At 38.4% G+C, this 288,358-nt stretch overlaps 7 protein-coding genes across 15 annotated transcripts; 1 reads left to right on the forward strand and 6 right to left on the reverse strand.

The window, feature by feature from the left end:
• Positions 1 to 15,474: 15,474 nt before the first annotated feature.
• Positions 15,475 to 19,121, reverse strand: phlda1 (pleckstrin homology-like domain, family A, member 1). The gene is made up of 2 exons (XM_066724089.1): positions 17,380 to 19,121; positions 15,475 to 16,905 (listed from the first exon to the last, which is right to left on the reverse strand). Exons 1-2 carry the CDS (start codon positions 17,868 to 17,870, stop codon positions 16,902 to 16,904), a joined length of 495 nt encoding a protein of 164 aa, XP_066580186.1. The 5' UTR covers positions 17,871 to 19,121; the 3' UTR covers positions 15,475 to 16,901.
• Positions 19,122 to 19,234: 113 nt separating this feature from the next.
• Positions 19,235 to 39,155, reverse strand: nap1l1 (nucleosome assembly protein 1-like 1). 3 transcript variants are annotated; one of them, XM_066724087.1, is made up of 15 exons: positions 39,041 to 39,154; positions 32,411 to 32,449; positions 31,096 to 31,184; positions 29,622 to 29,724; positions 28,073 to 28,214; positions 27,549 to 27,629; positions 26,752 to 26,880; positions 26,247 to 26,318; positions 25,966 to 26,105; positions 25,625 to 25,770; positions 25,195 to 25,214; positions 24,808 to 24,930; positions 24,693 to 24,725; positions 24,229 to 24,279; positions 19,235 to 21,415 (listed from the first exon to the last, which is right to left on the reverse strand). In XM_066724087.1, exons 2-15 carry the CDS (start codon positions 32,425 to 32,427, stop codon positions 21,377 to 21,379), a joined length of 1,185 nt encoding a protein of 394 aa, XP_066580184.1. In that variant the 5' UTR covers positions 32,428 to 32,449; positions 39,041 to 39,154; the 3' UTR covers positions 19,235 to 21,376. The 3 variants fall into 3 exon arrangements, with proteins under 3 accessions (XP_066580184.1, XP_066580183.1, XP_066580185.1); XM_066724086.1 differs by having other exon boundaries at positions 27,537 to 27,629; XM_066724088.1 differs by lacking the exon at positions 19,235 to 21,415 and adding an exon at positions 22,969 to 22,989 and having other exon boundaries at positions 27,537 to 27,629; positions 39,041 to 39,155.
• A 21,473-nt stretch (positions 39,156 to 60,628) lies between these two features.
• On the reverse strand, positions 60,629 to 66,300 carry bbs10 (Bardet-Biedl syndrome 10). The gene is made up of 4 exons (XM_066724145.1): positions 66,108 to 66,300; positions 64,980 to 65,054; positions 63,865 to 64,075; positions 60,629 to 63,105 (listed from the first exon to the last, which is right to left on the reverse strand). Exons 3-4 carry the CDS (start codon positions 64,053 to 64,055, stop codon positions 61,122 to 61,124), a joined length of 2,175 nt encoding a protein of 724 aa, XP_066580242.1. The 5' UTR covers positions 64,056 to 64,075; positions 64,980 to 65,054; positions 66,108 to 66,300; the 3' UTR covers positions 60,629 to 61,121.
• A 907-nt stretch (positions 66,301 to 67,207) lies between these two features.
• On the reverse strand, positions 67,208 to 167,288 carry osbpl8 (oxysterol binding protein-like 8). 6 transcript variants are annotated; one of them, XM_066723600.1, is made up of 25 exons: positions 166,970 to 167,288; positions 151,283 to 151,336; positions 132,887 to 132,978; positions 110,796 to 110,832; positions 107,264 to 107,404; positions 88,951 to 89,021; positions 86,877 to 86,957; positions 83,576 to 83,677; positions 82,648 to 82,851; positions 81,252 to 81,336; positions 80,774 to 80,945; positions 80,071 to 80,312; positions 78,684 to 78,864; positions 75,458 to 75,539; positions 75,160 to 75,258; positions 74,871 to 74,967; positions 74,238 to 74,336; positions 73,887 to 73,984; positions 73,330 to 73,419; positions 72,785 to 72,921; positions 72,370 to 72,555; positions 70,767 to 70,854; positions 70,165 to 70,270; positions 69,818 to 69,923; positions 67,208 to 69,703 (listed from the first exon to the last, which is right to left on the reverse strand). In XM_066723600.1, the coding sequence occupies exons 3-25, from the start codon at positions 132,929 to 132,931 to the stop codon at positions 69,574 to 69,576; spliced, it is 2,679 nt and encodes an 892-aa protein (XP_066579697.1). In that variant the 5' UTR covers positions 132,932 to 132,978; positions 151,283 to 151,336; positions 166,970 to 167,288; the 3' UTR covers positions 67,208 to 69,573. The 6 variants fall into 6 exon arrangements, with proteins under 6 accessions (XP_066579697.1, XP_066579695.1, XP_066579696.1 ...); XM_066723598.1 differs by having other exon boundaries at positions 70,701 to 70,854; XM_066723599.1 differs by lacking the exons at positions 132,887 to 132,978; positions 151,283 to 151,336; positions 166,970 to 167,288 and adding an exon at positions 112,904 to 113,124 and having other exon boundaries at positions 70,701 to 70,854.
• Positions 167,289 to 171,099: 3,811 nt separating this feature from the next.
• zdhhc17 (zDHHC palmitoyltransferase 17) lies at positions 171,100 to 205,249 on the forward strand. The gene is made up of 17 exons (XM_066724666.1): positions 171,100 to 171,219; positions 180,637 to 180,740; positions 183,250 to 183,372; positions 184,489 to 184,566; positions 185,220 to 185,364; positions 187,553 to 187,617; positions 189,645 to 189,807; positions 190,543 to 190,668; positions 191,144 to 191,286; positions 191,613 to 191,713; positions 197,853 to 197,977; positions 199,102 to 199,164; positions 199,463 to 199,556; positions 200,942 to 201,025; positions 201,610 to 201,767; positions 202,094 to 202,188; positions 202,295 to 205,249. The coding sequence occupies exons 1-17, from the start codon at positions 171,157 to 171,159 to the stop codon at positions 202,431 to 202,433; spliced, it is 1,869 nt and encodes a 622-aa protein (XP_066580763.1). The 5' UTR covers positions 171,100 to 171,156; the 3' UTR covers positions 202,434 to 205,249.
• Positions 205,250 to 205,768: 519 nt separating this feature from the next.
• Positions 205,769 to 212,928, reverse strand: csrp2 (cysteine and glycine-rich protein 2). The gene is made up of 6 exons (XM_066724668.1): positions 212,855 to 212,928; positions 210,170 to 210,288; positions 208,445 to 208,613; positions 207,739 to 207,868; positions 207,301 to 207,394; positions 205,769 to 206,016 (listed from the first exon to the last, which is right to left on the reverse strand). Exons 2-6 carry the CDS (start codon positions 210,279 to 210,281, stop codon positions 205,940 to 205,942), a joined length of 582 nt encoding a protein of 193 aa, XP_066580765.1. The 5' UTR covers positions 210,282 to 210,288; positions 212,855 to 212,928; the 3' UTR covers positions 205,769 to 205,939.
• Positions 212,929 to 220,201: 7,273 nt separating this feature from the next.
• Positions 220,202 to 235,044, reverse strand: e2f7 (E2F transcription factor 7). 2 transcript variants are annotated; one of them, XM_066724091.1, is made up of 13 exons: positions 234,844 to 235,044; positions 234,124 to 234,222; positions 233,407 to 233,679; positions 232,326 to 232,494; positions 230,931 to 231,197; positions 229,140 to 229,298; positions 228,439 to 228,576; positions 227,944 to 228,108; positions 227,382 to 227,457; positions 226,664 to 227,162; positions 225,253 to 225,475; positions 224,255 to 224,673; positions 220,202 to 223,381 (listed from the first exon to the last, which is right to left on the reverse strand). In XM_066724091.1, the coding sequence occupies exons 2-13, from the start codon at positions 234,220 to 234,222 to the stop codon at positions 223,208 to 223,210; spliced, it is 2,661 nt and encodes an 886-aa protein (XP_066580188.1). In that variant the 5' UTR covers positions 234,844 to 235,044; the 3' UTR covers positions 220,202 to 223,207. The 2 variants fall into 2 exon arrangements, with proteins under 2 accessions (XP_066580188.1, XP_066580187.1); XM_066724090.1 differs by having other exon boundaries at positions 227,944 to 228,111.
• Between the last annotated feature and the right edge of the window lie 53,314 nt (positions 235,045 to 288,358).

Raw genomic sequence — 288,358 nt, forward strand, 5'->3', positions numbered from 1 at the left:
GTGAGATTTTGCATGGAGCCCCAGACCGAGGGAGACTGACAGTTATTTTGTGTTTCTTCCATTTGCGAATAATCGCACCAACTGTTGTCACCTTCTCACCAAGCTGCTTGGCGATGGTCTTGTAGCCCATTCCAGCCTTGTGTAGGTCTACAATCTTGTCCCTGACATCCTTGGACAGCTCTTTGGTCTTGGCCATGGTGGAGAGTTTGGAATCTGATTGATTGATTGCTTCTGTGGACAGGTGTCTTTTATACAGGTAACGAGCTGAGATTAGGAGCACTCCCTTTAAGAGAGTGCTCCTAATCTCAGCTCGTTACCTGTATAAAAGACACCTGGGAGCCAGAAATCTTGCTAATTGATAGGGGATCAAATACTTATTTCCCTCATTAACATGCAAATCAATTTATAACTTTTTTGAAATGCGTTTTTCTGGATTTTGTTGTTGTTGTTCTGTCTCTCACTGCTAAAATACATCTACCATTAAAATTATAGACTGATCATTTCTTTGGCAGTGGGCAAATGTACAAAATCAGCAGGGGATCAAATACTTTTTTCCCTCACTGTATGCATTTTAATTTTATGTATAAATGTTGTATTACCCACACATTGGATTTTTAGAGACACAATCAGAGTAGCTGTCCACAGTAAGGTTTATATGTAACATCACAACGCTTTCTCCGTATCCGTGTTCATACAATTAAACCACAGCTCTGAAGTCGGTCACCTTGCAGTGTTGGGTAAAGCATGATTCAGTGTCAATTGATAGGGAGATTAGATTGTTGCGTTCTGCCAACAAGGTGCATACTTTTCTGATGGGTGAGACATTTGTGGGAAGATATATGATATAATTTAGGGCCTTGACTGAGAGTGGAATCGGGGATCAGTTGGTTTTCAATCCACCACACCACGGCTTTGTCAGACAAGAAAGCTTCTGTTAAGGCAGAGGTAGAGGATTTCATTAAAGGCAATATTCTTTAGACTTTATTTCTATGTTAGAGCTAGAAGTGCCTCTGAAAGCTTATTTTAAAGCACCAAAAAACAATGTATTTAAGTAAAGGAATAAAGTTGTGAATGAGATCTACAAATGTATTAAAATTATAATTAAATAAATTCCCACTTGGAATAATTCCCACTGAACTATGCTTGCAGTGTACTGTTTTGGAAGTTGTCCGATGTCTTTCAACACAACTTAATTTAAAGGTAAAAGGGCTTTTTTCATGTTATTGATTGAAGTTCTCAACCATGAAAGAACAGGTGTGTTAATCAGCCATTAAATCTTGTATAAACTTGCCTTCTCTTTTGAACAGCAGCTGGTGACCAACAGGGAAGACTAGGTATTTTCCCTTCTGTGCCTTTAATAAAAGCTTGATATCACCTCAACTGATAGAGATAAGCTGTGCTATGAATCCCATTGCATGGTCATACAATGAGAATGCAGACCTGGCTCGGGTGTGGTTAGTCATTTATAGCGGCTGTAATTGTTCCTTTGATAACTTTGTGATGCTTGGCAATTGATGAAAATCTTAATCACAAGCCAAGTCACTTCCTTCACAGACTATACAGTAAACATAGCAATCCCCCTTCATAAACTGAAACATCAAACATTGCAAAGGCAGAGGTGCAGCCCTCACTTCTTTAAAGAGACAGTACTTAAACTATATATAACTCAAGCCAGAAGCAGAAATCCACCCAATTGGTTTTTAGTCTTCTCTCAAACCCACAACAAGACTGCCTCTTATTAGATGCAGGCCTTTAAAATGATTCCATTCAACGTAAAACATAAACACACTTATTAAGAATCAGATCTTCCTGTGTATGAATTGTAAAATATGATATGAATTTGTTTTGAACTGGCAAATGTAAATGTCATTCATCCATCACATTGAAATGCTATTAAATAATATTGGTAGCTACATACTTTGCCTTTGTTAACAGCTATAGTAATAGTTTTATCGTTATTTTAATTAAACATATAATTTATGAGTACTTTAAGCAGACAACATGAACCTGATCTCCCATTTGCAAATAGGCATGCTGTATCTTATGTTAAAAGATAACTCAAGTTCTCAATATTAAATTAAAAGCCATTTAAAAGCTCTGCCAGACTACTCTAATACCTGCAAGGATTTTACTTTAGAGATATATATGAATGGATATAGATTGTACATTGAATTGGATTGCTGACAACCTTGACAAAAATGTAAAATGAAGACATATCAAAGTTTAATTTTAGTTTGCTGGTTTATAATGTTTGCTCTGTCTATAATGTATGAAATTGTATCATGTGAAAGATGATGTCTTAAAGCACTCCCTGCAGTCAAACATGAATTGATTATAAAGTTGCATTAAATAATTCAGGGCAGATTTGGTTTTACTTGCTTCTATGGACTACTTTACTCAAAGATTAACTGAAAATGTATTTGCAAGAGTTTATCTGCTCTGTGATTAGTGTCTGGGTTAACATTAAACATGTACCTGTGGTCTCATTCACTACAGTGCTCTATTATTCTAAATCAGAAAGTTACTCATTATGAAATGTAAACATGGCTCACATAATGGTTGATAAAACTGAGGTTTATGAATGTTATTTCTTTATACACAGAGATTATGAAATGCTTGAAGAAACGTTGTTCACTGCTGTCCACAGGTTATTTGAACATCGTGAATGATGCTTTGTAGCCAAACATTCACTTTTTCTGTGTTGTGTGTTACTTCCTGTGTGAAAAGGTAACAGTTACCGAAATACTTTATGATTACCCCCAATATGAAACATAAACAGGCTGCATTTTATATCAGTAGTTCTGCTCTAATGAAAGGCATTCACTAGATGCACGAGGAATTCTAGCCAGGTCGAGAGCAGATTGATTTAAGTCTACATTTTCCACTTAGAAAGGTCTTTAAAGAGGTTATGTTCAGAGCCTCAGGGCAGTCTTTCAAAATGTAAAATATGAAAGCAAATTGAATTAATTTTGTCATGTGACTAACATTTGTTTTATCTGGATCATCTGACCCACTATTTCAGACAACACTGCATAGGAGTATTCAAATTTCAAAAGCCACGATAATTAAGTTATTTCTTGAAGTAATAGCTCTCAGTAGTTTATAGACTATCTAAGCAAGGTTTTCAGTCAATTACATTTAAAAATAAATCCGAACAAGCACTTAAGCTTATGAATGTTAATGTAAAGGTGTATTTATGTTCAATGATTTATGTCTGAAAGTGGTCGACCTTTGAACTGCAGAGTCATCACCTAAGAAAACTAAGTATAAACTTCAATTTGTCTGAATGAGTAGCTCATTAACCATGCAAGTTAAATATATACAGAATATAAGTTATATATAGAATGCAAGACAGGAAGCATTGGAAGATATGCAAGAATGATTTCAAAAGACAAGAGAGAAATGATCAGCCCGATAGGCAGGTCTGTTCACTCTCGGAGACCTCACCATATTTTGCACCGACAGCTTGCTTCTCTCTTTTTTGCTTATCCCAGCCTATGAGAAATCCAAATCATTTCTTGCTGTGCTGTGGAATCTGGGCAGCAGAAACCAAAGGGGAACTTTTTATGAACAGCAAGAGGATCCTGAAAGACAGATGTAATTAAGTAGAGCCAACATCTGACATCCACGCTTGATAGAAAAGTGCATTCTGTTTTTTTTAGATATTGATGTATGTGTATGAGAGAGACAGAGGGAGAGAGATCAGTGAATTGTCAGTAAAACTCTAAGAAATAGATGTTCTAATTCGACAGCTCTCAGTTTCATGGTTATGTCACCCTGATCTTTTGTGAAACCTCATCATAAGCAGAGGGAGAAGGTGAACCATAAAATGCTTTTATGATTTTACATTCCTGATGACCCATGTCGTGATATTCATGCTGGGTGAGTGCTGTATATAGGACTAATATCACTCTGAGACACATTCCTGCCCACATTTACAGATGACGGCTCATCACTTAGTTCAGCATGCAGTAATTCAATTTTGTGGCCCATATATCCCTGTGCTTGACTTAAGCTTTGAATTTCTGTCCTTGTTTCGTTTTTTCTCTCCTCTTCCCAGCACACAGTGTATTAAGTTTCCCTCTACAAAAACCCACATGATATAAACACAAAATAAAGAAATAAAGAAAAAGGTGAGATTTACTGTTCCTTCGTGGTTCCATATAGCATCATTGTGGGGAACAAACTAAGGTGGATAAGGAGAATATATAAAGCAAATTAACAAAACAATAACATTTGATTCAGTCAAATCATTTAAACTCAGTTCTCTTTTTACTGATGTGGAATTAAAAAGGCATCATCTGGTTCACCTGGTACTCATTGTCGGTCTGTTCTGTGCTCAAAGCATTCATTCACAAAGTAAAACTGAATTTAAAGTTTTGCTTTGCACTTATAAGTCCCTTCATAGGCCTAGAGCCCATACCTTCAGGCTTTGCTGGTTTTCTGTTTTCTTGGCCAATCTTTAATATCAAAGACAGCAGTTTTTCTTTTTAAAAAGTCTCTTTAAATTACCTGAGGCCACATCTTACTTAATTGTTGTAGCCATTTAAGCTCAAGGAATCAGAGTAGAGTTCTCACATTTAAATTAAGTTAGAATGCATATTTGTTTAAGGCCGGCTATTTATAGCTTTATCCACTGGTGCGCACAAGTGGAGCACAGCGTTTTTACTGTGAAGCTCCCAAGGTGATTTAGGCTTTATGAATGAGCCAACTGTATTGTGCTGTCATTTTATTTGTGATTTTTGGTCCACAAACTATAAAGGTTTGGAAAGCTTTGTCAGCTGGCTAATTCAGATCGCTTGCTTTAAATACGATTTGCTGGCGAGGAAGCACAAGCAGCCAAATACAGCTCAAATGGCTCCTACTAACAGCTGAATTTGGCAGTATATGGTCCTTGGCCCTCTTACAGTGTCTCACAGATTTTGCAGTTGGACTTCACTTTTCTGAGTAGCACAAGTGTTGAAAAGTATTTGGATCCTGTTTTTTATTTTATATATAGGGGGCTGGTGGGGATAGGGGCGGTGGTTGTAAAAGTCTGCACTAGCCAGGACCAGAAAGACCATCTTATTTAATCTCCAAACAGTGTGATATTGATAAGACCAGGGCTGCTTTTCCTCTCACTACAGAGTGTCACATGGGCTGTGGTCGGCTCACAGAGGTGCTGCAAATATTTTCTCTGGCAGCGTGAATGAGATCATTCTTCTCCGCCGAAAGCTCGAGAATCTGCACTCTCTCCTGCACATGTCCGAGAGCATGGCGACTCAGAGCCAACAGGATGTGCTCGCCTTAGACTTGTCAGCTCTTGAGCAGGGTTTTTCTAGCTGGCAGATATGATAAGGTTACTGACAAGGGGCAGAAGAGTGAATCAAGAAATGAACAACATGCAATAGAGCAATCAGCGTGGATTTGGTCAGCCAAAGTAGCAAAGAGATAAGCCAATCTTCAGAAGGTAGATGAGTTAGGTTTGAATATTAAATATTAAAGAGGGTCCATCCCTGTGTGTCTGATGTGAAAGGGGAAATTAGCAAATATTGAGTCTTTTTAATTGAATAACTGGCTGATGTCATTTGTATTCTACAGCAAACAACAACAGTTTTATTATGCAAACCAGGTTTTTTTTTTTTTTTTTTTTTTTTACATTGAAAAGCCAGCCAAGTAAAACTCAAAGCCACCTTCATCTACACACAGCCCAGGTGGAGCGCTGACCACAGTAACACAGGCCAGAGAGGGGAATAAAGGGCCTTATTCACAGGGAATTTAATGGTTATTTGATGAATGGGTGAAGCTACATTTCTGAAACACACCACTGAGTTCCAAAGACATTTGCTTTCAATGCAGGAATCCTGTTCTGGCCTTCTCTCTGCTATGAATTGTTAAAATAACCCTGGAGCACACACCTAACTAGGAGATGGACTGGAACTAATAAGCTGGGCCACTTCTTGACTTTATATTCTGAGGCAAAGATATAAAGAAACGATGGCAAATAACTTAATTACCACGGCATTTTCAGTAGCTCTACTCTTGCATGGCAACTGCATTCATTCACTGAACAACTGGCTTTCAAAATGACGGATACGTGTACCAGTATATTTCTACCAACACATCAAGAAAGAACTGCTTAATATTACAAATAAATGATCTGCAACTGTATGCAGTCTGCTTCAGAGAAAGATTAAAAATCAGTATGGTACTTAGTTTTCCACCAACAAGGTAATAATAGATCTTTAGTTTTAATAAAATTGTACTTTATATGATGTAATAAACATGTCTTTGCATTTGAAACAGATGTAATTATAAACAATAAGCATTACAACATTGTTATGTCTGGCTACAATGATTGAAGTGTGTTACCACTTGCATTCAATATACACTCACCTAAAGGATTATTAGGAACACCTGTTCAATTTCTCATTAATGCAATTATCTAACCAACCAATCACATGGCAGTTGCTTCAATGCATTTAGGGGTGTGGTCCTGGTCAAGACAATCTCCTGAACTCCAAACTGAATGTCTGAATGGGAAAGAAAGGTGATTTAAGCAATTTTGAGCGTGGCATGGTTGTTGGTGCCAGACGGGCCGGTCTGAGTATTTCACAATCTGCTCAGTTACTGGGATTTTCATGCACAACCATTTCTAGGGTTTACAAAGAATGGTGTGAAAAGGGAAAAACATCCAGTATGCGGCAGTCCTGTGGGTGAAAATGCCTTGTTGATGCTAGAGGTCAGAGGAGAATGGGCCGACTGATTCAAGCCGATAGAACGGCAACTTTGACTGAAATAACCACTCGTTACAACCGAGGTATGCAGCAAAGCATTTGTGAAGCCACAACACGTACAACCTTGAGGCGGATGGGCTACAACAGCAGAAGACCCCACCGGGTACCACTCATCTCCACTACAAATAGGAAAAAGAGGCTACAATTTGCACAAGCTCACCAAAATTGGACAGTTGAAGACTGGAAAAATGTTGCCTGGTCTGATGAGTCTCGATTTCTGTTGAGACATTCACATGGTAGAGTCAGAATTTGGCGTAAACAGAATGAGAACATGGATCCATCATGCCTTGTTACCACTGTGCAGGCTGGTGGTGGTGGTGTAATGGTGTGGGGGATGTTTTCTTGGCACACTTTAGGCCCCTTATCGTTTAAATGCCACGGCCTACCTGAGCATTGTTTCTGACCATGTCCATCCCTTTATGACCACCATGTACCCATCCTCTGATGGCTACTTCCAGCAGGATAATGCACCATGTCACAAAGGTCGAATCATTTCAAATTGGTTTCTTGAACATGACAATGAATTCACTGTACTAAACTGGCCCCCACAGTCACCAGATCTCAACCCAATAGAGCATCTTTGGGATGTGGTGGAACGGGAGCTTCGTGCCCTGGATGTGCATCCCACAAATCTCCATCAACTGCAAGATGCTATCCTATCAATATGGGCCAACATTTCTAAAGAATGCTTTCAGCACCTTGTTGAATCAATGCCACGTAGAATTAAGGCAGTTCTGAAGGCGAAAGGGGGTCAAACACAGTATTAGTATGGTGTTCCTAATAATCCTTTAGGTGAGTGTATAAACAATACTTTACCTGGCCTCTGGAGTTGCCAACATTAGTATCTACACTTAATTACAGAAGACATGCTGCATAACTATGCGTACAAATATTGTAATTGCTATTAATTACAAAATGTATTTTAAGTTAGACCTACCAAAAAAATAATGTATGTTCGAACAGTTACACAAGACAATATTCTCTATTTAGAGGAGAAATGACAAAGGCATGATGTCCGCACAATACATACTAGGCTTGCTAGCTGGCTTGACAGGATATGATTTCATGTTTATATGTTATCAGTTTTGATGTTGTAGATGTATAACAATGTATCTGATTTGTTTTTCAGCTTTCTCATTGCTGCTGGGGGTTCTTTTTGTTTGTCTTATTGTTTTCTTTCCTACATAACTGAGGCCAAGAAATGTTTCTGTTAAAAGAACCTCAGCTTAAATCTTGTTTCCTTGAGTATCTTTGATAAGGGAAATTCAGTAATGTAGTCAAGGCAAGCTCTGAGAGTGTAGGCGAATCTTCACATGAAATACACTACTTTCATTCTTTTAACACTTTTGAGTGCACATGGGGTACTGTCTTCATGGGAAAATATTTCACTAACAGATTATTTTCCCAGCCAGAGGAGAAAGTCTCTCAGATATGTAACTACACAACTTTTTCCCCTGACTACAGTGAAAAATACACAAATACCTGCATTTGAGCTAAAGTAAAAATAAGACCTCAGATATGAAAGGTTAGTCTGATTCTTAGCAAAGATTCACTGATCAGACCAGCAGCTTGTTGTATGGAAATCACAAAATGTATTGTATTGCTTTCCAAAATTATTGGATACTACTATATTAAATTGTTGATAGGTTCCTAACTTCTGCATTAATAATGTTTAAATACCTTTTAACTTTGCCTGGTAAACCAATGTGGCAACCTTTGTTTTTGTGATTAATGCTAAAACATATCAATATAAATAGGCTGCTTACTTAATTGTTTAACCATTTTTATTTGAATCAAGGTCCTTTAAATCCCTTTTCTAGCCTATGTTATGGGACAGCTTATTGCATACAAAGTTTTGATTTAGTGGAGCCCACGATATAATTAGGAACTGAAGCTTGCCTTTAATTTTGCCTTCATGGAAAAAAGAAAAAAAAGACACACCCTAGTGAAATGCTAGTATAATTATGGCTTTGTTCTGTCCATATTCTGTTTAATCATGTTTGCACTGTAAACCCATTTCCCAAGTTTTGACCTGAAGGTCTCCACTGACACACAACATTATCTGCAGACTAAAGGGACTTCATTCAGGCAGAGATTGGTCTTATTTTATTTTCAACAAAATAATGGTTTTCACATTTCACTACTGAAGACAAAAATATGAAGTTGTGTACACTTCTTTCTCAGTGAAGTTTGGATCAGTTTGTCTTTTTTCCTAAACATATACATATTTAATCTGTCATTAACAATTAATGCATTTCATTATGACATGATTCCTAAATCATTAAGGGTTGTCATGACACCAGCTGATAGATTATGTGATGTGCATTAAATACATGGAAAGATCACCACAGCCTGATTACAACAAAACAAATTAGTACACTTCTCCTTAAAAAGAGTATTAGCAAGGTTTAGGACAGGGACTAGGGTTAGTTTTACCCTATCCCCCTTTTTCTAATGCCCTGTGGGAATTTGTCCAAGATTTCTTATGGAGAAAGAAAGAAAGAAAGAAAGAAAGAAAGAAAGAAAGAAAGAAAGAAAGAAAGAAGAGGATCTAAGAATAGTAAACAAGAAAATAATTGACTCCCAGGATTCTGCTGAGTTTGAAGAAACCAGTCAAGCTTTGCCTGTTGGGTTTTATTGCTATCAGCAAAACCCCAGTGAATGATTTCCTTGTATCTCATTCGTAAGTCTGCTATTTTCTGTTTAGACTGTCATTACACACCATTCCACTGAAGAACTGACCTGTATTAGAAGAAAGTCAGAGGAAATTTAACCAGTGTGAGCCAGACCTGGCCTTTAAATCCTGCTGATATGAAACACCCACTCGGCCATGGCAGTACTAGAGTGATGTGAGATTAATTGTTCAAGGCAAGTGGTTTTCATGTCATCCTCTGCTTTCTACTCATCAGATGTATGTAACATAAAAACAACACAGAATTTAGTGTTTTGTCTCATTCCTTGATTTTGAGTCCTCTCAGTTATAATAATTATAATCTGCAATGGCAGATGCATAGATTATTTTATTTTTATTTTTGCAAAAATGTCCTCATCAAATTATCTCAAATATACCAGATGTTAGACAGAACTATGGCCATAATATTATTCCTAATATCATTCCCTATACTGTTTCAATGTAGTTTTCTGAATGCTGTGCAGCTATTTGTGGTCCATTAATGAATGTCTAGACTAGTAAAACATTTAATATGTCCTCTAGCCCATTTTCATTAGTCTGCTGAATTTATCAGACCTGTGACACAATTGAGTCAATTATGATTTTAACCAGATTCATGTGCGTCCATTTTGATAGAATTTTCATAATTGATGTACAACACAACAAATTGCACTTCAAGCCTGGAGAAATACAAGATGTCCTTGGTACATGTGAAAAACTAAAGTACCTGTGATTTCTGTACACAAGCACTTATTTCAGTATTAGTAGGAGGATATCAATTCCACTAAATTTAAACCTTTTTGATCTCTGTGCAGCTGAGTTTAGTTTCAACAGAAGTCAGCAACCCAATAAGATGGCTGTGTTCAGATCCCAGTGGATGTACTGTATATGCCCACTGTCTGGTAGTCTGGGGCAACTGCTTGATTTACTAGCATTCTTATCAGATCATTACATTACCCATAACTCAAGTGATGTAAATGCTGGAATGCCCTGGGTTCAAAGTGATCCCTGAATATTGCAGATTGTTTTCCCTTTATTGAAGGCCAGACAGGGCAACACTTCATGTTCTCTATGGAAACTATAATTACTGTCAAGGAGTAAGACCGTGAAATGGTAACACTCAGGTTAACTTGATAATAATGACTCAAGTTCATGAAGGAAGAAAAATAAGGTGATTTTGTTGTTTTCAGTGTAATCTGGAGACATCTCGAAATCTCATCTCCATCACAGTATATTTGCTATAATAATAGGTGTGAAATTGAAGTGTTTTGGAAAACGTTTTGTGACAGACTACAGACTGGGGTGTACCAGGCAGTGAACCTGGCACCATCTACTCCAGACTGTTGCCTTGACCTTCAAGTGGGAAGGTTCAGTCATGTTTGCTGATTGACTAAGCCTTCCACTGGAGTAATCTGGGGCAGAACAACCACCTGACTGCATGTTCCTGTAAGTAAATACTGGGAGTGCAAATACAGAATCAGTCAAGGAATTAAAACGTTAGTTACCATGAAAAACCTTGTAAAAAGAAAGGTTTAAAGTTACAACTTATTCAGACATTACAAACGCCAAGGAGTACAGTGGAATGTTAAAAACAAACCACAGGGGATTTTTGTATGGGTGAGTCCATGTGGGTTGGAAAGTTCGTTTTTCACCTAACCATGCAGCAAGAAAGTGAGAGTAACCTTAGTGCTCTTACCATTAGAAAGAAGCCCAGAGACAAGCTATCAAAGATTTTCGAGAGCGGGGAATGATTGCAGTGCTGCCTTTTTTCTCTCAAACCAAAAATGACCTTTGAAGAAATCAAACATATCCTGCTATCAAGACAACTTCCTTTTTGATAAAGCAACTGCATTGTCAACATCTTAACAATGACTCACACTGATGGAGGGTGTGTGTGTGTGCATGTCAAGTTTCTATTATCAAAAAGCTATTTTTCTGTTGCATAAATTGAGACTTTGGCATATGCTGGCATTGAGCATCAGTGATTTGAGGCTGACATGACCTTGAGTATCTTGGTTTACCTTTAAGTCTTCATTAAGAGGCACATTGTGTTTGACCTGCTACGATCATTATTTTAAAATACAAGAAGAAAATAATAATTTTGATACTTTGGTACTTACCTATTATATGATTCCACATTAAAGGAAGAGCGCTCCGCACCGCAGCAGCTCCACCCAGTACCACGATAAGCCCAATATGCCAAAAGACCGGTATCCCAACACAGCAGCCTTATCACTGTTCTGATTTTACAGAGGGGTTACATCATTTGTAATGAGCTCTATACACTATGAGCCCCTTTACATGTCTCCAAAGCAAGTAATTCACGTACTTGGATATGTCAACAAAATGTGCATCAGGTGTCCTTATCACTCATAAACAATGTACTGGGAACTTCAGTGAGTTATTAATTACCTTTATTTCCTCCAGTGCTGCAGATCCAGAACATATACATTTTACATATCATTGTGTTTCTGAGAAAACAATACCATGAACAAAATAAAAACGGTGCATTTAATGTTTGTAAAACATTATTACAATTCAAGTTTATTACCAATTTTTAATCAGTGGACTATGACCTAAATCAGCCAATAGTGGTTGATTAGACCAGAGTATTAACTCACACTTTATCAATTGAACACCCACCTGTCAGACTGAGAAGGTTGGCTGACTTCCTGTTTCATTTAGAATCAATTTGAACTCACCTTTAAGTCCTTCAGCCTTTCGCATTTTCCATTTGAGCAGCACCATCTGACTTGTCTGAAATTGTTTTTGAATACATCTCACTATTCTATTCAAGCTCTAAATTCTAAAGTGCAAAGATCCTCATTCATCAGATATCATGAGAACTGAAACTTCCTCAACTCTCTTAAAACATTTTTTTTCTCTCTGTCAATACTATTTTATCAGTAGTTACAATTTACAATTTTTTGCAATTGTTTTCAACAGGGATTTAAAGTGTTATCCATGTTAGATGCTTAGGAAAACCATATTTTATTGTACCATGGGCCGCTGTCTGAGACAATACTACTTCAAGCAGTCCATTGCTGTTACAGTTTATGAAAACGGAGAAAGAAAAAGATGGGGTGAAAAGTCATTTAATTGTGGGATAAAGAGCAGGAAGAACTGATTTTACAATTCTTTACATTACTGGAGTCAGGAATGTATGCTCATTTGGAAATGGAGCACAATGCTGGCTCTCTTAATTTAACTTAATTTGCTGATTTCATTCAATCATTGCATCAAGCTTGGGATCATAATTAAACCCAACAGCAAAGATTAATAGAATTATTTTTCATGCAGGCATCCAAGGGTTAAATGCACTAGGCATTTTTTTAACTGGGTCATTGAGCTTATTACATAAAAACATACATACTGGTACTTCACAGCTGAATAGATTAAATTACCCAATGTAACAAAGTCTATAGAATAATGTGTTTCATTCAAAAGAAGGCAAATAATTCTGATTTTTTTTTATGAACTTAAGTCATTACTTCTAAATCTTTCTTTCAAAATAGTTTCTTCCTTACAAAGCTTGGCTCACCAGCCTTGTTTGTTTACTAATGTACGATGTCGGTGGCCTTCCTAAGAAGAAAAGGCTCGATGAAGGCATCTCAGCTACTCTGTCTGCCCAGCCTGTGTTCATGCTGCAATAACAGAGCCTTTAGGAATGCAAGCAATTCACTGCCAATCGTCTGGAGTTCACCATTAGCACACATCCATCAGTCAACATTACTTCATCATGTATGAACTTTGGGTAATTACTTGCATGCTGCAGTGAAGCTGTGTAAGAAAGGGGGGCTTGTCAGGAGCCTTCTGACACCATAGGCTCAGCACAACATAAAGCTGCCATTTTTACTCTTCCATTAGGGATCCTGATAGACTGGGAAAGCCCAGTTGGGACTACAGAAGCAGAAATAGAAATGGTTGAGATGGTAAATGACTGCTTTCTAACTCAATTTGTCAGGGAACCAACCAGAGAGAGCGCATGCATTGATCTTTTCAAATGACCAAGAGTCAGAGGAACACTAGTTAGAGAACCAATGTAAACTGTGGTCACAGTATGGTTAGCTTTGAGGCATTCTTTCAAAAAACAAGGACCAAGTCTAAAACAATGGTCTACAATTTTAGAAAAGCGAACCTTGAAGGTATGAGGCGGCACTTAGAAGAATTAGACTGCAGCACACTGGATACAGATTCAGTTCAAAATGGATGGTTATATTTTAACAATATACTACTTGAGGCTCAGGAGAAATTTGTACCAAAACTTAGCAAATTGAGGACCAACAAACATTGGCCAAAATGGTTTAACAGAAGTATGCAACACAAGTGAAACAGATAAAGAGCAAAAATGGAAGTATCTTGGAAAACGAACAAGATGTGGCAAATGTTGTAAAAGAGTATTTCACAGAGGTTTTTACAAAAGAAAAGACAGATAACATGCTACAGGTTAACAATCAGTCCAGTCAAACCCTATGAGAGATCAGGATAAATGAGGAGGAGGTACTAAAGGGACTAGCAGAATTAAAAACAAACAAATCACCTGGACCAGATGGGATCTTTCCAACAGTACTTAAAGAAATGAGGGACATTATTTATAGGCCACTAACTCAAATATTGCAAATGACACTTAGAACAGGGGATGTGCCAACTGACTGGAAGACAGCAAATGTCATACCAATCCACAAGAAAGAGGACAAAACTGAGCCAGGAAATTACAGACCAATCAGTCTCACCTGCATCACCTGTAAAATGTTGGAAAAAAATATTAGACAGAAAATAGAGGAGCAACTTAATGAAAACCATATTCTTGGAGATAGTCAACATGGGTTTAGACGAGGCAGATCATGTCTTTCTAATTTATTCATATTTTGTGAATATGCAACTGCAGCTGTAGATCATGTGAAAGCATATGATATGATATACTTAGATTTTCAAAAAGCTCTTGATAAGGTTCCACACCAAAGACTGATCCTCAAACTGGAAGCTGTAGGTATTCAAGGTAATGTAAGTAGATGGATTATGAACTGGTTGATGTCTAGGAAACAGAGGGTGTCGATTAGAGGAGTCACTTCTAACTGGAGTGAGGTTGTTAGTGTAGATCCACAGGGATCAGTACTAGGGCCTTTGCTTTTTCTAATCTATATTAATGATCTGGACTCTGGGATAGTTAGCAAACTTGTCAAATTTGCAGATGATACTAAGATAGGTGGCTCAGCAGATACAATCTCGGCAGCACAGGCTATTCAAAGGGACTTGGATTATATTCAGTTGTGGGCTGACACCTGGCAGATGAAATTCAATGTGGACAAGTGCAAGGTATTACATGCAGGTAACAAAAATGTCCACTATAATTACACTATGGGAGGAATAGAACTAGAAGAAGTAACGCATGAGAAAGACCTAGGAGTCTATGTGGACTCCTCACTTTCTCCATCCAAACAGTGTGGGGAAGCAATAAAAAACACAAACAGGATGTTAGGGTATATTGTCAAAAGTGTAGAATTGTACAATGCACTAGTTAGAGCTCATCTGGATACTGTGTGCAGTTCTGGGCTCCACACAGATATCGCTGCTCTAGAGGCAGTTCAGAGGAGCAACCAGACTTATTCCAGGTCTGAAGGGAATGTCCTACTGAGAGACTGAGGAACTGAATCTCTTCACCCTGGAACAGAGGAGACTACGTGGGGACTTGATCCAAGTCTTCAAAATCATGAAAGGCATCGACCACATCAAACCAGAGGAGCTTTTCCAGATCAGCAGGGACACACGCACCCGGGGACACAAATGGAAATTGGCCTTCAAGGCATTCAAAATGGAAAACAGGAGACACTTCTTCACACAGAGAGGCGTCACAATCTGGAATAAACTCCCCAGCGATGTGGTTCAAGCTGAAAATGTGGTAAAATATAAAGTCAGACTGGATAGGATCCTTGGATCACTTAGTTACTAATGGACGAGCACGATGGGTCGTATGGCCTCCTCTCGATTGTACACATTCTTATGTTCTTATGATATAACAACTATAGTTAACATGTAATTAACATTATTTTAATTGGGATTACAACAAGAACACAACTACTTTGAATGTGAACGATTGTACCACTTAGAAGCTTGTGTAAAAATATCAGAGTTAATGGTTTTGGTTTGTTTTCAGTTTAGACACTGTCACCCTCAGTGCAAAGGGTCAGTCTGCACAACAACAAAAAGACTAAACACGGTTCTTTTGTTATGGAATGTATTTTTTTGAGAAATATGACAAAATACTTCTCACATCTTCAGAAACAACTCAGAATACTGCTGATTAACATTTGGGTAACAAGAAAATAAAATATACATATGTCACAACAGGTTCCACAGACAATTCTCCACACATGAAATTACAGCACTCTATTGCATGGGCATCCTACACATTGGAGTGACAGCAGCTAATGCTCAGAGACCTTGATTTGCACATCTACAATATGACTGGCTAATGCAACACATTAGGCAAATAAAACAAACTGCTAAGAAAATGTACAACAAAAAATAAACTGCTCATTAAAAACTACCTAGTCGGCCAACTAAAATCCATTAGAAATGTTTTTGGCATAGTTTTCCAACAGTTTGTCAGGGTAAGTTACAGTAACTTCAGAAGTACTCGAATTGTTATATTCAGTTTAAGGTTAAACTATGCATAACTGTAAAAAATAAACATATGTAGAGCATTTAGGTCTTTGGTAATATTCGCCCCATTCAACTAGTTGAAAGTGATTTAGTTGAAGAAATTTTAATTTCAGCCAGGACAGGTAGGTGTGCCTTATGGATCTTGAAATATTAGCAGTGCTGTTGAATTGTTCAAATCAAAATCCTTGATAACACACAAAACGTGCAATGATAAGCCAATCATTTTTAAGTCCAATAACATAACTTCAAGGCAGACTTGAAATCCTCCATTTCACTTTTACAACTCGCAATATTTCATAGGCTTACGTCTTTCTAACGTTGCCGGTTTGTAAAGACCGATGTGCAGATGATCAAGATATCTTCAAAGTGTTTTATGAGCACATTGGTACATACAGAAAAATAACCAACCTTCTGTGTACGTGTGTTTCGAAAGTGAAAATGGGTGTGGAATTAATGACGAGTTCAAACATCATCCTTTGCTCCATAGGTTGCGATCTCACATTCATAAATGTCAAGCAGAGAGAAATAAAATACAACTAATAAATACAAACGAAAGACAATATAAAACGGTAGAATTGAATAGAGTCACTTTTCCTTCCATGCTGAAAAGCATTTCATGGTTTCGTTGATAGCCAAGTCTACAAAAAATACAAACGTGGTGGAAATGGATGTTTTCCTTAGGATCAGCAATATTCACTGAGATTGGACATGTCTTTAGTTAGCACACCAACAGACGACCAGTAAAACCAGGCTGCATTGATCCCATTGATCCCATTGATCCTTCCCATGCGTTACCTGCGAACACAACACATTCAGGTGATCCTGGGGTCTTGCACTTGACAGGCAGACACAAACCCTCAACGTGCTGCTAAACTGCTAACCCCAAAATACAAATCATCACAGCGGCTGCGGATCTAAGCACTGATCGCCTGCGAGTCATTTTCCTTTCAAAACCTTTGAAAGAAATTGATACTGTACAGGCAAAACGCCAAAGCCAAACTTGTGCATTTTAAACACATGGTTTAGAACATGGACTGGTTTTGCACAGAAGTCCTAATTCATTCCTAGTTGGTGCTTTATTGCATGGTTGTAGGTGGAGTAGATGCATGGGTGTGTTTAGCATTTTAGTTTTAAGTTATTCTGAGGTGCAAAGGCGAGCTGTGATAGTTTTACAAAGCCACAATAAAATACTTACAAGCACTTTAAAGTTATATACTCGTCCTTAAAACAGGCTAATGTGGATAGTAATTGGCGGATTTAAAGACTCACGCTAAGTGCGGCGACTTCCTGATGAGTGTGTGTCCGGGCAGCGGCGCCACCAGCAGCTGCTGCTTCTGCCGGCTGGACTTCACGGCCAGGATGGCCTGTCTGTTCTTGTACCGCACCATCTGCAGCGTGATCTGCGCGTTCCAGCCCGCGTCCTGCGGGCACCTGAAATCCACCTCCTTGCCCTCCGTCATCACCACCGTGAAGTACATGTATTTGCCCTTCCTCTCCACGCAATCCACGGTCTTCATGCTGGAGAAGGGCAGCGCTTTGACTCTGCCGGGCTCGCCGGGCGGGGGCACCGGGTGGTGGTGGTGCTGCTGCTGCTGCTGCTGCTGCTGGTGCTGATGCGGGTGGTCGTGCTGTTTCGGGGGCTGAAGCAGGAGCCCCTCGTCTGTGAGGACGCAGTGTTTCTTCTTCCACAGCTGCAGTAAACCATCACTTCTCTTCTCCAGCAGCCCCTCTTTCAGCACCTTGCCGCTGCTCTCCAACATCACGAAAGTGGCGGGTGTTGCCTTATTTCCCGGACCTCAAGTCGATGCAAAGCCGTCCTGGCGAGCGGGGGATGTGATCATCAGCGGCTTGCTCTGTATAGCGACCTCCCTGCCGCGCTCCGCTCCTCCCGTCTGCGGCGGTTGCAGGAATATGACTGATCCTCTCATCCAGCGTGACGGGGATTTTCCTGGAGCCGCTCCTGTGGTCCGCCCCCCCCCGCGGAGACGCGCTCGCAAGCGCCCCCCACACACGGGAGAGGGCCGGGCGTCCGGAGAGGGACAGCGCCGGGGTGAGAGCGGAGCCTCCAGGCTTTACAGCCGCTACTCGCACCGAGCGCCGGACACGTTTGCTTGCTGCACTTGAGCGCACGGAGGCAGACAGCGTGTGGGCAGCGCTGGGCTGGGACTCCCGGCGGACGAGTCATCCCGCCGCAGGGTTTACAGGTCATGAAGGGACGTGAAACGGGAGAGGAGTGCAAGCCTCAGTCGGTTGCAAATTGAACTACATAACCTGCAAGAAACAAGCTCGCTTATTGGTCTACGTCTTCACTGGACCGGAGAGTTTAGTGAGTGAGTGTCCGCACAATGAGCTCTGGTTTGCAGGCAGAGCCGTAGGATGGCTGCTTCAGTAGAGCTCCTGGCAAGTTATTAAGGTTATTGCCTCTTTTCAAACGGTCATAGTTTGGGGGTAACCTGATGTTTACATCCACATGCTTATGTTAAAATATATAAAAGGATTAGTTACTTATAAATTGCATTAGTTTAGAACTATATGGTGTGATGCAGAATATTCCCCCATTGAAACAGAGTGCAAATTGAAGATATACATGACCTGCAAAATATATTTGAGACCAGTGAAAGGGTTACAATCCTATATTCATTTTAGATGAGATCCTTCTGTGTGTATATATACACAAGTCTGAGCAACCAAAGTTAAAGAAGTGAGGAGGAAAAAAAGATATCTACTCCTGAAAAATAAAACCTGCCTTCTAGTGGCCAAGTTAGAAATTGCATGGTATAATGGAACAATGCTTTGGGGGGTCCAACATGAAATTGATCCAGTAAAAATTGTGGGAAAAGTGAAAAAAGTATTTATTCTCTGCAGAATTAATCTTCTACAGGAAAACAAAATCCTCAGACTTAAGTCACTTTACAGCACATCCCATGATCACGATATTGGAACAAGACTTCATGAAATTCATGGAAAACGTCAGAAAGTTGACACTGGCAACAGGGACTGAACTGGGAGGGAACTTTCACATGTTGGACCTGGCATGTGCCTACAGGGAGGAAATCAAGGCTTTAGAAAAATACTAAAAATGTTAAAGATACTCGGAAGCATTAGACCAACATACCAGCTGATGCACATTTAACAAATTTATTCATGAATATACATACACGTACAATTATCGAGTACATTAGTATTTTGTAGCATAGCATTTTGCTTTGACAACAGCTGCTATAAATGATCCAGACAGAATCCACTTTTGATACAGTCAGATAGGTATTGATCTCCTACTGAACGTGTAATGTTTCCAGGGCTTCACCATGCACAGCCACCGAGGTCAGGATGGGGATAGCAATGCACACGCAATTTTGATGTCGAGTCCCCGGGAGACTGTCATTTTTCCCTGCAAATCAGATTTCAGTCTCATGTGCTACAGCACTGGCCTCCCTGGACAGGGGAACCAGGAACACAGATTCTAGGAGAAGCCTTCCACATACTGTGGGCTTCCATCTGTTCAGCTTTTAAAAACCCTAATCCCTGGTGAACAGCTAAACAAACGGAGGCCAGACTATGTAACATTTATTTTAAATTACTTTTAAGTGCAGCACTGCTATAATTAAGCATGTCTGCATGTTAACCATCAGAGGACAGTTCCACAAATAAACTAAAATGCCCACGTTTGATAGAACACAAAAAGTGCAACATTAACCAGTTGAAGCCCAGCCAGAAACTAAATTAGTTTTGGTAAAATATTCTAACCCATTCCTTCCACAAAACACAAATATGTAGTTTAGCATTTCCATTAGATCGATCACAAGATGCAACTAGTATAATAACCAGGTTTTAAGCAAGGATGATTTACTTAAATGGATAGCTACAGAGAAATGTTTAACAGTTAGTACAAAGCCCTAGGGTGCAATACATTGAATAAAAGTCAATTACTTCCACTAGTAAGTGCTCTTTGATTAGATTTAAAAGGGATGATCTAACACCCATTCATTCTCAGATTACTCAGAAAACAGAATAAGCGTATTACGAATGCGACAAAAATGACAAACCACTACTGAAATGTAACCATATGGTACAGGACAGCATGTATTAGGGACATCTAAAGTAACATGAGGTTCACCAAATGCCATTATAAACAATTGATCAAACACCACTAGCACTACATCTGTACTCAAAAGTTGGACATGTACAACAACACAGCCAGTGAATGTTTAGGGCTCACACGGCCCCTTGTCCTCAGACAGTGAGGGACACAGGAGTGAAGTAACAATGTCTATGTACAGCAATAAAGCTTTCCACATTCCCATCTCCAGTTCAGGAGGTCTTATGATAACCATTACTCAAGACTGCAGTGCCCATGTATAAACCAAGCGTTGTCATTTACAGCAAGAATCCCTTTACACAAAATGACCAATCAGCACTACTTCAATATGATATGGTTCCCTAAAGATTCAAAGATCCCTTTCCAATTTTAATTTACTGGAATGTATTGATTGAAATAAAAAGACATAAGAGAAACAAACATCTGAAAATACTAATTGTTTTTATTCACACCCAAGTGATACAATAACCTTTGTGGTGTCTATGCAGTTCTTTAAGGGGGAGAGATCATTTCACATAAAAAACAGCATTAACAAGCATATAGTATATGCACAGTACACAACTCATGTTTGATTGAGTTTCTTCCATGGCTGGGCATGGTTTCTTCCCCTTTTGACAGCCAGCCACGGATGTTTTTAACGAGTTGAGTCTAAATTACAAGTCACTGCAGCACTGCATTTCTAGAACAATGTAATGAAGGCACAGCTAGTGCAAGCACGGACTTCTCAAACCCACCGAGACTACTGGGCCGAAAGATTACTTTGGTTGGTTCTTTGTCGGGAAAGGAATAGGTTGGAATAAACAATGGTCTCTAAAATAATTCAGTCTTTCCACAGCTGTTGTCTAAGAGCAATACAACAAAAGACTTCACAAGAACCCAAACTATTTAGCAGTGAAGAAACATGTTCATGCTTTTTTTTTTTTTTCTTTTCTCCTTTTTCTTAAGAGGGATTTACTGCATTCTAACTATTTGTACAGAGAAAAGTTCTAGTAAAATACTATGCAGAATGAGCCGAGGCTTGGAACTGGCCCTTCATGATTTTGTAACAAAAAAAATTAATTTTATTTCTACCAAGAAAATACAAAACATTATAAGGCTGTAAGTAACTATGTTTTGTTTAATAAGCTGTTACAGTGCAGTTAATCCTCAAGGCCACCAATGCAGGTTTCATTGCTGCTTGCACTCAGCTGGGGGATTTGTGTCCTTCTGTTGAAGAGAAAATTGAAACATTACTTTAAGAACGCTGTCACAATGATGCACATTACAAAATACATCCTGCCTGTCCAACAATCCTCCCAAATATAATCAGTTTCTGCCCTTCCGTTATGCCCACTTTCTGACCGTTAACTAAAATGAGCCATGGCTTAAAATCCAGCCACACCTCTCTAGTACCACTACCTTCTCCTAGGGGTTTTTAACCCACGTTAAATGCATAATACAATTTAGTAAATGAGCCAGCAGAGGCTCATGCTTGCTAGGTATAGGATCAACAGGGGGCCAATCACACCCCACCACTTCACATGTGTTAGTCTAGGCTGGTAATCTACGGAAGTTTCCATTGCTCTGCCCCGTCCCACCCCAACCCCACAGATGCAGGATTTTCCCACTTCACCCAAGCCATATGGAGTACAGCTCCTGGGTGGTCTATGTGGAACAGCCTTTTCTCCCATTTAATAGTAGTGGAAGGTGCTGGCGAACAATCAGCTAACCAAGGTAAAAGCAACTACTGTCCAGTCTTTTCAAGGTGTACCTCCACCCATCCATCTTCATTCCCACTTAATTATCATTTTTTCAGGTGGGGCTAGTTCTCAGATTGTGCGAGATTATTGCCAAGGTGCCAATAGGCTAAATTAGCAAGGGAACGGTGTACATGTGCAGTTTATTCCTTAAACTGATTCACGGATTCTCCTTCACTTCCCTCGATACTCTAACACTGGCACAGGTCTGCAGTACCCGGTCAGGTATGGAATGTGAAACTGTACCGTCCGAGGTGTACCCGAGCCACAGAGGAAATGCATGCAGCTACACCTGGGCCAGTTCAACCATGCTCCGCAAAAAAGTACTGGAAACTGGGCATAAGAATCAGGGGGCCTCAACCAAAACAATCTTCAAATTGTTAAGCAGAAATATGGAAATAAAAAAATCCCACTCAATATTTAAAAAACACACACACACACAAAAAGGAGGCAGGGGTATACTCAATTATGATATGGGGTGGCATTTGCACAGGTCACACAAGACTGAGTATCCTGGAAGGGATTTCAAATAGATCTCATATTAAGGGTTGGGGGGGAATTGTTTGTTATAAACTGATAATTAAAGACTGATAAACAAATTGCTCTTTCCTTCCAGGATATCCAAGAAAGATGCAAAGCACGTCCCCCTTGCTTAACTGCATGACTAATATCACGGTCGTCTAGTGGAGTCTGATTACACCCACTGCTTTAACGTCCAGGAAATTAAGTCTGTACATTTCTTAATGTGCTGCACTAAGTTTTCCTCTTCAGTCAAATCTTGATTTGTACATTAAAACCTAAGCATTCTGCCTAATGCCCATTCTAATGATTTAAACTGCTTCAACATACAGAAGAAATACAAAATGTTTTTTTTTTTTTGCAAAGCGTACTGCAGAAAAGAAACAATCCACTACATTAGTGAGGAATACAGTGAGGGGAGAAATGGAAGGGGAAGAAAAACATCCAAGCACAAAGTGCATTAAACCGACAACTTGCAAGCCTTACCTACCAGGATAGGGTTATTTCTACAGACATCATTTAAACCTAGTAAGGAAAAATTTTGAAAGTAGCTGACAAAGTGCAGTGATTGGAGATGATGCATTAATAAAAAATAAACATGAAAGCATATAGCAGGTAAGAGTCAAAAGAAACTCAGACAGGCATACAGCAATAGGACAGTAGGAATTAAAATGCCTATACCATTTTTCTGCAAATTGCACCAAAATAAATGCATTTGTGAGTTCAGTTCACTGTAATCTAACCCAAACACTTTAATTCCAGACTTTCCAGTGCCAAGACTTTTTAAAAGGGATCCATAGTGTTCACAACACTGATTTACATGCACCCATTCCCTTACATTTAGCAAATACAATGTACAGTTAAGCATGCTTCGGTGGCAACACAGAAACCTGTTAGGCGTTAAAGCAGAGCCTGCTGGCACCTAAAGACTCACTTACAGTGCAGGACTATGAAAACTAACTAAGATAGTACTTTGTAAGACTGGTTTGAGGTTTAATTACTGCAAATTGTGTTTCACTTCAAAGGCAATCCACAAATTTAAACTTTACAAAATATATACATCAAGTACTCCACTAAGGTTAAACTAGAGGCAGGTTACTTGACAAACATTTGGAAACCAAACAATGACAGTTTTCAGTACTTGCTAAAATACAGACTGCCACTTATACATTATTTAAAGTATATACCAGCCTTCACTGGGAACGTCCGTTAGTTATCTACAGATAGACCAAAGTACACTTCTGGCAAAACAAAATACATTTGTATGAAGTTTTAATTTTCTGGTTAGGAGGATGTTAGGGTGGAATTTTCAAGTGTTTGAAACGTTTTGATCAGAGACCAAAACCAAAGCTAAGATTGTGAACTATTTGCATGTGCGTTCAATACGAGCCAGAATGGAAACCTCTCTGCATGGGTTAATATTGCTTGATGTAGAAATTCCCATTTAACTAAAGTTGAGCAAGTAATTCAGTGGTAAGGGTGAAATGGATATAAAACAGGTAGGAAGAAAAGGCAGTTTTGCACTACTTATTCCCAACCGATTCTTAGTCGACTCCCAATCCCCCCCCTTCCTCAACAAGCACAGCCAGGATCACTACATCCAGATCTGCCCATCACTCCAGATGCAGAAAATGGTTAATGAAATACATATAAACAGTATATATTCTGTATGTTGAACGTTTGTATCTGAACACATCTGAACATGCATTATTCCAGGGCTTTAGTTTCCTAAATATTAAATGGCATTAAAAACTGGTTGCCCACCTTCGGGTCATAATCCGGATCGTTCTCCTCATCCGCTTCCTCTTCCCCTTCCTGAGTTGAAACAGAAAAAGGACTGAGCACATTGCTGAACAGTTCTTTGATTTAGCTAGGCATTGGAAAATGACAAAAACCATACTAGGTGTCACTAGGGTATCACATGCAAGTCAAGTGAAACCATGAGAAAGTGATCACAATACTAACACAGGCAACACCGACATATACAACCCAACTAGTTCTGGTGAGCGGTCATGAGCCAAACCCCAATTCCCCATCGGTGCTGCGTTTTAAATGACTGTTCCCATTTCAAACCTTAAAAATACCAAAATGGACTACAGAAGTGGAGGAAAACTAAAACACTAACATGCCTTTACATTAACCAAACATCAGGGTTGCTTCTGTAAATCAGTCATAAGTTGGGCATTGCCTGTACCCCATATTTATCAAATTAAATCTAAGGGCTGTACCTCATCATCAGCTTCCTCTCCCTCTTCATCATACTGAAAAGAAAAAAGGCAAAGTCACAACAGTTCCAAGTGGGAATCGGTATTACACAGTTTAAATAACGTTTAAGGAACCTACGTCGTCGTCGTCATCCTCTATCGCTTCGCCTGTGAAGTACAGCACCGCCCTGGGCACGATGCGCTCCCGGAGGAAGTGCCCGATCTCGAAGTCTGCAGACAGCACGGCCTCCGAGTCCTCATCCTGCACAAGGGTTTACCATTAATACCTGCCCACATGTGAAAGGACAGGCCAACCTTTTCTCCCCCTATATCACTGCACATGCACAGCAGACTGACCACCAGGATGTGGAATTCATCTCAGCCACAGTATGTACAGTACAGGGGTTAGGGGAATATACCAAGTTATTTTAAACGACTGAAGACTTCTCTCCACTCTAATAGAGGAATCACGTGAAAATCTGAAGAGCCATTTTTTAACAGCAAAAGGTTATGAATTTTAACTTACCAGCTCTCCATTTTCTGGAACTAAAAAAAAAAAAAAAAAAAAAAATTAGTTTACCATTTAAAAAGAAAACACTAAACCGCCTGCTAGAATTAAAACTGTGGGCTAGGAAACAGTTTGGCACAAGTGTGTACATTAAGCCTATCAGTGTTCCTGGTCATTCCACTCATGGCACTTTATTGGGTAACAACTGATGGTTCCCCTAAAAAAAAAAAACAGTTGTAACATTTAAAATGAGAACCTCTGTCTGTTGGAACTTAAATATCACCTGTGTACAATTTGAAGCCATGCACATAACCAGTCAAATGGAAAACAAGATTGCCAAAGAAAGGCAGACTGAACTAGAAGCAGAATACCCTACAATTACATATCAAGTGCTTGAGAAACCATCAAATTAACCTCTCTTATTCAGTTCCATTATAAACGTGGTTACCTTCAGGAGGAGTGAAGAAATTGAAGAATGAATCGTTGGGCACAGTTTTAGTCACTGTCCTGACTGTGCCCCTTCCCTTGTGCTTCTGCTTCTTCTTAATGGTTTTTAACGTGACATTCTTTCCCTTTTTCCAGTCAATCTGACAGCTAAGGATGGAGGGAGAAAGGAAAATATGCCACGTCACATGACAGCTGACTCCTGTAAACTCAGGCAGCGGTGAACACCAAGACAGATTACAGTCACTCTAGAAGTTGTTAACATGCTTTAGAAGGGTGTGGAGCAGAACCATAAGAGATTTCCGCCACGATGCCGAAACAGTAGGCCGAGAGTCCCGTTCCTACCCTGTGCAGCCCATGATTTCTGGCCCGTCAAAGGAGAAGGGGTCTGCTTCATCCGGCTCTGACCTCATCTTGTAGGTTTTTGTCAATACTTCATTTGTGAAGAAGTCGTTGGATTCAAAATAAAACTCTAATGTAAAACTCTGGAAGGAAGAGAGGCAGATTAAGTTTACAGACTGAAAGAACTCCTCTGTACTGTATCACTTAAACTTAATAAATGCACACTGGTGCAGTATATAGAGGTGCATGTTAAATGGGGAGAGGGTGTAAAAACAAACACTTACCATAGGCTGTCCCGGATCTGAAAATTTAACTTTGATGTCTTGTAAGTGCTTAAGAATTGGTTCATCATGCTCCTGGGGGGGGGGGGAAAAAAAAAAAAAAAAAAAAAAAAATGAATACCACACTTTAAAGCACAGATTAAAAAATAGTTTAAATGAGCCTTGCTATTCTTAAACACACCAGCAGATGGCAGCACCCACATGGCTCACAAAAGCAAAGGTTTAGATTTAGAATACAAATACTGCTCTCCAGAAGATTAAATCTATAATGGGCAGGTTTCAAAGACCGTAATTGCACTAATCAGGGACTACCCAAAGATGATTTAGGGAGGGTAATGCTGGACTAGTCAATCGAGGTCTGTGAAACCAGCCAAAAGAGTTCAGGTAACTGTAGATCTTCAGAATTTGTATTCCTCTCAAACCCCAGATACTTTAGACAACTACTTAACATTCAACAAGTTGGATGTCCCATATTAAATGGGAAACTGCACGTCAGATCTCCCTTTACCTGCAACATGTCACTGAGCAAGTCAACATTCTTAAAGACCGTCAGCCAGAACTCTGGGATTCCTTTGGGATCTTCTTTTTCTTCATCTTTTTTCTCCTCTTCTACTTTTGCCTTTTCTTTCATTTCCTCCTGAAATTCAAATTGGAAGTTGAACAGTCAGGAAGTCCATAATGGAGAGGGGGAGGGGACTAATGCTGTAAAAAGAGACCGAGCCGTGAAATGTGAAGAGCATATTTAAAAACTGACAAACCGAATCAAATAAGCTCTTTCCATCGACCCGGCTTCACTACAGCCGAGATGAGTGTTGGTTATAGAAAATTAAATGTTCCAAGATCCCTGTCCTAGTTTTGGATAACACTGTGTATGGCCAATTCAGCCACCAGTTAGTTATGTTAAACTGCCCTTAAGGGGAAAACAAGAGGCATTTAATGAAAAAAAGAATATGAATCGCTAGGTAATTCAGTCAAGTGCCCACAGTAAATACAGAATGTAGGCTGCCTCTAATGTTTTATTAAGCATGTGTTGATTGAAATGGTTTGGGGGGAAAAGGAATTAACAAGCTGACTCCAAATGATTCAAGTATCTCGGCACAATTTCAAATTAAAATGTGCACGGCCTGAATAATTGCTGCTAACAAATATAATTAAAAACAGAAAGGCTTGGTAGTTCTGCATGTCTGATTTATGGAATCCTGGATTAAAGATGTTGTAATGTCCTGAGAAGTGTACTCGTGTAGAATAAGCAGGGTTGTGCAAACAGGATGTGAAAGCAAATCAGACTGTTACCTGACTACTTACTGTCAGTTCTTCCTCCTCATCTGCCTTCCATTCACACTCTTCGTCGGTTGGCTCGTAGGCCGCTTTGATGATTTCACTTCGCTATGGGGTGAGGTTTATAAAATAGAAGTAAGACTATGAAAATGCCGCAGTACCCAAGGCAGACTACAGAACACTGAAAGCCGATCAGCATAGCGATTTAATGCATTAACGCAGAGCTTGGGTCCGTGTCTAAGAGACTGTAATCGGACTCCCGGCGCTTTTATTCTCTGCCAAATCGAATACTTTTACAAGTTGTTAAAAGAAGTGAACTGAATAATTAATCCAAGTGGCTGGTAGATGTGCTGTGTGGTACCAAATTGCAGAAATGGCTTCAGCCAGATACGTCAAATTGATAGTTTCACAGAGGCCGGCTATGAAATAGGTCAATTATATTTAAGTATTTTCTATCTATAAGGTGGAAACAAATCCAAAAAGGAAAGCTTATGAAGTGATGTAGTTTGTGGCATTTTACAATCTTATAAATGGAAACCGCAAATTCATACCTTATCAAAGAGAGGCTGATAAAGAGCAGCATACTTTCTTTCCAACTCGTGTACTTCTTCATAAAACTTGGCTTCAATCTGGGCGCACTTGACTTGGAGGTTCTTGAGGGCATTGACACGTCTCTTGACTACCTTAGGTAAACTGGAAGACGAACATCACCATGGCTTAATTATCTTTGGAGGAGGACAACTTCAAGTCATTGAAATTAAACAACCCCTAACCAGTAAGGGTCAACATGAATTATATTAAAATTCCTCATTAAAAAACGATAGCCCTCACTACCAAGTTTTGTACAACGACAGCAGTCCATCCATTCAGTGCTAAAAAATAAGGGATTGTTAAAAAGGTGCCGTTCCCTTGAGTGACAATATGCAGTGTAGAGCATTAGACTCTAAATGTGTTCTCTTATGTAGTGCTGGAAGTGAGCGATTCCCAGTCACTTCCCAGAAGACAAATGTACTCACTTTCTTGACCGGAACGTAGATGGTTTAGAGAATATTCTTGTAAGGGCTTCCTCCATAAAAATCTACCACTACATAGGAACTCAAAGTATCCCTTAGAACTGGATGGGAATCTCCGATAAAGGCAGACAAGACAGTTTTTTGCTCCACAGACCCAACTATGTAGAGCTGGGCACAATTTACTACTGTAATCTTCCCATCAGGAGAATGTCAAAATTCATGTTAGGGATTACAAGGTGAACCTCATTTAAAACCCTTCAAAGCCTTTGCTTCATGTTGGGGTTTTTGTCATTTATCCACTGATAAATGTCAGTTATGAACATGCATCTACGGACGTCTGAGCACAGTGGAGAATCCTGGCTACAGATTGTGTCCCTCCATTTAAAGCAAGTGGACAATCTTTCAGCATAGGGTTCAGTCATGATTGTTAAATAATCCAAAAGTGGAAGATTTGCTCCATATTCAACTTAATTGAATTGCATTCATTCGTCTTGAACAGTACCTCAACAAATCTGAGTTTTGAAGGGTTTCCATGAGGCAATGCAAAAATACAAGTACAAGAAGCATCTCCACACCTCAATGGTGTAAACTAATGAATGAGCCTGTATTTTATCAGGCAATTGCCCTTGCTAAGCAGTCACCTCTGTACTGGCCATTATTGAAGGAACCAAATTGGTCTTCCAATTTGTTAGGCTGTTTGAGTGAAGTAAGAGCTCCAGTTAATGTCCTGAAGTGTACAACATGCCACACTGAAGCTGCATATTTCAGTGCTGCATGTATAACTAATGCTACAACCATGACCAATTATACAGTTAAGATTAGAAAGTTTGACACTCCCTGCTTTAATGGATGGGAGAACAGCAATATTTAACCAGCTTATGGTCATTCTTCAACTCATCTACTTCAGCATTTGTAGGTCTAGCAATGGCAAAATATAAGCAACTTATTTTTGTAAATCTAGCTTATAAAAGTTCATGCAATTTTGTACGGATTACAGAATAGGCTGTTTGGAGGAGTCAGATGCTGGAGCGTTTTAACCCAGAACACCATGCGGCCACTACTTCTGGAGGGTCCAGAATGAGCTCACCTCTCCATGTAGCCCGACGGTGATCCCACTAGCCCGTCCAGCCTCTCCTGCAAAGCAGCCAGGATCTGGGGGTTTTGCATCATCTGGACTGTTAGCTGACGAGCTGCAAACAACAGTATAATTTATACTTTTGCAGACAGAGAAATGCCTTCCCACCCCCACATCAGAATACATATTTAAAATCAAATTTATGAAGATAAAAACTTCCTGAATACTGAAATAGAAAGCCATTATAATTTTTACTAACAAAATATATCTCCTTGAGGGCAGGAAGTGTTCTACAAAAGCAACCCTAACTACCCTATCACTATCCTAGTTCTTCACCTAGCTTTGTCACTCCCCCATTGCATTAATCATTTGCTTGGTTGAAGGGTTTCCTAGTGTACTAGTGCTTTTTAGTCTCTGCAATGGTGCAATTAACATCCTACAGGTCTGCTGCTGGACGGCCAGTGCGCATTCATGCATAGTAACCCAAGAATGACAAGCTGAAGTCCCATTATGAGCAGCCAAGTTAAAAATATATGTTTCCAGTTACAAATCCACTGAAGTAAGTTTCAGCAGAATACAATGTCTAGTATTGGACTGGTTACATCCATATGTAAATGCTTTGTCTGAACAGCTTAAATTAAGTTTCCCTCCTTCTGACATCTGCCTCCAGGGACCCTAGAGCATATTAAGCGACTTATGAAGTCTTGTACTTTAATGGTGGGTTTCACAGACCTTGTTTAACACTAGTCTTGTACAGCTGTACCTAAATTAACACTGCAGAGTCCATGACAAGTGCAAATTTGGGTCTATGAACCAGTCCTACATTTTCCAACAGCCTACAGGGGTTTAGAAGGACGGGATCCAATTTTCTCAAATACCTAAAACTTCAAGCCATCCACATCATATGTTCAACTAAAATTAAGAAGTTCTTGACTTGGTCTGATACTGATCAAAGTAATATGGAAAACCTGCAAATTATGGAGGAGATCAATTTGCACCATTTCACACAGCATTTAAAAACATATAGAAAATAAAACCTTTTCAGAAGGGTTTCTGCTTTCACCATGTTCTCTCCACGTTTCCCTTTTAACACATGGCATCCACCTCCCACGGAACACCCAGGAATAGAATTAAATGGGAATCCCACTCAGCCTGAACACTTGCCTTTCTAACACACATTGACCTGAACAGTCGATTGCCTTAAATCAAATGCATAAAACACCACTCTACACAGGAATGTGTATTAGAGAAATTTCCATTAACAAAACAGATTTATAAGCAACAGACCCCCTCACGAAGCAAGTTGGCAGTGCACCGAAAACTCAACCTGAGGCGGGGAGAGAAACCGCTGCAGGCGGTACAGAAACTGTGGACCACCATTTTGGGGTTCAACAGGGCCAAAACAGACCTCTAGCTTCCTTTACATAAGTATGAAAAGATCTCTAATATTTCCCATTCTGGGAATTCATTCATTTTCAAGTCAAACCTTTGCTGTTGACATCTTCTCCAGTTTCTTCTTCTTCCACCTCCTCCACATCTTCCATGTCTGCCGGATCCAGTTCGGCCTGATCTTTGCTACAAGAGGGGAGGAGGATAAGTCTTAAAACTGGGATCTTTCGTATAAAACAGCCCATACATTGCAGATGGAACAGGAAGAGATCCAAACAAAGACCTGGGAAAGGTACACCAGTTCCGAAACTGCTATAAATACCGAAACCTGCCACATGCAAAAGCATGGATACTGCAAAAAGGATCAGTTTCCATAGCACCAAAAATGCATGTATTGTTCAGAAGTTTAACACTAGTTGACCAATTACAAAATATCTTGTGTGAAGTCTGTAGAGACTGTATACATAGCCGAGAATACGCGACACTAATACATGCAACTAAATACAAGGCCAATGCATATCTATCATTGGAAGGCATGTCAAATCTGACAAACCTGAGAAATTCAGTCGCCAGTCATCCCTCTTCATATAGAGGGATTGTGCAAAGATGTGAAAGCATATGCAGAATTACTTGCTTGAAACTACAGCTATAGTTTAAAGGTCAGAGTAAACCAGAAATTAACCACCTTAAAAATTGGGCCACTAACAATCTTGATCTTCAGAGAGACGTACAAAAAGGTAAATCAATAAGGTGTATTGTAATGGTCAATTCAAATAGAAAAATAAGATTTGTATCAATAACCCATTAACCAAAAAAAAAAAAAAAAATTGAAATGTCACTCAAAAACTGTGCTCAAAATGTACTTTAACCAATGAGGAGTGGATGCTTAACCAGTCACAATATCAGTATAAAAATTACAAACAGGAAGTGCCTACTATGCCAAAGTTGGGCACATATTGCATATCAGTAAGTGCAGGAAGTTCATATTAGGACCACACAGCCACATGCAGTAAAAAAAGCAGACGTGCCAATATATTAACAAAATATTTAGTCTTTAGTTCATTAAGGATTGTATGCATATATTAACAGCCCAAACACATGTAAAAAGATTTTAAAATGTAGGAACTAAAATGTGCATTTTATTGATTGTACAAAAGACTGGTATTTTAAAATACTAAATGTTATTCATCATTTTACCTTTACCAAAAACTGCCCATTTAAATTCAGATTAAAATGAAAAAGTCTTCTGTCAAAGGTGAAGATGACAGTGCATTTTGATACAAATGTAGGACCAACCTAGTCAATTAAAAGTTTGTATTGGCTAGGACAGCATTTTCCACACACATACTCTGATAAGGTGTGTGAAGTGGACTATTCATAGTGAAACAAGACCCTTCATTTCAGGTACTTACTTGTCAACATCTGCCATCTTGTTTTAATCCAGGGAATTACTAGGAAGAAAAAGCATGCATCACAAAAACAGAAGATCAAACATGACCACATTCAATATACTGTAGTGGAACTCAATATAATTGATTTTAGAATGCATGTGTAATTAAAACATTTCAAATTTACAGAGCTAATGGTCTATAAAGCAAAGAGGATTTGTAGATCTTTCCCAACTTGGTTTTGCAGGCATGAAAGACCAATAGAACAGAGCGAGTTCGTCACTAGTGAAGCAGTTAGAGCTATGGCCCACCCCAAAATTATACTGAATATTGTTGTCCAACCCTGGTCAAAAGCACCAGTCTTCTAGTTTTCGTTCAATTTCAAGTTTTTAAGCAAGCCATTTATTTGCAGCATTGCGCAATTGTTCATTTTTTTTTTTTTATATATAAAGGTGATTTAGCTACAAAACCTCAAAGATCACACCTCCTAGATTAGCCTAGCCTACCACTTTTGATATTAAAAAAGGCTTTCATTTAGAAAACTCAACGATTCTACTAGTGGAGGCTGTATGCCGAGCCTTGTTGGTAAAAACTGTTTGCATCAAGCTTCCCGTAACCAGAAATAAACCCAGATTTACATGTTTAGTTCAATAACATAGCATGAAAACATACCCCCTCTCACAGTAAAACATAAAATAAGAACCAGAATTTAGTACGTCTGAACGGGATTTGATGCTCAACTAATCCTGAAGCACATCTACCATATAAAGTTACAAGAACCTAACCCTATGATCTAGGCTGTTACAGTGCTGCCCACCATTAGTCTACCTGCACAGAATAAACAATTACAGACCATTGTTCCAAGTCAAAGCAAGGTCTCTATCGCATGTCAGACCTTAATCCTGCAAGACTGCCAAGGTGTGAAATGGATTACAGCTCACTTACATCCAGCTTTGAGATGTAGGAAACTTAGAACAGCATGCCTTCCAAGAAAATACAGGAAAATCAACTATTAACTTATGTACCAACTACAACAAAGACCAAAACAAGTGTAAACCTAAACTGCAGCCATTTACAGAATATTATCTAATCACTCCCAGTGGTACTCAATTGGAAATTCAACAATCTAGACCAAAAGCAATGAGTAAAATGCTGCACTGAGTAATGCAACATCACAACAGGAATTAAGAAATGTTCACACAAGTAAGCTGTCCTTTTGTCAATGCATTATAAAGGCATTTAATTAACAAAGGCAACTTAAACAAGCTGCCTTAAGTTGACATTAACACCCGGCACAGAAAACGAATATTATCTTGGAGCCTAACCTAATGTGTCAGGTGATGTTTTACTAGTATTTACAAGACTCCAAAATGTACTTTTGATCCACTCAAGATCAGTTATAACAAAGTTCTGTCAAAGACTGTTAGAAAAGCTATACCTGACAGTTGTAGGAAGCTTTTTGTTGCCCATGAGGCAAGAAGTCAAAGGAACAAGTTACACTATCAATGTCAGGTCAAGGCCTATTCACTGTAGTGCAAAATGTATTTTAAACTTCAGCTAAGCAAGACCCTATATTAGAACTCCCACCATATCATACCTACCATAACTATAAATACATAATGCGCATTAAAAATGCTATGGTTAAGAGCATTTAGAAGGTAGGCAATACCATGCTACTGCAGTGTGTGTGTGGGGTGGACAACCAGTGTAAGAGATTGCTTGCATTAGCAAATCTAGAAGCAAGAGCTGACATGAGCCCCACCCCCACCCCACCAAAAAAACATTTTGAAATGTCCATTATTTGTAGCATTATAGACTCCAAGAGCTTGAGCAAAAATTGAACACCCACTAACATTTTAGGATAAAAGGAAGATCTATGCATTGAATACAACATAGGATGGAAAAACGTTGGGTTACTACAGTGAAAACCAATGAATACTGTTGGACCTCAGCTAATCTAAAATTCAGGTTTTACACATTTAGAAAGGGACAGACTTTGCATTGATCTTAACTATAGTAGACCGTAAACATTGTACAGGGAATGGACTCTTGGGGGGAGAATCTATAATTGTCAAATCAGTTGAATCCTGACAATACATTTCTGTTTTTACCATCAGGCAGGAAAATAATTTATAAATGTTTACAAAAACCACTCTATGCCATTCTTGTCAGATAAGCATTTATTAAGTTGCATGTTTACCTGCATGTAACAGTCTGCATAACTGTAAGATAATGTCCTGGTGCTTTCTACCAAAAAAAAGCATCTATATTGAAAGTTTTACCATTTTCCAGTTTGGTTTCCAAAGTGAGCAGAGGCAACATACCAATCAGTGTATTTTACCCACCATGTTTACATTAAATGGTACATTATCCACAACAAAGTTAACATTGAAATACAGGTTTTAACTACAAAAACAAATATGCCAATAACTGATGCTTGCATTGTATTTAAGTGTCCTTTTTTTCCCCTTTATTGGCATGCAGGTTAGCTTCATATGAGCGAGCAAACCAAAAACCTGCAGAAGACTTAGTATGTCTTGCTCTGAATATAGTCACAAGACTAATTCAAGTTGTATAAATGTTAAACTTTCACAAATCAGATGAGCATCGAATAAACACTTGGTAGTATGCCACCTGCTCACCGACCACAAGTCAATTAATAAATCCCAAGCCTTTATCCAGCAGCTCAGATCTTCAAGGGTTAAACTTGAAGGATGCTTGTGCAGAGACCAACATGCCCCAGCAGTCATGCCAGGCTTGTTGTTGATGCGCGAGTCTGAACACAAGCTACCAGGGATCCATAATTGCAGCACTGGAGCTACAGTATTCTCCAGTATGCTTCTCTGACTGACCTAAGTGCAACATAATGAATCCACTCCAAACAGATTGTCCATAATTCAGACCGAAGAAATTTATATTCAACTGAAGACCTGACTGGGCACGATGTTAATTTGGAAGAAGTCTGACAACCCTGGAAGCCATGACCTTCAGTGTAACAGCTCACAAGTTCAGCCTTAATACGACATTAATGGGTAAAGAACAGAATGTGGGATGGATAGCTAAAAGCATTCATTCCCCAAAAACTGCTTGATTAGTTTTCACATCACCATTTCATAAAAAGTGCTTTTAAAGCATGTTGTAGACCCAAATTAAGTAGTCCAGTTTATTTAATATTAAATGCATGTATACATTTTTAAATTCTGTATTTTAAGTCTTCATGTAGGTCCCGAAAAAAAAAAAAAGCTAGGCCGTTTTTGTTAAAGGTAAATGAAATGGATAAAAGTCTTCAGTTATAATTGGGTCACAGCTCAGAAAGAAAAAGGGTCTTAACATGAACAGTAGGTAACACTTTACAATGGGCATCAATTCTTTAGATTAATATCTTAAGGAAATTCATCAGTTCCACAGTTATCCCCACATATAACAAGGTCAGGGTAAACAGTGTTTAAGACTAGGCTTGGGGTTAGGGCTTTTAAATGTGTTCAACATCAGAACTCAGTGGAAGTACATGGGGCATTCATGTTACTCCTGTGGGATTCATACATTCATTCTTTAATAATTGATACACATTATGATCCAAGTGTTACTAAAAATGGTCTCAAATTCCATAACATGACAACTCAAAGTTAAACTGCTTAAAATACTGATTAGGAGAGATGTTGGGGTCAGTCTACTACTATAAATCTTGTACACTACAAAGATTCAAGTGTGACCTGAATGCAAGCAGACCACTGGCCTCTGAAGTTAAAGTGGGTCAGCACTTCAAAATGGGATCAGTGTGTCAGCAAAGCAGACTGTGTTAGTGCAAGGCAGTGGCAAGACATGGGGTCAGCCCAAGATGCAGGTAGCACAAGCCTTTAATACAGAAAATCTCCAACCAAGGAACTGATGCACTGCCGGATTTTCCTCCTCTCGGGGCAAAGACCAACAGTTCAGAGAAGTTCAAAAATGCAGATATTAAGACGTATGTAAAGAATGCACATCAGTATTAATGTCAAGGGAATCATCATCAAGGTATCAAGATGCACTGGCAAGCATCTGCAATTTGTTATGATGTGACAATTGGACAAGTACTTTGTCCAATAAAAATCACTGTTGAATAAGAAATCCTAATAGGTCACATTCAAGGTGCAACGTCTACTAGTATATCTACTACTACAAACATTTCCTAAAGTATAGCTTTGAAATAGCAAACACCAGAATGTCTTCATACACATACCTGAAAAAGGCTGTGGCATGAGTCAAAACATAAGACTTAAGTGTCATGAACCACACCCCCTATACTGGACAGCTCAGATGTCCTTTGGCATAGAATTACGTAACCACCATTTTATTTTGGAAAAGTGATAACAGGTCAGTCTATGCAGCTTCGTGATCTACAACCTGTTCCTCCGAATCCATGAACAAACTCTTGGAAACGCTGCCAAAACCTGTGATGACTCAGACTATGGCAATGACATGATGTCCATTTCCCACAGATCAAATTAAGTAAATAAGACAGCTGACATTGTGCATTGTCAAGTTCTAGATTTTACACATAAAAATACATATACAAACATACAATAGATCAGTCTACACTTAAATTTAGTTACCACTAAAATGTTACGAACATGAAGTTTAACTAGGACAATTGGTGGTCTAATTAAACAGAGCTCAGCTGGAACATAACCCAACATTGAGGACCCCAGGACTAGGCTAGGGAAACACCCAAGTGCACTGCTTTATAATTTAGTTTCCCTCTTCTGAATAGACTCAATTTACAACTAGAATCTGATCAAATAAAGGTTTGCACACTCCAGACCACAATCCTCTTATTTGATTGATTAGGTATACCTAGATACAGCGGTTTTACATGTGCAACATTTTAACTTCTGTCCATACAGACATTTACACTGGAGTGCTCAAGTAAAAACTGAGTTCAAAACCATTCCAAGTCTACCTTCCTAAACCACACATTGACAGTTGCTATTCTGTAAGGCCTTGATGCGTCTGAAATCTCAAACACTGATTAATTACTGCTTTGTGAGGAGGCACTGAATACAGACTGTTCCCATATTCAGGGTCCTAAAAAAAAAAAAAAAAAAACAGTTCAAGGTGACATCACAGCAGATTGTAGATTACAGATACCAAAAATATAAATGAGATCTACACTTAAAGCTGAACATACAAAAGAATGCACACATTATGGATAAGGGTAACCTACATATGAAAGCATGGCAGAACTACAGTGTGTGAGGGGGGGGGATTACAAGGCAGTGCTCAGATGCCACTCCTAGCCCCAAATAAACACGCACACGCAGCATGGCGGCTAATCCCTACTGTCAAACCAGTTCAGAAGAGAAGGCCCGAAACACCGAGTTGATTACAAAGGTTATGTAGCCGATGCCAGATGTGATGCCTCCAGTCAGTACTAGTTGTTGTTCTCCAACACTGCAGGCTAGTACAGAAGTTTTACAGCAGACAATAACTCGACACAGCAGCGTTTTAACATCTTACACCATAGACACTAAGGAAGCGTTTAGTGCAACTAGAACCACTACATTTTCAGGGCCAGCTTAACTCAGCAGTGATCTTCCCCCCCCCACACACACCACCACCCACCGTTTCCAGTTGTGCATGCAAAAGCAATACGACGGTGCTTTCCACCACATTGTAAAGTTACACCTAACTTAGTTACGTAAGCTTTACTGCAATGATTAAATGCACAGCAGAGTAAGCAAGCTTTCCCGCGGCTCCGGCCTACCGTGCCGGGTCCCCGGGTCAGCCACCTCTGCCACCACGTGTTGCCAGCAAGGTGGCCGGGCACAGAAAATCAAACCAACCCTGGCCAAGAAGCGGGCGGAAACATCGAGACAGGAGATTCAAATGATATTTAATTACAGTTCCCAGGCGAAAGTTTCAATCCGACACCAGCCTCTCAACAAAATGACCGGCCTCGGCGGATCCACACAGCCTGGGACGCAGGACACGTCGCATTACCGTTTAAAAAATAAATAAATGTGCTTTCCATCTGTCTGTGGCGGAATTTCCAACATGTTTTTGTTATTGATCGTTAAAAAATAAATTAAATAAACTCGACGCGTACGGTAATTGAACACGTCTGGGGATAGTGTTGATAATCACGGGGAACTGGATCACGACTGGATTCCGTTAACCGACTGCGAAGACGAGCAGCCATGATTCCAGTTCTCCACGACGGGAGCCGAGACTAAACTTACCCCCCTCCCCCTCCTCCTCCTCCTCCTCCTCCTCCTCCTCTCTCCCCTCCCGTTACTCACAGAAATAAGGTCAGGTCTAGACTCATGGCGACTACGCAGAGAAACGGGGGAGAAGGGGCAGCCTGTCACACCCTGAAAAGCGGCCGTCAAACGGCCGCCGTGGGCAGAGGCGCGTCTTTGCTGTCGGCGCGGTGCTCACAACAAGCATCATGGAGTCTCAATGGCTGCTGTCTGGGGCTGCACGGCGCTGGCACATTGCATTTTTTCTCGCTCTTCGACAATTGTTTCTCTCTCGCCATGGCGAGAGAGAAACAATTGTCGAAGAGCGAGAAAAAATGCAATGCGCCAGCGCCGTGCAGCCCCAGACAGCGGCCACCGCTTCCCCGACCCCCCCGGACGACTGCAGCCCGGCTCCGGAGCCCGGGCGGCCGCTTACCTCGCTGCTGCTGGCGGCCGGCGGAGTGCGTCTGCTCGGGGAGGCTCCGCGCGGATGGCGGTAAAAGGGAAAGAGATCCCGCCGCTCGCGCTCATATACATCGCGCGTCATCACGTAAAACCGCGCCGTCGCCCGGGCAACGCGCCGGCTGGGGGAGGGGCTCGCCGCCTCACTGTACCCCCCCCCCTCCAACCACCACCGCCGCCACCTCTCCTTTCATATGCACACACACATACATGCATGCGTACATGCGTACATGACATGCATGGTTTGTCAGTGCAGCCCCACCGCGCCGCACAGGATCCAGGAAGTGTTTCATGTGCATATAGGACAGGATTTGGTTTCGCTGCATTGAAGTGTAATAACCCATTTCTTCATTTAGTTACATATAGATGTTCCCTCACAACCAAAAGTTAAAGATGCATGTGTTATTATTAATGTTAGGCCTTATAACAAAATAAAACTGCCGGCATTATAATATGCATCTAATTAGTTCTAAATTACTTGAATGCACACTGACATGTACAGTATATATGTTACAAATAATTATATATGCAACATTCTTAAATATAAATGAATGGTAGTAGGCTATATATTTCAAACTATTTGTGCAGCATTAAAAAATAATTATATATATATATATATATATATATATATATATATATATATATATATATATATATATATATATACAGCTCTGGAAAAAAATAAGAGACAACTTAACATTGATTTCTGAACTTGGAGTGGTCTCTTATTTTTTTCCAGAGCTGTATATTTATATATTTAATTTCTATAGGTTGTTAAAAGCCAAGGTTTATATAGTTCTAAAATCAAGCCTGTGTTTAATGCAAGCCAATTCAGGACAAGGGGTGTTTTTGTATTAATAACTTTTGCATTGAAAAGCACAAAACTCTTATAATGAACATAATTGTACAGTTTATAGTATGTTATTCTTACCACTTAACACTTTTGCTTGTGTTTTGTTTGTTTGTATCAACCTGGGTAACAAATTACAATAGGATTAAACTGTTAAACTATCCTTGCTTATCCACAAGTACGAAACTCAGTCATTGACACATTCTTGTTTGCTTGTATTATTGTATCCAACACACTTTACATATAGATAAATAAATACATGCAATATATTCTCCAGTGTCCTGTGCCTACTCTTCTTGAGTTACCCTATAGTGGAACCACGCTACTCACAAACATGAAGACTTGTGTCTCTCCAGCCGCCAGTCTTTCCTCTGGACCCACCTGTTCAGACATACGAAGTGACCAACGACCCACAAAAGCAATATATGTACCGATTGTGTTCATATCTACTGAGAAGTGGAACTAGAGAATTGCTGATTTCAGTTATTATTTTTATTATGATTATTGGGTTCTGTACATGACTCATGCATACTACACATTTAGTGTACAAAGTGATCTTCACATACAGTGTGTTACATCTACCGTGCTGTGTGTGCTGGACGTAGAAAATGTACAATTTGTTCTCAACAGTGGGAGCTGTATTCCCCTATAGATTCTTGTTTGGCATGTCAGCATACCAGACTTCATTCTCAAATCCTGCAGCTTTCTTCTGCTCGGGCTGTACTCCACTAATGGAGATATTATCTATGGCTTCACAGAAACCAGAGCCATGCATTTAAGTAATAGGAACATTTTAGCACTGTAAGTTTTTAGTCACGGATTCAATTACTCCACTCATCATTGTCTTCTGCTTGATAAATCCATACTTCACCTTTGGAAAACCAAGCTCAGGCACATTTATATCATATTATTTGAATGCATCTTTGCTTAAAACATGGAGTAAAAACAAGGAAGTTGTAGTTACTTGTTTTGTATTTATTACAGAAAGTGTATATGGTTTGCATTATTCATACAATAAATATCTGTTTTTCGTTTGTTTGTTTGTTTGATTTATTTGTCGGGTTGGTTGTTTGTTTGTTTGTTTGTTTGTTTTAGGTAGGAGTATTTCCAAGAAAGCTGTTCAAACATTAACCAGATGAATGCTATATCATCTTATCCACTCCTCCTCTCCAATATTAACATTATAAAGTGGTTGCATACCAAAACAAAATGTATATTGTGTATTGCTTCCATACATTGTTCAGTTTACTATGCAGCTTTCAATGCATTCACAGTATCTCAGCAACCAGGATTTGTACCTTTCCTGTGATTCCCTAATGAAGCAAACTAACCCAGGTTAGTTTAATTGGTTAGTAGTTTGAAAGTTCCACTGAGTGATTAGTAGATTTGTATGTCAGTTACATAAAAGCACACATAGAACTCAAAGTCCTTCTGCTATTTACCCTTCAGCCTGAATAAAACAATGTTTTGTTTCTTTTTGCTGAGGAATAACTTTAGTTTACCACTGCATGATGTAAACAGTAAAGAGAAAGCGCCCATTTGTATGGTTTGAGGAAGCGATGCTATTGTACTGGGACTGTACTGTCGTGCTGTTTTGATTTGATTCATCCCCCATTGTACTCTCGTAATCCTTGTCTCTCAAACACAGTATGTGTAGGTTTGTTATTTTTATATAGAACATTTCAAATTAAGTTGGGTCTTTCATGGATTCATACTGCTTATCCATATATAGTTATTTTCAGTTTTGTTTTCAGCCATTTGCCACAGGTAGCTTTGTTCTCCACCACATGATCTTTAAATTACATTAATTTATGCTACTTTTCCCGGTGTGTCAATATATTTACTGCCTACTGGTGGACTGTAGCCATTGGGTTTCTGTATTGTATTGCTTATTGGTTGTGCGCAGTACTGATGTATGAATAGTTAGCAGGAATGCATTTGTTTTTGTACAGATGTACTGTAATAATACAAGAAACAATTTACACTTTAAAGGAAAAACAATTTCAGAAACACTTTTTAGCTGCTGGCAGACAATTTCAAGGCTGAAGTAGGGGGGGCTAAGAGCTGTGTTTAAATACAATCTCTGTAGTTCTATATGGCATTACAAATGTCAGCTTGCACCGTGTTCTCCCAGAGTTCTTGCTGTAGAAGTCTGTCCTGCAGACCTAATGGTGCTTTCCGACCTCTCTGAAATTGCCCTGTTCCTGACAGTATTTGCATGCACATAGAAAACCACCTCTGGATATATATTAGTATGTAAGAGGCATTGTAAGGCACAACAGATGACAGCACCGAGGAAATAAATTGTGTGCACTCACCAGCACCCTGTAAATGTTTGCTTTACCTGGCAGAGACAATAATGTATCACGGCATTTAAATACCGACTGGAGGGCTTTTGAAATAGACTAGTCAGAAGACCTAATGCCAAATGAGGAAAAGTTTTGGTTGTGGTGCTGGTATTAAAAACCTGATGTATTTTGTTGTCATCACTATAAATGTACAAATGTATACAACAAATAAATCGACTACAAAGCATTAGAAAAAAGGAGACAAAGGTTTATCTATAATGCAAAGAGAGTTTAATGGAGTGACAGACAAACAGAGTACAACCAGCAAGATTTTAAACTGTGTACTCACATTTCAGTTCTCTTATAAATCACCTATACAGATAAATCGAGCTTAGGTTAATGGACTCAATCTTCTAATAAATAAACAGAGCCCTAACGCTGTTCAAAATTGACGGCTACTTTATTAGATAATTACTCCCAGGCAGCTAATTTGCATTTATAGCACTAATAGCAAACTGCATTTACAAATTGTCTTCCAAATGTCCTGTCATTATATTCCTTTTGCATCACAAAGGCACACACTGTTGTGAATCATTATAGTCCAATATACAAGCCCATGAATCTATTTAAATCCCCCAGTTACTAAGATGTTTCCCATCAGTACTGCAATGAATGTCAGTTGATGTTCAAAAGTAATATACGCAGCAAGTCAAATATAATGTGTAATGTCTATGGCTTTCATGCGCATCCCGAATGATCCCAGAAACATTTATCCATTTGTGTAGCTGTTAAAAAGAAGGTATATCTTCACGCATTCAGAACATGTAGGAGTAAATTTGTTTGGCAGTGGATCTTTTTTTCAGGTACAGAACAAGGTCAAACAAAATAATGAAATTCCGTAACAAATTAGCATTGCAATTTTAATCAACAGGTCCTCCAGAGATGCCATTGTCACAACAATTAATCAAGAAATCAAACACACCTTCAACCATGAATCTTTACAGTCTGTCGTAGGAGAGAGTGAGTTATATCCTTGCCAACCTGAAATAAAACAGCATCCGAAGACAATCAAAGGCTGCTGCATTTCAAGAATAAAAATCCATTGCAATCGAAACTTTGCTGCCTGCGTGTTTAAAGCATACGCTCATGGAAACGTGTACTTTAATCACAATCATTATAGTTAAGCCTGCCTTTTTAATAACATCTTCAGAAATGTCACAAACATTGTTCTGGAGGGGCTTAAAAAACGATGGATAATGCTGTATCCCGGTGACATGTGCATGACTCACAAGTATTCATTTTGCACCTATTGTACTCATAATTCTGTGGCCTTTATAGACAAGACCTTCAGGCACACTTGTGGCCCTATTAATAATCACATAATATCAGAGCCGGTATAATGCTTCTGTGGCAATAGTAATGGAGGAGACTGAAAGACAAAACAGGGGACCTTATTCTATTAAACACATTAAAGAACCAAAGATTTCAACTATAGTATTACCCATCACATAATATTATTAACTGATATATATATATATATAAGTGTAGTTCCCCTGACCATCGTTTCCTATGCCGTGTTTTCAATCCTGCCTCATGTTTGTGGTTTCAATGTGACAATTCTGGCATACATTCAAGGCAATAACTATGCTTGATATAAAGAGGACATTTCTGTTTAAAGGCTGGTCAAGGGCAATGCTGGACTATATTTGCAAAGTGGTGAGAGGTTTCTTTTTTTATTTTGTTTTCTGAAACAGAATCCATGTCTTACAAACATGGGAGAAGGGAGGGAGACTGCCTGAGGGGTGCCACCCAGAGGAGCTCTGATGTGCGCTGGGGTTGGACACGCACCTGCTGTTTTTGTGGACGCTTAAGATGTGTCCTGGATTGACCTACTGAGGAGAACCCAAGAGACTGATAAGCACTACTTCTCTTTCCTTTCCTGTGATAAGCCTGTCCTATTGAATTGCTGCCGGTTCTTTCTATTGGGGAGATGATTAATTTTTTAGATAAGATTTTCATGTAGCTTTGTTTTTGTTTTGCTTTTGTTCTTTAGTCGCCCAGTTTTAGGCTCAGAGATGTTTCCCTTTTTCACTATATTGTGTATAAGTCAAATACATTTCCTTACCTAAGCCTATATGTCATGGGATGCTGGGCAAACATACATGGGGAAGGGTGGTTACGAGGTTTCCCCATTCTCACTACATATCTGTGGTGCCGTAGTCCTAATTTGTGTGTTGCTGTCCACCCGTGACACACGTGCTGAAAGATGATAAATGTTATGCAAGTTAGATTCATCAATGTACCCATCTCAGTTCTAACATTAAAGCTAAAGACTGTTTGCTATTATGTATTAGCAAAGATTATTCAAGGTGTGTGGGGGGGGTGGAATCTAGAAAACAAAACACAGAAATCTAGAAAAGCTCCAGCAATTTTTTTGGGGCAAATATAGTCAATACTGGATATTCTTTTTTTTAAACCATAGTAAGTTTTGAAGGATTCCTAAAGTACAATCAGTGTCCTGATACCAGAAATGAAACAATCTGGACCTTCCATAAACAGTTCTTACCAAAACCTTAGATGGCAACTAAACTTTAAGTCGTGATTCTGTTTTCAAGACTGAAAATGACTGAAAATGAATTAAAGAAGCAAAAACATCAAAAAGGTTAAAGGCATGACCTTTAACCGTTGATGAACCCAAGGCGCTAACAGGATTTGTTCATTATGTGAATAAAACACAGATGTGAATCCAATCTAGTGAAAACTATTGACCTGCAAACAAAGGAGATAATACTGTGCAGTGGTGTCCTAAGAGGCTGGTAATTTTAAGAAGTGCACTTTTTAAAGTTGTTTTTTAGTCTGACATGTATATATTATAATATAAATGGATAATTATAAATGTTTCAGATGTACCACGGGTCCAAGTAAGAGATTGTCACTTTATGATTTATATCAGTCTTCAATGCTTTTTAAGTGAAATTACCTCTTATATGTTGTATAATGTTTATATTTTTTTGATACTTAATGCTGGTATTCATATATATACTTAGTAAAATTCATTCTTAATCTACTCCCAATTTTCTATCATTGTTAATAGCATTTTTATTTTGCATTAATAAATAGCTGATTGCCTTAAAGTGTTATTTTCTCCCTAACAAGTTCAAGTGGTTATATAAGTTACTTTGTGATGAATATTAATCCATTTCAATTATTCACTTATTTAGTTTGTCACTGGGTTTGAACATATTTTTATATCCATAATTAAAGGTACACAAGGTCATAGGGTGGTTATAAAGTGCCAGGAAAGGTGAAATATAAGATAACAGATAAGATATAACAAACAAAAAATAAAACTCTCTTCTATATTACTAGCATTCAACATTAGGAAGCAAAACATGTTATCATTTTGCTCTCTCATCAGATTTTACTTTTGCCATTTTAATTAAAATGTGCTCTGTGTAATGTTAATGTAATTTTTAATTATTTTGTTCTGGACTGAAATTTACTTCAGAATGCTTTAATTGTTGATGTTTTTTGCAATGTCCTCATTGACCCCTGCTCTTTAGTTATCTGTGTAAAAATATCATAACCGTTAGGAAACCCTGTCTCTATGTAGAGTTCACCAAGCAAAATGCTAACTTAGTACAAGTCAGTTTTACAAATACAAGTTGATTGATCATATGCCACAATTAACAACAAAGAAATCAAAGAGGATTGTGGGAAGGCATTGCATCAGAATGTAGGCACCTGAAGTTGCAAGCTTACACTGCCACCTGACAATCACAAGTCACATAACATTTACTGACGTACTTTAATTTAGGCAAGACTAGGAAAAAATACAAAACCTCTACGTATAAACTAAGAATCATTACCAATGTAAAAATAAATACAAAAAATGTTTTCCGTAAAAGCAATTTATATGAAAAACACTAAATCCACGACACAGAGGAATGGAATCCATAAGATCCTTAGTGTTTAAAAAAATCCAGATTACAGTCTATTTGCAATCAAGTTTTTAAAAATGTTATTTCACAGAACCTTCTTCTAGCACAAAACAAGAAGGCATTGCTTTACATGCGAGGTCCATGGAGTTAACTGCAGTTAAAGGTTTTAACCAGAGATTGAAAGTGCTATATAATAAACATATTTATCAATATTCTATACCATTTAATTACTTGGTATTTTATATTGTATTGTGGCCAAAAGTACTGTAAAGACCTCTGGACAAAGGAAAAACATATTCAACAGTCTTGCAATCACCTCTGTGCAGATGAAAGCCTGCTTCTACACTCAGCTTCACCACATTGGCATAACAGCAAGGTGGAGGGTCATATAATAATTAAACATTAAATGCAAAAAAAGTTCAAATTGAATCTGAAGGATGGGAAAAGCATGTCCAGTGGGAGTAAATCAGGTCATGAAACATGTAGCATTTAAAAAGTAGCATAGCCAGTAACAGTATCATTACCAAATCAAAATAATACATTCTTGGAGACCCCAGGGCATAAATAAGAATTTTCAAATCAGTGTGGCTTAAGCAGGCGATGTCAAGTTAATGAGAAAAAGCAGATTTAACATTAGTCTTAATTCCAAATGCGAACATGAAGATTACAAATAGACCATTTTAAAATAATTGAGATACCATCAGGTGTGATATTAAGCTTTCACTGGCCCTTCGGGTGATTAGCAGAAGCTGCGAGGATAGGTCCAATATCACTGGAGCTTAATTACAAGCATTAGCAGCCTAGACATCTCTTGACATCATGGGAACAGTTTGTGATTGCAAGAGAAGCTCGGAGAAAGCAAGTGACAAACAAATTTGTGTCATCAAAACCGAAAGGGAGGCAAACACAAAATCATTTACAGCCAGGGAACATCTCGGTCTCTCAAACGGAGCGGGGTTGTACACTAGCAGGAAGATTATCACTGTCTGTAAAAGGGACACCGGAGTATAATCTTTGTTACTTATGTTAAAAGGAACACATTAAACACCGAAAGACTTTCAAATGAGAATGAATATGCTGCAAGTGTCCCCAGTGGTCATTAAAGAAAAAAGAAAAATTTTCAATTCAATTTTCAAACGTAATCTTATTCATAGTCATAAAATGTTTTTTTATGTACTATTCTAAGACAGAATGGATAACAGATGAGGGTATTTATTTCAAAAAGGTATTTGTCAAATTAAACAGTGTCACGCTGACCATGAGAGCTGATGAAATCTAGATGCTTAATACTTTTAAATATTGATAAAACCAGGAATCCTAATCAGGCATACAAATCTGGTAAATGTAAACAGTCAGCAAGACCAATAAGGAGAGCGGTGGTTTGATGGGAGGGTGAGTGTTTAATTTCAAAATAAAAATAAAAAACTGAATTCTTTCAACCTCCTCTGGCATCCTGCTACTAGACTGATGCTCCAGCACTTCTATAACACATGTCACGAAGCTTTGGCAGTCGATTCAGCGGGGAACGGAGATGACTAGAGCCAGGGAGCCAGAGAGCAGCGATGAGGGCACTCGATGAGTCAGTTTTATGGCTGCAACTGCAGGCAGCAACAGGCACTGCTTTTATAATGAGCGCATATCTAAATAAAACAAGGAGTCAGCTGAAACGATGCTGTGCGGTGTTTCACTGGGAATACCGTGAATGTATTTTACTGTATTTCTCGGTTTGGTTAATTGTGTTTTTTTAACTCTCCTTCAACATGTGTAGTTAAAACGCAGGCCTTCCTTTAGTGGTGTCTATGTCTCTTGAGTACTTCATTAAAACAGGTGATGAGAACGAAGTCACATTAATCTTTTAACTGCTGTGTGTGGATAAACTGCGTACTACTTAGTTTAATTTCACATTTTGCTTATACCCTCTCAACATTTCAGCTATAAATATCTTATTACCAACCCCAAGCTAGTCAGTGCTAAGAACAATAGTCCTTAGGTAGGTTGTTTGATTTATCATTATACAATGGCATTCCTTCTTTATGATAGTGTAATGGTTTCTTAACCTAGTTCCCATTTACATACCTTCTGTGTATAAACTTTCTGTAAGGTTTGCTGTTGTTGAAGAACAATATTATATGGGCATATTAAATTCACTTTAGTGAGTCAAGCAATATGGTAAAAGCATTCTGCTGTATTTGTTTCATGGTATAAATCAAATTTACTGCCGAGGAAAGTGTTTGTACTGTTCAACCTCAATTTGTCCACTTAAAAACACTTCAGGAGTATTTACTGCTCTTGTGCCAGTCGACACACACACATCTCAATTCATTTTGTGCCATTTGATCTGAAACCTTGCATTTCTCTCTCATCATCCTTGGGGCATGAAACAATATGCCAAGAATACACAACTTGAAGAAAAGAGAAGATATTTTGTACACCTTCTTGAGAATTTTTACATTGATGGGCTGGACTCCTGCAACTGTACTCAGAAACAACAAACAAACAAAAACATTTTATATGTCAGAAACAGTATCAAATCAAAATAGATATACACTTGGAAGGGCGTGAAACACAACAAATTATATGCTTATTATTTTTCATTTGTGGGCAGAATAGGCTCTTACATGGCTAAACACTATTATTAATAATATTCATAATAATTAAATCAGATACTAATAAGAATATGAGGCATACCACACAATATTTACATTAGAAACCAAATTTGGAGAAACATTTGCCCTGGTCCCTAGAAGGTCTTAGGTCTTTAGGTAGGCCTTTAAAAATACATCTTTAGGTCTCGTGCTGTGCTACTGCAGAACTTCACACTACAATATGTTTTTATTTTACAATACTTATTTGATGAGAAAAAAATCCATGTAATAGTTCACTGAAACCACATGTTACAATCACTAAGTCCTGGGCAAATATTCTGTTATCAAAGTAACCAAAAAGCTCATAATGCGCTTATAAGCTCAGTGATCTAACAGATGGGATTTAGATGTTTTGTACTGTGGGGAACACAGCTGGCATGTGTCACACAGACATTACCTTTGATATTCTCACATGTGCCAATAAGGGGTAATATGCTCATATGTAATTCTACATATGCATGTGTGTTTGCATGTGTGAGAGCGTTTGTGTGTAACACAGTTGAGAGAACTAATTCAATGTGCATTGAAGTAGATCTCCCTTCTTGTAAAAATACAAGATAATCTCAAAACATCTGGAGTATGGGCAGGCATCTGCCTCCATAGCAACTCCGTTCGGCTTTTTAGTGGTCTAATGGGGCAGAGAGGAGGGTAACGTGGCCTGTCTGAGCATCTTAAAACTGAAACTGCATTCAAATTAAAATGAATTTTCTATAACCTGGTAAAGAACATTGCACAGTGTAAAAACAAAGGTGTAAAACCTTCCTCTGCTCTGGACACTGCAATGCAAACTGCTCGGAGGCTAAGGCTGAGGATGAGGCGGCCACCAGACTTTGAAATTCTGTGAGCCTGAATCTTGGGGCAAGTGGCAGTACCTGAGAAAAAGCTTTGTCGAGGTGTGGGGAGACCCTGTCAGATCAACCACACTACATGTGTCTGTAGCTCTGGCTCTGAGCTTTACAGGCAGCATCACCACCTTTAGCACTAGATGGTATCAATTCCATTTCCAGTCATTCTACTGAATACAAAGCCATAATTTAAAAAAAATCGAATCATTGCTGTAGGTCTGTAGAATTGTAAATATCATGTATTAGAGATATTGTATAATAACATTGATATATGAGGCAAAACCAAAGCAATACTTCCTTAAAGCCATATTAGATATCTGTAGAAGTCATTAACTAACAGCATGGTCCCAGCTAGATTTACTCCTGGGAATGTATGTACTACAACACATATGCAAATGTTTTTCCTTTATGGCTCATAACTATTTTGTAAAAGGATAGTGGGGACTCCACAAGTATGACCATTTGGTAATAACACCAGTTTACAGCTCAGGTTGGACTCTATGGTCCAGACAACACTGGTTTGAGGCCAGGATTCCCTGCAGTGAAATGCACCAGGGTTGAATGGACTTTGATTCAGGCAGGTTTTGCTTGACTTATTGGAAAATAAGCTAGGAAAGTGAAAATAATGGGTGTCTTTAAAGTAGACATTTCAGTGATACGAGGATCACAGCAGGAAGCCATGTTGATTGCCAATTGTCAATTCCAAGGAGAGCGTAAAAGTAAAAAGAAATAGGTCATTTTATTTTTAGAAGGGGAAATAAGACATTTAGTTATAAAACAGAAGACAAAGGATATATATATTCTCTTTTGTGTGCTTGACAGTCTTGGCACTATGTAAAATGAAGGTCGGTGTCGTGCTGTTGGTATGTGGAACAGCTAATAGAGGATATTTTCCTCTTTCCAGCTTGAAACTGGGCTGAAAATAGAAGCAGCTCCCACATAAAAGAAAGATGCCTCTGTAGACTTCAGGGCTAATGCTCTGGTTTAATTCCTAAAACAAAGAAAAGAGGGGAAGGAAAAACTGTCAATCAGAGAAATACAAATTGGTGTAAGGTATCAGCAAGATTTAATTCAGGGAAACATTAATTATTTACATTGGGTGGTTTCAATGCTCTGTGTAGTCTGCTCACCCCCCCCTCCACTAACAGGATGTTCACTTCACTCAATATTGTCTGTGTTTCTCTCCTCATAAGGCTGTGGGTGGACTATGTTCCTGGATTCTTTACACGCATTTCAGACAGGCTTTATTTTATTCCATCCATACCATTTTGGATTCATGATTTGCTTAAGTGGAGTAATAAACATTGATCTGGGTTTTACACAGTCAATCCTATAGTCCCTATGAAATCTGCATGAACTATAGCCCCCAAGGACTGGTGTTATATGCCTCCATCCTAGTCTATGAAGCCAGCTCTCTTGTGAGTACAGTGTCCATGTTTTCCTTTTGTTTGCAGTTATCCTGAACAGCACAACTGTCGTCACAAACGTTCCCTTCCTTTCAGAGAGCAGATATATTTGTTTAATCCGCTGTAAAAAGAAAGTGCTTCATGAGCTGGTTTCTAGTGAGCATCGTCTGCCGCCCCACCCTGTGTCTATTGTCGTGAAGCAGACGCTGCCCCCAGCTCAGGAGAGGGAAAGCACTTGTGTGACACTAGCCATCAACAGAAAATAGTGAACATTTGAGGCTTACCTTTTTATTTGGTATTGTATTTAGCATATGCCATTATCCAATGCCCAGATTACATTGGTATTGTGCATTTACAGGGAGCAGTACAAAGTTACATAGTGTAAACATTACACATTGTACAGATACTGATACAGTGAGGGAAAAAAGTATTTGATCCCCTGCTGATTTTGTACGTTTGCCCACTGACAAAGAAATTATCAGTCTATAATTTTAATGGTATATGTATTTTAACAGTGAGAGACAGAATAATAACAAAAAAATCCAGAAAAACGCATTTCAAAACAGTTGATTTGCATGTTAATGAGGGAAATAAGTATTTGATCCCCTATCAATCAGCAAGATTTCTGGCTCCCAGGTGTCTTTTATACAGGTAACGAGCTGAGATTAGGAGCACTCTCTTAAAGGGAGTGCTCCTAATCTCAGCTCGTTACCTGTATAAAAGACACCTGTCCACAGAAGCAATCAATCAATCAGATTCCAAACTCTCCACCATGGCCAAGACCAAAGAGCTGTCCAAGGATGTCAGGGACAAGATTGTAGACCTACACAAGGCTGGAATGGGCTACAAGGCCATCGCCAAGCAGCTTGGTGAGAAGGTGACAACAGTTGGTGCGATTATTCGCAAATGGAAGAAACACAAAATAACTGTCAGTCTCCCTCGGTCTGGGGCTCCATGCAAGATCTCACCTCGTGGAGTTTCAATGATCATGAGAACGGTGAGGAATCAGCCCAGAACTACACGGGAGGATCTTGTTCATGATCTCAAGGCAGCTAGGACCATAGTCACCAAGAAAACAATTGGTAACACACTACGCCGTGAAGGACTGAAATCCTGCAGCGCCCGCAAGGTCCCCCTCCTCAAGAAAGCACATGTACAGGCACGTCTGAAGTTGGCCAATGAACATCTGAATGATTCAGAGGAGAACTGGGTGAAAGTGTTGTGGTCAGATGAGACCAAAATCGAGCTCTTTGGCATCAACTCAACTCGCTGTGTTTGGAGGAGGAGGAATGACCCCAAGAACACCATCCCCACCGTCAAACATGGAGGTGGAAACATTATGCTTTGGGGGTGTTTTTCTGCTAAGGGGACAGGACAACTGCACCGCATCAAAGGGACGATGGACGGGGCCATGTACCGTCAAATCGTAATGAGAGAGAACCTCCTTCCCTCAGCCAGGGCATTGAAAATGGGTCGTGGATGGGTAATCCAGCATGACAATGACCCAAAACACACAGCCTCAAGAAGAGGCTCAAGAAGAAGCACATTAAGGTCCTGGAGTGGCCTAGCCAATCTCCAGACCTTAATCCCATAGAAAATCTGTGGAGGGAGCTGAAGGTTCGAGTTGCCAAACGTCAGCCTCGAAACCTTAATGACTTGGAGAGGATCTGCAAAGAGGAGTGGGACAAAATCCCTCCTGAGATGTGTGCAAACCTGGTGGCCAAGTAAAAGAAATGTCTGACCTCTGTGATTGCCAACAAGGGTTTTGCCACCAAGTACTAAGTCGAAGGGGTCAAATACTTATTTCACTCATTAACATGCAAATCAATTTATAACTTTCTTGGAATGCGTTTTTTCTGGATTTTTTTGTTTTTATTCTGTCTCTCACTGTTTAAATACACCTACCATTAAAATTATAGACTGATCATTTCTTTGGCAGTGGGCAAATGTACAAAATCAGCAGGGGATCAAATACTTTTTTCCCTCACTGTACATAGACAGCAGCATAATGCAATAGGTTACACAATAAATCAGAATAACGTGTGAGAGACAGCAACCACAGAAAGTGTGAAGGTTTATAACCAGTGATAATGTTGCGGAAGCCAAAAAATAGAACAATGTTTTTAGGGATTTTTAACAGTACTGTATTTATCTGAAACAAGTGAAAGACACATGGCTCGATGGTGGATATTACACATCATCTGAATGCTTCTTTTCCTCAGGCAGTGGAGTGCCATTCCACTCAAACACACACAGATAATCCACTTCCTGCTGCAATGATACCAAAGCAGCTACATCATGCCTCTGAAAACATCAGGGTCAACAGTGGTTATCACAGCTTCACAGATTTGCCTGAATCATCACAAGTGTGTGGAACAGGCCTTCTGGAGCATTTTTATTCCCAATATGTGGCCGGTGAGTTTCATTTTGAGTTTTGCTGTGTCATTCCACCAATCTCCAACCTGGAACATTAAAAACTACCCAGTCTCTTTCCTCCACATAGTAGAATGTACCTCAAAATCAAAGTAAGCCCCTCAGTATGTCTTTAGATCACATTTGTATGCAAAATGGCTTTCAGTGGTGACCAAACACGACATCCCATGATCATCTGAGCTGCTCTTAAGACAGAGATGCTCTTAACAATAACATAACTGAAAAATACTGCATGTTGAGTTAATTATATTTACACCTGATGCAAATGTGCTGCTTATGAGCATCCTGCAGCATTAGTGATTCACTGAGCCACACAATGGGCCTGGAGCAAGAGCTGGCGAGGTCAACAGGCCTCGGAAGACAAGACTCGGCCTATAGATGAGCATGAACAGACATTACTGCATCACTCACAGTTAATGCTGCCCCTTCCTTATATAGACTACACTGGAAAAAAGATCAATAGCCTGTTGAGTGTGCACAATTTACACAGTATATGTGTGTAATTTGAAGAGCCTCTTAGGCGAGCGGGAATTGATTAAAAATGTTTTTAAGGAAAATTATAATGAGATATTGTTATCAGCGCCATTTAACAAACAGAACTGGGTCTTTTTAGTATAACTGAATTACAAATAGTATTAACATTCATTAGGGAAAATAAAGGGAAATATAAGAGGAAAGCGTTGTAGGATTCCCAAAAAAGGTAAGGTCATGCAAGATAGGGTTGGAATAGCAAGAGAAACTATACAATAAAGTTCAAAGAACATTTGACAATGGTGGATGGATCTGAGGTAGAAAAAGAGATCATTAACTCTACAATATCCTGTCCAAATGGTTTAGTGTTGCAGACGACAATTATTAATGATCATCTTTCACTTTATGACCATTCATTTATAATCTACACAGGCGAACACCGACAAAATGTGCATTTCCAGCCCCCAGAACACACTAATCATTTTTGCACTGTCAAAGAGAACACATTAGAAATGCCATGCAGTGCAATGGAATGGAATGACACTGAAATGGCCACAATTCAGAAAGTACCTTCCTTCTTTTACGATGACGGTGATGATTATTAATGCTCAGAATTTGCCAGTCTTTTACCAAAAGTCTGGAGACAAAGCAATGCATGATAACCTGCCAGCTGAGTGGGAACCCTGTTTCTGTAACTGGATTTGACATAGATTGTTGCCGAACTGTCTGTTGAGACACTTGGTTTATTCTTCTCCCACTGATGCCCTGATGTCTGGACTGAATCCACACACCTGGTTTCCAAAACGGCTCATTTTAGAAGCAGAATGATGTGCGCATGTAGAGAGGCTGTCTTTTGAATACCCATCCACAGAGCATCTCTCTCATGCAGTGCAAATGGTAATGCTGCCTTAATCCTGCAGTGAATGAGAGCTTTGTGGCAGCAATTCTTTTATCTGCTGGTGATTCCATAGGGGATAAATACAGTGCTGAGCCAGCGTTAAATACACTGAAATGTTGAGGATTACCTCTTTTATGTTGGTTAAGGGCATTCCTGTTTAAAAAATCAGGTGGGTGGTACTCGACACCGGTGTAAAGCACGGATAGCTTTTAATTTTTCACAAAGAGAAAAATACCATCATCAGTCTATGTACCACCTAAGTCCTGTACCTTTGTGTTTACTTTTCACCTTCCAGTTCATGTTTTTTCCATAGAAAAGAAAGAAAATACACTCACCTAAAGGATTATTAGGAACACCATACTAATACTGTGTTTGACCCCCTTTCGCCTTCAGAACTGCCTTAATTCTACGTGGCATTGATTCAACAAGGTGCTGAAAGCATTCTTTAGAAATGTTGGCCCATATTGATAGGATAGCATCTTGCAGTTGATGGAGATTTGTGGGATGCACATCCAGGGCACGAAGCTCCCGTTCCACCACATCCCAAAGATGCTCTATTGGGTTGAGATCTGGTGACTGTGGGGGCCAGTTTAGTACAGTGAACTCATTGTCATGTGCAAGAAACCAATTTGAAATGATTCGACCTTTGTGACATGGTGCATTATCCTGCTGGAAGTAGCCATCAGAGGATGGGTACATGGTGGTCATAAAGGGATGGACATGGTCAGAAACAATGCTCAGGTAGGCCGTGGCATTTAAACGATGCCCAATTGGCACTAAGGGGCCTAAAGTGTGCCAAGAAAACATCCCCCACACCATTACACCACCACCACCAGCCTGCACAGTGGTAACAAGGCATGATGGATCCATGTTCTCATTCTGTTTACGCCAAATTCTGACTCTACCATCTGAATGTCTCAACAGAAATCGAGACTCATCAGACCAGGCAACATTTTTCCAGTCTTCAGCTGTCCAATTTTGGTGAGCTTGTGCAAATTGTAGCCTCTTTTTCCTATTTGTAGTGGAGATGAGTGGTACCCGGTGGGGTCTTCTGCTGTTGTAGCCCATCCGCCTCAAGGTTGTACGTGTTGTGGCTTCACAAATGCTTTGCTGCATACCTCGGTTGTAACGAGTGGTTATTTCAGTCAAAGTTGCTCTTCTATCAGCTTGAATCAGTCGGCCCATTCTCCTCTGACCTCTAGCATCAACAAGGCATTTTCGCCCACAGGACTGCCGCATACTGGATGTTTTTCCCTTTTCACACCATTCTTTGTAAACCCTAGAAATGGTTGTGCGTGAAAATCCCAGTAACTGAGCAAATTGTGAAATACTCAGACCGGCCCGTCTGGCACCAACAACCATGCCACGCTCAAAATTGCTTAAATCACCTTTCTTTCCCATTCAGACATTCAGTTTGGAGTTCAGGAGATTGTCTTGACCAGGACCACACCCCTAAATGCATTGAAGCAACTGCCATGTGATTGGTTGGTTAGATAATTGCATTAATGAGAAATTGAACAGGTGTTCCTAATAATCCTTTAGGTGAGTGTATATTATGTATACCTTTTAAAGGAAACAGAAGAATTAAAATACCCCCAAATAATAGTACATATACTAATATTTTGTGTATGCTGAAAGAGAGAACATTGGAATCATTAAACAAAACATAAAACTTATAGTATAAAGATTTGACAAAATATTTTTGCACATTTTGGTATCAATTATTATATTTCCTTTTTTACCTGCTGTTATTCGACACCATGTGAATGCAAGTTTTCCAATTGTGAATCCCATGAACACATTTGCACTGTACTACCAGGAAACATGAATAGCATTGAGAGATGAAAACAGCTTTGAGAAGGAGGAGTTAAAGAGCTAGAAATCAATAAATTGTGGTATCTTGGCTATACTGGTACCACAGATTCTCTGGGAATCCCTAGACCACACACAAGCAAAGTAACACTGAAGTGGAAGAGGAAGGGACCTATTGATCCTGATATTTTTAGATGATGAGCCAACGCCTCTCAGTCTTTTGCACCCAAGAAGAGGGATCCTCAGGAACCCTTGCTTAGTGTTTTTACTGACACTGACTAAGCAGCATTAATTATTTATTATTTACATAAAATGTTCATTTACCGAATTGCTAGTGCTGACTGTAGTCACTTGTATTGGCACACTATCTCGCCAGGGATACCCTGTGTAACCTCTGCATCATAATAAAAATAGAAACAGCTGCTCTTGGAACCACCTCTGAATAACTGGCTTCAGATACTTAAATAGCAAATGGAAATTAAAATTCAAGGTTATACACAAAAAATCAGAGGACCGTTAGGCCTGAATGAGTCCTTTTTATCTTCCCTGGTCATGCTCTCTGCTTTTACATTTAAGAGGTTTTGTCTGTATATAATGTATTTCATATTTTAAAATAATCTGCTCAAATAAGGGAAGGTCATTTTTCTTATTTACATATTGTTAGCTCTGAACTTTATTCAAATTCCTTGCATGATACACCCAGAATTGATTGGAAAATGTATCTCGAATAGTGACAACAGGTACTTCCTTTCAGATCCTCGCTATGTATATGTGTTATATTAATAGGGCATTCAAGGAAATAAACAGCTCAAGCTGGTGGATCTGTAACATTTCTATAAAAAGGAAACCCAGGAAGAGCCGTTTTTTATTTTCGTCTAACATCATTATCTAAACTTTGCTCTAAAAACTAATCTAAAGCAGCTTCCTCCTTCTATATAGCAACATTTATCTTTAACAATCAACTAGACAAATTACCACCACACTGACCACAATCAACATTCAGAGGGAAACTGCGGACTTGATTCTACATACAAATCATCTGTAAAATAAATCCAAGATGAATAAACCACAGAAAAGGTGTCTAAACACCCCCACTGCCATATGTTCAACATCCAGTATCAGGGTCTTTTCTTTTCCCATCCCTGGATAGAGGCAGTAAGTGTCATCTACATTTTTTGTCATCTGTCACTTCAATAAATTAGTATCCAGTCTGCTTTTGCTTTATGAAACACCTGACGTATTGTTAGGATCTCGAGGCAATCTGAAAGCCTTAACACTGCATGCCACACACAAGCAGAACACTTCATCTACACAAACAGCAAAACAAAGATATAATTAGTAGGCCGAACTAATCCATAAATAGGAATGGAAAGCCATTTACTGAGCCGGTGACATTTAATTAATGCAGCCTGTCTTTCATTAAAGTGAGACCTAACTTCTATATGATGGCATCAGAAAGGAATGTTAAATAGTGGTCTTATTAGTGTTTAATCACTCTTTGTCATGTATAATTACTTCATAATTAATGTAATGCATTTTACATTATATACACTTTGTCTGTACATCTTCCATGTACTCATTAAAGGTGCATTTCTACTCTCACTGTTACTCTGCTGGTTGGAGAGTGTGGGCTGGCGGGGTGTAGGGAAGATTAGTGATATTCGATGTACAGTACTGTGCAAAAGTTTTAGGCAGGTGTGAAAAAATGATGCAAAGTAAGAATGCTTTCAAAAATAGACATGTTAATAGACTATATTCATCAATTAACTAAATGCAAAGTGAGTAAACAGAATAAAAATCTACATCAAATCCATATTTGGTGTGACCACCCTTTGCCTTCAAAACAGCATCAGTTCTTCTAGGTACACTTGCACAAAGTCAGGGTTTTTGTAGGCATATAGTCAGGTGTATGATTAAACAATTATACCAAACAGTATAAATAATGCTAATGATCATCAATTCAATATGTCGGTTGAAACTCAATCATTAACTGAAACAGAAACAGCTGTGTAGGAGGAATAAAACTGGGTGAGGAACAGACAAACTCAGCTAACAAGGAGAGGCTGCTGAAGACAGTTTACTGTCAAAAGTCATACACCATGGCAAGACTGAGCACAGCAACAAGACACAAGGTAGTTCTACTGCATCAGCACGATCTCTCCCAGGCAGACATTTCAAGGCAGACGGGGGTTTCCAGATGTGCTGTCCAAGCTCTTTTGAAGAAGCACTAAGAAACGGGCAACGTTGAGGACCATAGACGCAGTGGTCGGCCATGGAAACTTACTGCAGCAGATGAAAGACACATCATGCTTACTTCCCTTCGCAATCGGAAGATGTCCAGCAGTGCCATCAGCTCAGAATTGGCAGAAAAGAGTGGGACCCTGGTACACCCATCTACGGTCCGGAGAAGTCTGGTCAGAAGTAGCCTTCATGGAAGACTTGAGGCCAAAAAGCCATACCTCCGACGTGGCAACAAGGCCAAGTGATTCAACTATGCACGAAAACACAGGAACTGGGGTGCAGAAAAATGGCAGAATGTGCTCTGGACTGATGAGTCAAAACTTGAAATATGTGGCTGTAGCAGAAGGCAGTTTGTTCACTGAAGGGCTGGAATGGCACACGAATGAGTGTCTGCAGGCAACAGTGAAGCATGGTGGAGGTTCCTTGCAAGTTTGGGGCTGCATTTCTGCAAATGGAGTTGGGGATTTGGTCAGAATTAATGGTCTCCTCAATGCTGAGAAGTACAGGCAGATACTTATCCATCATGCAATACCATCAGGGAGGCATCTGATTGGCCCCAAATTTATTCTGCAGCATGACAACGACCCCAAACATACAGTGACAGTCATTAAGAACTATCTTCAGTGTAAAGAAGAACAAGGAGTCCTGGAAGTGATGATATGGCCCCCACAGATCCCTGATCTCAGCATCATTGAGTCTGTCTGGGATTACATGAAGAGAGAGAAGCAACTGAGGCTGCCTCAATCCACAGAAGAACTGTGGTTAGTTCTCCAAGATGTTTGGGCCAACCTACCTGCCGAGTTCCTTCAAAAACTGTGTGCAAGTGAACCTAGAAAACTGATGCTGTTTTGAAGGCAAAGGGTGGTCAGACCAAATATGGATTTGATTTAGATTTTTCTTCTGTTCCCTCAGTTTGCATTTAGTTAATTGATAAATATAATCTATTAACATGTCTGTTTTTGAAAGCATTCTTACTTTTCAGCATTTTCTCACACCTGCCTAAAACTTTTGCACAGTACTGTATATTAAATTCGGTTTTACACTGTCTTAGTACGATATTTTGGATCTGCCACTTGTAACTCCAATTCATTGACATGCAGGGCGTCCCATACAAGCAGGAATTTAATGGCACACTCAAAAGGATGCAAGCCATTAACTGCACATTGTTCTATCCAGCAGAGTCCAGACACTGCAGCCACTCCAGGTGATCTTAAGCAAACTTATCTGAGTCAGTAAGCGGATGTTACAAGTGGCTGGGTAAAGTCACAACTGAGAGGATGTACACATAAATCAGTTTCATTAAATGCTCAGCTAAGACACGATGGCACGCTGTTTCTGCCTTTCGGTGTCACATTTCACAGACTGTCATTAAAGAAGAGCTCAGAGAACCACTGAGCTCATGGCTATTTTTAACAGTGGTGGTATGCTGCCGAGAGCTCAAGTGATTTGGTTTCAGTTAAATGATGGATACCTTAATTCTAGACTCACAGCTGACCATAGCCCTTGACAGCTATACACACCACAATTTTCACAATGATGACTCTATTGTTGGCCAAATACTATTGACTGCTAACAAGTCAGTTTGGGAAGTAGTCCTGCTAAAGCATGGCAGTAGAGAATGACAAAAGCCATCCAAGCCAAAGTTTCTTCCACACACAGCACAGTCAAAGCAACACCACTTGGCAAAGAGGCAAATCTCTGTCCATCAGCAGAATAAAACAAACATGCTTAATAAAGTCCAAGTAATTTTTTATTATTATGTGTATGTATATATATATATATATATATATATATATATATATAATGAGGTAATTATAGAGTGTGAAGTATTGTTTTGACAATCTGCAGACAGGCACTGGTGTGAGGCTCCAGACAATTATATCAAAATAAATACATACATAGTGGAATAGAGTAAAAACATGTAAGGCTGCAGCCAAAAAATAAAAAAAGACATAATCAGTAAAAAAAAACACTATAATCTGCCTTTCACTTGTGACCCATAATATGACATCCTGAAAAAAAGAGGAATATTATATATACATAAAGTGCAGGCTTCAGATGGCAGTCTGCTCCCAATGCCACATTTTAAATCTGAAATGCAAGCTAGGAAATAAACTTATCCTATTAAATATACAGGTATGTGTCATTTCAGAGAGAAAATATAAACTAGACATATATTTGACAGTATTGCCACATACTGAAACAAACATAACACTTTAGTCACTTTAACAAAATGAGTCACTGTCTTCTGAATCCCTTTCCGTTACGGTCAGAGTTTTTTCGCCCACATGAATCAAAAAGTCAGCTGCCACCAGCGTCCTCAGACACTGCAACACTGAGAGCAGCAGCTGATATTTACAGGACACGGACTCATACAACACAGGGCCCTCCTTCCTTTGGGCTTTTCTCTGGATCTCGTTTTTAAACTCGGTGTACACTTGTAAAAAGCGTCTGTTTGTTCCTTTTCCTCTGTAAATAGTCCTGGGTATGTTGAGCACAGCCTCTGCTAAGAGATCACATGCTGTCTTTGTGTCAGGATGGAGGCTCTGTGTGGAGTACAGCTTCAGATAGTGCTGTAAAAGAAACTCAAAACTGCCTCCTACTGGCAACATGCTGCCAGCTTCTACTAAACTCTCAGACTGCCCTGGTCTGCTGGAACTGCCAGGTGCAACATCACTAAAGCAGACTCTGCACTGATTTACTAGCACAACATTTACTGGGTTGATCAGACAAACTGAGTTTCTTTTCACCATGTGCTCATTAGAAACAGCACACGTGAAGCCAGACTGGGGGGGATCTGGATCTGACACGCTGCAGCAGTGACTGTTTGAAGACGAGCTCTGACTTCCTAACTGATTACGTTTATCATCAACAAGCCATTCCTGAAACGTCCTCTGATCTCCTGTCATTGGTCCCCCCCCCTGCTTTTCATCATCAACTGAATCACAGCCAGAATGCAGATCCTCGACGACCGGACACCGAGGATCAGGACAGTCCGTGTTTGTGTCATCAACGGCAACTACCTCCAGAGTAGTCTTCACGCTACGGTTGGTTAAGGTTTCATGGGTGCCTTTGACATGAGCAGTGGCTGGAGCATTGCTGAACACGCCCTGCAAGTTTCGGGAATCAACCGGCTCACAGGTTCGACGCAGCATGCAGAAAGCACCATGGAAGGCAGAGACGTACTGTTCTGAGAGTCCTGGGACGGTCCCACAAAGAACCAGACAGTGCGGGGCAAAGACGGTCTGAGGCAGCAAGCGCACGTGTGCGTATCTGTGGGACCCGAGCAACACAGGTCTGCAAAACTCTGCGCCGGCAAGCTGCTCCTGTCTGACCTGGAGAACGTCTGAAGACGAAGCCAATGGTGATGCTCCACTACAGCTGCAGAACAAAGCCAGCTCATCTTCCTCGATACATTCCACGACAGATATACCTCTCAGCTTGGCATAAGAAAGGACAAGGTCAGATTGCTTTACACTAGACAATAGGAGCTTTACCTGGCTCTGATGTAAAGAGTTCATCATTTCTTCCACTCTGTCACTGATCCAGCTATAACAGCTCTGCAGCTGAGAATCTGATCCAAGGTGTAGTGTTGTACCAGAGGCCGAGAAAGAAGGCTGAATAGGTTCTGTAACAACCACGATGTTTAACTGGCCATCTGTGGGGCAATGCACCGTGAAATCTCTGTGGAGGACTAGTCCTTCCAAGATCTGGGAGCTGCTCACAGGGAGGCCTGTTACTGTCGTGTGCAGCTCAGAGAAGTGTTCACAAATTAAACTCAGCGCCCCCACCCTGTTCCCTTCACAGTTACATTTGAAATAGTAATCGCAAGCCAACGCGCTGAGCAACCTGCAGTGAGCACGGCCTGTCTTTCCACAGAAGTACGCCTCCATAATCGACTGCAGCTTATCTTTCCCCGTGGTCCGGCCATCATGGGAAAACAAAGACGTGACATGCTGGCCGAGGTGCTGCTGTATAATTCCCTCCAGGACATGCGTCTGAAATGTGAGGAGACAGTTGGCCACCCGCCTCAATTCGTGACTCACTTGTTTTCCCCTGTTTAAAGAGCGGTGACAGGTGGTTTGTCCTGCCGTGCCCTTTCCCACTGAGGCCTGCAGCCCTCGGAGCAGCGCAGACAGGAGCAGAATGAACGACTTGGCACCGTCTCCAGTCACACTGCAGTGGACAGAAATACAATCCACCAGCACTCTGCCAAGGGGAAATAACACGTGTCTTTACTAATACACAGCTGCACAACAGACAGAGCAGGTAGGTTTTGTTTAGTCTAGGGCACCTTTCCACTTAAAATGTCAGATCAAAAACAACATCTTTACCAGGCTACTATTTTAAAAATCAAATAGTTATTAAATTAAAAATGTACAGGTTAAAACTCCACTGTTTGGATTTAAACAAATGGTCCCTGGAGAAAAGATACATGCACATTAAAATATAATGATCTAAGTAACATATTGACACAGTATCTATCAGTCATCTCACACTACGCCAGCAGCCCTGAAACTCAAGGAGGCTCTGCCCTGAAAACAATACTGCCCAATATTTAATCAAATAATCAATACTGACACATACAAACTCAATTTCTCATAGTATCCCATATCCCTTTCTGGAACTCATATATGAATGTTAAAGGAATGGAAGAGTATTTCACATCTAAACTTTCAGACGTTTCAGACAAAACCTTTATAATTCTTAATCATTACAAGCTGATCTCCAGAACGTGATAAAGTAAAAAAAAATCACAATGTTTAAACTGAAATGTAAATATAAAATGAATATGTAATTTTAATGTTGATTTTATAAAACATTGCTCAGCTGTCCTTTAAACCAATTTCACTTCACAAACGTTTTTTTGTGTTATTATTATTACAATGACTTCCTCTGATTCATGGGTTTCTTGTTCAGCATATTCAGAATGCAGAAAGACAGCCTCTGTGTGAAGTGGATGATTACCTGGCTACGGGGTGATCCAGTAAGAGGGAAGTGAATATCTGTTTTCCATCTCGTGTTAAAAGCACTTCTCCAGTGGCCTTTGTGAAAAGCACCTGGCCCCCATGTGGTCCGAAACAGCGACCAACAATGGACTCCAGAGTTTCGGCGATCTGCACCAGGGTCCCGATGCCCAAACTCTGCACATCTTTCATCTCCAGACACGTCTGTGTATCTGAAAGCAAAAATACAGCAGTTTAAGTTAAGTGACTTTACATTGCCTACTCTGAAGTGGCCTTTTAAATAGGTGTATAACTTGTTTTCCACAAACATCGTCTCCTACACAACATACTCTTTATTTTGTTTTCTGTTCTTTGAAACCACTTTTAAATAGACATTGATCAAAACAATCTGAATAATGATTTAGCCCTTCATAACCTGTATCACAAAAAAACATATATATATATGTTTATAAATATATACATTAGGATATATTACAATTATTTTAAATTCAAATAATGTGTAAATAATAGTCGGTATTATACATACACTCTATTACTCAGATCCTAAAGAGTGGGAAGACAATACCCAACAACAAGGTCAGACATTTCTGTATCAGGTTCTAGTTTTACAATGACAATTATTCCGATCTCTACTAATTTAAGTGAGTCAATGGTTTAGCACATTAAAGCAGATGCAGATGGATCATTTAAGAGCTGGGAATACATAGGATAATTACTGTTGACATATAAAATACAGCAAAGAGGAGAATACAAACCAAAGTCCTTAAATTATTTTTCAATTGTTGGTGATGATGAATTGAAAATTGGAAAAATCAGACAAGGTCATACTTGATCAAATGTGATGTTTTTGCCCTTGGCTGAAGTGACCTTTCCAAAAAGACATTTCAGTGTTAATCATTCAAATACCATTAAGCTGTAAACCTGCAAACTGGTGGGCTCTCAACCCTTCACCACATTGGAAACTATGCATCTAGTATTTCCCTCTGATGCACTCCCATTTCTCTGCAGTTTCTCTTCTGAAAAAATAGATTTTATATAGTGAGCTCAATTCAATTAACCTTCATGTGGGGACATGGAATATTAAAGAAGAAAATAAATAAATCAAGGCAGGCTTACCTTACTCTGATTGATTACTGATGCTGGATTAATCCATTTGCACTCAATCCACTTCCATGGTAGTTCCGCTTTTCACTGCAATTAAAACAATACCTCTCATATTACATTTCTAGAAGGGTGAACAGCAGCATTGTTTTACCATTATCATAAATAACAATGGTTGGAAATGTCTGTCCAATTCACTAACTACTGGATTTGGAAATCCATTTCCTAATGAGGCTAGGGGAAAAAAAACCTAGATACATCTTTGTGATTTCTGTAAAATGAAAAGCAATGATTGTGCTTTTTACATGACTTTTTAAACATTTGAATAGCCTTCTAAGCCAAATCTTTCACATTCTATCCAACTTAGATTTTGAAAGGTTTTAGAGAAAGGTTTTTATATAAATCTCTACTGGACTGCAGCTGTTTTCTTTTTCTTTTTACTGGAGAACTCCTGTAAGTTTGTGGGGACACCAAGCACATTAATAACAGTATGCAACTCTGTAATGTTCTTCAAATAGTAATTATTAATATGTGAAACGGTCCCCAACTTGAAATGGCATAAAATCAGACTAATAACATGATTTAAAATTGTAATTTAATAATATGGTAAATATGCAATGTTTAAAATGATGCCCAAAGTAAAGTGGCAGTGGCAGCTACGTCATTTGGCACTAATGATGTCAGCTAATACTCTTATAAACTGCATTCTTATATTAGGGGCACAATCAGGATGACACATTTTGACAATCTGCATGTCATACAGAGAAGGTGATGCTCATTTAGGAGGTACCTTGCTGTGTAGTGACGTAGAAAAGCTAAATAATGACGTAACTGATTGAATCACGTCGGCAGGCATTCTGGGAACATTCGCTTTTCTAACACATTAGTGAAATATGTATATTTTGTCACAACTAGTCAGGGTAATGGCGTCTAGCAAGAACTAATAAAATGAACTAATAATGAAATGGGCACATTTTGTAAGAACACTTTTGTAAGAGTGTCTGTTTCGGGAAACTATTCATAATAATGTTTTCTTTTAGACTCGGCCCTCTAGTGTAACCGTGTGCTGTCCAAGTATTGCCAACTGAAAGAGATTTGATTAAACACATCAATAAATAGATAACTACCACGATGGACACTTACAACACGACTCCTCAGGCACAACTCAAGCCCCTTCTCCTGTCCCAGTCGCTTAAAACAAATGCGTGGACAAAGAAAAAAGAGATGAAAAGCATTGGGAATTGAATAACTTATTACTGTAAAGAAATGCCTGAGACGTAAACATGCGTCAGGTAGTCAATATGACCCACAATATAATCCCACGACACGCAAAAGCTGCTTCCGTCTCCGGTGTGAAACAGCCCCGCTACCGTAATTACTGACACAGACGCGCACCTCAACTTCACTGTCCGACCCCACCCTGGCCATGACCACATTACTGCACTGAATGTTGTCACAACTTAATTTCCATGCAGACTATAGCTAAATTACACTAATTGGTGCCATCTAAATAACCCGTGTGAGACAAATGAATAAATAAAACATAATAATAAAGCTGAATTACAGTAGTATTTTCTTAATGTAACCATTAGTCCATACCTAGCTTCATTTGTATCCATAATTAAAACTGGCCTTGATCAACTTTGATAATTTAGTATTTTTTATTGTGATTTCCCCCCCAAAATTCAGTTTATACAGATATGGCAAGGAATTGTCTTACTATTCAGAATCTTTGTACTGAACACTCATAAAGCGGTGTGAAAAGGAGGGACCTTATTGTAAACACAAGTGTATTACATCAGTAGGATACCTGCCCCCAATTAATACTTATTATTATCATGATTTTTTTTTTTATATACAAATTTAATTTCCAACAGAGCTGCGCAGCACACGCATACACACACATATGACAACGGCATTTTTTTGACAAAGCCAGTCTACCAAAGCAGCAAGTTTTATTATTAGTATGTATTAGTATTAGTATTTAGTATTAGTATGTATTAGTATTTGCATGAGTTGTGAGTTAGTTTTTAGTTAGATCATTTTCTCTGTCTGTTGTTTGTGGGCTGCACAACTGTTTATGCGTGGCTTTTCTTTCATTGTGAAGATTTCCAGGTGACCCCATAAATAGACTGGCAGGGCAATTCCAGATTGTAAACTTGAAACTTCAACATTTGCATAAGTAACAATGTGTAACACGTTCTATGGGATATGCACAAATGATATCACATACTGCTTCTACATCAATGTCAAACCATCAGCCTTTATTGTAATTATTCTACAAACCTATCAATTGGGTACGTTTGGTCAATACAAGCAGTTGGAGAAAAAGTAGAGTGGTAAAATGTACAATTAATTGGTCCAATTGTTCTGTGAAACCACACTTGTAGACATCAAGAACAACATATAAAGCGAGCTGTCCTTTATCTCCTCAATCAAACAAACAAACAAGAAACGATGGCATGATAATGCAGATGCAAACATTTATTTTGGTGAGATATTAAAGATGTGTGTATGACGTAAGCTTACAAGTGGTTTTGTTTTACAAATAAATATAATTGTAAAGGAGAGACATGGGTTTGACATTTATAGAAATTCAAGGGTCCCTCTTCATGGTCATATACACACACAAACACATATATAATATTATATTGGTGAATTAAAATTATTCTTCAGTAACCTAAGAGCAATGTGCATGTGAAAAAAAAAAAACAGCAACATAAAAAGATGGTACAAAATTAACACGGTGTTAAACAACAGTGAAACATGAGAATGCATTCTCCCTCTCATGGTGCCCTTTCGGATAACATTCAAAAAATAAAAAACAACATAGAAAATTAGGCTCTGATGGCAGGAGGAACTGAATCGAGATTCTGTGGGTTAATTAGACACATAGAGCCACGGTCATGTTCAGGAGACTTCTCTAAGGCTTTTTATGGCACAACCATTTGACAGACACAATTTCAGAGTCCTCATTCTCCCCACAAAACCCCTTGCTGAAGGCACTGTTTGACAAAATTTCATTACCACCTTCTACATTCTTGCTCTCTGCAATGAGCGAATAGGGATCCGCACACTGGAAACAGCCGCTCACAGCGATGCACACTGCTATCGACAGCTTACTGCTTAAAACAAGGTGAAAGAGACTGAACGGTAGAAATATTTTCATAGTTGGATAAAAATGCTACTTTAAATATAGCATCTGTCTATTTCCTATTTACACTGACAACAGCAATGCACTGTGTATATATTCGACACATGGTATTTGGCTTTTTCTACGTTTTTACATTTTTACCTAGCTTGATAAGAGTGGATGGAGTACAATGTAGGGAGTGTGTCTTACGAGGAATTGCTACATCAACAATATAAGACAATACGCTTTTTTCTGCTGAGGTTGAGGCCCTCTATTTTCTAATCAGACTGGTCAAATGATATTACTACATTAAAGAGACATTCTCTAGGAACCGACAGCATTTACTGTATACTCTAACAATACAGAAATGACTCCAGGCTACTTTAACATTCAAAATCTAGGCTTCTACAATAACCCGTAAAACTTAAGAGAATCTTTGTTACCTACATCAAAGTTTGTTTTTATTGCTCAAGAACCTCAGGTAACCCCCAAATTAATATTTTGAATGTGTATAGGTTTGTGTGTGTATCTGTATATGTATATTAATACATACAACACACACATATAAATATACACAGACGCACACACACATACAAAATACACGTCTTCAGATACAGTTATGAATAACGGCCATCGGAAGATAAATAGAAGACTTAAAATTAACATTAAAGTTTCAACACAGACAACATAAAATATGCTGGACCACTAACTTCTCTTCCCCCTTAATTACTTTTCAAGTAAACGCACAGAGGACCACGTGTGTAACAAAAAATCAAAGCAGGAGGTCCTCGATGTAAAAATAAAGGTTTTTAAAAAAGAAAGAAAACTTTTGTTATCTATTTTAATCTTTCCCCCCCACCCCACCCGACCCCACCCCGTTAAAAAAAGCATAAAACATACAGGAAAGGTCAAAACCGCGTCACTGTAAAACGTTTCCTGTGGCCTAATGCTCACAACACTGTTAAAGAAGGCCTTGCATCTTTCCTGGGTATTGCAGCCCGGTCCTATCCAAACCTTGGTGAGAGGCATCTCCAGTTCATGCCAAAGAAAAGCATGTTCTCGGACACCAGCTACCTTAAATAAAAATGCAAGAAACTGTCCTTTTTCAATAAATTCATTCACTACCGTTTTCAGTCAAAAGGGTTATTTTTGGAACAATTTCACAACTTCCAAAATAATTCAGTGTATACAATTGTGTACCTTCTTGGCATTGAAATATATGGAACAGCCAGTTATTACAATGAGAATAAATATGATTTATTCAGATGCTGGCAGAACGAGGCTGGAGTCCACTTCCTCACAAAGTCTCGTTATCTGGGTCTCGTCTGTGTGTGTGTGTAGTGTTTGTATTTATTTTCTTATGGGACAGTTTGTGATTGGCTTCAAATGACAAGGGACGAGGAAGCTTCAGGTCTGCACTTTCAGGAATGTTCTTCCTCCCTGTAGCCCTTTGCTTGGGAGCCGCAGCCCCGAGGGCTACTTGAAGATGAAATTGATGAAGATCTGGATGAGGATGAGAAGAAAGATGATGACATAATCCCTCTGCTGCAGGAAGCCACTCTCCGAATGAGGCGCCAGGGCTCGGCTGCGCAGCGCCGTGATGCTCCTGAGGAAGAAATAAACAACCATTTCAATCAAATTAGAAAGCACCACAAACACAGCTGTCAAAAAGGAAATTAAAAACTCTTTCTAGAGTACATTTTTGGCATCTTCCTCTCACCTATTAATGTCCTCTTGTGTGCGTTTAATAGAATCAATGGCACTTTGAAGTTCATTGAGGTCTGTTCCTTTTTTCCTTAGCCGGGCACTGTGCTTGGTTTTGTGTCCTGCAATAAAGGTTTATACATTAGAGGAGATAAAATGCAACATTTCCCACATTTTACTGAGAAAATGAACTATGATTAAAAAAGACATTTGCTCCCACAACCATTTAAATCTCGTCTAAATATCAACAAAATAAATGAACAGAAATACTTATTTCACAAATTTTGGTCACGACAGTTTCATAATTAGTGAAAAGGTTGTATAGGTCATAGGGTGCAGTTAAGACAGATACACCTGACTTACTTTCACTACCCGACGAATCGTGTCGATCTGGTTCCGGAGATGAACAGCCACTCTCCGCACTTTTGGGCTTATCACTTTGCTTGCGTTTTCGTTTAGGAACGGTGACCTGTGATGGACAAGTACCCGAAAGATAAAGATGTAAAAAAAACTAAAAATAATAAATGCAGAATAACATAAAAGCTTTGAAAAGGACACACGCTTGGTCAGAGGCTGGCTTGGCTGCGAAGCATGCGGCGTGCTCACATTCTGTGGATGCTGCAGTGCGCTCATCAAAGATGGGCAACCAAAAAAGTGTGTCCATACACAAAAAAGTGAAATAAATAAATAAGAAGCAGATTGTGTTGATGTAATTAAGCAGAAGGGATGCAAATCAGCATCCAAAATGAATGTACACAAAAATCATATCAAACTGATGGATTTGTGAAGTGACATCACAGATAGAAAGCTGCATGATCGCATTGGTCATGGTTCTGGCACAGCACAGGCAACGGTCAGACTGAAGCGAAGGCTCTGGCCAGTAAGATGTGCCAACGTACCTGACATTTGCAATTCTCCCTCCTTGCCCCTTGGTTACTGAGACTAATTACACTGCCAGAACGTACCATTGGTGTCCTGTGCCTGACTTTTGTCTGGACCCAGCCATCTTTCTCAAACTGAACCATATCATTCAGAGGATCCCATGGGCGGGTACTGAAAAGGGACAACAGCAAACAAACAAAACAACAATGAACACTTGAACAGTAAGGAACGAGATCATGTAAATACCTTTTCTTCAATTTAAACCAGTATGAATCCATTAGTCAGACGGATTGCTTTATGAAAAGGAGTGCATACTTCTGTCATTCAAAGCACTTCCAATATAGTATATAAGGTCTTCACATTTCAAATATGTGCAGCTAAATAGGTCAATAAATCATTTTGATAAAATATGTAACAATTACTGCTGATCCATAAATGTCACAGAATTCTTGAGTGCTTCAATTCAAAGTTCCAAAGTAAATTAAAATAATTAAGTTCTCAATTAATCCTGAATTTGCAGACTTTTGTTGAAATACTTTCAGTAAGTCTGCTCTGCTGAGAAACGTGGAATCATATAGAGGACTTAACTCAAATGATAATGCAAAAGGGAACATCTTTATGCAATCCCAAATTGCATAATCATGTTCCATTTATTCACACATTATTTGCATGATAAGAGCTAGGACATGCATTTGAAAAGAGGGGTGCTGTTTCTCTCATTTCACAATTGCCTTAACATTTGACTAAAGTCCATCTTGAAGCGGGGTTGATCATGCATTTTTAATAGCAGTCTTTGACCATGCATTTACAATAGCGTTTGACATTTGCATGTTACATTTTGTCCGGAAAACGGCATAAGGGCTAGGACATGCATTTGCAAAGAGGGGTGCAAATGAAATCATTGCATTTTCATTTTAATTTTGTCTCAATTGAACATGATTATGCAATTGTGGGATTATCATTTGAATCAAGTACTCTATATGCTTCCATAGAAAAACACTAAATGATTTTGTAGACTTATTTAAAAAACAAAAGAAAATAACTTTATTGTACCATACATTTTCCTCTGTTATCCACTAGGTGTCACCCTTTATGTTGTAATTTACATTTAATGTACAGAGGTCTGTTCATAAAGTGGATAAAGTGAATACAGAACTTTTTAATCTCTGCAGTGTGTGTGAGTGAGTACAATATTTTGAAAACCCACATGCTATAGCAGAGAAAAAGGCTTATGGCCCTAACAGCAGAAAAAAATGAACCCTGGAACAACCAAATACTGTCTGTTGTAATGATTAATTTGGTCAAGTTCAGTTTCAAAACACAGCAGGTTGTGAAAGTGTTTCCTTCTCAGCACATGAAAGTGTGAACAGGTGGTGTTTCTTTTTCCTCTCCCCAAAACCAGAATATTACATTGAAAATAAACTGTTACACAACATAATGCTTAGGGGTGCAGAAATAAATATGACAAAGCAGAGATTAGGAAAAATTTGGTTGAGAGATTAATCTGATTTCCTGACTTATTGCACAACATTACGAGGTGTTAAAGAGTAAATACATGTTTATATTTGTGTATTAGGTCTAAACTGGCTCATACTATACAGCAGATTAGAAAGCCAGAGCAGATTTGCGGGTCTCTGAGGTGTTGAATTCCCCATGGAGCTCCCCGCCCCCCCAAGCCCTACTCACTCTGCATATTTGTAATGCCACTCTCCTGTAATGGGGTCCTGCTCAAACAGGGTGGGGCTCCACTCCTCACACTTTGCCTTGCGCTCCCGGGCGGCCTTCCTCTGTACTTCCTCCAGGATGTACTTCTCGTTCGTGGCCTCAGTCTGGTCTTTGTTGTTTATAGCGCGGGTCACATGCTGCCAAAGCCTGATTAAAGGACACAGAAATATAAGACAAACTGGGAGGAGAAGGTGTGTGTGTATGCATTTATCTATACTCAAGCTAATTACAATTTAGTCAGGTTGCACTATTACAGAATACAGCTAAAGTCTGCACTCAATCCTATATCCAAATAACAGCGTTATAAAACATGCTTCCATTATTCTCAGTCCCCACACAGTAAAAGCACCAGACAAAGATAAAAACTCTCTCTCACTTCTCTGACTCCCAGTCCCCCTGTTCCTCCGGCGCCACAGTGCATCTCATCAGCCTGCTCTGCCTCAGCTCAGGGGTGGGGTCCCAGAAGGTGTCAGAGATGCCTGTCTTTTTGTCGTTGATGAAGATTTCGCTATCCTAAATGAGGGAAACATTTACGCCACAAATTCACATTTAGCAGAAGCCTGACGTATTGCAGCACAACCTAAAGGCAGAAGAGCTGATTTAAATGATCGTGATACAAGGGAATATCTCTGTTCACCCTCACACGTCATGACTCAAATCTAATTTAGAACTAAACTTATCAACTAAAAATAAACATCACCGGCGTCCTTAAATTAAATGGCACATAAAGGAGGTGTTATAATCCTCTGGGCTCAATCAGACACTGAATATACAGTCCTTTCAAATAACATTTTCACCCACCAATCTATGTGCAACTCATTCCCTGGTGTTCATTTGCTTAAATGAACACACATATTCTGAAGGGCTTACGCTCCTAAGCAGCTTTGCTCTCTCAGTACACACACATGACAAAGTGCTCACCCAGTGTCCCTCCAGCGTAGCCAGCACTTCCTTCCCAAGTTTGATTTTTCCAGAGATTTGGTTAACACTGTCATTGCTGCCTAAAAACGGCTACAGAGGAAGATCAAACAGAATATGGTAAGGTTTGTGGCAATTTGAATATTGAAAGCACAGAGTAACCCTTTCATTTGCAGAAATCTAGAGAAAGACTCCTTTTGTGGGATAATTTGTCACAGATTTTATTAAGGATTTAGGTTTACAAAGATTATGCTCCGACTTTTATGCTGCAGTTCCTGTATTTCATTTCTTGATGTGTTCTACCTGATATTGCTTAGATTGCCACTTGTAATAATGAACTCTCTGGCAAAAACAGATGACAAGATTCCTCTTCAAAGCTCATTTCATCATAAGTACGAGATGTGCCTTTCATACCAGTGAGAAAGCTTATTTTGGAAACGTTAAATGTTCAGAAGGAACCTTTGTGTACGTATAGTGTTCATATTATGTATTATTCCATCCTATTGTCTGTTAAGGGTCAGCATGGGAAATGCATTTTAATAATACACTTTCTAAATTACCTTCAGTTTGAATTCAAGCAAAGAGCTGTATCCTGTTTTCTCACAGGTGATGTTTACTTGACCTCCGAGCTCCAAGGTCATTGTACCGTACAGAATTCCTGAGAAGAAGAGTTGCAGAAGTAAATGACTGTGATCTCCGACAGAAATACGTTTCGGACAAGGACATCGGTACAGTATACAGTCTGGGAGTATATACTGCCGATGCTCAATGGCAGGGCAAAGGTAATGGGCTTTTATTTTCTCTGTACTTTAAAATGAAATCCTTCGATAAACAAAATAAAATTCAAATTTGTAGGTAAAAGTAAGTAAAACAATCTTACTAAAGTCAACATGAAGAAATACAATGTATACCTTTACAATGAGCATATGGCATATTCATAACATAATCCTCCCCTCTGTTCAAGAAGGTCAGTCTGGCTTCTCCATCCAGAATGGCAGATAAAGAGTTACCTGCAACAACAAATTTGCATCAATTAAACCCTTATTGAGATGCAAGAGAATATAAAAGTGGATGACAGCAAATAATAATATAATTGACTTATCTAGAACCATGTACACTTTAATAATTAATGTATTTTGGGTATATCTTATCGCAGACATCTGCTTAAATGTTAAAATCCTGGTATAATATTTTGGTCCACATTAGTTTAGACACTTGAACAGACCGTGTGCTAAATGTAAGTCAATGCTACAAATTCAGTCATTGTTTATTGATGAACATTAATGGATTTAACATATTCAAATGATTTGCACACACAAGTGCCATGTTACTATGTTATCAGGCAATTTTCAATACAGCTCTGATATTACTTTGATTCCTGTCTGGCCTATACCTGATAATTCACATGGCTTTGCGGTTCATTTCTGGGGAGGGGGAGTAGTAATAATATCTATTCACATATGTTTTCTATTACTTCCAGGGAATGAAGAGGAGGGAAGTAACAAAAATTCACAAACTTGGACACATTCCTGCAAGTAACTCACCATAAAACTTTGATTTGGCCAGGATGCTTCCGCTGAGGCAAAACCCATCCTTTCTGTTACTTACATAGAAGGCAGACACCGGAGGATGATGGGACACCTGTGCAGGCAAGAGCACATGGTAAACAATCCACACAACACAATGACATAATCCTGAATAGGACAGACCAACTTCCACTGTTCCCCATGGCTCTACCTTGCATATACAGTGGTCAGTCTTCTTCGATCACTTGTTTAATTGTTTCACACTAGAAGAACTACAACATAAATCAATTTTTATTTTACACCATACCTGTTCGGCAATGTAGAACGTCTTACTATTGGTCTTCGAATGAAGCCACTGACATCTGTACGTTTCACCCAGAATTGGGTTGTAAGGTTTTTTCAGTCCCTGAGAATACGTGTAAAGACAAAATAAAGCACGTCATCACACTGTTCAGATATATTTACAGAGGAACAGGCAAGTTTAAGTAGTTTAGGGAATAAAGGGAAGAACAACTTGTAGCAGCTGAGCATTATGGTACAGTTATAACAGGAGTGATGACATTACATGACAGTAAACTTTATAAGAAAAAAAAAACATGATTTACCTTTGGCTTTTTGTAAAACCCAGACAAATACCATTTTACAACTTTTTTCATTCGGTTGTAGGCATTTTCCTCCACGGCAGCCCTATGAAGAGAAAAATGTGTACAGAAATATGATCAGAGTGTGTTATCAGGCAGGCTGTACAAGACCAGTTTGAGGTCTCATGTGTGCAAACAACACAAATACCATAGTTATAACCACTCCTGTAGCTCAAGTACTCATCGTATGATGTTCACAAGATGCAGTCAAAGTAAGCCATTTGAAAAAGGAATTTCTTACTGTGAAGGATTCATGTCTACAACTGAGCATAACTGCAGTCAGATTCATATATAATCTAACCTGCAAATCTTTAACTGGAGAGCAAGACTACATTTACAAGAACTTTGGGTGACATCAGCTCGCTTGAAATTGCGTTTTTGTATTTAGGAGAAAGGTTAGAAAGTACAGTGAGGGAAAAAAGTATTTGATCCCCTGCTGATTTTGTACGTTTGCCCACTGACAAATAAATGATCAGTCTATAATTTTAATGGTAGTTGTATTTTAACAGTGAGAGACAGAATAAAAACAAAAAAATCCAGAAAAACGCATTTCAAAAAAGTTACACATTGATTTGCATGTTAATGAGGGAAATAAGTATTTGATCCCCTATCAATCAGCAAGATTTCTGGCTCCCAGGTGTCTTTTATACAGGTAACGAGCTGAGATTAGGAGCACTCTCTTAAAGGGAGTGCTCCTAATCTCAGCTCGTTACCTGTATAAAAGACACCTGTCCACAGAAGCAATCAATCAATCAGATTCCAAACTCTCCACCATGGCCAAGACCAAAGAGCTGTCCAAGGATGTCAGGGACAAGATTGTAGACCTACACAAGGCTGGAATGGGCTACAAGACCATCACCAAGCAGCTTGGTGAGAAGGTGACAACAGTTGGTGCGATTATTCGCAAATGGAAGAAACACAAAATAACTGTCAGTCTCCCTCGGTCTGGGGCTCCATGCAAGATCTCACCTCGTGGAGTTTCAATGATCATGAGAACGGTGAGGAATCAGCCCAGAACTACACGGGAGGATCTTGTTAATGATCTCAAGGCAGCTGGGACCATAGTCACCAAGAAAACAATTGGTAACACACTACGCCGTGAAGGACTGAAATCCTGCAGCGCCCGCAAGGTCCCCCTGGTCAAGAAAGCACATGTACAGGCCTGTCTGAAGTTTGCCAATGAACATCTGAATGATTCAGAGGAGAACTGGGTGAAAGTGTTGTGGTCAGATGAGACCAAAATTGAGCTCTTTGGCATCAACTCAACTCGCTGTGTTTGGAGGAGGAGGAATGACCCCAAGAACACCATCCCCACCGTCAAACATGGAGGTGGAAACATTATGCTTTGGGGCTGTTTTTCTGCTAAGGGGACAGGACAACTGCACTGCATCAAAGGGACGATGGACGGGGCCATGTACCGTCAAATCTTGGGTGAGAACCTCCTTCCCTCAGCCAGGGCATTGAAAATGGATGGGTATTCCAGCATGACAATGACCCATAACACACAGCCAAGGCAACAAAGGAGTGGCTCAAGAAGAAGCACATTAAGGTCCTGGAGTGGCCTAGCCAGTCTCCAGACCTTAATCCCATAGAAAATCTGTGGAGGGAGCTGAAGGTTCGAGTTGCCAAACGTCAGCCTCGAAACCTTAATGACTTGGAGAGGATCTGCAAAGAGGAGTGGGACAAAATCCCTCCTGAGATGTGTGCAAACCTGGTGGCCAACTACAAGAAACGTCTGACCTCTGTGATTGCCAACAAGGGTTTTGCCACCAAGTACTAAGTCGAAGGGGTCAAATACTTATTTCCCTCATTAACATGCAAATCAATGTATAACTTTTTTGAAATGCGTTTATCTGGATTTTTTTGTTGTTATTCTGTCTCTCACTGTTAAAATACACCTACCATTAAAATTATAGACTGATCATTTCTTTGTCAGTGGGCAAATGTACAAAATCAGCAGGGGATCAAATACTTTTTTCCCTCACTGTACATAGAGGCCTTCCTATTTTTGTATTGAAGGAGAACGTGATCGAGACTATTAATTAGGATTAATTACTATTAAGACGATTCTATTAATCCAACCACTTTCATTTCATCTGTGCAAAACTAAAAAGATGATTCTTCACTTCCATTACAATCTTCATTTGCCAAATGGGAATACCACCAAACACAGCACTCCCCCTTTTCAATTGCTTATGGGAACACTCAAGAATATACAATATAAGCATGCCCTTAACAAACAGGTGTGACACATGCAGTAACAGAGACCGGGAGAGAAAGGACTGAGATGGAACATGTCAGGTGATATATGCCAGCGATTATATGGGATTTCATTCTGCACCCGTCAACCTCTATTCACCTCAGACAGAATTCACATAAACATTGGTGCAGTTGTTGAAGCATCCGGCACTGAAGCACCAATAAATACTGAAGACAAGACATGAGCAGAAACATTCAGACAGCAGAGAGTTAGTTGAACTAGGAAGTCATTCTGCTATAAATATGTTAGCATGGTCTTCTCGAGCTTCAGAGGCAGGGACGTCAAAAATACATTGCAAAATTACAAATGGATTCCACAAAATGCCAGATCAAAGCTCTGACCCACCTGTGAATTGCAAATTACAAACTTGCACTCTATCACGTTTAGATTTATTAACAATCTAACAATCAGTTCAACCACAAAAGGGTACAGATTTGTGCTTTGCAATTCGAGGGCAGGTCAAAGTTTTGATTTAGTTTAGTCCTATGTGTCAGAAGTGGAAAGTGAATAGAACATTTGCTTTTAATATAAAAATATATATAGTTCAAGTGACTTCCTTTTCTTACTTGCTGGTCATGAATATATTTATAGAGAACTGTCAAATAAATAATATTCCTGTGACACAGTGTTTGACCAGCTTACCTGAGCATATTTTTGTGAAATTTTCACATGAGTGTTTTCTCCTGAGAGTGTGTAAAAAGAGCTGAGTCTAAAGCCAAAGGCACACAATGAGTGCTGCATGCGTAAAGGTGCTCGAAAATATGGCAGTCGATTCTTTGATTGTGCTTCTGTGAGACTCTGCAATTGCCACTGAAATGAAAGTGACGTACGCAGCCCAACAGCAGCTCTAATGGGCACAGAACAGACTGTTCCCACTGGACTGATGACCTTTACTTCTCCTAGAGGCCCAGCAGGGCAGGCAGTACTCACTCTGAGAGGAAGTCCGCATGGTAGTAGTAATCGGAGAGCTTGTCCAGGAAGGAGCGTGGTTCCAGGATGAATGTGGGCAGGACTACCTTGGACAGGTCCATGCCTGGCCGGACCTGCTTCAGTAAGGTCCAGATCAGGCTCTTGTTCTCCTCTGACACAGTCTCTGTTTGCGAGGCCTCCCCTGCCTGCAGCACAACACAAATCACCAACATGACATCTATGGACAGTGTACATGGGATCAAATGCATTTTAATGAAAACATGTGGTTGAAACTTCTACATTTTAAACAGAACTTGTTTAACAGGAGCATAAACCAACATTCTCTACTGAAGTTTTATCTATTTATTTAATGGCATCAAATTATTGATGTAAATCAAGATACACAACAGAAAGCAACAGACCTATTTGAATTTAATTATAAAAAAAGAATGCAGCACTGGTTAACAAATTGGGATGAAGTCACTGGTTAACTGCAAACTTCATGGAGCCGAGTGGGATTTATTAAGCACATATTAACAAGAAGCACTTTCATAGGCATTTCAAATCACCCTAAACCCACTGTAAATCCACTTAGACCATATTAAGCCTGTAAAGCAATGTTACATTTTTTATTAGAGAAAAATAAAAATGGTATGAGTGTTTCAAAAAGTGCAGTGTGTCCTCATCTCATTTTGAGGATACAAAGCATTCATTATAGTAGACTGGTTGGGTTTACCTTTTTCTAAAACTAATTTCAATTTGGATAATTAAACTGTTAATCGGATTGTCCAGAAATTGAATAACGTTAACCCATTATAATATTAAAATTAAATTAAAATATCCATTTTCATATTTTCGATGGAACTGTAAATACGTGCAACCACAACAGGGGAAGAGAACAAGAGGTCCAAACCAGAAGAGTGAAGTGATTTGAAATCTTTGCAATGAATAAGGAATCAATTATGTTATCAAGACAATTTTACAGCACTGGACAATGTGTTACGACATTATTCCAACATATGAAGAGCCTGATGACTTTCACTCAAACTAAGACGAAGCTATGTAGTCCCTCCAGCCAAAGGAAACCGTAAGAGAGACATCTGTTCAGATGGTGTTTACAAACTGATGACTTATGAATCACTTACATTTCCAGCTAATCCTCTGATTAGTTACACCAATACATGCAAACACCAGCACCTAATTAGACTAGAGACTTGTATTTTGGGTCTAGACAGGAAAATATGTACACCACATGAATAAAAATTATAACAGGCTTCATTTCCCAATTTAAATCAAGATCAGAAGGCATTTTAAGAAAAACACATTTCCTCAGAACATCATTGCTATTTCTCCTGATTATAAATAAGTATGCAGCTCATTTTTCAACTTAGAGTTTGTGTTCTGACACTTGCCTCCCCCAGCTCCTCATGAGACTGCTCAATGTACGTTGTCTCCTGCAGCATCTCGTTGGGTTCCAGATCCACATAGGAGTCGTCCTGCCTCTCAGAGGTGTCCGTGTCGCTCTCCTCGCTCTTCTCCAGCACATCGTTGTCCGACTCCTCGTGGTCCTGCTCGTTCTCCCGGTCAGACTTGTCGGAGTAGAGGTCGTTGTCCTTGAAATGCTGCCTCTCGATTTCACTGTCGTTAAACCTGCACCGTACGCCAAAGACAGCCACATTAGGTCTCCTGACCGGGTTTCATCGTTAAATCCCCAAAACACTCAGACTTAATGGTGAAAAAAATGCTGTAAAGCTAACCGAGGTGGGGCTGGTTTCTCTAGTAATTAAAACCACCATAATCACAAAGCAGAATTACTATACATTTTTTAAATATCTTCATAAACATAATAGCGTATCAGAGTCTTTCCTGTAGAATATAAACGGACAGGACACAATTATATCCAAAATTAACAAATTTATGGACAGAGAATGTTTTTCTGTACTGTGAACCTACAATATAGACATGCACGCACTAAAACAAAAAGTCTCAGCTATTTCTATATCTGTCCATCTGTCTGATAATCTATGCATATGATTATATGACAATGAGCAATAAGCAAGATTGAGTGGAGAAGGGTGTGATCTACGGGCCAGAAGGAAGAGGGCTCTCACTGGAAGCTTTCGGTGCCGGGCAGGTTGTTCGCTCGAAGCAGGCTGTAGAAGTTGACTTGAGAGTGCTCCCCTGTGGAGCCCAGCTCGTGCTCCTTCCCCTCCCGGATCATGGTTCGCTTCAGCAGGCTGGAGCACTTCAAGGCCAGCTCCAGAGCATCCATCCAGCAGCGGCCTGGACACACAAAGTAGGACACGCTCAACAGGTTGAGCGCCAACTAGAGACAGTAACTACTGAGCTGGCCTTACATCCCTTATTCTGCGGAACAATAGTACATCAAATAAAATACTTTAAGTGGCCAATTCTTGGTTACAACAAGGGAAAAAATACAAGATGAAGGTACGCTGCATAGGGCAGATTGTGCTGGCATGAGAACTGGCCTCTCACACCTGCACTCACTGCCCAGGGCAACACCGAGTCTATACAAGTTGTAGGCGTGGATCAGATTTAATATTGCAATACATTCAGAACAAGCCTTACCATCTGATTCGGAAGCTGCCCGGAAGATGAGGTGGCTGCTGGGTAAAGGCTGAGTGATGGATCCCACCGCTTCCCCTTTGGGACCCTGAAATGATAGTTTGTTTTTAGAGGAAACAATATTTCTGGTCATTGGCAGCTATTAGGAGCTCAGGCTTTGATCCAGGCAGCATAGATGAAGTCACGTCACAAAGGCAGTTTATAAGGGAAGCAAGGTAAATCTTTGGAGAGGCAGAAAATTGATAATATGTTTCAAGAGATAATGTAGAAAGGCCTGGACTAGTGTGATTCATCCAAAAACCTGCCCTTAGTCAAGTGACAATAGTTCTGCTGGCAGGATGTAACACAATCCAAATGAAAGTCATGATGGCTTATTTCTAGCGCTGTATCTTTCCACTTTAACACTGCGCTCCTGCTTACAGCTCGGTTTTGTTCATTGACAGAGATCAGTTTGGTTTGTATCATGTTGCCTAGTCTCCTATAATAGCCTGTACAGATCTCACACTGGAAAGTGCATTGCAAGCAGCATTTGATACGGTTTCTTAGTGAAATGTTTATTTCAATCAGAAAAATCTAACCAGAGTAAGACTATACGTACGCGGATTTAAAGGTTTAAGTGTTTTAATGGAAAGCTGCATGTGGAAAGATTATAAGCTTGCCAGAAGGCAAAGTTGTCCCTCTTTCACTGTGACTCACATGAAACAAAGCACTATAACGTCTGTTCCTCCACACTTTTGATGTAAAGCAGGAAATTACAGAAAATTCCATTTCATAATTTGTCATCTTTACCGTATCAATGATATTTAAAGACCACAACTTTTTAGGTTTCTCTTAAAAATTTCAAAAAACAACAAAACCAAATTATAATCTGTACTCATTTCCCAGATAATTTAAAACAGTTTTGATTTCTCCTTATCCCTGCAATCCAAAGAGACTCAACAGCACTGCAGTGAAAAGCATGTCTTCCAGGACCAAACTTGTTTAAATAAGATTAAGTGGATGCTTTTGACCTCCTGAACACAGGAGACTCTCAGTACGCTTACACTTATTAATCTGCATCTTTTTACAATAACAGCCAATTCACTTTGTTAATTAACTTGACCATCCAACTCTCTTGCATACAAACTGACTGTAGAGAACACAAAGCTACCCGTCACTGTGCATACAAATTAATTACCTTAGGCTTTAGCACATGGAGGAAAACAACTGCTTTAAAATATTACAAATGTTAAAGATCCAGTAGTAGGGTCGAGGCATCACCCCATTTTGAATGATACAGATTTTATTTATCATCATATTAAAGCCCCTTTTGCTTTCTTTTGTTAAATGTAATCCATTGCAGTCCAAGAGCAAGGCAAGACCGGCCCTCTGGGTCACTGCAGCAGGAAAGCCCGCTCACCTTTACAGCCCAGATGGACTGCTCCAGGGGGTGGAACAGCTTGAAGCAGAAGCCATCCTTCTTGGAGGGCCGCTCGATGAGCTCACAGGCATTCAGCAGCACCGTGCCCACCCACTGGCCATTCTTGGGGGTCTTGTAAATCAGCAAAACCCCTGGCTTCAGCACACACCACAACTTGGTCCAGCTCTTCAGTGTCCCCCGAATCTTAAAATAGAAAAATACAGGTTTAAATGCTATTCTGGAAAAGTAATATATACCTGGCTTATTTTTTGTAACCTTTCTATGTAGCCCCTGCATTAGCAGCTCTCAAATTTTATACAAGCATTACAGAAGGATGGATGATAAATGAAAAGCCTCTAATCTTTTTCCTTGCTCAGGAACTCTGATCGACCAATTCTACTTATATGAATCTGTTGCTATTACAAAGAAACTGTGATCTCTCCATGCCTTTAGCAAGAGTTGTTAAGTAATGGCAGCTGTCGCACCATAACACTAAGCCAGCTGTCTGGACTGATACAAAAATTCCTGGAATTAGTAAATATGAAAGGGAAATGAACATGCGTGGGATGCAAACACACACGTGGGGTACGCATTAAAATAAACAGTGTTAACAGGAATGCAGGGCTCGTTTTTGATGATAATTCTTGAAGCAAGGATTCAGGTGGATATTTAGCCAATAAACATAAAGCAGTGCAAACGGAGTAACTTATTAAGTTCTGTCTGGGTTTTCCTGTAAAGTTCTGCCACAACTAAATTAGTCACTATATCCATAACCTCTACTGCGACAATTATAATGAAATCTGAAGAAATGTGAGGGAAAATAATTGTTTCTGCTTCTGTTCCAAGACTAAAGAAAACATCAGCCTTTTTATGTTGTTTTTTGTTTTCTAACAAATGCTTTGTGTTCAACTAAAATAAATGTTCTGACCTTCAACCAGTCAGCCATGACAATAACTGAAGGGTCCGTGATTGTGCTGAGTAACTCCTTTGTGGCGCGCTTCTTTTCTTCCCTGTAGTTCTTCTTCTGGACCTGCAACAAACATGCACACTGTGAACGAGTGAGACTGGGTTAGCCAAAGGGGAAAGCTCCGGCTATGAACCAAGAGAGAATAATATCAGGAAAGAATAATATAGTAGCCAAAAAAAAAAAAAAAATATATATATATATATATATACACTCACCTAAAGGATTATTAGGAACACCATACTAATACTGTGTTTGACCCCCTTTCGCCTTCAGAACTGCCTTAATTCTACGTGGCATTGATTCAACAAGGTGCTGAAAGCATTCTTTAGAACTGTTGGCCCATATTGATAGGATAGCATCTTGCAGTTGATGGAGATTTGTGGGATGCACATCCAGGGTACGAAGCTCCCGTTCCACCACATCCCAAAGATGCTCTATTGGGTTGAGATCTGGTGACTGTGGGGGCCAGTTTAGTACAGTGAACTCATTGACATGTTCAAGAAACCAATTTGAAATGATTGGACCTTTGTGACATGGTGCATTATCCTGCTGGAAGTAGCCATCAGAGGATGGGTACATGGTGGTCATAAAGGGATGGACATGGTCAGAAACAATGCTCAGGTAGGCCGTGGCATTTAAACGATGCCCAGTTGGCACTAAGGGGCCTAAAGTGTGCCAAGAAAACATCCCCCACACCATTACACCACCACCACCAGCCTGCACAGTGGTAACAAGGCATGATGGATCCATGTTCTCATTCTTTTTACGCCAAATTCTGACTCTACCATCTGAATGTCTCAACAGAAATCGAGACTCATCAGACCAGGCAATATTTTTCCAGTCTTCAACTGTCCAATTTTGGTGAGCTTGTGCAAATTGTAGCCTCTCTTTCCTATTTGTAGTGGAGATGAGTGGTACCCGGTGGGGTCTTCTGCTGTTGTAGCCCATCCGCCTCATGGTTGTACTCGGTTGTAACGAGTGGTTATTTCAGTCAAAGTTGCTCTTCTATCAGCTTGAATCAGTCGGCCCATTCTCCTCTGACCTCTAGCATCAACAAGGCATTTTCGCCCACAGGACTGCCGCATACTGGATGTTTTTCCCTTTTCACACCATTCTTTGTAAACCCTAGAAATGGTTGTGCGTGAAAATCCCAGTAACTGAGCAGATTGTGAAATACTCAGACCGGCCCGTCTGGCACCAACAACCATGCCACGCTCAAAATTGCTTAAATCACCTTTCTTTCCCATTCAGACATTCAGTTTGGAGTTCAGGAGATTGTCTTGACCAGGACCACACCCCTAAATGCATTGAAGCAACTGCCATGTGATTGGTTGATTAGATAATTGCATTAATGAGAAATTGAACAGGTGTTCCTAATAATCCTTTAGGTGAGTGTATATACCGATCAGCCATAACATTATGACCACTGACAGGTGAAGTGAATAACCCTGTCAGTGGGGGGATATATTAGGCAGCAAGTGAACATTTTGTCCTCAAAGTTGATGTGTTAGACACAGGAAAAATGGGCAAGCATAAGGATCTGAGCGACTTTGACAAGGGCCACATTGTGATGGCTAGACGACTGGGTCAGAGCATCTGCAAAACTGCAGCTCTTGTGGGGTGTTCCCGGTCTGCAGTGGTCAGTACCTATCAAAAGTGGTCAAAGGAAGGAAAAGCGGTGAACCGGAAACAGGGTCATGGGCGGCCAAGGCTCATTGATGCACGTGGGGAGCGAAGGCTCCTACAATGGGCACATGAGCATCAGAACTGGACCACGGAGCAATGGAAGAAGGTGGCCTGGTCTGATGAATCATGAGTTCAAGGTGTTGACTTGGTCTCCAAATTACCCAGATCTCAATCCAATCGAGCATCTGTGGGATGTGCTGGACAAACAAGTTTGATCCATGGAGGCCCCACCTCGCAACTTACAGGACTTAAAGGATCTGCTGCTAACGTCTTGGTGCCAGATACCACAGCACACCTTCAGAGGTCTAGTGGAGTCCATGCCTCGACGGGTCAGGGCTGTTTTAGCGGCAACAATATTAGACAGGTGGTCATAATGTTATGGTTGATCGGTGTATTTGTTTTAAATAGCTCATGGCACAACGATCAATAACCACTTTATATAAGTATCCTGGGTTCTGGTCCCTGTTTCCTTCTTTACTCATACAGACAAAAAATAAAATGAAAGTTTCTAAGGCTGATTAAGGAAATATGTTTTAATTTGAATTATTTTATTTTAATAGAAATACTAGGTTTTGGCCTAACTGAAAAATGCTTAATCTTCACATGTGGGGAAATTGATTAATAAGGCACAAAAAAAAAGTGTAATATAGGTGGTGTATAGACATGCCTTGATGTCTGATTGCATTAGAGGGAACTGGAGTAGTGCCTTGGTGATTGGATTGAACAGGCACATTAGGCTTTTCCAAAGTGGTTATAATTCAACAGCAATTGCCCCTGAAAATGTGATCTTTTTGCACAGAAACATTTCAGAGGGTGTTATATAACTCTGCAGTGAGTGAAAGTGAAAGTCAGCCAGAAGAGATATCTTGGGTGTATAAGGTTACTTTTAAATAATGCAGCTGAATCCTCTTTTATACTTCCGTTACATTTATCATGATTTTAGACTGAGAAACTCACTTTTGTAGCTTAAAGCAATGATATACATTTGTCAGGTCAAGTAGTTTACGAAATTTCACTGTAATGAAATATGCAAACTAGTATTTTAAGAACTCAATAAATGTATTATGGTTTAAATTGAATGTATTTTTCCACTACAGTTGTTTTATGAGTTTAATTAGCAATCATGTAGTATTACATGCTGTTTAGTACCTGGTTTACTATTTTACTTTTTATAACTGGTACGAGGTAGAATGCAGGATCACTGTAATGCATACTTGGCGGTGGTGTTGTTGTCGTTTTTTCTTTTACGTTTTAGGTGTAACAACTCTCAGTTTTAGTTATAAGTGATAAGTGGATGCTGATATTGATGAAGATGTGTTTGTGCACTTGGGGCCTTTTAAACTATCAATCCAGTGAATTAGAGGCATTTTATGTTGTTATCCAATCATCCAAGAGTTCAAAGTTCAAGTACATTAGTTGAGCGGAAAATGATATTTTGACATCAGTACTAAAGTATTAAGATTCTTCTGTGGGCTATATATGCATCCTAAGCCATGAAAACAGCAAACACCATTTCAGTATAGCATAATATAATATTGTATAGTATAAAAGATGCAGCATTTCTATGTTTCCTTGCCTTAAGAGACTCCTTCTTTGTCAGCTTGCTCCCAGATGACGAGACATCCTTGTCAGAACCATTATAGAGTTTTGATTCCGACTGAAAAGACATAAACAAACAGCCTGTTGAACAGAGCACAAACACCTGCACACAGAGAGCAATAGCCTTTTTGGACCCTGTGCCAGTCACATTCATGTGGGGCCTGAAGCTATAACACATTTCAATTAAACTGAATGAGCACTGGACCTTATTTGTTTTATACTAGAATCTGGGGATTGGGGTGGCAGAAGCATGGCCAACTGCTGCATGCACTTATCAACAGGTTTAAATGGATATTGAATTCAAAAGGAAATGGCGTTTCCATCAGGTAGAAATGGGATCTCTACAAGATTTTTGTTAAGATTTTTCCCTTTTGATTGAAAGCTTCATAAATAAACATCTACTTTTATTTATACTCAGTAGGCCACCATGGGAAAACTGTACAGTAAATCTATGTTTGATTTGCCAGAATCTTCCAGCCTGAAGAAGCCATTTTACTTTCTACCTCCAAAATGAAGATCATATAGCAAATTGATACCAGGTTCCAGGAGTGTTTCCAGACATCGCTGTCTCATTTGATTAGGATAACAAACTATGGCATTATCACTGCTCATTATAAAATGTAATTGATACCCTATTAGCAGCTGACAGTTCCCATTTTCTCTATGGGACCAAGTGAAGGTTATGGAGACAGTATTTTTAGGCACTGGAAAAAAGTCATACTGTCTGTTAAGCTGAGACAGAGCTTCTCTTGTTAAAATCTCTTCCACCGATTATAACATGTACACTCAATTTGGAGCTAGTGAGTAAACATAATAGTGCCCCGCGTCTGCCATGAGTAATGTTGCCCAACGTTTAAGTTCACAGAGTTTTAAATAAGTGAAAAAGTGTTCAAAATATCTTTCCTCAAAGGGAATGTATACCTTAATTCTGACCCAAGCTGTTTTGATTAATTGATTAATTGATCTGCCAGTAACCCACAATTCTCAAGAAAATAAAGTAAGAATCCCATCAGAGAGACCAGGCTGATACAGACTGTACACGTGCACAGATATCAGAGCCTTTTAAAAAAGACACTAAACTACCCAACCCGATATGACCAGAGAGTTTAAGGAATAGATTCATTGCGTGAGCACACAATATCAACCGTAATGAAGCCTCCTCTGGGTCTCGGCAGACCTTGCACCAAAGTGGACAGGGATCCAATTTACATTTCCTCTTCATTGACTGATTTAATGACCGTAATGAATGCTTGTGCAATGTAACTTTCATTTATGTCTCCCAGACTGAAACGTTATGGTTTGCAGCCGTAATGAGGTGCCTGCGATCAGCCATGCACCAATAAGGAGGGTCATACAGTTCCTACAGCATCCCTGCTTAGCCTCAAATATCCCGACATATATCTGCATCTCAAATACTAATGATTGCACACAGCGTCCTGCAGCAAGAGAGATACGTCTTTTAAGCAGTAATTGTATTCTAGATAATATCTTATTTGTGGAGATGGTAGGTAAAGCCCATAAAGCAGGACAACTGTCTGTGCAACTGGTTATACCCAGGACTAGCTTTTATGGTCTACCGAAATATCCGTTAGATAGCTTTGACATGGCTGATGAAGGGTTGTGTTTAAGCTACTAAATTAACAGAAGTTAGTCATCGTCTTAGTCATGAGTGACCAGAGTGGACAATAGTGTGGGAGCAGGGGGCTGAGGAGGTCAGATAGGAGGACTGAGCAAAGATCTAGGATAACCTGTACATAGACTAATAATTTCAGTACTTGACATCTTTCCACTTCTGTTATTTCCACATGGTGAAAACATCTGAAACATTTCAGCTTGATCCATCACCCTGAAATCGATTATTATATCAGCCAAACAACACTTTGATCAAAGACTACTTCTTGTCTGTGTATCATTTTATGCTACGGTGTGGCATTTGCACCCAAGAGTCTGCTGCAAATCTGACTTTATTGTTCAACATGGTGTAAACTATTTCTCAAGTAACATCAAGTTGTAAGCAGTTACTTCAAAAATGAGGTTTATGTCATTCTCACCTTGCTTTTAGACATTGCATGAGTGGAGTCCTCTTTGAGCTGTAAGACATCATCTTTCCCTCTGTCAAAACCTGCAAAGAGAGACACAGAGTAGTGAGGAAAAGCTGTCCCAGTGTGAATATACCTGACTATGGAGCACTTCTCAGAGGCAGCACAGATACAAAGAGTAGTGTAGTAGTTTTAGAGAAGTGTAATCTGGTTTCTGAGAAATGTTCCATCTAGACAGAGTGCCTATCAGATTATTTACATTTAAATTTGCTTTAAAAACATATTCAGGCGGGTACCAATTTCACATTTCACAAAGGCATGTCAAACACACCTACACTCAAATTACAGACAAGACAAGCTTGCTGCCCAGTTATGTTCTTGTCAACAGAGCTCTCTGTTCACCAGTGAAGCAGTAGCCAACATATGATCAGATTGCTTTTCTGCAAGGTATGGAGCAAATTCTGCATCCTGCTTTTGGATACGGGTTCTGCTGTCGTTGCTGAACAGCCAGACTGGGCTGACAATGGTGAGCGTTGACACAGTACTCAAAAGGCGAGAATCGCTGAAGGGATGTGAAACATTTGGAGGCATGCCCAACAGATTTTGGTAGCCTAGTCTAGCCTGAAATTATTTTCTTGCTTTTCTCATAAAACAGGATTTTGAAGACAAGTGTGGCTTATTTAATCACACGAGAAACCCATGCCTCTGAAATCCAAATTTGGAACAGTTTGATTGAATCAATGATTACAGAATGAGGGAATAAAAGTAATCTCTATGTTTAAAACATAGGCTAATCAAGAATTACTCATTGGGTAATTTAGGAAAAATTGCTCCACTGCTTTTTGCTGTGTATACCAGAAGTACTGCAGTATTTGCAGATTCCAAATAACTGTATTCACAAAAGATAACAAATATTTACAGTAAACCAATGTAAACTTTAATTACAAACACCAGTAACAGTATTTCGTATCTTACAGAAATGTAACAGTACCAGTACGTACGGTTTCAGAAATAATTTAAAGCATAGGGTATTTAATAACAATAACAGACCTTATTAAATCAGGAGTACTGCTGATTTCAGCTGCTTTTGGCTCAACAGTCAGCCAGGTAAAGTCTTTTAAATTGACATGGCCGAATCGAAACACACACTCATGCCCTGATTGTATCAGCGTTTTTTTATTTTTTATTTTGTTTATTGACTCATCCAATACAAATCCCAAAGGTAACAGTGCGAAAGAAAGGGTGCAACAAAAATTAATAATAATTATGTCCAAACACCAGAATAAATCCTTCTTACTCAGCAGTTTTTATAGTTATTTTATTTTTTCCATTTTAATATTTCCATTAATGCATTACATTCCTTAGGTTTTGAAACCAACCATTGTTAGCAACTAGCCTATATGTTTGCAAGTACTCATAATGTCTTGTATTTACTGTAGCCTTCTGTGAATAATTTGGGACAAACTTCAATTTAAAGCTATTATCAGATAAGATTTATAGCTGATTTACAACAAATTCATCTCTCTTTATTCTGAATTTATAAATAAACTAACACTTTCTGCTACGTGTCACTCACTGGGTTAAAACCAATAAATCATGGTAATTGCATGATGCTTGAGAACAGCTTTAGACTTATTTTTTTATTAAAATAAATAACATTTTCAAATATTGCAAAATACAGAATGATTATGCATGTAGAAATCGTGTATTAAGCTACAGAGTTTTTGAATGTACGGTTTATGAGGATACATATGCTTAAAGGCCTCATATTTTAATGATAAAATATAAATCATACGTATGTAAGCTTTGTTTCAGTGTAAAACGATGAATGTTTCTATGGTTCAGTGCAAAAAATAAAAAGTCATTTGTATATGTGAAACCTAGCAATATTTCCTGGATTTGCTAACTTAATCGTTTACTTTCAAACAATGTGGGATTAGATTTCAGTCCGAGTTGGAGATCTCACTGTGTTGGAACAAAACATACAGCAGCACAAGGAAAAGAGAAAAGGAAAAACAAATAGGATATTTTTCTTCCCCTCTGCAGCATGTTCCTGTTTCACTTTTTTTAATCTCATTATTGGAAAAACACATCAAATTCTGTGGAAGTCCATCAATACATTTCAGCTGCAATCCCAGAGGTATCCCCCCCCACATTTAAACAGGGTATAAAAAGCTCTCTATGCAGTCTACAAGCCTGCCTCAGACATCTCTTTTTACAGATTTTTCTCAGTGGAGTCATTTTCTGCAAGGGATCGAAGACACGACCTTGAGAACCCAGGTTTACTGTGTATGTAATGATCAGCAAAGTCTGTTTTATTGGCCCATTTCCACTGACTCTTTGCGGGTGTGTTTGGGGAGGTCTGTATAAAGGGCCACGAGGCACCATTTCCATTATACTTAAAGAGTTAAAAGAGGCTGAACTGGAATTATATCACTTGTACACATTTAAACACAGAATCGTACTATTTTCTTAAACATTTAAATTGAAAGGGTTTGCAGTTATCTATTATTATCATTTCAGTAGAGTGAATCTGAAGGGAGATTCTCCCATTAGACAGCACACTGACAACAAAACTACGGTTTCTGAAAGGGAGAGCAACACTAAAACAGTTTTCAATTATTCCATTTTTTTTTTTTAATTCATGAGCACTGATGCAGTAAACGATTGATTATGACTGTAGCTTATTAATTTCATGTTTTTAAAACATATATATGTTTAACTTGGTTTTCTTAATGTAATTTAGAGAAGTGCACCAAGAGAATAGAGACCACTTTAGACTGAGATATTCAATTTGGGTTGCTGGGAGAGGCATTAGAAAAAGGAATTCCTATCTGTATTCTACCAGTTCAGTTTGGGTAACACACAGAGAGTAATAGACTTACACTAATAAAAAAGTAGACAGATTGGTACAGATGGTAAACCATCTGAAAAACTCAAAAAACCTGTAAAGAAAGCATCTATGATATTCATGCCAAGGATTACTTTATGCAAGGAAGGTAGATCTCTCTTGCTGTGGTCTTGTAAGACAGCCCTGTGGTTCTGCGGTTACTCCCCAGCCCTGCAGGGTACAGAACTTAGGCATCCTTACTTACTAATCAGCCAGCTGAGTCTCCTCTCCCCCGCAGTCTCGTCTCTCTCCACATCCTAGTCATCTCTCTCCCACAGATATAGTAATTAACATTACATGAGCACACGCCATCAACCCTGCACTCTGACACTCTCCAAAACAAAGTACTTTGCAAGTGTATGGCATTCTACACTGCGTCTTCAAGCGCTCAAAAGAGTAACGGAAATCTACCCAGCAGCAACATCCAATCATTGCTTACCTAAAACACGTATTAATATGCACTTATAGTTCTGTCACAGTTGTGCAGGGATTGAGTTTGGAGCTGACATTGGCATTTAATAGGGAGGGGGGACTGTTTTTCTAATCAAGAATTAGAATGTAAATTTTGAATTGTAATGCCAAACGTACACGCATTTGCTTTTATCTGTGCCTGAAGTGCAATCACCAGGGAGTTTGTACATTCAGTTTCGGATTCAGCCATAAAGAACATTCAAATGTAGCAGCACGAAACAGATACAGTGAACTTTCAATTATTAAAACTGATGAGACAAAGGGGTGAATCACTTTAAAGCATAATTATGAAACATCGTGCTTATAATACTAGCTTGTGTGGACATACTCTGAAGTCTCTCTACTCTAGTACTTTTGCTTTAGCTGAAGTTTCGAGGTATAACTTTTTGGATTTCAAAAGTAATCAGTCAAGATGTGAACTAGATGCTAGGAATCGGCTTCAATGAACCTTAGACATGCATGAGATTTTGTACATGTATTTTTCTTTTTAAGAGGAAAAGGTTAATAGTTCAGGGTGAATCTGATAACTTGGAGAACTGCATCTTTCAACTGTGAATGCACTATAGAGTATCTGCTCTAAAGCCAGTGTCTGACGTTAGCAATGATTAAAACTGGAAAGGGCTTAGTGACATGAATTAAACGCAACTGCTGACTACACTGCTTTGATTAAGAGGATATTCTGCATTATTAAATATATTAGTCTCATGATTAATGCAGATACAAGTGTTAGGTGCATGTTCATAGTTCTTTAGTCCCCACCACCATTCATTTCTTATCACACTGTAACCTGGGTCTGAAGTGCTGCAATAGTATTCTTTACACAACAGCAACTGCAGAAGCTCAAGAGTTGAGGAAGTATAAGCAACTATCTTTACAGGTTACACAGTAGTGGTACTGTGAAGAAAAAAAAAGTAAGACCCTCTTTTAGTTTTTCTGCATTATGATGTAGGCACTGCTTGTTCTGTAATGCACATCACAATTTTCTCTCAATAGCCAGATGTCACAATAAAATCGCTTACTAACAGAAAATAAACACAACATGTAATTGCCATAATTCCAACAAGGTCACCAGAAATTTTAAATGACATTCTACATTCAAAAGAGAGTTGCAAACAGCAGTTTTTAGTGTGTTCTTACACAACTTCAAACACATAGTAGTGTGCAGATTCAGAAGAAAAAGGAAGGCTCAGAAAAACAGCAGACAGTAGAGAATGAAAAAACAGTTCAAGCCAAGACCTGGCAATAAATGTTTCAGATTAGAAACTAGAGACTCTGAGATGAGATCAATCCTTTTAGTCTTAAACCTACAGGAGGCCCCTACACTCTGCTCAAAATAGTTATGAGCTTGACAGGAGAATTATAAAGATGACTGATAAAATGTGAAGAGTATATACAATATATTTCTGCCTAAATTCGAAGCACATTTGTTGCAAGCAATCTCTTAAAATATCATATTGTATAATTATAAACATACTGTGGTCATTAGATTTCAGAAAGAGCATTTTGACTTCATGTCCCTCCATTAGCCCAGACTGTAAAAATGTTAGACAAAACTGTGAAATAGATTTGATTATCAGTCAGTATCTTCCATCAGGGTCTTCTAGTCATGAAGGGTCAAATATCCTGTTTTGGATTTACAGTAGTATTGCCCTGCTTGATTCTGTACAGTAGGGTTAAACAAGAACATCATACACTGTTTATGATGTTTGAAAACTGCAAACAAGAAGCCAAGAGGATAATATTTAAACTGACTCTAAATATGATAATACTGATAGACAAAACAAGCATTTCAGTTCAGGATTAAATCCCAGATGAGGGTCTCTCTCTCTCGCATACCAAAATGACAAATAATGGTGTTTCCAATCACTTGTATTACAGGATTGTGTCAGCATCACTTTGATTATTGTTTGAGTGACTGATCGTTTATTCAATGAAATAATTAAGCAGCTATTTATAGCAAATACCTTTAAAGTAATGGATTGGAGAGGCTGATACATGACTTATGCACAAACACAATAGCGTAGCAGTGGACATATAATAGAGAGTGTACCACAAGCTGCATGTTAATAAAACACATTTATACAAACCAAACTGTGATGTGTCGTAAGATAACAAACAACATAAAATCTTTATCATATACTTAACTCTACTTAAACCTAGAAAGATACTGACATAAGCATTTAAGATACATGTACACAGAATTAAATGAATTGTATTGCCAAGGCATTTCTGCTTAGATCTTTTGAAATAAACTTTCATGAAGAACAAGTATGTTTAGACACTGTTGTCTCGGACCACAGGAAAACTGGTCATAACAGCAAAATGTCCAAAAGAAACCGCTTTTTGAGCTTCCACTACACATTAATGAGTATCCAACATGGACAGATCACTTTAATAGCAAGTTTTTTCAGTCACCATATGAAGTTGTACTTAAAGCTACTGAACAAACTAACATTGCTGACTGACTGATTTTAAGAATCCAGCATCCTGTTAGGCTGTCTTATTCTGCATCATGGGAAAATCGACAGTGACCGGGTGAGACTCGGTTATCATTTTGACATTGATTGGGTAACACTAAAGATAAACCTTTGACTGATGACAGTTATACAATTAAACATTCACATGCACAATATTTCACCATAAGGATCATTGTCCTTTTAGTGATGATTTTCTTTTTTTATATACCCTTGGTCCAGAACGATCTTCACAGGGTGTTGTAAAAGGCACTTTCCGATCACTTTCACGTGTGAAAATGTCTGGAATTTTAAAGGAGCTACAGATATGACCCTGCAGCATAATAACGGTGTAACTGAGCGCATTACTTTGTTTCCATTAAACATATGATAGCTGCAATGTCCCTTGTGCCTGAACAAATCCTCCTAATTAACTATGATGGAGAAGAAGCCGAGCAGTTGTGTTCTATTCTTGGTACCCAGTGATACTAGTTAGCAGGAAGAGGATACATTCAGCATGTAGAGTTTCCTGCAACACAACCTATCCTGCTGAGATCCAGTCAGCTGGGTGTGCTTCTAATGAACCTGCTTGCATAGAACTTCGATGTGTTCCAAGTGGCCACACAGAATTCCATTACTGCCCCAGAAACAATCAATCAACAGGATCATTGCAAGGAACACACAGGTTATAAGGATCTATAAGGTAGCAGATCACAATGTGAGGCTAATATGCTCTGTGGTGCTATTCAGGGTGTGACTTAATTTATCTTTATCTTAAATGTAGACGAAGACCATTGAAATACCCAATTCATTAACAAATGTAAGAATATAACATCAAGGCTTGGTGTATTTTCAATAGTCCACTGCTACAATAAAAGAAAAACACCCAACAGCTCTATACTTCTTTATACTTCTTTTTTATTTTTTGATTGTTTTAATCAATGGACTAAGAACTAATGCTTCAGATATTTGACATTTGACATCAAACTCATACATATTCAGATTTTACCTTGCTAGAGTTGTTTCTGCTATGTCGTATTTTTTCACCATTACCCATAGTTTAATACTGCTGAGCAGAGCAGAACCCAAAAGACTGGCTTACATCTCCAGTTGCCCACTTTCTTACTGTTTGAACTTTGAATGAGACTCCAGGGGTTCCTGTTAGTTTATGATCAACACTGTGCAAAGGACTTAAAAGGAGCCGGCCTTCTGTATGTAATTACTGGGCACAACCCTTTTTTGTGTAATGACATGCTTAGTCTCCACCTAGTTAAATAGTAAATCCTATAGTTACCCTACTAATGTGTGGCCACTTCATAAGCCCGTTTTTCAAAACCTACTCAAAGAGCCATTGCTTTGGGATTGTGAAAGCATTAAATGTTGTCTAACTGGATTGCATTTGCCAGCATCAAAGAATGAAATGAAAACTTCATAATCATTAAAATGTTAGTTTATTTTCACCTTTGTTATCATTACAATTCACAAAGTTTTTGATTGTTATGAGCGATCTGAATATTATTCCAATCCATAATTTCTGTTCTATTTGAGACTTGTGCCTCTACTTAATTCGTTTTTATAACAACAAGCCAAATTATATGAAATTGGTTTTCAGCGAGTATGTTTCCTAAAACACGACTACAGAACAATTGAAAACACTGATGTAATTTTATGCCTCTGAACTAGTTTAAAACGCTCACATCTGCCGCAATAAGTGAATAAACAAAGGAACCCTGACAAACGAACCATGCTTATCTCCTTTGCTGATTATTCCAATCTATCACCTGTCTGCAGATGCATTTGTATTACTCTTTAGGCTTTATTTACTATTTCTTCGTTTTAAATGTTTGGGCACTAGCCTACATTTAAAAAAGAAGTGAACTCATGCCTTAAACTAGACTGTCATTGCAAACTGACACCATAATAAGTAAATAATCCACATCAGTAGCCCCTCATTGGAACACAAGCAATTTCCTTCCACAATTCTGACAACCAAAAAAAATATAATAATCCTTCAATTTCATTAATGATATGCTTAAAATAATAACATGGAAAACAAGCTCAAGGGATTTATATCCCTAGCAACCTCTTCATTCTGTGTCACAGAGTCATGAATGTGTGAAAACAGGAAATGTCTCTTGGAGGATGAAGTGTTAAGACCAGCCACGTTAAAGGTTTGCGCACACCGTCTATTTATAAATATGTGCACGTTAATCTGCCAAGTCATACTCCACCTGCACACCTACCCTCGAGATAACCTTGAAATTAAGTGCAAGTTATTCCAAGGCATATTTCTCTTTGGACACATTTAATATCTTATTTGAACTGTACTTAATTTTTTCATGATCTTTATAATTTAAATTGTGTGTGTGTGTGTGTGTGTGTATTAAAATAATATTGGGCATCATTTAATCAAAATATATACATATAGACATATACACACACATACACACACACACACAGCAAATCACCCAAAGTAAATTCATAACCTTGATCAAATGCAACTGAATGTTCAATCAGCAAGGTTAGGAAATGAAGGAGTACATCCTGTATATATAAAACCAAAATGTGAAAGAATGTATCAGTATAATACAGCTCATCTGTCAAAAACTAACATTAATTTCTGAAGCACATGAACATGTCACTGAAAACTAAACTTCTTCAACTTTTAAAAACTATTGTCTAACGAAATAATAAAACCAAGTTCGAATCATGCCAAAACAATTTGAAAGACTTTAAAATCAACTGAAATTAGATTGAGGAAAAAGAGACAAAGGATAATACCAACAGAGATGGAAAGCAGAAATTATTAAATAAATATGTATCTGCAGGGTTCCTATGATGATGATATTGTATCACTAGATCTGTTCTTGACAGCAGTACAAGCTAAATTTTTATCAAAGCTACTGAGCTGGCTGTGAGAAAAAACGTGAATTTCTAACAGGATAAATATTAACTACTCCAAAAATGTGAAAGCTGTTTTATATCAGCTGAACGTCTATTTAAAAATAACAAAACAAAGACTGTACCTAAAACCTTAGTGGGCACTACACAAAAATCTATTTATTTCACATAAAACAACATGCGTTTGTATTTTACTGTGTATAATGATGATCATATATTTTTAAATATACTATTTACTATGACAGTTAGGGTTTTCCAGGAATCAACATACCCACAAGATTTTCTATGAAATGAATGATATTCTGGTCACTGCCTGCTAATCCCAGGATGGCAGTGCTGTAGTACGATGAACTCCAAACATCCCGAGACACTGTTGTACTGTAATAATATAACAGGGTTCACTACCTAGGTGTTTCGTGATCAGTTTTTGTAGTCTCTAGTGCTGGCATCAGCCAAGAAAAACAGCAATGTTTATAACTTGTGCCTCTGCAGTACAAATTAAAGTAGAAGATATTACCTTACACTTAAAGGAAACTAAATCCATAGCAAGACCTAGGCCTATTTGTTGGCAAGCTTCACAACAACTTTTACTTGTAATGTAGCCTCAGACTACATGAGACGCAGAAAAGAAGCAGACAAAGTAGCAAGCTGTTTGTTTTCAATAGTTGATTTATGATGTCAGAGACAACCCTTATAGAATATCCGAGAGAAAAAAAATAATTGTATATTACTACTGAGAATGAAAAGAATACTTATAGAGATCAACTGCTCTTCCATTAAAAAAACAAATAAAATAACTAACCTAAGAGCATCATACCATTAGCTTCAATGCAAGTTCAATAGAGCTAGGAATACAAAAAGATTAGCACTTGGATTCTGTATCCCCCCAGAAAGCAGCAGTAAAAAGGGATCTATAGATTATCTATCAAAGTTTGATTAAGCCACAGCAGGCATCTTACGGCGTGTAGCAGCTACACTAAGGAAGTAACCAAAGCAATGTCACCAACCTGGCAGGATAGGTGAGAGCTCATTGTATCCTCCGAAAGAGGCGTTGCGAATGAGCTTGCGCCCGTCGGTGCGGGGTGGGAAGACGACCGTCACCCCGGCGCACGTGGAGAACCGGCGGCGCAGGACGCCCTCTTCTTTCATCATAGAGGCAGCGAGCCCCGGGGCGAGAGTCCGCCACAAACACAGCCGACTGGGACCTCGGAGCTGCTCTCTCAGGCAGCTGGGGGGGCAGTGTCAGAGCAGTGAGGCTCACAGGCTAGCAGGAGTACAGGAGTAGCGCTCAGCACAACACCACCAACGTGCACTTTCTATCTGTCTCTGTCTCTGTCTTTCTCTCTCTCTGTCTCTCTCTCTCTCGCCCGCTCACTCAGTGTCTATCTTGAAATGTAAGTGGTCACTGGATCTCCCACTGGCGAATCAGCAGGAAGTCTCCTCCTCTCACAAACACAGGGCCCTCAAACCAGCTGAAAAGGCATCACATCTTCACATTGTGACGTTCAATAGCCACAGACAACGCAATCTCTCCCTCCCTGTCCACTCTCTTTTTATATATTAAAAAATATATATCAATCCGGCATCCCCACAGACTCTTCAAAGACTTGTTAAATCCATGCTGTTAAAACACTGTCGATGTTACTCATCGATTCCTGCCACACGTAGAGTGACACGTGTTCGAAAACACTCAAGATTAGTGTAATAATAAAATAATGATCAAATTAAATCTCACTCATTATTAACCCACTCATTCTTGAAGACAGGGCCTGCAGTGCAGATTAATGTGCTGCCTCCTATAGTATTCTTGAGTTACTCAGACAATAACAGGATTACAGAACCTTGCTTTCTAAATACATCCTTGCAAACCTAGATCTTTGTAGTCTCGGGGGAGGACATAAAGGTGATTAATTGCCTCATAATTCTCTACAGAGATTGCAGCCCACAGCCATATAACCAGGCAATTCGAACAGGTCATATGTATAGATATAGTCAAAAACAGACTAAAATTCAAAGATCAAAAACAAAAGCTTTTAACACAAACATTACAGAGAGCCACTGGGTTGAGATCTTAGTTTGTGTCTCAAATACCTGTACGCCTAGTTCTCAGTTGGATTGTCTTCCCTCATTCTGAAGAATCATTTCTCAAAGCAGCCAAGCACAAAGGTATTATTTATGGCTATTTTTGTATTGATTCTTAAGCTTTTTTTTCTAAAATTGTAATAACAAGAGGATTGATTAAAAGAGATTAAAATTCTAAAACTCTTATGAGCACTATCTGGAGTTCTTAAGTAAATATATAAATGTTGCTACGTTAACAGGGCATCAATGAACACCCAGATGGTAAAATGCAGCTTAGAGACTCAAACCTTCCTATTTGCCTGGCTAAGTAATGCCTAGGTCACTGAGGACCTGTACATAAAGTGTTGCTTTTAAAATGTCACATTAGGAACGGTGAAGTGTTTTTTTTTTCTTCTTCTTTTTATCCTTAATGGCAATTGCACTACAAAGCCTTTTATTTTTGCAATTTTGTATTCTTATTCTGCCATATACAGTACTTACAGTAGTGCCAGATACTACGAGAGCATTTTTTTCTCTTTTTAATATAATGATTTTAATTATTTCTATAAGTCAGCCATCCTGGGGACATCATATGCCCATGGGTTTGGTAACCATAAATATAATCGTCTCCTCACTTAATCCAGCTTGAGGTGATATCAGGGTTGCCTGGCAACCTCACAAACTCCGTAAACTCCACAGGTTGCTCTGAGAAATGAGTAGGACTGTAATAAGACCCATTCTCTTCTTACAGACGATTAGGCTTCTCTGGAAAAGCTCAAAGAGGAGCTGTATTTAAGTTTTGAAATGTTGCTTGAATGCATGTGTTTAATTACAAGCACAGTGAAAAACAGCGCTTGATGAAAGTTAATCAATGCATATTAAATTCAACAATAGATTCTATAAATCAGTCAGAATTACAAAAATAAACATGGAAAGTAAGGCTTTAAATATTATATTTTATGATTTTATGACATTTCCTTTTGGTTAGTTGTGTATGAAATATCAATTACTTAACACTGAACCACTTCAATTTCTTACGTTTTATATCATACTGTGTAGGTTCGGATCAACTAGCCTATGTGTTTTATGTTTAGATTCTGATTTTCCATGTTTACTAACAGACTTTCCCGGTTAAAGTACATTCTTAAAATAAATTTTATGGTTAATAGTCAATAGGTGTAAATAGTGGAATGGAGGAACGCACCAGGGCTGTTTGCCTGTGTGTTAAGGCTGTTGCTCTTACACAAGATAGTCTTTTCATAATGTTTTCTTGGATACTGTAGGAGCTGCTTGCAGGTGGACTGAGCAGCACTGAACCTGAACGGGGAAGCTGCTCAGCCGGGCTTGTTTTTATTTTTGTGAATGGGCCTGGAAACTTGGGCTGTTGTTCAGGCCTAATTTGATCCCCTTTGTTTTAAAGAGAGAAGAGACTATTGCCGCTGTCATGGTGTAACACAACACCGGTGGGCTGATGCGGTGAAGTATGATATGAAAAATTATTTATTCATTATAACAGGAGATTGGGACATTGCCCTCAAAGAATCTGTAATGGCAAATTCACAGACAAAACAGGTACCATCTTCTCCGAAACCTATTCATTTTTTAATTAGAGCCGAGCAAAGACTATTATTGTATAGGTAAGATGTGGCTAGTCTCCATTCCTTTAACCATATTTATTTCTCAGATACGAGACCAGAGTGACAATTTCTGTCAGATTATGAGCTGTGGCCATATAATTAAATTTCTAGTGCATACAAAGAGATACAGGCCTACACATAAATGAAAACAGATTCCATTGGAAACATACTGTACATATTCCCATCAACTATTCAATGCAAAATGTCAGACTTATATTCAATCACTGGAAATTGTGAATTCTAATGTATATGGGGAACAGAGTATAAAGACTGTTACATTTAATTGACCTCCATCAGAAATGTCAGAAGGAAAAGGGAAAATATATAATATATATTCATCATATATACAATCAGCAATGTAACCCAGTTGCCACCATCAATCAGTCAATCAATCAATTTTTATTTGGTATAGCATCCTTTGCAAGGTAGCTACAGAGCACTTCACGGATTAGAACAATACAAGCTATAGAAATGAACCGTCAGGCACAGAGGAGAGACAAACAAAAACTCCTGTAGGATGACAGCCTGCATAAATGAGTTTGATGTTCATTCAGTCTAAATGGCGCAGAACACAGAACACATAATTGAGGAGCAATCCCAGTGTTATGTGTCACGCTGCACAGCCTGGGAACAATAATACAGATGAAGCAACAGCAAGTGCTATTAACATCAGAACATCCATTTTGAATGACAATACGAGTGTTGAACCACACCGCGTTCCACACGTCCGACCGCTGGGGCACCTGTAACTGCGCTGAACAAATCAGTTCTTGACTACTTTCAGAAAAAACAAACAAAAAAAAAAACAAAGATAACATTCTATAAAACCAATTCTCAATGCTGCTGAGAAAAATAGGTCTGTATGCATTGAGCTCTAGCTGTGATAAGACTGAACTGACTTAAAAGTGACAGTAAAAACTTCCGTTCTGTTCCACTGCTTGTTAAGTTTGACCTCAAATTTGCTGTGTAGAAGCAAATGAGTCAGCTGGACGTTGATGATTACCTGCTTTCTTCCGCCCAGTATTGGTTTCATAAGAGAACCAAACGAACCAAAAAAAAATGCTTTAACACTGTAACACTGTAACACTGCGCACTTCAATCTTGAGCAGAAATGAATGCCTTTCACAACTTTTTAACATGCCTAACACTAGGAATATATGTTTATTATATATTAAAGAATCTGAACCTGAAATAACATTACTTTGGAGATTTGTGTTGCTGGGCAGTTAGAAGCAGGCTGATCTGTTTCCAATAAGAGAGACCAAAACCTTGGTTCTTGTAACAAATTGATTTTGATTTTGAAAATGTGCTTGATATGTAGTGAAGTCATTAAATATTTAGTAGTTACATAGAAGTGTGAGAAACACTCATACATTATGAAAGGGAGAGAGAGAGAGAGAGAGAGAGAGAGAGAGAGAGAGAGGGGAGGGAAAGAGACGGAGGAAAACTCTGGGTCTGAAGTGTTGAAGCACATTGATCCACATTTATTATTTTTTTTTAAATACATCAGTGATGGCTTCTGACACTCTACTGGCTTATAGGAAGTAAATACAATATGTTTTAATGATTAACATTAACAAGATCAAGATTATTTATTTTTCGGGGTATGGTATACCCCTATAACAGTATACAAAATAGGACTTAAGAATTAACATCTGAAATGACAAAGAGGTACTTCATCATAATTTGAGATCTTGGAGAGAGGAAAAAAAAAAACAATCTAATTATGGACTGGCAGTACATCTATAAATTAGAACCTGTGATTGACCTCTGAAGATATGATCAGCTGACCGCTAGCAAAAATAGTTTTTACCACACAAGCATAAAACCATGATGCTAAAGCACTTTCCATGTCAAGCTAGGTAAGATAAAGGCATTATTTATCAGAGTGAAAAGGAAGTTGAAGGTAGCTTTGAGAAGAGAAATGGAATACAGATCTCATATATTCTTAGGAAACATTTCTGAAGCGTGTGAGCAATACATAGCAGGAAGGGGACTTTCACATAGATACCTATATTAGTAGAGAGAACATTCAGGTTTCAAACACACATTATCTGAGATGTTCTCGGAGGAATACACCTCATTGTTGAGCCCAAAATCATTAAAGAGAAGTCTCTGCTGCAGTTCCAGATACAACTTTTTTTTTTTACTCGCATTTTGATTGCCTTCAGCAGGAAAATCCCACTGTTTTTTAAAAAACTGCACCCTCAAGCTACAGCCGATACATTCACACAAAGGCAAGACCTCTTTGCTTGCAAAAACACAGGACTGCATCACATTTTATGCTGTGTTGCCAAATATTAGCAGCCAAATTGGCTGTGTCACATTCTGTGTCTGTTGATGACGATATAGATGCACCTGAGAGATTGAAGTATGTCCTTTTTGAGGAAGACGCAAAGTACTGGAAAAGATTAAACACCTTCTGTTCACTTATTTAATAAGGTAAATTATAAAAAGTCATCAGGTCTCTGAGGCTAGCTAGTCTCCCATGAAGCTTTCAAAGCTAAGAGCTGTGTGGCCTGTTTGCTCTCATGAAGCTTACACTGGCTAGCGTAATTCTTAACACTGTGGTGACTCTAATAATAGAACATGTCTACAGTAATTATGGCATTTTAAATCTCATGAACTCCCAAGCACAGAGATTTGAAAAGTGAAACACTATCTGGACCTGGACCTGGGCAGGACAAATGCCAATGGATCAACCAACAATGATGCAGAAATGCCTGACCTTTGACAGCTCCAGCAGAGAAAAGACAGTCTCACTTATGAGAGTAACAAGGTAACCAAAACAGCAGCAGGAACCATGAGCATTCATTCACAGTCAACTCAACACTGAAACCAATATCCGGAAGAAATGCACCTTAATTAATGGTTTCCAGTAGCACTCTTTTAATCAATCCTCTTGTTATTACATCAACTATTTTTTGTATTGGATTACATGAAATAACCAAAGGGGTACAAGTTTGATACAGAAGCATATCATTGTATATTACTCACACATATATACCTATACAGCACACACTGTTCCTTTGAAGACATTTTAGCAGTCAGCGTTTTAATTTATCCACAATAGTTTTCCCTCTAAAACTTGAATTTTGACATCCACACTGCTGGAAGCTAAGAAATGCAGCCTGAGGTACTTTAATACAATCCTGATTTATGTATAGTTTGCATTTCTTTTTCCTTTATCTTCACCATGGCTTTCTATTTACATTAGATATGTCAACAAACACAACACACCTTAATCCATCCCAGAATGTGCCAACAGGAAAGCACCACTACCACGGTACAGATTACAACTAAGTACTTGCCTTTTGTATGAGCGGCCACTGATCACAGTCTAGCAGAGCCCTGCCCTGCACCAACAAGCAGCTTCCCTTTGCTATCACAGAAGGAATTAAAAAAAAAAAAAAAAAAACACTCCCCTATCGTTTGATACAACCCCAGCCGCCTTGATCCTTAAGTCTGAAGATATCTAAGCACAACACAAAACCAGAGCCCCAGCCTTGCTGTATTAGGTCCACTCTCCGTCCACATTGCTCTGCTCAGCCCACTGCTGGGGATGAGATAAAGATTCCTTCCACGAGCTTTGTTCCGCTACGTCCCGACATACAAAGGTACACCTCATAGGGCAACTGCTTATTGGAAAATAAGTCTGCTCTGTCCAGATTGGCTGCAGGGAAATCCTGCTCTCTCCTCTCTAACCATTTTAACCCTACTTCACCTTAATCTGACAGGATTTAAAATTATCCCCAGCCCAGCCCCTCTAGCTTTCTCTGGCAGTTAAGGAGGAAGAGGAATTTCAAGCAGTTAAAGTGAGAGGACCTCTAAATCCCATTGAGGACGTAGTGTCAATGGTTTATTTTGATCTGTGACACAACAAGTCCACAGAAATAGGAAACATGATACTGTATTTCATTTAATTTGTTTCTTCAGCTAGAAACAGTGGGGGAGGGTGGGGGATGCACATACAAACAAAATTGATTTATCCTGGCCTTGTGTTTCTGTAAAACTGAGTTTCCCCACAGGCAAAGTTACAGGCTTCAAAACTACATACATGGGTGGAAATTTTATTAAACAGGAAATATTGAAATTGATTTTATAATTCTGCTTCAAGTTAAACTGTAAATATTAGCTAATTTAAACTACAGGATACTATGGAAGATATCAGCAGATCGTTCGACGGACACCACAATGGGTTACAAACATCAAGGCGCAAGAGGTATTCAAATTCAACTTTCCACTGGATTTAAACTTAAAGCAAAGCCTTGTTTTCTGTAAAGTTCAAACTGAATTCATATTGAACTAATGAAATCATGTAGTCATGTCATATATAGTATTCAGTATACAGTATGAATTAATCATGTTACCCACTTTTCTTTAAATTATATTCCACACAGAATAAGAGTTTGTTTACAAAGAGAATATAATAGAGTATAGGGTGCTGTAAAGTGGAAAACAATTCATTCAGCTTCCTCTCACAATTTGCAGTTTGTGGGAGGAGAGTCTTTGTGTTCAGGTTTTAAAAGCAATTATGTTTATGCATATCAGCTCTTGGAGTGGACCATGTTTCCATAAGTGCGTTAAAGTGCTGTATTAAAAAATAGAAAACATTTAATAAAAATAAAATTTGATTAATTTGCCTTCTTAATTGTCACAAGGAGTGCACAGGGTCATTTATTTGATTATTTAGGTGGGGAAAAAAAAGAAACAAATAAATGTCTGTCAGTGTGGGGAGGAAAACTGAATCCACCTGTATTTTCAGGAAACACTCCTGCACAACTAACAAAGTAAAATCCACTCAGTGTGCTGTCCACGGTCGCCAGCCTTAGCCCTTTATACTTGTCTTGTGTTTACTTACTATAGGATTGTCTGGTTTGAATGGGTGCATTAATAAAACTATCAAATCATCTTCACAATATGGCAAATTTACTCAACCTTCAAGTCAACCTTAACAACCAGGTTCAACTGCTTATATTAACCTTTAACTGAAGACCAAAAACTATTACGATGTACTTAGTATTCTGGCTTGTATGTGTTAGATGGAGGGGGAAGTGAAGTGAGGAATTAAAACAAAAGACGGTTGACAGCCTGCCAGAGGATATTGTGAGGACACGATGCCCAGACGCTGACATAGGCGGTGCTGTACATTTCACTGTAAAGTATGTCATGGAAACATTACACAGGCCTAATTGGGAGCTGGGCCTATCTGACACACAGCAAACAATGTAAGAAATGCAAGGCTTGAGCTTGTCTTGACAAACTAATTGTGGTACTTTGATCACCCTGTGTGCTTGTTGCTCAGGAGAACGGAAACATCCACGGCCTACTTACTGCAGTTAATCTGGGCGTTACCAGTATTTGACAAAGTTGTCTAATGCCTTGAAGGAAAACAATTTAAGGGAACTCACAGGACAATAACAACATCTTGGCTTTGTCCTTATCTTTTTCTGGAACCTCCTATTGTGTCATCACATGTTCTAACATGTGATTTTACTGTGACTGAGATGCCGGTATTCCTGTGGCATTCCCAACTGTGGAAGTGTTCATCCGACTAACAGTCACCGGGCAACAGGAAGAGTACAGAGCACCACACAGTGCAATGCAGGTTCCCTTGTGCATCATTAATGCAATGCAAAACTGTAATGCCAGGCTGGGTCCAGCCATAATGAGATTTCCAGGCTGTTTAAGGTAAAACTTCTGGCTTTCATGGTATTGTGTTTAACTAAAGTTCCCCCTAGTGGAAAACAGCAGAATTACTTTTAGTATAAAAACAAACAAACAAACAAACAAAGCCCGGTCAACATTTTTCCACCGTTAAGATGTCTTGCATATATCTTGGGGGTATAAAGCAGAAGTCCTCTCTGATGTAGTACACTGTGCATGGAAAGATTAAGATCTCGTTGGCCTACCATGGCTGTAACTGACCCCCGGGCTGAGAGAGCTGACGGACAGAAGGTCTTTGGTCTGAGCGTGAAGCCCCTCCTTCCCTTGCCGCTGGCTCATCTTCCCAGGAGTCACAGGCTGACCGTCATCACTGGGCATTAAGGCAGCTGGGAGAGACAACGGCACAATCAGAGCTGGGTTCACACTGACACACCCCTGGGCTGTAAGGACACCCACATTTAATCATTATTGTGTCAAAACATCCCATAAATACTTCAGGTAAAACATGATTAATAGAAATAATCATTAATAGTCCTTCATTAGGCTTTTCTTGTAATAAAAGCAAAAACAAAAAACAAATAATAGTCAATACTGCCCTCCAGTGGTACAAACAATCAGTGCATCCAATTTGGCTTCACAATTCTACATTTCTAGCCTTTCCTATACATTTTTCCTTCAGACTGAAAATACCCGTAACATACCTGTTATTATTTATTTCAGACTTTTAGATTGCAGATACTGACTGCAGATAATAAAATTCATATCCACAAAGAAATCAATATTTGTTTTCCAAAAAAATGTAATAGGTTTCAAATGGTATAGCTGTCCTGTACTTTACAGTTGACCTTCCATATAGTAGGTGTAAAGGTGTAACTTGTGTGTACATAGTCAAGTAAAATGTAAACTTTTTTCCATTACAAATATGCAACACGTTCTGCAAGCACCTACACTCATTGACAGCATTATTTATGGTTAACATTTAAATAACTAAGATCCATAAGGGCAAAACAACAACAGTTACAGTTCTTACAAAGCTAGAACCCTTAGTTGCTTGCCAAATCACATGATGTGTTTACATGCCTAATGAAGCACATGGTTACAGGGTGACGTTAGTGGTAACCTGCAGTGTTGACAGGAGGCGGCGAGTGCACTGTCGGTGTGAACACACTGCCGAGGAGAGGCAGCGCTTCAGAAAACAGGGAATGGGCCACAGCCATGGTGTTGACTTGCTAAGAGTAGGAAGCTGGCAAGTTGTCTGTGCCAGTGTGTGTTCACAGTGTATACAGCAAACCCACAGCCCAGTTTGGAATCAGTATACAAATCTTTGCCTGTCAATCTATCTTTTTACCTATATTCATATGAATATTATTTAGAAAACAACTGGGTCTTCTGTCACCTCAGTGATTCATCACTGACACACAGAGCATAAACACACCCCCACATTTAAACTATATTCCCTCCAAGTATTAGATGCATGTGTGCCCAGCGCTACTTTGCACTGCTACTGAGCACAGAATGATACTGTCTTTGACTGCATTAAAAAATACAAACATTAGCACTAGGTCAGGGCAGACACGAGGTCAAATGCAAACGAATAGCTTTTAAATGTATCCTATTTGCATTTCACTTGGAATATGAATATCCGAAAACAATGCTTGCATTTGTTTTGAAATAAAGCTTGCAAAACATGTTATTAAAGCATTTGCAGTATTGAGCTGTGCACAACCCCTGATAGGGAAGATCAGACATGCAACATACCAGTTTACTTTCAATGTTGTATTCTGCTGTGCTTACTTGCCCTTTAAACTGCATTTATTAGATATATCCATGTTATTTCTCAATAAACCCACAGAGATCTGCTGACAACTCACATGTGTTAATGTTTGCTTAATGCTACTATTGTATAAACTGTGATCTTTGTATTTCACCTTGGATCAAGGCCTCTGTCCAAATAATTATAGAAAAACAAAAGATATAGTTATGTTTTTAAAGTGATAATCAATTAATGTATTCTGCATGGACAATCATTTGAAATGCATTTGGTAAAAAAGTCACATATTTGCATTTGCATTTAGTTCTTGTAGTGACAACCTATTTGCTTTTGCAAACTCATTCTGCAAACAGGAACAATTTTGCACTTCTGAATCAGGGCCTGTATCTTTTTGACCCTCGAAGAAAATGACATTATTGTGGTTTTAAACAGGGCCTCACCCTGCATAGTCTTGTAAAGTGTGTCATTTCAGAATAGTAGCCGCTCACTGATTGGCTAGCGGAGTAGGACAATTAAATCCTCCACTCGCTGAAGGAACAGCCGCAGGAAGGCAGGGGACGGGTACCTGCTGCTTTGTGTCATTACTGCTAAATGGAAACAGTAGGAAGGAGATTGAAAGGTGGAAACCCAACCTAATTAACTGACGAAGAAGGATATTTACACTTTAACAGGCACAGTTTGTGCAAAGCTGTGAGTTTTCTTTGTGTTAGTTATTGTCAAAGGACAAAAAAAAAATCTAAGTTAACAAACAACATCTATTAAGTACAGTTTTCTAAGAACCAAGCAATTGCAATTGGGTTATTCTGAGGCCTGTGTCAAGCTGCAAATATAAGGCTTTAGCTAAAGTGGGTACAGTACAAAATTAAACAAAATGGAACACTGGATAGAAATGTGCTTAGGGCCAGTTAACTTTAATGAACAACATCAAAATCATTTAGTTTTAGTTTTCAGCAATAAGAGAGGCTTGGTACTGAGCAGAATGTACAAATATACAATACATGTTCTTCCTTCTGTTTCAAGCTGCACAAGGCATAATACAATTTTTCTTCTTTTGTCTCAATAATGTCTTAAACATAAGACGCAGGCAATGAAAAAGCTTTCAGCAATGACATTTCACCAGGTTAATGCTCCAGAAAACACACTGAAAAATCCATTGCAACAATTCTGTTTTTTGTTATTAAAAACCCTAATACCACAGAAAGCAGGAATGTACTAGATCCAGCAGGCTGCTATGTGGAGCATGGCATTTAACATCTAATTTCCAAGGTGATGATACACAAACCACTACAGAATAACAAAATGAGTCAGGCAGCATGCTCAGCCTCATCAAGGGAAGTAGAAAAAGGGGTCAACAGTAGAAGTGAAGGGCGTGAATATGAATATTTCAGACACAAACTGGGAGACACAAAGAGATGCGTTTGTTTGGAAATGATGGATTGATGGATATTCTCTTTTTTCAGATGAGGAAGATAGATGTTACACATTTTTATTTCCTTCAGAGCTTGTACTAATATATAATACATATACACAATAGTAAAAAAGAAACATTTCCCAGAGCAACATACATTTGCATTGAAACAAAGCTAAGGTAATGAACAAGGGGAGCTGTTTGATATACAGGGAGTATATTATTTATCTTAACTACATTGAAACACCAATGTACATATTTTATCCTATTTGATGTGTATAATTAATGCATACCTCCTATTTCTTTATTTGATGAACAGAGAGAAAAAAAAACATGGTTCATCCGAGATAAATACTTGCCTTTAGTTACATTACATTAGTATATGTCGAACACAGTTGCTCCTGATGTTTGCTCATTAGTTAAGATAAAGTTCCCCTCATCACACACACCCTTGCACTCTACGTGTGAGTAATATGCGATGTGAAAAGTACAGCACTGGACTTCGTTACAGAGATAAGCCCCTGGCCTTTAGCAAAATGTTACGCTTGCTTTTCTAGTTCATTTTCTGTTTCAAGCCAAAGAAAGGTCAGACACTTACTTGATGTTGCAAGGTGGTCTCTGATCTCTCCATGGTGCTGTTAGTAGATTTGTGGGGGGATTTGGTGAAGGGGAGGCAGTCACAGAATCCAGCCAGATGGGGTTGAACAGTTTTGTGTTTGTGTGATTGTTTGGTTTGTTTGGTTTGTTTTAAGCATCAAGCAGCAACGGCAGAGGTGGCGCAGCAGCAGGACGAGAGGAGGGAAAGGGAAGAACAAAACAAAATGAGTTAGACCATGTGCAGGGCAGAGCATGCAAACTCAGTGAAACCAAATAAAAAATTAAAACAGTAATACAAATAAAAAAAAATAAGAATAAAAAAATAACAACAACACTCCTACTGAAAAGAAGCAGAATTATTACTGGGTCATGCCTTTAGCCAAGCAGTGCTGTTTAAAGCAAGAAAACTGGCCATATTTCTTCTGCTTTTTGTTTAGCAGCAAAACACAAGAGTGACAATAACACAAAATTAGCCAGGCAGGTCTTCATTGCTATCACACCAAGATAGAGTCGTTCAACTCTCCTGCTCCTTGGCAAAAGCACGCATCATTTCTCACAAACCCGGTGCACTTGGCACTTCGGAAGAAGTTCAACTCCCAAGAGTTCCCTCCACTACTACAATACCATTAATATACTCCTGTGATAACTAATTAACGTGGTGTCTGTTTTTTTGATCTTCCATAATGAATTAATACAAGGAAATGTGGCAAATAAGTGTTTCAATTAATCAGTCTTTTGCCAAACTAATATATTTCTCTTTGTGGCAAAACAGTGGAAAAGATTCTAGAGACACTTGTGTTGGAATTTCTAAAACTATATAATAGCAAATGTATGCAGAAAATAACACAATGTAGGTTAAGTATTTACACACATGACGAGAATGTAGGCACAACTGGAATGAGATCACAAATATATGTTTTGCTAGAAAAGGTTTTGGCTAAAGAGATTCAAATTGGGGACCTCATCTTTCACTATATGTCACCCTCTTCATACCTTCCGGACCTGGAAAATATCATATGATACAAAAAAAAAGAAAAAAAAGAAAAAGCAGATGACTTCAGTTTATGATGCCTGGGTTGGTATCTAAATGTTAGTGATATACATTTAATTTCTAAGCTCATACCCTGGGAGGCACTGAGATGCATCAAAATGCCATCACACTACCATTTCAAGATGAGGGTCCTGTAACTTACAGCCATTAACAGAGACAATATATTTCTGATGGACCTGATTTCCCTCCTTTGGTTGTCTTTATTGTATGAATAATCTTTCTAAAAGCAATAATTATCCACCTTCAGGAATGTGATAGAAGTATATTTTCAATACCAAACCAAAGAAAAGCACTGAGAGAGGAATAAAGTGTAATGATATCAGCAGAGATTTGTCACACTGTGCTCCGTTCACTATAAACCCAAATACTGCTAACACAAGCAATTAAAGTAATCTTTTCTTTAGGTGACACCATTCACAATATTTAAACCAACATGTTTGCATTTAATATCTTTATGAAATAGGGGGAAAAAAGTATTAATTAATTCATATTACGTATGATAGTCTTGAGTATGGCAACTTTTTAATATAGTCATTGTATTGGATTACTTATGCAGGCTTATAAGGAAGATTAGTGAGCTCTTGTGCATTGTTTAAACACAGACTGAACAAAATACTGTTTTTTTATTTTGCTTAAGTCAAATCTCAATCAGGACTGTGGAGTGCACACAATTGTACTCAATGACTTAAGCATTACTCTAATTAAGAGGATTTTCACACAGTTTTTTCTCAGGTTTCTAGATTTATGACTTTACACCCCCACGCCTTCCACCCCCCCACACACACACCCCCTTTAAAACAATATTGACATTGTAAAGTGAGGTTTGTAAGACTTTTCCACGTTTTCCCATGACTAATAAACAGGGCATAAGGCTGTCGCAAATGCAGCAAATCCAGAAACACAATTACAGGATGAACGCTATTCCACAGACAGCGTTCCCCACACATTACAGCAGATAAGAATAACTAACGTGACAACAGGATGACAGGCGAAGCTTCCAACAGAAACCTGTACTTATGTAAACTGAAGCTGGCATAGTTAAAGAATTGCTCACAAACCATCAGGTAGAGTTCACACTGACGCTCATCTCGGTCAGCTGCTCCTGCCTGCGCATTTCCAGGCTTCGCGACACAACGTTTTTCCGCATGACAGTAAAAACAGGATTTCTCCGAGCTCCAGGTTTTCCCAGTTCACAGTCCTGGCAGGGAGGTAGTGTCACAATATCCAGGTCAGCATTGGATGAATGCGGTTTCAAGTACTGGGGGTTTCGGAGAGTTCAGACATCAGAGAAACCTTTGACTATCTGCCAGCCCATCATCTGTCAGATATGCAGCATAGATTCAAAAGTTAAAACCAGGCAATGATAGGGAACCCTTCAACTGGAGTCTTGTGAGCAGAAAATTCCAGTAAGGAGTAAAATATGTCACAGTAAGCCTGCCTCCTGGCCCTCCCCTGTACCACTAAGCAGACCTCTATTCCTAACTGCAAACCTGCATATGGAGCTGAAGAGGAACAAAGGATTTTTTTTTTTTTATTACCAAATCTTTCACTCTGACAATATATTTCAGTTACTTACCCAATACTTTTATAATATATTATACTTTTATACTTTTATTTGCACTTATGTTGTAAGTCGCCCTGGATAAGGGCGTCTGCCAATAAATAAAATAAATAAATAATAATATATATATATATATTTTAGACCGTTCTATTGCCTTTTATGGTTCTTTTCAGTCTTACAGCACCTTCAACAGGTTGTTCTCTTTTCAATAATAAAGTCAAACCTGACAGCAGGGAAGCTTCAACTAAACTCTCCAACTCCATGAAGTGGCAAAATGCAATAACTGTAACAGCAAAGAAATACAAAAAGCAAAAAAAAAAAAAAAAAAAAAAAAACCTAAGTAAAATAAAACAACGAAAAATCATAACAGCAATCTCTCTGCATTATATTTACATACTAGGGTATATGTATAAATATAAATATGCAAATGCCAGTCTCTGGACCCAGAGCATATCAGTGTGATTTTGCAGCAGCAGCAGCCAGTTTACATCATAAACCATTCCATCCAGCAGTTGATTCAGGCAGGTTATTGGTATTTCTGTCTCCAACCCCCTCAGTAATAATGATTCAATCGAGTTTAAGTGTTTTGATTCATTCCAGTGTTTCTGTTAGGCTTTGTGTATGTGTTATAGTTACTGCACAATTCACGATGCAGTAGATTAAAATGTATGAGAGTGCATAAGACACAAATGTGGGTCATTCAGAAGATCATTGTTAATGTTGCGGGGGCTTTTATTACTCCATACCCAACCCGCTAAAGGGCTTACTTGTTCCTTGTTATTAATAAATAATCGAAAAGAGAAATATATAATAAAGAAATTAAAAAGTATACAAGCAAGACTTTGAGAAATCCCTTAGTCCCTAGGTGTGGTACTCCGTTCATCATTTTATCAACACCCAATATCTCACTCTACGCCACACCCTAGAGACCTCTGAACGGAGACCGAGCACTCATGTACAGCAGCACTAGTTCAGCAGATAATTTCCAACGGATTTATTATGATGCCAAACTGCACACGGTATATTTTAACGCTTGCTGATTTATTCATAATATTTCCCTCTGTTACCAAGCTTTTGTAAAGAGCAGCATTGTCATTAAAAAAAATAATTTGACAGACTATGCTAGCAATAGCCTGAACGCCCTGTGGCCCATGTCTTGGTTTTCTGCCTCCTGCCTTCTCATACTTTCAGTTCAGATCAATATCTGACGTTGGATGCTATGCCCGCAAAGTTGACATTTTCTAATTTTCTTACTCATAGCAGCTAAGGCTGTATCACACCTTAAAAATGCTTTGGGCTCTAGTGCTTTCATCAGGCAGATTAAGAAAATGTCAACAGTAGAGAAACAATTACAATAGTAGAAATTGTCTCCCCTCCAAACAAATAATCAAAGAAACCACTGACAAGAAAAAACGCGTACATTGTTTTTTTTTCTTCAGAAAGGGATTACCTCAGGCAAACAGCAAAAATAGCACAATGGGCTTCGAGGTCAACATCAATCTGTCACATTAGACTTCAAAATCAATCAGCACTGTAATAAAACCTAATGCATTTTTCATCCCGCCTGTGTTTCCTCTAATGATCTAAATAAAAATGAAATGTAAAAATAAGCAGCTCCATACACAAACACACATAATAATGTCTCATTACGGCTGCCAGCTTAAGAAGCTTTTCAAGGCAAGAATGCATCTTACACAAAGTAAATCTGGGTTTATGAGTTATGGATTCATTTCCCTAAATTACGAATGTTCCTAAACATTTCTTATGTATAGTTTCATGCTCCAGATTAATGGCAAGGCAGTCTAAGAGGACGCACAGGTACTGCATAATAACAGAATCTACACTTTCTGCCCACTTTTACATGCAGTGTGAAAACCTGTCCATATGGAGAAAGCTTTATTTTAGCATCCACAGATAAAGAAACCAGGGCTGTTTGCAAATTTGGGAAATATTTCTGCAAAACTCAGTCCAAGAGTTGCTTTGGTCTTTGACAGCAGGCATCAGCAGGGTTGTCAGAGTTCTGTCAGTTATCTGTAGGATAAGTTTAAGTAACATAAACCAACAGGAACAAAATATTCTGGATGCGAAACTTCCAGCTGATTCATAGACCTCAGTGAGCAGATTAGCAGACATTTCAGGAAAACAAATACGTGTTTTAAATATTTAAATAGTACTATGAGAAAAATGAATAAAATAACTGAATTATTTACTTTCTGTATGCGTCATTGTATCATAACACTCTTTTCCCCTCAAGAACATATTATGCAGAGGAGTAGCATAAGTTAATTATAATGAAAAAAAAGTTAATTAGCGCTATAAGTAATACTTGAATCTAGTACTGGAAAACATATCAATGACCATGTGGCTTTCTTGTGTGTGATGCAGTCTTCACACCCTTCCAAAGAATTTCAAATTAGGGTTTGATGTGCTTGGATGACAACAAGAAACCTTTAATGAACATTTTCTTAAGATTGTTCAAAATGGAAAGAAAAAACCCTTAAAACACACACACACACACACACAGTATTTCCATAAAAATATAAAATGCCAAAACCTATAGAATTCTATAGAACATTCCGCATCTGAGCTCTCCTAAAAGGAATGTAGAATATTATCAAAAATTATAAAAATAACATTTGTCCTTCTTGACTAACTTGACCCTAAATTGGTCCGTTACCTTGCCATGACTCATATCTGTAACAAACAGAATTAGTGCCGAGCTTTCAAAACCATCACATCTGAGTATTCAATCCAATACAAGACACAAAGGGCCATCTTCACAAAACTCATTGTGAGAACTAAATAAATAAAAAATAAAGAAATTTAAAAAGTATACAAGCAAGACTTCGAGAAATCCCTTAGTCCCTAGGTGTGGTAGTCCGTTTTTATCAACACCCAACATATCTCTCTACCCCACACCCTAGAGAGCTCTGAACAGAGACAGGTCATTGATTGTGAACACGTTTTTTCTTACAGAGGAAAAATTCAGTACAAATAAATGGGGAGGTGTCACATAAAACATTCAGAGTGTTGATTTACATTAACAGATCTAAATTAATGTTTTTTAGTTTTATGTTGTACCACTGGGTGTTTGTTTTTCATCTTTTGCCAAAAGGGGTGGTGAAGTCAGCATAAGATTAAAGTTTTATGAATATGGGCTGAATTTCAAACCAATTCATTAAACTGCTTCTTGAATTTAAAATCCCAAGCTGTCAGAAAAACAGAGTGGGCCATTACTATTCTGGCATGGTCTACGAATTCCCTAGATTTATGTTGTCCCAAGTAGCCATTAACCAGTATGATGTGAACATACAACAGTCATTTATTTCAGACTTGCTTAACATAAGAACAATGTAAATAAAAAGTTGCATAAAGTCGTAGTGCTGAAACAGAAAACAGAAATGGATTATAGAATTTGATTAAACGTTCCTGTTAAAGTGTATGACATTTCACATTATACAGCTCTGAAAAAAATTAAGAGACCACTTAAGATTGATTTCTGAACTTGGAGTGGTCTCTTAATTTTTTCCAGAGCTGTATATTGGCCATTTGGTTTAATAAGAATAAATAAGAGATTTCTGTATTATAATCTATTATTTTCAAATGCAAATAACCTTTTTAAAGGTAAGGTCCCACTAATTCTAAAATTAGTGGGGCCTAATATATAAATACCACATATGTCTTTATGTGTTCTTATAGTGTATAAGCAAGATAAATGCCATTCTTCAAGATTGAGTACATCATATAAGAAACTAAAAAAAAAAAAAATACAAAAAATGTCAAAATATTGGCGGATGTCAAACTTCAGTGTCATGTCATAACATCCTGAGAAGCTACTTGATAATACTGTTGGGAAGACAAATCTGGTGATTCTTTGCTTTTCCACTATCCAGGATGTCCGGGTGTAGTTTCTGCACTAACTCGTGACATCCGGCATTATTTGATATGTTTTCAATTTTACATTTTTAATAGTTTCTTATATGATTGTCTCGATCTGGAAGAGTGGTATGTATCTTATTCACAGAAAGGCATACAGGCTACTACAATCTGCATTTTTACTAAAAACATACATCTCTAACCACAGTCAAATGGGAAGCATGAAAAGTATGTATGTATATATGTATATATGTATGTATCTAGGTAAAACACCCTTTAATTCATACAAATATAACAACTATGCAGATACTCAAACAGACAGATTCTACAGAACCATCCAGCCAGTCTAGAGATTTCCAAAGATCCAGATCGATGGAAGAGAATGAGACAGAGCTCATTATTCAAAACAGCTTGAAAAGCATGCATGCTCTGCTGATCGCACTGCTTACAGCAAGCACAGCCAATTAATGAAAAACACATAAGAATCATTTTGGTCAAACATTAGACAACCTGTACCATCACGGTCGGAGTAAATCACTAACAGCATTGGAAACAGCAGTACAAATAACAAAGACATTCACCTTACATCTGATACAGTAATTTGAAGAATAATTTCCCCCATTCAGACATTTATGCTGCCATCATACCTCCCATTTGTGATTATAATCAGGGACACTTTGCATCTTGTTATTATTTTTAATCTGGGATGTAGGCCTAACCTACAGATGAATTGATCTACATTCCTGGGTTAGCAATATATCAAAAACTAAATCTGCAGCTTCTGAACTACAGTGGTAAAAGGCAGCAGTGGCATTATATTAAAGTAAAAATGCCCCCCCGATATCTTTGTTAAAGAGAAAAAATTCTACCGCTTTGTGCTCTAATGCCACAGGTAGAGTGGAGAGAAGGACTTGGGGTAGTTATGGCAATAATAAGATAAATGGAAACAAGCAGACAGCTATAAGTGGCCATGATGGTAAAATAAGATCCTAAATGTGACACATGGAAGGTTCTGTAAGCAGTATCATTGCTGGATAACAGTTACTGTTAAGAGGGGAAATGGCACAGTGTGTCAGCTTGTCTAGCCGATACGTACACTGCTTGAGACCGCGCTGCATAGACAGAATGGAAAAAAAAAACATTTAAGTCAACTCCTACGTTTTCTCCAGAAATAGCAGGTCAAAGGAGTTTGGAAATTTCCCAAACAGCTTTAGAAATAAGACAGATTTTAGCCTTCTGGAAGAAGATGATGAGACCTGTCTAAAAGTCTATAAATAAAGCTTCAGCTTGTAACAGATAAAATGGATATTAGATGCAAGTCACTACTGCAATGCTATAAATAAAAACTTCTATACATTTTTTTTTTTTTAATATAAAAAGCAAGATTGTGCTTCTGCATGTAGAATCAAAGTAAACCATGTTGAGTAAAGTTTATGTTCAGGGGAACCTGCTTCACAGGATTATATTTGGTCAGTGTCTTGGATGATGGCAGTCTAACAGCATTTTAGTTAAGTTGTAGTTGACAAATGCTCTGTTCAAAGGGAATGGAAATACAGTCATCTCTTAGCAATTCCTACTGAGCATTTGCGAGTGGGGTGGGGGCTCTTAAAGAAGGTGAGGAAGGAGCCAAGACTTCTATAGGAGAAGTCTGCACATGAAAAGCATCTGCTGCTACTTAGACCGAGAAGGATTACAGGAAAGGAAGATAAGGGAATAGGAAAGACTTCAAGAGGGATCTAGCTCCAGGTTAAGGACCTTCTCTGAAAATCAAGGAAGGAAGGCAGGCAGGTGTGGAGGAAAAAGTAGGAGAAAGATAGCCAGAGAAATAAACCCACATTTCCTCCTGCAGGATATTTAACTTTGTGGGTGTGGTTTAATATTTGTATTGTTTGAGATAAAGTTACAGGAATCTTTCAAGCTACTGGTCTATGAAACCTACCATCTGTACCTTGCACTGCAGTAAGTGTAAACATTGTTTTTTCACAGAAGGACCATGCAGGGGCACGGCAGACAATTGAATACAGAAGTATTTGCATTAAATAATAAAATACAGCACATACCATACAGACTCAAACTGAAACCTTGCCATATGCTCCATTCATAAGATTAAACATCCTAGGAAATAGATTCCTTGATACCCCTGAACAGAGATTATTTTTACATTTCCTTTCCCTTTAAAATGCTGTGGTATATTAAAGGGTGATTATAGCACCATTTCTATACTGCATAAAAATGCACAAATTGAAATTTAGAAAGTTTATAGAGCAGCACATTTTTGGACAATTCACTAGAAATGACTAGAAATAGTGCAAATAATGATTGGGTTTTGCAAAGTTTTTAAATTACAATAAATCTCCCAGAATTGAGGAGTTGGGTCTTGATACACGAAACCTTGGTATAGTAATTGCAAAATGGTATAACCTGCTTACAAATTATTTAGATGGTCAACTCAGTGAGTCATCAATCTTGAAAAATACAATCACACAGAACTGATCACACAATTCTAAAACTTTATGATTAAGTAATATTCCACTATTGCATGAGCTGCATGATTATACTGCAATTAAAATTTATTTAAAAGTATTGCTTTAATCAACGCCCACGTTTGAATAATCATCCGTCCCCTGCCTCTGTGCTCAAATTTGAAATGTCTCTATTATTTTGTTGCATTAATTACATTGTTCAAAAACCACCCAAAGGGAAAATCTCACAGCCTTTGATTATTCAGTCTTTATACCACACTGCCCATTTGGAAAACATTGTTATTCTTACTAACTTTACAGAAACAATGGCATGTCTTTATGTAGTAATAATGGAAGATGCCAGATTCCTTTTTGTTAAATAATATCTGTGTTTCTCTTAGTTTGATTTGTTTTTAATGGATAGTACAAATAAATCTAATATTTCTCCATGACTTCATTTCACTTTAAAACTGAAAGTGAGATTCTCTCCTCATTTCCTGTTTTTATGAAGTGCAAAAAAAAAAAGACCATGTTAACAAGTTACTTTTTGAAAGCCGTTGCAAAAGCCATACAAGGTCTATGATGCAGATGCTTCGAAAGCAACTTCACCTTTTTCATTGTTTCCAGTTAAAACACTTGATGCAGTAAATTATATTTAAATCAAAATTAAATTATGTTATCTGCTTTGGATTAGTCTAACTAAGTGGACTGCTGAACCTTAGGAATGCTAACAGTTCATGTCAAGTTCTACTGGAAATAAATACTGTAATCATATTGCCCAAGTCAGTGCCCACTGGTTTTTCCGATTTAACCCCGACCTCTTTTCCTCCTGACAGTGCTCTTAAGATTTTTTTAAGTATGTGATTTTGTCTGCGAGTTATGCATTTATTGGTTGTGCTACATAGTTCAGAACTGAAGATACTACACGTCTGCTGAATCATCACCGTAATTCACTGCTCATAAACAAATCAGGTTAGAAGCAATCTTCAGGTACCTGTCATAGCAGCACCGCTCCACTAATGCACAGTGAAGAAGAAATATGTGAGGGTTTCAATAATTTAAATACAAACACAAGGTCCTCCCCTACCAAACACACACACACATACATTTCAGAGCCGTAAAAACCCACTGCATCTCAGCTACAAACCCTATCATTGAACTAGAGCCAAACATACATATGAATGGATACAACCATTCAAATACCCTGTGTGGGAGAGCTGCAAATCCTACAACACGATGAACAAATAATGTAAAATAAAACGAATAGCCTATATTTCACCTTTTAAATGTTTATCTCTCAGGCTGCTGCACTCTGTTTAGACAATGGAGCATGTGGCCTTTTCGAACACAACAGAAGATGCCTACAAGAGACACACATGGCCCCTCTAGTGTTTTCCACACAGATGATGCGTTAATTGCTGACTCACCAGATGACCACTGGAAAAATCATCATGATACAACCACTCCAGCACTTGTATGATCTTATAGCAGTGTAGACTGCAGGTTTTTATAATGGTTTAACAGAGTCAGGCTTTTATGTTAGTAAATCCTACCACATACAGAAAGCATAGCCTAGATAATGTAACAGACATTTACAACAATCAGTTTAGATGTCAGAGCCAAGTTCAGACATGGTCTTTCAACTGTCCACCTTTCCCAGAGGAAATACAAAACGCACAAAACAAAGGCATTTCATAAACATGCCCTAAAATCTACAGTCACTTGAAACAATGCATTTTAGTGGATCACTTGAAATACACATTTCAGATACATGACTTATGGTCTGTAATGAAACTTTTCACTTCCCACAGGAAGTGTCACAACTTCTGCTAAAAAAGAGAAAAGTCAAATTACCTGGTTCAGGCTTGGTTCCTCTCCGAGTGCTACAGGTTGCACAACTGAAAGCTTGACATCAGCTTTATCAGTTGCTCTCAGAGAGACTTAGTCCAGGGAGAAAGGAGCTGAGATGATGTTCTGTGGGACAGACTTTTCGACCACATTTATCTGGTTTCAATTAAATTAAAACCTTAAGACAAGAAAGTATCACGTGAACTCTGTCCAAATTGTGTCACTATTCCATAAAAATAGATTTAAAAAAAAGATAAGAACAAATAGGGGACAGGGAAACATACTAACTGCAGAGATGATCACTCTTCAAACTTCAACAACACCACCATAAATATAGAACATGATTTAAATGTATTTTGTCAATTGCCAATTTAAAGAGACACATTTGCCTATTTAGTAATGCACTAACCAACGGTATGGATTAAAAACCACAGTTCATTGATTTCCTTTTGATGAACATTTCATACACCATATTGTCCGAAAAGTATTTTATTTTTATTTATAACCTATTATTGTATCATCCCTTGAGATTCCTCTGCCTCTTGTAAGACGTACAAAAACATGTCTGTTGCATCATTCAAGGGTAAAATGAATCAGTTTAGTGATACTTTACTAATTTAATCTGTTTAAAAGAGTTCGTGTGATTTCAATGTTGAACTAACACTGCAAATGTGCATTCTTCGGACTTCAATATTCCTTAAAAACATACAACATTGTTACCTTTGTTACCTAACTTACCTTAATCAAAAATCTCAATTGTATATAACCCTTAATAAAAATGTATTCTGTGGTAAAAACCATTTACATTTCTTACAGTTTCAAACACGTGTGTGTGTGTGTGTGTCTCTCTCTCTCTCTCTCTCTCATATATATATATATATATATATATATATATATATATATATCAGTTTCTCTGGTTTTACTATTTATAGGTAGGTGTTTGGGTAAAATTAACATTTTTGTTTTATTCTATAAACTACTGACAACATTTCTCCCAAATTCCAAATAAAAATATGAATGGAATGGCTGCCATATATATATATATATATATATATATATATATATATATACATACACACACACACACACACACACACACACATATATATATATCAGTCAATAAGAAAGTCAATAGAAAGTTACTGATTGTCTTTTAAACAGGATTACCATTGAACTCAATCATTCATGTTTTTTTTCCAAAGGGATAAGGAAAGATTGTAGCATAGTGTTTTAAAACCACTCCCCATCTCTTCATGCCTAGTTTTCTTAGAAAAGATCTCTTCAGATCAGAGCTGGAAGAAAATACATACTGCGTTTGCTGTGGTCTGACTGTAAGACGTTCTTCTGTTTGGCGTCTCTGTCGGCTGATTAATAGGAAGCCCCCCTGGTGCCACGAAGTGGCCCCCAGTCTTAGCGCTGAGCCCTGGCTATGCAGCGCAGTGCAGGCTCCTGCCCGGCTCTGGCCCTCTGCCCTGCTGCCGTGATGTTCGACCTGTCAAACTCAGCTGCAGCTGTCTCCGCTGACACACGACAAGCCCACTAGAGAGCAGGAGTCTCTTTTTCTAACTGCCTGCTCCCAAGGTCCTGGCTCTCCGCACTCTCTTGCTCTCTGTTCCTCCCAATTTCTCATATTCTAGCTTTTTCTCCTTTCATGTCTCTCTCTCTCTCTCTCTCTCTCTCTCTCTCTCTTGCTCTCTAGCAAAAAGGGAGGACCATGTGCACCAGTTATTTCAGGCCTCTCTGCACCAGTAAACTGAATAGGGATTTAATTTCCCTTGTTATCATGGAAAAACAAACACCAACCAATAAGGAAGCCCTGAAAAGTTATTTATCGTATTAGAATTCTCTTGGGTATTCTGCTCTCGGGGCTCATTTAATTTAGATTTTCACTTCCCTTTTCACTAGTATAACAGCTAGCAAGTTAAATCTTATCCAATAATTTGAAAATCCTCTCTATCTCATTGTCCTGTGTTGCTATTTTTGTTGAGTACAAATAATTTATAATCTTAAAAATGGATTGGATGATTTGCATAAAATAATAAAGCACCTTGTGAAATGTAAGGGCTAAATATGAAACCCGCATTTTTATAGAGACACAGATTTGAAATTAAAATATGAATTAATTGCTCCTATGTACTTTAATCTAAGAGTACAAGAAACTGTAAAAGATACACTGGAATATGTTGGTTTGTGGAGTACAGCACTTGTTATAAATATACAGGGGTTTGTAGATAAGGGACTTTCCGATGGTTTAATCTCCCAAGTATTTTTTTTTTTGGGTGGTAATTTGTTTATGCATTCGCTTGTCGACTTGCTAGAAGCTATAAATGTACAGTCTCATTGTCTCCCTCAGTCCTATTTTTAGGTCAGTTGAGTACTTTCTTTGTATGTTTGTTTGAAATAGGACATAAGAAAGCTCACCTAATGGCTCTGCCCCTGAACTCAGACACATCTTCTTTGTATACAGCTCAAGTTCAATTAGGCTACATTTTAAGTACACTTATAAAACCATTATGATAATGTTAGATCCTTAATACCCATTCCTGTAAATGGACAGTCAACTTAGCACTTAGCAGTGTTTCCTGTGACCCAATATATTGAATTTCATTTTAGCTATGATTAATACATGAGCCACTGTGAGAAATGAGTTTATTTCAACACATAACACCCTTTTACAGCAGTTAAACTACTACAATACATTTGAAGAAGGTATACAAAAGGAAAAGACATACAATCTTTGTTTCAGAATTTAGCATTTCAAATGGACAGGGTGTATTTTGCAATAATGCTGGGAAGCCCATCTACTGATTGAGTTTCAAGATTACAAAGATATTTTAGTTAATTAGCCAGCAAGACAGCTAAGTGCTTTTGCAACAGACTGTCAGCAACCAGTTGTATATTCCTATTTACCACCAGCAGACAGGAGCTCAAGAGCAATTCACTCAATACGTTTTATTGATCTGATAAAAGGTTTTGCCATTATATTTTTTTCTTTGTCTTTAAAATGAACTTCAGGTTTGCAGTACAAAGGTATAGACATGACACATAGAAGAGAGCTAAGAAATAAAATGATTTTGAAGATAGTTTAATTCTCGATTTTTCAAAAAATGTTTTAAATTTCATTACACTTATTTTCTACTCTTCATTTTATACAATAACCCAAAGACCTGTGATATTTACATTTTGTATTTATTTCCAGCAGTGACAGCTGTGTATCTTTGCTAAGAACTATAAAAAGTATTTTTAAGAAGCAGAGTATACCACTATTAAAATATGATCCAAGTTTCTAGCTACCTATACCATATGAAATAAAACCAAATAATTGCAATGGTTTAAGTAAGAGCATTTTCTAAATAAAATGGATGTATAAAAATATACTGTGAAAAAATAAAAACTTTTTGTGAGTCTAAATCATCCTGAAAGAAAATACAACAATTAAGCAAAACTCTGCACAATTACCCAGAAACAGCCCTGTGGTAAGAGTGCAGAAATTTTATTAATGACTAATCGCAATGTTCCTTGTACTATGCATCACATGTTTACAGGGGGGAAAGTACTGTCACATCTTTGGACCTATTGAATGGCTAAGTGCTGTGGTTTATCTATAAAATGCTTGTGTGTGTTTAAATCTGTCTTTACAATTCACCCTTTTGTCTGCAAATACACTGCAAAACTTGAGTGAAAACTGAATATCAGCTCACAGTATGTTTGAACGTCCGCAGTATTTGCTAAACATAAGCATCAAACAGAATCAGTGGGGTTTATTTTTGTACAATTTTCCTTGCAAGAAAGTGACTAATTGTAACCATGCATTGTGCCAGAACAAGACACTGTAAACAGTGGTCTAAGGAGGAAATATACTATAATAGTGCTGAATAAACTTAACTGCTAATAGAAAACAACAGCAACATGGGAACAGAATTGGTTGTTGAAGGGAGACAGAAACAGCCCTGTCAAACACTACTTTGGACACTACTACTACATCATTACAAATACTTAAACTGAATTCAGATTCTCTCTAACAAAAGAGGGAATATGTTGTTCTCGTATAATGTAAGAAGAACAATGCTGGTAATTGTTGTATCATACAAGATTACCCTGACACTGCAGGTCCTGGTTTCAAACAGGGTTTTCATAATGAGCAGCATGTTCACTGCAGTTTCGTGTGATTGCAGCAGGTTCGTTTTTGATTGTGTCTTGGTTTGATGTGGTGTGGCTTATGGTCCCATGATTACAAACCTTTTTAGACCGGGCTGGAAATAGGCCTGTATTTGTAATTTGTATGTCCACACATACCCTATGCAAAAAAACAAAACCTCTTTTCACAAATGAACACAACCACCCCATAGGGACAATGACCCTTCATGCAGGAATATTGCTTGTGTAACATGTTATTTTTCTATAATAATTCCCACTGACATTAACTTTGCTGTTTGCCTATAAAATCTGCTTCCCACAATGTGAAGAGTTTACCTGGAGTTAACACCCCATGTCCCAGAGACCGGGGTTAGTTACTTCATTGACTGTCTCTGGGTCAAATCCATGGAGTTCTGAGCGGAGTACTGCAATACATACATTTAAAATACAACTATCAACACATAGACATATAAACCACATATGTGATAGTGCTATAGTAGATTTTGTAAGAATTTGCAGTAGTTCAGTTGTTCAGATGTTGGTTACATAGAAAAAAAAACTGAAAACTAATGCAAAATCAACAGCATGGACAATTAAGCAACCTCTGATTAAATCAATTCCACTGAAATCTAATCTGCATATATTTTATATGTGAACACATTATACAATACAAACATTATGCATACATTCATGGCACAAGAATACACGGTTATGTGCACCTGAAAGTTATTTATTTTTATTTAAAGTGAAGGATAAAAGAAAGCAGTTAAACAATGACATAATGCCATCTGCACTCTCTGCTTATTGCATGTATCCCACAAACCAAACTATACATCTCCCTATATTATATCAGATCTAAGCCATTCTCAACTGGTGGATCTGTTTAGATTGCTATATAATCTACTGCAGCATAAATACATCTTGACAACACTTATCAACCCTTACTGCCAAGATGTTTCATGGGAAGAGAATTTAATTTGTGTAAATGCCTTTTTTTTACCCATTTGAATTTCACAATTAAACAGTTTAGCTATTCGTTTTTAGTTAGCAAGACAAATAGCCATACAACCTGGAACCAAAAAAACAAAAAGGAGAACACATTTATTATACAGCAAGTAATAGGATATTCAAGAGGTCAGAAATTAAATACCAGAAAAGAGGATATATAATTTCCACTATATCTAATTATGTATCAGCAATACCAAAGAAGTTGCCTCCAGCTACAGTAATACCCATCAGTTGACTCATGCTTAATGGAAAGTTGATTAAATCTAGGACAATTTTTGCATTCACCAAATTATTACAAAATAATAATACAATGAAATTAATCATAATCAAAATAAAAAATCTTACTTATTATTTGATTTTCCTTTATTTATTTTTTTACCAATCATTATTGAAAGGTTTTTAAGTATATGGCCAGCCTTAATGTGAGCTCTAGTACCACAGCAGCGACTCAGGGAAGCTACAAATGAAGTTAGTAAATGTGATTTTATAACAAACGTTTACCACTAGAGGAATTACGGCAGGCAACAATTTCACTCTGTATATTTTCTTGTTCTAATGTGAACTTATAGTTTGTACTATGTTTGTCATAATGTCCGTTGTACATTGACACCTCTGCAATTGGAAAATCATCAGGTTTGGCAGCTAGGGTGTTGATGGGTGTTGTCATGGCAATGTGGCCTACGAGCTGGAATGTGGTTGGTTAGATAAAAAATTACGCCAAAGCAAAAAAAAAAAAATATATAGGAAATGATTATTTTTGATGCTGTCGGTTTTACACGATGTGGCCAGTGTGAGAGCTTCCATAGAAATACTGCATTCTAAAAAAATAAGAATTTACACCAGACTTTCACACCTTGGTGTTGTATAATTTGATCCATTGCGAATAGGTAGCCTACATAAAAATGTGTAACAATACCTCTTACAGATTTGAATATCTGACATTTTGTTTTAAACCAAACCCCAGTATGGTCAGCATTCTCCATGCTACACCTGAAAAGCTGTTATGCGTGAGTTACTGGGATTTGAATAACCAGCATGAAAATTCCAGAAAATCTCCATGCAAATCTTGTCTGAAATTAGAACAGTAGCAGAAATAAAAACTTCAGTGGTACAGCCAAATAGGCAATACAGCTATGGACCACTGCAAAATTATCAGTTTCTCTGGTTTTACTATTTATAGGTATGTGTTTAGGTAAAATTTACATTTTTGTTTTATTCTATAAACTACTGCCAACATTTCTACCAAATTCCAAATAAAAATATGAATGGAATGGAATGGCTTCCATACTTTGCAGTGGTCTCCTAATTTTTTTCAGAGCTATATATATATATATATATATATATATATATATATATATATATATATATATATATATATGATATAGATATCGATATAAAATAAAAACCCAAGTTGAATACCCAAGTTATTTAGTCAGTGATGATAAGAAGTCTACAATGTCAAGAGGTCATTCAGCCCATCACAGCTTGTTCGCATCATGTTGGGAGGAGTCCAGTGAACTAAATTACCCCAGGCACTGACCATAACCAGAAAAACAGAAAAAACGAAAGCTTTCAAGTATCTGTTGTAAATCTGCTTACTTTGCAACTCCCTGCATGGGATGAACCAAGATTGAAATGACTACTGGAGTCAACATTAATTTCCTTCAGGGCAGTTTATAGAGCTCAGCCAAGTCTTGAAAATGAAATGTGGTGCATTTAATTTGCCAGCTTTATTTCCAAATGCTCCTGGAAACGGCAAAATCACAACCAGACTTATCAAATCTAATCCTGTACATTCCATAGCTAAATTATGTCCTTTACACATTACAACCAACAGCATCTAGGGATTACTTGATTTCAGGACAGACGTGCAACCCAAATACTATAGATTCTGAAGTTCAATAAATGAATTTTGACCCAGTCAACCTCTTATCTAATAATCTGTCATAACATCCCTTTGATATATGTATTGTCCTTTCATAATATATTAGTGTCTGAAAAGTGATGAGACAGCTAAAGCAGCTGACTTTTCCATTTATCCACTAACAACAATTAGACATGAGCTGAAATCTATTGAAGTCTCCATCTCCCTGCATTCAATAATAGTCATAAGAACATAAGAAAGTGTCCAATCGAGAGGAGGCCATTCGCCCCATCGTGCTCGTTTGGTGTCCATTAATAAGTAAGTGATCCAAGGATCCTATCCAGTCTATTTTTAAATGTTCCCAAATTTTCAGCTTCAACCACAATCGCTGGTGGTACTCGCTGTCTGACAATAAAATGGTTTCCCGTTTATGTGCTATTCCTTGAGGGTAGAGTAGAAGGCAAACTTAAGACAAATTATGACATTTCAACAAGTAGTCCCTCACTAGGTCACTGTGGCAATCAATGAAATCAATACTAATGGCAAGAGAACAGCATCAGCTTCAATGCAATGCTTTAACAGCACACCTCCAGCAATGCAAAAAGCAAAGCAGAAGAGCAGTAAAACCGGACTGGCACACTGAGTCAAAGGCCAGGGTTTTCCTCAGGTAACAAATGCACAGCTGTGTTAGATACAAAACAATACAGCAGTGACAGCAACAACCTTTATTGACACACGGGAGTCCTAACATTTCTAAAAATACAGCAACAAATTGTACAATAAATAAGTAAAGTAAAGGTGCCATCAGGTCTCAGAAGTAACATAAGCAGCTGATGGAAGCCCCAGATCACATGGTCCTGAATGAGAGTGATCGATTTTGCACAGCTTCCTATCACCGAAAAAAACTGACTGGGATTTAGTGCTTCTCTCACTTTGGCAGTAAAACACCCTGAGATCCGGGTTCGAGACAAATTTCCGCTCTATGGGAAATCTTTAATTGCAGATTTTAAAGTCTAGAAACATTTCAGAACCCACAAGAATGACGACCTCACCGTCTTCAAATGGTTTCTTGTTCTTTGCAAGCACATGGACGATTGTGAATGACACGATCGTGGCTGCTTTAGACTGACTTACACATTTCTTAAAAATAGATTGTTGAGAGATCAAGGCTGCCTTCAATTCTCTCGCCTTTACTTTCATCAAGCAACTATTCAGACAGTACTTATTTGCAAACTTCTTGTGGCATTTGGTAAAATGCCCTTCGACTCATCTTTTTTGCCACATTGACACGTCCTTGACAAATTTAAGGGCACACACTTTCCATGGGAGCTTGTAAAGAAAAATTCTTCTTCCCACTCTTCTTTAAAGTTTTGTGTGTGCGTTCTTGCGGTCCTTTGTGCAAGACCTGTGTCACATTGTCATTAAAATGTAAAGTTCTCTCTGTACTTCTGTTTTGCGCAAGGAAATACAGTTCAGAAATTGAAGCCCCGTTGTCATGGGAACGTGACATACAAGCACGGATTCTGTAAATCGTCACTCAACTGGTACTGTGAAAAGGGTGGGGAAGGAAGTTTTATTTTGCTTTTCATGATTGGAGTAAAAAACTAAAATATATACGGTATATTATTTACACGGGCCGTGGGCAACACTGTAGGGTCTGGTGGGCAACATGATGCCTGCGAGTCTTGGGTTGGGGATTGTCTATGGTCAAGAGCATGCGCACATTCAAATGTTTGATCTTTTGCAGACAATGGTTATATAAGGGGAGAGGTTATCAGTGACACCACACTAATCAACTCATAAATTGTTAAAAAAATAAAGTAAAAAGGGTATTGAAAAGAATATAAAACCACTCAAAGGCTGCTCTGTCATGCTGGTAAATAAGCCTCAATGGCAGAGATAGTGTCATGACTTATTTAAGGTGGTTCTATTGCTTTGGTCTTGAACACAGGTCCAAAAGATAATACAGTTTCACATGTCTGTTTTTTGTCTGGTTTTGTTTTGACCAATTATAGTATGTGTGTGTATCTTCATGATGTAGCTGACTTTATAAATTTTCTGAGGAAAAACAGGGTACAGAACCAGAGGCGCAGGAACAGCAGGATTCTTGTACTCATAGCATGCAGTAATAACCCCACCTCCTTGTCATTAAAAGTTCTTCATTGCAAACCCAGCACATCTTTGAATAGCATGCCTTCCATTAAAGCCATCAGAGATGAAACCAATTCATAGGTTTATTTTATTTGGAAATGCAGACCTTATCAACAAAGTATGAGGTTTATACAAGACTGCATAAGACAATACTGGTAGATTTCATAAAGCATGAATATGATATGATTCTCCTCTTACTCTATACTCCACACAATTCTTTAAATCAAATTATCTCCACAGTAAGGCTGCCTGAAAAAGCAAAGTAATCTCCTGTAAATTCATTGACTTGGATACTTCATTATTCATCTCATGCCACTCTTAGTAAAGCCCAAGAGACAGAAAGCCAGTATAGCTATAAAGCTACGATCATTATCATTTCAAGCCCTTACTGCATTTGCTGAGGTAGAAAAAGATAGTGTGGATTACTGTACATTGTTATTGTAGATTAGGGGAAGATGATTATAAAAGGCCTCTAATTGGCAGAAAACTTTCTTCAGTTTCACACACAATTGAATATTAGAGAGAGAAGTTGACCTTTCTTTCAAACAACACGTTATTGGCCAAAGGTAGTTTGTCTATTTATCCATCAGTCAGAGTGAAATATGTACAAGGAGTCAAACTAGCTTTAGCCGTTTCCTCTTCTGCACCGTTATTAGATTAACTTACAGCTCTTTCACTCTCACAAATATTTTCCTTATTTGTTTTAGCAAGTTTTGTATTTTTAGCCTGTGATTTGTGTGTGTGTGAATTATACAAGACCAACAAGCTGTGTATTCCCATCCCATACAACACATGGGGTTTAGCTTCTCCACCCGTAAAGCCATATGTTCAACACACTGACAACGGCAAGCCCACTTTCTAAATGATCTGCAGGGAATATGTCTTTCAGCACTTTGAAATTATACACTGAACATTTTTACCTGTCATTCCTGAAGAAAGGAAAAGCACGTAATTTTGATCACATCACCCTTTGTTACCATTGGGATTGTTTTTTAGAAATTATATTTCCAATGTTCTCCTTTGTTTTCATACATGAAAGTGAATTAGGTTATCTCAGCTTTGTAAAGTCCATCTACACCACTGATCAGACTTCTTATGATATCCTCTGGCATAATGCCTGACTGTAGAGTCACTGTACTAAATGTGAACACACCTACCATAAAGATGAAGTCATTAATACCACTTTTCAGGGTATGACTACAGGAAAATATGAAGCAAATGTAATTGGAACACAGGTCAGATTTAGCTATGGTGTCACCAAAACAATCCCAAAAATGTACACACCCCATTCTACCAATTACTATTATTCTCTTAAAAGACATATTTAGATTTTTTCCTATTTGCTCACCTTTGTTCACAGTATTTGCTGCAATTGCAGCTAAAGACTAAATAGGTAAAGTGATTTAATTTCAAACCAAAGATCCCATGACTCAGATCAAACTTCCTCCAATAGACAAAACCAACTCTTTATTTGTAAGTTCAGTGTTTAATCAGAGGGCTTGTGCTTTTGCATACCACAGACCTAAACAAGCCATGACTCTACAGTCCAGTAAGGAAGAAACTCATCCCGCTCCCATAGGCATCACAGCCAATGTCTTTTCAGCATGTTGAGAGATTTCCTGCATGTTAACTACTACACAATACACAGCACTCAAAGCATCCTTAACACTTGTTATAACATACAATGCAGTTTCATTATTCTAACTGTAGCATTTTCAGAAAACAAAACCCAAGACTATATGTAAAAGCCACTTCAAATCATATTGAACAGTGGGCTGTTTTGGAAAACTTTTAATTAAAAAATCAAATTGTTTTGATCACACATGACTCACATAGTTCCTGTAGTTATACAGTATTTTACTACCCCATATAAACAATGAACAAGACAACGTCAGAAGAGAAGATAACAGAAGAACCACAGTGTAAAAAGGTCCGACTGTATTTTTCTTAGGTTAGCCATTTCTATGCTGCACACATACTAGCGCTAGGTCTAGGCTATATACTTTATATCTATTTTTCAGTGAGATTTACAAGGCTTTACTTAAATTACACTGAACTGAACTTTTGTCATTTTTCAGCCAGTTTCGACTGAAGCCTGATAATCTTCCTAACTAAGGAGAGAAGATACACTTACTAGAGTTTTCTCGGGTTCCCCTTGAGATTCGGCAGAAGACTCCATGGCCCTCCAGCTTCCTGCCCGTTAGCGCTGCTCAGGAACAGGCATGCCTTTCAAAACAACACAAGAGCCTGTCAGTGGCAACACAGAAGCCATTCAAATCAATTAGCAACACAAAAATAATCTGTCACGCGCACATGAGGCTTTTCAACCAAGAGTATATGTGTGTTATTTAGGAAATTTGGTAAATTGTTCTAATAAAACCCCTCAATCTCTCAAATCTCCCCTTTGAGGATGTGAAAGCTTTATTTTTCATTGTAAATTCTGTGATATCTTCCCAAAGATTGCCTGTCATACTGTGCCATTCTGAGAAAATTCCATTTGAAAACTAAAACCTCTTAGGATACTCAGCCTTCTTCTACTAGACCACAAAACAGTGACAACTGGAATATGCCAATAAAAATGCACAATTCTTGCAGAATAAGGCACAGGGAATTTTAGCTTTGAAGAACTATGGGCCGGTTAAAGGAATTGTATTTACATATATACACATATTTAAATCAAAACTTTGACCCACCCACTAACCTGTACATCATAGCAGTTACATGTACAATTAGAAGAAAGTGGCATCTTACTAAAAATGAAGCTGCAACTCAGTACAGTTCTGTAGTTTTCTATTAGCAGGTGGGTCAAAGTTTTGATTAAATCTGCCTGATAAAGGCCTGATATGGACAGAGAAAACACTGTTTTTCCATGGGATTTGGTAGCAATCTACTTCATTTGCATGAGGGTGCTCAGCAGAGCTCCTCAGACAAAACTTTTGAAGTGTCAAGAACATAATTGATGGAAAGACTGGAGAAGTATCTGTTCATTCATCACGCAAGTGGCCCTGGCACAATAAACAGACGAGTGTAAATTTTCAGGAACAATTGCGCAGATGATCAAATCAAATTTAAAAAACAGTTCAAATGTCTGTTACCAGAGCTGCACAACACTCATCATGTTTAATAAAGCACAAATTCATTTCTATTGAAGGAGCAATTGCCACATTCCATCTATTCTTTCGAACACATTCATTGTTTTCTAGCCAAAGGGGAATTGTTCTTATATGTACTGACTTACAGATATTGTATACCAAAATACTGCAGATAAAAGATACTGTATACCGCTGTATATGGTTTTCGCATATCACATCTTCCTTTCAACCAAAATACACCCATGATCTTGATGTATAAATTCAAAACATCAATTTCATTAAAAAGTTAAAACAGACAAAAATAAAAAAAATCTTACTCATCACATTAGATTAAGTACATTTAACATTTTGAATGTAGGCCTATATCTAGGAAACTAAATCAGAAAATCTTAAATTTTAAAGTCATAAAGGGCTAGACCAAATCAAAACTTTGACTTACCCGCAAATCACAATGTACAAATCTGTACACTCTCGCAATTTAATGTATTGTTTGAAGCCACTTTACTACTTACAAATGAAAACAATACAGGGTACAACTTAATTTGCGATTCACGGGTAGGTCAAAGGTTTGATTTTCTATAGCTGAAATTCACAAAAGGAATAAATAAATAATCAAATTCCCACTCTGTTTACTTAAAATAGGCCTTGATATTTGCACCAGCTAAGAACTGAACAGTCTACAGTGAAAGTGAATTAGCAGGCATTAGACTCAGAAAAAAGGTATCACTTAATAGTAATATTGTATTCATGTAAATGTATTTCTTCCATGCACTGCAGTGTTTATGTCCATGAGGTCAAAAAAATATATTAAAGTGTTCAGGATAAAGTAGTTCTCTGACTTTTCTAAACTCGGTCAAGGTTCTTCCACAATGACATTTACTTTGTCTTAAACAGACACCGTAAAATAAACTGTAGAACTTGCTGACATTTAAATAATAATATAAATGAACTCCTGTAAGACATAATCTGAATATAGCCACCTAAGTGACTGTCGACTGTGGCAAAATAAATACAGTTAATAATGGCAAGGATCAGGCTTCTATTCATTTCAGTGGGCTGTCTGACCTCATTCCCAGGGTCTTAACTCACCTTCACAGCTTAAACATATCTCTACTCCACACTCCATAGCAACATAGCTCTGCTCTTGCCATATTACATAATAATCAGCACAATACAGACCCCAATTCAAATTAACTTCGCAAAATATATACTTTACTTCATCACTTGGGATGAAAGGGCAATAGCAAAGCAACTGAAATGTAAAACTCCATTAAAATGTCAGTTTAATAAAAACAGTTATATGCCATCATGGTTCCTCATCAGGCACCTGAGGACATGAATGTACTGCTGTGAAAGGTTTCTGTGCTGTCATGTTGTGTTCCTGTCAGTGAAGAAAAATTAAAAATTCATTCCCCCTTACTAAAAACAGCTTTGCTTTCCTCTGAGGAGAGCTTTCTCTCATCTCAACAAAAATAACTAACAGCAGTAGGTGCATTTAGCTGTTTGTAAAGGAAATATAGGAAAGCTAAAATATGCTGACAAAGATAAATCCCTGGGCGTAAGTCCTATTTAAAGGAATATAACGGACCAGGCAAATTCAGCACCAACAGGAAGCACACAGGGTTAGTGATGAAAGTTTTTAACGTCTATGCACACAAGACAATATGTATTGCAAATAGTTCAGCGAGTTAACAACTTTAAAGAGGGAGATAATGATTAAGCTACCCATGCGATTTGATAAGAACATGCTCACATACTGCCTTTCCTATTCTGCAATGACCACCGCCCAAAATACATTTCAACAGGAAGTGAGTCAAATCATCTCTTCAAATAACAATATAAAGTCACAGTAGGTGAACACGTATTGGAACTAAATAAACTAAAGGGCACAGTGCAAGAGGAACCACTTTTCCAGAAAATTGTTCATTTTGTTTGTATGTTTTACTATATTTATCCAGAATACGCAATAGAAATATAACTGCTGCAGCCAAAACATGATTTGATAAACAGCAGCTTATATTATGAGCTCAATACGTTTTATTACATTTTGCAACTGAACAACAGAAATGTAAATTAAGCCCACTACAATACTGCCTAGCTTTCTAATGGGTTTTGCTGTATACAGCCAATACCAGCAAAACATATGGGTTCACTTGTACTAAATATATCTGTACTTAAAACATTCAATACAGATGACCCCAGGGACCCTACATGCAACACTAATATGAGGCAGATAATTCATTATAAGCAAGGTTTTGTCTTTCAGCCTTTCTAAGCCTAAAAAATGGCTCTTCTTCCACCTGGTGGTACTGAAAACATCTGGCAGCAGAAGGTTTAAGAGAAAGCTTTGAATCAAAATGTAATACAGAACCCTTTTTTAGAGATTTTATTTTGTTGGAAACTAAATTTGGCTTTTGTGATTTTAAAACTATACTAGTTATACTTTGACATTGAAGACAACTGACTTTGTGAATCTGTATACTTTTTAACACTACACTAACATCACAACACTAAAACAATATAGAAAGGCCATTTGAAATAGCACAGTGTTTTATTTCGGTAGCCACATTCATCATGATGACATTAAGGCCAAAAATAAAGTTTTCTGGCATAAATAACTTGTATAATAAAAGTAAACAAATAGCCTAGGTTATGAAACTTTAAAAAGTAAAATAGGACAAAACACTCCCTTCAGATGTATAGGACATCTTTCAAGTTCACAGCTTTCATAAATTCAGAAGTGTACAACAAGTAACCTTCATGTTGAAGTTGCTATTGCAAACTATAACAAAAGCAATACTATATATAAATAATTTTTGTGCAATTTATTTTGAGACAAGGACAAAGGGGGTTGTTAAAATGCATAGGGCATTTGTTATTATTGCCCTCAAAAGAAGGATTGATGTATTATACATATTTTTAGAAAGAGGCTGAGAATGCCACCTTTGTCTTCAAGTGTCCTTGAATTGCATCATGAAACCTTCCTTTAAGCCTCCAATCAAGATACTATTCTCATTCATTCAAGTCTTAGATAAGCCCAAATAAAACCCTATTTAATTATCAGCTTGCATCAAAGATATTACATTACATAGAGGTAGGAAAACTGTGGAGATTTTATAATGCAAGTTATGCAACATATAAGTCACGTAAAAATCGTGCTATTGTTATGCAAGGTATGCAAATATATATTCATGGTTACAAGCATTGTTTCACTGTTAGCAAATTAATTTCCACTGTCCACAGGAATATCAACTGGGAACAATTAATGAATCAGAGATCGCAGCTGTCCAAATGGATATTACACAGCACTCGAAAACAGAGTTCAGCAGACAGGACCTCAGGGTGATGAGATTCTACCTGGTAACTTCAAACAGCCTAGAGCTGTCTAATTCACATCTCTCTGACAAGCTAAGCTCAATTGAAAAAACAAATATTGTGGCTGAACAAAAGGTAGGGCTTTTGTGCTACCTGCCACTGACAGCTCTGCGTGTTTCTGTGAGACCCACAGCTATACAAAATCAACTTTAATTCCTAACTGAGACAGAAAAGTATAGTAATACTTCAATCCAGTCTTGTTCAAGAAGAACATAACAAAATGTGAGTGCATCTGTGATGAATGTTCAAAAATATATGGGATATAAAATCTGAAATCTTGTTCTCATGCTGTAAAATATATTTTTCTATAGTGCTCCCAGAAAAACAAAATGACCCATTTTCATCAGCCGCTGTTGCTAAAAATGTTAAATTCCGATTGTGTTACCACATCTTCAATTTTTTCACTCTTAAAGAGCTAGCTATGATTCCTATAGCAGTTTACCTTGCTAGTCTCGCTTAAGAATTATTAAGAAATGGGGGGTATAACAATGCTATATACAATCTATTAAAGTCACTACTTACAATATCTACACTTGACAGATACAGTGAGGGAAAAAAGTATTTGATCCCCTGCTGATGGTAATGGTAGGTGTATTTTAACAGTGAGAGACAGAATAACAGCAAAAAAATCCAGAAAAACGCATTTCAAAAAAGTTATAAATTGATTTGCATGTTAATGAGGGAAATAAGTATTTGATCCCCTATCAATCAGCAAGATTTCTGGCTCCCAGGTGTCTTTTATACAGGTAACGAGCTGAGATTAGGAGCACTCTCTTAAAGGGAGTGCTCCTAATCTCAGCTCGTTACCTGTATAAAAGACACCTGTCCACAGAAGCAATCAATCAATCAGATTCCAAACTCTCCACCATGGCCAAGACCAAAGAGCTGTCCAAGGATGTCAGGGACTAGATTGTAGACCTACACAAGGCTGGAATGGGCTACAAGACCATCGCCAAGCAGCTTGGTGAGAAGGTGACAACAGCTGGTTCGATTATTCGCAAATGGAAGAAACACAAAATAACTGTCAGTCTCCCTCGGTCTGGGGCTCCATGCAAGATCTCACCTCGTGGAGTTTCAATGATCATGAGAAGGGTGAGGAATCAGCCCAGAACTACACGGGAGGATCTTGTTAATGATCTCAAGGCAGCTGGGACCATAGTCACCTAGAAAACAAGTGGTAACACACTACGCCGTGAAGGACTGAAATCCTGCAGCGCCCGCAAGGTCCCCCTGCTCAAGAAAGCACATGTACAGGTCCGTCTGAAGTTTGCCAATGAACATCTGAATGATTCAGAGGAGAACTGGGTGAAAGTGTTGTGGTCAGATGAGACCAAAATCAAGCTCTTTGGCATCAACTCAACTCGCCGTGTTTGGAGGAGGAGGAATGACCCCAAGAACACCATCCCCACCGTCAAACATGGAGGTGGAAACATTATGCTTTGGGGGTGTTTTTCTGCTAAGGGGACAGGACAACTGCACCGCATCAAAGGGACGATGGACGGGGCCATGTACCATCAAATCGTAATGAGAGAGAACCTCCTTCCCTCAGACAGGGCATTGAAAATGGGTTGTGGATGGGTATTCCAGCATGACAATGACCCAAAACACACAGCCAAGGCAACAAAGGAGTGGCTCAAGAAGAAGCACATTAAGGTCCTGGAGTGGCCTAGCCAGTCTCCAGACCTTAATCCCATAGAAAATCTGTGGAGGGAGCTGAAGGTTCGAGTTGCCATACGTCAGCCTCAAAACCTTAATGACTTGGAGAGGATCTGCAAAGAGGAGTGGGACAAAATCCCTCCTGAGATGTGTGCAAACCTGGTGGCCAACTACAAGAAACGTCTGACCTCTGTGATTGCCAACAAGGGTTTTGCCACCAAGTACTAAGTCGAAGGGGTCAAATACTTATTTCCCTCATTAACATGCAAATCAATTTATAACTTTTTTGAAATGCATTTTTCTGGATTTTTTTGTTTTTATTCTGTCTCTCACTGTTAAAATACACCTACCATTAAAATTATAGACTGATCATTTCTTTGTCAGTGGGCAAACGTACAAAATCAGCAGGGGATCAAATACTTTTTTCCCTCACTGTAAATAAGTATAGTTCATACAACCCACCTGTCATAAATCTCATCTGCTAGAAATTACTTTTCAGGTTTTATTCACTGTTCGGGACGTTAGTGCCTGATCTGAGGCCGAGGATTGCCAGCATGAGTGGACAGCAGGTGTATTTTTAAACCATTCTCCTGCAGAGTGCCAAAAATAGGTTTTAATCATTCTAAAAGAAACAAGGCATCCCAAAATAATGGTGTGGCATTACATTAACACCAAGACAGGGGAGATTACAATATGTTTTAGGGTAAGCTTGTTTGGATGCAACGTCACAGAGATTCAGTACAAATTCAGCTTGGAGGAGGGTCACAAGAGGTCAGCAGGGGAGAGAAATTAATTCTACCAGGCCTGTGCTGAAGTGAAAAAATATGACAATGTTAAAGTGCAGCACCGGATGTCTGGATGATCAACATTCCTCTCACATCATAATATGTATTTAGTATTTTAAGGCAAATTCCAGCATTAAAGCTCAGTGTAGTGACTTTTCTGGTGTCTAACTAATTTATAAGTTAATTAAATTGCTCAAATACAATCCTTATCATCTTCACAAAGAAGCACTGAGAATCACATTAACTACCCTATACCCCAGAATAATCTCAAGCATACAAATACAGGTGTTTATTTTCATTGTCCAAATAATAAAGTCCATCTTCAAAGTTGTTATTGTACTTGGTATTTTCACATATTATAGAAGATCATTATTTATACATTATGCATTATTCATGGGGGGCTGTCTTCTCAGAATTATTCATCTCAGGTGGTTCGATTATTTTGTAACGTAAAACATACTAATGTCTTTCAATCACTTTTTTATTGCATGGTTCTTCATTCAATGTTTAATATAATTATCCCTCCCATTTAAATAATACATTAAATTATAAGATAGTACAATAAGATAAAATGAAATAATAATGTGGCCTTAAAGATCTCCATTTCAAAAGGTCTACAAATTGACAAATAGAGCTTAATGTCATTAAAACACTAATCAATTACCATAGACCATTTACTGAATTAGCTAATTATCTTTTTAACCCGCAGGAAAAGACCAATTTCAACTGATTCAATAGCAGTGATTCAGCTACATCAGATACGTCCGTCCTATGTTACAGTATTGATGACAATGAAAAATGTGCATCATATAGGTACAATTCCAAGGTATTGATTCCAAATGATCCAAATGGGGGGGGGAGCTGTCAAGAAATGATTGCGCTCAGCTCTTCAGAATTAGTGGACTTCAGAAAATGAGTGTAAACGAAGATATTTTTATATAATGTAGGAAACACTGTGGATGACCGATGGCCATTTGGCCCATCTTGCACATCTAGTTGAAGGTTAACAATAAAAGAGCCCCATCAAGACTTCTGAAGCAGCACTGACAGCAGATTTCTTCATACACCCATAACCTCTTCTAAGAATTACCTTGTTCTAAGGCCTGAAATCAGCATTCTTAAGTTTGATATATGTCCTGAGGTAGTGGTACCAGCACTGAGTTTGAATTAAAAGGTCTGAATTGATTATCTCAATCACCTTCAGAATTCAGATACCATCAATCAGATGTCTCCAAAGTCTTCTATGTTCCAGGCTAAAACTTGAATTTATTTTTAATCTGTCTGCATACATCTTTAATTCACACCGGAGCGATGAATCTTGACACACACCATTTGCAGCGCCTTAGGCAAGATTAACGCAGCTCTCGATGACACTGCAGATTCGCAGTAGATGCCTATTTGCAGTGAGATGTGGAGAGCCTTCCCCCCTTCCTCCCTCATCACGAGGTTAGCCCAGGCCTACTTCAAACGTAACCAATCCCAGCAACACCAAGCCAGTGATGGAGAATCTTGGTCACAGTTGACTCTGACAGCCTAGATTAAAACCAGCACTGTTTGGACGAGTGAGTCCCAAACCTCTATGGTGTAACACACTGATGTTAAATAAACTGACATAATTAAACAAGGATTGGTGTGCTGTAAAATATATAAAGATAAGAAGGTGCATTTTATTATCCTAACATTACTTAACTACATTAAACATGGTAATTGTCAGCTCAAACAGATAATTTGGCTAATTAACCAAAAAACTGAATATGTGTGTGTGTGTGTGTGTGTGTGTGTGTTTCAAAATTATTTCAGTTAAAACATGTATGGCAATTAAGCAGACTAACAGCTGAGTTAGTGATTTAGTTATCTTGGTAGAAAAACAAAACTTCGCTTAATCAAAGTTATGGATGAGGTTGTATTTATGCAATATATTAACACACTCAATTTTGAATTCAACAGGCTTTACAATGCATCCAGAAATTCTAATGCTTCCTGAAAGTGTAGAGATTATTCATTGATGAGACAACAAATACAAGATCCTTTCAACAGGTAGATTTCCTCCATTCTTCTCACCTGCATATACAACTCTGCATTGGTTTTGTATCCTGTTAAAATCATCTTCAATGTATTTTGCCAATGGGAAAGCATTAGCCACCCCATCATATTTTGTATCATGCGTATATGAATATCAAAATCATTTTTAGAAAGTGTAGATCAAAGCTGATCCCTCTTACACCCAACTACACTGAAAAAAGTGTAACCAGGCTGTTGTTGAATTGTAATTATTTTTGATGAATGGGTATTATTTAGAATTATACTTTGGTTAGTTCAACCGCTTCTTTTGAATTATATCAATGGGTAAAAATACTTTTCTTTTTTTATTTGAATTAATCCTGTTTTTTGAGTTCAGTATTTCTTGGGCATGCGCATTATATACCACTCTGATGTCAGTGACGCACGCAATGTCAAAATACATGAGGGAATTGCTCTTTTCATTTTCATGTGTGAGATAAGATAATCAATAATCATCCATTCTTGTTTGCATGTTATTCAGTTCATACTTTAAACTAGTGAACGTTGCCAGTAAAATATTTGAATTTGTATTACATTTCGACATTTTTGTAATGTATGCAAACAATCCTTGGTTACCTATAGCTAGGTAGTAAGCTTGGAGCGTGAACTAAGTTAAAAACGTATTTCATTAATACATTGGTATGGCTCAAAATATTGTATAAAAATGCAAAGCTAAAATAGAGTGAATGCCACCATTCTGGGTCGTCCTTGCCGGTGACAAAAACTCAATCCTATTGTGTAATTTGTTTTCAGCAGTGGTGCGCTGTTTTGTCTACAATAAACATAAACAATTTATTATCTTTTGCAAAAGAGGAAAAAGTATCATTTCAGTTTAGTTCATTTAATTTTTTCGTGGGACATGACTTTTGTGACTTCATTAGACTATTTTGGATTTAGCCTCTTTGCTGGAGTGCTGTAATGTCGAAGCGTATATTATCAACTCACCAGAGTTCTGGCGGTTGAGACGATCACTGGTCTGCCTCAGATGCCCCTTTCCAGTTAAGAAGTACTGATCTACAACTCATCTGAAAAGGTGAGTAATTAGATTAACTACCTATCTTGCTGTTGTTATACGCTATAATAAACAATAATATGTAAAATACGGTATATCTGCTCATGTGTGAGCATGTGAGACCATGCTTGCAGTGCAAAAATAGATAAGTTTAGATGGATAGCAACAAGTGCTGTACAAGAACATAAAATGTGTTTATATATATATATATATATATTATTCTTTGTGAGTATGTAAAATTGATGGAGAGTCATTATTTAGCTGTATTCATTATTGTTATTTAGCGATCTATTAGTTGTAGTAGTTACTTTGTTTCTGTAGATATAGCTACTGTTTGCATGGACTGTGTGTGTAAAATGGGTAGTCATATAGCTGTAACCATTATTTATTAACATTAGTTTACTTTGTCTTTGTTTCTATATAATTGTATAAGTTATCTGTATCCCTACTAACACACATTGTGTGTTAGCTGAGTGTATAAAATGTAGTAAACATTATTTTATGTAATATTAGTTATTTTTGGTTTTAGGATGTGTGTAAAAGTAAGGACTGATTATTTAGCATGGCTCATGATTCAACAATATGTTTTGTTTGTTTATACACTGCTGTGCAAAGGTCTTACACTTACGCATAAGTTAAGTAAAACTTTTGAATACATGTCTATTCAGAAAGGTGTATTGGCATTCAACAGCTTTAGTTCTACTTTCAGAGTAGGAAAATGTGTGACTTTTGCATAGCTGTGATGTGTGTGATTATAAACGGATGGAGTCATTATTTAGCTATGTTTACTTTTTCAATGTTTATGTAAAAGGATAGAGAGTTATTCATAATTTCAAAATTTTGTTTGTGTGTGAGCGCAGGCCAAAAGGTGGCTGGAGACCAGAGCCAGTTCCAGCATATGATACTGTCATAGAAGAAGACTTGACTGAGGAAGAAATCAGGATGATTGCATTTATTGTCTTTTTGTGATCTCATAAATAAATATACTTTTATCACAAACAGGGTGATCATGTTTCCAGTCTTTGTTTCTGAACTGGTCTTCATGTGTCATTTTGGAGTCTTTTTTTTTTGTGAAATACCATGAATTGTAAAACCTTACATAGATCTGCAAGTGTACACTAATGATGAATTCTGAGTTTGGTTAAAAAAAAAATTGCCCTGCTTTTAAAGTAAGTTTTAAACTAAGTTAGGCACCCATGATACAACTATCTTGCTAATAACATCCATCCCATTAAATTAAGTATTGACTTAAATATCCCATTGACTCATCCTCTGAGTCTGTTTTGTCAAGAGCTGAACTGTGGTCAAATTATTTCCCAATCCCACGCTTCTCTTATGATACAGAAGTCCAATTAGAGAAGGGAAGTGCTCTCTACAAGGCTGACAAGACTACTCTGAGCATCAGCTCAAAGATGAAGTCGTACATACTGAGCAAGAGCCAGAGCCAGAGCCAGAGTTCGGTGTTGTAGCGGAGGCCTTGATAAAGAAGCATCCCTGTCTGAGAGAGCTTGGCTCTTAATGGGTGCTATGGGTGGAAGCAGAGGCTGAAGTGCAAAATGCCATACTTGCGGTTAACTCGCTCAAAGCCAAAGCTGGAAAAGATGTCTTCCCTGCCAAGAAAGTGAAGAAACCAAACATGCAGAGGCAAACTACTATCCCTCCTTCCCAAGTGATGAGACTCCAGAGAGCCTTGAAAAGGAAAGGATGTCACTACTGAAATAAGTGAAGAAACAAAACAATTGCAAGGAGAGAAAATGGCAAAGATGTTTGCCTACAGAAGACAGGAAGTTGTCAAGGAGGAGCCTAAAATTGAGGCCTTCATGGAGAGATGGCCTGCACTCATCCAGGTGAACGAGGTATGATTACTTTTTAAAAGGAAAAAAAAAGTTTTGATTGCTATAGAGTAGCTGGTTGACCATGACACAAGTAGCTGCGCAAACAAACGGAGTGGAAGTGAGTGTGATAACATTGGAGGAATAGGGGAAGTGACAAAAGTTCAGAAGCAAGTTTCACAAACTGAGGCAATATCACAGAGCTATTGCTATCTGCATTGCGAGGTCTTATCCATAAGAGCACATTCCATACCCAGCATCACATCTTTGCTGGCATTCTCTAGAAAACTGTTAACTTTATTCTCCTTTGACTGGTCAGGATCACAGATCTCACTCACTTCCATACTTTGGATGGGTGTGGGGAGGTGGGGCAGTGGAATATTGGATGGGTGTGGGGAGGTGGGGCAGTGGGATATTGGATGGGTTTGGGGAGGTGGGGCAGTGGGATATTGGATGGGTGTGGGGAGGTGGGGCAGTGGGATATTGGATGGGTGTGGGGAGGTGGGGCAGTGGGATATTGGATGGGTTTGGGGAGGTGGGGCAGTGGGATATTGGATGGGTGTGGGGAGGTGGGGCAGTGGGATATTGCATGGGTAGGATACAGGTGGGGTGGGGTAGTAGGATGGGTGTAAGGGGAGAGTGGGGTACTGAGGGGGTAAAGGAGGAAGGATGGAGGGTCTTTATGCGTGTCCTCTTTTTAATTTTCAGGACTCTGAAGGAGACGAGGCACAGAGGCAGGTGGAGAAGCAGACCTTGGCCATATATGTGATACAAAGGGAAGGGGAAGCAGCTCTAGGTTGCACAGAGGACATCGGCATTGCCATTGAGGGAGTAGAAGTGCTCAATGAACTGCAGTCGGTGGCATCAGCTTTCGCCGTGCTGTTTGGACTCTTATACTGTCTTAATCTTAGCTATCCACAGCTCCACCGATACTCTTCTGAGGTGTCCAGAGGATTCTCATGCAGCTGGATGTACACAGAAAGTCTGCCGAAGTGCTCACACTGAACCACAACATACACACTGCTGTGTACATGGGAGATGGAAGGAGGCTCAGTCTTCTCTCTACCCTTTTTTTATATTTTCTTTTAAGTTTGTAAAATGTTAACATGGTTTGGGCTGGAAAGGGAGAGAGGAAGAGAGGGTCTAAATATCTATGTGGAGAGTGTTCCCTCAACTGATGCGCTTGCATAGTTTGGATGTGGTTTGTATTAATGTCTTGTATGAACGTTTAGCTGCAAACAGTTCACGTTTTGTTTACTGCATGTATGTCCCCTGGCATGATGTCTTGCTAAATGACTTAGTAAGGCATTCCAAGTCTGTTTATGCTGCTGTATTAATTGGCATGTTTGCTGTTGGTGACATGTTCTTTATGGGTCTTTTCCCAAAACAATGTTTCAATGACAGTGGCATGAAATTCTAATTTTTGTCATGTGTATGGCAAGTTATTGGACAGTAAATACATGGTGGATTGGATTTTAAATTGACTCGTTTTTTTTGTTTTTCAACAAATTTGATCTGATTTGTTTTAGTGAACTGGAGGTTGGGGGTTTAAAATTAAGAATCTGGCTTGACCTAAATCAAATAGTTAATGTATAATAAATAGAAGTGCTGACTTAAATTAAACCAAAACAATTAGTTTTGTAACAATTACAAAAACAGGTTGCACTAACTTAAGATATTAATTTCAACAGATTGTTATTTTTGAATTGAGACAACTTAATTCAGTTACTTGTGATCAGCTGAAGTAATGTTTTCAGGTAAATCCAACTAATCATTACAAATCAGTGTAGATAATTTCATCCTACTCCTGTAATAACTTATTTTTGTTTTCCCATATGAAACTAATACCCTGCATTCCAACTGACTTAAAGATAACCTTTAATGGAGTACTATCATAAAATGTATATGAATTACCATTACATCATAAACTTCAATGTTATCTATTTTAACACCTGCATCTTCAAATAAGTCTATTAGTCTGGTTAGGGGTGATCTCCCTTTTCTAAACCAATACTGCCATTCTCCTATTATAATCAAACCCTATAAGAAAACATGATGCTTAATTGTTAAAATTGATTCAATCACTTAAGAAATAAGAAATATAGTTGATGGTAACTTTGTACATTTTCTTTAAATCTACAGGTTTATATAATGCTGGAATTGGTCTAGTATGTTTCTGTGTAATAAAATCTGTAATGCAATGCAGGCTATGGGGAATTCAAAACAATTTGAATTATTTGTGCAAAATGTGCATTTTTTAATCAAGAGAGGAGGAACATGATTTTAGGATTATATTACTGAAATAAACCCCTAAACAGTACATGTCATCCTTCTTATTTGTTTTTACAGAACTTTGATATGCATCTCTCCACTAAGCTAATTTATACTGGATGAAGGATGAGATCATTCTGAAAGAGGGTACAGAGACTACAGAAAAGGTAAGAGCTGGTGTAGATTATATAGCTGTCTTGCTGAAATGCAAGAGTATTGGTGTTTGGGCTCAGTTGGCACTTTATAATCCTGAAGTAACTGCCCAGAAACATCATTGGCAAAAATAAAGAAATGGTAAATATTAAGCAACATTGTCAGAAATCTGCCTGTAGGAAAGGCCATACAAATTGTTTCCAGAAACATATCTTCAATATGTAATGATTGGCTTTGGGGAAACACTCAGAATTGTACCATTTCAGTCTCATTTCCAAGGTTTCATTAGAGTGTTGATAGAGTTCCTGTCAGGCAGGAGAAATTCATCTCAAAAACAAAGACAAAAACATTGGTCAGGTATATTATCTAGAAGAACTTAAAGCCACCTTCACTTATATTACTTGCTTAATCTAAATAAGAAAGACCTAAATGATAATAGTTTATATGAACAGCTCAAACCAAATCATGCCTTATGATTACATATTAAACCTTTCAGAAAACTGTATACAGGCAGTGAGTCATTAGGGGCTAGTTGAGCTTCAACCCCTCCAAATCCACTCTGGGATATATTCCAATATGTTCATTTACTGCCCTCTATTTAGTTCATCGCATGACTTCATACAATCGCTTGTTAGAAAATGACAGAAAATTGAGTGTTCTCAAGCATTCGAACATCGTTGGTCTATTTCATAATCAGACCAGAAACAGCTAAGCCTGTTAAGACTCTGCTTCTATCAAAGTGCATGCGTATTAGGAATGTGTTAGGAGCCCCCTGCGATGCATTTCATGCAAAGCAGGTAAATCGGAAGTAGGTAATCCTTGGCACCTTAAATTAAACCAAGTATTTACAGAACCTGACTATATAAAACGTAAAGCTGCAGTTCAGTGAGAAGAGGTTATGTGATAGGAAATGGCTACCTAAGATGCACGTCATCAGGCAATCAGGTTATGTGTTGAAACAAATATCCCAAAATACACTGGACTTACATTTTAATCACGATATCCAGTGATTGTGAAAATACATCTTGGTTTTGGCAGCACAGAGCCTCTTGCTAGAATACTGCTTGTGTTTAAATAGAACAAAACCGACTGCATAAAACCACGGGTGATATAAAGGTGTTTCATCTATAAGGCTGTAAAAATGTATAAATCTATTGCTCTCTATTTAACAACTTGGGATAATCATCTAAAGATATATTCACAAGCCTTCATTAATTAGAATATGCATTAGCAAAGTAGGATGCTAATCAATTTGAAGCAGTGTTAATTTACTTGCCTGCAGGAGTACTATTAGCTCACATAATGCATTACTACTGTGAAAACTGCATTCAATAAAAGCTGGAATTTTGTTTTCATACTACATGACCTTCTATGTATACATAACGAAGGCTGTACAAAATAGTGTAATATATAGGAAAATTAAATAATAAACTTTGCAGGTGTGACATGGAAAAGAGAAGCTGTAGATAGAAGCAAGTGGAAACATCTTGGGGAGCCTTGAACCAGCAGTAGATCAATATGGGCTGATGGTGATGAGAATGTATATATATGGCTAATTTAAATATGAAACTACAACTTTGCTTTCATGTGCATGATTTGAGGATTATTTACTGGCTTTATGATGCATTCCTTTGCGTAATCAAAATGTCTACATTAAAAATAGAACCCACATGGAAACTACTGGGACAGTTATTGTTTCAGCTGGTAAAATGTAAACAACCAAGATGGCAGTTAAAGAACTTCCTCAAGGTGAGGTATCGGTTATCATCTGCTTCACAAATACTACTTCCCCTTCCACTGTACACCATCTGCTATCTTATCTTATGTTTCCATATATTTCATGTAAAACACATCAATAATCTATATAAGAAACCCAAGTGCCCCTTCTTCAATATGAATACAATAATTAATCAATGTTGCTTTAATGAAAAAAAATGAAAGTCTGAAGATAAACAGCCCTTGACTATTTCATATTAGTCCAGTCTGTCCAGTTTCTTCTATGATAATGGTTAGGGTGATCCTGAACAATACCTGTAGAAATTCTAGATACCTTCACTGACTGAAAAACAGACCACACAAATTATAGTTGGCATGAATGTCAGTGGAGACAACTCCGGTGTATTTAGTACCATTAATGTCAAAAAGGCCTCACCTAACATGCGAACAATGCATAAAACAAAATGGAAATATAGCTCCATATATGGCTGCTTTGGGTTTGCATACTTCACAACATTTTAAATACACTTAAAAGCTCACTATTTCACAGCAGGATTAAACATGACGCAGTTTACAAAATAATCTACATTAAGTGATTTTGTAACATGATGTAGCATTAAGGGGGGGTGTATTGTGATAAGAGTATTCTAGCCCTGAGCTGAAGCTCTGATCTAAAGAAGACTTCTCCCCCGAAGTTACCAGAATTCCTGAGCTCATCGGCCCATGAACTGTTCTACGTCAAAGTGACAGTCTTGGGAGTCGGCTCACCTAGAATGGGTCAAATGGCTTGGAATCCCTACTGTGAAAATGTCTGGGGAATAGGGCCTGGAGGTAACAAAACCCTTTGAAGCAGGTGAGAGCCGAAATCCCGAAACAGAGCTACGAACCCAGGCAAACTGGCATTTCCAAAAGATGGCATGGATTGGCATCAGGCATGAATCGAGCCTCCTCCAATAGGACACTGGGGGGTTGGCACAAATCCAACCTCGCACACTCAAGCACCAATCACCTATGATCTGAAGGCATAAAAAGTAGCGCACAGCACTTTCTCTCGCTCTCTCACCTGAACCAGTAACTCGCTGCCACAGCTCAACCGGTAGCTCTATCGCCTGAAACAGAAGTCTTTGCCGGCAACAGAAGAGTTTAACTGGGAGAAGGAGATTGGGCCGTACGAAGAATTCTTTAAAGAACTTTACCAAGTAAAGAACTTTAGAACCTGCGCTGCCCTCCTGTGCCCACCTGATCAGTGGAGTGTGTGCAGCTGGACAATTGACTAAGTCGACTGCAATACAGAAGTGTTCAGCCATTTAGAGTCTTAAGAAACTTTACCCTCGGAAACGAACTTGTCTTCAAGTAACTACGGTGGAAAACCCTGCTTGCCAAGAAGACATCCTGTGCACACCCTTGGAGCCTTCAAACCAGTGGAAAATCTGTTTGGAAAAGACTCTACTTTCACGAAACCCCAACTTCCAGGAGCATCGACTGAAGTGGAAGTTATTGGACAAAGCCGAACCGGACTGCCTTTGCTCCAAAACACACGGACCTCGTGCCGTGTGCTGTTATCTGAGCCCGAAGCCAGAGAGGCCTCTCTGCGACGAAGTTCAGATAAGTTAACAGTTTGGAGTTTATTATTCATGACATTTGAGAAATCAATTAGAAATGTTATTCTGCGAGTCATAAACTTTAGAATGTGTAATATCATTTAGTATTTTCTTAAATATAAATGTGTGTTGCATTAAACTGTTTTGTTTGACAATTTTAGAAATAAAACCTGTCAACGCAGAGAAATATCTTCTCATTCCTGTTTAATTGTTTTAGTCTGAAATTGACACGTTAATAAACACTAGATTATAGGTGGCCCTGCCTATCCTTAATCATTGAATAATAATCAATTAGGGAGAATTGTGGTAACAAGAAATGATAGAATCTTTCTTGGCATCCAAACGTAAATGAGACTGATATATATAACAAGAAGTTATTTGACATAAATACTAACCTGCATAGTTAGTTAATGTCCAACTAACAATACTAATGAGAGACTCACCTTCGTCTTACTAACCGGTATTGTAGTCAATGTGTTTATAATTTTGTTTAACAATTTGTGTGTTATCATATGCAATTCCATGGTCTTTGATTTGGTCACGGAAGTGATTTGTCTTTGATTTGTTGATCTTGAGTGAATTTTAATTAGGCTTTCCTTTTTTGTATAACTAGTGTAGTGCTACATTTTATCTTTGTTTTTAATACATTTGAGAATGTATATCTTTGGAATTGGTGTCTGCGTCCAATTATTGCAGAAATTGAGTTCTACAAGATTCTAGGATTCTTGATAAGGTGATACTTAAATTCACTTTAACTGAAATTTATAAGTGTACCTTACGCTACAATGACATCAGCTTGGGGCCAAAAAAGAGAAAAACAAGTCAAACGGCAACTTAACTAAAGTCGTAATTGTAAGACGTCATTTAATAGTAATAAATCCAACAATCCTACAGTCAGCTCTTAGAAACACTTCAGCTTTTGAGATAATGGTGAAGATAAACAGGGGCAAGGAATTCTGCAGCAAACATGACTTACCTCATGAGTCTTGCGGAGCAGAAAGCAGTTCCTCAAAGAAATACCAAAGCCAGTCTGAAAGAGGATGGAGAAAGAAAAAAAAAATAGCTTTTATTTATTTTGGATTTTTCTTTGCTCGATGCTACATTTCATTCCCTAGGCCAGAGCACTCCATATGCCAAGGAGGTCAGGGACACTGTTAGCCCCTTTGGGACAGTGGTACTTTAATGACTCAATTAGAGTAAAACCAATGTGGTATTTCCCTTGGTGCCTCTCCAGAATGCATTCTTTTAGAAAATTGTAACAAGGTCCCAGTGTTTGTCAGACACACAGCTATTTAACATGTCAAACAACAAGTTACTGTAAGCCACAGAACCTCTATGTTCTTGACACAAAGAAGAAGAAAAAACAGTGGAACTCGGGGGAGAAGGAGAAAGTACTGCTCATACTGAGCAGTGCAACAGCAGGGGCAAAACAACATGACATTTTGAAAGAATATAAACCTTCTAATAAAATACTTAAGGAGTTTGGATAGTTGTTTTGTGTGTGTGTGTGTGTGTGTGTGTGTGCGTGTGCGTGTGTGCGTGTGTGCGTGTGTGGGCCATCAGTGAATAAGTGATTTCTTTAATTTCTGCTGATCTGTGATTTCTATGTCTCTCTCCACTGCAGTCTTCACAGTAAACCAGTTATTGTGATTGTCAGCATCTACGCAGCTGTGATGTGCAAACATCCACTAAGGCAGATCAACTAATGGTGCAGGGTTTATAAACGTTTTAGCATTGGACTTTAAAAGACAAACAAAAATAAAATCAGAACACAAAATTAAAGACAAATTTTAGGTCTAAGATGTAGGCCTAATTAATGTATTTCCTGTTGCCAAATCAACTAAGTGGCATTTCAGTTGAAGACAATACTGATATTCTTTCAAAGCAAATCAACAATAAGCTAGCCATGTTTGAAAATGTGTCCTTTTAAAAGAGATAATCTCATTATGCATATAGTAAACAGAAAAAACACATCTACAGAAAGACACGGAGAATAGCAAGCTGGTGACCTGATTTATTTTACCCTCTCCAGTGAGTGGATTCATTTTATTACACACATTTGGCACGCAACACCCAGAAGTAAAGTCCTATGCAGCCGTGTTGTAGCTGCACATAACGAGGATTGCCATTCATTTCTGAAGACCTGCTTTGTAGTTTTACACTGCAGTCATTGCCTAAATGCTAATGTCAATTTGCTAGAACTAAAATATTCAGCCTGACTCTTATCAGGTTCTTTACTTTAAATCCAATCAAGTTCAGCCACCCAGAAAGTGCTGCACTTCGGCAGTGGTGAAGCAAGTCCCATTCTACTTCTGCAGCACTTTAGATAACATGGGATGGAAAGACTTATACAAGAGCAATGTATTATTATTATCATTATTTCAAGCTATTGTTTAAAAAAAAAAAAAAAAAAAAAAACAGTGGAGCCAAATTATCTCTCAAGGAAAGGATTCAAGAGATTTTGTCCATGTCAAATGCAATTCTCATCTTGATATGCCTACAGGCAGTAATAGCTTCAGTAATTCAATTGTATACACTGAGATTAATGTAAGTGTAAATCCAAACAACACAAAGTAGCATAGAGAGTTCTTTAAAATTAATGCCATTGTATATTTTAACTAGTGAGAGATGGCAGAAGGAAGAGACCTCTCCACAGCACATATCCATGAATCTGTGATCACACAGCCTGAGCTCCAGAACAGCACAGGACAGTGACAGCTTGATATCAAAGTTCTAGAATGATGTTCAGTCCAAAATGTGAATTGTTCTCCTGGTGAGGGTTTCACAAGCAAAAATGTATTACGGCTAAAGTTAAGCAAATTAAGTTTCATTGTCCATTTAGAACTAATTAATAATTTGATTGAACCCTCAGTGACATCCCACTTTTGAATAAATATCCTAAACGTTCAAGTCTACATGTGAGACCTCAATAAGGATAAAGAGTGGTATGTGTCTGAATTTTCAAAACTACAGAAAAACCATTGATTTTGTTTCTCCTGAAAAATATGAACCTTTGACCCTTTTAAATGACTTACAAAAAAAAGATACTAAGAAACCTAAGCTGTGGATAACTTTGAAAAGCACCCTTTTATGATCATATCACAAAGCATGCTATAAAAGCTTTGCAGTAATGCGAGAATTTAGATAAAAGCTTCTTGCTTTTTTCCAGATTTGTTTATACTGCATGGAATCCATTTATCAAATGGTCAAATAGAGATTTCACGATACTGAGCACAACACAAAGAGAAATGCTGAAATAGTTCAACTTTCTCACACTTTCTTGTCAGTGAACTGTGTATCAGCAAATCTGCAAAGGATCAATAGCACATAACTGAAGTTTATATCAACCTCTTTCTATGTTTTTTACTTTGTAGTCTCTTTATTGAAACATTCTCAGAAATCAAGGCAAAAAGGTGCTCAGTGCAAAGCAGCAAAAACAACAAGCAGAAACAGAACCAATACACAGATAACCAACCGCACAGTGCAACACAGCAGTGTAAAAAAAGAACAGTCATAAAAATAACAGAGATTTGGTTTGTAGTTTCAAGGTAAAGAAGTTTGGCTTTACTCATTTGACTGAGGGGTCCAGACCGTCAACCCTCCCCACCCTTTATGGAGAATGAGCCAAGGAGCTGCAGAGGCGGTGACAGGGGAGGAGGTGGGATGCGAAACAACGACACTGTGGGTGTGTGATAAGGACAGGTATTTGTTCTTTTTCTGGGTGAAAGAGAGAGCTGAAATGAGAGTTGCCTACTCCTGAAATTGTATTATGAATACAAATAAAAAAGTCTCTCTCTTCAGACTTATGAAACTTCTCCAAATCAGAACAGTTACAGATTTTAAGACTCAATGACATGAGAAGTATTACATTTAAATGAATAATGTAATAGTAAATTAGTGGTAGTGTCTTCAGATTGCATGTAATTGAAGTCAAAGCACATAATGCGTTTAATTTAAATTGAAAGGAGCCATTTGAATCTTTGCTTCGGGGTGTATAAAGCTCTGAAGGGACCTTGTGGAATTTCAATACTATAGGAACTTACAAAGAATGTTTCAATGATATACAATATAAGGCTAAGCAGGGCTATAATTTATAAAATGTAAGATGAAACCACACAAATTAATACTAAAATAATTTTGGCCCAGTGCACTGGGCCAAAACCCCCACTTTCACCAAACTGTCTCTGTAAATCACTGTCACTCTCATTATTACCCACAACCTGGGTAAGATTAGGGAATGAACAGACAGATTAATGCAGCTCAGTTTCAGGCTATCCCTGTGGATCAATCCTGTTTGGTGTCAATGCTTTACAGTCATTGAACAATGGAACAACAGGTTTCTATGACATGGAAAAAATGCAGCACTAGGGATTTTTTGGTCTAAGTAACATTTAGTACAATGACATTTTCTAATACACTTTGCATTACCAGGTTAGCTCTTTCCTTGCATAATGAGGAGAGCATTACACTATAGACAGTTTGGTGTACATCTAATTATGTATATTTATGGAAAAAAAATGCATTCTCAACAGATAAACTATTCAGGAAGGTAACTCAACTAAATCTAGACTAAATCTAAACTAAATCTAAAACAATGTGCCTAAAAGAACCCCCAAGTTCCTTTCGCTTGGTTACATTTTTGGGGAAACATATTGAAGAGGTTTATGTTAAATAGAAATAATGGTATTCACAAACAAACACTAAAAGCGAAAGAAGGCTTTGCACCCATAATTAGAGCATCATAACCAAAAAAGGGATAGGTGGTGAAATTTGATACACTTGCATATTGTAGGCTACATTTTGGATACAATCTATTACCATACAGTTAGAAAATACAATGAGACATAGCTTACAGTTTTAGTGTTGGAAGAAAATGCAAAACCAACCTCGCAATTTGACTCTTGTTAAAGTTAACCTGACAGTCTGATAAAAGAGAACACAGACCTATAAATGTCTGATCACTGTTTTGAAACCTTCGTCACTTGGTAACTATAACAGTGGGATCTGGCAACCCAAATACTTAATACTTAATATATTACATAAAATTAAATTGTAAAATCTAAACAACCAACACCCAGATTATCCCAATGTCATCTAACATTTGTACCAATGAAATGGTGCTGTGTATACCAGTGGAAATCAATGTTCTATACATTAAACACTACACCTAAAATCCTGCCACATAGCATTGGTGCAGTCATAGCAGAAAACTGAAGCAGGCATCCACGGTTTGCCCTCTGGGCCAGGGTTTAACCTGGTTGTGTGTTGAGGAATTATCGTTTGCAAGTCAGATGGAAAGTCGAGAGCTTTCCTCCATTGTTCTCTCCACAAAGGTCTGCATGGTCCTATTGTAGCATCATTACCAATATGTTGTGTTCTCCCCCCGGTAAGAGAAACACAAGGGAACTCAATAACATTCTGAATACATGCACTTAAAATAAATCACCTGGGGCAAATGCATTGTACACAGTTTAAGTTACAAAAAAACTGAAATCAAACACTAATCTCTCAGCAGCTATCAGTGATTGTTTCCTCTGGCTCCATAAAAAGAGTTTGACATTGTCACACAACAACTCCTGAGCCCTGTTTGTCGAAAGTGACACTGTAAAAATAAAACTGAAACAAATAATAATTGTCTGAACACATCTGTATGGAATCAAGCCCATGCATGTGCTGATGTACTGCATTACTTTCATACCTTTGTCCTCCACACCCACGTTGCTAAACTGCCAGATACCATGCATACCTGTCTACATACCTTTCTCACCTTCAATCATAATTTACATTACTTTTGGAGTATTTTATATAAATGAAATGCATCTTAACTCAGCAAAATAAATGCAATAAATAGCATTTACACCAGTATATAAATAAGTATTTTATAAGTATCCAAACCATTGCTTGACCCACACAGGACTCTCAAGCATAATGTGAGCTTATGGATCAAACGCCTTAGCAAATTAAAAGCATATTTACTTTCTGCTAATCTGTAAGCTCAATGCAACTAATCACTTCTTTCAAGCACAATTAAGAAAAAAATAAGAATTAGCCTTCAGCTCTTTGATGCATAAGATATGCTATATTTTCCATCGCAAACCACAAATCCATGCATTTACTAATAATATGCAGAGAAGATTTCATATCTTCACATTATTTCCCAGGGCAATTTTAGAGCCAGATAAATAGAGATGTTTGTAAAGTATTTTTAAGGAATGTTATTTTCTTACAAATTCACCGATATGGCTTTTTCTCATGGGGAAAGAACAATAGTCAATCACACAAATTGGTCATTTTAATCCTTCTCCCAAGCTTCCTAGTGTTGAAATAAATTAATCTGAAACAACTAAAATAATATATGGTATCAAGAGTGCATTGCAATACATTAAGAATTGTTTTAATTTTCATATGAAAAGTACAGTCACTATATAAGATAATATTTAACTGTTTTTTGTGCAGTAGGCCTATACAATTTAAACTTTCACTATTTATGATCCCATTTGCTCGGAGGTACAAGTGCAACCTGGTTTCAAGTAATTATTGTTCAGTTAAGCGAATGACTTACTGTATTATGACAGTGAAGTTGGCTTCGTATATTTAATGTATTTTATTTTACATTTACAAAAGGCAATATCAGCTCCACTGTGACATTAATACAATTCAATGAGATTCAGTCTGAATTTGCTTCTTCAGCTCTGATATTACCATAATTTATTTTCTTTTCTTTTCAAACATGTATAATCCTGCATGCAGTTTACCCTGTGAAATGGAGTGAGAAAACAGATGGAAAAGAGTACACTATGAAAGATGCCAGTGTTATTTTAGCATTTTCTCCAGCATAAAACTCATGATTTAAATAGCCTAAGTGCTATGGAGGAAAAAATATAATTTAAATGAATGTTACACTGGAGCAAACAATTTTCATTAAAGAGCTATACACTTTGCAAGACAAGCACTGCCATGGTTGCCATTTTCACATATGGAACATTTGATCATTTAAGTCATTAAAAGCAATTCTGTTAAAACTGCAAGACTGCAAGAAACGGTTTGTTGACTTATGTATTGAAGTGGAATTTATGATTACAATTTTAAAAGTCCCTTACCTATCAGACAAATGCTTATTCTAGAATTTACCAAACTAGAAGAGTGGAGTTTAACTGAATGAAAACATACATCATAGGAGGCAGTTATACATCTGTTTTGTTAGGCAGTACAATAATCCTGGCATTCTTCAGCATATGTATAGATCTGTCCAACAGGAAACGGTGTACTGTTACTGGTTGAAAGCTTTCCTACACAAAAACCATTATGCCAAAGTAATTTCAATCAATAAACATGGCCATCAAAATGTGCCATTGCTGTCTTTGTGTGTTGTTTGCCTTCAAATGAAATGTTAGATGAACCACTTTCAACCCAAAGCTCTGGGGATGGTCAACACCACACTCATGAGCAAAGCTGAAAAAGATGAGGCGGTAGGCATAACTGGCAGGGGGTGTCTGCTGAGGAAGTACAGTGCCCATTGTTTTCATTCACTGGGTCTTTTAGAAAACTTTTATAAGGGCATTGTCCTCGCATTATATTGTAAGTGAATAGCATTTTACAGACAACACAATTCTTAACAGAGCAGTCTAGTAAGACCTAGTCTCTTGTGGTCTGAAACCCTCCCCCAATGCTTTTCTGCCAAAGTTAGGAACATGATAAAGCATGAATGGCCTAGGAGCGAATGCTGTACCATGAGCGTTTACTTTCTTTCTGGAATCAGAAAACAATCTTGTCGATACTGCCACGTATGGGGCTCTGCACAGAGATGATTGCTCTGCACATTGGGAAGAGCAGCAGCACAAATCCGACCTCAGCAACTGAATTAAGTGTTTTATTGGGAAAGTGATTTCAGCTCAGTTGAGCTTTACAACTTTACAAGGAATTTCAAGAAAAAGGCAGGGGGGGACAACCAATAAATGCTTTAGGCTTAAACTGTTTTTCACTGTATTCTTTCTTCAAAATAACTTTAAAGGACAATAACAGATGTGTTTTTATAATTTATCATTTTATCTACAATACATATTTGTATTCTTACTATTATTATGATAAGAGTTAATAATAATAATGATAATACGTTCTACTCTCTGGAACAAATGTTTACATGCCGATTAATCAACTAGGCTACACGGCACAGTTATATCAGCCGTGAAACAAACACACTGTTCTGTGCTGTGGTAGCAGTGATTTCTTAGGTTTTCTAGACCTCCTACCTCACTAGATCAATCTCAATCATATGGGTTTATACTATCTATAGAGACCCAACCATATACCATTCATAGACTGGAGAGATCCCCATTAAATTAAAGTAAATATTACCTCTTGAACACACACTTACTGCAATCATGTGTTTATCACTGCTGCATAATGTTACAACAATCCAAGTAAGAAATACTCTTAAGCACAAAGTAAAATTGTATGCAAATATTTTCACTATAGGCCTACAGTAGAACACTACCCAGTTTGTATAGTGAGCTAAGCAGGGACAAGACAAACATGTCAATAGAAGTCAGCAGGTACTTCATTCATGCAGTAGGTTATTTAAAAAGTGATATTTAATCATACTGGCTTTAAACTCTAAATCTGTAATATTCATAATAGGTTAATATCAAATAATTTCATAAATGCATTACGAATAAGAAAAATACATGTGAGAAGCACAGTCTAGGTTAAGCCTATACCCAATGCGTTTTCCTTTAAAGAATCTAAAACTAGGCTAGAACCCTTATCTACAAAGAAAAAGATGCCTTTCACATGTGAGAGGGTTCTCTATCTGGTGTGTGACACATCATTCGAATCAAGGTCATGGAACATCGGTACATCACTTTCTATCATCGCCTTCCTTTCACTGCCTTTCCATTTTTCTCTAGTGCACATTCTGAACACCAATCATTTCCTCAAGTAGCGGAGTGTGAAATGATTCTGATACCCAGTCTTCCTTCAGATAAAACACTTTTCATGTCCCGCAGACAGAGATTTTGTTTATCAAGCATTGTTAAATGAACCTTAGATAGCAAAATACTGGTCTTTAAACTTGTTAGAGTCTTCTTAAAAACAAGCAATATAACCTTCCTATAATAGTTTGTTTTCCAAATTATTTTTAATAGTATTTTGTAATTACAACTAAACAGAGCAGAAGTAGAAACCAGGGAGGTTTCTAGAAAAAGAGATGCAAAGTTAAATGTAAATTATACAACACATGGCTTCTGTATCCAAACAGCTGTTGCCTACATATAGTTTAGCAAAGCCTGAGGTGTGTACTCTGCCTGAAATGACAAAGCTTGTTAGTGATGTAACTATTTTTAATAGGCTGATGTTTCTTCCCCTTCATTTACTTCATTGTGCACAGTGGTTTGTAAAATCTTTGGTGTATTTGTATTAAGGGATCAAAGTGAAGTCTGAGCTGGTGCTTTGAATGCGGGTGTTATACAATATACTGTATTATGCTGAACAATACGTTCTGTTCTGCAGTTATAGTTTGTTTTTTGTAGCATGTTAATCAACATGCACTTTGTTCTGATTCATTACAGAACAGTTCTATGGCAATGCTTTTTCGGTGCAGATTTTAATATTGCTTCTATTAAATTAGTAGCTAATAAAACAGTACTTACACGCCTTAAACACATCATGAAACCGCAGAAAACCAAGCACACCCATCGTTGCTTCACTTATGTCTTCAGTAATGATGATTACATAACCCACTGTGAATGCATTTTGATGTGAGGATGTTATCAGCAGTCAGCCTCCAGACCTGAGTGCAATAGTAGATCAGTTTGATTTCTGTAATATGAACTGTTAGATTCAGAAACACTAGGCCAAGTGTCTTCAAAGTCTTTATTATGCATTTTGTTGATATGATATATTATCTTAAAATAATTATAATGTGCTAATAGTTTTGCCCATTTCATCTTATGGGTTGCGGTTCTGAGCATTGAATAGGAATCAATATGCCTGTGGGAGGTTATAAAAAAACCACATATCAAGTTATTGTTTTGATGCATATCATAATTTCTGTAATGAATAACATACAGTCCAAGTAGAAAATATAGGCTATAATAAATTAATCAAAATAATTTATGAATATCTTATTTAACCCGGTGGTAATGAGACCGAACAAATTCCTAGAGAGAACATGCAAATCTAATGTCATTCTGAACCAAATGGCAGTGGCATATCTCTGTTTACTGTCTCTTTCCATTTCTAGAAGGGAGGCCTTTATGTGTTCTGTATGCAGTCTGTGGATATTGTCTCTGTAAAGAACACATTGTTCTGCATTACAGTGGAAGCTTTCTCTCTCTCTCTGTGTCTCGATCTCTCAGTATTATAGCAGCGTTTCTATCAACACTCACAGGAGGAGGTGAAAACCAGGGCTCATCTCCACCACAGAGCACAGTAACCAGGAGGACCTCACCTCCAAAGCAGATGGGATGTACCTTGCTTGAGAACACAAGAAGGACTCCTGCCAAGTTGATGGCAGATGCAACAATGCCCAGTTCGCCCCCAAGCGAGCATGTTACTGTTCTCCTAGTTGACCCCCAGCAAAATAAAATAGAAACTCTTTGGTTCATGTTTCCCCAATGGATTCCAGCTTAGCCTGACACCCAAAGACAAAGTTACAGGATCAATATATGTATTAGGGTCTGGTTTATTATTACTGATGACAGGAAGTAACATACCTAACAATGACAGAGCCATGTATGCACTTCTCTCCTACAGAGACAAGCAGTGTGCCAATGTACATGCTTGAAAACAGAAGTATTGATTACTATCTCTCTACATCAAACGCTGTGACATATATTCCGGGATTACCAATTCCAAGAACCCAGATTAAAAAAAATAATAATCTTGCTGAGTCAAGGGAACCTGCAATGAGCTTATTTTCTAGCATTCCAGTCTCACTCCTGACTGTCATGGTATAATACAACCTAAGTAGCATGTCAATTGTGCAGAGTACAGTCTGTTTAGCTGAGAACTCTTCAAAAAAAAAAAAAACACATATAGTTATCCTTACACAGTGAAATGTAATGGTAGACAGAGCTCAGGTCAGGATACAGGAACACTTGACAGACTGGTCAAATCAGTGCAAATCCTATCATGGTTACAGACTGAGGGCTGCCTGTTCATTTTGCCCTTTGCATTGCACTAAACCAGATTTCAATTTCAATCACAACAGAAAAAAGCTTAAGTTATTATTTGTTGACAGCAAATTCAGTACTGTCCACTGTGCTGTAATAATTTCTGAAATCCAACATAATGACCACTATTTTCATACTCCATTCATAGAATACATTAATCAGCTGATTTTTGCAGACAAAAGCGTATCACACAATTTAAACACATTTCTAGAATGTGTATAATTAAATCAATCAAACTCTTAGAGCAACACATTTTGTTCCCACGAGATAAGGTCTCTTCATGTCAAGACAGGGCTCTATTAGGGCAGGGTATTGCAGTTAAGAGTATCTATATCTTTCTTGGTAAACATTTGGAGAGTAGAAAGTAAACCTTATGAGCGCATTCACAAAGGAAATGTGTGAACCACAGCTGATAAATGACTAAATGAAACATGGATATATTAGGTATAGCCGAAGCACAGCTGATAGCAATGTCAGGTAGTGTATTTGATGTCCAAGTTACAAGGTGTTCTGTAATTTAAAAAAAAAATACAATAACGCTATTTATATCAAGAACTGATCACACTGTAGTGTAATCAGCAGCTCTCAGTTTTCAATCCTGAACATGCAAGACTGACTTCTAACAATTAGGCTCTCACTCTGTTTATTCTGCACCACCATCCCTTTTTCTAAAAAGTAAATAAAGTGGTTTCATCGCAGAGATTGTCTTGTAAAGAACAGTTACAAGAAACAGCTCCTTTACTAAGATGTATGATTATTGATTGTATGATTATGTATTATTAAATTACACTTAACTCTATAACATGATTTAAAAACAGATTCTTCCATGACCAAAACATTACAATGATAGTCTCACTAGACAATTATTGTCTGAGCCTCACTAGAAGACATAATGCTCCCTATAACATTCACTTACCGGTCCAAGGGTCAAACAACAAGAGGAAGAGGACTTAAGAGGTGAACTTTTGTGGAGCTTAATCTGAGCTCAGAGGACTGAAGGTTGAGGTTCAGAAAATTCACGGAAATACACAGGACAGGACAACCAGAGGAATTTCCCCTTCTTCATTTCACTTCAATTGTTTCAACAAGGCAGTTTGAATAAAATCAAATAAACAATCAATTGTTTTGGGAACCGATGTCGACAAGATTCACAGCGCAAAACATTTTTAACACGTTCGCCAAACTAAATAAAAAATTGCAACTTACATATAAGCTTAAGTTAGGTATGAATGAAGATAGATTGCTATACTGCTGAAACTCCTGTGATATAAAGAGTAGGGTCACTGAAGCAAGAGCATTCAGAGTTCGAAGGGCTCCAGTTCAACGCTCTCACATTATCCACTCATCACAACCAGCTGTCCTTATCAATGCATCAAGTAACGCAATCCACCAACTAATTAAATTATCTATGATAAGATAAAGGAAAGGAATTGCTTATGTATTCCACTGGGTTGGACACTGCAATACCAAACTGGGTCATCTGGATAAAAGTCCCTTCAAACCCCATGAGTGAGTAAAATCCTATGTTGCACAGTTCTTCAATAATCTGTCAGGGATCCTCTTATTGACATAAGAGAATCTACAATACACTATTTCTTTTCAGAATTATAAAGTAGGCATATCAGGCTTTTTGTCCCCAGTGTGGGAGATAAACAATGTGCACATTGGTTTGACTATTTTTTATATGCTTTTTTTACAGGTTACAAGCTTTTATGCAAACTAATACGTGATTTGAATGCCAAGGATCTGAAGAGATTACAATAGAAAGGTTAAGAATGGGAAAAAAAAAGCTCTTGACATCACCCACTCTATTTAAATATATCTAAAATGGCATTAACTGTAAAACACATTAGTAACCCACTGCACTCCCATTCTCACACATCGTTATATTTATATTAACATTTTTGATTTGATTACACTGTATTGCAAAAAATAGAAACACGATGAATGCCTTACCATTCTTAAGTTACACTTTTAAGGAAAAAACATTACATAACAAATATTGTACTCCACATATGATTCATTACATTTTTAAAACAAACAGTCATTCGTGCTCAAATTTAACCTACAACCAGCTCCAGGTTGTAAGCAAATGGAAAACCACATTTGACAGGCAAATGACCCATCTGCAGTCTACCATACTCTGGAAGACTCTAGGGAACAGCTATAGGAGCTGGAAGAGGCATCACCCTTGGGGTCTTAGTATGAGTTTCTATTGGTGGAAGAACACTGCTCTTTGTTAAAAAGTACATGTTTAGGAATGGAATAACCGCACATTAGAAAGACATTAGTTAGTTAAACTCGGCAGCATTAACCTAACCCGTATATGACCTCATTTGTATCCAGCACCAAAAATGGAAAAATACTGTACTCAGTCAAGAAAGTCACAGCACTCAGGAAATGTTTCCAAGCAGGTTTGCAGACTAATCTGTAAATTAATACCTAGAAAGTTTTGTATGAAACAGATAAACATCCAGACATAATACCTCCTGCAATCATAAATCCATTGTGAGCCTGTATCACGGACAGAAGAATAAATTAATAAATTCAATGTGAAACTCATATTTTCTATTAATAAGATTGTTTAGTCTCCATTGCTTGTTTGTTTTGCCTGTTTTGGTTCCCATGTTACAATTTCCCTTGAAAGCTATCCATTGTTCTTCCAACCAGCACACAACTCTCAGGGGGAGAGGACCAGGGGACCTGCAGTACTTGTCATACACAATGCCTGAATAAAGAAGGAAATTGTGGAATAAAACTAGACCCTGGAGGAAACTCAGTCACTCAATGATCACGGATAATGAAGGGGTCAATCTGGCCTTTTACAAGAGCCTGAGGCCGCTCTTGGTCTGTGGAAGAACTCAAGCCAACCCAGTTGCCCCTAAGGATCCCAAACCTACATAAACTACACATTCTGCATTATAAGCCATACAACGTTGAGAAACCAAACTACTACTGTTGCTTAACCATCAGGCTAATATTAAAGATTAGCACCCATTCTCAGACAGGTGGAGAAGATACCCAATAGCACACAATTTCCAAAAGAGCAGATGTCTTTGCCTTGGTGTTACTGCAACCACCCACATAGGAGATAGAAGTCTGGCTATGCTATTTCTATCATGCACCTGTTGTGTGCTATGCTGAGGCACAAATGGCTACTGCCTCCCACTCTAAATTTGTTTAGAGTTCAAATTAGTATTTATTGTAAACAGACTGAGATAGGCACATGTGGTAAAAGGCACTAAAGTATGATTTGTTAGTTATTAATTGCCCTCAATTAAAAAAAGCTGATGAGCCGTTGTCCTTATGTGTACAAATTGTAGGCTATATTCTACTATATTTTAATGAGATGTTCCTAACCAAAGCCTTTCTATTGTCATCGACTAGTAGACATACTAAGCATACTAGTCAGATCATTTTCATAGGGGTATTGGGGATTTCCCCGTTTAAATCTTCAACAGGATGAAGAAATGTTGTTTTAACGCTAGGCCATGTAGAATAAACATACATATTTGCATATTTATTTTTCAGAGCACATTTCAAGGGGTTTGTATCATCAGGATAGTTTTCCTCTAGCAGGTGTTCAACATCAAGAAGAGATGGGAAGATATAAACAATATTGCAAATTAAGCATTCACATGGGGATGACATTGCAGTGAAACAAGTGGAAATGGGTGGAGGGTAAAATAAAATCGTATTTCTTATGAGAAAATGATTGGGCTTCAAACTTCAAGCACATTTAGCACTTAACATTCAAATAATCTGCATCAAATCTAACTACTAAACTATTTTCACAGGAACATAGCATTAATCTTAGACAACAGGGATAGCAGATTCACATTTCATAGCATGCACAGTAATAGCTTCAACCTGAATGTTATATTTTTAGATTCATATACACATCTAGACATGCCTTTGTGTCATGTTTCAGAGCAGACAACCTGCAGGGAGAAAGTTGAAACATGATATCTTAAAGAGAGCAGGCAAGGTTGTTGGCTATTGTTCTGTTCAAGAGGTTCTCTGATTGTATTTTACAGACACTACATGTTAAAAACATCATGTTCTGTTAGCCCATATGTTTCCAAGTGTACAAAACATATTTTCTGGAGGGGATCTTTTGCACATTACAACAAAGTGTTTTGCCAACAAGTACAATACCGGTATCCCAAAAGGAAGAACGAAACAAGGTTAGTATTTCTTAACTGCACGTACATGTTGCTTCCTGTAGAAATATTAAAGAAGAGAAAATGATAACTGCTGAAACATGATAAACCACTCCCTAAAACTAGACATTCTCCCTTTTTCTAATATGCAACACTATAAAGATAGCGCAATGTCACACCACAAGCCCTGACAGAGAGCTTGCTGCCATGTGATGTGACATCAGAAAACCGATCACAAGGTCCTCATCCCCTGCTCATCAGGACTGGCCTTTTAAATCATACCAGGCATACAGTGACAGTGTAGTTTTACAGTATGCAGAAATACATATTGTGCAACCTACGTGTCAATAGAAGTGTTTAAGCAGGCATAATAAAGACAGTGTCGATAATAATGGAGTGTACGCTTGCAGACTTTAATTCAGTAAAGGTTTGGTTGACCCAGGAAAGTATTTTACTATCATACATATGAAGGCTTCAGGATGAAGATAAATGAGCACCCTTACCACTGGGAAAATGCATTTTTTCAACAAATCTAGCTTTCCACAATATGTTGGGTGTATTTGTAGCCCATGGTTATTATATTTTGATGAACCCATACACATCAAAATGCCAAGTGGCTTAAACTGAATGGAGCTTATTGTATTACTATTGTTATGAATTTGCTGTGGTGACATTGTGAACTAAGACATCATAATGATGTTGCTGAATTTGCTTTAAAATACATATCCTATTACAGAAGAATTGCAATATACATCTCTTATATTGGAATACAACTCAGTCTGCATTTGGAGGCAAATCTTAGTTATGAATTATTACATATTGAGACTTCTGTTCATATAGTTTTAATACAGAAGTTGAATTCCCATTTGGCACGAATAATAAGCAAAGCCATGGGTTTAAATGCAACAGCCTCCAATGGGGCGTAGAGACTGAACTCAAGTGGAAGAGACGAAAACACCAGACTGTGATGCTGACAGCGATTGTAAACCATTGAAAGTTTATTCCCATCACCAGCTCTTCATCCACTCATGTTATTCAATTAGCACCTCTTGGCAGAAAACGATGATATGGTTGGTCATATCTTGAGAAAATAAACTTGTCTAGAGGGGAAGACTGGATTGATAACGCCAAGTATCGATCCTCTGAATGCGACAATGGCCTAAAAACTCAGATTTATTTGGGACACAATCAGGAGATGGGTGAGAAAAACATCGCTACACTGCTGGCGATGCCAATCCTGCAACTTGTAACTCCTCCAACCCCACTGAAATGCCACGCTGCGCTGTCTGCAATGGGCACAGGCGATGATGAAACCGAAAGCCACCTTACCTTGCAGTTGCTTGTTGGAAATCTTAATGTTCAGCACCGGCCTTACGTTATGCAGCTGTCCGAGGCAATCATGTGTTTCTTAAGGTGAAATTAAGCAAGCGGTCGCGGGAGACACTTCATTGGTATGCGGCGTGTTGTCTGTGGGGCGGAAGGATGCAGATAATCCCCGGGGAAGTATTCAGGCTGTATTCAAGCCCATTCGTCCATGCGTTGCGTGTGTGTCTTTATCTGTCAACGTGAAACTGTGCTTTTCTTTGGCGACTTGGGCTCCGCAGTTGCTGTGCTCGTCTCTTCCTTCCTGCCAAGCCGAGCTCCGAACACCGGTGATCGATTAGACAGCCTGAGCCTGAGCCTGAGCCTGAGCCTGAGCCCGCCTGCCACACATCGGCGCTCCACTGGCTTGGTCTTGCATTGTTGACAGTGTTGCATGCGATCAGAACACATCAGAATCTAATGTTCGTCTCCTGTGCTGGAAAATGATTGATTTTTTTTAAACAGACAACCAATCATGAATCATTTATATTCCAGATAAGCCCTGAAATGCACACTCACAGCCCAGTGTTTGTAGATTACCGAGGTCAGGAGTAGGTGAATTGCGACCCCTGCCAGGAGTATCGGGACTTGCATGTTCGTGTAGAAATTGTGCTGCAGGACCTGAACACTTAAATGTGCAATTATGTAAATATTCATTTGTTTGCAATTAAAACTATTAACATACCATTAGAATTGCATTCGTGAAGTAAATGTTATTTTGCACTATTTTATATTCACATCTCATATCAATGGTGAATTGTAAGCTTCCATCAAAAGTGATTTATTTTTTACTTTTTAATAAACAGAACAATTCTTTATAATGGTGACATAAATATTAGATTAAAATTAAGCACTGACTTTTCATAAATGTATATTCAGAGGTTGTTTTAATAATAGATCTTGAATTTGTACGACTGTATGCTCTCTGAGAAGCAGTCAAAGATGCTAATTATGGACAGAAACCCAATCAAATTTGTACCACCAACACAAGGGAGATGGAGTCTAGTGTCCTGAGATAGTCAATAGATCTAAGCTCTATCCAGCTTAACTATATGCCAATACAGTTAATGTGCAAAAATAAAATGATTTGAATATGGTTCACGCCTTTTATATTGCATAACAGTTTACAGCTTTCACTAGACTTGACATAACAATGAACTCTTGTAAATTAATAGAAACTTTATTTCTCCAATATCTACACCACTTAAAATGCATCACAGAACAAAGACATTTGTTTTGGTGTGCTACGACCATGTTATAGAAAATAGGTATGTCATAGTGTCCATAAAATTATATCCCCAGCAAAAGGTAGTGAAACCCACTCTTCCAGTTGCTACATGGGATAAATATGCAGTGACATAGCCTACTGTCTGTAAGTTTGAGTGTTAATTCTACCATTCAACCTGTATAAGAAAAAGCACATTTGAAAAGAATACTAATATTTAACTGATTCTCTCAGAGAATAAAAAAAAAGGGAGTAAAAAAATTACCACAGTAAAAAGTTATACAGAAATGCAGGCTTTCACTAAACACAAATAATACTGAACTGATTTCATTAGATAACTTTACTTTGTTGGAAGTAATGGAATTCATATCCTTATTTTTTGGTTTGTCTAACCAGAAATGACATTAAAGGGCTTACTTTAATCCAACTAATTACTGTAATCATGTCATATTAAAGTAGGCCCCATCCATGCTGGAAATTCCAGCATTGACCAACTACAGACTGAAGCTGGTCAGAGCTGGTGTTGAGATAGTCAAGCTGGTATCGAGTTGGTCGACTCATGGTGAATAGGCTGGTCTACTGTTGATAAATCTATAGTCTTCTGTTATATACTATGAGTGTAAAGAATCAGCAACATTTGGGGTGTATATTGGTTGTTAAATCTAAGCATTGTGTAAACTATTATGTATGTAGTTTAAAAATATACATTGATTAATAATAATATATATCTTTTGTTCATAACCGCTACATTTTTAATTAGAGGAATTTTCTTCAATTTTTTAAGATGCCATTTATTTATTTTCCCTTTGGTGAAGTGCATCACTTTGTTGCAGATTTTAGTTTCTAAACTGGGTGTTCTGTCTTATGTATGATTAATATTATTGTATCCGGAACAGACATATAAGGCACTGTCAGTGGGGTTTTTGCAAGGAGAAGAAAAGCCAAACATAAGATGTACACTCACCTAAAGGATTATTAGGAACACCTGTTCAATTTCTCATTAATGCAATTATCTAACCAACCAATCACATGGCAGTTGCTTCAATGCATTTAGGGGTGTGGTCCTGGTCAAGACAATCTCCTGAACTCCAAACTGAATGTCTGAATGGGAAAGAAAGGTGATTTAAGCAATTTTGAGCGTGGCATGGTTGTTGGTGCCAGACGGGCCGGTCTGAGTATTTCACAATCTGCTCAGTTACTGAGATTTTCACGCACAACCATTTCTAGGGTTTACAAAGAATGGTGTGAAAAGGGAAAAACATCCAGTATGCGGCAGTCCTGTGGGCGAAAATGCCTTGTTGATGCTAGAGGTCAGAGGAGAATGGGCCGACTGATTCAAGCTGATAGAAGAGCAACTTTGACTGAAATAACCACTCGTTACAACCGAGGTATGCAGCAAAGCATTTGTGAAGCCACAACACGTACAACCTTGAGGCGGATGGGCTACAACAGCAGAAGACCCCACCGGGTACCACTCATCTCCACTACAAATAGGAAAAAGAGGCTACAATTTGCACAAGCTCACCAAAATTGGACAGTTGAAGACTGGAAAAATGTTGCCTGGTCTGATGAGTCTCGATTTCTGTTGAGACATTCAGATGATAGAGTCAGAATTTGGCGTAAACAGAATGAGAACATGGATCCATCATGCCTTGTTACCACTGTGCAGGCTGGTGGTGGTGGTGTAATGGTGTGGGGGATGTTTTCTTGGCACACTTTAGGCCCCTTAGTGCCAATTGGGCATCGTTTAAATGCCACGGCCTACCTGAGCATTGTTTCTGACCATGTCCATCCCTTTATGACCACCATGTACCCATCCTCTGATGGCTACTTCCAGCAGGATAATGCACCATGTCACAAAGGTCCAATCATTTCAAATTGGTTTCTTGAACATGACAATGAGTTCACTGTACTAAACTGGCCCCCACAGTCACCAGATCTCAACCCAATAGAGCATCTTTGGGATGTGGTGGAACGGGAGCTTCGTGCCCTGGATGTGCATCCCACAAATCTCCATCAACTGCAAGATGCTATCCTATCAATATGGGCCAACATTTCTAAAGAATGCTTTCAGCACCTTGTTGAATCAATGCCACTTTGAATTAAGGCAGTTCTGAAGGCGAAAGGGGGTCAAACACAGTATTAGTATGGTGTTCCTAATAATCCTTTAGGTGAGTGTATGTTAAATGCTAAATAAACAGATTGTGAAAATTAATAATTGATTATTGTTGTGATAAACTGAGTGTGATACTGTATAGTGCTAAAACAAAATGACCTGGCCCAATATGGTCAAAGCAGCAGTACTGTTGTTTCAAACCCTACACAACCCTAGCTGGTCACCAGTGGGACCAGCTCAGATGGTCAATGATGGACTTTCCAGCAGCAGTATAATCTGACTAGGATTATATAGCAGTTCTGTGGTGATTTAATTCTCATTGTTTTGCGGGATTTCTTTAGACCAAAGTCCAACCACTTGCACAAGCCTTGGGCTGAAGAGGACCCTGCACAATTTTTTTTCCAGCAAACGTTTCACAACAGTTATGACTTCGGGACTAATATAAACAGTTTGATACAGGTGCTAGCAAAGTATAACATTGGATTTACTTAGGCCTTGTGCAAACAAGATTGCACATTTTCTCATACATTATAATTTACCAAGCAACACACTATTCAAACACTGTTACTGAATCATTAAGTAAATAACCGTACCTTTGCCTACAATGAATGTAAAATATTGTGCATTTTCTGTATTTATTTAATATGTAGTTATGATGTAAAATTATAGTCCCCTCCTATAAATAGAAAACGTGACGTAGCATGATCTACACACACATGCAGTGTGTGCTGCGCAGCTTCGCAGAGCTGCCCTCTGCTTGTTTCCCTGCTGCTCTGGCGCTTCCCAGAATGCTCCGCGAGGTTTAACACCAAGATGGCTGAAGCTATGGATGAATATGAAAAAGAAGCTGGATGTGTCCCTATTCTCCATCCAGAGGTAAGTTTCTCAGCCATCGTGCTTGCAAAAAGGTAAACGGAAAGAAATAACACGGATGCGTGGCGTTTGAAAGGCGCCGGGTGCCCTGTGTGAATGCGCACCGATACGGGATGCCCCCTGCATACCAGGAAGGGGGCTGGCAGGCTCCTATTGCATCTGTCAATTTGTCGGCAACAGTGACATTATTATTGTAGCAAGGAGTCGTTTAATTGGAGCTGCTGGCTGGTTGGGTAAAGTAAAGGCAGCATTATTGTTTATATGTGTATTGGACATTATTTATAAGATAACACGTTGTAAGAAAACAACAACAACAACAACATACATTGAGTGTTTGCTAACAATACCGTAAAGCAGCGCTAGCAGCAATAGTCCTGCTGCAGAGAAAGATGCTCAATGAAGAAAAGGCAGAGCCGCACGGCGCAGGGTGGGCCGCCGCACCGGGATGTGATGCACTTCGCAGGAAAGCAGGCTTGTCAGGCTTTTGCAGAGACAATGAATCTTATTCTGAGTGCCAGTGCACCATTTAGTGATATCCATTGTTTTGCATTTGACGTTTTACGATGATTTTCATGGCAGAGAGAGAGAGAGAGAGAGAGAGCAGGCCCTGATGTCCCCCAGCCATGTCTGCCTCCTATTCAGTTTATTTAATGATTGGGGGGAAAATGCAAACCAAGTTGAACAAAATGGATTGAATGGACGGCTGTTCCAGTGTCAGCACACATAAATAACAGCTTCATGTATGTGTACATGTCTTTTCATGTGCAGTTTCCCCATAATCTGAATAAATGGATTCAAATAAATAGTGTTTGAAATGTATACCTTTATTGTTAATATTATAATCCTAATTATTGGGGATGGGGGAGGGTGCTCGGCAGTGGTCGGTTATTCATTGGTCAGTTTGGCAACCCAACCCCCACCCCCCTCCAGTACACCACTGCACTGTTTACTACATTTGGTCCTTTCCTTGTTTTACATTACAGTTTTATTATTGTAGACACTTTACAATACACTTTTCTAACAGTGTCAAACATATTCTCAGCCAGAAACGAAGTACAAATGCAAGCAAGAGGTTTTGGGATATAGTTGTATTGGATGGAAGTGTGGCAGTGATATATGCTAGGGATTTGGGGAATTATTGTCCAGGGTCAGGCTATAGGTTTACTTACCTGTCCATCCAGCATTTCAGTAAAAACTTTTTTTTTTTTGTCTGCAATGCAATATCTGAAATGATACTTACCCTATCAACCTCACTCCTGTTTATTTTACATGATTGCATTTCAGTAGGGACTATTAAGAATATGCATTAGGCTGTCTGTTGAATATATTGCTAAAATGGCAGTAGCAGATCATTATAAACTAAGGCTATCTTTAGAGTTTCCTGTTTTGCATCTTAAAATATACCCTTTTTGTAGGTGTTGTAGAAATAAAATTGTTCCACTATATAAAGTTGAAAATTATAATTTTCTTCATATGGAAAGTTGTTTGTGGCGCTCTTAACTGCAGGTGCAATTCTGATACCTCTGTTGCTAAATCTAAAGTGCATGATGGTATTCAAAATGCTTTTGCTGCACCAGTATTTAAGCTTAATTGCAGAGAAGCAAATTATCACTTTTCTAGGGAATTGTATGCAGCCTAACTGCAGTAGCTAATTGTTCATGTCACTTGTTATAAATTCAGTTTTGTCTTCAGTTGCAATGAGACTAAGCGGCTAATTATGAATAATTAGAGACCTAACACAAAGATATTTGTTTCCTTTAAATCTTTAATGTATATTGTAATTGCAGGATTTTTGTGATGAAAAATTAGGGAATTTACCATATTGTATGGCTTACATGATATGATACCCAGATGTCACAAAACAGGGTCACCTCAGTTTTAACTTCACAATTAATGATTCTGTTGGGCTTCTTTATTGCACATTTAATGTTATTATTATTTATTATTATTATTTTTATTTCTTGGCAGACGCCCTTATCCAGGGCGACGTACAACATAAGTGCAAAACAAAGTGCAAGAATACAGTTAAGTACAAGGCATAAAACATTACAAATTCAAATTTACATTATACAGAGCAATTCAAAATATAATACATTTTACAACTTCCAATTTACAATGTTGCAAAATAGACATGAATCACTGGAGAGCAACACTTTAGATTTCACAAAAAAGTAATGCATCAATTGCCAAATTCATTTAGCATTGACAAGCTAAATAATGCAACCATTAGGGGTCTGTAAAGTCTTTAGGTTGCAATACACACTTTTTAAATTTGTAATAATAAAATAGTATAGTCTCCTAAGGGCCAACTCAGCAATATCCTTTCTCTGATTTTCTTGCACATTGCTAAGTAAATTCTCCTGGTAACTTGCTGGTTTCTTAAAATATTTCTCCTTCAGCCTGTTAGATGCCAAAGGTCAACCTAAAGTGAGAAATTGACCTTGACCAGAAGAATGACCCTCGACAAAGATGCTACTATCATATTAAATGTCTTATTGGACTTGTAATGAATATTGAGTTTCTAGATGAGAGATAAGTGAACAATCATATTTGAAGATCAGCTCAAGCTTACTCCATAGGGGATGAGAGCTTAAAGATGTTATTACTGTAAGAACCTTAAGAACCATCAATCAAAGATTTTGAATAGATGTTCACTTGTATAAGAATTGAGAATCATTTTGATATCCATGTATTTTCAAATTTTGGGTTATTTTTTAAATTGCATGCAACCATGGCTTATGGCCATTTTGATGAGGCAAAGGTTCCACACAGTCCAGGGTGTAGATATAGAGTGAAACATGACAGGCTGTGCTTCCAGTGGCAGTAATTTGGAGCTCAGGGATTATGATCTTTCATGAGCGACTTGGAATTGAATGACCTAGAAGATTACACCTGGCCTGGCAGTCTCGCTCTGTAGTTGTCTTGCAATTCCATTAAAACAGACAAAGAGTGCTGACAGAATCTAACATCTACAGGTTATGGAATAATGTTAATTCATACCTTGTGTTGCTTGTGCCCAATGAAACATGGTACAAAAACAGCGTATAGTCACAGTGCAGCAGATGGAAGAGGGTCAAAAACAGAATTAAAGTTCTTCTTCATCCCCTCTCAAACTCAGTCTTGATGAAAACGGCAGACCCACGAGAGAGTTGTACATCATCAATAATTCATAATCTATTACCATCTCCGTGCTGTCCAGCCTATGTACCTACCCCTACCCCTACCACTACTTAGTCTTAAGTTGGCTTTCTCTGTAAATTAATTCATGCATATTGAGAAATAACAACAAAAATGGAGTTGAGATATTTGAAGGTCAGGCACCATTCGGCAGTGCGTGTGTCTTTTTTGACAGAAACCTTTAATCTCTTTGCGATTAAAATATCCCATGTCCTTAGAAGTCTCTCTGAAAAGTTACAGATTGAACTAGATAACGTGCATATGCAAAAGGCATCAGCAGAAAACTAAGCAATATGCAAATGGAAAAGAACTGTTACACCATTGAATCTAGTATAAGCATAATCTTACAAGAGAGCGTGCAGAGTGAAGTAAGAAGTATGCGTTTGACCTGCAAACACGTCTTTCCTGTAGGGTAGGTTGTGTTTTATCTTCAGGATACTATAATGGTCCAGTACACCTTGGTAGCAGGCTGAAGAATGATGTTATATAGTGCAGTGCTAAGTTGCTGTTATGGGATTTTTTTGTCTGATGAGTAAATCTCATTGTTTGGGTTCACAGTACTATGAGCACTATCCTGTAATTTAGATGTTGGTCAAATGAAAACGTAGGAAGCACAACTTGTGCTGTGACCCTGTACACAATAGTTAACAAACTGAGTACAATAACATTGCTCAAGTTAAACCTGAAAATCGTGAACCTAATGGGTTTGAGGTTTTGTTCTGAGATGTCAGCTTTAAACTGTCTGAAGATGCAAACCGCTTGCTTGTTTACTTCAGCTTGGGGCTTTTGTAGGATCACACTAAGTGCTACACAGTCTGCATTTTATTTGTTCAAGTCCGATACCTTCCTTAACTTGTTACAGATTTTGAGTCCCTAAATGTAGCTTTTAGCCAGATAGTAGAAAACTTAAAATAATTAATTGAGGAAAGGTTCTCATGTTTTTTCATCACTTATCCATCCCAGGGTTTGGTTAATTATAAGTGTGGACATTAGGCTACATGTACAGTGATAAACCTCTTCACTGAGTCAGCAGTTAGGCCTGAAGCTTGACTTTTGGAACTATGTTGCTAATGTTGCTAGCAACAGACTGTAAAACTCCCTTTGTTAATGGCTTCTTTGTTTAAGTAGTATTCGAATTGCTGGTGTTGCCTCTTGTTTATATATATATTAAAAAAAAAAAAAAAGATTTGTGGTGGAATTATGAATGACACATTACAGATGTGGCATCAACTAAAATCCACATGAGATTCAGCAAGAGCATTTAAAGAAAGGGTCTGAATATTATGATACATGATTTGTTACCGCAGCTGTAAATTGAATGGCCCAGTTTTCATTTGTTATTGGCCTATTCCTGAAATGTGTGGTTGCAGGAAGTATAGCAAGGTTTTGGTTATTAAATTGAAAAATCCATATATATAATTTTTTTTTAATTGCATCAACCTTTTTGAAAAGCGTGAACTTAAAATTATATATTGTGCAACAACATAATGTTAACGATCAGATACCCGCACCTTAACGGTTTTCGTCCCGCCTTGGCCCAGGTCCTACACTGGGCACATTTTGTCACTAGGCATGTTGGCAGACACAGTGCTTTGTTGATTATGATCATTTACACTCGTTGTTCAGCTTAGTTAGCTCTAACAATATAAGGGCACAGCCCAACCAACGGATCAGAAAAGAAGGATGTGGCTTTTATTTTGACACCTTTCTTTTTTGGTCACATTTGACCATTTTAAACAGCATTCAGTGTTTCTCAACATGAATGCCAAATTGCAGCACGGTATCTGAAATGCCTAGACACTGGCTTAAAATATTTTGTAAGAACTTTTCTCTTGACATATTTCTTATAGATTTATGGGCATTGTGAAGAAAGTGATTTGACCGTGGTCTTCAGTTCAGAATTTCATTCCTGAATATTGAACTTTCAAAGCTGTACTCAACAAGCATTCTCTCGCAATAGGCACTTTTGTTTCTCAACATGCATATTAAAAACAGGAAATTCTATGAATTTAAGTTAAAAGCCAGAAGAAGACAGTTTTTCAGATGTGAGTTGGTAGTATCTTGTTATAGATTTGAGGTGTTCTGGTCTTGAATAGCATCCAGCATAAAACTGCCATATTTCTGATTTGACACCAGAGATCTATTACAATTCTAACACTTGATTTTTCATTCTCTTTTGACTCATGACTCACAGACATTTCTTCCTTGCTCACTACTATGAGGTAAAGCTACTCGGTTCAATCACAGTGTTGAAAGTTCCATGAAAAACGCATTTAAAAAAGTGCTTTGGGCTCAAATGTATAGCTTCATAGATCAAATACGTTTCTGATGGAAGACATGAATAACATTTGCAACTAGATCTGTTCTACTCCCAACTGTTGACTTTACATACAGCTCCTGTGTAAGAATGAACAGAGACAGAGACCGAGTATATATTCGTAAAGCAAATAATGAACACTGCAATTATATCTGCAATTGCAGACTACTTGCAAATCCTAATTAGCACTATCCTTGGGCAAGAGGGGGTGGCTAATGTGGTTGACCTGGAGGTCAGAAGGCCCTTGGGGGAAAGGATGGGATTCAGGCTTTATCAGAACACACTTTGAGATTGCTTTTCTCCATCTTTCACAGTCTATGGCTCTGTGTGCTGTAGATCATATTACTGACAAATAGTGTAAGCCTTCTGTTGGTACTGACTGCTGATTAGATGTTAAATGTGTCACCTTGCCATTCAATGGATTGGAAAGTAGAACAGTGACAGTGTTTGGCGCTAATGACATTACAATGCAAACATGTTTGTTAATGTATGACAATAGATCTCAGTAATGATAATATTGAGGTTATGGTCAATAACAAGCTATTTTAGTTTTGAATGCCTAAATGGTATAAATACGTTATAAATTTCTGGCATTAGAATAATAAATTTAGAACTGATTTACATAAGAGAACATATACAGAATTTATATTCCTTTATTGTTTTTATTACTCAGTAAAAAAGTGACTGAAATTTAGTACGTCTTTCCCCGAGCAGCTATTTTTTAAACTAATAAATAACACGATTCAATTTGTGTTGTTGTTGCAATCTGTTATTGAGGGAGTCTGGTTGTACTATTTTTAAAATCTTAAAAGTGTTAATTGTATCAGAATTATAAATGATCTATTACTTTATTCACACTAATAATTGGGTAAGTAAAAAAACTATTAGAAATGAAGCAACAGGTCTGTATATTTTGCCACTTATTAGATGATAGGCAGTAAATGAAGAAAGATGAATACCTGTCTGCTGTTAGGAAAGAAGAGAAATTACATTTCAAATTGGGGCAAGGAAGGTGTCTGTCATTTTGTAGACATACAATTTTTCTATTTGTAGCCTTTTTTCCTTCTTCTATTTGAAAGATGTATGAGGTAGACATCCCCAACATTGGATGGGGAAAAACAGCAAATTATATTTTGTGCCCTCATATTTTTGGTCTAGTGAACCTATAAGATATCAAATGCCTCCAGGTAAATTGAGTTTCAGCACTGTGATGCCCAGTTCTGGAAGGTTTACAGATATAATGCCAATTGTCAAAAAAATGTGTGTCATCAATAAAACAATTATGGACCGAAATATGAACTAGGCTGCTGAAACGGAGTATTGCACTGTTGTTCACAAATGTGGTCACTGATTTCAAAGTTACCATGTGTGTCAATGGTTGTAGTAGTAAATTAAAACCAGGACATACAAGGAGTTGAACATTAGTGAGATCCAACAAGAAATGCTTAAAAACGGGTGATCATTTATAAAAGGCTTAGATACATAGTTAATATACTATCTATATACTGATATACTATTAATATATTAAGACTAATAACTATAGAGGAACTATACATGTATTAATAATGTTCTAATAGAGAAATTGTCAGGTTTTGATGGCTGATGCTAGATTATTAGATTATTTGGTGGTCTTCTCATTGTTCCTGCATGAGACACTAAAGCAATGGTTTCCTGTTTTCTGCCTCATGTTCATATACATAAATTCTGTTGTGATAGATAACCTAGATCTAGGTTCATATTACTCAACCCCTCTTCTCCTGGCACGTGCAGCTGATCTAGTTTTGGATTGTAACAAACCTGTTATTCTGTCAGTTTTTTCGTTTTTTTTTCTTTTACTTCCTTAATCCCTCAGAGAGAATGTTTTAATGTTTTATTCCTGAGATCATACAAGTTTCGTGAATAAAAGCCTCTGACAAAACAATGCAGTTGTACCTCAAATGGCTTCGCCTGTAAGGTTAAGAATAAAATGTACAGATTTTTTGACAAATTCCTGGAGGAATAAGGTTAGTTCAAACTTAATTTTTCTTAAATCAATTGATTTCTTAGGCCTCTCCCATTATGAGAAGCCTTGTCAGTTTGTATCAGGGGTGCATAACTTATTTTTATCAAAGGTCAGTCTCAAGAATGTTTGTGACTTGTTATTGTGACCCACTGAACTTATGTTGCGCACCCCCTGAAGTTATAGTTGTTTAAGCTGTAGTTTTTTGAATGAAAGTTCAGTAAAATGCTCCTCAAAATATTCAACTTCTTAGCCCACTTAATAAAACATGCATCTTGATTCCAGTGATAGTATCTAATTTCACTGTTTTCTCAAACTCAGAGCCAAGAGGCCTTTAGCTTATTGAGAAAAGTAGAATTATTTTATGTGGTATTTGTGACTTGCTTTAATCCAATAATTAACCAACTAAACAATCTGGTACAATTTTCTTAAATCCTCAATGACTAAAACTAAGGGCTACACCAAAGCAATATTTTGAGCTGCCCACCAATCACAAATTAAAAACTTGTTACCTGTTGCTTTTTGATTTATAAATGGAAAGTGGCTTCTGATAATAAATTCAACTGCGATAGGTTAGCCTATATGTTTGTGCTTTGTATTTGCTGGTAGGTCATAGTTTTGCTCTGGTCTAGCCCCAAGTCTTCAGTCCGATGTACATTATTATGTACCGTATATATGGTAATTATGTTAGGTATGTAGTTTATATGGTAATACCATGTGACTTATGTTTACATAATGGTGTTTTGTTTAAGTGATCATGTATCTTTTCATCATCCAACATTTCAAATCTACCAGTTGTAATTATTTGGTTTTACCAAATTTTTTAGCAAGACCTTTACATTCTTCTCCACCAGGCCATCTTTTTCTTTTAAACCTCTATTCTGAAAAGAGAGACCACTCGACATCCTGATCTGTGATGTTTTTTTCCAAAAAAAAGCTTATGATTTTTTTGTTTATTTTTTATTTATTTTTATTCCAGTTTATTTTAAAGATGACCATCTTTTTAGAGAGAATAGTCAATGGAAAGATATAGATTATGCATAATGTGAAAATCCAAGCAATAATCCTGTCGTTGATGGAATGTAGAGACGCTCCTTGACGTTATAACATTGAAATATTATCACTCATTAGAATATGATATTTTGACTGTATTTCTAATTTAATCCACTATGATGATTGACGCTCATAGGGTACCACAGGTGCAGGACTTCACTGTACATCTGATAAATATAACTTTTATTGGTTTTAGCCATTTGTGGTTTTATTGTTGAAATTGAGGCTTACTTTAAATGTTATCTGCTGTTACAGCATTAGTCAGGCATTAACTTGTTTAATTAGAATTAAACTTAAGACCTTGAATGTTTTGAAAATGTACATGTATGGGAAATACATTTTCAGAATATAGGCCTGGCAGTGTGTTTTAATTCAGTATAAGGATATATTTAAATGTTTTTTCCTTCACACTGAGTTCCTTTTATGTTCAGTTTCTTTGCAGGGCTTGTGGAGAGTTGTGCTGCTGTTCTCTTCACTTTCCTTACATCATAGTCACTGCTTAATTGAATACTATATTAAAATGTTTATTTTCTGAAACTAATGTTTAACTTTAAATGCTTGGATTTAAAAAAAGAAAACATGAATGTATTCCCTTTCGTTTCATTTTGCATAAACTGATTTTATTTATGGACAAGAATGTGTTGAGCACAGATTGGATGGTGGGGGATTATCAAACACACTTGCACGGACACAGAAGAAGATTCGCTGTGAAGGTTCATATAGCCTAACTTGATTTTGTGTCAAGTGCTATAATTTGAATGCTTTTTAACGTCAGTGCCGACGTTCTGCTCAAATACAGTTTGACTTCATGTTGTGCAAAACCTCAACAGGGAGAACGACGCTTAAATATCCTCACGGTTTTGTCTCTTTGCAGGAAATCAAGCCCCAGAGTCATTATAACCATGGCTACAGTGAGTCACTTGGGCGAAAGAGCCACATTGATGATTACAGCACCTGGGACATTGTCAAAGCCACACAGTGAGTAATTAGCTCTGTCCCAGCTTCTCTGGTTTGCTTATAATTACTTTGTTTTTCTTTTGTCTGGATGTACATGATTTGATTCAAATGTGTTCAACTTTCTTAGGTAATTAGACAGTAATAACTGTTTGCTGAGGAAATACTGTGATAGCAATTGACAGATTTCCCACCTTTCCCCAATTTGAGTGTAATATCCCCCAAATTTGAACATCCGCTCTTGTTTCCCTGTAATTTACCTTAGCGGCTGCGCAGGGCAATTTCCAACTGTCTTATAAGGCACAGCTGAACAGTACTGCAAATATACACTCACCTAAAGGAGTATTAGGAACACCTGTTCAATTTCTCATTAATGCAATTATCTAACCAACCAATCACATGGCAGTTGCTTCAATGCATTTAGGGGTGTGGTCCTGGTCAAGACAATCTCCTGAACTCCAAACTGAATGTCTGAATGGGAAAGAAAGGTGATTTAAGCAATTTTGAGCGTGGCATGGTTGTTGGTGCCAGTCTGAGTATTTCACAATCTGCTCAGTTACTGGGATTTTCACGCACAACCATTTCTAGGGTTTACAAAGAATGGTGTGAAAAGGGAAAAACATCCAGTATGCGGCAGTCCTGTGGGCGAAAATGCCTTGTTGATGCTAGAGGTCAGAGGAGAATGGGCCGACTGATTCAAGCTGATAGAAGAGCAACTTTGACTGAAATAAGCACTCGTTACAACCGAGGTATGCAGCAAAGCATTTGTGAAGCCACAACACGTACAACCTTGAGGCGGATGGGCTACAACAGCAGAAGACCCCACCGGGTACCACTCATCTCCACTACAAATAGGAAAAAGAGGCTACAATTTGCACAAGCTCACCAAAATTGGACAGTTGAAGACTGGAAAAATGTTGCCTGGTCTGATGAGTCTCGATTTCTGTTGAGACATTCAGATGGTAGAGTCAGAATTTGGCGTAAACAGAATGAGAACATGGATCCATCATGCCTTGTTACCACTGTGCAGGCTGGTGGTGGTGGTGTAATGGTGTGGGGGATGTTTTCTTGGCACACTTTAGGCCCCTTAGTGCCAATTGGGCATCGTTTAAATGCCACGGCCTACCTGAGCATTGTTTCTGACCATGTCCATCCCTTTATGACCACCATGTACCCATCCTCTGATGGCTACTTCCAGCAGGATAATGCACCATGTCACAAAGGTCCAATCATTTCAAATTGGTTTCTTGAACATGACAATGAGTTCACTGTACTAAACTGGCCCCCACAGTCACCAGATCTCAACCCAATAGAGCATCTTTGGGATGTGGTGGAACGGGAGCTTCGTGCCCTGGATGTGCATCCCACAAATCTCCATCAACTGCAAGATGCTATCCTATCAATATGGGCCAACATTTCTAAAGAATGCTTTCAGCACCTTGTTGAATCAATGCCACGTAGAATTAAGGCAGTTCTGAAGGCGAAAGGGGGTCAAACACAGTATTAGTATGGTGTTCCTAATAATCCTTTAGGTGAGTGTATATCCTTATATGGTGGAAACCAGCCAAGATGCATCATGTACTATACAGAGTATAATTAAAATTTAAGCGAGAGAAGCTTGTTAGCGTTGTAGCAGAGAATTGTTAAACTTCTTATGAGAACTGTAAAGTGGCATTTATAGTGAATAATCTGTGGTGTTACATTACTTTTTATTATTTTTAAAGTCTTTAATTTTGCTGCTGTACCTATATAATTAAAATCCCTGCTGAAATCTCACCAGAATCTGCTAAAATTCTTTTAAAATTCTACATGTATAATATAATCTACATAATCTATGTAATGTGAAATGTGTGTTCTTATCAAACAATATGTTTTAAACAAACAAACTGAAGAATAAATTGGAAAGTTGGAAACCTTACCATAAATGTGCTTTGTCATCCATGAATAGTCATGTTTGGGATTTTATTGTTAACCACATCTAGCAAAGGGAAATTAATTAATGTAATGGTGCAAATTCGTCTTGTGTTTCCTACTTTGAATGGCCTAAGTAAGACAAAAAATTTTTTTTACCCCTCTAAAAATTGCTTTTTAGAGAAACATGGAATTTCTTCAGTATGAATGCATACCAATCAGAATCCCTGTATACAGCAACAGTGGTTCTGATTTATGTGTTCTTTAAAAAATAAAAAAAACAGAATCGTTATTGTTACATTATATCACATTATTTTTACATTTTACTGATTTATACAGCTGGGCATTTACTGGAGCAATCTAAGTAAGGTACCTTGCTCAAGGGTACAACAGCAATGCCCCCACCTGGGATTGAACCCACAACCCTGTGCTCTAAAGTCCAGAGCCCTGAGCACTACTCCACACTTAAACATATTAAATGTATTATACACAGTGTATGTTGTGTGCTCGGTTATAAAGTTATATGAAATGGCACAATTGAACAGAAACAACAGTGAATAATCCTGTCCTTTTCAAATGGTTGCTTTCAGTTGTGTCTCATTGCTGGTGTGGTCTCTCGCAGGTATGGAATATTCGAGCGCTGTCGAGAGCTGGTGGAGGCGGGTTATGATGTCCGACAGCCAGACAAGGAGAACGTCACCCTCCTGCACTGGGCAGCCATTAATAACAGAATAGATCTTGTAAAGTAAGTACAAGATGTACAGGAAAGCAGAAATGTAAAGTGGAAACTGGATGATACAGAGCTAGGCCTGTAAAATCGGCTATTTTACAGCAGGACACCCAGGTTCGGTGTGTAAGTCATTTTGCAAATGTTATCAACTGTTGTTGCATTTTAAGAATAAATTGAAGTGGTTAATGTGCAAATAAAGGGAGAAATGCACAGATTGAGACTTGCCTGTAAACCAGATTTAATTATCTATTATATCCCATATTCTGTTGGAAAAGAGCAGCAGTGTTGGCTTTGTGACTTAAGCTTAGCTCTTTAAAAGCATAATCTTGCTTCTCTTAAACCATAACAACAAACTATATAGCTTTTATTGTATTAAATTTAGATGTATTTTTGGTAGTATACGCAGACATTGTAGAGAAGTTGGATTTAATAGTAGTGCTGCTTTTTTTTTCCTTGCTTGTCTTATCTGTGGATTTCCTAGACCTTGTCACTGTAGCTGAAGTGACTGGTGTGATGACACCCTAGTGTGCCATTTCAGAAAACCTTTAAGTGCAAAGCATTTGTTAGTGCTGCTTACTTTCTGAAGGGATGAAAGCAGAACTGTCAGCAATAGATGGACGATTGTAATTCATAGCGTCTCCCATGCAACACTAGATAACTGCCATTTTCTCACTTCCCCTAGTGCTAGATCTTGGCACCATAGCAATTTCATACTTGTTCTGTTGGTATATTTGTAAATACTGTCTATACTATTGCATCATCTGAAAAATGCATGTTCCTTTCTGATGGTTTTTGATACAAAATGTTCCAAAATGTCAGACCAACAGGTGCCAGTTTAGATTACAAGGCATATTTTTCCCCTTTTAGTCTTTTAATATGATGTTTTGATGGACTCTGAATTAAGCCTGTTGTTAATCTCCCCTTGTAATCTCTTATCTGTTGTGCCCCCCCCCCCACACACACACATATACACACACATTCACACACACACACACAATACAGGACTGTCATTAATCTATGGTCATTTCAGGTATTCAGGGTAACAAAGGATGGATTATTTTAACATTTATATTTTGCTATTGCACAAAAATAACACATAACTAATTGTTTAATATGGTATTTCCCCCCCAGATATTACATATCAAAGGGTGCAATTGTAGATCAGCTTGGGGGTGATCTCAATTCAACACCACTCCATTGGGCCACAAGGTAAGATTCCCTTCCTGAGGATTGAAGGCTGAAGAGTGTTGTGAAATGCTTGACATAAACACAAGCTTTTTCACATTTGTTATTTTTCATCAAGAAGTTGTTTAAAAGCACTGGGATTCATATTCTCTGTATTTGAAGTACCATGAATCATTGTAATCTATATTTTATGCTTTCTGTTCTACTGGAAATATTTATTTGTGCAATACATTTAAGGAACATTTTCAGATCTTGACTGGATTGGATGATTTCTGAAAGCAAAGAATACCAATCTACCAAGCAAAAATAATATATACATACACAACCTACTTTCATCACGGTACGGTAGCTCTATGCATTAAATAAACCTCTTAATGGTATAGATTTAAAGCAATGCGACATTCAGAATTTTGCACTGTACTTTGTACTTGATCTTCGTTTGAATCCACATTATTAGGGTACATATTGTACCCATATTGAATTGCATTTTTAATTTTTTTGCTCTTATTGTAATATGTTCTGTAAATGTGGTTTTATAACAACTGCACATTGCTGTGGGTAAGGGCATCTGCTTAGAAATTAAGAATGAGTGTTTGTTTGTTTACCTTGACCCATCCATGAGAGGACTCAGTTGTGGTCTGTGAAAGCTAATCCGGGCTGTCCTGGTTGTTTTCCAGACAGGGACATTTATCCATGGTGGTGCAGCTTCTGAAGTATGGGGCCGACCCCTCTCTCATTGATGGCGAGGGCTGCAGCTGCATTCACCTGGCTGCTCAATTTGGACACACTTCAATTGTTGCGTATTTCATTGCCAAGGGCCAGGTATGCATGAATACACAATTTACAGGGGGGTGACTAAAAATGTTATTTTCATTGAAGACCTATAAGGAGACTGTAATTGCAGTATTTGTTCACGTTCTGTTAGCTAAATTTCTAGAATGCGGTTTATTTTTTTTTTAATGTTGTAACAGACAGTGTGTGTTTGCGCTTAATGCTTTAACCTGCGATTAACTGAAACTTAAATGCAGCAATGTACAAACGCACAGTACTGTATGAAATCTTCATACATTGCATATAGCATCACATTTCATCAGCAGAGCAGTACAATGTACACAGTCATATGGGAGAATGAGGATCAAAGGGCTGGATAGACCATTCCTGTCCCCTGACTATAATGTAATTGAAATTGAATGGGGGGGGGGGTTGAGATTTGAATGTGCTCAGAGTTGCTTCAAACTAAATCTAAGCAAAACAGATACTTAAAACTCATCAGAATGTTACAAAGCACATTTCACTCTGTAACTGGGACACCGAAGACATATAGTGAGTGAATACTTATTTCCATCCATTTATATCAGGATTTTTAATGCAATCTGTGAATGCACTGTGGTGTTCTTTTTATACTGTTGTATATTTATAATTCATGTGAATAAGAATTAGATTTTTACTTTAAAAACACACGATCGTTAATTCCTTATTTTGCATAATTTAGGCAGCAGGGATACATCATCTAGGAATGAATATTAAATATACTTGACCTCATGGTGTCAGGCGTGGATCTACTCACACATTCAGAACATGGGGCTTAATGGAATTTGCAGTCGGTTATGGGAAAAACCCACTTAAACATAAAGCCACCATCAAATAGTGCAGTGTAATTTGCATTTGGCAGTTCAATTTTGTTTTATTTGGTCTTCAGTTATCATTTTTTTTCAGATTGTGTTCAGTCATCTTTGGTTTCATAATTGGTTCATATACTGCACTATAAATGCATGACTTAAATTTCAGCTTTAAGATTGAATAATTAAGGATGTATTTCCTTTTAAATGAAAATTGCTCTATTTAAATGTCTTATGCTAGGTGCATTCTTTATCTGATTACTTTCCTTATGGAAATGTTCCCCCACTCCCATAATGCATCTAACAGGCTATGCATTTGGGGCTGTTTTTCAGCTTTACAGGGCTGTTCAGAATTGTTCATATAAATAATTGAAAATAAGAGCTGCAGTTGGGGTGTTTCTATGTTAAATTCAAATGCAAGTGTATCCTCATTGAAACATAATGAAGACCCCTGTCACAAGATCCTTTCTTTGCTTTTGCAATATGGAGTAATGAGGGTTCAGTAATATATGCAGTTCTTTTGCAGTTTGCACTTAATTAACTGAATAACTATGACTGATGGTAAGGGTAAAAAAAAGAAAGAAAGAAAAACATTCTTAAAGTTGTTCTAAATCTCATGGCATTAAGTGTGGGATTGTAAACAGATTGCCTGTGTTTTGTGGCTATAGTAAGGTTAAAAGTCTGTTGGCAAAAAGGATGGATCTAGGGTCATTTCAAGGGCTAAAAGAACTGCGCACTCAGCAGTTCACATTAGTACAGGCTCACCATTTCAGTTTCTCATTCTTGTGCCAAAACCATCAGGTATAAAATAGCATTGATATCACTGATCAATTTCTATAATGTCCAAAACATCAGAACCCATAACCGATTAAAGCTACATATTCTATATGCTGTGTGTGGTAGGCATTCTTGTATAGATGTACAGTATAGATGAATGTAGTGAACCTGCACATTAGATGGGTTATGAGTCACACTTCATATCTGAATATCTGAAATCACAACTGAACAGGCTTATAAAAGTATTATATTTTAATCTCTACAGACATAAAGCATTATTTATCTTCCTTATATTGATGGTGATATTGGTCAAATATGTAAAAAGCATCTAAAAGCCTGCAACATTATATGATATGCCCACAAGGTGGTGCCATGTTGTATATAAAAACTAACATTACAGACTCTTCAAAAAGGGTTTGATGCTGTTTTCTCTTCAATCTTCAAATTGATTTCTAAAGCACTTTGTTTGTGCATATGTATTTTCAAGCATTATTAGAAGGGCCCTGAACTGATATTACAATTGTTTTACCCTTTTGCTCTATTTAACCTGAAAGTGAAAACATCCTAACCGTGTTCTTGCTTCTCTTGCTAACGTCAGTTGATTTATTTAAAAGGATGTGGACATGATGGATCAGAATGGCATGACTCCATTGATGTGGGCGGCTTACAGAACACACAGGTGAGTTGGCTTCAGGTTATGAGGATGGGGGAGGGAATCTGTTACTCTTAAACTGTAGACCAAAATAACCAGAGTTCACACTTTATTGAGGAAGCCACTCACATTAAAAACAAGTTATGACTTTGGGTGCAGCATTCTGAACGAGCTTGAGCCAAAGGTGTTTAATGAGGACGGGCAGCAAATACAAGTGTGGAGTAGAATAGCTAGAGTAAAGCATTGTCATATAAGACAATGAGTTGCTAGATAAAGATATTGCTTATAATGGATCAAGGTCTGAGCCCTGTGCAGCTCTGTATTCAACATCTCCAGTTTCAGACAAATACTGACTCATTCAAAGTCAATATTTTAGATGCAGATCCACCCCAAAGCAATGTGTGTAATGCAATCCTGTGCTCCACAGTGTCAGAACAGAAAGTTCGATCAATGTCAGAAATGATACTGTCAGCAGACTGAGAGGTCACTGCAGTCCTCAGCAGAGGTCTCACTGCTTGTTTACGTATTTGGAAAGACTGATTCTTGAATTGCTTATAATTAGGACATATGATGCAGCTTTAATGCAATCATCCCAGTCCCCACAGAGTCACCCTTGTGAATAAACGGCATTAGGAATAGAGTCAATATGGGAGGGTTTGCTGGAGAAGCTGTTATCCAGCTGGTCAGCAGCAATCTGCATTCTCAGCACTTTAAGGCTCTGTTCACTTGACAAGAAGCTAGATTATAAACGCACTAGGCAACGGCTTTTCCACATCAATGAGCATCGGAGGAGAACTCGGACAGGCAGAAGTGGCATCTTTAAACATTTGCAGTTCCATGGCTTTGGGATGTTTACATCCTGAAAACAACAATAATTGGTCATGTTTATTCTCATCTTTCTATTGAGAACTAGATGTAAAGCAAATATTTACTTCACAGAACACAGCCCATCCACTGTCTGGACAATGTGTCCACTTTTCTGTGATGCAGACATCTCTTCAGTGCAGTTTGGACATTAACAGCATGATATTTGTTTGTGTATAAGGTGGATAGTGTACAATTTGCTTTGTATATCTAGGAGGAGAAGCACTTTTTACACTGTTTTCAAAAAAAGCAACTGCAATTACACTTTCAGTAGCATAAAACTTTTCAATAGAAATGTATTCAAAATATTGTAAATGGAGGGTAAAAGAATAAATGTAGGCGAATGTCAAACTTCACAACATTCAGTTGTTGGGACTGTCATTAGTAGTGCTGTACTTCATATTTATCTGCTTTATGTAGAAGGTTAGATGCTGCTTTTTAAAGAACCAAACATGCAACCAAAGTGTTGAATGAATAGCTGCTCCACTGCAAAGGGAAACTGCCATAAACCCATGCACAGTGGCCTGCTTGGTGTAGAGGGAGCTCTTACTTTAAATGTGTTCACTGGGCAACAAGACAAGCTGAATAAATGTCTCCCTTTAGGCGCTGACGTTCTGCTATATACATTTCTTACAATCCAGAAAGATGTTTTAATAATCTGGTTGTATTTCTCGAAAAGAGGCATTGACTTTTATATCCATGTCTGTTATTTTTAAAATGTTTCACTCTGATAAATTACTTTTGTTTGCATTTTGATCTTTACAGTAGCAGTGGTATCTGTATTTGATGTGTGTTTTTATAACCTAGGATTTTCAGATGGCCTGTTTTCTCCTGTCATATTCCAGATCACATTGCTTTAAGTTTGCAATAAGGCAATGTTTTCAATGTTCTGAAATAAGTAATAAGCATCAGGGCCTCAGAGGGGAGCTGTAATTCACAGGGAATTAACTTTTCCAGCATATAAACCTAATTTCTTATAAATCTGCACTACCCTCTACTACTTTGTAGATAATTCAATGGGATTATAGTCGTACACATCATACATTTAAAAAGATTAACAATCTGCCTGAATTACAGCAATTCCTACAAAACCCTGACAATCCCAATTAAGCAACTTCCTACTCTGTTCTTGCCTTGCTGTGTTTTTAATAGCCTGCATGGTATGAAGTGTGTCACTGCTGTGTTTTCAGTGTGGATCCTACCCGGCTCCTCCTCACTTTCAATGTTTCGGTGAACCTGGGAGACAAATATCACAAGAACACGTCGCTGCACTGGGCTGTGCTGGCCGGCAACACCACCGTCATCAGCCTGCTGCTGGAGGCAGGGGCCAACGTGGATGCACAGAACATCAAGGTTAACACAATTAAAATATCTTCAGTGTATTCCGTTGATATTTGTTTTTTAAAACTGCTGGACAAGTAGAATACATATTTAAAATGCAATGTTAACATTCATATTATATAACATTCATATCACATTGTGCACATATATATTATTACTATGACATCCATTTCCTGTTCACAACACTGTGTAGCCCCAATATTTTAGAGTTGAGTTGCAGAAGATTTTAGGCAAGTACATTTGTGAGTTTTTAGTTTAATTAAATGTACCGAAGGGAAACTATAACTCCGCTTGGAATTGCTCAGATTGAACGTGCACTCAAAATCCACAACATATTTCACTTCTGAGACTTAGCAGGTGCAGGTTATATAAAGTAATTCCATTACTGTGCCCTAATAAAAATCCCATCCAAACCCATACTTAATTAACACATGCCAAGAGTGTGGTTTGGATCACTGTCTAATGAAAAATTATTTCTTTGTCACTTAACTTGGCATACAGTTCTGTCTGAGTCGCTCTTTTTGATCAATGGGAGTGTGGCCATGTATACAGAATGGATGTTTTTAAAGAATGAGATTAAAAACTTTGCAATATTCTAACCACCAGTGCCAACGGTGACGAATCTCTCAGCTTTAACAGTAATGAGTTTGTTCCTGTCTAAGAATTACATCTTCAGGTAAATTATATTGCATGGATATTGCAGCAAAAATAGCACCAATATATTAAACTCCTGCTCTGATTCCACAGGGTGAAACGCCACTAGATCTTGCCAAGCAGAGGAAAAATGTCTGGATGATTAACCATTTACAGGAAGCAAGACAAGCGAAAGGTTATGACAGTCCTTCATTCCTTAAGAGGTTGAAGGCCGATAAGGTAAATGTAATTCCTTAAAAAGTGTGTGTATATGTGTATATATTGCTACATGTTTTGGGGTTATTTGTGCCATTGATATCCTTTTGAGTCTAAATGTAGTTAATAAACCAGCGAGTGCATTAATAAGGTAAGGGACTGGTTGGACCAAAGCCGTGTAAATTGTAGATTGCATACACTTAATGGACATCAGAGGAGCCCTTTCCTCTTTTCCTGAAGGCGTAAAGAGATCTGGCCATTAGAATAACTTTTCTGTGAAAATGCTCGATCACATATGCTTTTTACTGATGCAGAACTTTTGACACTAAACTTGTTTATAAACTGTACCTTACTGTGCAGTGTACACATGAGCTAAAATGTCTGCAAAAGGCATATTCCTGGGCGAACGTATCATTGTTGCGTCCGTTAACTATAACTCAAAGGCTTTGATCCCTGGCGACAGCTTGATCATTTATCTGCACGTTCTCTTTTAAACCAGGAATTCCGCCAAAAGGTGATGCTGGGAACTCCGTTTCTGGTCATCTGGCTGGTGGGATTCATTGCCGACTTAGACATCGACTCTTGGCTCATCAAAGGCTTAATGTACGGAGCTGTCTGGGTCACGGTCCAGTTTCTTTCAAAGTGAGTACAAAACGGTGGCTTTTGTGTTCTTCAGTTAAGTCATCTGATGTGGATATCCTCTCCCGAGGTTTCAATTATCTTGTAATGCAGTCTAAGATAGCAAAAGACACAGATTTGTTAGAAATTGTTGAACTTCCAAAAGGGATTGAATGATGATCATGTACAGGCATCCACATACTTAAATAATTAACCTTTTTTTTTTTTCCCCCATGTGCCTCAAATGTAATAAAGTAGTTACCCAGTGCATTTGATATTATTAATATTTGTATACCCTTTTTAGAAGATCTTTTCAGTGTGTTAATAACCCTGATCCCTTTTTGCTCCAGGTCTTTCTTTGACCACTCCATGCACAGTGCCCTGCCTCTGGGAATTTACCTGGCCACGAAGTTCTGGATGTATGTGACCTGGTTCTTCTGGTTCTGGAATGATATCTTTTTCAATCTAGTTGTGTGGTACACTTGTATCTATGTCCCATTTGTGAGTATTTTCCCTTTATTTGTGAAGAGACGGCGTACATCAGAAGTGTCATAAACATGCTGACATTGAGAGCAGTGGTAGGCAACAGGTGCTCCCTTCTTGACGATTGTTAGTTTGGACAAATACAACAATGTATATCAATCTTTATTTGGTATAGCGTCCGTTGCAGAGTTGCCACATTGAAATCAACACAAGCTTCTGTTATCAATACAAAGCATAAAGTAAAGCATTGCGGACGGAGGATAAGCACAGAGTAATCGCTAAATATATATTTGCTCACTACCAATATATCAAGGGTATATTCAGGAATTGTATGCAACACGTTTTATTTCTCTCTAGGCGAACATAATCTAACCATTATGAGACGGTAATTCAAAATACAAAATTGTGTGAAATACCCTTATTTTCTTTCTGCCTCCCTTCCAACAAATTACGTGGCGTAGTCCTTTTTCTAAAACCTGAAACACATGGACCACACACAGTTGCTGATCCTTCCTCCAAAAACACAAACACACACACCGCCCCAGAGGTGACCAGTTTGATGCAGTCCCACCATTCGAGACTCCACAGGAAGGCCTGGCTCTTATCTCATCACCCCTCGTTTTAGTTTATTTTTGGTGTCAATAACCAGTCTAATCTGGTTATATTACACTAAACAATTACCTCAGCATGCATTGGATGAAAGGAGACAGGAGTTGTGACTGCTGGGGGTCCTGCTAGCTGGAAATTGGACACAATACGTGGTCCCACTTGCAAACCTAAGTGGGTTAAAAACATTTGTGCTCATCAGCTGACATGGTGGTGTAGAAGGAGCATATTGCTCAGACCAGCGTAGTAGTAGTGGTACCATACATTTGAGTAAGCCATTTCTAGATGTTTCTAAAAGTTGTTTCTAGTGAAATCATACACATACTACAGCAAACGGATATCGACCTCAGTCCAGATGGTGCATAATTATTACGCTTGTGTAATGCTGTGATGTGTTTAATTTTGAAGCATTTATCATTTGTGGTTAGTCGTATGAGGGTTTTGTTGGTAACAAGTGCTACATAATCTTCAGGGTGGAACTAAGCCTTGCAAACACTTAATAAACTTGCCAAATATAGTAAAGTACTGCTTGAGACACTGTGATGAAGTAATTGTAATCTTTTTTTGCTGAAGGCAGACAAAAAGCCCCATTATTATGGTTACTTATATCTTCAGGAATGGAATGCAATTTGAGAATCTCATGAGGTAGGAAAGACCCAAAAAATAATAAAATGGAAAGTTTGGCAAACTGAAACTCCCCTGTTAAAGAAATTGACAATAAGACCTTGTCTCGTATTGTCATTGAGAATGTTTTTTTCAGATCTTTCCATTTCCTCAGTTTTTAAACACCGGCCTCTACCCCTGTCCGTTATAATGCTCCCACATGCCCACCTTCTCCACAGCCACGCTTACTCAGCAGGCGGATGAAGTGTGATTTCACTGTCTGCTACAAGAGCTTTCCCATGAGTACTTTCCCCTGAGGTACTTGCTGCACCATGAAAGACAAACAGTATCGTCTCTGAGTGAATGTGTCATTACACAATAATTGGTTTCACTAGAAAGATATTGTAACAAAAAGCAGTGTATGAACTTCAAACAGCTTTGCATTGATCCCGAGAAAGCAGTAGTTCTGTGACTTGACCAGAATCAGTACACAATAGATCCCAATAGATTCCTGGGCATCCAGCTTATTCCTCCACATAGTAACTAACGCATCCGTGCAGATGCTACGGGTAAACCGGGAGCTACATAAGAAAACGGGTACACATTTGGTACAAACTCCTGAAGAATTGTTGTGAAAGTAGGCCTTTACCTTGTCTACACTTTTAATTGCAGCACCCCTTGGTACGTATGACATGGCCCCAATGCGTTTTGCTTGCTCTCATTTGCAAGATGGGGTGGTTCAAATTTTAACGTATCCCTGCTAAGTCCTTCTTTTGTTGTTATCTCTGATCATCTGTACATGTTTGGACACTTATAAACTCATCTGGATTATGAAAGCAGGAAACGCCATGCAATTGCTGTACCAATGAAAAACAAGAATACTTGTTGTCAGATAATAGACTTTACATAGAGAAAGTGAAATTGCCTTTGCCGCAGATTCCTAACAAATATAATTCTGAGGATCTTTCCACATGTGCCGGGACGTATCAAAACACACTTAGATTTGATAAAAGGAGCATACCATAAGGAGGAGGTTTCATGTTTCAAGTCGAAGGGCCCAGCAGCCCTGAGAAATCAAAATGGGGAAACTTTTCTTCCCTTGTGCCCTAAAGAAAAGGCTTGAACATAAATTATATGCATGTGCTACTATGTGGTTAACATACTACAAATATAAACTTTTTTTTTTAAGTATTTAAAGATGTAAATGGTTTAGACAAAGAAAAAAAGACTTATGTGTTGCTCAAGTTTGCACATTGATTTGATCATGAAAAGGCTGCTGTTGCTCGCCAGTTCTGTACTGTGGCCAGACTTTATAAGAGGACGACTGATAGTCAAGATCAATGTTGCATAATTGCCATCCAGAAGAGACAGTGATCATCATAACAAAGTGTGTGTTTAGACTTGGCAAGAGTGACCTTAAATGTGCACAGCTGTTTGGAGTGTGATAAGACACCCGGCAGCCTCGTCTCTTCCTTTGGGCTGTGCTTCAAAGACGCACTAAGCAGTACAGGAAGACAATTATGCAGCTGAAGCCCTGTTTGGGTTGGGTCTGGGGGGGTGGTGGGCAGTTATTGTAATGGAAAATTCTGTTCTAGTTAGGAAACGATTCATTATGTCATACCTTTGAAAGGGTCAAGGACTTTGAAGCAGAATTGGGTAGGTTGGTTAAAACATTTTTATGTAAGGAAAAGTCAAAACTGTTAATTCATGTCATTATGCCAGACAGGATTTGTTTCTAGTTCTGCTCTAAATTATAGTTGGGGTTTAGCTCAGGGAGGAAACCGACATAAGCTTACACAGTCTCTGTCCCCTTCACATTTTTGCTGAGATATATCTACGATAAGCTTCTGTAGTCCAGTGAGACACTGTCGCCAATATTCAGCCCATTTTCCTAGTTGAGTTTCAAGAAGTGAAGGGATTAGCACTTAAAATGACTTGTGTATTGCAGAATTTCAATCTGGACAACAAACAAATCATGAGATACATGAACACAAACTAAACTTGACATAGACACTTCATTATTTATTCCTTTTTAGAGATGCTGACTTTTAGAGTTCTTCAGTGTAAGTACATACCATTCCTACTTCAAGGTCTCTTAATTAAGCTAATGTGATACAATGTCTTCCAAAGTACACTTAATTTACTAATTGGCAAGAGCTCAAAGCATTACCTTAAGTACTTAAAGTAGTATCATGTGGGACTTTGTTATTTAGGCATACTGGTACAAAATGAAACAAGGGTCTAGGAAAAAGTGCTTAACAAACCAGAACTGTCATATCTCATAAAGGCCACTGGTTTAAATTTTGCCAAACTGTCCTTTTTCCTAGTTAGTTCTTCAATAGATTTCCTCTTTCACCCCAATCATAGGGGCATTTTGGGGCTTGCCAAGCCACAATGAATGTTTTCTGGAACCTTCTTGTTGGCAGATTGTCAGTGTTCGATCGGTCATTGGTTCAGGTGGGACATTTAAACTCCTTTTGGTATCATGATTTGTTGTGAAAGACGATGTTGATATTTTTAAGCTTGCACATTCTTTATATTGCTGGTCTTGAGGCTCCTTTACTCAGTATCAGGTCTTGATTTAATACACGTGTGTCCTTTCATGGGATTTCAGTTCCTACACAACAATTTGAAAATGAAAACCACACTGTGTCATACAGACTTTCTCTGTTGGCCACACCTAGTGTAAAAAGTAAACACTCATGTTTCTGGTCTGCTCTAGTGGCCCATTGCCATGCACTCGTATTGTCAGGCTTCTGAAAAATATTTGCTGTGCGTGTGAGAATTCTTCAGCTTTCTCAGGAGTGTGCCATCTTCACTGTGAAACCAAGATGTTGTCCTTCTCTTGGAATAAGTCTGCTCATCTCATCAGGAGAGTGATGGATGCTAAAATGCCTCTTAGCCAGATTAGTCTCCTATAAACTTTATAGTTTCCTGTCATGTAATGCTCCTGAAAGCATAAATCTCCAAAGAAAATCCTTTATCATGGTAACAGTACATTTGTATTTGTAGCAGCTTTTCAGCCCACATATGTTTTTTAAATATCCCTGGGTGCTGATGGATGGTGTGCTATTTCACATATTCGTCTGACTGTGTCCAGGTGGGAACTGTCTGAGTTTGAATTATGCCTTTGTGGCTTCAGGGCTTTCAAAAAAGTTTCCTCATAGAGTCACTGTCTGAAACGTGAGAAGTTGCTCCTGGGTTTATTTCGGCATGTCTTTACATTTCTAACACCAGCCCAATTGACACATTGGACTTTTAATCCAGGAACAAAAATAAAACTTCTGTTCTCACTACTTGATAAAATAGAATAGAGATGCCCCAGCTGCACAATTTATTTCTCTGGTTAACATTTTAGTGATCATCAATTTTAAGATGCCATAAATGTTTTTTATGGTCCACTGTCTTTTAGTTGTAGATGAGCATGAGGAGATGGCTTGAGTAATTTGGTTCAGTTTAATGATGCAGAAGCTGAGCTCTCCGTGGATATATTGGGCTGCTGTCAAATTGAAATCTATATCCCAAAGAAGTAAAACAATGTATTTTTCTTACTTTTATAACATTTCTTTGTCTGGGTCCCTTACCTTAACCAAGCATGTGATTATTAATATGCATTTTTCAGACAATAAACCAAATCCCAAAACTTTAAAACAATGATGTCTCATATTCAGTGATCAACACAGTAGCAGAAAGGCCTTTTAAAACATCAACCGGTTGGTTAAGAATCCCACGTATGTCCTACATAAAGAGATTTCAGATGATATAAAGTAATAACTTTCTATGGTCTATGGGGTACAATTATGTGACCTTCACTCTATATTTGCAGAATTTCATAGCCACCGGAGGAAGTCGTTAATAAAGTATTGGTTGAAGCACATATAAATTAACAGCAGGGTTGGATAAGAGCCGTTAATGCTGAGGGCCTTCAATTTTCTGAGGTTTAATACCCAGCATTAAAATAGTGGTGCTGGGGTTGGGGGCAGTGAGTTGAATCGAAGTACAAAGCAGTTCCATTGAATTCAACAATCTCTGAAAACTAAGTAAAGGTATTACATTTAAAGTTTAATTGATTTTTTGTTTTCTCTTATTTTCGAATCCAGTTAAAATGTTTTAAAACTGTTTTGCTACAGGAATGTGGTTTTGCAGAACTTTGCAGATTCAAGGCTACTTTTTGTGGTAAATATGCAAGTGTCTTTTGTTAAAACTGTCTTTAGACAAAGTAGGATAGTTTATAACATTTAGAAGTACTGCTTAACATCTAAGTAAGTGATGTCACCAGCAGACATGAAGAAATGTGTAATCAGTCATGTGGGTGGATTGTCTACAGTGTGAGGTCATGATCCAGGCTATTGTGAAATTTTGAGGAGTTGAACTTTCTGACTTGTACTGTACCGGGAGATCCATGGATATTTTAAGTACACATGAAGATTACTTAAGGGTTGAAACTTTGAAACTCATTCTGGTTTTCATGAAATTGTGGATGTTGAAATGTACAGGTCCTGTGTTTTAATTTTTATAGGTAATTTAGACATTTCCTTAAACTGTTTTGTAGTCACTGGTTGTTCACTGTGGGGAAAAAAGTGAATATATTTTTAAAACTATATCTATCCAACCAACCAACCATCCAAAGCTTATAAAGGCCAGGTTCTTGGCAGGACTTTCCAGCTCATTTCAACTCAGTAGTTCATCCCAAAATGCACTTTTTCATGCCTTATTGATTATTTGAAAATGGGTTGACAGCAGCTTTCAGAGAATTCAAGTTTGTGTTCACCCTCCATATAAGCGCTCTCCGTGTAGACATGCACTCTGCGGACAACTGCTCTTCCACTGAGGTATTGCTGAAAAAGGCCCCACCTTGTGTCTCTCAAAACCTATATTGACTCCTTAACTGTCCTCACATCTTCCTTTTGTCACTATCCATATCCCATTCCTCCTGAACAGCGTAGCCCTGTTCTATAACTTTGGAAAATCATGGAAGTCTGACCCAGGAATAATAAAAGCTACAGAGGAACAGAAGAAGAAGGTAATTGTTTAAGTTAATTATTCTTATTCTACAATTGAGTCAGTACTTTGAAGTCTCTGGATCGGTGACCGTTTGAAAGTTTAAAGAGGGCCGTGGAGCGGGATGGTTTTAGTGCAAAGGGAATCAAAACCAAGATCCACAGAAATAGTCAATGATTTAAGTGTCCAGTTGATAAAGTTTTAATTTACAGTGTGTGTTTGCAGACAAGATACACATTGAATTTAAATCATGGTAATCTGAATAGTGATGGGCTTTGTGCTGAGAATCGCCAATGGAGGATGCGATCTGTGTCTTCTGTAATCATCACTCTGTAAAGCTGTTTTCAGTCTCAAAGTGCAGCCTGTCAGCAGAGTCCTTAAATCATAATTTTGTTGTGGAAAAGCTTAGAGATGTCATGCAAAGATTCCCCACGTTATCCCACAGATTATGACTTGCTATGACCTCAGGGTGGTGGAATTTATGACAACCCACACATATGAATATCATTTATAATGTCCTGACATCTGAAAATGAACTTCAGACTCCAAAAAAAAGAAAGCAAAAGACAAGCGGCAGGTTTCATCCAGCTAGGAATCCATATTTTAAAATTCATGGACCATATTTAGAAATCTTCAGTGTGGAAAACATCGTAACATATTTCTACACCTCAATCAGCTATGAACCTTGACATCATACATCTTAAGAAACCTTTCAGACTTGGTAGTAGACACTACACGGAAAGACATGCTTGTATTTTATAATTTGTAAAATAAAGAGAGGCCCAGTAAACACTGAGAGAAATGTGTTTATTAAACTGTGTGGACACAATTAAGCTGCTGTTTGTGTAAGTGATAAGTTAAATTGCAGTCTGCAGTCCTCAGCCCAGCCTTAGACAGAGCATTGTGCACTCACTAGCCTTTATATCTGCCACCTAGTATTGCCCCTTTACTCTGACTAATAGAGGTCTGATCATTCACATATTTGGCTAAAGCAGGTATTAATTGCTCCATCAGGTACAATTAGTAACATTTAGAATTGCAAACCCCTCAATAAGGTGTTTTATGTCAGGGGCTTAATTTTGTATTTTGTATTTTTTTCTTCTTAAAGCAAAGATAAAACTCACTGCAGTTTTTTGTGTGTTTCAGACAATTGTTGAACTTGCAGAGACGGGAAGTCTGGACCTCAGCATATTTTGCAGTACCTGCTTGGTAAAAACTTCAAATTAGTATTTGCTTCGATGGTATTTAAGTATAATTAGTCATGACAAAATGTATTTCTGTGCATCAGTATACTAATGATTTAAAGATTCAAGTGTACTTTTAATATACAACTTAATAGTTTAAATTTTAAAAAGTATATACTGAATTGCATCACTGTTTATCTTCATCTATTTAGAGAAATGCATAATTACATTAAAGTTGTGTTTGTTCTTCTCTATGTAACCTTGATTACTTTTCAAAGTATGTGACATTGAATTAACGCTGCCTTTTCAAATTTGTTTGGTAGATACGGAAACCTGTTAGGTCCAAACATTGCGCTGTGTGTAACCGCTGTATTGCAAAGTTTGATCATCATTGTCCTTGGGTGGGCAACTGTGTGGGTAAGTGAATTAAGATCAAGCAATAGTTAAAATTTTTCTGCTTAGTTTTTTGTGAAATCTAATATTACACTTGATTGTGTTCATAAGCATCAGTATATTTTGTCAGAGTAGCCTACACTGCCAGTAATATATTGAAAGATATTCAAGTTTTTAGTTTTAATTAAAGATTAACTTATAATAAATTTACTGACGGTGTTTATGGTATGAGAATGAGAATGATGTCTCTTGGTAATGCTTGTCTAGTTGTAGTCAACCAGCTGATTGAGGAAATGAGAAATAACGACTTGCCTGACATTTGTTGATGCTGTGCAGGAAGTGGAAATAATTGCCTCAGAAGTATTCTATGGTACTTCAGTTCAGGGAATGCCATTTATGAGAAAGTGTTTCCTGAGAGGACTACCCTGTAAACTCCAGAGGCAGGGACTGGTTGTTTTCCCTGCAGTCTTATTGTGTTTGTCCAGGTGTCCTTGGGAACGAGCATGAAGGAAACCGGAAAGCTTAGGCAGTATGTTATTTTGGATAGATAAGCACAGGAAGAGTCGGGCAGTAGCTGTCTTGAATGCTTTATCCCTCTGTGACATCGCTGGGTCTTGGGTCTTTCAACAGCCTTGGTGGAGCTTGGTTCTTCACAGTCACAAAGGAAGCCATTTTCCAATTTATAGAGGTCCTTGAGAGTCTCGCAATACCCCACCTCTCTCAAGTGTTACATGGACTGACAGACATCCTATGTATACTATTTGTCTTCTCCGATCCATGCATTTGACTCCAGTTCGCCCATAAATGTCAAAGATGACATGGAGCAGGGACGTCCGATTTCCTAAAGCCATCCCTGGTAATGCAGAAAACATCCCCTGACGCAGGAACTGCGTCACCTGGAACTTTGTTGATTTGTTTTTCAAGTGGCTGGAAATGATTGGTCGTTTGAGAAGAAAGTTCAGAGACGTTGCCTTTGTTGGCGTGTGTCAAGATGGAACCTACCTTTTCCACTCGACGTCATGGTGAATCTACACCACTGAACAGTGAAGTGCAGCATGGGGCCACATGACTTTTGTTATGGTTTCATGGTTTTGTATGTTAGGCCCTTGCTGAGAGAGAACTGTTGTACCACATTTCAAACCACATCCTATCAAACGCCATTGGTGTGTGATACAGAAAGAGAGTCAAGACTTCAAATGGTCATATGTGGTTTATTCTACCAGTCTGTGACTGGACAGAAAACTGCTCTTTTCAGCTTAATGGCTCTATCAAACAGAAATGAAGGCAGCTTAGTTTTGAATGATGATATAGGCACTCTGTTTCTCTTGCAGACCTCTGGGAAGAGGCTCTGAACGGCACAGAGACTGTTTTGAATAACACCTGGTCTACTTTTCCTTCCTGCTGTTTAGGGAGTGGAAATCATCGCTACTTTATTGGATATTTATTCTTCTTGCTCTGTATGATCTGCTGGATGATTTATGGCTGCATCTGCTGTAAGTGTAATACATTTTTATTGAAGGTTACTCTGTTGAACAACATGCATTATTCTCTACATCAACATTACATCTTGTATTTTCATATTTATGTATATGCTTTTTAATAGTGAAATGCTAGTGAAAGTCTACCACTACTTAGTTTTCAACATTTCTTCTTTTAAGAACTGTGTAACTGGTAAAAGTGGTTCAAGTGATGTCCCAAAATAATTAAAATGAACAAAACACTGTACTATGGTGTATATTTTATCTTTTTATTATTGCCAACATTCTTTAAACAATTATACAGAAATAACTCCTGACGTCACTGGGAACAGAAAGCCAAAGCACTTGTATTATATTAAATTCTTGTGGAAGGGGTACATGGGCACGGCTTTCCTCCCATACCATACCAAACCACAGTACAGGACAGAAGACATCTTGAAAACATTGTGAGTCATGGAAATGAATGGCAGCTATTTTAACTCGAACCAGCTGTGTGAGCATGTGGAGAAGTGTAAAGTTATTGTGAACCCTGCTAATTGTTTGATAACATAAGCTTTCTGTACTGCCTGGAACTGATTTTATCATCTCGTTGGACTTAGACTGGAGGATTCACTGTGCTACCACTTATACTAAAGACGGCTTCTGGATGTACGTCACTCAGATCGCCACCTGCTCCCCGTGGATGTTCTGGATGTTCCTCAACAGCATTTTCCACTTCATGTGGGTGGCTGTGCTCATAATGTGCCAGATGTATCAGGTGAGGAGGGCGGCAACAATGAGAGTCTGGATGCAATTTGCGATTTTAAATAGTGCCTAACAATCCCGATTATTTTCAGGTTTCGTTTTCTCTTTTCCCACACTGGCTGCTGCTGTGTATGTACGCACCTCGAAACTATTATTATCCTAATATTCGTGTTTTCCATCTCCATAGTGTGGATTACTCCATTCTCTTTTTTTTTTTTTTTGCCTTATTATACAGACTTGGAGCACTTTGTGTTCCCTACACTGATTTAAGTGGTTCAAGACAGCGTTGGCAGTGTCCTCTTGATTGAGATGCAACTAAATCACATTTCTGCTTTTCAGATTGCCTGTCTAGGTATAACTACCAACGAAAGGATGAATGCAAGAAGATACAAGCACTTTAAAGTCACGACAACATCCATCGAAAGCCCCTTCAAGTGAGTATTCACCGTTTGCCGTGGGAGAGCAGATGACATACAAGTCTTGATTGTGTCCCCTGCAGGTGACTGACTCTCTCCTTCCGTCTCCCTTGTTCCCTTCTAGTCACGGCTGTATTCGGAACATCATAGACTTCTTCGAATACAGGTGCTGTGGTCTGTTTCGTCCCGTTGTTGTAGACTGGACAAAGCAGTACACGATCGAGTATGACCAGACAACAGGATCAGGCTACCAGCTGGTGTAGCGCCACGGTCGTTCTTTGCGAAGTCATATCAAACCTAGGCGATCTCGGAGCGGTGCCTGAATATTTCCTTAACGAGACTGAACTCAGCTTGAACTAGCATGCTGTTGTGGGGCTACACGAGAACAAAGAACAGAACCTCCTTTTTCACCTGACATTTTCCTGACATGGACAGTCTGTAACTGCCAACCAAGTGGAGGAGGAGGAGGAGGAGGAGAAGGAGGAAAAAGGGATTTATTTGTAAACAGTAGTCATTTGCAATACATTTCATTGCAGTCTTTTTTTTTTTTTTTCTTATTGTCTCTTTGTTTTGATTTTTAAATTATTTCTCAGCTGAAATGTGTGTTTTTGAACTGGTTTATGCTTGAAAATTAACTGTTCCATAAAAAAGCCCTTGACAATGGATTCAAAGAGTATTTAAAGATAAGAGCCGTTTCCTGGGAGCCAGTGATCTTGTGCTGATGAACTCGAACAGATCGAACCTGGTTCTCCGAATTGCTAGATTTTTTTATTTTTTTTTATTAATTTTTTCTTTTTTCTTTATGCGTCTCGTATTAGAATTGAGCTTTTCAGTGCAGGCCACCTAGAAATTGTTTCAAACAATTTTCCTAAATGGCCAGTACTGACAACATTTACCATTGATATTCTTTTTGATTAATGTGACAAATCAGACTTAACACTTGTTAGTGATTTATAATGTGAATGCTTGTCAAATCTCACTTTAACAAAATTGGCAGAACTTAGCAATTGACCAATATAAGGACATTTTTAGTGTATTTATTTTGTAAGGTATTTATAGAATTAATGAATGAAAATATGGTACAATTGCAGTAAAAAAATAATAATTGTGAATGTTTTTTTTATTGAAGACAATTCTGCCATATCCCTCTTACACTACATGCGTCAGAAACTGTAAAAACACAATATATATATAAATATATAAATATAAATTGTATTTTAATGCTTTTTAAAATCAAAACAGTAGGAATCCTTACCTTTCCACATGCATTTTAGAACCAGTATCCATAGCCATTTCATACAGATTCAAGAATGCACTGGGGAAGTTTATGGAACGGTTAAAAGACGGTGGTGAATTCAGAGCAGTTCATTGCACATGTCTGTGTCAAGATTTTTCCACACCATGTATTTGTTTTTGGTTTTTAAGACAATGCACTGATTATGTTGGTTGTATCTCGTTGTCACTGATGGGCTGCATTCATTGCTTCCGAGAAACACTTCCAATTTTCCAGTGAGACGGCCGCTGGTGAGCGCAAGAGAAACGTGGTAGCCCACCCATCTTTTGGGGGAAAGAGGACTGTGCAAGCAGTGGCGACTGGATCCAAGTGTAAAGAATGTTTATCTGTACATAAATGATCTAGTTTACCCTTTTTGTCAGTGTTAGTTGAAGCTGCTCATTTTATTTTATTCGACCAAAAATAATTATACAATTGTATGACTAGCTTTTAGTGATGTCCAGTACTGCTGTCTATAGGCATTTTAACCAGCAAATTCATTGCATGTCTGATGCTTGAAAATTTGGCAGTCCCCATAATGTAGGTCATATCCCACCATTCAAGCAGCCCGGTCCCTTCTACCTGGGAGAAGATGTGAATCTGTAAATAGTGAATGTTCAGTATTTGCAAGTAGACTATTTTATTTAATTTTCTCCCAGTATCTGTTTCTATGGTAGTGCAAGGCCTGCAGAAATTGCAAGTGCCAGATATCAGCCACTTGCAGAAGTGTAATATATTTGAATGTTTACTATTGGGGGAATAAAAGTTCAACCAATTTTTTTTTCTTTACTTTTTTTTTTTTTTTTTTGTCGTATACCGAGTTTGTTAAACCACTGGATGTAAAATTGTAAAGCAAAAGCAAGCAAAATCATTACATAGATTCACGTTGACCTGTTCTTTCGTGGTTTATTAATTCTGTCTACATGCAGAAATCTGGGACACTTGCTAGAAAGAGTGAAGGCAGGAAGGGCACAGCACACTTCGTCATATATGGGGATTTACATCGTTGCTTGGATCTGTCCCTGTGCTTGTTATTGGTTTGTTTTTAAAGGGCTACTGCTGACAGTTTCAATCGAAAGGAATGGTGTGGGATCTCTCTACCGAAGCTTGGCTCCCCCTTTTTAAACAAAACGGAAAAGGTGGGGAGAAGCACCTTTTGAATATTAACTGTCACAGGTCCCAGCTACTGGCTACAGGTTTAAACATTATGCTTCTGACTACAGGTTGCAAAGTCATAGTTGATCATGAAGACGTGAGTAAAGGCCTGCTTATTTATGTGGATATTATAAAAGGGACACTTGTTGGCAGAACTGATCCAGCAACATTAATTACTGAACCGTAGAAGCACTGGAATTTAACCCATATATATATTTTGCAGATTTAATTAATCCAGTCTTCCCTTGTGCTTCAGGGAATGCCCCTCGGTGCACACTGAGCCACAACGGCTCTTCCGGTTACAAAGTTTGCCCAACACACTCCAGTATATTTTGAAAACATCAGTTCTTTATTCAAGGCTCTGAATTTTGCACTTGGAACAATACGCTGAGGTTCCACATTGAATTCTGTCCTCCCTGCTGTATCCAGTCCTTTATTTTTACATCACACAGAATACTTCACTAATTCGATAGAAACCCCTTCATTTCTGTGCCAAGTATTGCTTTACTTTCAGGACCTTTGTTGTACTACATTGTGGAGAAAAATCAAGCTGAACCTGCAAATGTTACTTCTAAAATAGCTCTCCTTAAGTCATGTCAGTTTTTGTTTTGGTTTTGTAAATTAATCCAATAAACCTGGCCTATGGTGTAATGATGTTAAGCTGTGTTCCATGTTGCATTGTGCACCCTCAATGGCCACTGCTGTGTGTGCCTACTGGAAATCGCCAATTAAAGAACCCAGGTGACGCACCCAGTGAACTGCAGCCTTCATTTTAATTACCACTATGACAATTGGAAAGCAGCAGGGAACTCGCAGTTAGAGGAGAAGGAAAAAAAAAAAAAAAAAAAAAAACTGGGCATGCAGCAGATGTTAATCCTCACGTGTGTGAAGGGTTTTATGAGAGGTTATTACTAGATGCATGCATTCTTTCAAATTAGACCTCCACCAAAGCCCTTTTAATTATGTTAAATTCTCTCAATCACAGTGCACAACTCTTACTAACTTATCTCATACTAGAGGATGTACATGAGAGCTTGAACAGACAAGCAGCAATATTCAATGGAATGGGTCCCAATATATTGTGCTTTAAGATGAATAAAACTTTCAAGAACTACGAACCATGGATAGTGTTAGCAAAGGTGTACAGCTGGGTCCTAAATACACAAAGTATTGTACAGTATGAAAAGATTTATTCATTGCAAAATAGAAAGAAAAAGTCAGCCTTCATTTTGTACAGGAACCCCCACTCTCCCAGTTAAAAGGTATGCGTTTGAACAAAGGGTTTCACAGTCAGAGTAATATACAAAGCTATTTATCTTCGAAGATCATCAGAAGGCATTTTCACTGAGCATGAACGAGGGCTCCAGCCCCCTGGCCGTACCCAAATCCTTTGGGTCCAAAATTCTTAGCATAACAAGCTGCAAAACAAAAATGACCAGAAGTTAGTCGAGTGGGTCAGCAGGATCATACCCAACAGAGCACAATGTTTAAAGCCACATTTAGATCTTCAATGAGTAGCCCGCTTAAGGATTACATTATAATCGTAAGAGCATACATTGATTGAAATTAAAAGGAGGTGCAAAGGGTCGAGTTGCCCACAGAGAACACACCACATTAGTTTCCTGCCCCTCTTAAAACTCTTCAAAATGACTTGTCGGTTGAGAATTTGGCTCATCTAAATGCAGCAGGTTTTATTCAGGTTATAAAACAACCACTTAGTCCTCCCGGCTTTTTTAAGAATATAAAGCACTGTTGAAAGAACCTCTAAAAGAAAACGGTTGTTGTGTGTTCACAGTGAACTACTAATAAAACCAGGCAGGAAAAAAATACAAATTAAGCCATTCCACAAATTAAATGACAGATCCGTGCATTCTAAGCTTGGGGAAATGTTAAATTGGATCTGTGGGTTTTCAAACCACTACCAATGAAAGACATGTGCAACAGTTTAGATAAATGCTGCTTGATCGAATCATGGATAATCGTTAGACAGCACTGCCAAAGTGCAGAAACCACCATATACAGGATTTACAAAACAATCCCAACACAGACACACAAGCTACATTGTATGGACATTTAACCATGTTCTTAGGCTACAGTAAAGAAATAAAATGTTAGGATTCTGACCTTCAAAGAAGCACAGGAGAACTAGAAAGTCTGAACACATGCCTGGTATTTTTATTACCCTTTTAAACTTGTAAACCCAAGTTACTGAAATAAGACCAGTATTTTGGGGAAGAAACTGAGAAAAATTGAACACTAGATTTTGACTAATTCATGTCTAAAAGAGGACCCTTTTGTAGCATTTAGTGCAAGATCACACTGATCTGCTGTTCTGTGTGATAGAGAGCATGACTGTACGTTCCACCTAATCGGTCACAGGATGTGGGAGACCGAAGTAGTGGAATGCATGATGCAATATCAGTTACACTGTGTACCAGTAGCAACTTGTTCAGCTCGCTCTAGCCAATCCTATTTACATTATGACGTGCAGCAGTTTATTCTTCTCTATATTTTATCAACTCTGCTCCACCTCTTATAAACTGGAGTCATGGAGGAAGAAAAATACAAAAACGTTGTCCTCCAAATGGGGAGAATGTACTACATAGCAAATGTAGATATGTTGACGCACTTTTCTTTAACAATACATTCGATTTCACCTCCTCAGTTTTCCCAAAAGGTCCAACCCCAGGATGAGATCTTACCTTTGCAGTAGATCTCTCCCTCCTTCTCGGTCTGAGTCGTTGACTCCAAGCTCTTCCCACACTTGGCACAGCGGAAGCAGTTTTTGTGCCAGGGCTGCAGACAATTACACAATTCACAATGTAAACTGCTGAGCAAAGACTTCTGCACTTTTAAATATAGGTTCCAAACAATTAAATGTTAACGAGGGCTAGAACATTGCACGAGCAGAAACCCACTAAATTCTGACTCAATTTAAATCGACTGGAACATATCCAGATATGTTGACGGGGTGGAGTCGTACAACATAAAACATGCCATTATTGAAATCCTAGCAACCAAAACATTAATACATTGTCTTACAGAATCTCCACACTAATTTCAAAACCGTAAGTTTACAAGATACTGCAGAGAACTCTCAGTATTGCTTCTCATAGAATCATCCTTCCCTTCCTCCTTACCTTTCCTGCTCCCACGATTTTCTCCGCAGCATAAACAGACTCTCCACACCTGGCACACTTGTCAGAGCCTCCAAACTTCTGGGCAAACTTGGAGGGGTTGGCATTTGTGGTTGGTTTATGATCCTGAGTTCTACATTTTAAAAAGATGCATAAACTCCATTACAATTTAACCTTTGCACTTTTTTCCAGGAGGTTGTAAATGCCTGGGTTATGTTGTTGGGAAAGCTGCTTAATGAGGCAGAATCGCATGCCTTTTTCCTCGGCCTGAATGGCCAATATTGTACTCCACATCAGAGAGATTAAGGTCAGCAATGCATCACAGGAGCAGAGGTTACATAACGAACGCTTTCATAAGAAGTCAACTGAATACTGTAGGACTCCCTATAAAGCCTCAATTGCACGAGTATTAAAAAGTTACAAGTTAATTGTAAACAATTTAACTAAACAGGATGGGAAACTAAAGTCCAACAGAACATTTTCAAAATAGTTTAAATAAATGTATCTTTCTGGATGCAAAAACAAAAGCCTACATGCATTATTTATTCCTCATGCATTTCAAGCGATTTAATAAAAATGTAAAGTACTTTAACTTTCCTTATGCAGAGGACATTTCAGACTTTGCATTTGTACAATAATACCTCTCTGACCCTCCCTAGAGACAAAGCCTAAAGAGAAATTCAGTCCCTGCGCCCAATTCAACACTCACTCCTCTGGCTTGATGCCCAGTCTCTCTCCTCTGTCCATGTTGAGGGTCCCAGCCCCCTGGCCATAGCCATAGCCCTTCGGTCCGTACTTCTTCCCATAGCAGGACTTGCAGTAAATCTCCGTGTCATGAATGGCCAGGGTGGTGCTGTCTAGACCCTTTCTGCACACCACTGCAACAAAATATAAAATCAGAGGTTGACCACTTCTGCAATGTGATTAAAGCACCTGCAACATTGTGTAAATTATAAGTTTTCCATGAATGGAAGGCACTATATTATCCAAATACATAAAGGTATTCTAGGATTTCTATACGAGGGAAGAGGAAATAACCAGAAAACACTCGTGGGTCAAAGCCCAAATTCAGAAAATGGGCAGAGGAACAAAAAAAATAATTCAAACAGGGCTGCCAATAGTCAGATCTTGAACCAACAAAGTTAGGCAATGAGTTCTTGGTTTTTAAATCACCGATTAAATTTTACTGCTTTGGTGCGAATCCACCAAGTTAAATAGGGATTAGCTTGTTACCCAGTTATCTACCCGGTGTAAAATCTCAAGCACAGAATCTTGGCAAAGACCTGAATTACCCTTTGGTTTACTTATATAACCTAAATCCATGACCATTATATTAGTATAAATAGTGATATACAAGTTACTGCACACAATTCCTTGCAGATGCTAAATCTACAACAGATCAAATTTGTCAAAATTACTTTTGTTAAATCCTCCTCTTCCCTGGTGATAAATTAGATTGCACCTCTGTGAGGAAGAGAGATGCCGAGCATTGACAGAGCCAAGAGGAACCCCACAACATTGTGCGGTCTCTGCAGTGCATATAGGTCAATTTTGGCCACCAAAATTGTAACCTTCTCTAGGAACCTGGCTTCAATACAAGACAGTCAAGTTTCCAACCACGCACTTCAGGAAGGTTAGTAGACAATAACACATTAAAAGAAGCAAAACAGCCCATTAAACCGTCTGCCACCTGCAGGTGCCTAAGATCATGAAAGGGGCAACAGCTCAAGTCTGTTTCAAAGCAGACACTGGTAAAGTTTATTAAATTGTGGTTATTACAGAACAAATCACCCATACCATTAAATTTTACAGTAATATTTTACATACACCTTCAAAACTCAACAGTCCACTCTGCTCTCCTGGACTTTAACACACTCTCACAGCAATACAAAAGGGAAGGGAAGCAGATGCTCTTCCATCTTCGGCAGGTGGGGACAAAGCAGCTTTTGTAACATCAATTCCATTAAAATAAACACTTTATAAAAGACCCGTTTGTCTGCCTTTCAAAACAGCCAGGCACTAATCCAAAGCATGTGTGTTGTGTTACAGCTGCGTCCCAGAAAGGAACAATGTGGGGAAGTGAAGGTTAACCCAAAACATCTTCACTTGTGAAAACAGAACATCCTTTAATATAGGTCAGCATAGGTACTCACAAACATGGGTAGCCATCAGGTTTAAAACCAACCTCATTTAAAATCTCTATTTTCTACCTGGAAATCTATTACTTGGTTGATATATGGGGAAAGGCTAACATTGCAATTTCAAGAATGAGTAAAAGGCAGAAACGGGCTTTGCACTTTTACTGGAACAGATTGTGTACAGATTCATCTATAACAGATAAATAACTAGCAAGTTATGGCAAGTTAAATGGCAAGTGCTTTAAATAATGGAGAATTATTTCGTCCCAGGAAGCAAAACAAAACAAAGTACTTACTGCAGAGAAAACAGCATTTGTGGAAGCTTTTCCCATCACACTGCACCTCCTCAGCGTGGTACACGGTCCTCTGACAGGCTGCACATTTGTTTCCACCTCCCCAGTTTGGCATTTTGACACTGAAGAGGCAAAAAGAACAGGTACAACCGTGCTTAAATGGAGGTGCTTCTCAAGTAGGAAGTTTGAGGTTAACAAGTCCTTCCGGTTTCTGGCTGAATCACCTTCCTCATTCTATACAAGTCACCAGTAATAAGAAACTTGTATACTGTGTACACAATGCATTTTGGCAACAATCTAGAAAACCATGGAGAATTTTAAATTTTACATTCTTAAACCATACAAGAATGTAGTGTTTGGCCTTATTCTTAGTGGCGTTAGGACAACAGATCCATGTGCACATGCCATTTCGCTGTGGGATTCAAAGTCAGTCAACTTTAATAAAACTGCTTAATCCCTGCATGCGGAACTGCCGCTCTCCAAAATTTCTGCCAATTTAAGCAAGATAAAATTTGTTACAATATAATTTAAGCTCGGAATCTGTGGTTCCATATTAGTTTGTTTGCAAATAGACCCCACTCCTGAAAGCATTTTTTTTTTCCCTAGAAATATAACCCCTAAAGTCTACATATTTGGACAATGGATTCAGTAGTCTTCAATAGTATAATGTTGTGGAGGTCTATACATCTAACAGACTAGTACATCTAAGTTTACTACCCCTCCCTGGGAAAGCAAAAATCCTTGGTGCATTTCAACACTTTGTGACTCTCTCAGTCTACAAAACGCTATTCACTCTTCAATGCATTCCATTACAGTAAATATGCAACATTCAGAAAGACTAAATATCTCTGGCATCAACTCAGTCAAAAGAAAAGTTTGAACTATTTTTACAACACAAAAGGACTCTCATTCTTGGCCCTTTTCACAGATTATAATCAAAGTTTGCACCAACATCATTCTACCAAGGTCTTGCTTAATGCTGTACCTGCTGATCGGTTGCATTTAACACCAGCCTACATTGCAGTGCCTTTTAAAGACCATTCAGCTGGATTTTTCATTTTGAGGGAGACCCAAAAAAAATTGAACACATTTCTTTAATGAGTCTTTGGTTGCGGTGAAGTTAATCACTGAAGTCTGAAGGCGCTAAACATCCTCTCCTTCTGCAGGAGTACAGACTTTTCATATATATTTTTTTAATTACATAAACCGCTTTCAAAGCTGGGAATAAAAGGTCTAGTAAAGCTCATTCCATTCCCCTGGTAAACATTAGGCACAATCATCAGTATTACACATATTAGAGAGTATCTTTTAGTTAAAAAAAAAAAAAAAAAAACTCGGCACAGCATGATATTTAGTTAAGAAATGTTCTGCATCAGCTACTTTTTACAGTAGGGGGCTATAACAAGTTTAGGAACCAATACTAAATCCAGATGAGTGTAAATGAAAGTACTGACATTATGAAAGAGGACGTTAGATCAGTGAAAAAACTTTTCAAGCGAGGCCTGCAATACAAAAAATGCAATACTGCTCATTAAAGAAGTTCCTGGGTATGGTATTATGTAGATTATAGCATCTTTTTAATGGTTCTATGTAGCCTTAAATGAGTTACCTAGATTATAGCATCTTTTTAATGGTTCTAGATCTTGCATACATTGGGAAGAAGACAGAAATCAAAGCATTTCCCAAAGACCATGTTGGACTAGAGGCATTTGAGACTAACCACCAGAAACGGGTGACTGAATCAAAAATGGTCCAAGGATTCCCATTAAAAACATCCGATAGGCCTACAGTACAAGTTATTCTCACATTGCACTTCCCCCATTGTAACCCTCACAATCAAGCAGGACTTTACACAGGATGCGGGCTTGTATAAACCCCAGTGTGTCACAAGGAAAGACCATTTCTGCAACCAAAGGAAGCGTTAGAACAATGAGCCCCATCCAATGCACAGAAAACCATGCTCTGAAGCCTCATTTGACAAGTTGTATTTTTCTTGCCAAAGGAACCGCTGGAATAAGCGCCTGTCACGTCCTGCGCAATATCAGACTGTGTACCTGAACCCCATGTACTAAAGCAGTCACCAGGGGCAAATCTGGTTCAGGCCCCCAAAAATAGGTAGCACACCTTGAACACCTGAGAGCAGTGACGCCGGAGCGGCTGTGAAGTGTGCGTAATGACGTGCCTTCCCCGAGACCACACGACAGGTTAACACGCAATGCATGTACGCATCTCCATGTCCATTACACATCTATTCTTAATAATGAATGAAAACATGTACAATTAACCACACACTGAAGTCAACAATGTACAAATAAGGGTGAGAAACCAGTTACACAATTTGCAGTTTCCATGCTGAAGCAGACCCACTCTTCCCCAGGTTAGACAGAGCCTGCGTGAGACGGCACAAAGAAACCAAGGCGGCGTTCTCGTAAAGCGCAGGCCTGCACAGCTCTGCGCCGCTCGGCCAATGGGAACGGAGGGATTCCGCACATCTGCGCAACGAGAACGCCGCGGCCACATTGCGTGAAGCTGCCGTGCGGTGCTGATGGAGAAACAGACGCACAACTGAAAACACTAAAATGCGAATTCAAAATCCCTACAAACCGACCGCTATCGTCAAATATCAGTCGCCGGGAATGAAAATGAAAAGGAAAAGGAAACGAAAACAAGCCTGCCGTCCTCACCTACCTTCACCGCAGCCTCTGCCCGCACCGCCGCCGCTGCGCCGCTATTTGAGCCGGGAGGAGGGGCCTGAGCAGCTGGGTGGAGTTATGGAAGAGCCCCAGGCCAGGCCAAGGCTAAGGCAACACAGGACATTAAAAAAAAAGTGAATTATGACGCCAGCAGCTGCATGCAAGTAATTATATAATTATGAAAAACGTTGTATTAGCTTGTAATTAATCACTGCTGTCCATTGTTAACATGAATCAAATAAATGCACACAGACCTAGGCAGTATTTTCTTTACTTGTCTAGTGTTCATATACTGAAAGAATTATGATTGAAAAAACAGCTTAATTAGACAGATTTCCACTAGGATCACATGAGCAGTAAAGAGTGCTCTTCTGTCAGACTTTCTGATATGAAACCCTTTTGAAAGAAAGTTGTGTCCTGTGACAGCCCAGTAGAACTCTGTTGGTTTTCTTTATTTTAATCAGCAAGGCAATTAACTCTTGCCACGCTGCCCAAAGTATAATGTTAGGTATAAGACCATCTTCAAAATGAAACAGGCAGTTCTCCATGTTGCAGAAAGAAGGAAAACCCAAGCTCTGGGTGACCCGGCCAAGAAAAAGGAACCGGCCATCTGTAAGTAGACTTCAAGAGATCCCCTTGTTCATCTTTTTTGAGTGTTGCATACCAATGTTAATAAATGTTAAAATACAGACACATTTTACTGCTACTAACCTACTTACTGTCACATGCTATCAGGTATGCTTCATACACTAAACTGTCAGAAAGAGCAAGACAACTAATTAGAAAACTGCACTTTTCTAACTAGCAACCGGAAGGAGTGTTAAATTCAATCTTACATTTTATTTCTCCAAGGCAAATACAACCAGAAAGAGATATCTTTGAAATGTTATGATGGGCAGTGTGGAATCTCAAAAACCTTTGTAGATATGATGCCTGAGTCTCTAGGAAGGTGACATAATCAAACAGAGAGATTTTGGCGCCTGTTAAAGTCTGTAACAGTATCATGTAAAACTACTCTTTTGATCTTTGATCAAGTTAATACATTTTTTCTTTGAAAAGCCAACCACACATTTTATTTAAATAATAGTCTGTGAAAAATAATAATTTAAATAGCCTTATTAGGTCTTATTATCAGACAGATCTGTGAAATGTGCAAAAGCAAAGATGAGAGAGGCTTGTATTGTTGTATAACAGGCATATACTTTTTTTTTATATATAATCCATGAATAGAAGTATGTGAATATCATATTTATAAAAATGAGGATTAAGCATAGAAATGTAGGGGTAGTGTTCAAAGTCAAAGCACGGCAACAAGGAGTATAATATCATAGTTTAGTTAAATGATAAACAATTAGCAGTTAATTTGTCATGCACTCAGGGAGGCATGAGGAACTGATGTGTAGAAACTGTTGAGGATGGAAGTAGTAATAATTTATTATGGGCATGTACTACTACTAGTTCTAATACTTGAACTACTACTACTTCTGCTGCTGCTAATACTACTACTAATAATAATATAACATTTATAGACTTGGATGCACTCCTCAGAATGTAAATACCAGTTTGTAGAATTATAGGTGTAGCGTTTTTGTGCCCATACAACGTATATCAAATTAGACATTAGTTCTTGATCATTTCCTGATAAATATGGTCAAGCAAGCTGTAAATTGAACCTCTGTTGTTGCTTATGACATTTTTTCTGTTCACAGCACAGGCCTATTGTTTGCACAATGCATCTGTGTGTAAAATACATTAATCAGTGGTAATGGTATACATGAGTCAGGCTGCCCACACAGACCATGATGTCACGAACGGTAGTGATAGATGTTTTTTGGATTTACAGTTTGTACTATTCCTGCCAGAACAGACTTTTTTTTTTGTATGTGGTGAATCTTATGACATGTATTTTATTGATGGAGTGCTTTATTTTATGTAGTGCATAGCATAGTTTGTAATAGAAAATGTGTATTTAACAGAGAGTGTGAAATTGCTATGCCACTTACTCAGTTTGGATGAAAACCTTTAAAAATATGCTTAAAAAAAACATTTGCTCACATACTAAATATAAGAGTGTTGGAAATAAACACAAAGCTTAACAGTGAGCTTTAATCTAGTCTCCAGATAGCAGGTCATATTTCTCAGGATTTCACTACGACTGGACGATAATGATGTCATCTTAGTGTAATTTATTATTATTCAAAATATTTTAAACAGAGATAAACAACTTCTACTCCTCCAGTTCACAAATATATCTCAATTGTGTGGCTAAGATATATAATATGGGGGTGTACAAACGTGCCTAAAAAAGTGAACTGTTTTGCTATATGTAGAGATTTAAAGGAAATCAGATCCAAATCAACATATGATCATTGTTTTAGCTGGGGCTTTGTGGTGGCGTGTGTTTAAGACCTCTGTGTGCTGTGAAAAGCACAGGAATTCAGAATACACCATTGTTTGTGAGGTTGTTGATTCAGATACACAATCAAACTTTTGAAAAGATGTGTTTTCCCCCGAGTATAAATGCTGCATGCAAGCCCATAAATTCTAATTATTTTCTGGACAATTAGAGTAAAGTTTTATTTGTGGCAATTTAGTGGCAAAGTGTTTAGTTTATTCTGTGACCTAGTAAATACTTCCTTTTTAACAACCAATAACTGAACTTTAGAAAGACGGTACATAACACTCACTTAACACACCAGCTGATGTTTGCCTTACCTCTCAGAAAAGTTCTTTATTATTGCTTTGGGACATAAAAACATGCTTTATATTTTTTTAATAATTTCCCTCCTCTAAGTTGATCTTGGAGGGGAAAAGTGGACTTGTAGAAACTGTCACATGTCCAGTCAAACACCTTGTGTGTTGAAGGACATTCTTGCCTGGTTTGTAATGTGGTCAGTAAACTTCCCAGAAATCTGAGCAACCCACAGACAGCTGAATGGTACACTGAGTACCATATGAAATACCAACTAATATTTTTATTTATTTATTTTTAAAGAGTTAAAATCAACCCAGACTGAATCAGTCAGGCAGTATTTGTAATCATGTTACATAATTTCATTTTATTTACCCTATTCCAATGATCCATTATAATTTGGATCAAATAATTAATCGCTTACTGTTTGACTTGTGATTTGTTTTCAGATTAACATCAAAGCCTTTGTGAGAAAACTGAATCTGGAAAAATCAATTTCCTTATTAATAAATGTATAAACATCTTTTATGACTTTTCAGTAACTGTGTAGTAAAGTGTCCATGTAGGGCAGGGGTGGCCAACTCCTGGAGAGCCGCAGTGCCTTCGGTTTTTTATCAAGCTCATTAACTACTTAATTGAGACAGTTATTGGGCTTAATTAGTCAAACCTCCCATCTGCTCAAGGTATCCAGTGGTTGATTTTGAGAGACTGTAGCTCTCCAGGAACAGGGTTGGCCACCCCTTATATAGGTCCTTCTAAATTAGTACTGAAAGCTGAAATTAAAAGCACACAAACTGGATTATTCTATATTTGAACTATTTTCTCCTTAGCGTTGAATCACTGTTTTTCTGTATTGAAAACTAGTTAATACCTTTGTATTCTATTTCTGTATTTCATTGTAACCAGAATCTACAGAGCAGTCTGCCACATAAGGAAAGATAAAACATTTGATTACTTTTTATAGAAAAATAAAACTTCAAAGAAGCCCGCGCCCCTTTCAGAGCTGTCATCTTTTTCTTTGTTCTCGCAGTCACCCTGTAATTCTGCTTCTGACTTCCTCAGGCCCATTTTAAACCTGTCAATACTTGTTGAGGTGAAGACTGGATGTGATGACCCAGCCCTTCCATTTGCTATTCATGTGCATAACCCTACATGTCATGCTGTGAGCTGGATTTAAGATTGCAATAACTCTTAAACTTGCCAACCTGCACATTTCATTTCATAAGCCACTGACATCTGAACTGGTTTCATTTTGTTTGTGAAAAACAATCAACACTGAATCTTCTCGGTTGTGATCTGAAGAAATCTATTTAGCGGTGGCAAGTCTGTTTCTCCCATTTGTCTTGGCACACTTAGACCTTCCTTTTTTCATGGAGAGAGCCTTGTGCTGGAATGCAAATAATAAGAAATGTCATTCAGAAAGAATTTACAGTTGAGGGGGAAACTTATGATAATGGGAAACAGATGGAACAGGTAGGTCAGCAGCTTTCTTGCTTTGTGATCCTTTTATGGTCAAATCTTCAAATAGTTTTTTTTTTGAGCTCATACAGTCCATGACCTGAAGAGATTGGACTTAAGTAGCCATCACAGGATCAAAGACCAACGAGCTATATTTCCTGATGTTGTGTTGTGTTATGCCATAATTATTGTTGTGGTCATTCAGTCCATGCTGTGTTAAACGCACACAAACAGGCAAGTCTTCCTGCATGTCAGTGTGTTTTTAAACTGAGGGCCTTGTGGAGGTTAACAAACTGTAATATCCCTTGAATTTAATGTTTAGGTGAAGGGCAGCATCTTAACAGACATGTCAGTCTTTATCTTATTATTCCTACATTATTCCTTTTCACATTTAGGTTGCCCTAGGTTGCTGCTTTCATTTCAGCCCACCGATAATTCAAACTCCCAATGGCACTTCTGCTCTACTTGGCAAACCATCCCAAATTCATCCCAAATACTGCCGATTAAACTTAACCCCTTCTGCACTCATTTCACCAAGCTATTTATTTACTATATATGTGTGTGCGTGTGTGTGTGTGTGTGTATGTGTGTGTTTGCTGCTGCTGATACATATATATATATTTATCAACAATATCATCAGCAGCCTTTGTCGATCTGATGCTTTCCACTTGTCTGATTGTACAGCCTCCTTTCCAGGTCACGCCAGCAAAGCTTTTGATTCCATCTTCCCGTCTTCTGTGTGGTCTTTATCTTGGTCATTTCTCATCTTTTGGCATCCATTCTATACGTTCTTTTGTCCATCTATTGTCTGTTCTTGCAATGTGTCCGGCCCATTGCCATTTTAACATTTTCGCTTTCAATGAAATGACATACTTTTGTTTGGTCTCGGGTCCATTCATTTGTTTTTCGGTCTCTTCATGTGATATTCGGACATGAAGGTTCGAATACACATAGTTTTGAAATCTGTAGTTTTCGAACGGCCTCAATGGCAACGCCGCACCGCACTGCGATATTCTGAACTGTGTGGTAAGACTCTGCCGGCTGTACGATCACATAAACACGGCCTGATGAGGCGTGACTCACATTTCGCTTCAATGCGACCAGCCGTTTCAGTTCGGTACAGACCTTCACAGTGTTGCATTAAATGTTGTTCTGGGTGCCAAACCAGCTACATTTTTCTTTTTTCTAATCACTTGCTCCTGTAAAGATGCCCATTATTGTTTCTATGGTGTCTGGTATCTCAGTGTCAACAGGATGAGTTGAGACCTCCATGTTGTCACTTGGAAACTTGATTTAAATACACTCCCCCAAAAAATATGTGATGTTGTCCTTTTCTGGCAGTCCTTTGGAAAAGCCTGGAAAGATCTCCCCTAGGATGTAAAATCAACACTTAAACTCAATCAGTTTTCACTTGTCAACTGAACATTAGCTAACTTACTGTGAATCTGTAACCACAGAGTGACACATTCATTGTTATATGGCCGTCACGTAGCAAGTTTGCTCTTATGTCAATTTAAATCTTGGTGTCTGTAGTGAAGTTAATATTTTTGAGTTAGAAAAGCTTGAGCTCCCTCGCTTTAAATGACATGGAAAGCCTCGAATCTGTGTATATTTTAAGAGATACCACCTGCAAACCAGAAAGAGAATGGTTAAGAATGACCTCCATTCAGAAGTGCTAGTGCCAGGAACACTTTGGGAATTTATTTAGTATGACTGTGTCCAAAACGTATTTCCTTCTTTCACAACCTCACACTGCATGTCAATGGTATGCATCCTTCTCTGCCAGCGAGTAATTACAATGCTCGTCCATGTGACTGCGGCAGACTTGGCTCTTTTCAAATGGCCGAAGAATTTCAATTTCTTTCTAAAAATAGATTTTCATTTTCCGTGCTTAGAATTCAAACTAGGGCCTCGTTTCCTCCAGACTGTCTGGGATGTTTCGTTGTTTAAAGAATTCTATCAAAGCTCAGATAGCAAAGTTGACAAAAGCTTTTGTCTTTTGTGTATATTTTCTGGAGTAAACCTCTCTGAGTCTTGAAATTACAACATCGGCTGGAATTTGATTCAGGTGGTTAGAATGAATGGTTTCTCATTGGCTTATATACAGATAAGCGCTTATTTTGATGAAAAACACTGCATATTGGCTGGAGCTTTTTCCTCCATGTGTTCTCAAAAAGCTCATTTTGAGTGGCTTTCTCAGTATTTTGTTTTGCAAATGCTGGCCTTTCTGACCTCACACATCACCCACAGAGAGTCTGCATGAACAATCACCAAATACGCAAAATACACATGATATGTTTTGTGTATTCATATATGTACAGAATGTTTGCGCAAACACACCTTAAAAATAGTTACTTTTTCTTAAATTAGGATTATGAAAAATAGAAACAAAGTATGACCATTTTGAAAAGCAGAAACTTCTAAAAGACAAACAAATGAACTCTGTAGATTTTAACAATATATTTGCCATTGGAATAACAAAGAATACTTTATTTTTTAACAATGTGCTGACATCTAGTGGGAGTTTTAGTGTATTTAAAAAAAAAAAAAATCCCCCAATGTCAACTGGCCAGCAAATTAGTATCGATTTCTCTGTTAGGTCATAAACAAAACTTTATGTGCAGTGTGTAGTTTTAGATTACCGATAGTAACATAAACCAATGGAATAAGAATTAGTTCTGCCCCACGGTGAGACTGAATTGGGAAGAAAACGAATCCTAGTCACAATAAAATAAAACCCAAGTGTATATTCTCCTTTTGTTGCAATTGCATACATTTAGCCTATTCAATGAATCTCACTTTGGATTATTTAGTGAATTGTAGCTACCAGTCTGTAGATTTAAAATGCTGCAAAGGATTTAAACTACTTTTTTTTTTTTTTTATAAATACAGTAATTCTAAAAACATGAAAACCAAATCATAAATAACAGCTGCTGTGAATATGGCTATGTACTTGTTTAAACACATTATTTGGTTAATTATCGGCATATACAGTACATATACTGTCTAGGAACTGTTGTTGACAATAATTAGAGTGTGAAAACTCCCAAGGGTATCAAGGGCAATTGTTTCACTAAATCGGCCCTTGTCTTTCATTTCATTTAATCTATAATAACTATCTTTCTGTGAAATTGCCTTGGACAGCTGTGTTTGCAGAATACATTTTAATATTAACAAAACAAGATGAAGTCATTTAATTTGGTTTTAACTTTTTTTTATTACAAATTCCTGACAATTGCTTCGCTATAAAGATGTGTACAGAATAAACCAGTTTGGTCCAAAACAAATAGATACAAAGAGTGCAGCTATAAAGAGGAGTTCAAGGTGTAACACATTAGAAAAAATAGCCTAAAAAAGCAGCATTAATATAACAGTAAACTATTGTAACTAGCAGTGCAATCGTGTAATAAGAAGCAGCATTAAATTAACAAAAATCCAGCATTTTTGAAGAGTAGCAATGTTCATAAACAGTTTAATACAATATACAAAATTATTTAAAAAAATATAAAAAGGACTAAGTACTGTACAGAAGACTGTACATCCCTAGTTCCGTTCACAGGTTGAACTTGAGACTCATGGCAATTAATTCTGAAATTATTTTAAAAAATCTAACTATAATGCAAGAATTACATTGACATTGTGTCCAGTACAGTACTCCGATATTTAAATTAGGCCCATACAACCACTGGGTATGTTCTTAAAGTTTTCAAGTATGTTATTTCTCTATTTCTGCCTCACAGGCTTCCATTGTATTAAAGCACCTCTAAATCAAGTACAATGTGGCCTTAACGGATGCCTGTTTTGTTTATTGTAGTACCTTGGCACATTAGTCTTTGCCCTTTCTTTTGAAAAGGGATTTTAATGCCACACGTGGAAGATTGTTGTATATATCTGAAACCATTTCTTTACTCGTTCAGCGTTTGTAGTTTCGAGTTCTCACATTCATTTCTTCAGATTCACATTCTCAAGGTCTTAGTTGTATTTTTCATGTAACTTGATACCCAGATAATTAACAGTGATTTAAAGCTCAATTGAAGTGGCGGCCTCAACCAGACAGGATTACTGAATATACAAAGAAACCAAGTAGTAATCATAGTCTTTAGGTGGAGGGCTGGTGTGAGTTCTACCATTCATTCTTGGCCATGAAAATGTTAAATCGCACGTTAAAATATCATACTGTAATATTAAAAGGGTCTTACTTTTAATATTAGGAGCATTGTTTTATCCACAAATATGCAAATTTTTTAAAGCTTTTTGCTCAAGCTCCATAAAGTGAAAAAAGCATAACAAATAATAATGAAAGGAAAGAACCAATTGGTCTTTCCCACAGCTACATTGTTTAGTGCTAGGCTTATAAATGTAAAAGGTTTACAATTACTTTCAGTTACTGGGGTTATAAATTGTGACTGGGAAGTGAACATAAGTTTTGATTGAATCCACAGCATTGTGATTTGTGAATGACACCCAAACACTTCTGACTGAAGTTCTGTATACATTTCGTTTGGTAGATTAGTACTTACTCATCCATATACTTCATTCATCATGTGACAAAAACTTGGCAATAGACCCGTTTGCATATTTAATTTCATACAAAAGCTCTTCATAACCAGATTTCAATGAATGGGATTGGGGTATGTGTTAGAATAGAAACTTGCTTTAAAAAGTAAAGCAATCATTCTCAGAAATAAACTTTACATGTATTTCATGTGTGTAAATCAAACATATTTGTGTATTCTGTAAACTACACCATTGTATGCAAGTCTAGTATCCTGAATGCATCCTCTTTAATTCCTATGAAAATCCTCCAGTGATGGAGAATTCCTTTCCTATAGAAAACCAGTTACTGTCATTCAGACACAAGGAGGTGTTGACAGGTGTTGAGTGGTCACAGTTGTGAATTAAGATAAGCGAATGAGATTTAAATAATTCTGATGCACCAAACCATCTACAATTCACTGCAGTCTGCTGATCACTTTAATGTCTTCAGATGCAGGTTGTGTTTATGGTACATCCACTGAGAACTGGCCGACTGATTTGTCCCGCTTTGGGAGAGTGTGTATTACAGCACCGAGGAACACAGCAGCCTATAGTGAACTAGTCTTCAATACACACTGAATGAACCATTGAATTATAGCCTGTGCCGAAATCCTGCCGTTGACCACTGGGGGGGCGCCAACTAGCACAGGACACCAGAGAACCTGATAAACTGAAGCTACAGAAAATTGATTTAATCTACAGTAAACACTGAGTTCATGCCACCATTTCAGGAAGACTCCCAATGACCCATGAAGACATATAAAGGACAAACATATGCAGTTACATAAACATTCTCTTTAAAATAATTAATACTTAGTGCCGTGAAACACAGTTGATGGTAGAATTAATCTCTTCAATGTTGTTGGATGTTTTCATCATATATTGGAGTTTTTACGTGTCTTAACCCTTAAGAACCCAGTGTGATGACATTTATCAGGGTCTACAAAGGGATATCCCAATATACCAGACCACTGCTTGACATACAGGGTTCCCAGGGGTTAATACAGACCTCTGCTGAAATACATGAGTCTAGAATTGGTGTCAGTCCTTTAGCTTTGAGGAACAGTGTTGGAAATGGATACTCAGGATGGATGGATACTCGGTAAAAACACATTGAGAATGAGATCACATCCTCCCGCCACAAGAGGGCTCCAGAACCGACAAAGCTGTGACAAAACACCACAGCAGTATTCTTTTCAGCAATAAAAGCAAACTGTTGCATTAAATACACATTTAAAAAAGTTCATTCACATATTTGAAATGTTGCCAAAAAATAATGTACAGAGATGTAACGCTTCAAAATGCTTGCAAACCACATAAAAAAAAAAAAAAAAAACTGGGAAATGCATTTTTGTTTCCCTGAGTACTTTTGTTTTTTTGTGGTTTTAAAGGAAAATCGGTTTTAGTTGGAAGTTGCTTTTGTAAAATTCAATTTGGCAAAGCTAACCACCGCTTCTCTTGAAACAAAACGCTTAAGGCCTCACTGTGAACACTGCTTATACGTCCAGCGACGAAGTCTGACCTCCATCACCAGAACATCAAAGTTCTTCGTATCCGAACTTCTTTGGAAATGTAAACGAAGCTGCAGGCGTCTTTCCTGTACCTGCAGCCCTGAAACAGTGACTCCTGCAGACTGCCATGTCCGGCCCTTGGCTGATGCTGTTAGTTCGCGGTGTTGTTGCCAATATCCAGCCTCCTCTGGGCCGAGCTCGCTCCTCTGGTGTGGCCCCGTTTCCGGGCAATGGAGGACACGGCAGAACCCAGCGTCCCTGGGGTCTGGAAGAAGGCCTCGGGGTAGGCCATGCGAGCCTCTTTTGGAGTCAGTGGTGTTTGTGGCTGCACATAAAAAGAGAGGAAAATCTGAGCACTATAAACAAATAAAATACATCAGTCTAAAGACGGAAAAAACACAGTTTGAGGGCTAAAGGGAAAAGAAGGCATTTAGTGATACAGTTTGTGTTCACTGGGGCTTCAAAACTGATTTGAAGACTGACCTTTGTGATATCTATGTTTGGCAGCCTGTTCTTCAAGATTTAAAATCTCTCTTTGCAACGAATCCCATTCTGGACCATTTATTAGAGTACTTAAAGAGAAATGGAGCCCTCCACAGCCCTCGGAGGAACAGTTATTGTGTGTTTTGAAGAGAAAGATGCTGCCAGTGCAGAATCATGCCATGAAAGGAGCTCTAAAGGACATCTAATGGCCCTCTGTGATGAAAAAAGCTGCAATTAAGGGCCACAGCAAATTCTTCCTAGCGAGACGTTGGGGTTGTTAAAGCAGATGAACCCTGGCTGGTGCTGCAGGACTGGAGATCCCAATTATAGTCAAAATGGTGTTTCGTGGCTTTCTTTTGAATAGCCGTATCTTTGATTTTGAGTTTCAAATGGAAACCTCTGGAAACAATACGGGGGTGGGGTGTATCTTCATCTACCACTGTGTTTTTATACATATTATGTTTTCATTTATACTTGTAATAATAGCAGGTTATTACATTTAAAAGAATGGTGATGTTCCTGTAATCCCTTATGGTATATAAATAGTGGGTCTCAATGCAGTACAGTAAAATAAAACATTTTCTTTAGCCCGTTCTCCAAAAAAAATTAAGCCATACTTCTTATTAACAAGGATTAGTTACATATTTTAATTATTGTCAACTCAAAAAACCCTGAATAGAATCATAGATAAGTGTGCAGGGGGTATAGGACTCACCTGTGGCTGTAATCGGAGGAAGGCCGACAGGGGTCCGAGTGTAGCTGGTGTGTCGGGGTTCCCCGCGCTCAGGGGCCGGGGTTCCTCCGGACTGGAGTATCCCAAAGCAGGGAGCCGGCCGTCCTGGTGGCTGGGGGAGAATTCGGGGGTCGCGGGGGCGGGAGCAGGCCGGGCTCCGATCACGAAGCGCGCCGGAGACACCATCGCCGGCATGTTGAAACTGATCGTGCCTTTGCCGTGCAGATCAGCGTTGGCACCCGGGAGGCCGCTGGCAAGGAGTGGGTAGGGGGAGAGGGCAGAGGAGGGCACCACCACGTATGGCAAGGCCAGAGCGGGCAAGCCGTTGGGAGAGAGAGTCAGGCCGCCGGCACCGTGTCCCGCGGGGAGCAGGAAGTTCAACCCATTCAGACCATTCAGACCTGGAAAGACAAGAGTACAATTCTAATATCAATTCATCAGCTCTTTAATTTGTTCTTATTTTAAAGGTAGCCATGAACCCTTCAGTTGTGTTTCTCACACGATCACAGGAAGGTGGTAAATGAAGTGGAAATGTACAACTGTGCCAATACTGTAATAAACCGCTGGCTCGGCATATCAGCATCCTAACATTTGCACTGAAGACAGTCTGAAGTCAGGTGGGCCGCTCTGCTCCCAGGGCCAACATGCTAAGACTGTGAACTGCCAGCCACTTCATTTCACGTCGTTAAACAGCCAGGCTTCCCACACTGGCAGATACCCGAGTCGCAGCACGTCCCTTCAGACACTAACTGGGCTGGAATTGTCTATCAAGTCCGTAAGTGTGTGAAATTGGTTCTCTATTTCAAGAAGAGATTTATTTGATGTATCAGCACTGTGGCATTCATGGAACAATAACCGTCGTGTAACGTGACCAGCACAATGGTCCACCTCATGTTCTTAAATGCCCCGGTCTCCTTAGTAGTTTCTAAGCTAGTTCTTTTGTTTTTTTTTACAGGTGTGCTAGCTTCAGGTCAGGTTACCTGCAGAGGTGGGCACATACAGGTAGTGCGAAGGCGGGGCTAGATCTTGAGGACCCGGCCTTCCAGTCTCCACCTCTTCGAAAGGGCTGCGAGGCTTCATCTCCTCCGAGGGGACGGTGCACCTCCCTCCCTCTTGTGACGGCGGCCTGGGGTCCGAGCGGCAGCCTGGGGTCTTCACAGTGTTTGAGGTACAGTCTGGCTCCTTATTTCCTCTCAACCTCTTCTGAGGGCGGAAAAGAAGAAACCCATCTTTCTAGATGCAGCATGTGTGGTAATACATAGGATGTCAATGAGCAACAATATAAATAGGTTAAATAACGGACCAGGTGGAAAATGGCATTAACAAAACCCTTGCTCAGTAGAGCGCTTGATAATAAATTGAATCACAGGCTGGCAGTGGAGAGCTTTTAATCCACAAACTTCCTCACACTACATCTGTAACACTACACTGACCGTGAGTATGAATTAATAACTGATCATCTACTGCTCCGAAAGACTATCACCTTTATCTAAATTATTACTATTAATAATGTACTAATCAAGTCACACATTACCCTTATGAAAATCGCTTTTATAACCAAAGCTAATTAAGCTGCATGCATCATTTATAAAAATCATTACTGTATCAACCATTAATGCAAGTCCATACATCACTTTCAAAGAGTGCGAAAGTAGCGAGTTTCACGGGCAGTCATTTATTACACCCGCCTAGGAGATGACTTAAAGGCTTTTCCAACTGGCATTTTAACAAACAAAAATGGCAGGCCAAATCATGTCAATTCCTTTAAAGTGAAACATCAGATTAATTAAATTGGCTTTATTAATTACCAGGCAACACACCTCCCCCAACATGACAACGCCATTGTGCTTAATTAAAACTTGAATGACTTCTTCTAATCAGTACGGGTACAGTAGTTCATATTTTAATGTAATGGTTCTTTTTCTGGTATAATTAATGACATTTGATGCGGGTAAAATTAAACTGAAATATATGTTATCTCGAAAATGCTGAAACAATCTTTTGCATTAATAGTGAGGATGCCTTTTCCTAAGTGTTTTTAAACGAGAGGGAATTAATCAGATTAACTCCACTAAAGCGTAACACAAATGTGTTTTTTAATTCCTGTCATATTACATTATTATGATGTAAATATGGCAGAATATGTCCTTCAACACAACATACTGTGATGCCAATGCACTGCTACTCTACTCCAACATTCACACAAATAAACTCTTTATGAAATCTGTTAATCTGTAATTATGCAATGCTTCCTTTTTTATACAAGAAATGGGTTTGTATTCTGGGTTTTATCCAAGACAATTGTGTTCCAGATTAAAACAATCCCTTTAATGTATTTTCTGGTAGTTGTGTTAAAGTGTGGATCTGAAAGCAAGATGGACGTACGCTCACCTCTTGAGAGTTCTCCGCCTCACTATGCGTCAACCTGTCCCTTTTGCCCGTCGGTTCTTCTGCGTCGCCAGAGAGCCGTCTCTTTGCCACGCTGCGCTGCTGGGGCGCTTGAGATATCTGGTCTGCGCCCAGTGACCTATGACCTTCCGTGCCCGTCTCAACCCTTTCCACACCCTCGCAGACACCGCCATTCCCACACAGCATGACCATGGACGCGGGGGACAGGTTTTGGAAGTAAACCAAGGGAGAATGGGGTTGGGGATCTCCCTCCTCATACGCTTTCTTCGAGGACATCGCCAGGATGGGTGCGCAGGTTTTGGCAGTGCTCGGATAAAACCGGGGTAACAGGAGCTCCGGCCGTGGCAAGGAAAAGGCAGGCTGGGAAGGGGACTTTGGGAAAGATTCGTAATGAGAGTCTGGAGAGCTGGGAACGTGTACCGGGGCGAGGGTGGGAGAGGGAGGAACAGAGCTGCTCTTCGGGCCTCCACAGTGCTGGGATCTGTAGGAAAAGAGCATTTCATCAGTGTGATGTAACATCCTACTTACTGTCCATTGTATGTAGGTCTTATAAGGAAAATAAGTGTTTTTTGTTATGACCTAAAGCTGAAATGAGGGGAAAGTCTACAAATGTGGTATTGCATGTCTGTTCTTTAAATATCTGAACAGTTCCTTCCAAATAACATGTTTACCATTTCTATCAAACAGATCCAAGTCCTACCTTAAATTCTCTCCAAACTGCAGTTTACACACCACCGCTGTCTTTCGGGAATAATCCACAGGCTCAGGAGTCAAAGCTGGACAAGGAAGAAACAGAAATAAACATCACCTTGCAGTAACCTCTGTCAGGAATCCACCCTGTGTAAATTCCATCAGTGGTTTGGACAGAAAGCGTGAGCTCAGCGATTGTAGGCACGGAGTACTTCAGTCCCTGGCACTAACGGTTGCTCTTGGCTTCCTTACGTTCCCAAATTTCATTATAATTATCCTCTTGCTAATCATTTTTTAAATTACCACATTCCACACAGCGAAGGCAAACTGTTTATCCCAAACTGTCGCTTCATGACTTCATCGTGCTTGGCAAAGTGAAGCTCGAGGTTGGATTGCTCCGATTCCTGACCTCAGTTGTGTACGTGGATTTCTTTCATACGAAGAAATGAGATGAAGCGATTTTAAATTTGGGAAATCCGAGAAAACTAGAATACACGTTATGTATGTGTTCCTTTTTAGTTTCCATGAGTGAAAGGAAGGAATGCAGGGATGCGAGTTGCATGTGCGCTTACCCTTGCGGTCTCTGTGTGGGCTGCTGGGGGCGGAGCTGATGGCCCGCTGCGTTGCGACAGAAGTTGACAGCATGTGGAAGGAGGAGTGGCGCGCCAGTCTCGGTTTTCCCGGGAGCTGAGGGTGGGGTGCTGGTAAGCTATCTATTGTGGCCACTGCCTCCACATCTTCTACAGGCAAAGCAAGAGAAAACAATAAGGAACCTGACAAATATTTTCTTTAACCGTCTCTCAGTTGAGATGTTCTTGGGTGCTCATTTCAATACATTTATAAAGCTATAAACCATCCTGCTATCAAAAGGTAATGATCTGGTAACTAGAAGCATATTGTGATTTGCATAAGGACCATAATATTTATAATGTATCTGAACAGCCCTCCCTGCACAATGTACAAGAAAGAGCGTAGGCAGAAAAGCCGTGCAACCAGTCGGCCATCTATGACCAGCAGAGAGACACCTGGGAATTGAAAAATGGGGCTATTGGGGTAGCTTCTCTTACCACCGGAGCTCTGAAACTCAGCAGGGCCGATCCATTTAAAAGCAGGTTTCCGGCCTCTCTCTTCTTTGACATGGACCTTCTTGATTAGGCCCAGGCTGGTCAAGACGTTGGCGATGTCATACAACCGGCGGACCTTAGCTGCAGATATGGAAGAGAAAACAAATAAAGGATTATATAAACATAAATCAAAGTCGTCAATCACGTTTCAGATATAATTTGTTTTTCCTCGTTAATTCATTCCATACCTGCTGCCTATCCTATTATGCATGTTCTGCATGATTGTCTGTCTTGGAAGGGTATTTGCTTTGCTGAATATGCAATCAATTTGTTCCGTTATATCAAATATACTGTCAGAAATATCTACTTTTCGAGGCTGACTGTACGGCAATGGAATTGGGAGACAAATCAACACTGCACCAAAGGGATGCACTCCCCCCCATCTTGTCCTGATATCGAGTGATGCAACTTTACATAAGGAAGAGTTAACAAGGTAAATGGAAGAGTAAACCAAATAATCGATAGTAGATTACAGAAGACACTCAACAAGAAATAAAACTAGGGGTAAATTATAACACTCAATTAGAAACTTAAATGATCTTAAACATTAAATTAAGGATTTTCCAAAGGTAAAATCACACAGCCCCTCAGTTTAGCTTCAAGGGACGTTTATTTTAGCGCAGTATTAAAGCAGGGGACATTACTTTTATACTTGCTGTGGTTGGTAGCGTCTTGACTCTCTTCGATAAGGATCTTAGCAGCAACATCAAGGGTAACAATCCTGGTCTTCGACACGAGGAACAGCATAACGAATTTCTGGCTCATGATCCGCAATGACTTGTCTTTCCTTCTGTTGGCTGACCCTGAGGAGAGTCAACACAAAGGGACTTCACTGCCAAAGAAACACCCAAAACAACAACAAACACTAATTCAAATATAACAAAAGTTTATTACATAATAGGTTGGGGAACTTGGACATCTATTCCATTAGTTTGTGATGTTCAATGTCTTAGAAATCGGATGACGTGTTGGAACTCAAAAGAAAATTGACTTGCTTAGATTTTCAGTTCTAAAAATACCCTATATAAACTATGTTAATATCATTTCTATACACTCACGTCAAAGAGCTGCCATGTCACGTTTCAGCCATGGCAACTGAAACCAACACAAGCTATTATCTTCAAAGCGCTGAAGAACAAGTTGGAACTTGCAGAGTATCTTCACAGCTAACTGTTGCAGTCACAGTGTGTTGCTATTTTAATTAAAAGCATCTGAAAGTTTTACCCACAAGGACGGCAAACTTAAATCTTCTTTCTAACAAATGCTTCGGTTTCCTGTGCTGTCCCTAGTTTTATATTTAGAAAGCAAATGCAAGTGATAGAATCACAAGACATAATCAGGAACTGGTATTTCAAAGCAATTATTTTTATTTTCTGTTGCGAAACATTAAGAACCCGTTAAGAGAGAGAAGGGGGAAAAAAAAAAAAGCACGAGCACTGACCCGTTAATTGAGGGTCTTGTATTCCCATGAGGCAACGGAGTGGTTGTAACACTCCACTCCACACCGTCTAAAATTAACGCTTTTCATTAAAGCGGACCAGACGCCTCAGTAAATGAAAGCATTCTTCATTTTCAAACTGATTTAAGGTGTTCAGTGAATGCTAATTTAATTTCACTCCGGCCGAGTGGATTATTTGCCTGAAAATATCTCCATTGATTAAAGCTACCTGGTCTGATTAATGAATCAGTCTGTCTTGCAGCTGGTTAAGAGCTCCTAGCAACGGAGATCAGAAGGAAGTTTTAATACCCCCAGCTTTACACTGTGCAGTTACTGGTGAAAAAGTAAGTTCAGATGACCTTCAAGGAGCAGTGTTAGAAGTATAAGTCTTATTATTTCATATTGAGTGTTTTTGGGTGCTTTTAAAGCGTGGGATGAACAACCTTAGAAAGTAAAGTACCCTGGTTATCCAAAGACAAGTTAAAGCACAGGCAGCTAATCTGAGTTCACCCACACTGTCTGGCTAACGAACCTCATTTCAAAATTAGAACAATGAGAGTGAGAATATGCCATCGCCACGTCTGTGACTCATTAACCTTTTTCCGTGATGCAGACTCTGGAGGTGCTTAATTACAATGCAACTGAGTCCTTGGTGAAATCACGTGTGATTCAAACCCAAATTCAAGGCAGTCTATTTATTTCTGCTCAATACGAGTTGTGTGTGTGTAAATTAAAAAAAAAAAATCAGTTGTGTGTTGATATGGCAAGCTTATAGGGCATGTCTAGAACAAGAATTCAAACAGACAGACGTATTATAAAGGCCTAATGACATTAGACATTGATCTAAACCACCACAGGCTTGGTGGGGAATGAATCACTGCAAAACAGCCGCTTTCATTCTATGTTCACGTCTGAATGATGAAACCACACTCCAGTCCTCTCCCGCTGGCACGTGGACGCAAGGCGCAGTAACGGCACGGCGTCTGCCTTCTCTTACCAGACCCGATGTCGGAGTCGCCGCCGTCCTCCGGGGGCTCGGGGAGGTAGTCCCTCCTCTGCGGCTCGGCCGGCCTGACGTCTTTGTCACGGATCTGTGCCATCTGCTCCTCGTAGCGCTGCCGCCTGCCCGTGCTCTGCAGGTCCTCGAGGGTCTGGCACAGCTGGTGCCGCCCATGCCAGCAGTACTGGTTCTTAGCCACCCTGCTCACCAGCATTAGAGACTCCAGGACATTGACAATGTCATAGATCCGCCTGCGCTCCACTCCTGGACAAAAAAAACAATGAAAGTATTGTTAAATAACGGCCTTTCAAAAAAAAAAAATTAGGGTTCTTTTTTAAATTGTTCATTTCAGGATTTAGAAAAGTGAACTTATTTGTACTAAGTAGAGGAATTAACCATCCTATCCCATTTTTGGCCCATGCTTGTTTGCAAAAGATCTCAGAGTTGTCTGCCAAGAACAGGTCTCAGCTATGAAAAGTTTTTTCCAGGGTCTAATCTTTTTCTCCTCACTATCGTTTGAGGATCATTGCTTGACATTTTAAACTACACATTTTCAGAAGCGGTCTGTAACTAAACAGATGGAGAGCACAGCGAGTTATATTGGTGGGAACTCTGGTCCAGGAGGGTCACAGTCCTGCAGAGTTTGCAGGTCTCTTTAAATCCCCATCTGCTCACAGCCTGGAAACAATGCTCTAGTGGCTGTTCATTCAGTTGGCATTTTAAATATTTGCAGGACCACAGATCTAAGAGTGAACTCCAACCACAGACACACAACATGGCACAGACAACCAGGAAGCTCTGAAATAAGAGGCAACCTCAGATGATACACCTTGAGTGAGTCAGTCAGTGTAATTTCTGTTTTTACATGGGAGTAAAAACTCTCTATAGTTTGTAAACTTTCTGTAAACATCTTCAAAACTGTAAAGAATGTTACAATAGCCCGTAAACACACTGCATTCTTTGAATAATCCTCTTGATTTCTTTCTTTGACAAAACAATAAGTAGGGAGGGAAAACAGAATACAAATCTTAAGAAACGTCTGTCTTTTTAAGCGTCAAAAAGCAGCTCTCTTCGATCCCTACAAACGCCTCACGCTTCAGATTCTATTTCCTGTTGTCTGAGATGGGGAAAAGGGAGGTAACCATAGCAACAGCCTTATAATACTGTATTGCTCATCATTATGCAGCTTACAATCCTAGAAAACTTAAAATGCTTGTTTCTGATGTGCTGATCTTTAAAAAACTGAGAATGTGGAATTATAAATCTAAACAGGCCTATTAAGGAAATATGAAAATGGTGTGGGTTGAACATAAAACAGGGCAGACCGAAGCGCCTCTGAAAAATATGCAGCAGCTCTCGAGAATTAGAAAACCACAAGAAAGACCTCCTTACCGAGACTCATGGCCACCTCATCTAAAGAAATGTTGGTCTTCTCTGCAGACAGTGGGTAGTCAGGATAAAGGGCAAGAAACTTCTGGCAGAGAAGACCCAGGCTTTTCAACTTCCTGCTAGGCCGCTGCTTCTCAAACTCATCTGGGTTACAGTCATCCATGACATCGAACTGCAATTTGAAAAAGTGCAAGATGCAAAGTTAACACTTCATCTTTTCAGCATGGACGTTGTTGTTCTTCAGAGGTTTAATGAAGAGAATCGCGTGTCTCGGCAGATTTTACGAGTGGCAGACTATCTCGAATAACTGCCGTGTCACAGTTTCTACTATATCTGATCATGAGGCCTTTCCCAACTGCAGCAATATATCCAAACGGGGATAAACAAAAAAAAAAATCTACCAAAGTCTACCAAAACCGGAACAGCTGGTTTCATTGCAATTAAATGAGCACTGTTTAACTCAATGGTATCCATATATGGTATTTGATGCCTGCAGGGTGTAGTGGTTTTATCTGAGCCCATAATTATTTAATTGAACTAATTATGTAATTAATGAATCCAAATCAAATGTTTTTACAGGTCTTAGGGTAGATTTGACTTTAAGAGACCCTGCCATTGAAGACTGGATCTCCCTCCTGCAGTCTCATCGTTCTTGCATGTTTGTTTTTTGGTGTGACAAAATTATTTTGTTCTTATTAAACTTTAACTTCAGTCAAACTATTTAAAATGATACTAAAACTATTTGTGTTGCTTGGATACAAGCTTTTTGAATGATTAATGTCAAAGACGGCTTTCTAGCTTTACGACTGGACCGTCCTTTTTTGAAAACATTATATCACACCTCTGTTAGATTACGACATTAAAAGTAAAGTATTTTAATATTATAATCTAATATGGAGAATTCATACTACTGAGATCTAAAAATGACCATTCAACATGTCCAGTAGTAGGTTTTGGAAGAGATGGCCTTGCCTTTTGAGACAATATGAAAACAGTATCTCACAATGTTATATCAGAACCATGGAGCTATGCATAATCTTAATTTGCTGCTGATGACCAAATTAGGAAACATGATTATCATTACCTGGCTTGGGTCATCCAGAACCTCGTCCTTTTCATTTTCAATTGGGCGAAAAAGGCTCTTCTTCATCTCGCGGTCCCTGATGTCAGGGCTAGCAGCGCTGATGAGCATTTTCAAGTTTGCTGTTGGGGTCCAGGGCTCGGCCTGGTTTCGGTCCAGGTGCTTGCTGGGGGTGATGTGAATCTGTTCTGGGGTGCATCCTCTTCTGTGGTGCATGGCTGGCGATGCCTCGTTCTTCAGTGGGGTCATTTTTTTACGTTCAATACAAATGTTCTCCTGTAATAATCATTACAAATAATTATAGAGGTGCAAAATATTATCCCAGTGCATGTGAAAATAAAAGTTATATACATTTACCAAACATCAAACACTGGTCACAAGTATTACATGTTTTTTTTATACTGACTTGATACAGCCTTCACTACCTGCAATAGCTTTTAACAATAGCAGTGGCTGTTGTCATGCAATTTGAATGCATTATAATTAAGTTAACTTCCAGAATAAATTCGCATGTACTACAGAAGTATGTGCACGAATTGCAGCTGCAGCAAGTGGCAAATTTCCAATCATTTGTACCATACAAATATCTGAATGGCTAACGTTGGCCACTGTTTGATAAAAGCAACTGAAATGAGGATTTTACATCTTCACCCCCCACTGTAGGTACAGTGTTATTGGTTGATACCATGTAGATCAATCTATAAATAAACACATGCTTGCCTTCTGTTCATTTTTGCACCCATCTTCATCCATCACGTCCGTTTTGCTCTTCCTTGGACTTAATAGATCTTTTAAAGTTAAGCATTCAGCCATTTCCATCTATAAAAACAAATGCAACATGCAAATTTCGCCATAAACCCAGTTACATACAACTTTTACAACTATTTTCTGCTGTGCTCACACTTCAGGGTGCGATGCGGAGATAGAAGTACATACATACACATTGAAATATAGAAGTATGTGTTTAATAGGATCGGCAATGAAATATGTGACACTGCAGTGTAAAGTTGTCCCAAAACTTTCGCAGACATCCCTGTGGTCAGTTGATTTTGGCGCAAAGACCCGACCGATTCCGCCTTAACTCGCCTGCACTGAACTGTACAACTTCCTGGGCACAAATCAGTGATTAACTCTGCACATGTGCTTGGGGTCCCGTTTTCCCAAGTAAAAATGATTAATCAGATCGATCGATCATTACTTTTTTTTATTATCCCAAAAGTAAACTGTATCAGCTTCTCTCCTGCCCCGAAATCGTGTCTGGATACACTTAGCTACAGTCAGAGCACAGGCAGCAAAATGAGAAACATGAAATCAGTTTCTTCCCAGTTAAAATGCCCAATAATACAAATAATACAAATGTAGACAAAAAGGACCCCCTCCCACATATCACACAGCTATAATAACAGGTACAGATATTCTAATGAAGTTGAAATGACTTACCTTGCCCCCTTCTCGGTCCTATAAATGAGATTTTCACAGTATTTGTACAGTGTGTAAGCAAACACAGCGGGCATCAGTTAGATCAGTAACAAGCACAGACTATGCACCGCAAACTAAACCATTGCTGCTCAGTTTTGCCCGGCAGAAGCGATGCCACAGCCCCAGCAAAATGACATTCCTCTCACAGGACGCGCAACACCCGCTAAACCTTCTTTTCTGGCGCTCTGGAATCCCCGGCCCGCATCAGCCAATCAGCGGCCAGATCCGGGAATGCGTAATGCGGCTGCAGCCAATCCGCTTTGGAGCGCCGGCCACGCCCCCCGGGGCTCGTTGGCGGGTGAGTCGGCGCGGACTGTGGCAGCGGGGTCGCCTCTCCCGGCGCACCTAGAAACCTCATTAAAAAGCTCAGATCTGCCCCGCGTCCTCTAATTAACATGTGTGAGAAGGTAACAGATGGAGGGTGAGCGTGTGGGCAACTTCTGGCGCTGATACTGCGCGGAAATGGGGTTGCAATCCGAGGTGTATGATAAAGAAGCATCCTGCCCTCACCTTGATTGAGCTGTCTGATGTGCAGGGACAAGATGCATCTGCTGCTGTGGTCCTCCTAAACAATTGCAATTCGCTTTTAGACTTTTTGAAATGATTAAAATGTTTGGCATTGTTATATTGACATTTCTTGACAAATTACACTTTAAATAAAGCATTGTTTGCTGTTCTGTGGAATGATTTTACTTTAAAATTAGCTCAATGTTTTACACTCATAAAGCTGGCAGTCTGGAACAGTGATGCAGTTTGAATGATACGGTGCTGCAGCCCAGACACACTCCCATGATGTAATGCTCAGATACACCTTATTTTTTGTTGTTCCAATCTTTTTATCCCAGGGAAAACTCTCCTACTCTTTAAGTAGGGTTTGTTTAAGGGTTAAATATTAAGGGGCAGTTTAGTCTCAGGGGGTGGGGAGTCTGCTAAGCTTGAGTCATCAGATTTCCAAGAGTGAGGTGTTGAGCAAGACAAACAGAAACACCAACCCTTCATTTTAGGCAATTGGTCCTTTTTGGAGAACTTCCCTTCAGTGTTGTAATAATAACACCATTGATAGGAATTCTGTTTTTCCTTTGTCAATGACAATGCTTTTTTTCCCCATCTCATATGGTGTTTCTTGTCTTTCTTACTAACTTTCTTACTGGGTCTTGAATTTAAAAAGTCAATATGCTGACAAAAGGCAGCAGTTTGTCTCTAGGTAGCTTGTTTATCCCAAGCCCCCATTGTTGATTTCTCAATGGCTTCTGCCACAGAAGCTTTACAAATGAAAGCTTTTCTGTGTCATTGTATGTTGTTGCTCTCTATTTATTTAGCTGCATTAATGATGATAGTGTAGGTAGGGTGGGGTAAACTATACACTGTGAAAAAAAAAGTTGAAAAAAAGAAAAGCAGTACATGAAGCAGCAGTGCATTCACTTAGTTTAATTTATAGAAATGCATTGCCTCACCAAAGTACAGTTTCTGTTAAACACAAAAGTCAACCATTGTGACTTAGCCAAGTGTCAGTTATCTAATATTCCCAGAAGACAGTGTGAGATAAAAGGATACAAGCGTCCTCCCATGGTTACCCCTTGTCAGAATATCACCATGTGCTGAAACAAAAGGACTGTGCCAGGACAAATACAAAACAATGTTGTGCATAATATCTGCAATAGAATAACACAACAAGAAACTTGAAATGTTCTTCTCGTTGGCTTCAAAATATTCTTGAAATACAGTATGCGCTTGGAGCCGTTTAGATTCACATTAAAATTTGACTTTCAGCAAAATTCATTAAACGTAGTATAAATGTGTTAAAGCTTTGGCACTCTAGTTTGTTAGTAGTAATCAGTGAATAGTCATCAAGGAAGTAGCAGCTTTCAGGAAAGTATATGGTTTTAGTTCCCCAAGTGTTGCTATAGCTGTGTACGCAACATACGTATAATGTTCATTTCTAGAGTTATATCCTGATGTCTACCTTCTGAAAAGTCATTTAAAAGCTGAAATCTGCCTCACACAGTTCCTGATGTGTTTTCTTTGATGTATGTTTCTTTGGTGGCTATGGTGGGGTGTGTTAAGCCCCATTATTGTGCCCTTTGACTCCATCCAGAAAATAAGAACAAGTTCTTCTGGTTTTCTGAACCCAAGACATTATGGTTTGTAATTGCAGTTTTACCAGTTAATGGGTGTGGCAATAATTTTAGACAAAACAGTATGTGACAAGCACACATAATAAACTTAAATGCATTACTAAAACAAACAAGAGCATGTTTGAATTCATATTTTCACCGTAGGATGTATACTAGATGTATACTAAGTAAAGAAACTGCAATGCTTTTATGTAGACTTGTGGGGTAGTACAACACATATGTTTTTCAAACCCTGCTACTTATTATAAAAATGCCATTCAAATATCATACTGTGTACTATTGTTAAAATTGTGTAAGATATGTCATTTCCTATCATATGAGCATTGGGCTTGGTGACTAAAGCTGAACAAAATTACATTTCCTATAGGCTACAATAAAAGAGCAAGACCCATCACACAATATATTAACTATGCACAAATCACAGAAGTAAAGATTCAGCCAAAAGATGTTAGCAGACAATGTCAAATGTAAATATAGTTTTTAAGATGACATTTACACCCCTCATATACTGTCTTGAAATGGTTTAGTCTAGACTCTAGGAATCTGTTGAAATGTAGTGAGACTTTCGCCTGGATTAAATCAAAACTTTGGCTAACTGAACAATTGCCAATTCACAATATCCAATTTAGCAGATAAATTGCATAAGTTGTTTCATGCTTGCTGTTCTCTGAGTTGTACATTTCATGATATGTCGTTCATAACAACATACAGTTTATGATAATCTGCGGCTGGTGCATGGAGGTTTGTGGGTGTAAGGTTCAGGGGGTTCAGTATATTTTACAGTGAAGTGAAAGGATGTTATTTAAAATTGGTATTTACTTGTTATTTAAAATTGCTATGTGCGGGGGAAAAGCCAATAAGGCACAGTAAACAACTCAGGGTAGCTTTGAAAATGGGTGAATGTGAAGAGAATTCCACTGTCTTGCAGCATAACTCTCTCTGATTGTCAGCTTCTCAATGCTTTCATTATTTAATAGGGAAAGCGTTGTAATCATCAACAACACAGTATGTATTGTGCTTGCATAATAGTAGTTTGAAGGCTGTTTTGCATAAAAACTCAACTTTCTTAAATCAAATAGCTCAACAAACTAATAAAACAACACCTCAGTTCTGTCTCAGCCCACATAAGTATGTCAGTGGCAATTAGTGGTAACAACAGTGGGAAGATTCAAACCTTTAAACTTCGCAATTTCCTCCAGGCAAAAACTAAAGCAAAATAAGCAAACAAAACAAAACAAAAAAGGGCAAATAATCAAAATCATTTTCTTAAGTTCTACCCACCACGCTGTTCTACATATGGCATTCAAAACTCCCCACAGAATAACATGAAAATCACAGAGTGTTTGGTGCTGTTGTTGCCTTTTACACTTGCATAGCAACTGTAGTCAATATTAGACCATTTACGCTTTCTCTTTGTTATCCAACTTTGTGAAAAAGGGCCTAGAAAGTGAACACTTGCGATGCTTCCAACTGTGTGTAGTATCTGTGTTGGCTGAAAGGTCTTATATCTACCTACCCCCGTCCAGAAAGAACAAGAAAGTCATTCACCGATCATTTATCAGGCAGTGTCCTGTTTGTGGACCAGTTCAGATTGTGGAGCTCAGTTTTGAGCATGTATACTGTATGTGTCTTTCAGTGGAAACCTTCATAATATAGGCCTCCATAGTTTGTCCTCCAACTGGTGAAGAGGAGACTAAGACCCAGTTAGGCAGGTACACAAGCAGTCTCTATGTGAGGTCAAAGACTCTTGTACACACGACTACATGGTTACACTATTTAAATCACAACAGCTGACAGAATACAAAAGGCGAATTACAGAAAGGAAAATACTGTACTGCATTAACACAGGAATTTATAAATGTATCGGCTCTGTATTTTGTTTTTAAGACCCAGAGACTAGCTTGGCAAATGAAATGGTATTTAGCAAGTAAAAAGTGCCCGATCAATTAAACAGCATGCCACAGAGTATTTACTTTGCTTTACACTGCTGGTCAATAATTGCCTGACACACAAAGGGGATTGATTTTCTTCACAACATCAATGCAAATCAAAGTAATTCCTGAAACCCAGAGTTAAAACAACCATCTTGCAGCAGTGTAACCTTATTAACATTGATAAAACCCCACACGGTTGATGTCTGGCTATAAATACAGCATTTTTACAGCAGCACAAAGGTGGTAAATGAAAAGACACATTAGAGCATGTTTTGAAAGAGCTTTGTCACATCCTCCATTTTGGTTAATGTATATTAACTCCCATTTGGAAAAAAACAAGCTGGGGCATTATTACTTTTACCAGCTAATTGTCATCTTCCTTTTCATTGGCTACTTTTGAAACATTTATTTAAACCCATTTAATCCCTCTAAATCAGGTCATGTGTTTTACTCTGAGCATGTTAAGACCGAGGCATTCAATAATAATATATGTAAGTGCGCACATTTACCATTGTTTGCAGGTGTCTCAGTAATGCTCTTGACACTCCATTAAAGTCCCACATGTGTATTTCCCACTGTGTGTACTGAATAGTGCTTGCATTACTTTTATCCACAGCCATACACTCCCATTTGATCAATCTTAGAGAAAATAAAACCCTTTGATAGCAGTTTCCATAGTGTCAACAAATAAGAACATTCTCAAAGTTTACAAATGAGAGGAGGCCATTCGACCCATCGTGCTCGTTTGGTGTTCATTAATATCTAAGTGATCCAAGGATCCTATCCAGACTATTTTTGAATGTTCCCAAACTTTCAGCTTCAACCACATCGCTGGGTAGTTTATTCCAGATTGTGAGACTCTCTGTGTAAAGAAGTGTCTCCTGTTTTCCATTTTGAATGCCTTGAAGCCCAATTTCCATTTGTGTCCCCGGGTGCGTGTGTCCCTGCTGATCTGGAAAAGCTCCTCTGGTTTGATGTGGTCGATGCCTTACATGATTTTGAAGACTTGGATCAAGTCCCCACGTAGTCTCCTCTGTTCCAGGGTGAAAAGGTTCAGTTCCTCAGTCTCTCAGTAGGACATTCCCTTCAGACCTGAAATAAGTCTGGTTGCTCTCCTCTGAACTGCCTCTAGAGCAGCGATATCTTTCTTGAAGTGTGGAGCCCAGAACTGTCCACAGTATCCAGATGAGCTCTAACTAGTGCATTGTACAGTCTGAATATCACTGCCCTTGTTCTCAATTCTGCACTTTTGACAATATACCATAACATCCTGTTTGCCTTTTTTTATTGCTTTCCCACATTGCTTGGATGGAGAAAGTGAGGAGTCCACATAGACTCCTAGGTCTTTCTCATGTGTTACTTCATCTAGTTCTATTCCTCCCATAGTGTAATTATACTGGACATTTTTGTTACCTGCATGTATTACCTTGCACTTGAATTTCATTTGCCAGGTATCAGCCCACAACTGAATATCATCTAAGTCCCTCTGAATAGCCTGTGCTGCCAAAATTGTATCTGCTGAGCCACCTATTTTAGTATCATCTGCAAATTTGACAAGTTTGCTAACTATCCCAGAGTCCAGTTCATTAATATAGATTAGAAAAAGCATAGGCCGTAGTACTGATCCCTGTGGAACTCCACTAACAACCTCACTCCAGTTAGAAGCAACTCCTCTAATCGACACCCTCTGTTTCCTAGACATCAACCAGTTCATAATCCAAATCTTGTGGAGTGGTTAATCCTGTTGTCACAAAATGTAATTTAATTGTATGTATTTTTGTTTAAACTGACCATGGGGGTAAAGCCTTTGATTTAATCCCAGCCCTTTTCTTTCAACACACTTTAATACTGTTGCACATGCTGATTGGATAGAATGGGCCATAGCTGAACTCCATAGAAATCATGACACCCAGTAATACTCTACAAAGGCCCGACAAGTACCATAAAGCCTGTCTGAGAAAAGTCCACATAATAAGCCTACACCCCTGTGGAATGATAATGTGTTTGACAGTGTATTGGATTGTTGCTCATAGATAAACATGCAGAAATATGGTGCTTCAGTATTACTGTTTTATGTGAAGTAGGCAGAAGAATTTAAGAACATTTCAATATAATCAGTGTCATGCAAGCTGATCACAGGAGACGTTTTCTGTATTTGGACAGCCTCCCAAGATGGATCTTGATGCAGCCCTGTTTAGTAGGCCCAAACTAGACTGGACTTTAATGACCAGTATATCATTAATGTGTGAGTGTTATCATGAGAGAAAAGTAATCCAGGAGGTCACAGGTCATTCATCCTTTTGTCTTCTGAGGGTTGAATCAACTGGAATAAATGGTTGTTACAACTTTTGCCATTCGTGAACACAAAACACATTGCAGCACAACTATCTCATGTTATGGAGGCCCAGATTGAGATGTGCTTGGATAATTACCACAGGAATTCTGAGAATGCGTAGTGCAAGGAATCTCACTGTAACCAGCATCAGCCTTTCTTCTCCCAGAATGAATAAACTCATGCAGGTGTTTTTTTTGTTTTATTTAACAAACAAGTTACGTAAAGAAAAATGAACAATGCAATCTGTGCTATAAGGTGATCAGCTTCCCTCTCTGTGTTGTCTTTTAGAGCCCTTAGGCATCGGTTACTTACATTTGAGCCAGCAGTCTTGTACGCTTCTTCTGGGAGGGAGCAATGACTTGAGGCTCATTCTCAGAGAAGTTACCGAAGCGAGTACAGAACTGTTCTGAGCCATTGCGCTTTATGCAGCAACTTACAATTCATTGCTTGAACTTGGGGGAAAGTATTTGTACAATCCGCAGGATGCATTGGTTTCATGCACTCTTACATTGACAGCTGGACTAAAATGAAAGAAACTTGCAACAGAACAATGCACAGCCTTGATGGAGAAATACTCTGTGTATTACCATCACAGAAGGAAGCAGACACAAACACAGGTAGTAGCTTAGTCCTGGGCAGCACGCAGAGACATGCAGGGCCTGATATTTGGAGCAATCCTGATGACATGGGGTATAATTGCAGCCGTAGGGATGCTGTGATTGGTCATCTCACTATCGGAAGTCTCTTGGCTAACAAAGGTTTTCAGAATATGTGGAATAAGGTCTGGCGCGCAGTATATATTTTGCCAGAGGCATACTGGTTGTATGCATGTATATATAATGCAAGTGTGAGTGTGTTTGTACAGAGTATTCTCCTTCCTATCCCTATATCCCTGTGTGTGTTTAGAGGTGGGGGGTTGGGGGGGTTGACAAATGCACAAAGTTGTCGAAGTGCTTCTTTGTCTTTCTAACTCCCCAAAGTTTCCAAGCACATTACAAAAGCTTTTCAAGGGAGTATGTGTTTAAATCCAGGCTGCAGGGCCATATTTATAGTTTTCTTTTTGAAGGCATGACAACCACTGCAGAACTGTTGATAATGAGGCTGGATTGATATAATGATTATTAATAATAATATCATAATGTAATATTGGATTGGACTGGGATACATTATCAAACACAGTCTATTGTTCGTCCTTGCTGGGTGCACTTGTTGGGTGCAGTGGCTTGTGGAACTGAATAGCAACTAGGATCCTCATATAAGAGAATAATTAAAGATACTAAATTAAAAACAACATTGAAATGAATCCACAGCCCTTGCTCAGCTGATGTTGTGTTTAGTGGCTGGTGTATTTCCGTTACTGGTGGCTCCTTGCTGATTTTTCTCTACACAAAAACCTATTATTCCTAATTAGTATATTTATTATTAGTCTTGGTTAGGCTGAGCTTCTGCTGAGTGGAAATACATGATTCACAGAAATAACAAATTATCTTGATTTACTGGTCTATATACCTATTTGTACGAATAAATAAAATTAAAAAACAGGTGTGCTTTAAACCAGAGAAGCCTTAAACCAGCACAAAAATAATGAACAAGTCTGTTCAGACTAGAAATATTACAAAAGAAAAGAAGAGAAAGGGAATTTGAGCATGATTAAGTTAAGCTACTTCTCTTTATTTTTTGTAATTAAGCATAAGATTTCTTTTTCTGAGATGACTGTCTAACCTATTTTGGGAAATCCTTTATCTCTTAGTGGTTAAAGATGACTATACTAAATATACTGATTTTGGTTGCAGTATCACCAGATTAAGAATGTGCCGTCAGCAACACCCGAGTTCAATCCCCTTTTCTAAGTAATATATTTCAAGGGATGTTTGAAGAAAACCTCATTGACCTACAGGTTGGCTGACACCATGACTTTGACAATAAATCAATTGCAATGGCGTGTCACAACACAGAACGGCTCAAAGCCAAATGCAAAATGGAAACAAACGATCAAGAAATCCAGGACTTGCATTTTTTGGGAGAATAACTATAAGACCCATGTGTTCTAATGATTATGGGGTCACGTGGAAAACCACATTTTCACTCTTCCTTTCACAATTCAATGTCAAGACGTCTTGAATGAGCCTGGCTGAAAAGCAGTGCTGAACATTGCACTTGGAAACACTTCCCACTATAAGTTACATGTGAGCCTCCTTGCTGAGGTAATGTATTTATAAACCAATATTTTTAACCTGAGAAGGTGACATCATAGTCAACCATATCCATAACTTGTGGTCCCATCCTTAATGTTTTTATTCTTTCAAGCTCTTCCACCCAGGCTGTAATTAAAAACCAGCATTTGCAATTTAAAAAAGTAATTATTTAAGGTTGTCTATGTAATGTACCACGGGGCACAGGAACAGGGGGACGCAGTTGCAGTGCTGGGAGGGATGGTCAGACAGGCGTGGGTCGGGTACTGCCAGGACAGGGCAATCAGGGCAAGGACATGGTCATGGTAACAGGCAAGGGTCAGGTGATCAGGCAAAAAGAGTAACGAGGGAAGTCCAAAGTCATGGTCGGGAGGTCACCGTACTGCCCTCGTCTGAGGGGGGGGGGGACAAGGGGACAGAGATGTAGTGATTAAACTGACAAGACTTCACAAAGTGTGAGAGACAGTGAGGGGTATATACACTCACCTAAAGGATTATTTGGAACACCTGTTCAATTTCTCATTAATGCGATTATCTAACCAACCAATCACATGGCAGTTGCTTCAATGCATTTAGGGGTGTGGTCCTGGTCAAGACAATCTCCTGAACTCCAAACTGAATGTCTGAATGGGAAAGAAAGGTGATTTAAGCAATTTTGAGCGTGGCATGGTTGTTGGTGCCAGACGGGCCGGTCTGAGTATTTCACAATCTGCTCAGTTACTGGGATTTTCACACACAACCATTTCTAGGGTTTACAAAGAATGGTGTGAAAAGGGAAAAACATCCAGTATGTGGCAGTCCTGTGGGCGAAAATGCCTTGTTGAAGCTAGAGGTCAGAGGAGAATGGGCCGACTGATTCAAGCTGATAGAAGAGCAACTTTGACTGAAATAACCACTCGTTACAACCGAGGTATGCAGCAAAGCATTTGTGAAGCCACAACACGTACAACCTTGAGGCGGATGGGCTACAACAGCAGAAGACCCCACCGGGTACCACTCATCTCCACTACAAATAGGAAAAAGAGGCTACAATTTGCACAAGCTCACCAAAATTGGACAGTTGAAGACTGGAAAAATGTTGCCTGGTCTGATGAGTCTCGATTTCTGTTGAGACATTCAGATGGTAGAGTCAGAATTTGGCGTAAACAGAATGAGAACATGGATCCATCATGCCTTGTTACCACTGTGCAGGCTGGTGGTGGTGGTGTAATGGTGTGGGGGATGTTTTCTTGGCACACTTGATGCCCAATTGGCACTAAGGGGCCTAGTTTAAATGCCACGGCCTACCTGAGCATTGTTTCTGACCATGTCCATCCCTTTATGACCACCATGTACCCATCCTCTGATGGCTACTTCCAGCAGGATAATGCACCATGTCACAAAGGTCGAATCATTTCAAATTGGTTTCTTGAACATGACAATGAGTTCACTGTACTAAACTGGCCCCCACAGTCACCAGATCTCAACCCAATAGAGCATCTTTGGGATGTGGTGGAACGGGAGCTTCGTGCCCTGGATGTGCATCCCACAAATCTCCATCAACTGCAAGATGCTATCCTATCAATATGGGCCAACATTTCTAAAGAATGCTTTCAGCACCTTGTTGAATCAATGCCACGTAGAATTAAGGCAGTTCTGAAGGCGAAAGGGGGTCAAACACAGTATTAGTATGGTGTTCCTAATAATCCTTTAGGTGAGTGTATGTGCAGCAGAGGGAAGCAAGAAACCAAGTTGGGAGGTGCTGAGTGAATGGTAGCAGAGGGTGATTGAACAAGTGCACTTGGTGATCAGGAATGTTGATTGATTGAATGAAGGGAGCTGGGAGCAGTGACAGGTAAGGAAGGGTGATGGCGACATCTAGTGGGGGAAAGTGGAAGTGCTAGACTGGTGTAGAGTGCTGGGCTGTAGCAGTGACAGTTTATCTCTGGGCTAGAAATTTCTGTATTTCAGTATTTCAGATTGATAGAAACAGAATCTGACTACCAAATATTTCAGGTTTGCTCCACATCACATTTGAAGGATATCACTGTTCAGTGGATATCAGTGTTTTCCATCTGTCCAATTTCTTTGAACACTTGTTCGGTCTCCACAAGCCCAGCCCTCCTGTTCTTGACAATATGGCACTTGACCTTTCATTCATGTTCTAACTCACATTTATCTGCTCATCAGCATGATGTTTGCTACTACGGCTCCTTATTATATCTGCACTTATTCTTGTGCTTAAATTGCCTACGTTAAGTTGTAGCCACATCTCTATTATTGGTACATACACCGATCAGCCATAACATTATGACCACTGACAGGTGAAGTGAATAACACTGATAATCTCGTTATCATGGCACCTGTCAGTGGGTGGGATATATTAGGCAGCAAGTGAACATTTTGTCCTCAAAGTTGATGTATTAGAAGCAGGAAAAATGGGCAGCGTAAGGATCTGAGCGACTTTGACAAGGGCCACATTGTGATGGCTAGACGACTGGGTCAGAGCATCTCCAAAACTGCAGCTCTTTGTGGGGTGTTCCCGGTCTGCAGTGGTCAGTACCTATCAAAAGTGGTCCAAGGAAGGAAAAGCAATGAACCGGTGACAGGGTCATGGGCAGCCAAGACTCATTGATGCACGTGGGGAGCGAAGGCTGGCCCGTGTGGTCTGATCCAACAGACGAGCTACTGTAGCTCAAATTGCTGAAAAAGTTAATGCTGGTTCTGATAGAAAGGTGTCAGAACACACAGTGCATCGCAGTTTGTTGTGTATGGGGCTGCGTAGCCGCAGACCAGTCAGGGTGCCCATGCTGACCCCTGTCCACTGCCGAAAACGCTTACAATGGGCACGTGAGCATCAGATCTGGACCACGGAGCAATGGAAGAAGGTGGCCTGGTCTGATGAATCACGAGTTCAAGGTGTTGACTTGGCCTCCAAATTACCCAGATCTCAATCCAATCGAGCATCTGTGGGATGTGCTGGACAAACAAGTCCGATCCATGGAGGCCCCACCTCGCAACTTACAGGACTTAAAGGATCTGCTGCTAACGTCTTGGTGCCAGATACCACAGCACACCTTCAGAGGTCTAGTGGAGTCCATGCCTCGACGGGTCAGGGCTGTTTTGGAGGCAAAAGGGGGACCTACACAATATTAGGCAGATGGTCATAAAGTTATGGCTGATCGGTGTATACCTGCTTGCTTTGACCGCAATCCACACAGCAATGTAACCATTACCGTATTTCTGCTTTCACTTTCACTACTCCTACTTCTTAGTTAAGGTGCTCCAATGAGAATATTGTATATTCTTGCTCTTACTATATTATGTTTTCTGTGTATTTTGTATATTTTAAATCATTCTGGATCAGAGCATCTACCACAGGTGGATAGCAACACACCGTCAAATTACAACTACGCCACCCGAGATATATAGCGATATAGGTAAAGAAAACATTTAATTCCTATACAATACAGGGGCATGCAATATCAATGCAGTATGAAAATCTCCGGGAAACAAAGGGGGAAAAAGATCTAAGCTCTACTAAAAAATGTCACCTTAAACAAAACTGAGCTACTAAAAATTATTCAAAACCCTACACTATTAAAGAAACTAACTACACCAAACAAAGCTACACTAAAACCTAACCTAAAACAATAAATGTTTCCCCCGAATAGCAAGAACTAGCAGCAATTCAATAGTACAGAAAAGCAAAGTGCAGTAGTGCAGTCTGTCAGTCTCTTGGGTTCTTCTCAGCAGAGCAATCCAGGACAAGCCTCAAGCGTCCACAGAATCTGGCTCCAGTGGCATCAAGGCTCCTATGGGTGGCACTCCTCAGCCAGTCTCGCCTCCTTCCTCCAGGACCCCAACATCTCCCCCAGGCCAAGACACAATGTAATGGGGGAGAGAACAGATGGTCTCAAGAGCCAGTAGGGTAAGTCTCTGTGGCTCCTCTACAACACTTCTGACTTCCTCACTGGCACAGTGGCATCCACCGTACTGCCCTCGTCTGGGATCCACAGCTAGAGCTTTATAGTTGGGATCCTTGATTTCGAATACAGAGGAACAGGTGCGTGGCAGGCTGGCAGGGTGGAAGTGGGTGTTGTTGAATCAATGCCGCTGTGTCTCATTGGTGCCCATTGTTACTCAAACAGATGTAACTTGTGCAGTTAATTAAACAAACAAAACACATGTGTCTAAAATCAAGTGTGATTAAATCAAACACTTAAAGAAAGACAAACACTTCAAATGAGGTTAAACAACCAATAATAAAAAAAGAACACAAATCAAATGGATAAGGCCTGTGCTCTGGCACTTCACGTGACACCTCTTAAAATATATAGATTAATAATTGCCTTTTCATGGATTCAGCAGACACTGTGGCTCCGCCCCCTTCTGGTGGTAGAGAGATATTTATGGTTTGCAGTGCTGAGGAAATCATTGACAGCTAGTTCTCAGATCACAGCAGGAGAGCGGTCTCTGGCCTGAACGAATTCTGGATGTAGTGAACCAACTTTTTCATTTGTTCTATTATTATCAGCCATAATAATAGGTACATAAAAAACATATCTACTGATTTTCCATTTAAACACAGGAGGGTACTTTGTAAAACCAACATCATATTTACTTTCTACATTGCCACCTCCTTATGTCATGGTGCAGAGCCTTTATAATAATAATAATAATAATTATAACTTGAGCATTAAATATTGCTAATATGATAGAACCGAGCAGACTAATCACAGATACTTTACTTATACCAACACACAAGAACATATTTATAAACAATTATAAACCATATTTCAACATGGCAGTTGTCCTTAAATGTCTGTATGGATCATCAGCTTGGCTTCAAATTTAATAACATCTGATGCAGACAGGACAACCCGCATCCTAAACCCACAGGCACCTGGGAAGTCACAGGGGCACCTCGATTACAGGGGACCACGTTATCCCCTCTTGTTGGCACTGCCCTCTGGGAACTCCTGGCCCAAGCTGGCAGTGGGACAGGTGGGATTTGGGACGAGCTTGCTCTTGCCTGATGTAGATTAATATGCACTCCGGGGGAGGCTTTTACCACCATGCCACTTGGGAGGCCCGGCAGAATCAATTCTCTCAAGATTTCATTTGAAAATCACACTCTCTTTCTCTCTCTATCTATATAAACTGAATAAGAGTATATATATATATCAGTGTCAGTGGCACCCTATAAGCATGACTAGTTCGTTTTTATACAGACGTTGCTTTTTGAGAAGCCCAGTATTGTTGACTTGAAAGAAAGTGAACAGCATTTATAAAATGACCTTCCTCAGGGTTTTTTCCTCTGAAGAACCAAACAAAACGGGTTCCTGGACAGACTGAGAAACCTTTCCAAATGATTTGTGGGGATCATTGGAAAAGATGGGGTCACTATTATCTTTCACGAAGGGCTTTCTCTTCCTTTATGTTAATGACTTCCAGACAGTCCTGGCTATTCTCAACAGAGGCAGAGATACTGCAGTCATATAGCATTATCAAATAGTTGGTAGTAGACCAAATGTGACTGGTGTGTGAGATGAGGAATGTGTTGTTTTTTTCTCTGTGGAGTAGTGGAGCTGTGGATCAGTAGATAAACACATTTGTATTCCTCCTGCTTATTTTTGGACATGTAATTGGAGTGAGGAAGGGAACCCATAACAGTGGAAACATCGGAATATGAATAAATGACAAACAACTTTCTAGAGGCAACTTTTATGTATTTTTCCTCTCCCATAAATATAATGTCAGGGAATAAATAAACATTCAGTATACCTTAAAATATACAGCATAATACAACACAAAACACGTCCATTTCTATTGAAACAGAATAATAAACTTGAATATATAGCCTCTACGCTTCTCTTTGCCTTGTCATTTATCTGATATATGTATCGAATTCTGTCTTTGGGAGAATGTGGATGCTCCATTCTTACACAGTGAACTACTAGGATATTGAGATATTGAAACTGATTGTACTGAAAATAATACAATAATAATCTTGTATCTATACATGTATATTGGATTTCAAAGGGATTTAATATGATCATTTGTGTCATTGTTTTATGTTTTATTAGGTTCTTACAATAGACAGATAAAGGTGAGTGTCATCTATTATTTATGACTGCTTGCATTGTGAGTGAAGCCAAAGGCAATATGTCATGTCTTTTCAGATGCCGAGTAACAGAGACTTAAACAAACCATCTTTCAATTAGCTTTGTTCAAATTCCTGATGTGCGGAAGCTTTCTTGCGTTGTAATGATCTCCGCTGATTGGTCAGGCACTGCTCTGTGTGCTTGTTTCATCTACAGAGTGCCTTATAACCTATGACGAAGGCTCTTAATTTCTCACACCCGTATATTGTCCCTTATAGGTATAACAGTCCCAGTTCCTCTTTGTGCTCCTGCCTGTCTCAGCTGATTTGCTCTGCCAGGACAGTACCAATCATGTGGATCTACGCCTGATGTGTCTGCAAGCATTGTACTGGCTCACAGAACCTGAATGTGCAGGATTTACAGAGCCTTTGGCAACAGTTACATCTACTGACATTTTTAGGCTGAACTTTTACTTTTTATAGGCAAGCAGATTTCTGATGTTTGACAAAGCTGAATAAGCTGTCCTCCAACCTCCAGGATTGTGCGTCGTCTTCTCATTTGGGCTTATCTTTTGGACTATCTTTAAAGTCCCACTGGGTCACACAATATAAGCCGTCTTAAAAGCAACCTGACAGAATCTCATGGACTTGTGTGTCTGTTTGACCCCGCGCTCTCTCTCAGTAACACAGAACTCCTTGTGGTTGTTATTCAGGACAAGATTGCACAGTGGAACCATGCTAATAGAGTTGCACGACTCTTCTCCTGTTTCCGCAGTCTTTGTCCTTGTTTCGTGTCACAGGCGGGAAATTATCCCTGCAGGTCCAAACAAGACACGAATACCACGAGGACACGTCTCTCGCCAACTTTGACTTCACAGCTGGCTTGTGAAGAAGCCGGGTGCGATGTCAAAGGAGCGGAGCACTCTAGGCGTGACTGTCTCCCAGTTGAAGCCGTGTGATAATTGTCATGTTGTGACAACTTTCAGTCCAGACAGACTGTTTCCAAGCCGGGCTGCAGTAGGGGGTTCAGCCGGGACGCCTCTGTGCTCCGTAGGGGACAGTGTGAGGTCAAGACTGCTATTCTAGTGTGGCACGCTTAACAGATTGTGAAATGGCTGACCTTGCGATGAAACCGCGCTCTTGGTGTGCTGCGCAGGAGAGGGGGTTCTGTCAGAGTCAGCTCCTCACTGTGTGCGCTGGTTATCTTATGTAATCAGCTGGGGCTGGGGCCGCCATACCAGGTTAATTGCCCCTGGCTAGTGGGCCACTGTGGCATTTCCCAGTCCAGGCCGGCTTCCACAGGGGTCTGAAGGGATTGAGAGTGACAACCGGCTGTGTTGTATGGCTGAGTGTGGCCTGTTGCGAGAGTAATCTCATTCCCCTCCAACACCAGATGGCTGGGATGCTGTCAGAAAGGGATATTTCTCTGCACTTTACTTGGGCCCCAACCTGCCACCCCTCTTTCCCAGCCAATGTGCCTTTTTTGAGGGTTTTTTGAGTGTTATTGAGTCTATGAGCCTTGAGGATTTGCACGGAAACATAAGATGTGTCCACTTGTGACCAACTTTAGTGGATGTTTGGATCAAGGGTTTGTTGGGAAACTTTATTTAAAATGATTGCAGTTCTTTATGGAAAACTGATGCCAAAAGCTTGTGCAATGGCTTTATAAATGAAAATACTTAAAACCAATATATAATATCAAACCCTGTGTATTAATCACCATAGTTCTTAAAATATAATCTTTGACTCATCTTTCAATATCCAGTAAACTCATACACTTGATTATTATCGAACAGAGCCAGGAAATATCTGATCTCAGCTTCATACTTCACACTTCCAATATAAATTATTAAACACATTTTTATATACTACACATGTGCTGCCTAGGTTTCTGCTCCTTTGAACTTTGATGGAGGAGATGCAGTAGATATTGTGATCTGAATGAATGAGTTCTCGGCTGCCATGATAACACTTTCTATACTACAGACCTGCACTCTCTTTGAATACTAACAACACTTCCAGTCATATCAGACACAAGTCATTTAAAACAAATTTGATACTACTTGATACCCATTTCCTTCCTGAAATTCGTCCACTGTTGCCATTCTAAGAATTCATTCACACTGACAAGGGACAAGAGGAAATACATTTTACAATCACTGTTGTGATGACTGTCTTCACCCTTTTGCCATTTCCCATAATGATTCATAACTTGGTGGCCTAGATATGTCTACTGATGTTGTGCATTACTGGTTATAGATTCTGCTTCCGTTTTGGGACTCAGAGTTACAATCCAATCCAAGTCGTGCCAAAGACTATAAAAGTGTGATCACTTTACTGAGAGTATATCAAACTTGAAGTACAAAATAATAACTACTTTAACAAAGAAGACCATGTGCAACACTGCCAATACAGATAACCAGTCAGACATGATTTGTCTCTCTTTTTCTTGGTGGTTGTACCCCAGAACACCCACCTTTCAATTGATTTCAGTAAATTGCCGTCTCAACTTCCTATGAGATTGATTGAAGTCCTATAACAGGCACAAATTGATTCAAAATGTGGTCTCTGAAAGAAAACAGGTAATATATTTGGATGTACCTCAAAGCCTTCATACTGTTTTTTTCTAGACTGAAGTAATACTGGAGATACAAATCCTTATAAAGAGGATTAATTGAGGTAGTAATGTTAACGGCTTATAATGAAAAAGTGTATGGTTTATTACTATTATTATTATTATTATTATTATTATTATTATTATTATTATTATTATTATTATTGTAGTAGTAGTATTGACTGCATATAACAAGGACTTTATGGCAGATTTTCAAGATACAATTAAAAACAGTTTTAGTCCTCCAACTGTCCAGTTTGAGTAATTGTAACTGTGTATAATAAACTCACCACTAGGTGGCACTATGTGCATTAATGCTCAATCATGTCTCATTAATTTACTGTATATGACTTGCAGTCTTAGATACCAGTAGGGGAAATGCATCATTTACCTTGGTGATAAAATAGCTTTAATAACACTTATTTCATTAGATCAACAACATCAACAGAGAAGTGTAGATTTAAAGTTTATTGAATGGTGGTTGACAAGCTGAGATGCATTCCCTAAGTACAAACCCTTATTGTTCAGTACAGTAAAAAATAAAAACCCCAGTACCAAAAATACATGTTTCTATGCCCATGTTGACTTTAATTTAATTTGTCATGATATATGTTTTATATATATATTTTTATTATAGATCACAGTTTAGTTGCTTTAATTTCCATGAAAATTAAAATCTAAGGTACACCAAATCATCCATCAAACACATCTCCTAGCAGAGATCTGCAAATGATTTTAAATGACAATAAAACCAGTGTAAATGTTCTTATAATTTGATCTCCAATCGTGATTCCAGAATTTCTGTCACTACCATGGTTACCATGGAGACGTACAGGGTGGCATTCCATCCTTTGCCCAATCTGACCTTCTGTCATAAAAAAATAAAGTATGGAGTCTTTGAGGGATGGCACTGAATTTACAAATGGAAACAATTAATTCACATTCAGATCTGCCCCGACAGGCGCTGCACACTCCACTTTAAAAAACCCGTCGGTGGTTCATGGAGCACTCTGGAGCTCGGGCACGGCAATCAATCAAAGGATGAAGGGAGACCTCCTCTGTATATTGGAGGCATACAGTACTAAAAGATAAGGCTGTTGACAAGGTAGAAACGTTAGGAGTTATTCTGTGTTGTTTATTTAATGTAGAACTTCACGTACACACACTTGAAGGTTTGTGACAGAAATAGTGTGCAGGATTGATTTTTATCTGAGGATCGAATCGACACAAGTCAGTCAGATGCCCATTCCATTTCTCCAGACCAGATTGTGCTCAGATAGACTTCTCCGTGGTGGGGGAGAGGCTTATTTTCCTTAGATATTTCCTTTTGGGGACCTTCTAGGAGGGGGGCTTTGGAAAAGGACATCCCAGCTAGAGTGACTGAGAGCCAGAACTTCAGATTTGGATCAGTTAATATCATGTCTTGAGCGATGGCCAAAGCAGTTAATTAGTTTACAGACTGTAGATAGGGATACTTCTGGTTCAGGAAAAAAATAAAAATAAAAGAACAGGATGTCATCTGCAGACATGCTGTTTTTATGATTTGTGGAATATGTTTGGAGTCTGCTAATATAATTGTCCTGATGTAAAGCAGCTGCCAGGAGTTCGATAAATAAAGAAAACAGAAAGGGGGGATAATGTGAATCCTTGTATTACACCTCTGAGACATGCTAGGAGCTTAGATGTCAGGCCATTTGAAATCACAGATGCAGCTGGGGAGGAAATAAGATTTTAATCCAGTTTTAAAAGGTGCTTCCAAAACCCAAAGAGATTTAAAACGGCAAACAGGAAAGGCCAGTTTGTTCTGTCAAAGCCACTCTCTGCGTCTGTAGATACAATGACTGTGGGTGGGGGTTGAGGGACATTTTGAGAGGTGAATCAAATTAAGCATGCGTCTGGTTTCATCTGCAGAGTGTCGTCCTTTGATAACGCAAGTCAGGTCCGAATGAATTAAATGCTGAACCGCTGATCTAAACTTAAAATGGATGGTATTTATAAATAATTTAGGTTGTAACGATAGGGGATAAATATAGGAATAACACTGGTCTTTGTCTCTGGTACAGTATTAGTGAGATAAGGGAAGTGTTAGTACATTATGTAATTATTCATTAATTTCTTAAGCATATTAATAAAAAGAGATTATTTTATTTTATTATTTAAATTGAAACCTTGCGTAGTGAACACTGTTTGACGTAACTTTGTGCACACTCTGTATTGTACGGTGTAGCAATTCAATTCTTGGTGATCCCAAAAAACTGGTTGCACATTTTTATTATCTTTATTAGTTGTTAACTTCAGTCACAATGGTGGCCAGAATAATTCTCCTCTATAAACCCATATCTCCATTAAACAGCCTTCACCACTAAAGTGGGCCAGTAAAATGATGTATATTGTATGCATATGGTTGTACGAATATGCATAATGCGTATCCTGTCACAAGTGCAGATTGCCTAACCTCATTTACTCAAGAATATATCATTGGTCCTTGCATAGGAAAGAAAGACTGAAGCTTAGAAAGTTACCAACCATTTGGTGCAAACTTATAAATATGTTTTGGACTAGATCTACACAAATGGCTTCGTTACTTGACTCTAGAAAGTGTCTGTACTTAATAGGGACTATACAAATGAGAAGACTCTTCAAATGAGAGATCACAAGGAGCTCAGAGACATTAACAGCACTGCAAGGAAACAATGCAAATGAGGTGCAGATGTTTCTGACAAAACAACACTATTCATGAAGTCAACAAATGTTGGTTTCATAAATCTTCATTTAAATATATGTAGCAATGAAAAACAGAAACCATTTGGCCACTATACAAAAGAAGATTTTGCTTTAATTGTATTATTTTCTTTCCTTTTAATGCTACCATTACAGTATGTTTATTTGAGAAATAAGGTTCATAGAACAGCTGGCTTCAAAAACAGTCTTGTACTGGAAAAGCTAACAAGCAACATCAGTTCAAATTTAGAACAGAAACAAGTCTCTAAATATGAAGTGAATGTGTTTTTATTGAAGTGGCTTTTTCCCATTTTAAGTTGGTGCCTAATAGTTCTTTGGTTTTGATGTCAGATTTGAACCTGCTGGCTTTCTACAAAAAATGTTTTTTTATTTATGAATTCAACTTTAAAATGATAATGCCAATATTTTGCATATAATTGAAGATTTTTGTTTCCTTAATGCCTTTTAGCAGCAGTGGGTTAAATCCTGAAATCTCTTCTTCTAACATGTATCTCCTTTCACATTTTTAAATTGTTCTCTGATAGCTGAATACAATCAAAGCTGCATTTTAACACATAGTTAAATATAATCACAAAAGCGGAAATTACAAGATCTGCATATATAATCTATAACCTTGTAAAATACTTTTTTTAATCGTCCTTACATGATCATTCATAGCACTCTGGTAAAATGTGTTTGACATACACAGGTATAGACAGTGTTTTGAAGCAATCCAGTAAGTGATGCAGTATTTTGCACATTTCGGTTTCTGTTATCATTAGCACCATCTAGTTTCACCAGGCCAGTTGTCACCTATTAAATCTCGTTTTGTCTTCTTCCAGTTTCTGACCTCTGGGGATAGTTATCTCTCTCATTATTCCAGTCTTGCTGTTCATTAGTGATTATACTCAGAACATGTTAGAATCCCTAGTGTGACGCATTCCTTTTTTTCGGAATGCCATTGATCTTTTTAAAAAAAAGTGTATTTCTTTAGTACTTAGAAGGGTACTATTTAACACCTCTGTTCCTTTGCATTGACTACATCTGCTGAGAAAGAATAGCCATAGATTTCCAAGGTTTACTCCAATAGGTATTGTTGGACTGGATGTGGAATATATGGCTGACCAGTGACTCCCAAATACCTGCCACTTGACAATCATTGAACACGGTTTTATTTTTCTTTACTGTATTTGTAAAACTATTAAACAAATCCAAACATTTGGCTTCATAGCCACTGGTCTCCAGGGCTTAAACCATTTCCCCTTAAATGGCATGCACAGCAACATCAGCAGTCATCCAAATGCACATAGAGGAAACAAAACAGAGATATCTTATTAGCAGGCTAAGCTCAATACAATCATTCTAAACACAATTACACAGGTTCTGGACTTTGTAGAGATCAATGAGATTTTTCCGGTATTCCACGAACTGGTAGAGGGAGCTTTGATATGAGCAGAAAAGGCTGCCGAACGAGAAGTGCACTTCAGGGAAAAAGTAATACTTTTCACAGTTCACAGAGTGCAAAATAGGTTAGGAGATGTAGCGTAAAAGACAGGTTAAGTTGAAATCCCCCCATAGGTGCTACTTAAATACAATGATTGATTATCTGTGAGGCAGTTCATGAATAATAGTAATCTGGACAAGTTTAAAAAATAAAACCTGTGAAATCATTATTTAATACATTTATATTATATATAAGTAGAGATATACAAATAGAGACATACAGATGGGTGACAAATTAAAGGAAAAAACAACAAAGTGTCTCAGTAAGGTTGGGCATCACGAGCTTCCTGTACAGCTTCAATGCTCTTGGCACAGATTGTACGAGTCCCCGGAACTCTACTGGAGGGATGAACACCATTCTACCAAAAGATATTCCCTCATTTGATGTTGTGATGATGGTGGTGGACAGCGCTGTCTAACACGTCAGTCCAAAATCTCCCATAGGTGTTCAACTGGGTTGAGATCTGGAGACTGCGAAGGCCATAGCATATGATTCACATCATTTTCATACTCGTCACACCATTCAGTGAGCCCTCGTGCCCTGTGGATGGGGCATTGTCATCCTGGAAGAGACCACTCCCATCAGGTTAGAAATGTGTCACCATAGGATAAAGGTGATCACTCAGAATAACTTTGTCATGATTTGCAGTGGATCCAAACCATGCCAGGAAAATGCCCCCCACAGCATAACAGAGCCTCCAGACTCCAGGGTCAAGCAGTCGGGCCTGTACTGTTCTCTTGGTGTCGCCACACATTCACTCACACACTTGTTGAGAACGCTAGCCAGTTGAGCGTCTGTGTGACTGAAGCTCCTGCCATTCGTGGCCCAATAATGACCCCTCTTTCAAAGTCTTTCCTCTTGCCATCTTGATTAAAAATCAAGGTCAACTGGGCCTGCTCACCGTTTTTATACATGCCACAGAGCATGGTAGGATGTTAATTGCTTAATTGTATCATGCAGTACACCTGTTTGCTGGCATCTGCATTCGTTATGTTCCTCAACTAATTTATTCAGGTTTTTCCTTTAATTTGTCACCCGTCTTCACACAGAGAGGCGTCACTATCTGGAACAAACTCCCCAGCGATGTGGTTGAAGCTGAAAATTTGGGAACATTTAAAAATAGACTGGATAGGATCCTTGGATCACTTACTTATTAATGGACATCAAACGAGCACGATGTGTCGAATGGCCTCCTCTCGATTGTAAACATTCTTAGTAGTTAGTAGTTCCTGGAACACTCCTGATTAGGATACCAAACTATCTGATGTACTGACACCTGGGCAAACATGTGCTGAACAGACCATTTTAACAAAACTATTTCTTCTTTGTACTTTGTGTTCGATATAGACAAGGCATCGGGTCAGACTTGTCAGCAGGTCCAGACTAATTGCCTTCAATACTATTTCCCATTTTGACTCTGAACATGACTTTAGATAACAAAAAATGCCATGACACCTGGGCTAACACATGCTGAACGGACCATTTTAACTGAACTATTTCTTGTACTTTTTGTTCAGTACTGTATAGACAAGGCATCGGGTCAGACATGTCAGTAGGTCCAGACTAATTGCTTTCAATACTATTTCACATTTTCAGTGCTAAAACATGAAACAAAATAGTTTTGCAGCACAATTTCCATTTCTCTCCTCCTTGCAACAAACCCATACTGAGGGTAAGTTGTCTACTGTGCTTCTCTGACAAACAGACAGTCTTTAAAAGTACAATGCTCACATTACCCATTAGAAGATGTTTATGTAAAAGCATCCTTTCTGATCTATTGGATTTCTATCAGCTGATGCCCTCTGGAATGTGACTATGGAGGAATTTTAATTCTCAGCCTATTGGATAAACTTTTTCCCTATCATGGGCACTGACCTTTAAAAATCCCCAGAGGCTTCATTCTTGACTTACAGTGTCATTCCTTAATGGTTGGATTACATGTGTGCTCTACAATGGTGGAATCTCACTTTCCCTTTTAAAACCTCATCTTTCAGATACATCACAGGTTCTTTCTTGATTTGTTTTTCATCTTCAAATTCAGACACCCTTTCTTTTTCCAAGAATTTCAAACCCTCGGAATGAAACTATAAAATAGAATCAAAATAAAAACTGTTACCCTCCCTGTGAGAGAGAGATTTTAACTTGTGCAGTAACTTCTTATTACATCAATAGTGTTTTATGTTTGCCCCCCCCTGTTATCTATACAGAGGTTATCTGTGATCTCCAGGGCTGAAGATGGATTTCTCTGATCAGGAAGCAGCACAAACGTGGGCTGCAGAAATGTGGGCAGCAGGCTGTAGTATGCACAGCTGGTGTTTCATCTGCTCAGCTCCAAATCTTGGGGCTGTAGCCAGTTTTCTTCAGCACACATTGTGCATCTGTGCTTGAACATTTAAGGTCCTAGCATCCTCCCCCCACACATATACCCCAGAAGACAGGACACTCCTTGACAACTCCTTCTTGGTCCGTACTGTGAACTAGACAGGACAACAAATACTGTTAATCAACGCACAGTTTAGAATGTAATCATTAGCGGTCAATGAAATGCTTAGTAATAAATGCATATTGTAATGTCCGTGGGCTTGGAACAGGGTCTAAGAGCATGTTGACAGCCGATTATTGCCTTGCCAGCCGGCTGGGTCTTTTGGCAAGGCGGTAATGTGTTTGGCTGGGCTGTGGGAGATTGGGGTTCAGGCTGTTGCTGTCTGTTCCCTCCAGCATTAAATAACACCTTTTTGTCCTGGCACCCTATACAGCACTGGAGTTCATAGTTTGTAGTGATGCTCTGTGCCTAATGCAACACACTTGTCTGGATCAGATCCACAATGCTGTTTTTTCTGGAAGGCACCCTGTCATTCAGAGTTGCAAAAGGCCCAAATAAGGATGGGAACGGGAAGATTAAACAAAGGATAATGTACCATGTAGTGTACCATGTAAACAGAAAAGACGGACATCCAATTAGCTTGTGTTAAGATATATATCTATCTGTCTGTCTAATATAATCTTTCTTTCTGTATTAATGTATTCATTTATCTGAAATGTTGATAAATCATTAAACAAATTACAACATTTAAATCTTATTTAATATGCTTGGCACAGCTTCAATCTCTTTATTTTTGCACATTTTTTCAATAGCAAATAAATTGTTTTCTCAGCTCGGCAGTCAACTCTTCAGGAACCTTAAACAATGTATTGCGGAAAACAGGCCTCAAACACTTTAATGTAAGGAATCGCTTCATTAGAGCTCAGCTTTCTCTCCACACTCCATTTAGAGCCAATTTCATCACATTCCTTGACAATGTAATTAAAGGAGGCCATTTTCCAGCTATACTAGATATTTTTTGGAGTCTTGGAGTAAATGTTGGAGTTGAATTCAGGATTTGACACCCTGCCTATGTTGAAAGAGGGAAAAGGGATTTTTAATGTCCACAGGGTCAACAGGGATATAATTAAATGTGCAAGTGCACTACATTACTAATCTTAATTAATAATAGTGCATGAATAATAATAGTGCATTTCTTTGGAATTTCTCGGCTATAGGACATAGAGAGCACAACACTTACCAGTCTGTCAATGGCATTTCCTACAACACACAGTTTTCCTTGGAGGTTTCATCTTGACATATGAACCAAGTGCATATCCATTTTGCTGCAGAGGGATCAGGAGAACGGGCTCTTAGGGGGTATCGCTGTAGCAGCTGCTGTTTATTGTCAGTTGGTATTGGGAGGGCACACATTAATTCTCCTATTTCTCTAATTTCTGAAAGTAGTTAGACATTTTTGTCTTTGAATTTTGTTTAAATGTGTTACATATTGTGCACATTTTAAAGGACTGTTGAGATTACACAATACATAATTTCATACAGAACTTTCTTTTGCAATCTCTAATAGTACAGTTTATATTAAAAAAATAAAGATGCTGCTGACGATTTTCTTTCCAAATGTTTTAGAAATATATCTTGTCTAACAAATTTCTCAAAATGTTACTGTTGCAGTCTTATTTTAGTTAAGATTCAACTAAAAAATACATTTAAACCTGGGATGAACTTTGTTTTAAGAGGTGAAGTGATTGAAAAGGAAGTAGACATTTTCCTTGAAAATGCAATGGATAAAGCCAAACAGATCACTGGCTTGGATTACTCTCTGCTCAGAGGGATGAACCGGCCATCAGCTGTCTCGCTCTACCTGGGTTGTCTTGCTCTGTTCCCTGTTCCAGAAACGAACAGACTTAACCTTCTGCTTTGCTTCACTGATCTGACAAGGTCAGGCCCCAAGGTGTTGTGGTGGCTGTACATAAAATGTCTTGATTCAGATGCAGACTGAATGACCTCTTGCTGATTGTAAAAGGGGGTGAGGGAGGAGTGGGGGGGGGGGGTTAAGGGAGGGTGGTACACTGGTGGATGAGTCTGTTGCTAAATACATAAACCCACTCATTACCTGCTCCACTGGTAAGAACAGTAAAACACTAACTGCAAACCCCAGTGCTTTCAATTTGTCACCATTGACAAGCTCTAAATGGATCATAAAAAGTCTGTTTGTGCCCTAGTTTTGGAGGTTAAGACTCCTCTCTGCTGTGGCTGGGCTCCCGGGGGTTCTGCTCAAACCAGCTGTGTGATTGCCCTGTCCCAGTTCTCATATCTTCAGCCAACCAAGGGAGGAACTGCCAGGAGACTCCGAGAATGGTTAGCTGGAAACTCCATCCATATTTGTAGGATATGTTTCTGGTTAAGGTATCAATCAGTTAAAAATTACTGCCACTAAAAAAAAGTAAGGAACAGCATTTAATACTTTTGTTATAATGTCCCCCAGTTGTCAACCTTTTAAAACTGGAGTCTTTCATCATGGTTAAGGTGCTTCTTTATTAACAGTGTTGGCTAGACACATCCATTTAGAACAGAGATTCCCAAATCTGTCAAACAACCCCAAATGAACAACAAATCCACTATACCAAAAGAACAGTCCCCTGATGTGGGACATTTGAACACCATACCAAATCTTAGTTAGTGACATCACCGTAACAGGCATACAAAATGTGCGCTGTTACACTGTGCAGTTTTCAGAGGCAGAATCAAATCCTCAGTACCTAAATTAACTTCCTCAATACCTAAGACACTTGGGTACCAGAAGTGAGAAGTGAGAATGCCTAGTACAACTTTGCACCGTTCTGCCACATTTAGCCAAGAGTATCAATAGAAGAGTCAACTGAAAGAACTTTCTTAAACATTGTTTTGGTTAGAAGACATTTGTCAAATATCAAACGGGACATTCCATGTGAAAGAAAAAATATGAAAACTGCTTTGAAATCTTTAAAACAATATGTAATTGATATAGCAAAGATTCCTCTAACATTTTAAGTAAAAGCAGCAGAGAATAGAGAGGAGAGAATAGTTAGTTGAGCTAAAGTGTGTCAGAGTTACAAGTGACCTTGGGATTCTTATGGCCTTCGTACTCAGAACACGGCTAGAGGTAGAGGTAGAGAGCCGATGAATTTTTCACACTCCTATATAATCCAGTTATGCTCATACCTTGTGCTTAATGAAAGCCAGTTAATTTGCCTAAGCTGCAGGCATTGTTGAAAATCAAATGTTCGAATGATTTGCGAGAGAGGATCAGTGATATTAAAAAACCCATAACCTTCTGTCTGCTTGGTTGGGCTGATTGATAGTTTTGTTTTATTTGCAAGTACATTTGTTTTGCAATTTAGAACCCAACTAATGAAATCTTAGCAGCAGAAATCTGCCAGTTGTTTATAATCTTAGTGATCTTACCTGTTTAAACTGGACATTGTTTTTTTTTCTTATAATTTGGGATAGTCTTCCTTGTATGATCGAGGGGTTTGCTGAGATCTTACCAGAAATTATTGTAGATGAGACCTACACACTTCCAAGCTCTCACATTCTCACTGTAGTACATGTCACTGGGTTTTAGTTTTATTAACAAGACATGTAGCAACATTATTTAAAGACTATTGCCAAATCCAATGTCTTGGCTTTCTAATTCCAACATATTAGCCCCTCTTATGTTCATATATTAGCTGTTTGATAAAGTCTGTATGAAGTTTAAAAGCTAAATTTTATTTACTTGGAACACATTGAAAGGGACTTTTGAATGACACAGTGATCTGAGTGCCCACATTTGGAGTTGATCTAAAGTCATACAGTTCCTATAGGAACAACTACACAACAAGAGTGATATGGCACAGATGCGGAACACAAACAGAGTTTTATAAAGTTCCATCATTCTCTGAAACATTGACTAATGCAGCATTGTAGATTAATACCATACATTCAATCACCAGTTCACAGGTTTTTGACAGCAGTTGGGCTTTTTGACCCACAATAAGTTTGCAATTTGGATACAATAAATTGAATTTCATTGACCCACTTTGCACTGCAATATTATTTTTTGATTGTTTTTTGTTTTTCAATCTTCCATTCTAACTTATAACTCATCGTATCAGAGCCTGGGGAGATCCAGATTTAAATAATTTAAATTAATGTCTAGCTATGTTAAATAAAAATCTAGTTAGTTACCTTTAATAAATGAGTGTAGCCATCTGAAGCACTGATGTTTATAATGACAAGTTGATCCATTTATAAATGGATGAATATGGAAAAATTACATGATTGTTTAATATAAGATTGCTTTACTGCTGTGGAAACCAAACTGTAGATGTGTGGCCTGAGGACTAAATTACTGGCTAACTTTAATCATAACAGACTTGCAGTGTATGGCACTAGTTAAAAAATATCATAAAGTAAAAGGCCGATGGTATGCACTTTAATAGGATTGGTGCTTTAAACACTTGGGCCTGGAGATTTTCAATATAAACCATGTTTCTTTTTTAAGACTTCACATGACGCCTGTGACGCACAACCTTATTAATTTTGCTGCAGCCCTGTTTTGTAAAATTAAGAGCAATGGATTTTTAACTGCCCCAATAAATTCCAACTTTATAAGGGCCCAAAAGCTTTAAAAGATCATACAACCTGATTCAGGAGATGGCTTATCACAATAGATTTAACCAATGCTTTTATTTGCTTGTAACTTCATATACTTAATGAACAAGATATAATAGCACGCTGGGATCTATTTACTAACATCAATGAAAAGTAATGAAAAGATTGGCTTCTTGTGTTTAATCTCACAAGACCAGTAGACTACAAAGATGACTTTAGAGCTATGAGTAAAACAAACACTAAAGTATCTTCTTGTCTAATGAGTATTGCAGAAAAGCACATGTATGCTCTAGTGTTTCAAATGGGTAGCAACAGAGCACTTATTAGTCCTCATAAACATACGTCATGAGGCATATACCTTTATTCAAATCAGTTTACAGAGACTAGAGGGTGCATCAACAAAAATACAGCTACAGAATACATCCTGAGTAACGTACTCATTATTAAGCTACAGTAAATCAATAGCACAGCTGATGCTTGAATTAAGAACCTCCTGGTAATTTCAAAGTAATTTCCAAAGTCGTCTGTAACTACACAAAAGCTCAGTGAATTACACAAGGTTAACTTGCTATTTGTGTTTCAAATGAGAATGTCACAAAAAAATCTTATTTTTTCCAACCATGTTCAACTTTGCTTTAGATTTTGAATAATTATGCTCTAAGTCAATGTTTAGAGGATGTTGTCCTTTTAAAAGATGATTTTAACAATCAGTGTTTTACCTTACTTGGCCACCCAAACTATTGCCTTTCACCATTCATCAATAAATGTTTCTGTTTCAATCACTTCGCAGTATCTGTAGAACTAAGACTAAACTAAATGTCACTTTGTGATGTTCTGGTTACGTAACATAATGTTCACACTTTTTGTATTCATAATTTCCTTTGGACATGGGACATTTGTAGAATTACATCAGAGTGGTATTCTGTGACTGGCAACGTACTTCTAAAACAAAACCAGCCCATCAAATAAACAGGTTCTCCATCCAAAATTGAATATACAAGGCACTTTTGAGATGTGGGGCTTTTGACGTTAAAGGTGTATTTTTTCCATTTACAAGACGTTTACATTTGTAATGAAAAAGACGAGGTGTTTGATGACAAGCGGGATTGATCTTTCCCCTTCCTGTGTTGTGAATGGAAAGACAACATTTTCTCAGCAGCAGGCTCCCCATGCTGTGCCTTTCATCAAAGCCCAAAGGTGATCAAATTGAAAGATGCAAGCCTGATAAATTAAACCCAGGATTTATCGCTCATGAGATGCAACTGACCATGGCACACTTGTTTTTCTTTAACTTGGAAAAACATGTATCTAGAGATGTGAGACAAGTGGGAGAAGCAATAATTTTGCCGAAGCAGGGAAGAATGAAGTGCTTTCAACTACCTGCAGAATAACCTTTTTTGCCTGCCTGTAGAAAAATGCACTTTGACAGGTATTTGCTACAGGCACACCATTTCCTTTGAAACTGGGCTCAGCAGGAGCGGGCTGATCTTTGCCTTGATGTATGGCAGGGTTTGGGCATAGAGAGTGACATGAGACCAGGCTCCCGTTCCACAGTTTAAATGTATTTACCCAGGCAGCTCTGTATTTATTGTTATGTTCTTTCTCTCTCATGCCCTGGCCATGGTCATTTTTAAAAGTCATGTGCTGCAACCTTAAAATGACTTACACATATAACTTATGGGCAAAACCTGACCTTAATCAACAAGAAACAACAAACAACTTCAGTTGCAGTTTCCAAACACAGCAAAATAACTTTAATACAGTTCTGTGAGGGTGATACTAGCTGGTGCTGTTGATCGCAGGGATATTCATAACCTATAGTTATTAATTCCTTGATTATTGTGATTTACTAAACAGTATTAACAGTAATTGTTAAATGGTTTTAACCGACTATTGTATTGTTTTTAGGGTATTATTTTTCTGATGTATCTGCTTCCTACTTTTCTGATCAACGGTTTAGTAAATAATATTTATTTAATATTGCTTATTGGTTTGTTTTAAATGGACGAAACCAACATGATTTGACTGATGATCCCCTTCAATCCTGTGCGTAGGTCGGAATTCACACTATATATTTCCTTACTACTGAATACTTGAACGCCTGGTCTGGCAAACAGAAGTAAGTGGAAGCAGCATACTTTCTCTCTCAAGATCATAGGATAGTTAAGGGCAATGCTGTTCTCAGTGTGGGGGCAAGTCCTCTGCCAAAACTGTCACAGGTATGGTTCCTCAGAGAATGTCCCTCTTACATGGGTCATTTCATCCCCTATGCAATGTTCTGCCAGCCAATGAGGCCCCTGTCCTGTCAAGGGTAATTAGTAAAATGTGTTGGTGAATTTCTGTCTTGATCCACAAACACACTCTGTTTTTAAGTATCATCCCGTAGCTGGGAGTTGATACAATTTGGCATTAGAACGAAAAGGGATGCAAAACATTATACTGAACAAAACCAAAAGCAATTAATTGATTATAAACACATTTTTATTATTCTTTAAACACACATCATTAGGCTATGATGACGTTGTAATGTCTTTGAAGATTGACAACAAATCCAACTTGCATTTTTGGGACTTAAACATCTGCTTTGAAAGATGACCAGTGTATGGACAAAGTGTTTTTAGGATCAATCCAGTAAAGTGCTGTTGCAGGGAGAAACTGCACCAGACAGTTCAGCTACCTTTGCAAAAAAATGTGAGAAACTAGCATTGCCCCAAAGCACATGATGATGAATGTCTAGGAGGATTAATTTAAAAGTTTATGGGAGGAGGGAGGTTATCTCAAAGGAGAAAACAGTTGCCTTTTTTCCCATGGTATCCCAGGAGGCACTGTAGATAAAAGAAGTATGATGCCTGAACTAAGATCAATTAATAACATTAACACACACACCTAGACTACGCAACTGTGCAGTAAAGAAACTGAGGCTTGTGCAACACATAACCTTAATAACTGCTTTGTTTCAATTAGGGGACAAACCTAGAGGCAATTGTAATCTTTTAATTAGAGCCATGAATATATATCTCGATTTTTAATGCATACCCATCAGCTTTAAAATGGCACAAAATGTTTTTAAGTGATCTAAGGCATCATGCATAACTGTACGTGTGTATAATTAAGTCGAGACCCTTTTGAGAAGGAACGACACAACAGACATTGATCAAGTGTTATTTATTTCTACTTGGCCAAGTCTCCAAATGTCATGGGGTAGCCTTCAGAAGTTTGTAATTGTGTGCGTTGCCTCTCAGCAGTCACACAAAATATAAAGAGACGCCGCATTTATCAAATGCAGCTTGAAAAATGCCCAAAGTATGCCGTTCCCTCAGAAGACCCCATAGTTGCAACAATTCCCTAATGCCCGCTGAAGTTGCAGTCCAAGTCCAGGTACATCCCAATTAATGTAAATCAGTGCCATGTCCGATGATGAGTCTGGGAAGCAATTATATGATCTGACACTGAAGGTTCCTTAAGGACTCTTTGGCCACTTTACCACATGCACCATTATACTGGAACGAAAGCAGATTTTGACGGCATCATCACAGATAACTGTACATATCCTCTCAAAAACTGAGTTGCAAGCCTGTCCTTAAAAAAAAACATTGAAGAAAGTTCAGATGAAAGAGAGACATGGTTCCACAACACTGTATTGCTCCAGGCTCCCAGGCTGTGTAAGAGATCCAGTGAAGACAATCCAGAGCTTTACTTAAACCTTTACATTATCCTCCATAGGGCTGCTTGGGAAATGTATTTAAAATAAATGAAAGCACACCATACAATAATGGTTACCAGTATTCAGGTCCGTGGACGTTGCTTACTTTCAATTCAATTTAGTCTGTAATCCATATATTTATTTTACAGGTTGAAATTCTAGGGTGAGGTCAATTTCTACAATATATTTTCAACATGTAAAATAAATATTAGGATTACAGACTAAAATATATATAAACCCTATTCCATATGTTTTAAAAAGACAATGGCATATAAGATTGACAATGTTCTACCATATATTAAAAAAACATATTTACATTCCGTATGGGTTTACCAAACCAAAAGTTACACATTTGAAGTCTGACTTGCACAACTACACCTCCTATCTCTCCCTATTAAACACTTGGGTGGAAACTCTAAATTGTTTAAATTGGTTTCTTCTGGTCTTCCACATTCCCCTTTGCTGGTTGCTTGGTTACCACAACCGAAAGGCATCGCAGCACCTTATTCTGTGATGTTCGCAACCTGCTTTCAGGTTTAGACCACACATCCCCAATACTATTGAACAGACCTTATAAAAACAGACTGATTTGCATGTTGTTGTTCAATAAAATATTGATAAAGGTCTCTGGATTTTTGAAAGCCTCTATTCTACAACCGGAGGGATACTTTCTTTGAACTTTGTTTTTACTTGGCTTTTTGTTTCCTGCTCTAACACACCATTTATGTGCTGCGTACAAACCTTAAGGCCATGACATTTCTAGTTGGTGAAAACGCAGCAATGTCAACACAAAAAACTATCAAAGCAAATAGTTAAGGATAACGCAAAGCAGCTGGAGGATGTGAGTTCCATGACAATATACAGTAGAGGGTTTAAACTCATTTCCCAGAGGGCCAGAGTGTCTTCTGTTTTTTGTTCCAAGAGTTTGAAGAGTTCTCAATTACTTAATTAATCTAATTATTTTCTCATTTGGATCCCTTATTTTGTTCTACATCTTTTGCAGCTGAAATATGCTGTTAAATCAAGGTACAGTACCTATTTTACATCTTACAGCCCACAGAGAAGTATTCCATTTGTCCTGTTTTTCAGGTAATTAGACTAATTTAGAATCTGAGAGCTCGGCTGGAACAACAGCCAACAGACACTGACTCTCAAGGGTTTAAGACCCCTGGCGTACAGTACTCTCTCCTGTGTGCTTGTGCTGTCTGACGAGTGGGCACACATACACTCTTATTGCATTTCAGCTGGTTTTAAAATGGGGGTTGGTCAGGTATTGAATGTTACTTGTAGTTCCACTCTGTGCACTTTACAACTATTTAATTCAGGTATGCTATTTCCCTATACTGTAGATGCATAGACACGTATCACCGATTTTTTACGAAATGTACAGCTATCAGCCATTACAGATTTTTTCACATGTTAAGTGTTATGTAGTGCTGGGCTTGGTTAGGAATGGGATGGAAGGTGTCCAAAGGAAGATCAACTTAGTGCTTAGTTAATTTAAATTTAGTGCTGTACCAAATGCTGAGTTATGTTTTCTTTGTTTCTCCTTCTCTGAGTGCATGCATTTAACCGTTGGAAAACTGACGACTTCCCAGGCATATTTACTGTGGTAAACCTTCATAAGAGGCGTTGGTAGAAAATGTGACTTAAAGATGATCTAACTGCTGCTCATATTCTCAGTTATTCTAATTAAATAAATGACACATTTGTTCTTTTAATGTCGCGGATTCAGACCATTGGTTCCAGATGCGGATGTGTTCACAACCTTAATCAGTGTAAAATTGCAGTGCAGTGTGCTGTTGTTGCATTTATGTTGGGTGTCACCTTTTATATGTGTAATATTAAGACTTAAATTATTGTATTGTGTTACATTACTAAGGAAGTGTTCCAAGGGTATTGTAGATGTGGAGCTCACCATAAGGGTTTTTCATTATTTGAATAGTTTTCTACTCATTTATTTCAGTATTGATGGAATTATATTATTTTCTTATTCATGAATCATTAAAATTATGATTCAAAATAAATAAAGTATTTATATCAACTTGATTAAAATTACTACAAATAGTCTTCTAAGCAAACCTACCACATATCCTTTCGTTAAATTGGTTTTGTGTCCATGGCAGGATTGCCTTTGAAATAGTTTTTGTAACAGAATATAGAAATATAATGACTGATTTAAGTCCTTTGAAAGAAGCTGTCTACCCAAGAGTTGATCACGGAAGGACATTGAACCGTAAGCTCTGTAGTGTAAAATTATTCCAAATTATTAATGGAAAGGTTGTCAAAGGAAAATCTGACTTAACGAGAAAACTGATTTACAAAGAACTAAATCCCAGACCCCCCAGCCCAAGCCCACCCACTGGAAACACCAAACACGTGCAAATAGCAGTGCACAAGCAAGACAATGAGCGTTTGTAAATGCATCTCCTCAAAAATCAAATGAGTTTCAAAACAGCCTGAGACAATATTTGTAATTTGGAAATAATAATATCTGAAATGATTTCCAGCAGACATTTATTGTAATTCACCACCACCAGCATTTGTATTTCTTACCAACATTTTCCTTATGATAATTTAATGTTTGTTATCTCTAAAGAGGCTCACAAGTATATTACACTTTCCCTGTGGTCAATTACCAGGTAACGCTGTGTGCGTCACATGTTTCACTTCATTTCCAACTGTTTATGGCTGGTCTCTGCAAACCAAACAGATAGACTCCACATCTGTTTGAAAGGAAAGACAAACAAAGTAGGGTCTGACTCCAGTGTATAGCTCGCACAATGTTCGACATTTTAAATGGTTATACTGTTGTCAAATACTCTATAAAAGGGTTTCTCTGGCAACACTTAAACTTCTGACATTTAATTATTTTGGTGAAATTAACTGTCATGTGTGAACATTTAACTGGAGCTTATATTTTGATACTGTACAAGTTGCAAAGATGTGTTCATCCCTTGCCATAGCTGCAGCTAGTTATTATTGTAAATCCTCCAAATTACCTTGAGCCAGTATTAAACCAGTACAAAGAAGCTTTCACAATAAAATACATAACTTTTCCATGTTTTATTACAAAATCATGCAAGAATTTGCTCCAAGAACCATGTAAAGTAACGTTTGATCCTTTATAACAAAGAATGAATAATACAGAATTTGTGTGATCTGTTTGTGTTTCACCTATAAATTTACTGTGCTGAGTCTGCATACACTGTTTTTTAAATGTAACTATCCGTGAATAATTATAATATGTGACACAGAGAACACAGTGTGACAGTGCAGAGAGGGCATTGTATTGTTTGCAGTCTTGTTTATAAGTTACTATATTATGAAACATGTAACACCTGGCAGTTGTTCAGGGGACTGTTCACAGTGTTTTTGCCGCATTGTATTACTATTTTTGTTATATTTCAAACTGCCATTGCACAGCATCAACACCATACCATGGCAAACTTTTTAATGCACCCCCACTGTAGTTTGAGTGGAGGAATAATTCCTAGATTTTAAAAGAGTCACAAAAAATAAATACTGTGGAAAAAGTTAGCATTAAAGCAAATTTTCACTAACGGAAAAAAGGAGAAGGCATTTTCTGGTTAGCAAGTTTGCAACACGTAAAAAAATACTTTAAAGTAAGTTTAGTACTACTCTTCTGCTTAGCTGTTAGACTATTTTCATGGCAGCAGTGTTATGATATTTTTCAACAATTACTTTTCCATTTCATGGAAATCTGGTAGACCTTTAGATCTGAAAGCAGGAGAGTTTTACACATAAACCTCATGGGCTTTGTTAGGGACATGAACACAGCTGATTAATACGAAATAGTCTTGTCAGCTGACACTTTTCCTGGCCTGGGCAGACTCTCGAGGCAACGTAAGATATACTAGAAATTTCATAAATATGGCATTTTAATTGGTTGAGAGGGACCTCTTGATTTATGCTGCACTCAGTGACTTGAGCTTATGGACACTCACACAGGTTTAATCACAGGAGAATAGCAGCTCCTCGAGAAACAGAACAGCAGCACATGCCCAGGGATGGTATAGGTTTTAAAATGGGCATCAACTCATGTAAATCACGGGATGAAAAGAACACTAGCACTCCACTAAATATCAGCAGGGGGATTTTTAAGACTGCAGAGTTACTTCCCCCATCTTTCTAATGCTAACTGCACTGGAAATCTGAGAAACAACGAAAAGGCTGCATTCTTACGCCTAGGTTAGAGACATTAGTCAGAGTGTACGTAGGCACAGTTTTATTGGCAAGTTATCTCGTCAGAGTACAAGATAACTTATTGCTCGCTGAACGTCACTTATGCACATCAACAGCAGCCATCGACGCAAGCAGCTGGAGAATTTGAGCGAGTGAAATCAATGAACACAATCACAGCGAGCTTCAGACGGACTGCCATTTAGAGATGGAGCTGGCACCCACAGACCTATCATCAGCAAATGGGCTTCTTTGCACACACACGTGATGCCAAACTGGAGTATTGTGTGCCTACAACTAATAAAAACAGCTGGAATTAAGTGTTTATGTTTTTGTTTTTTTCCTGGACTTTATTCAACCCATCATAATTTCTTAGGGGCGAAATCCTGAAAATGTTACAGCTGGAGCACCAACGTAAAACAGTCTTTATTACACATTTCTGCACAGCTTGAGCTAATTTTTGCAATGTTTAATATATTATCCTTGTTGCAGATATTTCCAAGCTATCATTAGTAGGGCATTCAAAATAATTGACATAAGATCCTCATAAAAGTGTGGTTTGAAACCATCCCTGATACTAAAATAAAGACATTGCAATCTTTTTTTCCAACATGGAAGACTTATATACTCATATATTAATACATATGCATCCAAAATAAAAATAAAATTCTACACCAAAAAACATATTCTAGAATTTTGTAGAAAATGTATTAAAAATAAAAACTGAAATAGTTTGGTTGTATAAGTGTCCACTCCCCTTGTAGTAGCAATCGTACATTAGCTCACTTGTAAGCAATAAGTGGCCTCTACCGGTGCTAAATTGCTGTTATTCACATGATTTCAGCATAAATTCAGCAGGAGACAGATCAGAGAGGCTACCAAGAGGCTAGTGGCACCTTTGCAAGAGCTACAGGCTTTTATGGCCAAGATCTGTCAAAGTGTGATGTGGCAACAATGTCCCAAGCACCAAAGATCTGGCCTGTATGGTACTCAAGAAACTCAAGGTACCCACCTTGAATCCTGTGGAAACATTCATTTTAAGGAGGGGAGCCAGGCATTTAGTGTCTCTTCACCCTGCAAGCAGTATAATTGTATTAATCTGCTTAATATGTATTAATATGTATTATTAATATTTATTTTACATTTGTTTTTATGTGTTATCAAACATAATTATCATTCCCCCACACTTGCCTTGAAGGTAACATTTAGAATGCAGTTTTCTGGTTATAATTTACCATGTGAATCATTGTATCAGTTACAAATAATTAAGAAAGATGATAATCAAATGATCAGGATTGCGATGCGTTTAATACCTAGCTGATATAATCGCTTCAAGAGCGTGCATCTACATCTTGAAAACAGTTTCATACAAATATGATACAGAAGATTTATTGCATCATCATATTATTATGAACACTAATCATAGGCAGAGCCCCAAGCCTCGCCAACTCAAATATATTAAGCCACACCCAATGATCCACTGATTTACTCTAGGTTTGGGCAGTGGAAATGTGACCCTTACATTAATAGAAATGCTTTCCGTAAGCACAAGCCTAGTGACATTTTTCTTTAGTATTCATTTTATGTGATTTCTGTGGGGCTACCACAATGAGTGATACTTTTGGCACAACTTGGCTTTTTTGTGTTGGCTAGACTTGGTTTTCTGGTCATGACGTGAATATTAGCACTAACAATAACCAGAACCACAAGTCTGGGCAAAGCAGCAAGGCCAGGCTTTCACAAAGTAAGAACCAAACCCACAAGCTATTACTTTAAATGACGGCCATTAGAACAAACACAGTTGAGAACTGGAAAACAAATATAATGAGCTTGATAATTAGTGTGGCACTGCTGTAATTGTAATCTGATGTGATGTGCAAAATACAGGCACTCTGGCAATCAATATATCTCCTATGGCTGTACATATTTTATTTTTATGTTTTTTTTTTACAGGATTTAGTTAATAATGAAATGATCTTAAAGAGATTTATGAGGATCAATTTTAATTTGGAAATGTAAAATTGAAATGGATTTTATTATCCATACTATATCTGTGCATGCTGGGATAAATAATGGAGACACGGCGATCTACTGACAACTTGAAGGTTATAATGAAGCCTGAAAATGGGGCTGGTTTGTACGGCTGATCTTGATGTGATGAGTAAGACTTTCAGGAAGCATATTTAAATTTCCTCCTTAAAAAATAATCTAAATAAATCAAGGATCTCTTCATCAATGAATGTATTTTATGAAGCAATGTTTCAGGAAGTGAAGACATTGTATTCAGTCTTATTTGGAAAGATAACATTCTGAAAAACGTACAAAAAGCTTTAAATGCTCATTTCCATCTGATTTTAATTCAGATTTGATATATCAATAATGGCAAACAGTTAGCAAAACTCTATATGTCTGATTCACACTCATGAGACCAGAGTCATAGAAATTAAAATTACCTGAGGCTGATTCAAAATCTCAAGACTAATTATTTTTAGGAATTCTCATTCATTGTTCCTACGTGATAACAACAGTAATAGAGAAATGTGCACACGTGTTTGTGGGGTCATACAACAAATAAATACTCTTTGAATAATCAGATTTGTTCCCCAGGTAATACTCAACAGAAACTATTTAATCAATCAAACACACAATTGAAGCAGTTCACAATTCCCTTGGTCACACACAAAGCATATCAAGAACTGAGGCACTGCGGCATGGCTTGAATAAAATGAACTAATTGGGTTCCCTTCAAATGTTCAGACCATTGTTGTGGTCAATAATAGCTGCAATTACCACCTGACAAAGCTAATCATTGAAATTCCAAGAACAGACTGGAATGTAAGGTGTCTATCTATAATTTTAAAGTTAATCACTTTGAAAGCATTGCATAGATAAGTGTATCTGAGAATTTGGTTATTAGATAAGAAATGTGAAAGCAGAAATTAGAGATCCAGACAGGGCTATTCCAGGAAGACTGAGCGAAGGGCTCCATTATCAGCCCGTTCAATCATTCGTTTTATAAATGTTGTTCTCCTGAATGGCTGCTACCTAGGCCAATATGGGAGACCTTGGTTGAGTCCTTCAGTTATGAAAACTCATCCTGCTTTGTATGTGTATTTTTTCAGAACTAGGCAAAAGATTAGCGGTTTTCAGTGCTGTGTATTCAGGCTGTTCCTGCTCAACAGAGCAAGGCCACAAACACACAGGATCACTGAGCATATTCTCCGCAGGAAAGGGGTGTTTTTTGTTTTTTTCTGCCAAATATGACTGCCATAAATTAAGCATTTCAAATTAAACTGCAAACTTCTCATATCATGCAGCAGTATACAGTGAGGGGGAAAAGTATTTGATCCCCTGCTGATTTTGTACGAGTGCCCACTGACAAAGAAATGATCAGTCTATAATTTTAATGGTAGGTGTATTTTAACAGTGAGAGACAGAATAACAACAAAAAAAATCCAGAAAACCACATTTCAAAAAAGTTATAAATTGATTTGCATGTTAATGAGGGAAATAAGTATTTGATCCCCTATCAATCAGCAAGATTTCTGACTCCCAGGTGTCTTTCATACAGGTAACGAGCTGAGATTAGGAGCACTCTCTTAAAGGGAGTGCTCCTAATCTCAGCTCGTTACCTGTATAAAAGACACCTGTCCACAGAAGCAATCAATCAATCAGATTCCAAACTCTCCACCATGGCCAAGACCAAAGAGCTGTCCAAGGATGTCAGGGACAAGATTGTAGACCTACACAAGGCTGGAATGGGCTACAAGACCATCGCCAAGCAGCTTGGTGAGAAGGTGACAACAGTTGGTGCGATTATTCGCAAATGGAAGAAACACAAAATAACTGTCAGTCTCCCTCGGTCTGTGGCTCCATGCAAGATCTCACCTCGTGGAGTTTCAATGATCATGAGAACGGTGAGGAATCAGCCCAGAACTACACGGGAGGATCTTGTTAATGATTTCAAGGCAGCTGGGACCATAGTCACCAAGAAAACAATTGGTAACACGCTATGCCGTGAAGGACTGAAATCCTGCAGCGCCCGCAAGGTCCCCCTGCTCAAGAAAGCACATGTACAGGCCCGTCTGAAGTTTGCCAATGAACATCTGAATGATTCAGAGGAGAACTGGGTGAAAGTGTTGTGGTCAGATGAGACCAAAATCGAGCTCTTTGGCATCAACTCAACTCGCTGTGTTTGGAGGAGGAGGAATGACCCCAAGAACACCATCCCCACTGTCAAACATGGAGGTGGAAACATTATGCTTTGGGGGTGTTTTTCTGCTAAGGGGACAGGACAACTGCACCGCATCAAAGGGACGATGGACAGGGCCATGGACCATCAAATCTTGGGTGAAAACCTCCTTCCCTCAGCCAGGGCATTGAAAATGGGTCGTGGATGGGTATTCCAGCATGACAATGACCCAAAACACACAGCCAAGGCAACAAAGGAGTGGCTCAAGAAGAAGCACATTAAGGTCCTGGAGTGGCCTAGCCAGTCTCCAGACCTTAATCCCATAGAAAATCTGTGGAGGGAACTGAAGGTTCGAGTTGCCAAACGTCAGCCTCGAAACCTTAATGACTTGGAGAGGATCTGCAAAGAGGAGTGGGACAAAATCCCTCCTGAGATGTGTGCAAACCTGGTGGCCAACTACAAGAAACGTCTGACCTCTGTGATTGCCAACAAGGGTTTTGCCACCAAGTACTAAGTCGAAGGGGTCAAATACTTATTTCACTCATTAACATGCAAATCAATGTATAACTTTTTTGAAATGCGTTTTTCTGGATTTTTTTGTTGTTATTCTGTCTCTCACTGTTAAAATACACCTACCATTAAAATTATAGACTGATCATTTCTATGTCAGTGGGCAAACATACAAAATCAGCAGGGGATCAAATACTTTTTTCCCTCACTGTATGTTGGAAGATGTAATTCTGCAAATATAGCTAACAATTGCTACCTTTTTAAATGTTTTTTAATTTTCAATATAAATGTACAGGAAGTAGTACCTTTCAAGGAAATGATTAAATGAAATGTATAATGTAATCACTACATACTGATAAAATAAGAATAGATCGTTTCGAGGCAAGTATGATACTTGTAAGGAAATTGGAATGCTCACCAGAATGGATGATAACATTACATTCCCCCGACTTGTATTACCTTATGTACAAGATGATGTATAAAATAATGGTATTGGGGCTTCGGGCAAAAATGATAATTTTACCCAGCAATAGACATCTGCAAATTGTGATGGAAGCCTCTGTCAAACATAGCTGATCCCTTCTTGCCACCACCAGACAAACACAAGTACTATATATTTATATTCTCTAAACCAGAGGTTCCCAAAGTGCCGCCCGGGGGCCAAATGCGGCCCTCGAGGATGTTTTGTGCGGCCCCCCCGAAGCCCAAAGCCCCCCAAAACCACCCCTTTTCTGAAGATTTACTATATTTTTACACTTCATGAACATGTTCTGTTACAAATTGCACCTGTAACTTGTGTGTAAATAATAAAACAGCAATTCAAGTTAATAAATGTTCCTTAACAGAAATGCAGAGGAAATAAAATCAGTGGTTCATTTTGTACTGCAGCCCCCCCAACCTCTGGAAATTGGCCCTCCATCACCAGACTTTGAGAACCCCTGCTCTAAAACTATCCACCTTCCTCAGATATAACTATTTCTTAAAAAAACACAAAAAACACACAACTCCCCAGTGTGCCAGCTCTATGTTCCTCTTCACATGAACAGTATAGTTTCCACAGCACTGAAACCCTCCAACATGACATGATTACATATTAAGATAGTAACCGAAACACAGATTTTCACACAATTTGTTTCCAATAGATTTCTGCGCAGGCTTGGTTTCATGGCACAATCTGTTTTATTTACCTCCCTCAATTTTGGAGAGGGGCGATTTAAACACTTATTCTCAGGGCATGCCAGTAACGAAAAAAACACACCATCTCTTAATGAGCACTTCATTTCTGTGAACATCATTCATCTCTGCTCATCTCTCCGCAGCCAGGCGTGATTGTGGGGCAAGAGCGCCGCTTGGTGCGCAGGCAGGCGGCTGCAGGCTGGCGCAGCTGCTCTGTATCCAGGGTTTGGCACAGGGAGCTGCGCGCTTTCCAGACAGTCCTGGGAGGGAGAGCGCATCGCCGCTTCCCGCTTGTGCTGGTGCTGGTGCTGGTGCTGGAAGGGATGCTCATTTTCCTTACACCCATTCCCATGTCATCTTTTGACATTTAACCGCCCGGGAGGACACCGCTACTGCAGACTTGTAGCAGGTAGGTGTTTGGGTATAATCTGGATTTTACTGCCACACATGATTGTTCTTTTCCCCCCCTCCCCTGCGCGTTATTCATTATTTTGTCTCCACTGCAAAATGTGGCAAAATGTTGAGGGATTGCATGCGATTGAGGACTCGTAAAGAAGGTCAAACACCTGTGCAACTGAGCAGCAAAAGGAGCCGGCAGGTTGGACTTGGGGAATGCGTGTTTTTGTGCACGATTGCGTGTTTTGTGGATGCCGGACACTGGCGCTCAGATGCGGGGTTTCAGCACATGGGTGCGTGTGGCGGCGTTGTGCGCTGTTGCATGGGAACGAGTGGGAAAAACTGCAAGATTGAACTGATGTAATGTGCTTGTGCATCACCTGGACATCTTTAAGTGCCATTAAGCGGACAGACAGAGGACACAGCACGGAGACAGGCTCAGCGAGGCTCAGCCGTAAGCAGATGAAAAGGCGTACCTGAACAGCAAAGCCCATTTTTGTGTGGTTTCACGTTTCCCCTAAAATATTGATCCTCTCGGCAGGGATTCAGTCTCTGGGGCAATAATTAGGCGACGCACTTTGTACTTTGAATGGTGGAATAATGATCTGTTTCCTACACTATTGAAATTATTGAAAGTGCTATAATAGGCTATAATCTTATTATTTCACCATCAGGTCTCGAAGCAGCTATCAGAGAAAATGCCCAACGCAGCAGAAGGTAAAAGCTGCCCCGCATAGTCTTTTTCATGAAAGAGGAAGACATACCAAATTCATTTGAATGGGAAATGTGAATTACTTGTGAATGTGAAAATGATTCCTACACATTCTGTTGCTTTTACACACAGAAAGCACTTCACCATCTCTTGGCTTACTGCCTGCTTATTATAAAACATGGATGTTGTATTGTATTGGTGTAGACATGTTTTTGTTAGTTTACTTTAGGGGAAATGCATAACATATATTAAATGATGCATTAACAAATACTGCGCTTTCCAGTGTTTTCTCTGGATTCCTTCTCCTTGGGGAAAAGCTTGGCAATGGGAAAGGGTTTCAGTTTGGATAGATAATATTAATGCAATTAACACAGCGAATTATACACTATTTACCTTAATTGCTTACATACAGCTCTTCATGAGTAAATATTGCTTATGGTCTAAAAGAGGAAATTGGTTTTATGGTAGCAGTTGATGACTTCACATAATTGGAAGTCATCCATTGCATGTCAATTCATGGATACAATTTTGGACTTTGATTACAGTATTGAAAAAAGCAATTGAGTTCAATCCTGAATAACAGCAGCCCTCACCCCGGAGTATTCCTATTCCTACCAAGCTTGCTGATCCAAACTGGAGAGCTATGTAGGTATCATTGTTTTGTAGGAAGCGCTTTAAGAAGTGATGCGCAATAATTATACAGATTTTTTTTAAGCAACCTGACATATATGAACAGATAGGCTACCCAAGTGTGACGGAGCACCTGTTTGACCATTGTGTTGGCCAGACAGCAGTGGGCTTCATTATTTGTGCTGTTACCGAATACAGATTGTATTTTGCAAGGCAGAACTGTGCTCACATGTCCCATGAATGAGATCAGCAAGCTTGGTCTTGGGAATTGCAGCCCATTCCTGTAATACAATCTAGGAGTGGGCCTACTGGGATTTACTACCACTTGTTCCGGGAAAGGGCAAGATAACCCAAACGTGCTGAGGCGGGTTGATGTCTGGAGACTGACCGGGCCGTAGCAGATTTCCGAGGTCCTGGCTTTCCGTCTGCTGTTACGTTGCTCAGACAGTGTGAACCAGGGACGTTTTTTTTGTCTGCCTAATATGCACAGAGAATAATTGGCATAAACAGCCTGAAGTCCAGTCTGGAGAATGGCAGTGTATCAAGCAGACGTTTACAGTTGCTTTGCAGAGCTGTTACTGTAATTGTCAACAGGCCCAAATGGATTCCAGCAAGCGTGACAGATATACTGCCATGTTGTAGAGGCGTGCAGATCGTTCTGCTAAGACTGTTCTGCTGGACAGCTCCACATGCATGCATGGATACTGTGTGAGGACTGGCAGCAAACCTCATCTGAGTAAACGACAGGAGGGTGTAGTAACGTTGTGTGAGATAAAGAGGGGGCACATTCTTTGGGCTTTTTGAATCTGGTGATTAGATGCTTTGATTTTGTCTGCTCTTGAGCTGGACAGTCACACTATGAACAGTTGAGAGTAGAAGCCTTGGTGATTTCCTGGGTTTTTGTGAAGCGGGTTTTGGAGAACTGAACCCTGAAGGATTAAATGGTTTCACTCTCACTGTGCATTGTTTTCCAATCTCTCCTCATCTGACAAGACATTTAAGTCATGGGATACCAACCACTGAACTTGGCACATCACAATGATGAGTTTTTTTTATCCAAATTACTTATTTGTTTGTTTGTTTCGTTAGCAGTTTGGATTACTTTGTTATATGATATGTTTTATAAACATTATCACCACCAGGGATCTTGTTTCATTCTTGTATTGATGGCACCTTTATGGAAAACTATTAAATGAATATCATATATTTTTGTCACCACCAAACTTGGGTCTTTGTTGCTGAATTCTTGGACTGATTATTTCTTACTTTTTAAAGTTTTCTGCTCCAGAGAAATACATGCTTCCCATTGTTTGAAAAGGAGAGAGAAATTCTGAATGTGTGATGGAAATATGATCTTAGTTTTGGAAAATAAACTAGATTTTTGGAGTCAGAGAGAAAGCAATGCACATTTTCCCCTAGGAGAAAAAAGCTTTCAAAGTTGTCTTATTACATGAAGAGATAAGTAAGAAAGGCGGATTCAATTTTTTGGGTAATTGCATGCACTGAGAAGCTGAGCAAATTTGTGCAACAGATTGGAACATTATGTGAGTTTTTGATCTTTTATGGGTGACTTTGTTTTTTACTGCTGCAGACTGGAACAGTTTCCAACTTGTTAGACTACAGGAAAATAAAAATAAAAAATAAAACCAAGAGACTACTGCCAAAACATAATTTTAACAGTGTTTACTGGAGACACAGATCAAATGAAAGCAAAGAAGAGTTCCCTTACAATGTGATAGCTGACTTGTCCCTCACCACAGTTTATACAGAAAACCCTGACACTGATGGCTTGTGAAGTTGCGATGAGATGTCTGTGAATTAGGTTGTCAAGACAAATAATAAACTGGGCTTGATAGAAAATGTTGGAAGATGTTTTGAATAATAATCTCTGTTATTAACTGTATATATTATATTTTGAGGACATTTAAAAATGACACCAAATTGCAGCTAATAAAGAAAAAATAACAATCTTTGCTCAATATGAAATCCTAGTGGTAATACATAAAGCCCTTTTGCTTTTTATGAGACAATTTCTATTCTGTAGACCTTGACAGGCACATGGGTGGATTTATGTTTAATTCCTTTTACATATACATGTTCCTCCAAAGAAATTGTACATGTAGTGCTATGCTTTTATTGAAAATGCATGACCTTGGCTAAGATAATGTCACTGAATAGCAGGCCCTGTAATGAGGGGATTTCTGAGGTACCTGATGATTACAGTGTTTGGGTTGGATGGAATGATTAATTATAGGGGTTTTGCAGTAGACATTTTTTAAAGAAACCTATTCAGAAGCCCTGAATGCATGAAAGACGCATAAAATGTTATTCAGTATTTATGACGAATGCATAGTTTAGTGCTGTTTTGGGAAAGATTGATATCCAATGAGAGTATGGAGCGTATACCAGTATTGATGACTGTGTTGAACAGCAGTTCAGTTCAGTGAACTATCCTGCATTATTTTCCTTCCCAACTCATGTCCTTTTGTCAATGAAAGGTCATTCTGAAATAGGGACATATCTGAGTTTATTGAAATTAAAGTATTCAACCACTTTTGTGTTTCTGTATTTTATTAGGATTAGGACTACTTTGTAATGTGTGCTTCATCAGACAACCTTTAGTGTTGAAGACAATCTAGAATAAGCAGTGTGTTAGGATTGAAGCTGGAGTGTCCTTGCTGTCGCTTTACAGACCTGGATGTTTGAATTGTCACATGGTTCTCAATATTCGAGCGTCACTCTTGTTATGTTATGGTAGTATGTAGTAGGTAGTAGGAAATATGCATGCAACAAGTGTTAAAAACATCATCTTTCTCCAGCACGTGTTTATTGCTTCATACATCCTCATAAAATAAATCAGAACTGAAATTCGTATTTAATTAGTTAAGTACGATCAAGCACATCAAGCATTGCATTTCTATCTGATGAAAAGTAATCTCTTTTAAAAAGCTATTTTAATTCCTCTTTGACCATACCTTCCCAAGCAGACATTGTGAGTTCGTTATGTCTTTGGACTGAAGTCTACTGGGAGGTAGACATCAGAACTAATCTAATTTCAATTAGGAGCAATTCCTGAGTGGGTATTGAACCCAGGTCATCAGTTGTAAAAGCCTTGAAAAGCCGTTGAAGTAATCTCCTGTATTGCTTGGCCTCTTGCTATTACATATCTGTGAAGAGTTGCCAGGCCCTAATTATATCACATCAATCTGTATTGTGCTTTTTATGTACTGTGTGATGAAACATGTCATTAAGAATGAAGTAGTCTTTTTCCCTGTTTGCAGTGCTGAGTTGTTTTGAACATGGTTGGTTTCTGAATTGTTCATTTCAGTCTTTAAGTGATGGTATTTGGATGTCAAGATAATTTGTCTGTTTTTAGGAATCATCTTGCACTAAAGCAAAATGTCTGTCAATTTTCCACACAATCAAAATAATAATACTTAATGTGTAGCCACACGGTGCATTCCAAAATAACCATTATCACAGGTAATGTTGATTGAATGATTTCAAATGTAATAGCCTTCTCTAGTAAATTAGTCACTTGTATGTGGAAACTAAGCTGTGGGTTTTCATTGAAACTTTTAAAATCCACAATCAAATCTCTTTTTGAAAATCATCCTGACTGGATTGTTCTGTGTTTCAGTCTGACATCAGGTATAATGCAGTTCATGCACAACACTGATGAAAGAAGACATTTATGAGGCTTTTATTCTAGCTGTTACAGCCAGAAGAACAGTTGTCCCAGGCTGGCTGTTCAGTGGAGTATTTTGTTTAGCTTTTTTGGAAGAGAATGTGGTTTCTGTTTTGTTTGCACTGTATTGTATTATTCACACAGTATAACAGAGCTGGATATTTATTTTCACTGTAGCTATGAAAACATAATATACCATTCTTTAATACAAAAGTATTCAATAAATTAAAGTAAAAAGCATAACACTGGTCTCATCCATTGGGGGGCAAAGGGCTGCTTGCTTGGATAAAACTGCTGAAATAGTACCCTGACCTGTAATGAAATACAGAATCTCCCTCCTGAGACTGTGATGTCAGTGTCCTTATTTTTACTGCTGATTCTTTAATATAGCTCGGGCCAAATTAAAAAACATCTTGAATTTCTTTAGGAAAAAAAAAATGAAACTGAACTAATGCCTGTTTTTTTTGTTGTTGTTCAAGGATTGACAACATGTAGTATGAGACCAGAATTGTGATTTGAAATTTCTAAGGGATTTTAGCATGTTTTGAACTTTTATATATATTGTAGTCCTATATAGATTAATAATTAAATATGGATATTACAATATTAAATGTTTTAATTATATTCTTTCTGTTTGATTTTGCAATTATCTCTAAATTAAATAATATCTATCTATCTATTATTTATATATCTATATATTATCTATCTCTCTCTCTCATATATAATTCTGTAGAACTTCTCAATTTCTCATCAACATCACAATAAATATGTTAATTAAGTTTGTATTGGCAGTTGCTGTTACTTATTGTTTCTGCTAGACACAGACACACAATAACCTCTTCATCATAAGCAGGCAATTTACTATATAGAATTCTCTCCATTTAGATTTGCTTTGACAATTATTAAAAACAAGCCCTAATAGGTTCATGTTTCAAGTGCAATTATAAGCATGGTGCTTCATTTAAGTTGTAATTAAATTTGCTGGTATTGGGACAACATTGGAGAGAGGTTTTGATGCAGTAGTTTTCAGCAAGTGATAGAGAGGAGAAATTGAGAGCAACCTGATTGTCTTGGATAGGAGATTATAACTGATTTCAATACAGAGAAATTCCATTACAGAAGACAATTCTGGTGCATAGTGATTTAGACTAAACATCTTTGTAGTTAATGAACTTTGTGGTGGGATACTGATAATATATTTGTCAGAAAATGGCTATTTTGGGAGGTGTAATTCTAGCCTCATCAATGGTTTCTTAACTAAACTGAGAAGTGATTGCATTTTTAAGTATAGGACAGAAATCATAAGAACAGGGATGGAACTGACTGAAATCAAATGCACATAAATTAGTTGTTTGTAGCATTTCAGGGTTTACAATTTACCATCCATCCATCCATCTTTGAAACTGCTAATCCTGGTGAGGGTTGTGGGGAAGCCAGAGCTAATCCTGGCAGGCATATAACCAGGACAGGACACCAGTCCATCACTGGGCAACACACACAGGGCAATTTAGAGTAGCCAATCAACCTAAACCACATCTTTGGACAGTGGGAGGAAACCAGAGTGCCCGGAGAAAACCCACACAGACACAGGGAGAACACGCAAACTCCACACAGACAGGTCCCCCGAGCTGGGACCCCAGCGCTATGAGGCAGCAGCACTAACCACCACACCACCATGCTGCCCACAATTGACCATTTCTTATACAAATTATACTGATGAAGTGCAATGCAAAATACACATTAACTATAAAGAGAGCTTAAGAAAGCTAAAACATTACCAACTAGTATGCATTTGGAGTCATATTTCCATTCCTTAGAGACATTACCAACAAGAGGAGGCCATCTGGCTAGTAACTTAATGATCATAATCAAACCTTTTCTCGAAGAACAACAATGAATCATTTTCTGCAGCATTGTTTGCAAGTCTTCTAGTTTGCTGCATTCACACATGACTTATTGTTTCTGTTGTGAAGGTATTGCACTTAAATTCCATTAAGGGAACTATATTGCTATCAGTATTGTTGGAAAAAGATCCTGATGATATTTTAGATGGACTGCATTCTAATCTAAACCACACTATGAGATGTTATTCATATTTTTATATTACAAATTACTTCTCCAGCTTAGACCATAGAGGATACTGCACAGTGTCCAACACGTTTATGTTACAATATTTGCAGTTTCCAAGGGGACTTGTCTCGTGTTTAGGCCATCATGACATGTTAATATTGACATGGGTTTACTGGTCAATAGAGAGCTGGAGCTCCCTTTGTCCTCCGTGTCTGAATAACATGTTTCAAAAATTGGATTTGTTTTCTCTGTGACGGTTTGATAGCCATGCTGTCTCTAAGGTTCCACTTTATTGTTGCTACTAATATGCTACTGCTGAGTCACGAGTACAACATCCTAATAAGGAACATGCTTGCTTTCATAACGGTTCAGATGTGTCTGAGCCTTCTCTCCCCGCAGTGCAGATCTGAGACAGCCAGTGGAGAAATTTTCGGGATAAAATATTAGACTTTACCCTGAGGGGAGGAGAATAGACTGTTAATTAATGAACTGTAGCAATTGCCTGTAAAGTTTGCTCCTTTTCTGTGTCTATAGTTTAAGGCACATAGGAATCGCAGGGTAAAGCTTCAACAATAGCAGGGCTGAAGGAAAATTGCTATTCTTGCTAGATTTCTGAGGAACTTTCAAGAATTGTTTGTTGAAGTGTATTTGTATGAATCAGGTGTTAACAATGGAGTAAGCATGAAGTACTGAATGCGCTCTACTCATTTACAGCCATTTTTCTCATAAGGTATTATTTCTTGTGTTCCTTTTTCTTATTGCCTTAAGGTCACTGTGGTTCATACTTTAATGGTAAGCAAATTACATGGTTGCATTGTTTAAGTGGGTGGCTAATAGACGTGTTTTTCCATTACAGTATTAACCATATTATGCAAACTTTAATTTTTTGCTGATTTTGTCTCATGGCCATCCTTCCAAGAAAATGAAAAACAAATTGCCCAACCAGCTAATCATTTTTGTGATTTATAAGGTGAATCATGTTTTCTATTATGTAATTAAATTGTTGTTTTGCTCATGTTGTACTTGGAACAACCTTTAAATCAACAGGCTTGTCCTCTACTATTGCCATGTTTGGTCTGTTTCCATAGAATGTATTGTACATAATGTTAATTAGGGAACATACTTTTTTATACTGCAGTGTTCAATTCCCCAAAAGATTCAAGTCTCTTTCCTCCTCCTCTAATGTATGCTTGGATTTCTGTTTTAACAGCTATAGAATACAGATCATTTGCATGCCCTCCTTCTGGTTAAAATACAGTATTCATGAGAAAGCACTTATTTATGCGTATTCTACAGGAGCCCTGATTATTCCAAGGAAAAATAATTTAGCGGTGTAGGAAAATGTCTGGTCCTGTCAATTGCCCTGTTAGTTCTGCGTTGCAAGGCAATGAGAAAGGGTAGCATCCTTATGACATGCTTTGTGTATCTCTGCTTGATCTCTGACCTGGAAAGGTGTCTAAAAAAGGATGTTTACTTACTGCTATCATTGTGGTAATCATGAAGCACATCAAAATTGGCAGCTTCTCAGCGGTATTGCTGAACACAGGATACACACTAAACGTCTCATTTTGAGAACAACTGATGTGGAGGCGGCAGGGAGAAATGAAGGTGTTTCAGAAAGGTGTTTACCATTTAAGTACAATTTTAGGATGTAGGGGTGGAATCAGCATCTGTTGAACAGCCTTGAAGAAAAGTTTTCAGTTTCCACCTGGTTTGTGACACAAAGTTTTAATGCCCTGAAAATATCTTGGGAGAAAATTAACATTTGCAAAAAAAGAGGTGTATGTTTTTTTTACAGACATCTGCATGTATCTTAAGCAAAGGTCTAGATATGTTTTCAGCTATTAAGTGCTGTTTATTAATCACATATTTCACCTTCTTAATCTTTTTTTAAGTACATGTATTCTGATAGCATGTTGTTGTTCACTTGTTTAATCCCTTAGAGGCCTAGATGGATGAGCATCCGATTTCTGAGCCATCAGACCCTTGTAGCTGTGGAATGGAATGTGAGAACAAACCAAATTATATGACATAATTTATAGAAAATGTTAAAATGGCAATGTATACTGCAAGAAGAACAAATAAAAGATGGACAAAGGAAGCTTAAAAGATGGGAAGGTCAAATCATACACTTTATAGGTGAGACATGGAAAACGGAAGCTGTAGATCAAAACAAGTGGAAATATCTTGGCGAGGCCTTCATCAAGCAGTGGATCAATATAGGCTGATGGTGATGGTGATGGTTATATATATAGCCTATATATATGCTACATGTATTATGGAAGTCATCCATCAATTGCTGTGCTTCCATCTGGCAACCAAATTAAGCCAAACAATTTGTTCTCAATTTGTTAGTGGCCATATTTGCTCAGCTTGAGTTTCCAAAGGCAGAAGTGGAGAAAATTCTTCCACTGGATGTTTAATACGAAGGGCAGCAATAAATAAATAAAAAACTATCAGTCAGGAATCACACATACAGTACTAACCCTTGCTGTATAGTTTACATAGTTTCTCCGCAAAAAATCTATTAGGTAAACCTGCATTTTAAATGGGGGAAAATTAGATAAATCATTTCCACTGCTGATCTGCACATTCAATATGAACTATTTGTATTTATTTTTATTTAAAAAAACATTTAGAAAGATGCATTATCTTTAATCTTTTCTATTGCACAATGGAAAAGCCAACTGTTAATTCATACAGCTCAAATTAATTTCATTTTCTATAACATTTCAGACACTTGAAAACTGGAGTGGTGGGGGTTCAAAGACCTGAGGATGCTTGATGTTTTTTTTGTTTTTGCTTCAGTATCATCCATGATCTACTTGCAAAAGATGAAGGACAAGGAACAAAGCAGTTTAGAGATTTGTGACTCGGCTGTTTGAGGATACTGACATATGCATTAGCATGTCCTCAGTCCTACCTTCCTCTTATAATAAATAATGAATCATAAATGCTTTGGGTGTGTCAATGAGAAAAGTTTCTCCCTTTAGCTTTGGATGAGTGGTAGCACTTTAATGACAGCTACAGATTACAAGGAAACCAGTTCATTAGAGACATATAATTAATGATGCATTGAAAATGGAAAGGGATTTAAAGACTGCTCATTACATTGGTTTTTCGAAGTTTCCATTGAATAATGTCGTCTTTTAAGATCAATCATATGTCTGCTTTTATAATTGTATGCCCTTTTGCAATTAATTAATATGCATCTGCAAAGAAAGGAAGGGAAAAACTGAAAAAGTCAGCAAATTTGTGGCCACAAGCTTAATTTATTATTAGATCATACATTATATTGAAATAACCATTGCTCATTTCTTAACAGTTTTAAACACTGCTTATTTTATGTCTGTAGCCTATAGTTTAGAATGTAATTTCTGGGGAATATTGACTGTTGAAGCAATTTTAGAAATAAGATATGAATAGTCTATTTTTTGTATTATATGCTCAGGAAAATGTGCTGGTTTCCATTAGATTATTTACCAGCCTGATTTTCTTTTTTGCGGGTTATTTTTGAATAGTACTGCCAATAGGGGACTGTATACAGAAGTATTTGTTCAGTGATGGTCACAAATATGGGGCCATATGGGGAACCAGCCTAAAACAATGTGGTATTTTGGCTGGCACAACGCAGGACGATGCTCATACCTGGAAGAGTGGTGAGACATGATTCATACTGGAACAACAAGGTTAAAAATCAATTAAATGTAGCTAGCTG

Source organism: Amia ocellicauda, chromosome 15, assembly GCF_036373705.1.
Source record: "Amia ocellicauda isolate fAmiCal2 chromosome 15, fAmiCal2.hap1, whole genome shotgun sequence".
NCBI lineage: Eukaryota > Metazoa > Chordata > Actinopteri > Amiiformes > Amiidae > Amia > Amia ocellicauda.

Coding starts and splice junctions, on each gene's coding strand:
- phlda1 (XM_066724089.1), bottom strand. CDS start 17,870: ATGTTGGAGAGCAGCGGCAAGGTGCTGAAAGAGGGGCTGCTGGAGAAG.
- nap1l1 (XM_066724086.1), bottom strand. Junction 29,725..31,095: donor AGAAGATGTCAACAGCAAAG/GTTTGACTTGAA, acceptor TGTTGTTTGCAG/CTCGTCAGCTAACAGTCCAG. Junction 24,280..24,692: donor GAGAGGAAGCTGATGATGAG/GTACAGCCCTTA, acceptor GTTTCAACTCAG/GAAGGGGAAGAGGAAGCGGA.
- bbs10 (XM_066724145.1), bottom strand. CDS start 64,055: ATGAAAGATGTGCAGAGTTTGGGCATCGGGACCCTGGTGCAGATCGCC. Junction 63,106..63,864: donor CTGGATCACCCCGTAGCCAG/GTAATCATCCAC, acceptor TCCCCTTGGCAG/AGTGCTGGTGGATTGTATTT.
- osbpl8 (XM_066723598.1), bottom strand. CDS start 132,931: ATGGAGTCTTCTGCCGAATCTCAAGGGGAACCCGAGAAAACTCTA. Junction 81,337..82,647: donor AGTCCATCTGGGCTGTAAAG/GTGAGCGGGCTT, acceptor CTATCATTTCAG/GGTCCCAAAGGGGAAGCGGT. Junction 69,924..70,164: donor CGATTCGTCGGGTAGTGAAA/GTAAGTCAGGTG, acceptor CCTTTATTGCAG/GACACAAAACCAAGCACAGT.
- zdhhc17 (XM_066724666.1), top strand. CDS start 171,157: ATGGCTGAAGCTATGGATGAATATGAAAAAGAAGCTGGATGTGTCCCT. Junction 184,567..185,219: donor CCACTCCATTGGGCCACAAG/GTAAGATTCCCT, acceptor GTTGTTTTCCAG/ACAGGGACATTTATCCATGG. Junction 185,365..187,552: donor ATTTCATTGCCAAGGGCCAG/GTATGCATGAAT, acceptor TTTATTTAAAAG/GATGTGGACATGATGGATCA.
- csrp2 (XM_066724668.1), bottom strand. CDS start 210,281: ATGCCAAACTGGGGAGGTGGAAACAAATGTGCAGCCTGTCAGAGGACC. Junction 208,614..210,169: donor CAAATGCTGTTTTCTCTGCA/GTAAGTACTTTG, acceptor ATTTTGTTGCAG/TGGTGTGCAGAAAGGGTCTA. Junction 207,395..207,738: donor AAATCGTGGGAGCAGGAAAG/GTAAGGAGGAAG, acceptor AATTGTCTGCAG/CCCTGGCACAAAAACTGCTT.
- e2f7 (XM_066724090.1), bottom strand. CDS start 234,222: ATGGAAATGGCTGAATGCTTAACTTTAAAAGATCTATTAAGTCCAAGG. Junction 229,299..230,930: donor CGACTCCGACATCGGGTCTG/GTAAGAGAAGGC, acceptor GACTCTCCTCAG/GGTCAGCCAACAGAAGGAAA. Junction 224,674..225,252: donor GTATGTGCCCACCTCTGCAG/GTAACCTGACCT, acceptor TTGTCTTTCCAG/GTCTGAATGGTCTGAATGGG.